General features: G+C 39.7%; 14 protein-coding genes, 3 long non-coding RNA genes and 1 pseudogene across 20 annotated transcripts; 5 read left to right on the plus strand and 13 right to left on the minus strand.

The window, feature by feature from the left end:
- Positions 1-259: 259 nt before the first annotated feature.
- Positions 260-17,866, minus strand: commd1 (copper metabolism (Murr1) domain containing 1). Its single transcript, XM_084712097.1, has 3 exons — positions 17,665-17,866; positions 15,684-15,974; positions 260-414 (listed from the first exon to the last, which is right to left on the minus strand). Exons 1-3 carry the CDS (start codon positions 17,836-17,838, stop codon positions 307-309), a joined length of 573 nt encoding a protein of 190 aa, XP_084568223.1. The 5' UTR covers positions 17,839-17,866; the 3' UTR covers positions 260-306.
- A 1,858-nt stretch (positions 17,867-19,724) lies between these two features.
- Positions 19,725-23,970, minus strand: LOC146329399 (uncharacterized). Its single transcript, XM_084712108.1, has 3 exons — positions 23,834-23,970; positions 22,508-22,623; positions 19,725-21,119 (listed from the first exon to the last, which is right to left on the minus strand). The coding sequence occupies exons 2-3, from the start codon at positions 22,621-22,623 to the stop codon at positions 20,081-20,083; spliced, it is 1,155 nt and encodes a 384-aa protein (XP_084568234.1). The 5' UTR covers positions 23,834-23,970; the 3' UTR covers positions 19,725-20,080.
- Positions 23,971-26,651: 2,681 nt separating this feature from the next.
- Positions 26,652-29,230, plus strand: LOC146329400 (uncharacterized; annotated as a pseudogene).
- Positions 29,231-35,579: 6,349 nt separating this feature from the next.
- LOC146329401 (uncharacterized) lies at positions 35,580-36,945 on the plus strand. The gene is made up of 3 exons (XR_014769052.1): positions 35,580-35,646; positions 36,640-36,712; positions 36,866-36,945. It is a non-coding gene; the product is annotated as an uncharacterized LOC146329401 (long non-coding RNA).
- An 812-nt stretch (positions 36,946-37,757) lies between these two features.
- On the plus strand, positions 37,758-38,986 carry LOC146329402 (uncharacterized). The gene has a single exon (XM_084714418.1). It carries the CDS (start codon positions 37,856-37,858, stop codon positions 38,984-38,986), a length of 1,131 nt encoding a protein of 376 aa, XP_084570544.1. The 5' UTR covers positions 37,758-37,855.
- Positions 38,987-53,596: 14,610 nt separating this feature from the next.
- On the minus strand, positions 53,597-68,365 carry LOC146329403 (uncharacterized). The gene is made up of 4 exons (XM_084714419.1): positions 68,265-68,365; positions 56,167-56,282; positions 55,592-55,627; positions 53,597-54,296 (listed from the first exon to the last, which is right to left on the minus strand). The coding sequence occupies exons 1-4, from the start codon at positions 68,268-68,270 to the stop codon at positions 53,597-53,599; spliced, it is 858 nt and encodes a 285-aa protein (XP_084570545.1). The 5' UTR covers positions 68,271-68,365.
- LOC146329404 (uncharacterized) lies at positions 60,016-62,333 on the minus strand. The gene is made up of 3 exons (XM_084714400.1): positions 62,198-62,333; positions 61,312-61,424; positions 60,016-60,844 (listed from the first exon to the last, which is right to left on the minus strand). The coding sequence occupies exons 2-3, from the start codon at positions 61,422-61,424 to the stop codon at positions 60,016-60,018; spliced, it is 942 nt and encodes a 313-aa protein (XP_084570526.1). The 5' UTR covers positions 62,198-62,333.
- Positions 68,366-72,970: 4,605 nt separating the features above from the next.
- Positions 72,971-77,053, minus strand: LOC146329405 (uncharacterized). The gene is made up of 4 exons (XM_084714420.1): positions 76,985-77,053; positions 76,805-76,883; positions 75,665-75,767; positions 72,971-73,769 (listed from the first exon to the last, which is right to left on the minus strand). Exons 1-4 carry the CDS (start codon positions 77,051-77,053, stop codon positions 72,971-72,973), a joined length of 1,050 nt encoding a protein of 349 aa, XP_084570546.1.
- Positions 77,054-77,340: 287 nt separating this feature from the next.
- Positions 77,341-82,368, minus strand: LOC146329406 (uncharacterized). Its single transcript, XM_084714422.1, has 4 exons — positions 82,219-82,368; positions 80,349-80,461; positions 78,700-79,542; positions 77,341-77,350 (listed from the first exon to the last, which is right to left on the minus strand). The coding sequence occupies exons 2-4, from the start codon at positions 80,459-80,461 to the stop codon at positions 77,341-77,343; spliced, it is 966 nt and encodes a 321-aa protein (XP_084570548.1). The 5' UTR covers positions 82,219-82,368.
- A 7,687-nt stretch (positions 82,369-90,055) lies between these two features.
- Positions 90,056-121,109, plus strand: LOC146329407 (protocadherin Fat 4). Its single transcript, XM_084714664.1, has 30 exons — positions 90,056-90,213; positions 92,321-92,389; positions 93,452-93,615; positions 94,009-94,056; positions 94,216-94,305; positions 94,841-94,927; positions 95,894-95,998; positions 96,895-97,008; positions 97,462-97,555; positions 97,648-97,766; positions 98,024-98,197; positions 98,693-98,821; positions 99,668-99,823; positions 100,859-101,039; positions 102,419-102,552; positions 102,695-103,645; positions 106,110-106,235; positions 107,965-108,216; positions 108,340-108,438; positions 109,946-110,118; positions 112,009-112,160; positions 112,915-113,222; positions 114,962-115,072; positions 116,653-116,838; positions 117,651-117,748; positions 117,824-117,985; positions 118,839-119,024; positions 119,361-119,438; positions 119,531-119,567; positions 119,672-121,109. Exons 1-30 carry the CDS (start codon positions 90,132-90,134, stop codon positions 119,753-119,755), a joined length of 4,749 nt encoding a protein of 1,582 aa, XP_084570790.1. The 5' UTR covers positions 90,056-90,131; the 3' UTR covers positions 119,756-121,109.
- Positions 116,597-118,878, minus strand: LOC146329408 (uncharacterized). Of its 2 annotated transcripts, none has more exons than XR_014769810.1 (3): positions 118,747-118,878; positions 117,630-117,975; positions 116,597-116,821 (listed from the first exon to the last, which is right to left on the minus strand). It is a non-coding gene; the product is annotated as an uncharacterized LOC146329408 (long non-coding RNA). The 2 variants fall into 2 exon arrangements; XR_014769809.1 differs by having other exon boundaries at positions 116,749-116,890.
- On the minus strand, positions 119,131-123,723 carry LOC146329409 (uncharacterized). Its single transcript, XR_014769811.1, has 2 exons — positions 123,484-123,723; positions 119,131-119,187 (listed from the first exon to the last, which is right to left on the minus strand). It is a non-coding gene; the product is annotated as an uncharacterized LOC146329409 (long non-coding RNA).
- A 925-nt stretch (positions 123,724-124,648) lies between these two features.
- Positions 124,649-201,435, minus strand: usp34 (ubiquitin specific peptidase 34). 3 transcript variants are annotated; one of them, XM_084714667.1, is made up of 78 exons: positions 201,096-201,435; positions 188,295-188,385; positions 185,349-185,907; positions 183,891-183,941; positions 178,559-178,708; positions 177,296-177,363; positions 173,688-173,880; positions 171,560-171,621; positions 171,110-171,191; positions 170,812-170,904; positions 169,268-169,393; positions 169,011-169,140; positions 167,195-167,325; positions 164,852-165,570; positions 164,010-164,224; positions 163,784-163,902; positions 162,154-162,281; positions 161,963-162,052; positions 161,741-161,836; positions 161,494-161,576; positions 159,401-159,555; positions 158,292-158,405; positions 157,346-157,445; positions 156,921-157,083; positions 156,704-156,830; positions 155,497-155,647; positions 155,265-155,365; positions 154,850-155,065; positions 154,597-154,722; positions 154,000-154,122; positions 153,220-153,303; positions 152,730-152,816; positions 152,398-152,598; positions 152,225-152,307; positions 152,096-152,136; positions 151,750-151,874; positions 150,393-150,545; positions 148,274-148,378; positions 148,054-148,109; positions 146,756-147,060; positions 145,781-145,944; positions 145,609-145,674; positions 144,278-144,424; positions 143,675-143,731; positions 143,114-143,191; positions 142,116-142,210; positions 141,842-142,014; positions 141,552-141,702; positions 141,343-141,421; positions 141,214-141,267; positions 141,005-141,100; positions 140,856-140,920; positions 140,664-140,739; positions 139,272-139,319; positions 139,090-139,155; positions 138,887-138,967; positions 138,632-138,717; positions 137,934-138,102; positions 137,571-137,645; positions 137,213-137,364; positions 136,958-137,111; positions 136,365-136,409; positions 135,685-135,789; positions 135,089-135,236; positions 134,462-134,766; positions 132,557-132,886; positions 131,976-132,133; positions 131,474-131,552; positions 130,883-131,009; positions 130,657-130,764; positions 130,110-130,214; positions 129,302-129,426; positions 128,083-128,206; positions 127,893-127,972; positions 127,648-127,788; positions 126,960-127,100; positions 126,646-126,802; positions 124,649-126,137 (listed from the first exon to the last, which is right to left on the minus strand). In XM_084714667.1, the coding sequence occupies exons 1-78, from the start codon at positions 201,136-201,138 to the stop codon at positions 125,407-125,409; spliced, it is 10,986 nt and encodes a 3,661-aa protein (XP_084570793.1). In that variant the 5' UTR covers positions 201,139-201,435; the 3' UTR covers positions 124,649-125,406. The 3 variants fall into 3 exon arrangements, with proteins under 3 accessions (XP_084570793.1, XP_084570792.1, XP_084570791.1); XM_084714666.1 differs by having other exon boundaries at positions 148,054-148,145; XM_084714665.1 differs by having other exon boundaries at positions 148,054-148,148.
- Positions 201,436-205,133: 3,698 nt separating this feature from the next.
- xpo1a (exportin 1 (CRM1 homolog, yeast) a) lies at positions 205,134-224,853 on the minus strand. Its single transcript, XM_084714668.1, has 25 exons — positions 224,231-224,853; positions 222,155-222,287; positions 221,817-221,918; positions 220,369-220,441; positions 220,211-220,272; positions 220,079-220,123; positions 219,794-219,975; positions 219,095-219,143; positions 218,872-218,991; positions 218,204-218,332; positions 215,836-215,994; positions 214,477-214,659; positions 213,861-213,999; positions 212,493-212,674; positions 212,129-212,285; positions 211,718-211,881; positions 211,427-211,561; positions 211,119-211,302; positions 210,849-210,955; positions 209,380-209,574; positions 209,115-209,283; positions 208,569-208,703; positions 208,158-208,317; positions 206,949-207,045; positions 205,134-206,093 (listed from the first exon to the last, which is right to left on the minus strand). Exons 2-25 carry the CDS (start codon positions 222,278-222,280, stop codon positions 205,947-205,949), a joined length of 3,201 nt encoding a protein of 1,066 aa, XP_084570794.1. The 5' UTR covers positions 222,281-222,287; positions 224,231-224,853; the 3' UTR covers positions 205,134-205,946.
- A 2,336-nt stretch (positions 224,854-227,189) lies between these two features.
- fam161a (FAM161 centrosomal protein A) lies at positions 227,190-236,962 on the minus strand. Its single transcript, XM_084714669.1, has 7 exons — positions 236,677-236,962; positions 234,587-234,855; positions 231,292-232,500; positions 230,811-230,978; positions 230,626-230,725; positions 229,165-229,304; positions 227,190-227,729 (listed from the first exon to the last, which is right to left on the minus strand). Exons 1-7 carry the CDS (start codon positions 236,830-236,832, stop codon positions 227,453-227,455), a joined length of 2,319 nt encoding a protein of 772 aa, XP_084570795.1. The 5' UTR covers positions 236,833-236,962; the 3' UTR covers positions 227,190-227,452.
- A 1,138-nt stretch (positions 236,963-238,100) lies between these two features.
- Positions 238,101-245,415, minus strand: cct4 (chaperonin containing TCP1, subunit 4 (delta)). Its single transcript, XM_084714672.1, has 13 exons — positions 245,145-245,415; positions 243,827-243,879; positions 243,612-243,701; positions 243,321-243,429; positions 241,939-242,203; positions 241,617-241,749; positions 240,946-241,085; positions 240,752-240,848; positions 240,495-240,605; positions 240,196-240,326; positions 239,024-239,258; positions 238,405-238,518; positions 238,101-238,274 (listed from the first exon to the last, which is right to left on the minus strand). The coding sequence occupies exons 1-13, from the start codon at positions 245,260-245,262 to the stop codon at positions 238,260-238,262; spliced, it is 1,611 nt and encodes a 536-aa protein (XP_084570798.1). The 5' UTR covers positions 245,263-245,415; the 3' UTR covers positions 238,101-238,259.
- Positions 245,416-245,565: 150 nt separating this feature from the next.
- On the plus strand, positions 245,566-255,185 carry pus10 (pseudouridine synthase 10). The gene is made up of 18 exons (XM_084714671.1): positions 245,566-245,788; positions 246,834-246,968; positions 247,082-247,375; positions 247,471-247,557; positions 248,564-248,598; positions 248,704-248,818; positions 248,997-249,058; positions 249,997-250,042; positions 250,571-250,635; positions 250,720-250,805; positions 250,892-251,017; positions 251,107-251,163; positions 251,268-251,344; positions 252,495-252,550; positions 252,653-252,770; positions 253,185-253,327; positions 253,544-253,643; positions 254,034-255,185. The coding sequence occupies exons 2-18, from the start codon at positions 246,843-246,845 to the stop codon at positions 254,070-254,072; spliced, it is 1,632 nt and encodes a 543-aa protein (XP_084570797.1). The 5' UTR covers positions 245,566-245,788; positions 246,834-246,842; the 3' UTR covers positions 254,073-255,185.
- A 2,732-nt stretch (positions 255,186-257,917) lies between these two features.
- akt3b (v-akt murine thymoma viral oncogene homolog 3b) lies at positions 257,918-281,153 on the minus strand. Its single transcript, XM_084714673.1, has 13 exons — positions 280,639-281,153; positions 272,232-272,357; positions 272,026-272,137; positions 268,299-268,443; positions 268,050-268,181; positions 266,835-266,900; positions 266,510-266,578; positions 264,464-264,586; positions 263,432-263,560; positions 262,637-262,851; positions 261,011-261,098; positions 259,173-259,275; positions 257,918-259,047 (listed from the first exon to the last, which is right to left on the minus strand). Exons 1-13 carry the CDS (start codon positions 280,682-280,684, stop codon positions 258,962-258,964), a joined length of 1,440 nt encoding a protein of 479 aa, XP_084570799.1. The 5' UTR covers positions 280,685-281,153; the 3' UTR covers positions 257,918-258,961.
- Between the last annotated feature and the right edge of the window lie 7,205 nt (positions 281,154-288,358).

Raw genomic sequence — 288,358 nt, forward strand, 5'->3', positions numbered from 1 at the left:
TGTTTGCTGCTGTGGTCAGAGAGGAACCTTCATCCTGTCAGAGCAGGGCTGCAAAAGGATCATAAACAGTAAAACAGGTTAAGAAAATTAAAAAAAGATTTTGCTCCATCCAAAACAGACCCTTCAGTGTCACACGTGAACATGTCTGAGTGTGTATATATGTTGTTTTATACAGTTAGTCCAGTCTGAAGGCAGGTGTTGGATCTGTTCTGGCGAACACAACAACATTTTTCTGCGTGACGCTGTTGAACGAGATGAAACGGATCCAGCAGGACAGAAATCGTCTCTCAGTGCGGCTCACAGGTTTCAGGTGCGGTGAACGATGCTGTCGATGCTCTCCTGGATGTCGGCCATCTTCTTCAGCATCTGGTTGACTTTGGCCTCGTCGAACTCCAGACACACAAACTCCGAGTCCTGAGAGGAAGAAAGAAGACGTGACGACACATTAATTACAGTCAAATTCAGAGTGCAGACAGTTTCAGACTCTGATCTCCACCAGAGATACACCATGAGAAACAGGTAGTTACCTGTTAGTCTCAAGAAAACGGCAGCTGTAGTTTGGTAGTTGGCTCATGGAGGACTTTACGGTACTTTAAACCCAAAGTTCATAAACCTCCTTCACTGAGTCTGAACTCTGAACAGACCAAGAAGAACGAGAACGTCTATAAATCTGCTTAATGCATGTCTTTGTTAAATACTCAATTCTGATTGGTCTTTTACAGCATTCTAAGGTTATTTCTGTATAACAGACCGTTGCTACGAAGATCAGACCGTTGCTACGGACACAGCACTGATCACAGACTCTGGAGGAACAACAAAATCATTTTTAAATAATATTTTATTTTATAAGCAGGTCAATATTGTGAAATAAACACCTTCATGGTGATTCTGGATTGATTCTGGTGTCAGGATTTATGTAAGGTATAACGTACAGTGAACAGATCATTATTGTGAAATGAATCCCAACAGGACCTTTAATCATCCTGAAGGTGTTTATTTCACTCTAACAGCCTGCTCACTGTACGTTATCCTGCTTATTACATGGCTATGTACCAAAAATATCAATAATTTGACACAAAATATTCATTTTAAAGTGACTTTTGTGATTTAACAAGTGCTGTAAGCAGTGCTCTACCCATAGCAACGGTCTCTTCTTCATAGCAACGGTCTGTTATACAGAAATAACAGACCTTAGAATGCTGTAACTGACTAATCAGAATTGAGTATTTAACAACGCTGTGTAATAAGCGGATTTATAGACGTTCTCGTTCTTCTTGGTCTGTTCAGAGTTCAGACTCAGAGGAGGAGGTTTAGGAACTTTAAGTACCTTAATATCCTCCATGAGCCAACTACCAAACTACAAGAACGTTCCTCATGAGGCTCAAACGTCATCATGTTTTTAAGTTTTCTTCAGTATCACAGTGATCCAGTGACAGTTGTCTGTTCATATGTCAGTCCACTGCAGACAGGAACTGCTAAAGTTTTTCATTCTGCAGACTTTTAATGGTGCCAACAAATACAGAATAAAAAAAAACAGGGCTCAGGTTGTCGCCAACAGCTAACTAGCTGACGACATGGCAACATTATACTTCCTCCCAACCAGCTGTGCAGGAAACTGTCGCTCCAAAACCAGAGCGGGATTATTCTCCAAACCACAGGAAGACAAACTATAGCTAGAAGAACAAACCTCCAGTCTTCTATGATACAGAAATCTGCAAGAACAAACACTGTATGGACGTATTTTCAAAAGCCTCATCATCTCGGCTGTGCATTAAATCTATATGAACTGAACTGGAAAACACTTTTATTAAAACTGTATGTTCACAAAGAAGAACTCTTTTACAGAAACTAGGCCTGGGTGATAGAGCTGAAAAACCTATCATGATAGTTATTAATTATCAATAATTATTGATCATATAGGCTGTGACTGACAACATGTTGCGTGCTCCAAAGGATTGAAGGTACCAAGGTGATAAAATAAGTTTGTTATATCATCACTGGGTCGTACAGATATAGATAAAATCAGGTATCACGATATATTTGACCAGTTGTGATGATATAATGATATTGATATTGCAGCAGTATTGTAGGTATAATTATTGGTGCTTTTACAAAATATTAACACAAGGTTTGAACTTTTTGTGCCTTTTTCCTTAACTGATAGCTGAAAATAGTGGCAATCAATTAATCATTAATAATTAATAGGACACATAATACTTTCTATTTTTTTTTAATTATTTTCTCTTTTTTTCCCCGTCATTTGTAGTCCAAGATTAAGTTTCCTTTTTCAATAAATGGCTCTTCCAGACAAAATGAGCTGCAGTTACTGCCATGACTATTGATTAAATATCCAGGAATTCATTTTTAATTGGTTAAATTTTAACAGCAATTAATCAATAAATGATTAAAAAATGACCCTTGCTCCAAACCTGTGTTGCCGCAGCGATTTGATTCGTTTTGTTTTGTGTTTGTATGTCCTGGTGTTCATTGGCCTGTTTGTGATCAGATCACCTGATTGGCTACAGGTGAAGAATAAAAGGTTTGGGTATTAATTCAACTTCAGTCCTCAGTACTCAACTACGATTTTAAAAGTAACCAAGTAGATTCCATGTACTTAAGTATGAGTAAAAGTACAGACTTGAGTCTACTCATAAAAGTACTACTTACTTACAGTAATTTGAGTATTTGTGATTAGTTACTTCCACACCTGATAACGATATTCAAAATCAAAGATGATATCTATTTTCATACGATATAATATTGATATGTTGAACATAAACTACGGTTGGTTCATGGATGTGTGACTGATTCTGTTCATGGTGACGTGGACACGGCTGTAACTTATCTCACAATACTAACAAAAGTAAAAAAAATCATTTGTGTATCTGCACTCGATTGTTTTTTTCTTCTTTCGCCCAGTGAACATCTTTCTAACAAGTTTTATAAAAACTGTGACAGTAGTTTTTCTACTATCCTGCCAACAAACAGACAAATAAACAAACAAACAACCTCAATGAAGGTAACAATAAGAGGAAAAGTTTGTTTGTTTTTCATGTTGCATTATCCATATTTTTGGACAGTATTATATACTGTATATTATATTATATTCCTTGAACACTGACACTCTGCTCTATGAAAACCCGTGAACAGATAAAAGAACAATGAAGAGCTGCTCCTGGGACGCGTTCGGGGCGGGGCGGTGTTCATTTCACGCTGTTTAAAAATGAATGAAGTCTAGTTGAACTATAATATGAAGGCATCCCATCTGCCCCGTCATTGTTTCCCCCGATTGTTCTCAAGAACGGGCGTGATGAGCGCTCTCCTGGTTTCCATGGATACAGCTATTGTCTCCATCCGTCGTCTGTTGTTCGGTTAGAGACGCATCTCTTGAAATCAAACACTGGATCATATTTGATGATTTGCTCTGGACGAGGTGAATCACTGAAGATCAGTGACGATTAGAAAAGGCAGAGGTTGTTTGTTTTAACCGCCACCTGTGCTGCAGCTTTTCACTGATATTTAGATTTTATCATGATGATACGATATATGAGCTCTTTGGACAACGCTAAAAATATTTGCTGATATGACAAAGTCAAGACAATGCATGAAATTTAAAAGGGACAGTTCACGCAAAAATGAAAATTCAGTCATTATCTCTTCACCCTCATGCTGACTGAAAGACAGGTTTAGTTGTTTTAGTCCACAAAACTCTGCTGGAGTTTCACAGGAAAACCAGAAAGCCTCCACACTGCTCATCTGATGTAATCCAGGTCCCATAAAGTCCCAACATGCCCAGCTGACTTGAAAAACATCATTTACACCACGTTTTTAGCCTGAATCTTCACTGTGGAACCTTAACTTGAGCTGTTATTCCTCAGAAACAGGGGAGTAAAAGTCCTCATCGTCTTTTTCTTGACTGCCCGGCGCTCACACTGTTTGAATGATTCGAATGAAAGAGATGCACTTGGATGAAAACACAGACGAGCCAAGAGAATTTCAAAATAAAAGCGAATCTTAAAGACGATGATACAGATTGATGTTTTCACTTTGCATTAATGATAATTAAGGATGCACAGTTAGTCGAAATATTATTAAAATCGCAATTTGGCTTTCTGCAATTTTCAAATCGCAGGAGCTGCAATATTTATTGAAGTTTTAAATGAATGAATGTTGAGCAGCAGAGACGTTTCTACAGACTTCACCACCACCAAAGTCATTTAACATGTTTTTCAATCAAATTAAGAAAAAAATGATGTAAAAATTATCATTACCTCTAATATCACAAATCATATCAGTCAAAATAATCGCAATTAAATATTTTTTCAAAATCATACAGCCCTACTGATAATGGATCACTGATCATTGAATATATAGATCAATTAAGATTGATGTTTTTTTGCACCACTAAGTTATAATCACATAAAAAATCTTTGGTTTTGGATTCCAATAAACAGTTTTAACATTCAGGCTGCAACTAATTATGATTGCAATTATCAATTCATCTCTTAATGATTTTCTCAATGAACTGTTCAGTCCACAACTGGTGGACTGCCCACAGTAACAGCCTCTCATTTCTTGTTTTGTCCAACCAACAGTCCAAAGTAGAGCTGCAACAATTAATCAAATAATCAATTCTTAATCGATTAATCAGTTTGAGGAATTTTTAAAGGAAAAAAAATAGTGAAAAATTCTCAGATTTCAGTTTCTTAAATGTGAAGATTCTCTGCTTCTTTGCTCCTCTCTGACAGTAAACTGAATATTTTTCGGGTTGTGGACAAAACGAGACATTTGAGGACGTCACATGGAGTTTTAGGAATTTTTCACCATTTTCTAGACCAAACAACTAATCGATAAGTTGAGAAAATAATCGAGAGAGAGAGAGAGAGAGAGAGAGAGAGAGTTCAAAACTCAGCAGAATTCACTTGATCTAAAACTCAGTTAATGCAGAGGTGAATGGAAATATTTTGGCCCACATTTCCAGTCTGAAGTTTGAGAAAACCAGGTTCTTGCAGACTGATGAAGGACACCGTCTCCTGCAGCTCCACCGGGACTGAAGACTTTAAGGACACCTTGATGGTTAATGTTACACGTCACCTCCTCCACCTTCCTCTGCTGCCTTCAGGCTCCTGCTGGCTATAATTTGATTTGATTTGAATGAACTAATAATAGCGCGTGTATCCTACAGTAGTACAGTATAAAATGCAGCACGCTGCTCGAGTCTGCTGACCTGCTTTTCTGTGAGCGGTGAGACCTGCAGACTGGGTCAGATTCAGAGAGATCAGGGACAAGACAGACTCCTGAGGGACAAACTGTCATCACAAACACTCCTCACCAGGACAGCCTTCAAAATGAAAACCTATTTAAATTTGTTTAGCTCAAACTTTTTGGTCAAACTTCTAGTTTCACTAAACTATTTATGAGCAACAGCCCAAATTTAAGATCACCATCCACACTGACATTCATGCCCACCAAGGGTGGTGTTAAGACGACCATTAGCGGCTGGCGTTGCAGTAATGATGACAAAGGAGGTTGAGGATCCCAAGCATCTGGTGTTTATTGACAATTTACAGCATCACTGATGGAATCACAGCAACCCAAGTGAGGTCTAACCAGCAACACAGCTAGATGGGAACTGGCGCCTTAAATACTGCATCCCTGGTAGACCTGATTGGAAGATACCATCAGCAGGGGCTATCAAAAATCCTTTTGCTGTGCAAATGTACCTGAACCATATGCAAACAGTGGCAAATTCAAAATATATACAAAATCCCATTAAATGCTGTTTAATCGATTAACAAACACCCAAGCCTAATTAATATTAATAAATATTTACAAATACAATCCATTTTCAAACCCCCCTCCCCTTATCTCCCTCCTTGGTTCCCTCCCGGAACGTTTAATGTGCCCCTTGTAGCCGGGGGGACCCTTTTGGCCGTGCACCCTGGAGCGGACATAAGGAAGACAGGTAAGTAAGACACAATGCAAACAATGTTTAAACTTATGCACTAGTGCACGCACTTGGTCCTAATATTAGCACATCTGTATTGCTGCACAGAACTCAGCACAGAAATATAATTGTTATTCGTCAACCAAAACAAACCGATGCACGATACTGTCGGAGCCTAATATCACTCCGCTCTTTCAGGTAGCGCCGCGTATCGATCGCCGCATCTGCCAGAAAACACAACAATCACTCATGGTTCAAAATGACAATAATACCAATAAATAGAGCAATAAATATGCTACCAAACGTGCAACTATGCAATGTGCAAATTACATTATTCTGTGCCAATTCTGCTAATATAGTGCAAATATCGCTGACAAAGTGCCAAGTGCCATTATAATTATGCATAGTTTCACTGTTTGCTAGAAAGTGCAATTAATTCTGACCCACATTGTGCCATATTCCCGAGACCAAAGTCATCTGTCCACCGTAACGAAGTGCCCTTCGTTACATTCCCCCCCCCCTCTCCCAAAGGAGAACAGTACCTCACTCCTCAGGTATCCTGGACAAACAGTCCGCCACCACATTGGACTTCCCTGACCTGTACTGAACTGTAAAGTCATATGGCTGCAGGGCAAGGTACCATCCAGCGACGCGCATGTTAGCATCTCTCATGCGATGCAGCCACTGTAGAGCCCGGTGATCTGTTTCCAGGAAGAAGTGTCGTCCCAGTAGGTAGTATCGGAGGGTATCGATGGCCCACTTCATCGCTAAGCACTCCTTCTCCACCGTCGAGTATCTCATCTCCCTGTCCAGCAACTTCCGACTCAAGAACACGACAGGTCTCCTCTCTCCATCCACGTCCTGCAGCAGCACTGCTCCCAGGCCCACTCCAGAAGCATCCGTTTGGAGGGTGAACGGCTTCTCAAAATCTGGACTGTGGAGAACTGAATGAGTGCAGACGGCATCCTTGAGGTCCCTAAAGGCTCTGTCACATTCATCAGTCCACTGCACCTTGTTGGGAGCTGAGGCTTTGGTCAGGTCATTCAGTACCACAGCTCTGTCTGCGAAGTGAGGAACAAACTTCCGGTACCAGCCCACCAGACCCAGGAAGCCTTTCAGCTTCCTCTTAGTGGTAGGAACAGGGAAAGAACGGATTGCCTCTATCTTCCCCAGCTGTGGCTTAATTTCTCCAAAACCAATGATGTAACCCAGGTATTCCACTTCCCTCTGGGCAACAGCGCACTTGCAAGGGTTGATGGTAAGGCCAGCTGCCCTAATTCGCTGTAGGACCTGTTGCAGATGGACCATATGCTCCTCCCAGGATTGGCTGAAAATCACCACATCATCCAAATAGGCAGCAGAGAAGTCAGAAACATCCCTCAGCACAGAATCCATCAACCTCTGGAATGTGGCTGGTGCCCCCTGGAGGCCAAATGGCATGACCCTGAACTGATACATACCAAATGGAGTCCTAAAAGCTGTCAGTTCCTTGGCCTCAGGTGCCAAGGCTACCTGCCAGTAGCCTTTGCTCAGGTCCAACGTAGTGATGTAGCGGGCTCTGCCCACCCTCTCCACCAAGTCATCAATACGAGGCATTGGGTATGGATCAAAATGGGACACTGCATTCAGATACCTGAAATCTATGCAAAATCTGAGTGATCCATCCTTCTTCGGAACGAGCACAATAGGACTGCACCACTCGCTACAGGACACCTCGATTATTCCCAGCTCCAACATCAGTTTGATTTCTTTCTGCAGCACAGGGATCAGCCGCTCTGGGATCCTGTAGCTCTTCTGTCGGACTGGAGCATCCTTTGTGAGGCGAATCTTATGCTGGACCAACGAGGTGAATCCCGGTGTCTCCCTGAAAAGGTCCGGATCAAGCAGGGGTTCAACCTCCGCCTGCTGGGTCAGAGACAAATGTGTCAGGTCCACTCTCAGGGGCTCTGCCATGGTGGTGATTGTTGGAAAGAACTTCTCATTAGTGTCCTCATCCTGCACAGCCCGGACCAACAGCTGCTGGCACACCGGCTCTGGACGAATCTGGAACTCTTTGAGGAGGTTAACATGGAAAGTCTGGTACTTTTTAAGCCTATCTGGCATATACAGTTCATATGTGACTTTACCTACTCGTTTGCTGACTTCATAGGGTCCATGCCATTTGGTCAGCAACTTGCTCTCACTGGTCGGCAGAAGTAGCAGCACCTTTTGGCCTGGACTGAAGACCCTCTCTCTGGCCCGTCGATCATACCAAGCTTTCTGGCTTCCTTGAGCAGACCTCATGTTTTCATGCGCCAGTGCTGTCATCTCCTCCAGTTTCTCCCTCATTTTGACTACGTATGCCACCACATTTTCCCCTCCTGGCTTCGGACTCTCCCAGTAGTCCCTTAGAAGGTCCAGTGGCCCTCTCACTTGGCGGCCATACAACAGTTCAAACGGGGAAAACCCTGTTGACACTTGTGGGACTTCACGGTAGGCAAACAGCAGGTACGACAACCACCTGTCCCAATCAGCACCTGTCTGGGAGACAAACTTGCGCAACATATTTTTTAGTGTCTGGTTGTAGCGCTCCACTAGCCCGTCCGTCTGGGGGTGGTAAGGGGTGGTCTTAATACCCTTAACTCCTAACACTTGATAAACCTGCTGCAACAGTTTAGACAAAAAGTTTGTCCCACAGTCTGTTAGGACCTCCTTAGGTATGCCTACCCTGGAAAAAAGCTGTAAGAGGCAATCCGCTACCTGTCTGGCTTTAATCGACCTGAGGGGGAAGGCTTCAGGATAGCGGGTTGCGTAATCACATACAACTAATATATAACGGTGTCCTGAAGAACTTTTCTCTAATGGTCCCACTATGTCCATGCCTATTCTCTCAAAGGGTGTGTCTATAATGGGCAAAGGCTGTAGTTGTGCACGTGCTACTCCCTTTGTTGAGGTAAGTTGACATGTTTCACAAGAACTACAGAACTGAAAGACCTGCGTGTACATCCCTGGCCAAACAAAACGGCTCCCGATCCTGTTTAGCGTCTTTTGGAAGGCCATGTGGCCCGCCCATGGAATCGAATGACCCAACTCCATAACTTTGTCCCTAAACTGTTGTGGCAGTGCTAAGGCCTCAGACTGTCCCTTTCGCTGATACAGAAGGCCGTCCCTCACAACATAAGTGGCATCATCTAGACAGCTTGAATTACTTTGCTTAACCCCCTCCACTTCTATCACCTTTTCAAACCACTGCTTCAGTGTTGAATCCTGTTTCTGCAATGACCCTAAATTAGGGGGAAAATCAAAATCCAGCTGCTCATGTGGTTTAGATATGTGTTCTGTCCCTTCCCTGTGAGAACCCAACCACTTTTCCCTCCTTCTCTGCGCTCTTGACTTGTGCGGTTTTACTGTCCCTGCCTCCCATTCTACCCCAAAAAAAAGGCAACTCCCTGAGGCCTCCCTCCGCACTCTGCGCTCTTGTGGTGACGTTACAGGGTTTTACTGGCAGTGTGACTGAATTCAACTCAATTTCACCTGGCAACTCCCTGCCATCTACGTCAGCCTTAGAAACCGTCTGGTGCATCAGGTCAAAGAGTGTCGGGACATCATTACCCAAAATGACTGGATATGGCAAAGCTGACGCTAATGCTACCGACAGCAGAAAAGTTTGGCCCCCCACTGTCAAATAGACCTCCGCTGTGGGATAAACATGCTCATCCCCATGAATACAGCTTATCCTTGACCTGTCCTCACTCCACTTTTCCCTGGGCACCAAACTGTCCAAAACCACTGTCTGAAAGCATGCAGAATCAAGCAAAGCCACCTCACGCTGCCCATTTATCAGAACTGGCGCTGTACGGCCTGCTTCTCTCACTGCTTCTACCTTAGCTGGCCTCGGGGCTGAACACAGGAGTGATGGTTTAGTATGGTTAAGGGCTGGACAAAACGGCTTAGTATGACCTAAAGCATTACAATGGTAGCATCTAACCTCCTTGGAGGATCTAGGTAGGGGTTTCTTAGCATGGCTTGGGGCCTGGGAAGTAACCTGCTTAGAAAAACTGCTAGAGAAACTCCTACTCTGTGGCCGACCAGACCCCTGTTCACCCCCAGTGGACTTACTTGAATAGACTTGGTGGTTCTCCCAGCTGAAGGTGACGCTGCGGCTCCCTTTTCTGGCTGACGTGAAGACCTCCGCCAGGCGAGCTGCCTCCTCTGCTGTCTCGGGGTCATGTTCTCTAATCCAAACCTCCAGCTCTGGGTGGACCATTCTCAGGAACTGTTCGAGGATAATAGTCTCTGATATCTCTTTTACCGTCGACTTATCTGGCTTGACCCATTTAGAAAACAGGTCCTTCAGACGAACATACAGCTCACGTGGAGTCTCCCCTGGCTCAATCTTCAAGGACCGGAACCGCCTTCGGTAGGTATCTGGTGTAATTTCATACTTTGCCAAAATTGCTGCTTTAACCTTATCATAGTCTTCAGAGTCTTTTATGTCCATCAGAACATATGCATTACGAGCTTTACCCGTGAGCAGGGGAACCAGACGCACAGCCCATCCATCTTTGGGCCAGCGGCAGACATGGGCCATTCTTTCAAATGTGGTCAAAAAGTGCTCAATGTCATCTTCTGCAGATAATGGCAGTAATTTGGGTTCCCTATGGGCAAGGGGTTCCCTGTGTGGTCTGAACCCACGACTCATCTGGCTGGTCATCTCACCTGGATCATCATCGTCACCATCATCATCATCATCACCACCATCATCAGTATCATCCTCATGATTGTCCCTTCTTAGGAGCTGGCCCTCCTCCTGTGCATCTGGCTCCTGTCCCTGTTCTTCTCTCATCATGTTTACTTGCTGCTGTATTTGTGAAAATTGATGCTGCACGCGTCTCCATCGCTGTTCTTGACGCGAGGATTCTTTCTCCATTTGCTGATCTCTCACTGCCTGGGACCGAATGAGAGATTTCACCAGACCTGCTAGCTCCTCCAGCTTATCTTCAGCTTTGGCCTCCGCCACGGCGCCTGAGCCGGCTGATGAGCAAGCACCCTCATCTGGCTCCTCTTGTTCATTTTTCTTCCCATGTCGAGTCATCATGTTACTGCCGCGTGAGCCCCTACTTTCTGACACCACTTGTTAAGACGACCATTAGCGGCTGGCGTTGCAGTAATGATGACAAAGGAGGTTGAGGATCCCAAGCATCTGGTGTTTATTGACAATTTACAGCATCACTGATGGAATCACAGCAACCCAAGTGAGGTCTAACCAGCAACACAGCTAGATGGGAACTGGCGCCTTAAATACTGCATCCCTGGTAGACCTGATTGGAAGATACCATCAGCAGGGGCTATCAAAAATCCTTTTGCTGTGCAAATGTACCTGAACCATATGCAAACAGTGGCAAATTCAAAATATATACAAAATCCCATTAAATGCTGTTTAATCGATTAACAAACACCCAAGCCTAATTAATATTAATAAATATTTACAAATACAATCCATTTTCAAACCCCCCTCCCCTTATCTCCCTCCTTGGTTCCCTCCCGGAACGTTTAATGTGCCCCTTGTAGCCGGGGGGACCCTTTTGGCCGTGCACCCTGGAGCGGACATAAGGAAGACAGGTAAGTAAGACACAATGCAAACAATGTTTAAACTTATGCACTAGTGCACGCACTTGGTCCTAATATTAGCACATCTGTATTGCTGCACAGAACTCAGCACAGAAATATAATTGTTATTCGTCAACCAAAACAAACCGATGCACGATACTGTCGGAGCCTAATATCACTCCGCTCTTTCAGGTAGCGCCGCGTATCGATCGCCGCATCTGCCAGAAAACACAACAATCACTCATGGTTCAAAATGACAATAATACCAATAAATAGAGCAATAAATATGCTACCAAACGTGCAACTATGCAATGTGCAAATTACATTATTCTGTGCCAATTCTGCTAATATAGTGCAAATATCGCTGACAAAGTGCCAAGTGCCATTATAATTATGCATAGTTTCACTGTTTGCTAGAAAGTGCAATTAATTCTGACCCACATTGTGCCATATTCCCGAGACCAAAGTCATCTGTCCACCGTAACGAAGTGCCCTTCGTTACAGGTGGATTTATGCCGACTTCAGCTCCCCATTCTCTTACTTTAGTGACGTCTCTCTCTATGGTGAGCCTCTACAGAGCTTCTGACTGAAGGAGAACTGGAGGGGGACTAATCTGCACAAGGTTAAGGTCCATCAACTTGCCCTGTCGCATCCATCATGCACCGCACAGCCGGAGCTCCTGTTCTCCACAGGAAATTAATCTGTTGTCTTGACATCCATCACGGATCCAGCTTTATAAAAGTTCATCGCCAAATCTCTGCAGTGTTCCTTTAAAATAAAGGACAGAAACGTAGGTTTTTTTTCACAATTTAGTCAGGAGAAGTTGGCTGAAAAATCTTTCCTTATGCGGCGACATTCTCTCAAACTGTCTCTAATATTTTTGTCTTAACAAAAAAATATAAGTGAAGTCAAGTCCAGATGCACCAAACGTTCTTAAGAAGCCAAATCTGCGCTCACCCAGGTGAATGACTGATCCTAAGGTGGAGGGACGTGGTCAGCTGTTTGTTATTAGCAAAGATAACATCCCCTAAACACTGCATTAGGACAGGTGATGTGCTGTGTGTGTGTGTGCAAACACACTCTGACTGAAGAGACACCAAAACAAACAGCAGTAAGAATTTGTTCTGCAGTAGTCAAAAACTACAAACTGTGATGCGAAGCAACTGAAGTGAGAGAATGAAGGAATTAAAAAATAAAACTTATTTTTTACCCACTGAGCAGAGCTTCATATTTCTTTTTCTTTTTTACATAAAATAAATAACAAACAGTCGGATTTCTTTAATTTTGAATTTAGTTATATTTTTGATCTGTGTGATAACTTTTTATATTGCATTATGTTAGTTTACCAACAGTCGAAATCCCCTGAAATATTGAACATAAGATGATATGAAACAGATAAAAGCAGCAGGTGCAACAATCAGTTTACGTAGTCAACAAAAAAATTGTGACAAAATCAGTTGACAGTAAATTTAACTGTCGACAATTAGTTGGTCACATCATCCCGTGTGTTTTTAACACCGTGGAGCTGAGCTAAACCGTCGTCTAAATCGTTTTTCCGGAGCCGATGGAAGTAGTGAGTGAGCCATCTCTTTCCAACTGTGGAGAGAGATGCACAAGCACAACAGTGACCGACAAGCAACAGGTAAACACACTAAAGCAAAGTGGATAAATTCTGGGAGCATTTCACCCTCAACGAGGCAGAGAAAAGGATTACCAACGAGATTTGTACGGCGGACCTTTGAACTTTGAAGAGGAGGGACGTTGGAGGACGATGCAGACTCAGTAAGTTGCCTTGTTAGTTTGTTTGCAGTTAAAAGCCAAGACTCTGCCTGAACAAAAAAAAAATGGCTTGAATGTCAGTGTTTCCCAAACATTCATTTATTTGAGCCACGTGACACAATTCAATTTATTCTTATTGGAGGCGTGCTCCTCTCTGTCGGTTGTGAAAACTTTGCAAAACTTTGTGTTGATCACTCCCGCCATCTTTTATGGACCTGGAGTTCTTGTATCTCTGTCCCTCACTAAACTCAGGTGAACTCAATTAATCATTTCAATAATCGATAACTAATTGACTATCAAAACAGTCGCTAGCTGCAGCCCTACTGTTCACATTTAAAGGCGTCCCTGTAGGTGAAAGACTGGATATTTTTATATAACTATATACATATTTTAGGATTTTTTTTTATCATAAATAAGAATTATAAATATTTAAATATTCAGTGTGTTTCTTTGCATATGAGAAACAATCAGTGGACTGAAAACAAGATGTTCTTTTATCTTAGTAAGGATGCTCTCAACCATTCGTTAACTTTTCTTCTACATAAGAGAAGAGCAAAAATAAGAATAAGGCCCAATGTGTTTTAGCAAATCAGTCGGCCCTCTGGGTAGAAGAAAATTCCACTGTTGCTGAGTCAAGTGTCATAACTTCAGGTAGTTCTGTTACAGCTGCAGGTTAAGTTTCTATTTAGGTCAGAGTATTACCGCAGAAACTCTACGCCAAAGTAGAAGACACAGAAAGCAGCCGAGAGACCGAACAGATGAACCCTGCAGACGGGGAAGCCTGCAGACAGCCCGGTCACTGAGTCAGGACAGCCGACCCCTGACCTGCACCGGCCTGAACCCTGCTGGTGGTCAACATGCTCAAAATCATCTCTGTTACACACACTCACAAACAACAACAGAGGATAATCTACTCAGGACATCTGGGCCATAGCTTCCATAACATCTCACAAACCAAACAATGCAAAAGAATTAGAAGTAAACAATTCTCAGACCTACCACAGCATCATGGGAAACTAAAATCCATCTACATGATCCAGGTCTTAAATTGTTTATGGCCTGCAGCAGGTGAAGTCACTGGTTTTCTACAAAAACAGGATTAATTCAGCAACAAAAACAGAAGCCCAAACATTTAATTTCAGGGCTGGTGGCTTACAGTTTGGAAAAAAAAAATGCAGAAATAAGAGTAAGAGGTGAGAGGCTTGTGATTCAGGCCACTCTTACACACCTCCCAAATCCAAACACTATGTTCAGATTACCGGTGACGCAGCATCAGGCTATAAGTCACAGTGTTTACAATGACTGCGTGTCCGGTACGACACGTCCTAGTTGACTTGTTTACAACACACGGAGTTGACCATAAACAGACAAGCAGTGTGTGGCCAGCTGAGACACACATTCAAAACATGCTGTATATTTTCCAAACGCACGGTTGACTCGCTCTACTCACTCCAGCCTTTACGGGAGAAAATCTAAGGCAGTATGTCGTTTTTGGTGACATTTGTTTTTTGCCAGAATGAATCGTGGTTTGAGATAAAAGGTCACCATACAGTATGAAGCGATGTTTCAGCTATATTATCCTCTGGGAGGGCCTCTGAAACTGTTTTCGGTCCAGGACCCAGATTGAGTAAATTTAGCCTTCTCATGGGACTGCAGCTTATTAAAAACACACCAGTAATCCGGTCACATCCTGAGCCAGACCACCGGCCACACTGGAACCCAAACCAGCTGATGCCGGTGCTGCGGACGGTGTTTACTGATGCTTAAACAGCTACAACATGTCACCCAACAGATTCTACAGAATAACGCAGCTGGACGGATGTCAACCCCGTCATGAATGGGGACATAAAGGTAATGCTGAGGTGATGCATTCAGGGAGCGTTTTCAACTTAAGTGTTAATATTTTAGTTGCTGTAACAGCAAAGTAAAGGTGAAGCATCATCCTGTCAGGATTTATTTAACAATAATGACCTGCTCACTGTACATTATCACACTTACATTTATGCGACACAAAATTATTTTATGGCTTTATTTTGTGATAGTGAAGTGCTTACTGCACATTATTCTGCTTGCTACCTGGTTACATGTGAAAAAAATATCAATAATTTGACGCAAAATATTAATTTTAAAATTAGTTTAGTGATTTTAACAATGAATCTATGATCAGAACTGTGTCCATAGCAACGGTCTGTTGTACAGAAATAACAGACCTTAGAATGCTGCCATTGACCAATCAGAATCGAGTATCGTGATGATGTGCAGTGAGCGGGTCGTTATTGAGAAATAAATCCCAACAGGATGATGCGGGACCTCGACACGAAGCAGAGGGGTGTTGAATCATCCTGAAACACTGGATGTTCGGTCTCACCTGTCCGGCTCTGCCCAGCTCCAGCTCCATCAGGGCGACGGGGCCGCTGTGGGCCGCATCCCCTCGGCTGGCCGCGGTCTGGAGGTCCACCCTCCATGAGAGCCCCCTGAGGCCGGGCTCCCAGCGGCTCTGAGCCAGCAAGCTCTCCCTCACCCGGACTCGCTGGCTCTTCCAGAAGCGGGAGAGGGCGGCGGCCTGTTCGGCAGTCACCCCGCCGCCGCCCTGCCTCCTGGTCTGGGCTGTGAGGAAGGCCTCCAGCTGGGCGTGGTCCATGTCTGCTGTGGCGATAGACTGAGAGACGGAGGACAGGAGGGTTTAATACTGAAACTGAAATCAACAGCTTCAGTTCAGAGTAAACTTCAGCATGGTACATCTAATATAACTATTAATAATAACAGCAAGTCAGACTCAGACTTTCACTTTGTTAAATAAAGGAAACGAGAAGTGAATCTTATTCTACAGTTGATCTCAGTGCAGGTCACAGTGCATCTGAACTGTAAACAGCACTGGAACCACAGTGGTAACAGGAGAGAGAGAGAGAGAGAGAGAGAGAGAGTGTGTGTGTGTGTGTGTGTGTGTGTGTGTGTGTGTGTGTGTGTGTGTGTGTGTGTGTGTGTGTGTCAGTGCTGCCCCCTGCTGACAACAGGTGAGACACACAGGAACAGACTGATGAATGAAAACATCAGTTTCAGAAAGTTTCAGCCCTCAACATTTACATTAATGATAATTAAATAAGAATTTAAATGAAGTAGGTCGAGTGCAATATCCAAATCACAGACCTCGAATCAAATCACAACGTTATTGAAAAAGAAAAAATGTGTGAGAAAACAGCATTATAAAGAGGTACTGTAGTGCTGCAGAGATGCTCTGGCCTAAAAATCTGGATCTCAAGATAAAAGAAAAAATACCCCAACAAATATCACATCATCACAATTTTTTTCAGTAAAGATGAAAATTGTGACGCAAAAATGATCATTCCCACTAATCATATCATACCTTTATATACCATATACCTTTTTGACCATATTGTGCAGCCCTAATATACAGGAGTTATTAGCTTTATTTATTTTTTAATTTTTATTTTCTTATTTTAATTCCAAGTTTAACTTTCGTTATTCAACAAATGGCTCCATCAGACAAAACAACGAGGTATCACATGAGGTTCAGTTACTGCCATGACTATTGATTAAATATCTATGAATACATTTCTTCAATTGATTGATGATTACTCATTAACATCCTGCAGCTGTTTTGTTTTTTGTTTGTTTGTCGTTTTCATTGGCCTGTTTTCTAACAGATCACCTGATTGGCTACTAAAATGCAAATAAATGGTTTGGATATTGATTCAAATTGCACTCAGTACTCAATTATGATTTTAAAAGTAACTAAGTAGATTACATCTTGTAATGCATACTTAAGTATGAGTAAAAGCAGAGACTTGAAAATCTACTCATGACTAAAAAAAACTAAAAACAACTTAATTACAGTAATTTGAGTACTTGTAATTAGTTACTTCCACACCTGGCTATTGACAATAATTAAAAATACCTGTTAAAGTTTACCGTTTGGTACATACTGTATGGATCTGACTGATATATTCATACCAGAATTTTTGTACTCTCTAATATCGGTATCTTCCCCAAAACTCTAGCATTGGTGGGCCTCTAATCATGCAGGCCTGAGTTTAGTATTCTATTCTACTATTCTGTTGTCGATTTAGGTGACAATTATACATTTTTAGAGTACTTTTTTATTTTACAGTTGTTCTTAATGTGTCACTTTTAACTGACACTTCGGCTGCAGCTTCTGTGAAATGACTAAACTTTAAATATCGCCGCATGTTAACTTAATTACACACATTTATGTCCACACAACATGAACATATCGTTTAAGGTTGCTTTGTTTTCATTCACAGAAGACGAGAGACGGATGTGTGTCATATTTCTGTGTGGTTGTTTGCAGTCTGCAGGTGTTGTGTTACCTTCAGGAGTCCTCTCATTTTGTCGTGCAGGGCCCTGAACTCGTCCTCAGACAGTTCCGGGTACAGTTCCGTCCTCAGCAGCTCCTCTGTCATCTCGCTGTTGTTGTAATAAACTTTCTGAGCGATGCCATTCAACAGTCCGCTCAGAGACTTCGTCGCTTCTGCGTCCGCCATGTTGTCCTGTCAATGTAGTCACGTGAGGCGCATGGAACGTGTCACGTGAAGTCCGGTCCGGTCCCGCGCACTGTGGGAGTTGTAGTTTTACCGTGTCAGAAACGTTTATTCGTTTATTTTCCACGTTGTTTCCCCACAGAAATGACTCCGCTGTAACTGCCGCAGAAAATGTGTTGATTTCAAGAGACCCGAATGGGTTTGATGTCTTTGTTTGCTTAAATAGTTTTTAATGGTGTACTTTAGTTTCTGCAACGATGGCGACACCTACCGGCCACGCCCTGATGTTGCATTGATGAAGCAGCATGCTGCGTTCACGTGCTTAATTGCCAAGAAAATACATAGGTGTGTTCTGCTAATAGTTATAATCCAAGACCACATGCAGGAAAATAGTTTGACACTGAAGAGCAGCAGCGCAACATTAAAGGAATAAGACAACTCCTTAGTTTCTGGTCCAAAGGAGCACACGGTTTGTGTTTCTATTTATTTTGCACTGATAATGTTGCTTGTTTTTGTAATATGAATTTTATTTCAGTTTATCGCAGTGTTTGCTGGTAAACAAAAGAGAGTAAACAGTCAAGTATCAGTCAGAGCGTGTTTATATCTGTACCAGAAGGAAAACTTTGGAAGCAGTTATACCACTTATGAGTTGTTATAATTAATTAATAATTAGGAATTCTGGGTTCAGAAAGGTCAGGCTGAATTTTATTTGTTATAAACTGAGCTGGTCAGGTGTCAAAGTTTTCAACTTTGATGAGAGGATGAAGCAGAACTAAAGGAGAGTGAACTGGGTGAACAGTAATCAGGTAAACTTGTGTTTCCTCCTCTCAAAGTTTGATATCATTCATTCACAGACACATTAAGTTGATGTGATAGTTCGTGGTGCGTCCAGCAGTTAGTTTTTAGTTATTCAGGTTTTACAAGATGATTGACACACAGGCAGGCCAGAGTGGATGCTGAGCCAAGCTTTAATCAGACAGAACAGAACATCACATGATTTAATAAAGCTTTACAGAACAAAGTACTAAATATACTGAGGATAATGTACATTATTACTCATTTTTCTTTCTTAGCCTCAGATTAATATTGCAGATAAAAAACATCGTATTCTGAAAACAAAATAAAAATAAACTGTTCTCCTTCAGTGAATGTTTGCTCATTAGTGAAATGGTGTATCAACAAAAAAAATAAAAATGCATATATTTAACATATATATTCATATATATTGTGATTGAACTGGCTGTAAAAGAAAATTTAAAAAACCCTGACTGTACTGTTCAGTCCCTCCAGGATTTCTCAGGCTGTTTTTGGGACAGCTGTAACCTAAAATGCCTGATTTCATGGCAGCATTTCTAAAAAACTGCGATTCATGTCGCAATGTTTTTAAGCTTTATTGCAATGACATTCCAGAAGTGAGGGAACTTGTAAAAGAAAGTTGCAATTTTAAGCAACTAGTTCCTGGGAGAACAAAAAGTAATCTCACCAAAAAAGGCTCACAAGTACAAAAACTCTAACAAAAGATGTTTTATTTGTAGGTGAAGAAGTGCACAGAGCATCGATAACTGTCAATAACAAAGACAAACCTTCTGTTCTGGTGACAAAATCAAAAAATATAAATGCAAAAAACTAGTGAATAATGAAACAATTAAATTAATTAATTAAAATAGCTGACAAATTATTTTCTTTCAAATGACAAATCAATAATTCGCTCGATGGTTGCAACTCTGTCACTCTTTAATTACACCAGCTTGAGCCAGTGTTTGTCTTGTTCTTTATGAAATTAAAAGTCAACAGTCTGCTGATCAAGATCAGTCAGTTCATGAGCTACAGCGAGTCTGGTGATATTCTGTATTTTTGTTGTTGTTGACAAATAAGAAGAAAAGAGAAAAACCCAAAGCCAACAAAGTGATAGTATGTCCTCTACATACTTCCCTACCCTGACTGTGGGATTAATTGATAATCCAACCACAGCGTGGCTCATTTGTGTGTTTCTAATTTGAGTTTAGTTTTTGATAGAGCATAACAGTTAATAAAAATTTAATTGGAATCGCAAAATGAAGCTTTCAGAACCTTTTCTTTTTCAAAGCTTAAATGAATCCTTTCAGTATCAGTGGCAAAACCTGTTCGAGAAGAGATTCATTAAATCTACAGGAAGAAAAAAGAAAGCAAGTGCATTTTTATTAATCATAAAGCATCGTTTTGTCTCAGTAAGCGCTGTTTGACTGCTGCTCAGATTTTGCCTGTATCACTGCAGTCCCCACTTTCTACGTTTGCGCCCTCTACCCTTTCCTCCTCTCTTACCTTTGCCTCTGCGCCCTCCTCGAGCCTTGCCCCGTCTTCTACCCTTGCCCCGTCTTTTGCCTTTGCCTCTACGCCCTCCCCGAGTCTTCCCCCGTCTTCTACCCTTACCTCCTTTCCTTTTCTTGCTCCCTTTTCTAACCTTGCCACCTCTCCCACGCTTGCAGCCTCCTCTACGCCTGCATTGTCCTCTAACCTTGCCACCTTTTCCACGCCTGCCGCCTCCTCCACCCTTGCAGCTTCCTTTACGGCTGCCACGACCTTTGCACCTGCTCAGTCGTCCTCCTCTTCCCTCTCCTCTGCGACCTCCTGTTCCTTCACCCGTGCCTGAGATAATGCCTTGGCCTAAGTTTGCAGCTTCATCTATTGGTAACTGTTGGTCTGTGTCTGTGCCTATTGGTGGGACTGTGCTCATGTCCTCACCTTCACCCTGAACTTGATTTGACGGCGCATTGTTTGCAACACATGAGGGTGTAACATCTCCACCTGAGGAGCAGCTGGTGCACTGAAGAGGATCGTCTCCAGGTTTATAACAACGAAATATGTTGTCGAGCCCAAGTTTAGAAATCCCAAGTTGTTTAAATGATTCAGACAGTTGAGACGTGTCTGCATCAGGAACATCGACTACTTTAGAAAACACAAATGCATAACCACTCCAGTTCTGAATGATATCATTGATCTTGCCAGTGATACCGTCCTCATTTGCGTTTTGCGTACATGTTGGGCCACATGGGGATTCTTCGGAGTAGATGATGAGGAAGTTACCCTGACTGCTCTTAATGAGGGGTTGTATGTTTTCAAGAACATGTGACACTGACCCTGACTGTGCTGCTGCCACCAGCCTGGTACCCTGATAGACTCGACCCTCTGAAACTGTTTGTTTCACAGCGTCTGCCGGGTCATCCTGAAAGACTTGGTTGAGATTATTTGGGTCTTGGTTCTGTGGGATGTTCACGGCCAGAGTGAAGGTGTCACCAAGTGCGTACCTGCAAAAAGAAAGCAACACATGAAGTTTTAATCTTGGTTCTGATGAAACGTGATACTGTGGTACACCAGCATGAGAGAACGTCTACATCAGGGGTCTAAAACTCAAGTTGGCTTGGGGTCGTTGGTGGTTTTGTCATCTCACAGGGGTTGGCATTGAAATCTCTTAAAATGTACTTTTTTGGTTCGATGACTAGCGTATTTCCGTCACACTTAAAAGAGACAAAAAATGCAAACAGCAGTTTCTATACCTTCATATATACATTAGTTATCTATGCATAGGACACAAACTGAGCAGCCCTTCTTTCACTTTGAATTAGTCAATAATATCCCTGATGAAAATGGTGAGCTGAGCACGATCAGTTCGTCTTTGCTCACGTCAAATGCCAGAGAGTAAAGCTATTCTTCTCTGGACATAGAATATCTAAGAATAGATCTTGCTAAACTGTTGGGTTCATCTGTTTGTGACCCAACTTCAAGTTTAGCCATGTTTTATATTGTTTAAGTGTTTACTCCATAGGTTATTCTTTTAAAATTGGTGTTAGCATGTTGCTAATGTGGCTACACAGGCTGGGGTGATGTTGGACTAATGTTGTCATATCGAGGGACAGTTGAGAGAAACTGTGTGAACGTTAAGCCTCATTTGAAGCAGTGAAATAAGAGTAGCAGGTCGGATGCCAGTATCTGTTCTTTCATGTTGATTTTTATTGCAGCGAGCTTCGTAAGTGCTGAGTTTTATTTATGTACAGAAGGTGGTGAATGCGAAATCGAAATGTGTGTGTGTGTGTGTGTCTGTGTGTGTTGTTGCAATATGTAAATATACTTAGTAGACACGCCCTGAAGGTGATGATGCAGCTTTGCATGAAACAGAAATGGTGAAATTGCAGAAACTTATTTGCTTGGCAACACTTTGTAGCTTTGCTTAACACCCATTCGTTAGGATGCATTTAATGTTCTGTTGCTGATTTAATGGTGGTGTTCAACGCACAAAGAAAAAAAAACAACACATTTGAAAAATTCCAACCCAGTGTCTCTTTCCAAAGAGACCTTGTTGTTGTTGTTGTAGTTCCTATAGATTCTAGTGCAGAAACTAAGTAGTTCCTACATGAAACTGCTCACAACAACAAGGTCTGTGGATCACCTTGAGTAACTGGGTCATGATTTTTGGAAACACTGGTTTTGAATTTTTCAAATGCAGTTTTTTGTTTTTGGTTTTTTGGGGTTTTTTTTGCACACAACAAGCTGAGCACCATTTAATCCCATTATGCTGTAGAGAAGACAGACATCTCTACAGTTGATACCTCCAAAACTAGTTTTGGTTTTGGGGTGAAGAGTCACAGGTAACAGTACAAGGTATCTGATTCATCCATAGTCATCAGGAAAGACTCACTCATTCTGGATTCCTTCTGTGATACTTGTGAGCCAGTTCTGATCCACAGCAGCCAAACTGTTTCCAGCAGACAGGAAGACGGTCAACACCACAGCCGCCCAGCAGAGGCCAGCCATCTGCACACAGATCAGTTTAATGTTTATAACACACAGCACCGTCGTAAAGCACATAATAAGTAATAACAATAGTGAGAAGAAGAGGAAATTCTAAAGAAATAGCGACTTCTGCCCGAGGATCTCAAAACAGGCAAGAGCCTTAAAAGTCATCAGTAAAATCTTAAAATCTAAGATGCTAAAACAGAAGCGATGTGATCACGTTTCTGAGTTCTGTACATTCTTAAGTCTATAAATAGATTTTTGGTTCAGGCAGAAATCCAGGTGTGATGAGATGAAGGCGTGTAAAATGGTCTCTGTGTCTTTTAAAAATTAGGATGCAGATGAAATTTAAATAATTCAAACTGTCGGCCTCCTCAAGTAAATAAGTGAAGTGGATTATTATAAAATATTTAACATGCGGATATGTTTGCAATAACAGGCATCAAGATTAGGGCTGCAAATAATTTACTTTAGATCAATCTGTCCATTATACTCACGACTGACTGATCAGTTGTTGGTTAAAAAAAACATCAATCTGGCGGTAATTTTTCCACTAATTGATTAGATGTTTGGTCCATCAAATATTAGAAAATAATAAAAATCAATTAATTGATCCTGTCACAATTCAGTCAGCCGTAAAATAGGTCCGAACATGTGAAAACTCCAGCAGTGTTTTGTGGACTAAAAAACTAAATAATGACTGAATTTTCATTTTTGGGTGAACTGTCCCTTTAAATGTGGAAAAAGATGATTTACTCCTCTCTACACTGAATATCTTTGGGTTGTGGACAAAACAAGGCTCTTGTGGACGTCATCTTTGACTTTTTGCGGACCAAACGACTAACTGATCAGTGGAGAAAATGATCGACAGATTGATCAATAATATTTTCTTTCCTAATGGATTAATTAATGGATTAATTAATCAATTGTTTGAGAAAATGACTGACAGAAAAAATATTGGCAGCAATTCTGACAAAATATTAATTAAGTTCACTGTCATGCAGAAATGTCTCAAATATGTTTGTTGTCATTCATGTTTAGTCAGCTAACAAATAATTTGAGGATGTAAACTTGGAATGTAGGAAATCATGACTGTTCTTTTCCACTATTAACTGATCAAACAAGAAAATCACCAGCAGATTAATCAATGATGAAAATAATCATCATTTGCAGCCATCGTCCATTTTACCTTAAGGAGTGAAAATCTGCACTTTTAATGACATGCACCTACTTTGTTGTGGAAATCTGTCTGAGAGACGCTCTGATGTCTCCTCCTGTCGTCTCCTCAGTGTTTGAAGGGAAGGTGGTGATGAAGTAAAGACAGTAAGAAGGAAGTGACATGTTTTTATGTAGAGGACAGAGAGACGGTGGCCAAACCCCTCACAATGAGAACATGTCTTTCAGTAAGAAGAAAGAGGAAGAAACAGGAAAAAAAGGCTAATATATTATCTCAGTATGATTTAAGATTTTAAAAAGAGGTTGAAGAAATTAATAATAGCCTTTATTTGTCTCTTTATTCTCAATTGAGAAACAGAGAGAAATACAGTTGACCTTACATTAAACATCATTTGAAAAAAAGCTCCACTCATCAGCCACCAGGGGTGTAACGCATCACGGAAATCGCAGTTTGGATTGTATAATACGCCACGACAATCTGTAGTCTTGCTCAGTGTCCCGCCTCCAGCACCATCTAATTGGTAGGAGTCATGAGCAACAGCCAATCAACACTGAAGGCTGAGTCTCAGACACGCAGCTGTTCGTCGTGTGTACAAGCTCAGGCACCAGATATCGACAAAGTTACAATAAATATCACAATCTTATGATCTGTTTCTATGACTCGTCTTTTTGCTGCAACTCTGCATCAAGATTTTCAGAATTATTGCTTTAAAAAGTAACAGTGACAGTCAAACTCTGTTTCACACTGTGGGCCTGTTTCCCTGAAGGTTTGCACGAGTAAAAAAAATGTCTAAACTTGATGCTACCCACAAACAAATGTGCAAACTGACCTACTAACAGTGCGCACTGAGGATTGCGTCTTTCAAATTTGCAAAACAGCACGCACTGTCCATTTAGCATGTTGGCCTAAATGAATATGCAGTATGGGGTGTTTCCATCCTTGTGTGGAAAATACTGGGAGGAGGAAATACAAAGAGGTTAATTTAGCACAAGCTCTGCGATTTACCAAACCTGAAAATAACTGTGGCGGTGACTGTGACTGTATTTAATACGTTTGAAAGGAAGGCGCTCACCGGCCCAGCGGTGCACACAGATGGCTGCTGTTACTGAGGCGAGGAGGAGACACCATCACAGCCACTGTGGCCTAAGCATGTTCCTCTGTCCCCGGACAGAGGGAACAAACCGCCAAGACGTCATGTGAGCTGTGACAACCTCTGACAGCTGAAGGGATAAAGATAAGATGAAGACTTCTGCTCGGCTGATGACTCATAGATTCACCTCAAAAACAAAATCTTCCTGTTTTCATCTCATCTCTCATGGGAAAATGTTATACATGCATTACAGTTCTCACATCGATTCTCTAACGTTAATCCAAACAGTAAAGCAAAACTGCAAAGTGGCACACATTTCATCACATTTAAAATACAATTTGACGATTACAGACTGTAATTAACAGTTTCAGATGGTCTAAATGTACGCAGTATTTTTTCAGGCAGTGTTGAACATGATCAATTGTGCTAAATTTTGACTGCTTTCCAAGTGTTTTGTTACCATTAGACTAGTTGGCTAGTCTAAATTGAAATTTGTGTTTAATCGCCAGGGAAATTAGTCGCCAGGAACATCCCTTAAAAAAGCCAGAAAATATTCAAATGTGAGAATTAAATTACAACAAATTATCATTACTCAGTCCCTCCAGGAAGTTGTGATGTTGCGATTGCAACAACTATTGCAATTCCTGCAATTGTCTCCAAACTCTGCAACTTTTCTGCAAATTCAACATCAGGCATTATCAATACTCTGTGCACGTCTTCATCTACAAATAGAGCAGAGCCTTTTTGTTGAGGTTACTTAGAACACTCAGAATATATAGTAAGTAAAATTACACTATAATAGTAATACCATACAGTATACTTTGAATACTATACTCTCCTGTATTATACTATAGTACATATAACAGATAATTATACACCGTACACTGGCTCAACGTCCCGCCCACAGCACTGTTTGATTGGTTAGAAGTCACGAGTAAGAGCCAATCAACACAGACACACTGAGTCACTGTCAGACACAGAGCTGCACTGGTGAGCAGAGAGGAGCTGTGTAAAAGCAGATATCACTAAAGTTTTAATAAAAAATCACCATCTTATCATCTGTTTCTATGGCAACAGCACAGCCTCTCTGGAGTCCAAATGACAGAAATCCAGTTGACAACTTTAATCCATGTACACATTGTGTTTTTTAGAAAAAGTGTTGCACATTATGCCTTTAAATTTTAGAAAAAGAATTCCTCCCAGATTTCTTGAAAAACAGTTGGAGCTCAAAAGCTCCAAGAAAACTATAAGAAAATAAGGTCCTCTGTCTTACTCTCCTATACTAGAAAATGTATGTCTATCCATCATTTGACATCCTTAAGACAGCTTTAAAGAGTGTAGTGCTGTTTATCTACATGGGTTTTTCTGGGGTGAGTTACAGAGTTTTGGAGAAATCAGCTGCCTTCAATACAGTGTAATCAGACTGAATGGAACTTCACTTGCGGTGCTCAAAACGCCAAAAAACTAGTCTTGAAAAATTAAAAAACAGTGTCTCTTCCCAAGAATTATGACCTGGTTATTCAAAAATGATTAAATTAAATGAAGGGACTACTTTCTTTCTATTAGAAAGAACAAAGCTGCAGAAAGAAAGTAGTTCTTAACATGAAACTGCTCACAAAATGGTCTGTGGATTATTATTTTAATGTTTTTTTGGCACATTTTAATGTGAGACCTAAATATTAAATTTAAAAGCTATAAAAAAAACACCTAAAACTATAGAGTCAGTATGTGGTCATTGTCATTAAAAGCGGTTTGGTGATGCTGTTTGTTAAAAACCCTCAGATGGCGGGTCTGTGCTGGATCGCTGTGACGCTGGTCTGGTTTCTGTCGGCTGGAAACAGTTAGGCTGTTGAGGACCAAAGCAGATCACACACACTCAACCACAACAGACTTGCTGGAATTGTAAATCAGGTCTTGATAAGGTGAGTCGATGAGCCTCATCTCCGTTTTCATGAAATGAAACATGGCCAGTATTCGGTCAGATAGTGGTGGTGTGCGGTCTTGGCAGAGGTCCGCTGTATAAACACATGGTGTTTTTAGTTTAGTGCAATTATATGGCTTTATGCTGTATTACATGTGCAAATAATGTTTGTTGAAAAAACCTTAATTGGACCTGTAAAATGAATTTATATTGATCCATTTTAATATCGTTCATTGGGCTGCTGTGTATTGATTGTCTCTTTCTAATATTCAGATGTTTTTTTGACAGTTCTATGATCATTGAATCTTTCCATCTATGAAACTTTCTGAACTTCTGCTCTGAATCAAATGATCAAACATACAGTAACATCTGGGATCTGTTTCTTTGGCAGGTTCACCCCGACCTACATGGACAAAGACAACGAGGTCAGGTCAGTAAGTAATTAAGTAAATATTACTGATATAACAGTTTATGAAATGATAGTTACAAAGTGTTTTATATCAGAGAAAAGAGACAGAAAGAAACAGACCTGACAAATACAAACTCAGCAGCACACTGACAGAACAAAAGTACATTATACAACTGATGATTTTCAAATGCTCACTTTAATTCATAATGTCAGAGATGATCAATGAGTCGTGTGAGTTAAACAGATTTAAGGCACAACATGGAAGAGCCTCCATGAAGTGACTTCAAACCGTTTAACACACAACCACAAGCTGATTATCCCACTTATACCACCGTCATTTGTCAACAGGATAAAGAAAAGCATTCACACATTTTTTGATGAAAGTTTTACTCTTAAAGTCAAAAGCTGTCCTCATATAAGATCCTTGTTCTGTATAGTTTGAGGACAGTTTACTCGTAACTCTCAAAAGTTTTTGCTTACAAACCCCGTCCTTTGTGAGGCTGTTCCTATAAAAAGGCTGATACAGATCATATAAAACATTGGTTTTCTGCTTATCCAATGAATGGCTCCTCCAGACAAAATAATATCAAATAAGGTGAAATTATTGCTTTTTTATTATTATTTCTAGACTGTTGATTAATTGTCAATTAATATATGTTTAATCAGTTAAATTCTTATTGGCAATTTATCGATTAATCGTTAATCATTAACTTCCTGTACAATCTGGCTCAGCAAATATCTGATTTATTTTATTTCTTTATTTAAAAAGTTAACTAACTAGTTCAGTCAGGCAAGTAGGAGGTTGGGGGGAGGGGAAACAAAAAAGTCAGGGACGTCAGGCTGATTTTAAGCAGATTAAATAGTTTGGAGGTGGAGGTTGGAAACTTTGCTGAAACAGAGCGAGAGATTTTTCAAGTAAGCGACACGTCATTCAGCCTGTTGGAAAACTGAAGAAATCAGCTGTTTGCTCGTTTGTTCACATCACGTCCAGCTAGGAGGCTGTGCTCTTTAATGTTGCTATGGTTACAAGTTGGGTAGTTGATGAACATCAAACTGTGATTAAACTTGAGCCAAACTACGTTTGTGTTAAAGTGTTTTAACCTACACCTGCTGTATCGTGGTATAACAGGAAAATAAAACATCTAGTTCAGGACAAACAGTTTAACTTCCAGGTTCTTCTACTTGATAATAACAAACAGAATGACAGCAGTAACATGAGACTCATGTCTGCAGTTTGGTTTGTTCTGTTGAACTTTCAGTACTTTATTTGAAATGACAGCTGGGTTACAATTTGTTTGTCTGTTTCCTTTGACAGAAGAGACCCAATGTTCAGTGTGGCTGTGAGCGTCCCGTACAACGAACAGACGCAAAGGTTCGATATGAATCAAGTCACTGATGATGATGATGAAGACGTGAGGAACACAATCCTACGATGTGACGTGTATGAAGGCACAAGGGTGGTTGCAGCCACAGTTCTGAGATGGCCCAATGTTTTTAGATCAGTGTCCCAATGAACAAGTGAAGTGGCGTGATGTTCTGAGAGAATGTGGTAAAACATCTATGACATGGGCTGATGTGAAGAGAACGTGCCCTGGAGCAGTTAGAGAGGGCAGAGCTGATCATGCAGAGTACCGTACTTTGCAGAACTTTAACAACTTGGTCAACAAACGTAACCAAAATGATTTGATGCTTTTCTACGTCCTTTCTTCCCCATGTGATCAGAGATGCACGAGTGAAACAAATCCTTTGAACATTCTCAATGGCATACAACAGATTCAGAACTGGAGGAACTATGCTTTTGTGTTTTCCAATGTATTCAGGCCCCGTGATGGTCAGGAGATACCACCAGAAAACCTACGTGGAGCCATTGAGCGGCTCGGGAATCGAATCGATCTGAACAAAATATTCCGTTGCAACAGACGAGGCAATGCAGTTCAGTGCACAAGTTGCTCTACTGGTAATCAAGTTACTGAATATTGTTATTCAGACAGACAGGGCGGAGGGGGAGGTCAGGGGAGGGGGCAGGGGTAGAAAGAAAGAAGACTGATATAAAATAATGACAGTGTTTCCTAGAGACAGGAACCGATAAGATTGCATTGAAGCCGGTGCCCTTATCAATTCTGCTCATCCGCTCGATTCTTCATCAGTTCTAATATTGATTCCTGATTAATTTTCTGTGTAGTAAAAAGTAGTCCGACCTACAGACATCACAACCAGCACTGTTGTCATCTTTGTGTGTGAAATGAAGCCTCACTTTGGACCTTCTCTTCCTCTCCATCATCACTCCTTCTTGTCCAGTTTGATGTTAAAAAAGAATCTCAACAGCAGACAGTTCAGACAATTAGGAACCAGTTCTCAAGTGGAACCAGTTCTTGACTCCCCTCTGTATTTACAGGACTCATGTCATTGTAAACTACACTTCTGTAAACCTTGTGTTTTTCTGTTCTTTCTCATTAAAGCTTGGCTCAGCATCCATACTGGTCTGTGTGTGTGTGTCACTCTGCAGCTCCTTCATAACCAATATAATGTCACCATTTCAATTCTGTAGGTAAAACAGCCTGTTAAAAGGCCTCGAATGTCGTCTGTTTATCAGTGGTGGACAGTAACTACGTACACTTTTTGAGTATCTGTACTTTACTTGAATATTTGTTTTTTTGGAAACTTCAGACTTTCACTCCACTACATTTCTATGAAGTTTGTTGTTACTCGTTACTTTTAGTTGAAGCAAAGCTTTGAAGTCAGCTGCTGTTTTTTCTTATCTAAAATGTGATTGGCCGCATGCTGTGTTCCTCACAGAAGGCAACCAATCACAGTACTCGCTCTCTACTGGGTTTGATGTAAGCAGCCGTCTCCGCAGCAGACGTGATGTCAGCATGTCAACACAGTCATGCTTTAGTTCAGAGAGAGGATCATGTGTACAGGATGATGCTTCATTTCTTTGTCTTGTGTCCTTGAAGACGTATGACTTCAGGTCAAAGAGGACGTGCTGTTGTGCAACAGCCAGCAAACAAAAACTCAGGGGAAACAAACTGTAGTTGCCGTCCCGCCTCCACGCCGTGTGAGCTGTGAAAACTTCTGACAGCTGAAGGGATAAAGATAAGATGAAGACTTCTGCTCAGTTGATGACTCGTAGATTCACCTCAAAACCAAAATCTTCCTGTTTTCATCTCGTCTCTCATGAGAAAGCGTCTGCTCGGAGCCTGAGATGATACATGCATTACAGTTCTCACATCAATTCTTTAACGTTAATCCAGACAGGTGTGTTGTCTGAGGACACATAACCCTAACAGGGTGCTGCAGGCAGGGCTGCAACTGACAATTAACAATAATTTAATTATCAGTTAAACTGTCGATTATTTTCTCAATTAATCTGTTAGTAGTTTGGAATGTAAAATGACAGAAACGGTGAAAAATGTTGATCACTGCTTTCTGAGGCCCAAGTGGACGTCCTCAAATGTCTTGTCATGTCCAAAGCTTGAAGATAATAAGTTTACTCTCATAAGAGAACTAAAGAAACCATGAAATGTTCACATCTGAGACGCTGAACTCAGAGAATTTAGACATTTTTATTTAAAAAATGTGTCAAAACAATGATTTTATTCAGAATAATTAATTTAATAATTGATTAATCATTGCAGCTGTAGCTGCAGGCATGACGTAGCATCACTCTGGTTCCCTCCACTAAAAGTCAGTAGAACTTTTCCATTAGATTTTGGATTAGTGCAGAAAATAAGCTCTGAAACAAAAGTTTATGGTACCTACATGTTTTATTCAGCAAAATAATCTTCACAAATTATCATTATTCAGTCCCTCCAGGAAGTTTTGATGTTACAATTGCAACAATTCACGCAACTTCAACCAATCCCCGTGAATTCTGCGCATCTTTGCAATTTTCACTAAACTCTGCAACTTTTCTGCAAATTTAATGTCATACAGCTTTTTTGACTGTCATCAGTACTGAAAAGAACAGAGAGTTTGTCTTTGTTATTGACATCTTTATCGTTGAAGTCTCCCAGTATGATTAGCGAATCCCTTATCGGAGCATCATGCAGGACTCTGTTCAGGGTCTCCGAAGTACGAATACTCCGAACTGTTGTTTGGTGCACAGACAACAGTCAGAATTCCCCCCCATAACCCTTAGGTGTACGGAGGCGACCCTCTCGTCCACCGGGGTCACACTCAGCCGGGGGCTTGTGGGTATCCCCACACCTGCTGGGTGCCTCACACCCTGGGAAACCCCAGAGAAGAACGGAGTCCAAGCCCAATCCAGTCCAGGAAAGCCCCACCAGATCTAACCGATAGCGCTTCACCTCCTGCACAAGCTCCAGCTTCTTCCTCACCACACCCCACTCCCACCCAACAGGCAGCACAACCAACCCCAGCCATTCCTCCTGCAGATGGTGGGCCCATGGGATGGAGGAGCATTTTCCACATTGCTTGGCACCGTGGCGTGCCTGTCCACCAGGTGCTCACTGTCGGGCCCCCCTTCCAGGCCTGACTCCAGACAGGTGCCCCAGGCTTCATCCGGGCAGGGTCACTCTGCTCCTTCCTCATTCTGTCATGAGGTATTTGAACCATTCTTAGTCTGGACCCTGATAAACTTCAATTTAAATCCCATGGCTTTTATTAGTTCTGATTACCGAAACTTAAAAACGTTTTATTAATTTATTTATCATAACCTCTCAAGGCTCACCTCCAGAGCCTTCACTGCCCACCATTCCCACTTTGGGAATCAAAGTCCTGGAATAAAATGTGAAAATCTACAGAACTACAGACCTTATTTCAATCCTCAAGAAACACTGACTTGGAGATGAAAAAATGCTAATTAGTTTCCATATTTTAGAGCTCATTCCTGCAGCGCTCTATGATCCTGCCAAAAGGAATTTCAGAATTATTAGTTTGATAAAATTCCACCTGTTGATCTTCTTATAATGTATTAATGTATTTATTTTTCTTCCAGCTTCTGTCTTCACCTCGAGCAGCACAGGGATTGTATTTATACCTCGAGTCACACAACAAAACAACTCGATCACCTGTATGAGCTTTAACCCAGTGTTTTTTCTTCCTCTGTGACCGTGTCCTTTGTCTTTTCTTGTGTGCAGGGGGACTTTTGTTCAAGAAGAGACTGGTGGTCATCATTAGGATTCATCCTCATCTGTACCATTATTATCAAAAGCAAAACTGATGTTAATCTGTCCAGTAGTTGTTGAAACCAAGTGACATGTAGGTTGTAGTGTTGACTGAGAAGGAAAAGCACAAACTTATCCATGTGCACCATAATTCTGAGGGGCTTGTTTTAATAGTTTTTTTTTAATGTATTGTGTAATTGCTTATTTTGTAATCAGACTGTAAATTTGCTTCCCTTTAAATCGTGACAAAGACCTTCAGTGAACTCCTGCTGAGACAGTGTTGTGTAAAACCAAGTCTGCCTCCTCATCATGACTTTCAGATTGAGGCTGATGATTTTGGCCAAAAAGGAGAAGAAAGAGAAATGTGGTTTCTACTGTCTGTGACACAGTTTGGATCGTTTCATGGCTGTCAAGAAAAGGTTGGATTAGGGTTAAATTATTTTAAAAACTTGGGTTTGGTCTCTCTTTCTGTAGTTATCACTGTAGTAATGTTATGTTGTAATGATAATAATAATGACAATAATACAGTGAGAACAAATCAGAATCAGCAGCAGTCAGGCACCAGAACATCTTTATCAAATAAACAGGATTCCTTTTCACCACTTGCTTTGTCAGCACTTACCACATTGGACAGACACTTTTCCGTGTTTGGTCAGCTCTTTGAGCAGCGCACAGACATTCACAGGTTACCAGGAGTGTCATGCCATCAGAGGATGGCATGTCTGGACTGGCGGAGTGCACAAGCTCGGCGCTAGTGTCGTGGGGTCACAGCAGCAATCTCCGTATCATTGTCCGTTTTAGGTTCCTCTAAAAAGGCTGACATAAGCACACTGTCAGACAACAAAACATCGTCATCGTGTGTTTCATTACCAGCCTCGATGCACTGAGGGGAATCCAACTTCCAGCGCAGGAGTCACTTTACTACCAGCTATGTCGTTACCCATTAAGAGAGCAATACCTTTAATTGGCAATGCAGGACAAACAGCAATAGGAAAGAAACCAGTGATTAACTTTTATTGCATGCGTACATAATGTACAGGCTTGGGAATATAATCCATTTCAATGCCACGTAACACAGCCATGTAGCTGCAGGCAGACTGCTCAGAACACGGCAACACAGAGACCAGTAATACTGATTGTGAGCCACTGGTGTCTCTCAAAATGCACCAGACGCTGCTCAGCTGGCTCACCTGTTAACGACACTAAATCATCAAATACAAACAGCTTCAAATAAGCATCAGGAGCTTCAACATTACCAATATTCCCACACAACTCTGCCTTAATTAACTCGATGCCTTTCAGCTGGGGTGTGCTTGGAGACGGTCCTCCAAAGGGAGCGCAGCAATTGCTTCTTGGGCTTTTTTGCACTGCAACAAAAGGGGCCAAACGTCGACTGGCCACTGCAGGGCAGAAGGAATGCACTCGAATACACTAAAATAGGAATCCACTTCAGATTTGTACTAAAGCGATGTGCTCACTGATATCAAAGACAGTTTGTGGTAAACTGGTAGAAAAGGAAAACACACCTGGATCATCGACAGATGCGGCTGATGCCTGAGCCTCCTTTTGAGCCTGTAGCTCTAGCTGGTGCAGCCTTGTTGCCTTGTCAGCCTCAATTTCCAGCTTTCAGATTTCCAGCTGGTGCTGCAGCTGTGCCTGTCTGTTTTGAACTTTTTCTTGAGATTCCATCTGGAGACGAGCAAGGCGCACGTTACGCCTGGCCTCATCTCTTGACTCAGAGCTGGTTTTGGAGGGAAGTTCATAACAAGATAAAGTAAGAGGCATTATGTGTTGTCTGTCTCCCTCACCTCCATCTCCCGGAGCTGCTTGTGCTCCTCCAGGCACGCTCTCCAGTTTTTGGTAACCCTGCCCTTCGCTCAGGGTGCCATCATCAAACAAAGCTGACTCTCGTTGCACCAGCGCCACGATGACTTCCATTTCCACCAACCTACCAACAATCAGGGCCTGAAGTTCCCTTTTTAATAGTTGTTTAGAATATGTGATGCCAAAGTGAAATGCTGTTTTAGCCAGGTTATCTTTACGTCAGTTTGATCAAGAGAGGATCCCGGCAGGAATGAATCAAGGTCAAACATGATTTTAAGTGTAAAAGTAAATTTATTTATACAAGGCTTGGAAGTTGACAACAATAAAAAGAGTGAGGCGAACCTTGAAAGGAGACAGAGCCACCAGGTGCTGCTCAACACAACGAAAGAAGAAGACTCACAAAAAGAGAGCTGGTCACTACTTAAAGATAACAAGTAAAAATGAATGTAAAACCAAAACTCTATCCGACTACCTCACCTAGATTAAAACATAAGTACAAAAGGAGACAGCACCTCTACTGCCTAGTGTGATCTAATACTGACATCAAATCTATGAAGTGTGGGACGCTGTTATCAGTTTTTGAATCGATTATCTGGCCCAGTCCCTTTTAACAACCACAAACTGCCTCATGCAACACACACACACACATTAAACAACATCGGGAGGTACATTCAGCAAGCTGCATATCTAAAAGTCAGCCACCCTGACTGACACGCTCGCTGAGTTTGTATAGCATCGGCCCCCAGCTGCATCTCAGCGATTGGTGGACAGACGTAGGACGACGCTGATCAGCAGGCTGGACGGCTCAGGAGTGGGTAGTTGAGGTGGGCCATATATGTACAGTTAAGACAACAGATATCACTTAAGTTTTAATAAAAATCACCATCTTATGAGCTGTTTCTATGGCAACAGCATGGTCTCTCTTCAGTCCAAATGACAGAAATCCAATTGACACTATAATCCATGTATACAATGTGTTTTTCAGAAAAATGTTGCATATTATGCCTTTAAAATTTAAAGTAGAGACAAAAATTGCATCCAGATTTCTTGAAAAACGTGGAGCTCAAAAGGTCCAAGAAAATTAATTACATCTCGTAACATTTCCAGGACCAATGATAAGGTCCTCTGTCTTACTGTCCTATACTGGAAAATATCTGTCTATCCACCATTTGACATCCTTAAGACGACTTCAAAGAGACTCCAGGTCCAGTTTCCTTTGGGCCTCCAAAGGTTAGGAGTCAGGGCTACATGACAGCACAAGTGATATGATCTATACTTCCTAAAATCAAACTGCAGGATGTAACCTCGCCCTTTTAATTTCTTAGAGACATGTTCAAAAAAGGGCATGGTGTTGTTCTGAGGGTTTGGTCACATTCAGACTCTCCTCTATAAAAATGTCACTTCCCTCTGACTGTTTTCACTGCGACAGCAGCCTGCACTGAGGAGGACACTGAGTCAACAGCATTTGTTCCATATCTGTCTCCACCAAAGCAGGTAAAAGTTTTTTACTTGACTGGTTTATTACAAAAAATACAAAAGATTAATCAATAGATCAATTATTCATCGACCATGAAACTAACTGCCATCTATTTTGTTTTGGGGGTTTTTTGAGAAAAAATGTCAAAATTCTCTGATTTCAGCTTCTCAAATGTCTCCTAAAGTCCCAACATGCCATTTGCACACCGTCACATCACACACACAGTTCAGACAGTGTGCATGTGAACGTAGCTTCAAGCTAAAGATCTACAGTGAAGATTCAGGATAAAAACATGGTTTACATAACATGTTTAGTCAACTTGGCATGTTGAGGCTTTAGGAGACTTTGATTACACCAGATTTGAGGCATTTTATGTTTTTATTCTGTTATTTTTTAACATTTGAAATCTGGTCACCATTCACTTCCATTGTTTGGGAGATTCTGCAACACTGTTTTCCTGTGAAACTCCAGCAGTGTTTTGTGGACTAAAAAAATAAACCTGACATTCAATCAACATGAGGGTGAGAAGATTATGAATGAATTTTTATTTTTGGGTGAACCCTGGAAGGAGGCATACATTTGAGCTTGGACCAAAATGAAATCACACACTGCACTGTAACCCTAAAATGGGGGTCAGAGAGGTGGAAAAAATTTGTGTAAGAAAGAAATTTCAAATAACTCCTTCTTTATTTCACTTTTTTATTTGACATTTCTGTAGCCCTATTAAACTTAAAAGTACAGTTCACCCCAAATTCAAAAATACATATTTTTCCCCTGGCCTGTAATACTGTTTATCCATGTAGATATTTTTGTAGTACGTTGTAGAGTTTTGGAGAAATCAGCTGTAGAGATGTCTGCCTTCAATACAGTGTAATCAGACTGAATGGCACTTGAATTGCGGTGCTCAAAGCACCAGAAAATAGACTTGAAAAATTAAAAACCGGTGTCTCTTCCCAAAAAATCATGACGCGGTCACTCAATATAATAAACAAACCTTTTCTTTCTACTAGAAAGAACAAAGTAGTTCTGGTAGATTCTACTGCAGAAAGAAAGTAGTTCCTACATGAAACTGCTCACAACAAGGTCTGTGGATTATTATTTTAATGTTTTTAGCATGTTTTAATGTGAGACCTAAATATTAATTTAAAAACTATAAAAAACACCTAAAACTATAGAGTCAGTATGTGGTCATTGTCATTATCCCTGATTTTAAAGCTGTTTGTTAAAAACCCTCAGATGGCGGGTCTGTGCTGGATCGCTGTGACGCTGGTCTGGTTTCTGTCAGCTGGAAACAGTTTGGCTGTTGTGGACCAGAACACACTTCCAGGAATTGTAGCTCGGGTCAGAGCGTGAGTTGATGAGCCTCATCTTCCTTTTCACAAAATGAAACTTGGCCAATATTCCCTCAGAAATCATGATGTACTGATCTGGAATAACCAAAGCACACGTTACCCAGAGCCTCATGTTGTTTTAAATATTAAAAAATAAAATTGTCTTCACATTTAATTCATGGCGTCTGAATTCTTTCTTTACTATTTTTTTTTTCATTATACTCAATTATTATCATGTTATATTCATGAGGTTCATTTTTATTTTTTGTTTTTTATTTGAGTTGAGGGGTTGTCTGCTGTATAAACACATGGTATCTTGATTTCTCCTGTTGCTTTAGTTCAACCATTTGGCTTCATGATGCATTACATGTGCAAATAACAGAAATTAAATATACAAAAACTAAAAAAAAACTTACATTTTGAAATCTATATATTCATATATATGTATATATGCTGAGAAAAACTTAAATGGACTTGAAGAATTAATTTATATTGATATCCAATGGGCTGCTGTGTATTGATTGTCTCTTTCTAATATTCAGATGTTTTTTTGACAGTTCTATGATCATTGAATCTTTCCATCTATGAAACTTTCTGAACTTCTGCTCTGAATCAAATGATCAAACATACAGTAACATTTGGGATCTGATTCTTTGGCAGGTTCACCCCGAGCTACGTGGACAGAGACAATGTCAGGTCAGTAAGTAATTAAGTAAATATTACTGATAAAACACTTTTTGAAATGATAGTTTGAATGCACATCTGTTGGCCAGTCAGATAAGAGTATTCATCCAGACCATGGTATAACAGGAAAATAAAACATCTACTTCAGAAGAAATTGTTTAATTTCCAATTTCTTCTACTTGATAATAAAAAACAGAATGACAGCAGTAACATGCGACTCATGTCTGCAGTTTGGTTTGGTCTGTTGAACTTTCAGTACTTTAGTTTAAATGACAGCTGGTTTACAATTTGTGTGTCTGTTTCCTTTGACAGAAGAAGCCCAATGTTCAGTGTGGCTGTGAGCGTCCCGTACAACAAACACAGGCGAATGTACGATATGTCAAAAGTCTTCGCTGACGACCGTGTTGAACGTGTGAAGCAGATGATTCAACAATGTGAGGTGTACAGAGACAAGAGGGTGGTTGCAGCCACACTTCTGAAATGGCCTGATGTGTTGAATCAGTGTCCCCATGGACCTATGCAGTGGTTAGAGCTTCAGAAAAATAACCGAAAGCCTGTGACGTGGGCTGATCTTGGTGAACGGTGTCCTATGGATGGTAGAGCTGATCATGCAGAGTACCGTACTTTGCAGGACTTTGACACCTTGGTCAACAAACCTAACAAAGATGATTTGTTGCTTTTCTATAGCTCTGCTTCCCCATGTGATGAGAAATGCACAAAAGAAGGTGGTCCCGAGAGCATTCTCAATGACATAGAAAAGATTAAGAAATGGAAAGACTATGCTTTTGTGTTTTCCAATATATTCAAGCCCCGTAGTGGTAAGGAGGTACCTGAGGCGAACTTACGAGGAGCCATAGAGCAGCTTGGGAATCGAATCGATCTGAGTAAAATATTTCGTTGCAACAGACGAGGCAATGCAGCCGGAGGATACCAATCCAATCCAATGGTGTGCACAAGTTGCTCTAATGATGGACAAGTTACTAAATATTGTATTTCAGATGAAGAGGACGAAAATGGAGGAGAAGTGGGTGCGGGTGGAGCTCAGGGTGGTGGTGGAGGAGGAGCGGTCAGGGGTGGACCTCAGGGTGGTGGTGGAGGAGGAGCGGTCAGGGGTGGACCTCAGGGTGGCGGTAGAGGCGGAGCGGTCAGGGGTGGACCTCAGGGTGGCGGTAGAGGTGGAGCGGTCAGGGGTGGACCTCAGGGTGGCGGTAGAGGCGGAGCAGTCAGGGGTGGACCTCAGGGTGGCGGTAGAGGCGGAGCGGTCAGGGGTGGACCTCGGGGTGGCAGGAGAGGAGGGGGCAGGGGTGGAGGTCCGGGGTGGCAGGGGTGGGGGCAGGTGTAGAAAGAAAAAAGACTGATATAAAACAATATCAGTGTTTTCTAGAGACGGGAACTGATAAGATTGTATTGAAGCCGGTGCCCTTATCAATTCTGCTCATCCACTCAATTCTTCATCAGTTCCAATATTGATTCCTGGTTAATTTTCTGTGTAGTAAAAAGTAGTCCGACCTACAGACATTATAACCAGCACTGTTGTCATCTTTGTGTGTGAAATGAAGCCTCACTTTGGACCTTCTCTTCCTCTCCATCATCACTCCTTCTTGTCCAGTTTGATGTTAAAAAAGAATCTCAACAGCAGACAGTTCAGACAATTAGGAACCGGTTCTCAAGTGGAACCAGTTCTTGACTCCCCTCTGTATTTACAGGACTCATGTCATTGTAAACTACACTTCTGTAAACTTTGTGTTTTTCTGTTCTTTCTCATTAAAGCTTGGCTCAGCATCCATACTGGTCTGTGTGTGTGTGTCACTCTGCAGCTCCTTCATAACCAATATAATGTCACCGTTTGAATTCTGTAGGTAAAACAGTCCAGCATGTCTTCAAGATAACACCTTTATATTCTCTTCTTCTTCTCTTTTTGTGCATGAATGAATTTAAATGCTTTTAAATTTTCAGATAAAGACGTGATGTCATACTGAAGGTTTTATTAATCTACTAAACTCAGACAGTAAACTACAGATGATCTATATCCTACTTTTACCTTTTATTATCCTACTGCTGTTATCATTAATATAAATAAATCTTTAAGTGTCACTGTGATTCAACTGAAATATTATTTTTAAAGAAAATAATTTCATGACACTGATTCTATCCTTTAAACACCATGGGCCCTATCTTGCGCCGATCTAAAGCACAAGTGGAAATTTATTCAAGGTGTGTCCAAATCCACCTTTGCCATCTTGCACAAGGACCATGAGTGATATTTTCCCTGCCCTACCCTTTGTGCTACCAGCACAAAGCGGGATACACCTATTAGGTGTGCCCAAGTCTCCTCATTAATTCATGGGCGAGTTTAGGCCGAACATGCAATAAACCAATCAGAAAGTCAGCTCTCATCACCTTTAAGAGGCAGGTGTGCCAGCTGTGCAAGTGGTGGCAGCATGACGGTGGATTTACCAGGAGGAAACAAAGAGAAAAGATTTTCAAAGTGAGACAGCAGGACGTCTCCAAAGCAGCTTCATGTGTAAATTGTTTATTTTACATTAACTCCTGCAATAACGAACACAATAAATGAACAACAAATGTCATGCAGATATGTAACTGGTTATGTTTTACACTGAAGCACCTTGAGACTGTTGTATTTTATAATTAATTATTATCATCATCATTATTATTATGTACTGTAGCTCTGCTGGCTGAGGAGTTGGGGGGCACCTGAGCCGGGTGGAGGAGCAGGTACACCGCAGTCCGTGCTCCTCCTTCTCCTCTCCCACCTAATCTTCATCTCCTCCTCCCATCCTCGCTCCTCTGTCCCACTACGAAACAATCAGAGAGAGTTTCTTAAGTTTACCCAATACCCAACCAGCTCTGACAGAAGCACACAGACCTTTTTCTCTCTGGGTCGGGTTGGACAAATATAGTGTCTTGTACATTTTGCATGTTATAGATCATAATCGATTTTTCTGGATCACAATAAACACACATAAACACTACAGCTGCTCCAGCTGCCATGCTGATTCATCTGATAAAGATGATCTGACAGCTGTGATCCCGGCCCGTGTGCACTTTGCAGGTCTGTTTAGATTTATTAGGCTTCATAATTATAAAATAATTTCTTCTTCTTTATTAGTGAGTTTATCTTTAAAAACAAATCCGTGCACAATACAATACATACAGTGTCACAGGCAACAGTGTATTAAGCACCAGCAGAAAGCATGACTTGAAAATATGAACCATGAACATTTTGCGTGTATTATTTTGCAGTGCAGTCTGACATCCCCAGCTTGACTGCGGATAGCTGCTCCGGGCCATAACCAGTAATGAACTATGAGAAAATGTTACACCGAGTAATGTTTACAAATGGAGCAGAGCAGAGCTTCCCTTCGTTAGCTGCCAGTTAATCGCTAAAGTTAGCTCCGCAGCTGTAAAAACACCAAAGCAAACTAACGTTACCTGACCCACGTTCCCAAATTCAACACTGATTTGTTGTCCAGACGGAGATTGTTCAAATGCTGGAAAGAATTATGGCTACCTAGCGATGGCTAAATTAAGCTGATACATTTTAGCTAGCTAGCTAGCCTGTTAGGAGTTGGCATCTGGGCTCTTCACCTGTGCTAGCACACCCGGTCAGGGCTTAACAACTTATGTTGCTAACCCTGCATGTCATGTTTAAAAAATAGCAATTTTTTATATATATTTGCTTAAAGTGAGCTTACCTGAAGACCAGTCATGGCTGACATGAAGTAGCCTCTCCGTCTCCAACACCTGCTCTCAGTTCCGTTGGCACCAATTGGATAAAATGCAATGTATCAATCCATAGCCGACCTATCGCCGACCTTGAAATGGAGCACATAAACCCGCCCTCTGGCAAATCATGTCCCTGCTATGGGCCGATGCTTCTCAGATGCATTTACGGACTGTAGGAGTAGAATGCCCACGCACAATCTGAGGCCGACGTCGGCTGGATGTATGCATGCTGGGAAGAGAATGAGCATAAATGAAGGTGTTTTGTGATTGTGAAGATGTGTGTGTGTTTCGGCCAAGCCCGCTGGGTGCTATCTTGTGCTGAAAGACCACAAACTTTGCACTTCAACCAGGTTTTAGCTGGTCTAAAGGGCAAGTGGCTTTTACTCCAATGCGCCAAGCACAAGATAGCAAACACGCCGGGCCGCGCCTTCGTTTTGCCTTCATGTTAAGACCTTCTGCCCACAGAGGCACAGACCCAGCACAAGTGCATTTGCTATCCTGCAAAAATGGCACTTGCACTGGTGTAAGATAGGACCCTATATTTCCCCATTTTGATTTATGATGCTCTCAAGACAGAAGCTCTCTTATATGATTTAGGATGCAAAACATTTAGCGTCACCATCACGAAGTGACTGGTGTTTGGCATGATGACAGTTAATACACCTGTTCAACTTAAATTTAAATCCAATGGCTTTGTTTTAGTAGTTAGGATGAATATTTTCTCTTGGTTTCACACTTGAAACTTAAAAACGTTTTATTAATTTATTTATCATAACCTCTCAAGGCTCACCTCCAGAGCCTTCACTGCCCACCATTCCCACTTTGGGAATCAAAGTCCTGGAATAAAATGTGAAAATCTACAGAACTACAGACCATATTTCAATCCTCAAGAAACACTGACTTGGAGATGAAAAAATGCTAATTAGTTTCCATATTTTAGAGCTCATTCCTGCAGCGCTCTATGATCCTGCCAAAAGGAATTTCAGAATTATTCGTTTGATAAAATTTCACCTGTTGATCTTCTTGTAATGTATTAATGTATTTATTTTTCTTCCAGCTTCTGTCTTCACCTCGAGCAGCACAGGGATTGTATTTATACCTCGAGTCGCACAACAAAACAACTCGATCACCTGTATGAGCTTTAACCCAGTGTTTTTTCTTCCTCTGTGACCGTGTCCTTTGTCTTTTCTTGTGTGCAGGGGGACTTTTGCTCGAGGAGAGATTGGTGGTCATCATTAGGATTCATCCTCATCTGTACCATTATTATCAAAAGCAAAGTGGAGTTGTTGAAACCAACTGACATGTAGGTCATAGCAAACGCTGAGAAGGAAATGTTTAAAAGCACAGACTTATCCATGTGCACCATAATTCTGAGGGGCTTGTTAATGGGTTTTTTTTTTTTTTAAATGTATTGTGTAATTGCTTATTTTGTCAGACTGTAAATTTGCTTCCCTTTAAATCGTGACAAAGACCTTCAGTGAACTCCTGCTGCCTGTTTGAGACAATGTTGTTTAAAACCAAGTCTGTCTCCTCATCATGACTTTCAGATTGAGGCTGATGATTTTGGCCAAAAAGGAGAAGAAAGAGAAGTGTGGTTTCTGCTGTCTATGAGAAAGACAACAGGTTTTCTACAACATGGGAACATACAAGGTGTGCAACAGATCACAAAATGCACAGTTATAAGTGCAGTTATAGATGACAGCTTCAGTCACTCCTCACAGAGAGGAGCTGCAGTTAAACACATTGCACATCTGTCCTGCGTTTCTCTGCAACTCTGCAACAAGATTTCAGGTATTATTACTTAAATGTAAAGTAACTGTGTGTCACATGATGATGGTTACATGTAGTCCATGGATCACATGCATGGGGGACGATCCGTATGGGACAACTGTGATCCGTTGCACCACTGGGTCACTCTGTGCACAAACACGTTTTTCTTATTTTCAAATATGGCTGCAGCAACAATAGACAAGAGAAGAAATTGCACAGTTGCATATCTCAGGAAGTCTGTGTGTTTTTTTGTGTTTCCACAGTGGCAACAGCCATGACCAGAATGATGATGATTTTGGGTTTTCTGTCCGTTTATCTGTCCCGTTCTCGTGCATGTGACATCTAAGGAACACCTAAAGGGACTTAGACACAAGGATAAAATCATTAGAATGTGTCAAAGGTCACTGTAACCTCACCTCACTGTTTTCTGCCATAACTCAAGAATTCATACACTAATTATGACAAACTTTTACACAAATCTCTAACAGGATAAAATGATGATGACATGTTATATCCAAAAGGTCAAAGGTCAACTTTGCTCTCCAGTCCTCTGTCCTCCTCTGTAATACTCAAAAATTAGAAGACAGCATGTTCCTAGCTGGAAAATTATTCACTGGAATCATGTCAATATAGTGACAACGACAGATAAAATAAACTTTATTGATCCTACAACCGAGGAAATTCACATGTTCACATGTTACAGCAGCTCACAAACTACAGAATACAGTCTCTCCAGATTTCAGTTTATTTTGTTTTCTCTGTAAACCTGAACACGTCTGCAGCACTTAAAAAAACTGAGCTAATCAGCTGCCACAACTTTCTTGAGTTCACTCAACAGTAGTCAACCGTAATATTTTCAGCAATTGCAAGTCAGAATTTGTTTTCACTCCTAAGTCAACAGAACATAATACATTTAAAGTATAAAAACTCATTATTTCTGTCTTTTGTGAACTAGCAAAATAAACCCAACCCTCAATCTGCATGAGGCTGAGTAGATAATGACTGAATCTGACGTACTTTATGACAGTAAACTGAATATCTTTGTGTTTTGGACGTCAACTTCAGCTTTCGACAACAGTGATCAACATTTTTCATAATTTCTTGACATTTTACAGACCAAAACACAATCGATTAATAATCATTTAATCGACAAAATAATTGTCAGATTACTCAATGATGAAAATAATCGTAGAAAGTTGATTATTAAGAATAAATGGTCTCTTACACTAATAGGATCCAGTTGTGTTTGTGTTCAGGTCCACATCAGTTGGACCTGAATCACTGTGGCCCCCAAGATTAATACATGCTGCTGTGGATCAGACAAATTTATTTCTCATTGTTAACACACTCCTCTGAAAGTTTACCTTTGCTGTAGCATTTGATGCAGTGGAATTCACTTTTCTTTGGTTTGTAACAGCGGAATATGTTGTTGTGACCAATTTTAGATTCTCCAAGCCGTTTGAGGGCCTCAACTAACTCAGACCTGCTAAAGACAGTACCACTTTTAGCCTTGTCGAATACTTTGGAAAAGACAAAGGCGTAGTCTTCCCATTTGGAAATGACTTTATTAATCTTGTCCAGGATGTTGTGGTCATTGTCTTTATTTGTACACTTCGTACCACATGGAGACAGGTAAGAATAGAAGACCAGAAAATGACCCCGACTGCTGTCAGCTAAAGGTCTGATCTTGTCCAGAACACGGGCCTCTGCGTGGTCAGTAAATGTCCCAAAGTTTTTAAACTTTGCTGCGACCACATTGGTTCCTTGGTACACTTCATTTTGTGAAACCTTTTCTATCACGGTGTCAGAGGGGTCTTTTTCAAAGACCTTCTCAAGCTTGTTCAGGTCCTGGTCCACTGGGATGTTTACAGCAAAACTGAACTGGCCTTCAATCTTGTACCTGCCAAAGAAAACAGACAAAGTGTTTAGTGTCAGAGTGTAAGTATGCCAGTGATGAGCCATGACTTTGAGAGCTGAGACTTAATTTCAGGCCAAAACTCAGCCAGACACACAAAAAAAGGAGCAAAGGGGTAAAGATTTTGCTGGAATAAGCGGCAGGTAGCTTGTGACAGCAGCAGGTGTTTGTAGTAGGGATGTGCACCATTAGTCAACTACATGATCAAATATCCCCACTCTCACTAGTCGACACCAGAAACACTAGTCAGTTCAACTATTTATCAATATTTTATTCATGCACAATACCAGTTAACTGTTGCCTCCAAGGTGTTATGCAGCCGCCCACCACTAGTCCAGGCTGCAGTCGAGACAGTTGCCCCTCTCGCCATAAACACATATGCCCTGATGTTTTAATCAGCAAAGTCGGACAGATGACAGCTCGAAATAAAACAGCGCACTCTGTCAGTGTTTTAATCTAGACAATGGACATAATGTTGAATATAGACTGTGACAGAATAAACTGGTATATAATCACTTGACTGGAGCGACATGTGACCACATTAAGCACAGATATGGACATTAACCTGCAAGGAGAGCAGCTGCTACTGCTGCTAGCACTGCTAACATTAGCCACACTGTGCAGCAGACTGCAGCTAACATCAGCTCAGTTTACCTGCAGACACTGTCATCCTCTTTGGTCTGAAAAGGTGAAGCATTTAGTCAGTCGTTGTCATGTTTTGTATGTTAATATGTAATGTTTGTATTGCACAGTGCAAAATAGCAGCTTCAAATGGTTCCTGATACACACAGTATTATTCCGGATGGTGTTTAACATTATTAATTCATAAATTGGGCTCCATTTTAACTGCCGCCTGAGTGATTATTTACTGATAGACTAGTCAACTAGTCAAAATTAAATTTTGTGTTTAATTGACAGGGAAATTATTCAGCAGGAACATCCCTGGGCTGTAGTTGTTACATGTCAAACTACACAATGACAGCAGAATAAGTGATGTTTTTCTAGAGTTTTCTGACCTTGTATCGAACAGAAAAAAACAGTCATTTACTCTGTTACTATCAATTTGGATAAGTTATAGTTAGGTTCATGTGATATTAAGAGCTGTAATAACCGACATGAATCAGTTTCTTTTTATCATTTTTATCTCTCTCTTTCAGTACTACACAGTTACATATATCACTAAATACAAAGTCCATTTCACTGCATTCAATTACAACTAGAAATACAACATTCAGTGATGATATGTTTATTGCTTAGCCAAAATTTTGGCTATATATATCTAGGATATTTAACAGATAAATTATAGATGTTTAATGCATTAAAATGTGAAAATCATCCAGGACTTGTTGTTTTCTTTAGTCCAGAAGCTTAGACACATGTCAAAGACTAAAAACTAATTCATGGTAAATTTTCTTCCGTCTTCCTCATTTTTGAAAAATTTGTTCAAATAAGGTGATGGAGCCACTCTGAGGGGTTGTCCACAGTCAACTTCTCCTCTATAAAAATGTCCGTCCCTCTGACTGAGTTCACTGCAGCACCACCTTCACTCCCAACACTGAGAAGAAACCAGAAGAAGAGTCAGCGTCTGTCAGACATCTTTCTCCAACAAGGAAGGTAAAACATGTTCACTTGGCTGTAATGAGCTTAATTCTAAAGAGGAAGGAAACTCAGGTGATAATTATCACTCAATTTATGTAATTATTGGCTCTTTAATGGCGTCTTATCTCTCCTGACACCTTGTAAATATTTCAAATGTTTTACAAAAAAAGTTAATAAAGCCACATTGAGGACCAGAGAACCTGAGAGATGTCGAGGCTGCAAGAATGTTTTCTATAAACACCCAAACATGGTGGGTGGTTTGGTGTTTATTGATCCAGTTTATTGGATCAAGTCCATCAAACAGACTCATTCTAAGCAGGATGGAAAAATGACAATATAAATATACTGAAAACACACTTTTGATGGACGCTAAATATTCTGATCAAAGATCCTGGAGGCTCCACTCCATAACTGTGAATGCTGGTAAAACAGTTCTGTGACCCCATCAGAAAACAAACAAAACAAACAAACAAACAAACAAAAACAATGTACGTTATCTTCTGTCTACTTGTGAAATTTAGCAGCAACACAGTGTCACAGTTTAACTGACATTAAAATTTGAAGTTGACTGAATTTGAAAAAACAAGTTGAGGTAATTTTGTCATGATTCAAAACAAAAACCTTTCTAGTCAAATAAACTTGATATTAATTCAGTTCAGATATTGATCCACACACTTCTCTTCTTCACTCCACCAAAAACAGTCTCCATAGTAACGTTGAAGAAAATAGTTATTTAACATGTCAGAGGTGCTGAGTCCTGTTCAGGACAAACACAGAGAAATGTTCCAGAAACTCTCCATGCAGTAAATGATAAAAGGGCGCCACATGGTGGTCAACTATGATTACTGCCTCACACTTCCACACATCAAACAACCTACAATATATTGTGTTCAGTACCAAAAGATCTAATTCACCTGGTGGGACGTTGTTGTTTTTATTTTGACAGGTACGGAGCAGAGGGCATGTTCAGTCTGGCTGTAAGCATCCCAGAAGACCTGAACCGGAAGACTGAGGACATCCTGAAGAAAGTCTATGAAAGTGATCCCAGTGATAAGGTGTTGGAAAAGATCAACAATAATGAGGTGTACATCGGCAACAGGGTGGTTGCAGCCAAAGTTCTGAAACGAGACACAGGAGCTGATCATGCAGAGTCACGTGTTGTTGACCACTTGAATGACTTGTTCAACCCTGATAAGAAGAACGATTTGTTGCTTTTCTATGATTATGCCTCCCCATGTGTTGAAAAATGTACAAGCCGAACACATCCTGAGAGCGTCCTCAGAAGCATAATCAAACTTAAGAAATGGAAGAGTCGTGCTTGTGTTCTCTAAAATATTCAAGCCCAGCAACGGTTGGTCCAATACAGAGAAACAGCTCAGAGGAGCCCTTGAACAACTCGGGTCTAAAATTGGTCTCAACAACATATTCCGTTGTGACAAGAAAGCTGGTAGGATGCAGTGCATCAGCTGCTCCAACAATGGTCAAGTCACACATGCTTGTGTTTCAGATGATGATTCTCAGCCTGGTCCCAGCCAAAGCCAACCTCAACAAGGCAGGTATAGTGGAGGCAGGAGTCGTGACACTGGGGGCAGATATAGTGAATGTCAGAGTCGTACCGAGGGGGGCATGGCCAGAATGATGGGTCACAGAGGGCAGTTTAGTTCTGGGATTCAGGTGAAACAGATTTGTTAGAATCTGAGAAATAATCCACAGCAGCTCCTCAAAACCACCTCGACTGAGACAGACTCCTTTTGCTTAAACTGCATGCTAGCAGCTCTGTGAGGTTGTATTTAGGCTCTGTGGTGCTTTTTGTGTCACGCTAAAGTCAACATTTCAACATGATAACTGAAATATGATTAAGGTTGCAGGTATTTGTCATTAAAACAAAATGTTTGACAAACATCAACATCTGGGCACAAAGAATGAAAAAGTCAAAGTTTTATTCCAATACATCCAATAGTTGTTGAGACATTTCATTGTGGACCAAAGTGGTGCAGCGACCCACAGATCTGTGTCATGAGCACGAATAAAAATACATCAAGTTGATAACAAAGTTATAATAATAACAAGCATTATAATTTGTTTTAGATTATGAGGATGTGAACACATAATGATCATACCGATTATATACATAAGATTTGTCTCGACTCTGACTAAATATTTGTTTATTTTCTACATCAAATCAATCACTGTTTTTGCTTCACTTCACTTTGTCAGAATTTATATTCAGATTTTTATCTTTTAGCCTGTAATAAAAAAAAAATGTGGTTTTACTGCCCTCAGTATTTACAGTACTCATGTCATTGTACTCTGTACTTTTGTAAAGCGTTACACAACTCTCTTGATGTTGTGTTTTTTTCCTGATTAAAGCTTGGCTCAGCATCCAGTCTGGTCTGTCTGTCTGTCAGTCATTTGGTAACTCCTGAATAATTATTATATTTTACATAGATTGTATTCTGTGTAACTCACAATATAAAAAAAACTATACTCTTCAATTTATCTCTCTTGCTTTTTCACATGAAGGACTTTGCATGTTTTTGAATTTTTGAATTAGATGTTTAATTTTTAATTTCATTACATTATTTCCTTGCTGCACTGATATTTGGCCTTTGTGCCCTCAAAAATTACAACACTTAAATCCAGGGCTGGTCTGTGGATGTCTATTTAGGATTTTGATATAAAAGATATTGCTTAATGTAGCCCAAATATATTAGGACAGTTTTAACAAATCAAGTTCAGGCAGTAAAATAAGACATAATAAAATATTGTCTGCAAAACATTATTGTTGTTTTGGTAGAAAAATACAAAGAGTTTAAAGGCAACATGCAGCTCAGCTCAAGTTTAAAACTGGACCTGAGATTATATCAGGTCCCACCCACTGTAAATCAAAATGTGATTGGTTAATCCACCTGTCACTTTCTAAAAAAAAAACACAGGCTGTGGCTTTCTGTCCGGGTTTCTCTGCCTGGATACAACAACCAAAACAAAATCTGATTGGATAACTGTATTTTACTGTTTTCAGGACAGTAAATCTTTCATTTCTGGTGTAAAGTTTCTAGAAAACGATGATACAATTAGAATTAGAAAAGATGAAATGATAGAGGTCAAATATAAATTATTTAAATATAACATTTGAAATGCTCTGAAATGTCCACAGAGAGAAAAGAGGTTCAGAAACACAAAAAGTGACGACTGCATGTCTTAAAGAAGGTCGGGAAGGGTTGATATTGTTTTTGTTGTGCTTGTTGTCGTGTAGCTGGATGATGGTTCAGCTGAGACCAACATCCCAGTGAAGATTCATGTGATTTTGTCTCAGACTTGTTGCTGCACCAGTTCTTTCCCTAAAACCACTGAAATATTGCTTCACCTGACCGATCAGAGTTACTGATAATAAATAACTTTTCTAACTAATCCAGGTCACTCTACGCCGACAGCAGCCAACAACCTGATATCATGAAACAAATTACCTGTGAGCAAAGAAAACTGACATGCAATATGTGAATTAATAAAAAAAAGTTTCTTACATCACCTTTTGTCTGCCATGTTTCTGCATACACAACATCAACAAACAACAACTCAACAAACTTTGAATCAAGTTTTCACCAACTTTCTGAGCTGCTCTGAGGGGGGCTTTCACACGAATTTATCCAGTTGAGAACTAATTTTTACGATTATTCCAACACCACATGAATGCAGCATTAGGCTTATTAGCCCTAACGTCAACTAGGGCTGCACGATTAAATGAAATTTTATCAGAAAACACAGTCTGGCTTTCTGCAACTTTCAAATTGCAAGAGGTGCAATATTTGTTGGCAAAATGGCAAAATGTGTCCAAAAAACAACTTTTAAATTCATGAATGTGGTGAGACAGAGGTGTCCTTTCCTACTAATCAGATTCTACAGACTTAAAAATAAATCTTCATTGGATTCCTGCAAAAAATCACACCATGGTTATTTTAACATGTTTTTTTGTCAAAATAAGAATAACGGTGTGAAAATTATTATCACCTCTAATATTGCAAATCAAATGTTATATCAGTCAAAATAATTGTAATTTTCATCAACATATGCACACAGTCAACATGCTGATGTTAAACAGGTATAATGTTCATCATGTTTACCATCTTACAGTGGAGTTTTAGTCTGATCAAATTTAATCTAATAAGCACTAAACACAAAATCCATCCCACTTTATTCACTTACAACTAGAAACAAATGGACTCACTTGTATCTGACGCCTTCGACAATTTTTTCAAGCTTCTTCTGATCCACGACAGCAGAACTGTTTCCAACAGACAGGATGAAGAGCAGCACCACAGACGTCCAACGCAGGACAGACATCTGGACACTCATCAGTTTGTTGTTTGCTCTCTTCATTCTCATCCTTGACACGTTTTCCCACTTTTCAGACACAGTTTATAACATACAGACATGAAACCACTGAGATGCTCTGAAAACAGTGCTTTCATACAAGCTTGGGATGTTAAAGATTTTCACTTTTAAACCAGTTTTTACCAGAAAAATAATCGTCTGAAATTCTATTACTGGAACAAAAATAGTATATTTTTTTCTTACTTATGGGCCAATAATCTATCGATCACAGATATATTGTAGATCCCCAGTTATTTAACATTTAATTTAATTTTCAGTTACAGCACCACCAACAGCAAAAGTTAACAATCAAAGACTTGAAGGACAAAAACTGCAGAGTTCTCACCTTCATTATTGTTGCTCACAGGGTTAACATGAGGTTAGTCTAAAAAGAAAAAACACAAAAACAACAATAAATATGTGTTTTATTTAAATCATATGGAAGTCACAGTAAATAATAATCTTTTGTACTTAGCCTGTACTTAGGATGCTTCCAATCAGCTGTCATGAGCTCCACGTACCCGAGGAAGGTGATGAAGAACCTGATGAAGAGCAGGATCATACTGTATGTAATATATCAGAAAAATACCTTATTGATGTTGTAATAATGATTTTAATGAAGTCTTAACCTCTGCAACCCTGTCTGCTAAAAATGGCAGTTTATGTACCAGTGATTTGTAGCAGAAAATACATTTAGAGATCAACATAATGTGGCTGAATGATGTTGTTCATCAGCTTTATACAGTGGTTCCCAAACTGGGGGGCGTGCCACCCAAGGGGGGACGCAGAGCCATTGCAGGGGGGGGGGGGGGGGGGGGGGGTGGAGAAGACCAGACAAAGAGAAATAAAAAGTGAAACAAAGCTGAATGAATATGATTAATGTAGGATACACAAACAAACAAGAGGTCACTTGTTCCAAGGAAAAAAGGTTGGGAACCACTGATTTAGGCAAATATTTACAGCAGGATGCATGACAGTTAGAGTCAGGGCTGGAAATGAACACCTGCCTGAAGCTGCCTCTGCAATGTGCTCATTTATTTATTTTCCCAGCAGCCACTGAGCTCCACCTACAGTACAAGGCAGGACACTGCAGCAGTGACATCTTTCACTGTTTGACTTATTTATGGTTCGATCATTTTCATTTATGATTGTTATTGTCAGAACAAGTCTGAAGTTTGTCTTAAAATCACCACAAAAGATTAGACTGAAGCCGACTGTAAGGAGTCTGTTAAATAACTGAGATTTCTTTCTGTCTTCAGAGGCAGTATATATACATGAATTATGTGGTATTTTTCATCCTGATAAAAACAATCCAACATTAAAAGCCGACCTGGAATTATTTCTCTTTTTCTGATTATAATAACATCTTGAGATTTAATTTCTCCTGCCATCACCATTCTGAGTTTTGTTTGAATGAAAGATGGAGAGTTTGCTTGTTCTTGTTACAGAGAAAAATGTACTTAAGCACAGTACTCAAATAAATGTACTTAGTTACTGATGATATTCAAGGTGTTTTAACAGACATTTGATCTGTGATTGAGCTCCATATTTAATTTTAAGATTGTCTGATACAGAAAACAGTTTTTCAGTCAAACTGTTTTCTATGTCTGTTAAAGGAAATTGAACATCATCTTCTGTGTTTATATTGTTAAATGTTTTGCATTTTAAATAGCAGAGTTTTTGTCTTGACAGCATCATAAATCAAAAAGGGGAGATACAGTGTTTAAATTCTGTTGTAGGATAGAATCAGTGTCATGTAATTATTTTCTTTAAAAATAATATTTCATTTGAATCACAGTGACACTTAAAGATTTATTTATATTAATGATAACAGCAGTAGGATAATAAAAGGTAAAAGTAGGATATAGATCATCTGTAGTTTGCTGTCTGAGTTTAGTAGATTAATAAAACCTTCAGTATGACATCACGTCTTTATCTGAAAATTTAAAAGCATTTAAATTCATTCATGCACAAAAAGAGAAGAAGAAGAGAATATAAAGGTGTTATCTTGAAGACATGCTGGACTGTTTTACCTACAGAATTCAAACGGTGACATTATATTGGTTATGAAGGAGCTGCAGAGTGACACACACACACAGACCAGTATGGATGCTGAGCCAAGCTTTAATGAGAAAGAACAGAAAAACACAAGGTTTACAGAAGTGTAGTTTACAATGACATGAGTCCTGTAAATACAGAGGGGAGTCAAGAACTGGTTCCACTTGAGAACTGGTTCCTAATTGTCTGAACTGTCTGCTGTTGAGATTCTTTTTTAACATCAAACTGGACAAGAAGGAGTGGTGATGGAGAGGAAGAGAAGGTCCAAAGTGAGGCTTCATTTCACACACAAAGATGACAACAGTGCTGGTTATAATGTCTGTAGGTCGGACTACTTTTTACTACACAGAAAATTAATCAGGAATCAATATTGGAACTGATGAAGAATCGAGCGGATGAGCAGAATTGATAAGGGCACCGGCTTCAATACAATCTTATCGGTTCCTGTCTCTAGGAAACACTGTCATTGTTTTATATCAGTCTTCTTTCTTTCTACCCCTGCCCCCTCCCCTGACCTCCCCCTCCGCCCTGTCCGTCTGAATAACAATATTCAGTAACTTGATTACCAGTAGAGCAACTTGTGCACTGAAATGCATTGCAACGGAATATTTTGTTCAGATCGATTCGATTCCCGAGCCGCTCAATGGCTCCACGTAGGTTTTCTGGTGGTATCTCCTGACCATTACGGGGCCTGAATACATTGGAAAACACAAAAGCATAGTTCCTCCAGTTCCTAATCTGTTGTATGCCATTGAGAATGTTGAAACGATTTGTTTCACTCGTGCATCTCTGATCACATGGGGAAGAAAGGACGTAGAAAAGCATCAAATCATTTTGGTTCTGATTGTTGACCAAGTTGTTAAAGTTCTGCAAAGTACGGTACTCTGCATGATCAGCTCTGCCCTCTGTAACTGCACCAGGGCACGTTCTCTTCACATCAGCCCATGTCATAAATGTTCTACGACATGTTCTCAGAACATCACGCCACTTCACTTGTTCATTGGGACACTGATCTAAAACATTGGGCCATCTCAGAACTGTGGCTGCAACCACCCTTGTGCCTTCATACACGTCACATCGTAGGATTGTGTTCCTCACGGCTTCACCAGAGTCAGGGACTTGATTCATATCGAACGTTTGCGTCTGTTCGTTGTACGGGACGCTCACAGCCACACTGAACATTGGGTCTCTTCTGTCAAAGGAAACAGACAAACAAATTGTAACCCAGCTGTCATTTCAAATAAAGTACTGAAAGTTCAACAGAACAAACCAAACTGCAGACATGAGTCTCATGTTACTGCTGTCATTCTGTTTGTTATTATCAAGTAGAAGAACCTGGAAGTTAAACTGTTTGTCCTGAACTAGATGTTTTATTTTCCTGTTATACCACCATACAGCAGGTGTAGGTTAAAACACTTTAACACAAACGTAGTTTGGCTCAAGTTTAATCACAGTTTGACGTTCATCAACTACCCAACTTGTAACCATAGCAACATTAAAGAGCACAGCCTCCTAGCTGGATGTGATGTGAACAAACAGAAAAAAACATGTTATTGTTAATGATTCATAAATTAATCAGTTGTTAGCATTTTCACCTACTGGTTCAGGAAAATGCACAAAATGCATCACTGTTAAAGGAAGCCAAGTCAACTTACAGACAGGAGTAACATTTTGAAACTTTCTGTCACAAATCATAGTTTTGGTTGATAAAAGCACAATAACATCTGATTCAATGTGATAAAGAGGTGAAATAATCATTTTGTACATAAATATGTTATTTACCACAGCTGGAAATGGTGCTGGAAAAGATTGAGAGGAGCTTCAGTTTGATTTTTTTGTAGGAACCCTGAAATTGTGATTTCAGTTGACTTGTGCAAATCTGATTTTGAGGATCTCAGAGGGGACCCCCTGTGATTTCTGGGGGGGCAGAAAACCAAAGTTTTATATGATCTATAGCAGCCTTTTTATAGGAACAGCCTCACAAACAACCAGGTTTGTAAGGAAAAACTGAGGACAGTTGTTCGCTCACATCACTTCTAGTTAGGAAGATGTGTTACTTTGGTTGTAACAGGAACCTTCCTTGTCATGAAGACAGTAACATCTTGCTTTGTAACTTTTGACTTTGAGAGTAAAAATTTCACCAAAAAAATGTGTAAGTGATTTTCTTTATCCTGTTGACAAATGACGGTGGTATAAGTGGGATAATCAGCTTGTGGTTGTGTGTTAAACGGTTTGAAGTCACTTCCATGTTGTGACTTAAATCTGTTTAACTCACACGACTCATTGATCATCTCTGACATATTATGAATTGAAGTGAGCATTTGAAAATCATCAGTTGTATAATGTACTTTTGTTCTGTCAGTGTGCTGCTGAGTTTGTATTTGTCAGGTCTGTTTCTTTCTGTCTCTTCTCTCTGATATAAAACACTTCGTAACTATCATTTCATAAACTGTTATATCAGTAATATTTACTTAATTACTTACTGACCTGACATTGTTGTTGTCCATGTAGGTCGGGGTGAACCTGCCAAAGAAACAGATCCCAGATGTTACTGTATGTTTAATCATTTGATTCAGAGCAGAAGTTCAGAAAGTTTCATAGATGGAAAGATTCAATGATCACAGAACTGTGAAAAAAACATCTGAATATTAGAAAGAGACAATCAATACACAGCAGCCCAATGCACGATATTAAAATGGATCAATATAAATTCATTTTACAGGTCCAATTTAGGTTTTTCAACAAACAAAATTCAGATTAAAAAGTGGCTCTTCAGACTGATATCTTTTTGAAATTGTTAAATGTAGTTTGTCATGTTTACTGGTTATTTTGTTTTTGTTTTTTGTTTTTTGTTTGCAAAATTCAAGTTTCATAGCACAGTTTTTTTTATTTGCACATGTAATACAGCATAAAGCCAAATAATTGCACTAAAACAAGAGAAGAGATCAAGAGACCATGTGCTTATACAGCGGACCTCTGCCACCACTGGACACCACAAATATCAGAGAGAATATTGGCAAAGTTTCATTTTGTGACAACAGAGATGAGGATGGTCGACTCACCTTCTCAAGACCTCCTCTACAATTCCAGCAAGTCTTTTCTGGTCCTCAACAGGCAAACTGTTTCCAGCCGACAGAAACCAGACCAGCGTCACAGCGATCCAGCACAGACCCGCCATCTGAGGGTTTTTAACAAACAGCATAATCTCAAAAGGTGTATAATCTGCAGCAGGTCTTACTGCATTAAACACATGCTTCACCACCACATACAGCATATATGGTTTTTATTTTTATTTTGTCATATTTTCCAGCATGACAATGACCTGAAGCACACAGCGTAGCCTATGGTTTAAAGACAACAAGGTGAATGTTGTGGAGCGGCTGAGTCTAAGTTCAGATCTCAGTCCGATAGAGAATTTGTGGCTGGACTTCAAAAGGGCTGTTCACACCTGATCCCAGTACAACCTGATGGGCCTTGAGCAGTTTTACAAAGAACACTGGAGTAAAATTGCAGTTTCCAGCTGTGTGAGCCTGACTGAGACCCGTCCTCACAGACTGTGACTGTGGCCAAAGGTGCATCTATTAAATACTGACTTGAAGGGGGTGAATATTTATGCAGTCACTTATTTGACATTACATATTTCTATTTACTTAATATTAATTTGTAAAAAAAAACTGTCCTTCTGCAAACAGTCCACAAGAGGAGCAGAAACACCCACAGAAAGACGGACACTGACATGGACCAAAGTCCAAAAGGTGAAGTGTATTAAAAGGGGGGAAATGGCAAATAAATTATTATTAAATCTGAGTACTCAGAATAATCAGGCCGTAACTGAATGTTGTAAAGAAAAAGGAGACTGAAACTGATGTTGTTAAATTTAAAGTGAAAAATAAAAAGCTTCACTGTAAATGCTCAATTTGAAATAAAAGAAAATTAAACAGGAGACATTTTAAGAGAGAAAATAATGATCAAAGCTGGTACAAGGATTTTATAACTGGTTATGAAACAGTCTGAATTTAATTCTGCTGCCTCTATATGACCTACAGAAGTTACCTACAAATCAGCTGTTTCTATGTAGTTTTTCTTCATGTCTGTCACCACGTCGGATTCTCAGTGAAATCAGATGAAACGAGTCTGTGTTCACAAAACAGTGAATATATTAATTGTATATATTAATCAACACACTGCTTTACAACATTTCAGATCTGCCACACTTTAAGGAAGTGAAGTTAATTTAAGATTAAATGGTGATGAATATTGTTTTAGTATTAAGTAATAATATCTTCTTCAAGGATTCTACAGATTTATCCAGTAAAGCTTTTCCTCACTAGTGTAGCTTGTACCTTCATTGTTGGATGTTGAATGGAGGCTCTGAAGATCCTCTTTCTCAGTTTTCTTCTTGGTGTTGGAGAGACGCTGCTGCTGCTGCAGTGAACACAGTCAGGAGGAAGAGAGATTTTTTATAGAGAGGGAATAAAGCCAAGCCCCTCAATTTAATTCCATTCAAATTTCTTCTGTTGGAGTTTACACCCTCTAACCACAACATGGACCATATAGCAGTCATTTTATCTGGGTCTAGTTTTAAACTTGAGCTGAGGTGCATGTTGCCTTTAAACTCTTTGTATTTTTCTACCAAAACACCAATACTGTTTTTTATTCAAAGTGATGAGTGTGGGACAACTGTGCCTGAATTTCCAAATTTCATCATTTTATATTTAAGTGTTGTAATTTTTGAGGGCACAAAGGCTAAATATCAGGGCAACAAGGCTGTCAAATAATTTTATGTCCAAGCAAATCATGTAATGAAATGAATCTAAAATCTAATCTAAAAAATCAGAAACATGCAAAATCCTTCATGTGAAAAAGAAAGAGGGATAGAGTGACGAGAAAAGTCTCAGAGTTGAAACAAATCTTGTGTCTTCTGTTAGTTTGTTCAATTTTCCTGAAGCATGATATCAAAATGTTGCCTCCTTTTTTATGTTTTGGTTCAAGGCTCTATTTTTTAATCTGTATGATCATTATGTGTTCACATCCTCATAATCTAACACAACTTTAACATTAAAATACAACACCAGTGAGAACACAATCTGTAACATGATAGACTTGATAGACTTGTGATTATTATGTTCTAAGACAACAAATTATGCTTCTGACTGTGCATTGTAGACAATATTATTAGTATTTTATTTTATTTCATTTAAAGGCCAAGTACCAGGGCAGCAAGACCATCAAATAAAAATAGTTTATGACCAAGGAAATGATGTGGTGAAATTATCTTAAGGGTTACATATGATTTTATTTGTGTTCAGTACTCAGAACACACTGGAGGTCAGTCAGATCTCAGTCATATAAGGACGTCACACTAAATATGTGTGATATATATGATGAGTTAGTATCTCAAAACAATGAGGTCCTTTCTCCCAATACTCTATGACAAAACGTCTCAAGTTTCTCATTATAATAACTTAGAAGATTCGTTTTCCATCACATTGACTATACTTGGCCTCCATAGAGAGAGACAGCACATCCTGCAGTGAAGAGGAGACGAGTGGATGTAACATGGATCTGACTGTTTGTCTCTGTTAACATGTAAACCAATGAAATGTAGAATAACATCAGGCTTCATGATCAGAGAAAGATGATAGAGTCATCCTTATTTGCATAGTGTTTCAGTTGATGTTGCCTGATCAGACTGTGGTGTCTAAAAACTGGAATGACAGGAAAAAGGCAAAGAAAAAAAAACGGTAAAATCAGCTGGGGCATCAAGGCCATTGTGGCTGCAGGGTAAATAATTTTTTCAGGGGTACGAGACCAAACTGAGGCTGCACAGCAGCCATAGCTGCAAAATTAAATGAATTTAGTCACTCAAATCAATAGAGTTAATTGTGGATAGTGTTTATATTGATAATGCTTAATGATGATATTTTTGAACTAAGTGTTATATGATGTGTGTCAGATCCATGACATGCAAATACATTTTACAACCTTTAGATGTTCAGAGGCTCATTTGGACCTTCAAGTCCTTCATGTGAAAAAGAAAGAAAGATAAAGTGAAGAGAAAAGTTTTTTTTTTTATATTGTGAGTTACACAGAATACAATCTATGTAAAATATAATAGTATGTTGCTGTTATTCAAATGACTGACACACAGACAGACCAGACTGGATGCTGAGCCAAGCTTTAATCAGGAAAAAAAACACAACATCAAGAGAGTTGTGTAACGCTTTACAGAAGTACAGAGTACAATGACATGAGTACTGTAAATACTGAGGGCAGTAAAACCACATTTTGTTCTTTATTACAGGTTAAAAGACAAAAATCTGAATATGAATTCTGACAAAGTGAAGTGAAACAAAAACAGTGATTGGTTTGATGTAGAAAATAAACAAATAGTCAGTCAGAGTCGAGACAAATCTTATGTATATAATCTGTATGATCATTATGTGTTCACATCCTCATAATCTAAAACAAATTATAATGCTTGTTATTATTATAACTTTGTTATCAACTTGATGTATTTTTATTCGTGCTCATGACACAGATCTGTCAGTCGCTGCACCACTTTGGTCCACAATGAAATGTCTCAACAACTATTGGATGTATTGGAATAAAACTTTGACTTTTTCATTCTTTGTGCCCAGATGTTGATGTTTGTCAAACATTTTATTTTAGGGACAAAAACCTGCAACCTTAATCATATTTCAGTTATCATGTTGAAATGTTGACTTTAGCGTGACACAAAAAGCACCACAGAGCCTAAATACAGCCTCACAGAGCTGCTAGCATGCAGTTTAAGCAAAAGGAGTCTGTCTCAGTCGAGGTGGTTTTGAGGAGCTGCTGTGGATTATTTCTCAGATTCTAACAAATCTGTTTCAACTGAATCCCAGAACTAAACTGCCTTCTGTGACTGACTATTCTACCCTGATTATTATTCTGCGTTTGCCCCCTTTGCCACGACTCCAACCTGCACTGAGACTTAACCCCCCGCTACGTTTGCCCCCTTTGCCACGACTCCAACCTGCCTTGAGACTGAACCCCCCGCTATGTTTGCCCCTTTTGCCACGACTCCAACCTGCACTGCGTTTGAATCTTCCACTACGACTCCCAGCTCCCTGTGCTACACCTGTACTGCCTTGTTGAGGTTGGCTTTGGCTGGGACCAGGCTGAGAATCATCATCTGAAACACAAGCAGGTGTAACTTGACCATTGTTCGAGCAGCTGATGCACTGCATCCTACCAGCTTTCTTGTCACAACGGAATATGTTGCCTAAACTGACTACAGACCCGAGTTGTGTAAGGGCTCCTCTGAGCTCTTCCTCTGTGTTGGACGGACCGTTGCTGGGATTGAATATTTTAGAAAACACAAAAGCGTGACTGTTCCATTTGTTGAGGTCATTTGTCTTTTCGAGGATGCTCTCAGGACGTGTCTGGCTTGTACATTTTTCAACACATGGGGAGGCATAAACATAGAAAAGCAACAAATCGTTCTTATTATTAGGTTTGAACAAGTCATTCAAGTGGTCAATGACACGAGACTCTGCATGATCAGCTCCTATGTCTCGTTTCAGAACTTTGGCTGCAACCACCCTGTTGCCGACATACACCTCATTATTGTTGATCTTTTCCAACACCTTATCACTGGGATCACTTTCATAGACTTTGTTCAGGATGTCCTCAGTCTTCTGGTTCAGGTCTTCTGGGATGCTTACAGCCAGACTGAACATGCCCTCTGCTCCGTACCTGTCAAAATAAAAACAACAACGTCCCACCAGGTGAATTAGATCTTTTGGTACTGAACACAATATATTGTAGGTTGTTTGATGTGTGGATGTGTGAGGCAGTAATCATAGTTGACCACCATGTGGCGCCCTTTTATCATTTACTGCATGGAGACTTTCTGGAACATTTCTCTGTGTTTGTCCTGAACAGGACTCAGCACCTCTGACATGTTAAATAACTATTTTCTTCAACGTTACTATGGAGACTGTTTTTGGTGGAGTGAAGAAGAGAAGTGTGTGGATCAATATCTGAACTGAATTAATATCAAGTTTATTTGACTAGAAAAGTTTTTGTTTTGAATCATGACAAAATTATCTCAACTTGTTTTTTCAAATTCAGTCAACTTCAAATTTTAAGGCGGCCCAGACACAAACACACATCTGTACAAAGCAACATTCTTTCAGTAAATGATTCAAAAGTTTACTCACTTTCCCAGGATGCCATTTACAAACGTTGCGAGCCTGTTCTGGTCCACAGCCAAAGTGTTTTCAGCAGACAGGAAGAAGGCCAGTGTCACAGCCATCCAGCAGAGGCCCGCCATCTGCACACAGATCAACTTTATCAGCAGAGAGTTTTTAACAGACAGAATTATTATAAAGAGGATTAAAAACAGGGAGAACTAGAAGGTCACTCAGAGAAAGTTGGTGGAACAGTGGAAAGATGAATCAAGATGGTTTGGTGAGTTTTATATTGTTTTACTTTGATTAAATTATTGTTTCTGTAACTGGATTCTGGTGAGTTTTGGTGAGAACAATAAATAGATCCTCCTCTTTAACCAAAAGGTCTTTCCATGATGTTGTCAGATGCTGGAATAATAATAATGGCAGTCGCAAACCAGTAGTTTTAGTGAACATACTTTAACGGGTTTACATTGCAGTCTGTTTCATGGCTGATGGCTCCAGCTGTCCTCCTCAGTACTGGACCACTTTAAAAAAATGTCACTTCATCAAAAAATGTCACTTCCATCAAAAGTGTGTTTTCAGTATATTTATATTGTCATTTTTCCAACTTGCTTAGAATGAGTCTGTTTGATGGATTTGATCCAATCAGCTGGATCAATAAACACCAAACCACCCACCATGTTTGGGTGTTTATAGAAAACGTTCTTGCAGCCTCGACCTCTCTCAGGTTCTCTGGTCCTTAATGTGGCTTTATTAACTTTTTTGTGTAAAACATTTGAAATATTTACAAGGTGTCAGGAGAGATAAGACGCCGTTAAAGACCCAATAATTACATAAATTGAATGATAATTATCACTTGAGCTTCCTTCCTCTTTAGAATTAAGCTCATTACAGCCAAGTGAACATGTTTTACCTTCCTTGTTGAAGAAAGATGTCTGACAGACGCTGACTCTTCTTCTGGTTTCTTCTCAGTGTTGGGAGTGAAGGTGGTGCTGCAGTGAATTCAGTCAGAGAGACGGACATTTTTATAGAGGAGAAGTTGACTGTGGACAACCCCTCAGAGTGGCTCCATCACCTTATTTGAACAAATTTTTCAAAAATGAGGAAGACGGATGAAGATTGACCATGAATTAGGTTTTTTTTTCTTGTCTTTGACATGTGTCTAAGCTTCTGGACTAAAGAAAACAACAAGTCCTGGATGATTTTCACATTTTAATGCATCAAACATCTATAATTTATCTGTTAAATATCCTGTATATATATAGCCAAAATTTTGGCTAAGCAATAAACATATCATCACTGAATGAACTGATGCACAAACAGCTGCATTTACAAAAATATACACACTGCATTTGAGGAGAAAATATCATATATAAGATGCATTTGTTGTCATATATCCACAAATGCACGCTGCAAGAGTACTGAGGAATAGAAATTAGGGTTCTATGTTAATCTTTTATTGGGCAAGTTGGTCAAAAAATCTAGTTGTCCAAAGTCAATTTTTACTTGCCCCTGCACAAATTGTTTTATTTAATAGTGGTTATCCAATAACAATAAATATTAAAGTTAAGTGTCTTATTTAATCTGGAGCTACAACATGTATAAAGTGTCAGAAAATAGTGAAAAATGTCCAACCAGTGTCTTTAAATGTTTTGTTTTGTCTGTCTGAACACCTAAAATATATTCAGATTAATATGATAATAAACAGAGAAAACCAGGAAACTGCATTTTTGCAAGAAAGATTACTTAAATGATAATCGATCATTTAAATAGTCTCATTAATTTTCACCCCTTCCCAAGTCGGCCAAGTGAGTTGAGAAATTTACTCACCTGATGTGGCATTTTAGAAACGCCAGTATCCAAGTACAACCACTAAAAAAACATGGAGCAAAGGTACCTTAAATCTTAAATCACCTTGAACATACACACACACACACACACACGCACACACGCACACACACACACACACACACACACACACACGCACACACACACACACACGCACACACACACACACACACACACACACGCACACACACACACACACACACACACACACACACACAACCACACGCACACACACACACACACGCACACATACGCACACACACACACACACGCACACACACACACACACACACACACACACACACACACACGCACACACACACATTCATACACTCACTCACTCACACACACATCCACACATTCATACACTTACTCACTCACTCACACACACACACTCACACACACACACACACACACACACACACACACACACACACACACACACACACACGCACACACCTCTGTGCACTCATATTTTGAGTGTAATTCATTTGCCAAAAGAGACAAAATGAACAACAGATGAGTTGATGAGACTAATAGAAAAAACAAAACTCTGACATCAGTACAGCACTAATTCAAAGTCACTTTGTTTTTTTGGTTTTGACTGTTTGCCTTGTTTACTGCTGCTACGTCCTGAGAACCTGACCTCTTGTGTGAACTTGTGCTTTGGTTATGAAAGATGTTTTTAGTGGTTAAGATGGTGAAAGTAAACCTGCCTGTTCATTTTGACTTGCAGATTGAGCATCAACATTACTGTACTGAATTTCATTTACAAAGTCTTGAATTTTATCAGTAAAGGTCTTTATTTTTTCTTGTTTGTTTGTAGGATTATACCATCATGTCATAAATAACTGTCAAATGTAGATCACAATTTGGTGTAGATCATTATAGGTGTAAGGTGTTTTGTGATTGTGGAGACAATGTCAAAGGACATTTTACTAATCCACACTCCTGTGTGGGGAAAAGACTGAACATAAATGGTGTGTGTGTGTGTGTGTGTGTGTGTGTGTGTGTGTGTGTGTGTGTGTGTGCTGTCTTGTGTGGACAGACCAATTGCACCACAGACTTTGTGCTTCAAACAGGTTTTAGCTGGTCTGAGGTGCAAGTGGTTTTCACAGTAATGCATCGAGCACAAGACAACAAACAGGCCTCACACCTTGGTTTTACATCATTTTCAGACCTTCGGCATATTCAGAGTTCTGCTTCTCATCTTGCAAAAGTTACAACTCCGCTGGTGTAAGATAACAAATCCATCTGTGTAAGAGAGATTGAGTTTATATACACTGTAGTGACTCTTCTGTTGTAAACATTACTGTTGATGCCTCGACATTTAATCATATTTAAAATATTCAGTTCTGATCCTGTTCTGAATTTATTCTTTTTTTTAATAATATTTATTTTTAAAAGCAATTATGTAAAATGAACTTAAAGTGCTGTTTATGAAGTGGCAACAGAACAGAAAATACTAGTGAGTTATGCTTATTCCAGGAAATAATGTGGGTCTTATTATTAAATGTTTTACTAAATCCAAGTACTTGGTATATAATTGTTTTCTCGAGCTTAAAATCCATACTGATTTCCATTATATCTTTAATACTTTTGCAGCTGTGAGGTTGGCATTAGATTTCACTCTTAGTGGTATTTAAAAGGCCTTATTCATTCATTCATTGTCTGTAACAGCTTATCCTTGAAGGGGAGTCTATCCCAGCTGACACTGGGCGAGAGGCGGGGTTCACCCTGGACAAGTCACCAGTTCATCGCAGGACTGACAGATAAGCCCTTTCTCATTCTTCTCTGTACTTGTGTTCTTGTGTACTTGAGAAACATCATCAGTCTCAGTCCAAGTACTGTTTCAATTCAAAAGTCTGCATCTCGCAGAGTACAGTCAAATACCCGGATATGTTCTTGCCCCGTCCGAGGATGCATCGGGTGGTAACTTGTGTGGACTTGGGGCAGCCACATATCCCAGAATGCATTTCATAGCGACAATGGCAGAGGAGAAGACCCACAAGTTACAAGTTTAAGTTACAAGTGTCAAAATACTACTGTTTTAGTATCATGGAATGTAATTTTAAGATTATTTTATATGTGTGTAGTGCCCCTATAGCTCAGTCGGTAGGGCGTGCGCACCATACATTGAGTCTATTAGTCCTCTGCAGCGGCCGCTGGTTCGAATCCCGCCTGTGGCTCATTTGCTGCATGTCATCCCCTGTCTCTTCACCCCCCTTTCCTGTCATACCTTCAGCTGTCTCTGTCAATAAAGGCAAAAATGCCAAAAAAATAACCTTTAAAAAAAAAAAAAAAAAAGATTATTTTATGTGAGAATGTAGACATTAAAACTTAAAATCTGTTTAAATTTTGCTCCGACGAGATGTGTTGTCGCGTTAACAGGACGGCCAGCGTACCTCGCCAGCTGTCAAGATGACCGGGCTGTTAGCATTCATGTTACCCCGCTAAAAACAGCCTTATCCCAACATGACCTTTTGAAATCTGCCGCTGGCTCTGATATCTCTGTAGTATTAAAACGAGATAAAACTTGTTTTCTGCACCTTTAAACCAAAAGATACAGGGTTGTGTTTTATATCATATTTCGTTTTATTTCAAATATACATTAATGGTGAAAATAACTGGAAGTGGGTAAGCCAAGACGCAGAATGACCGTCCTGTGTCCTCCCATACTTGGTATTGAGAAACGGCTATAGAGACAAACAACCACTCCTGCTCACAGTCACACCTACGGGCAATTTAGAACGACCAATTAACCTATTAATGCATGTCTTTGGACTGTGGGAGGAAGCCGGAGAACCCGGAGCGAACATGAGGAGAACATGCAAACTCCCCAACGCCCCAGCTGGCTGCGGGATTTGAACTCAGGACGTTCTTGCTGTGAGGCAGCAGTGCTAACCACTGTACCCCTAAAAGGCCCCTTAAAAAAGTCTTAAAAGGCCTTAAAAAGTCTTAAATTTAACTTGGAGAACCCTGGATGTACACAGATTAATGAAGTGGTTGATATTTTATTGACACAAAAAAATAATGTCCATCATTTTGTGCATTTCTTCTTTGCTATTTCGAAATTATTCCTGATTTCAGACACTGTGCAGTTTGGTAACATTTGTAATCTTCCCTTGTGTGTGTGGTTGTGTGAATTGTGTGAAGTGTTTTGACAGTTTTCAAAATCGCACTTAAGCAATTGTTTAAAAAACACTCCGAAAACTGTAAGATGGTGAAACCGAACCTGCCCGTTCATTCTGACTCGCAGATTGAGGACGGAGATAAAGACATACAGAAGGAAGGACAGGTCATGTAACCTTAGTGTCAACTTTTCATAAAAATATGGATTGAGAAATTACTGACAATCGAAGACTCAGCAGGGTGCACACAGGACATTAAAAATATTAAAAAGGTTTTAAAAAGGTATTAACACCTTAAAAGTATTGAATTCCATTTACAAAGTCTTGAATTTTGTTAGTTAAGGTGAAAGGCTGTATCTAGAGCCTATATCCTATCTATTTCTAACATATTCTGCTAATAAACCTCTGTAAATGTCACTGACTGGACCTTTAAATCCGTCTGTCCATCCTGACCATCAGTTGAAGGTAAAGATTGAAGCAGAAACACAGACGGACAGACAGGAGCAGGTCAGCGTCTCCGTCATTCGTGTTGTGATGTAACTGTCACACAGCAGCTGTTCAGTCCACTTCTATTGTGTCTTTACTGAACTGACATTTCCACATTACTAAAGTAAAACAGGTTGCATCACAGAAACTAAGATGTTCCTAAATACACCTTCATGCTCTCTGTTATGTTTCTTTGCCAGATGTTAAAAAGATGTAAATGTATCTGTACAGACTAAAGTGAATTGTAACGTTTAATCTAAAGCTGCGACGTCAATAAATTATCAGGAAATAGTGAAAAATTTCATCCCAGGTTTTCAAGTCTCTCAATTTGTCAGTCCAAACCAAAGATTAATATGATAATAAATTAAGAAAAGTAGGAAATATCCATATTTTGGTGGCTGAAAATAGCATGTTTTACCTTTAATGATGAGTCAAAATATTTTATGAATAATTTTTTTTATCACTTGAGCGGTCAGGTAAGTGAGTATCAGATTTACTGGCCTGTCATGGCTTTTTACTTGACGTGGGCAACCCTTATCATTGAGCCTTGTTCAGCAGGCGCTTACTTAATATATTACCTCAAGTGAAATAATATATTAATATATTACCATGGGTGGAAGTAACTAATTACAAATACTCAAATAACTGTAATTAAGTAGTTTTTTTTGCGTACTTGTACTTTCATGAGTAGATTTCTCTGTACTTTTACTTGTTGTTACGTGCAGCAGCCTGCTCTCTCTCTCTCTCTCTCTGTCCGGCTTGTCTTCCTCCTCCCTCTGTCTGCTGCGTCCAATCGGCACTCAGGTAGGGAGAGGAGGAGGAATTGACTTAAGTGTGTATCACACTATGCAATGTACTTAGTTACTTTTAAAATCATAACTGAGTACTGAGTACAATTAGAATTAATATCCAAAGCTTTCATCGGCCTTTTAGTGGCCAATCAGGTTGTATGATTGCAAACAGGTCAATGAAAACAAAGACATACAGATGAAAATAAGAATTATTTTGTATTTTATTTTGTATTTTGAATTACAATCAGAACAATTCTGAGGTAAGATCAAATCAAAACCACAAAAGACAATAAACAACACCTCATCAGGAACTAAAGGATATTGACTCACAGAGTCAATTTTTTTTGGATTTTTAGACAGCTCTGTTGCTCCTGCTGCAGACTCCTTGTCGCTTGCATCAGACAAACTTCCAGCCACCAGGAGCAAAACCAGCGTCACAGTCATCCACCACATTCCAGCCGTCTGTGCGCAAATTAAGTTTGATAATAGAGAGCATCATCGAGATTAGAACTTCACAGGATGACGAGGTCGATGCATTTCAACCAAACATTTTGCAAACGAGAGCTTTGCCAATTTAACTGAAATCACTCTTCACTTTTTATAAACAAAACTATATATATTTGTTATTTTTATTCAAACCTTGTTTCTCAATTGTCTTTAAAACTGATTACAAATGTTTTTACACCAAAATCCTGTCACTTTTCCCCACTAGTGTAGCTCGTACCTTCATTGTTGGATGTTGAATGGAGGCTCTGAAGATCCTCTTCCTCAGTTTTCTTCTTGGTGTTGGAGAGACGCTGCTGCTGCAGTGAACACAGTCAGAAGGAAGAGTCGCTTTTTATAGAGGGGAATAAAGCCAAGCCCCTCAGGGTGACACCACACGCTTATTTGAACATTCAAATTCTTTCTTTTGGAGTTTACAGCCTCTGAACACAACAAGGACCACAATGTAAATAACAGATATGAAACACTAAATGTGTCGGTATGACTTTTACAGTCCAGGATGGAAACATATGGCTGCTGTTTCATCTGGGTCCAGTTTTAAACTTGAGCTGAGATGCATGTTGCCTTTAAACTATTTAAACTATTTTTCTACCAAAACACCAATACTGTTTGTTTTTTTTTTATTCAAATTAAGGAGTGTGTGAAAACTGTGTCTGTCTAAAATGAACAAAGGATCTGGTAGACTTGTGATTATTATGTTCTAAGACAACAAATCATGCTTCTGACTGTGCATTGTAGACAATATTAATATTATATTTTATTTTATTTTATTTAAAGGTCAAATATCAGGACAACAAGGCCATTGTGGCTGCAGGGTGAATAATTTCCCAAACTGAAGGTTCATAGCAGCCACAGCTGTCATGGCTGCTGTAAAATGAAATGAATTGAGTCACACAAATCAATAATTATGGATAGTGTTTATATTGATAATGCTTAATGATGATATTTTTAGTTAGTATAGTGAAAATCGTCATCTTTTGAACTAAGTGTTATATGATGTGTGTCAGATCCATGACATGCAAATACATTTTACAACCTTCAGATGTTCAGAGGCTCATCTGGACATAAAAGGTAACTGAGTGTCATCATGCCTTTATCTAAAAATTCAAAAACATGCAAAGTCCTTCATGTGAAAAAGAAAGAAAGATAAAGTGAAGAGAAAAGTTTTTTTTATATTGTGAATTACACAGAATACAATCTATGTAAAATATAATAGTGTGTTGCTGTTATTCAAATGACTGACACACAGACAGACCAGACTGGATGCTGAGCCAAGCTTTAATCAGGAAAAAAACACACAACAAGAGATTTGTGTAACGCTTTACAGAAGTACAGAGTACAACGACATGAGTACTGTAAATACTGAGGGCAATAAAACCACATTTTGTTCTTTATTACAGGTTAAAAGACAAAAATCCGAATATGAATTCTAAAAAAGTGAAGTGAAGAAAAAGAAGCGATTGGTTAGTTCCTTTTCTGTCAGTACACTCGATGCAAAACTTGAGTATGGAGATTGCGTCTTTACAAGACCAACCTGAAAAAACTTTATCAACACGTCTGTCAAGGCCATTGAGGCTGTAGCAGGCAGGGGAAGCTGCACCTTCCCCTCTGAGAATAAAACGCCATGCTCAGTCTCATCACCTCAGGCCTTTTTTGCACTTCACCTCGCATACCAGTGTGGTTCTCTGCCTGTTTAGCTTGCTACCCGTCCGTCCTCCTAACTGTTTAGCAGTGCTAATGGTGTATTAATTTAGCCACGCAAACTAATACGTACCACCACACCACACTCGTCCATTTAGCTGTGCTGACGCAAGGCTGGAATGACTATGCAGAAAAAGGGAGGCTCACCTAGTGCATCTAGCTGAGCTAGCGTATCTAGAAAGCCCAAACCTGTTCTCTGCCCAAGTGCCTGTTGTTTCTCCATCTCTGAGACGGACACAGATGACGACCTGTCTTTGACTCCGTAAATCAACTCTGGAGAGATGTGTGGGAAGTGTTAGGAAGCCCAGCTGCTCAGGAGGACCCTATGCTGTCTGAAGCAGCTGAGTCCGGTATGGACCTGGAGAGTGGTGACTATGAGTGCAGAGCAGGACAGTCGTGGGGGTAACACATGGATGAAGTTCATTCCACTGCCAAATACGATGGTGCTGGGAGTACCCGATCAGCTGTACCATTACAGATGAGGCACTGCTGGGTGTACTTTCTGATAACGAGCTGCCTCTCACCGCGTCAGGGGCTTTCTCTGAGAGAGAGGCTAAAGCTGAAGGAGAAGAAGGTGGAGAGGAGCAGTGCCAGACCCTCATCGACCAAGGGCCAATGACGTTTGGACTGAGGTGGACTGCTCCGATCGACCTGTGCCACCGAGAGGCTGAGCACCTTGCGATGCCGTGCCCCACCCCTCTTCCCTGCCAGCAGCAGACCCGGCTCGTCAGCAACTATTTTTTCCCACAACAACCAGCAACAGCAAGGCACAAGCTGCCAATCTTCTTCAACTCTGTGATGGAGCTGTTGCAGTCCTGGGCATCTCCTAAGGCTCTGCTCTCCCTGCCGTTCTCCCAGTTCCTGGATTTGGAAGGGATGGAGGCCATGGGACTAACACCCCCCCCGATGGATGAGACACTGGCCAGCCACCTGGCACCGAAGCCCAATGCTGCTGCCAGCAGGCCCATTCTCCCCAGTGGACGGCGCAGATTTTCTGCCTCCCAGCTGGAGAAAATTTAGATGGTGCGAGGTGCAGTGCACGGCCACTTAATACAGCTTCCATGCTGCAGGCCTACCAAGCAGAGGGACCTGTACAAGGCTCTGGCAAAGAAGGAGACAGTGACCGGACTACGGGCTGATGTACGCAAGACACCCAATTTTATTTTGAGGCCTTCCAGGACTGCACAAAATAACCACAAGGGAGGCCTCCTACAGCACATGTGCACCATCGCAATGGATCATGGGAACTGTAGTCCACAGCTACAGGGTCCAATTCAAGAAACATCTTCTGCTATTCAGAGGATTATTGATGTCAAAGGTGCAGCCTTCCTCTGACCCACTGTTAAAGGAGATCCATTTTCTTCTGCAAGAACAGGCAATAAGGATTTTCACACAAAGCTCAATTCAGATTTTACAGACACAACCTCATTCCAAAAAAAGACCTTGGATCTTGGATATGAGAGCTTTGAACAAAGACTTTGCACCAGGTAATGCAATCAGTGCATCCAGGAGATTGGTGCACCACAGTGGACCTAAAGGACGCCTATTTTCACAAGTCAATACTACTGAAACACAGACTATTCCTACACTTTGCTTTTGAGGGCACAGCATACGAATACCACGTTCTGCCATTCGGCTTAACTCTCGCTTATTCACTAAATACTTAGAGGCAGCACTGACACTGATCAGAGGCAAGGGAATACGAGCCCTCAATTATCGGGACGATCTGCTCATTCTAGGGGACTCAGCTCATCAGGCTGATACCCACACATCCGAACTAATGACACACCTGCAGTCTCTAGGTTTTGTCACAAACTGAGAGAAGAGCTCTTTCGCCCCCAGTCTGAAAGTTTGCTTTCTAGGTCTGGTCTTTTAAAGTCTAAAAGTCCATTGCAGTATCATTCTAATCTGTGTGAGTCCAGAATATAAAATATCAAAAAGTATTCACAAAAAAGTTTTTAGAAAGAAAACTTGTTTGTTCTTAGCAAAATAAAGGTCAAATAATGAACTAATTTGGAAACATTTTCACTACATTCTTCTGACCATGCCCCCTCTATTGTGACTAACACCTCGGCTACGTGTACCCCATCCTTTTTTTGCCTGAACGTCATATGTTAGATCTGTTTTAAGCAATATTGCCTCCATTAAGCAATATCTTTTACGTATAAATCCTAAAAAGACATCTGCATACCAAGCCTGGAATTCCATCAAGGCCACTTGGCCTTTGGTGTTGTCATGTTTTGACAGCACAAAGGCCAAATATCAGGACAGACCATCGAATAAAACAATGACTTTAAGTCCAATGAAATAATGTAGTGAATTGAACTCAAGGGTTACATATGACTTTATTTGTATTCCAGTTTTTCCTAATTTGTAATTTGTTTGTATTGATAATGCTTAATTATAATATTTTTGTAAATATGGTGAAAATCATCACCTTTTGAACTAAGTGTTATATGATGTGTGTCAGATCCATGACATGCAAATACATTTTACAACCTTCAGATGTTCAGAGGCTCATTTGGACATGAAAGGTAACCGAGTGTCACCATGCCTTTATCTAAAAATTCAAAAACATGCAAAGTCCTTCATGTGAAAAAAGAAAGAGAGATAAAGTGAAGAGAAAAGTTTTTTTTATATTGTGAGTTACACAGAATACAATCTATGTAAAATATAATAGTGTGTTGCTGTAATTCAGGGGCTACCAAATGACTGACACACAGACAGACCACAACTTCAACAGTAAAATACAACACAGGTGAGAACACAATCTGTAACACGAATGTAGACCGACTCTGAGGATGACTAACAGTCCACTACAGGATCACTGTAGGAAATGAAATGAAAAAAAAATTATAATGCTTGTTATTATTACAACTTTGTTATCAACTTGATGTATTTTTATTTGTGCTCGTGACACAGATCTGTCGGTCGCTGCACCACTTTGGTCCACAATGAAATGTCTCAACAACTATTGGATGTATTGGAATAAAACTTTGATTTTTTCATTCTTTGTGCCCAGATGTTGATGTTTGTCAAACATTTTGTTTTAGGGACAAATACCTGCAAACTTAATCACATTACAGTTATCATGTTGAAATGTTGACTTTAGCGTGACAAAAAAAGCACCACAGAGCCTAAATACAACTTCACAGAGCTGCTAGCATGCAGTTTAAGCAAAAGGAGTCTGTCTCAGTCGAGGTGGTTTTGAGGAGCTGCTGTGGATTATTTCTCAGATTCTAACAAATCTGTTTCACCTGAAACTCCTCCATTATGATTCAAATTTCCACCAACACTCACACCTGCCCTATGCCCGTCCTTTTTGTTATGAGTCCATCCTCCTTTGACATTAAAACTTAGGCCGCGTCTGTATCTTCCACTACGACTCCCAGCTCCCTGTGCTGTACCTCTCCTGCCTTGTTGAGGTTGGCTTCGGCTGGGACCAGGCTGAGAATCAACATCTGAAACACAAGCACGTGTAACTTGACCATTGTTGGAGCAGCTGATGCACTGCATCCTACCAGCTTTTCTGTCACAACGGAATATGTTGTTGAGACCAATTTTAGATCCAAGTCGCATAAGGGCTCCTCTGAGCTGTTTCTCTGTATTGGACCAACCATTGCTGGGATTGAATATTTTAGAAAACACAAAAGCATAACTGTTCCATTTGGTAAGGTCATTTATCCTTTTGAGGACGCTCTCAGGATGTGTTCGGCTTGTACATTTTTCGACACATGGGGAGGCATAAACATAGAAAAGCAACAAATCGTTCTTATTATCAGGGTTGAACAAGTCATTTAAGCGGCCAACGACACGTGACTCTGCATGATCAGCTCCTATGTCTCGTTTCAGAACTTTGGCTGCAACCACCCTGTTGCCAGGGTAGACGTCACTTCTGTTGTAGTATTCTGACACCTTATCACTGGGATCACTTTCATAGACTTTGTTCAGGATGTCCTCAGTCCTCTGGTTCAGGTCTTCTGGGATCCTTACAGCCAGACTGAACATGCCCTCTGCTCCGTACCTGTCAAAATAAAAACAACAACGTCCCACCAGGTGAATTAGATCTTTTGCTACTGAACACAATATATTGTAGGTTGTTTGATGTGTGGATGTGTGAGGCAGTAATCATAGTTGACCAGCAGGTGGCGGCCTTTTATCATTTACTGCATGGAGACTTTCTGGAACATTTCTCTGTGTTTGTCCTGAACAGGACTCAGCACCTCTGACATGTTAAATAAGTATTTTCTTCAACTTTGATAAATTGCTGAACTTTCTTTGTGGGGCCACTGGTCTGTGTTTGCAAGTCTTTCTGAGTTACTGAGAGACAAACTGAACCAGTCTGGAGGTCAACAACCTGCAGCTCCCTGCAGCCTCTCCAGTGGCTCTGATGAAAAATTATATGGAAATGAGTAACATTTTCTTTTTAACTTTGAAATTTTCATTTGTAATTGTTGTAGGCCTAAAGTGATTCTGGCATTCTCCAGTTATAAAAATGTGTAGCTACACTGAATAACCAGTAAAGTTAAATAACAATAAGTAAGTTGTAATATTATTATATTTTGTCAACTAAAATGTGTTAATTGACTTTGTCTTTGGGTCAGCCCCTTTTCCTCCAAAATTCGCTGATGGCTAGTCTTGAGTCTCTTTACACTGGTTATGGATGCCAAATCCAAAAACAGAAGTTCCAGAGGAAAATAGAGAATTTAATAGTTGGGGCTTTATTTTTGGACAAAAATGGTAGTAAACTTTGCCCAGATGTGAGTGGTGGTCTGAACACATCTGTACGAAGCAACATTCTTTCAGTAAATGATTCAAAAGTCTACTCACTCTCTCAAGATGCCATTTACAAACGTTGCGAGCCTGTTCTGGTCCACAGCCAGTGGCTCTGATGAAAAATTATATGGAAATGAATAACGTTTTCTTTTTAACTTTGAAATTTTCATTTGTAATTGTTATAGGCCTAAAGTGATTGTGATATTCTCTAGTTGTAAAAATGTGTAAGTTATACAAAATTAAGTAAAGTTAAATAATATGAAGTAAAACAAAGAAAACAGAGAATTTAATAGTTAATAGTTTTGTCCTTTTTTGACCAAAATTGGCTCTTTCATAGTAAAGATTTCTGACTTCTGAACTAAACAATGTCCAAACTGAAGTTGCGATGTGGATCAAAATCAGATTGTATATTTAAGGCTGCATGTTTAAAGTTTGCTGTCTGTTGTTTGAAATATAATCAGTACCAGCAACAAGAACTTCAGCTTCATCAGTATTGACTTACAGTTTGGTGCTGATTGGAATAATTTGACAAAGCCAAACCTTATGTCAGGCACCTTTAATAATAAATAAAAAAGCTTTGTAACAAAAGCAGATGTTGTTTGGCCTAAGCCTCTAGCTTCATGGTTTTATTTTTATTTGTTTGTTTGTTTATTTTTTGGAGGTAAGAAACTGTAAAAAAAAAAAAAAAAAAAAAAAAAAAAAAATCACACTGGAATTTAGTAGAATCTAAACTAACGTTTTCTTATTTACTTTACGTAAATCTACAAGTTTTAATAAAGTTATATGTAAATATTTATTTTCAAATTTGTTCAGAACTTATAAACATGAGTTCCTCTAACTTGAAGGAGTCCAGACCTTTGAATCCACCCACAACATTGAGGTGGAGGTTTTTCTGTCATCGTGACACGTAGCAGCAGTTTATCAAAACAAAAAGTAACCAACCAATCAGCGCCATGGAGTGAGATTAAGGCCACAATCTTTGCACATCTAATCTGTATTTCAGAGATAGTCTGAGCTTTACCTTGTCAGTATTCAGTCTGTTATCTACACTTCCCTCCTCATTGCAGCCCTTTGTGATGTTTTGCCCAGATGTGAGTGGTGGTCTGAACACATCTGTACATAATGATTCAAAAGTCTACTCACTTTCCCAAGATGCCATTTACAAACGTTTCGAGCCTGTTCTGGTCCACAGCCAAACTGTTTTCAGCAGACAGGAAGAAGGCCAGTGTCACAGCCATCCAGCCATCTGCACACAGATCAACTTTATCAGCAGAGAGTTTTTAACATATATATATGTATATATATATAAAAGTAAAAATGCAAACAGCAGTTTAAATACATTTTATGTACATTAGTAAGCCGTGCATTTGACACAAACTCAGCAGCTCTTCTGTCACTTTGAGTTGGTCATTATTACCCCTGATGAAGATGTGGGTTTTTTCTGAACTCAAGCTCTGTCACATAACTGACCATAAACGTCATAACCTGTTAATCTGCTCTGCTGCTGTGTTTGCTGATATAGAAATACTGATGAACAACTTTTTCTGGACAGAATATCAGCAAACTGCAACATACAATCCTTCAGAAATACATACAGTACATTTTTTAAATCATAATCAATTAAAGGTAGTTTAACTTGGTTTAAAACAACTGGAAAATAATAATTAAATACCTGGTCCTACAAAGTAGTATTTCTTCTGATCAGAGTGTCTTTTTTAGGTGCATCTGGTCCAACCTAACTGTTCAAGTCTTCATGCAGTAAAGAGGACAGGAAGTCAGCAGCAGCAACAGACTGATGAGACCCAGCAGCTTGTTTTTCATTATTTCTATATTTTGATGCTCTGGATCAGATTTAATTAACACTGAAATAAAACAGCTGTTAAGCTGTTGTTAGCTTAAGCTGTTGTTAAAAACAAACCTTTAGAGAGAATGAAACCACAAATCATTTGGAGGTGACACGTTAAGTCCAATATCGACTCTTCTTTAATTTCTGTTTTGTCTCTTTAGCTGCTAAATGCTCCACGGTGGGTTTGTCAATGCTTGTTAAGAGCAGTGACACCCAACAAAAACAGAAAAGCCCTAAAATGCTTAAAAAGCCCTTTAAAGTGCTTTAATAATTTTGATAAGTGCAGCTTAAATTGAAATGTTTTTGGGGATTTAAGGAAGTGAAGTTAGTTTAAGATTAAATGGTTGAATATTGTTTTAGTATTAAGTAAAAATTGCTTCTTCAAGGATTCTACAGATTTATCCAGTAAAGCTTTTCCTCACTAGTGTAGCTCGTACCTTCATTGTTGGATGTTGAATGGAGGCTCTGAAGATCCTCTTTCTCAGTTTTCTTCTTGGTGTTGGAGAGACGCTGCTGCTGCAGTGAACACAGTCAGAAGGAAGTGACATTTTCATAGAGGGGAATAAAGCCAAGCCCCTCAATTTAATTCCATTCAAATTTCTTCTGTTGGAGTTTACAGCCTCTAACCACAACATGGACCATATGGCAGTCATTTTATCTGGGTCCAGTTTTAAACTGAGGTGCATGTTGCCTTTAAACTATTTTTCTACCAAAACACCAATACTGGTTTTATTATTCAAATTGAGGAGTGTGTGACAACTGTGCCTGTCTAAAATGAACAAAGGATCTGGTAGACTTGTGATTATTTTGCTCTAAGAAAACAAATTTTGACTGTGCAAATGATATTTTATTTTATTTAAAGGCCAAGTACCAGAGCAGCAAGGCCATCAAATAAAAAAAAAGTTTATGACCAAGGAAATGATGTGGTGAAATTAACTTAAGGGTTACATATGATTTTATTTGTGTTCAGTACTCAGAACACACTGGAGGTCAGTCAGATCTCAGTCATATAAGGACGTCACACTAAATAGTTTGCAATATATTTAATGAGTTATTATGTCTAAATAATAAGAAACTTTCTCACAATAACCTTCAAATAATAATGACAAATGTTCTTATTATTTTGAGAAAGTTTTTCATTATAATTTATAGGTTTGATTTCCATCACATTGACTGTACTGGGCCTCTATAGACATAAAAGGTAACCGAGTGTCACCATGCCTTTATCTAAAAATACAAAAACATGCGAAGTGCTTCATGTGAAAAAGAAAGAAAGATAAAGTGAAGAGAAAAGTCTTTTTATATTGTGAGTTACACAGAATACAATCTATGTAAAATATAATAATTATTCAGGAGTTACCAAATGACTGACACACAGACAGACCAGACTGGATGCTGAGCCAAGCTTTAATCAGGAAAAAAACACAACATCAAGAGAGTTGTGTAACGCTTTACAGAAGTACAGAGTACAACGACATGAGTACTGTAAATACTGAGGGCAATAAAACCACATTTTGTTCTTTATTACAGGTTAAAAGATAAAAACCTGAATATAAATTCTGACAAAGTGAAGTGAAACAAAAACAGTGATTGGTTTGATGTAGAAAATAAACAAATATTTAGTCAGAGTCGAGACAAATCTTATGTATATAATCTGTATGATCATTATGTGTTCACATCCTCATAATCTTAAACAAATTATAATGCTTGTTATTATTATAACTTTGTTATCAACTTGATGTATTTTTATTCGTGCTCGTGACACAGATCTGTCGGTCGCTGCACCACTTTGGTCCACAATGAAATGTCTCAACAACTATTGGATGTGTTGGAATAAAACTTTGACTTTTTCATTCTTTGTGTCCAGATGTTGATGTTTGTCAAACATTTTGTTTTAGGGACAAAAACCTGCAAACCTAATCATATTACAGTTATCATGTTGAAATGTTGACTTTAGCGTTACACAAAAAGCACCACAGAGCCTAAATACAGCCTCACAGAGCTGCTAGCATGCAGTTTAAGCAAAAGGAGTCTGTCTCAGTCGAGGTGGTTTTGAGGAGCTGCTGTGGATTATTTCTCAGATTCTAACAAATCTGTTTCAACTGAATCCCAGACTAAACTGCCCTCTGTGACTGACTATTCTACCCTGATTATTATTCTGCGTTTGCCCCCTTTGCTGCGACTCTAACCCCCACTGGGACTTCAAACTCTGCTGCGTTTGCCCCTTCTGCAACTCCAACCGTGGCAATGTTTGCCCTTTCCACAACTCCAACCATGGCAATGTTTGCCCCTTCTGCAACTCCAGCCGTGGCAATGTTTGCCCTTTCCGCACCTCCAGCCGTGGCAATGTTTGCCCTTTCCGCAACTCCAACCATGGCAATGTTTGCCCCTTCTGCAGCTCCAACCATGGCAATGTTTGCCCCTTCTGCACCTCCAGCCGTGGCAATGTTTGCCCCTTCTGCAGCTCCAACCGTGGCAATGTTTGCCCCTTCTGATATGTCTCCAACCTATGGTGCGTTTGTATCTTCCACTACGACTCTCAATTCCCTGTGCTGTACCTCTCCTGCCTTGTTGAGGTTGGCTTTGGCTGGGACCAGGCTGAGAATCATCATCTGAAACACAAGCACGTGTAACTTGACCATTGTTGGAGCAGCTGATGCACTGCATCCTACCAGCTTTCTTGTCACAACGGAATATGTTGTTGAGACCAATTTTAGACCCGAGTCGCATAAGGGCTCCTCTGAGCTCTTCCTCCTTATTGGACGGACCGTTGGTGGGATTGAATATTTTAGAAAACACAAAGGCATAACTGTTCCATTGCTTAAAGTTATTTATCCTTTCGAGGATGTTCTCAGTCTTACCTTGGTTTGTACATTTTTCGACACATGGGAAGGCATAAACATAGAAAAGCAACAAATCGTTCTTATTATTAGGTTTGAACAAGTCATTCAAGTGGTCAACGACACGTGCCTCTGCATGATCAGCTCCTATGTCTCGTTTCAGAACTTTGGCTGCAACCACCCTGTTGCCAGGGTAGACGTCACTTCTGTTGTAGTATTCTGACACCTTATCACTGGGATCACTTTCATAGACTTTGTTCAGGATGTCCTCAGCTTCCTGGTTCAGGTCTTCTGGGATGCTTACAGCCAGACTGAACATGCCCTCTGCTCCGTACCTGTCAAAATAAAAACAACAACGTCCCACCAGGTGAATAAGATCTTTTGCTACTGAACACAATATATTGTAGGTTGTTTGATGTGTGGATGTGTGAGGCAGTAATCATAGTTGACCAGCAGGTGGCGGCCTTTTATCATTTACTGCATGGAGACTGTCTGGAACATTTCTCTGTGTTTGTCCTGAACAGGACTCAGCACCTCTGACATGTTAAATACCTGTTTTATTCAACTTGGATAAATTGCTGAACTTTCTTTGTGGGGCCACTGGTCTGTGTTTGCAAGTATTTCTGAGTTACTGAGAGACAAACTGAACCAGTCTGGAGGTCAACAACCTGCAGCTCCCTGCAGCCTCTCCAGTGGCTCTGATGAAAAATTATATGGAAATGAGTAACATTTTCTTTTTAACTTTGAAATTTTCATTTGTAATTGTTGTAGGCCTAAAGTGATTCTGGCATTCTCCAGTTATAAAAATGTGTAGCTACCCTGAATAACCAGTAAAGTTAAATAATAATAAGTAAGTTGTAATATTATTATATTTTGTCAACTAAAATGTGTTAATTGACTTTGTCTTTGGGTCAGCCCCTTTTCCTCCAAAATTCGCTGATGGCTAGTCTTGAGTCTCTTTACACTGGTTATGGATGCCAAATCCAAAAACAGAAGTTCCAGAGGAAAATAGAGAATTTAATAGTTGGGGCTTTATTTTTGGACAAAAATGGTAGTAAACTTTGCCCAGATGTGAGTGGCGGTCTGAACACATCTGTACGAAGCAACATTCTTTCAGTAAATGATTCAAAAGTCTACTCACTCTCTCAAGATGCCATTTACAAACGTTGCGAGCCTGTTCTGGTCCACAGCCAAAGTGTTTTCAGCAGACAGGAAGAAGGCCAGTGTCACAGCCATCCAGCAGAGGCCCGCCATCTGCACACAGATCAACTTTATCAGCAGAGAGTTTTTAACAGACAGAATTATCATAAAGAGGATTAAAAACAGGGAGAACTAGAAGGTCACTCAGAGAAAGTTGGTGGAACAGTGGAAAGACGAATCAAGACTGTTTTGGTGAGATTTTATTGTTTTACTTTGATAAACTTATTGTTTTCGGTGACAACAATAAATAGTCTGTTTCTGGTCAAACAGAAAGGATTGTCCTCTTTAACAAAAAGGTCAAAACAAGTTATTTTATTGAACGTACTTTAACGGGTTTACATTGCAGCTTGGACCAATTTAAAAAATGTCAATGTCCCCATTAATCACTTCAACAGAACAACATGGAAAAATACAGTCCCGGTTGAAAACTACTAGGGCTGCGCCTGACTAAGATTTTTTCTAGTCAAATCAGATTCGGCCATCCGATACGAATATTCAACGTTTCATTGTTTTCTTTTTTATGGTCCAATACTCCACACTACATTCCTTTGTAAGCCTTATACTGTATATTTATGTGAAAGTTGTGGCCAGTGAAAAATTTACTGAAAAGTCTGAAATCTGAGTGCAAGTGAATGCAGCAAGAGATGATGCTCTGATGCAGGGTTTAATACCAAAAGAGACTTGTTTTTTTGTTGTTGTTTTTTTAATAGTCTGTCTGGAGGAGAAGCTGTTGAATTTTTCATTTTCCTTTGACTCTTGTTTTAGATTTGACATCCATAGTTAGTCTAGAGTCTAGAGTCAGGATGAGCTGAATTTAGAGGAAAAAGTGCTGAGCGGCTGACATGTCAACAAGACATGGATTTGGAAAAATGTTAAATAAAACAATTAACTGATTTCTAATGGCACCTTTAGGTATTTCTTTTCAGTGCTTTATTCATGTGACATAATGATGTAATGTTTTTGAGTTAAAATATCTTAATTTGTGTTTTTTCTCAGCATTTCTTTAAACAATATGTTTACTGAGCTCCACAGGTGAACCTGCATGAGGATGTTGACAGCGCAACACGCTGCTCTGTGTTTCTCTCAGTCTTCTCCTCTACAGTCACAGTTAGTTTTGTGGTTTGTGGTGATTTAAAGACTCAGTTTGTAAAGTTCACATTCTGTCATTGTTGCATTGCTTTGTGCAAAATGACACAGATAAAAAACAAGAGCAGAAACTTGTTTACCAACCACTCGTTTCAGCCTCTCTTATCATGTGATGCATGTCAGTTACACTGTGACACTGTGTTGCTGCTAAATTTCACAAGTAGACAGAAGATAACGTACATTGTTTTTGTTTGTTTGTTTGTTTGTTTTGTTTGTTTTCTGATGGGGTCACAGAACTGTTTTACCAGCATTCACAGTTATGGAGTGGAGCCTCCAGGATCTTTGATCAGAATATTTAGCGTCCATCAAAAGTGTGTTTTCAGTTTATTTATATTGTCATTTTTCCAACCTGCTTAGAATGAGTCTGTTTGATGGACTTGATCCAATAAACTGGATCAATAAACATCAAACCACCCACCATGTTTGGGTGTTTATAGAAAAAGTAGAGTTCAACGTTCTTGCAGCCTCGACCTCTCTCAGGTTCTCTGGTCCTCAATGTGGCTTTATTACCTTTTTTTGTAAAACATTTGAAATATTTACAAGGTGTCAGGAGAGATAAGACGCCATTAAAGAGCCAATAATTACATAAATTGAGTGATAATTATCACCTGAGTTTCCTTCCTCTTTAGAATTAAGCTCATTACAGCCAAGTGAACATGTTTTACCTTCCTTGTTGGAGAAAGATGTCTGACAGACGCTGACTCTTCTTCTGGTTTCTTCTCAGTGATGGGAGTGAAGGTGGTGCTGCAGTGAATTCAGTCAGAGGGACGGACATTTTTATAGAGGAGAAGTTGACTGTGGACAACCCCTCAGAGTGGCTCCATCACCTTATTTGAACAAATTTTTCAAAAATGAGGAAGACAGAAGAAGAAGGCCTGTTCTTGTCTTTAACATGTGTCTAAGCTTTTACATCTGGACCAAAGGAAACAACAAGTCCTGGATGATTTTCACATTTTAATGCATCAAACATCTATAATTCAGCTCTTAAATAGCCTGGATATATAGCCAACATGTAGGCTATGCAATAAACATATCATCACTGAATGAACTGATGCATAATCAGTTGCATCTACAAAAATATACACACTGCATTTGAGGAGAAAATATCATGTATAAGATGCTTTTGTTGTCATATATCCACAAATGCACGCTGACAGAGTACAGAAGAAAAGGAATCAGGGTTCAGGGTTAATCTTTTATTTCAACTGCCTGATCTACTTACCCAAAGTCAATATTTACTTGCCCCTTCAAAAATAACATATTAAATATTAAATATTAATTGTCATATTTAATCTGGAGCTACAACATGTATAAAGTGTCAGAACATAATGAAAAATGTCCATCCCAGTTTCTCAAAGCTGAGGCTGAAAACAGCATTTTGTGCTATTTTTGCATGAAACATTACTTAAATAATAATCAATAATCAATCATCAAAATGGTCTCATTCATTTTCACCCCTTTGCCAGTCGGGAAAGTCAGTTGTGTGGCGTTTTACAAGCACCAGCATCCAAGTACAACCACACAAAAAAAACCCAACAACATGGAAAAAAGTTACCTTAAATCTGAAATTATCCTACCCACTCTCACATACACACACAAACATGTACACACACACGCACACACACACACACACACACCTCCCTGCACTCATATTTTGAGTGTAATTCATTTGCCAAAAAGAGACAAAATGCAATAAACAAAGTTAAAGTTGAATTTGACTAATAGAAAAAACAAAAATCTGATATCGGTACAGCACTAGATCAAAGTAACTTTGTTTTCGACTATTTGCCTTGTTTACTGTTGCTAAGTCCTGAGAATCTGACCTCAGAAATATATTTTTGAGAACTTGGTTGCTTTGGTTGTGAAAGACGTTTTTTTGTGGTCAAGATGGTGAAAAACAAACCCTGCTTTCAAAATCGTACTTAAGCAATCATAAAAAAAACTGTAAGCTGGTACAACCAAACCTGCCCGTTCATTCTGACGGAGATAAAGACACACAGAAGGAAGGACAGGTCATGTTAGCTTCTTCTTCTGCTGCTGCTGCTGTGAGGTAAACAAAGAGGAAGAGTAGCATGACTTTTTCTTCATCACAGCAATCAGCAGACCTGTGAATCAAACATCTACAGATTATATTAGTGTCAACATTTCATAAAAATGTGGATTGAGAAATTACAGACAATCTACCCTGATAGCACACACGTCTTGCAGACGTCGGCACGATGAATAAAGTTGCATTGGTGAGGCGTCTTATGGAGAGCTGATCTCCGGTCAGCTCTACAGGAGAGGCGGAGGAAGAGTGGAGATTTTTGGTGAATACACACCGCAAGTCATGATTCTGTTCAGATCCGATGTGCATTACTTTGTGAATGGACAGAGGGGAGAGGGATGAGGGGTTGTTGGAGGAGGGATGTGTGGGATAGGAGAGTTGAAGTTGGATAGACAGATGGGTTTGGTGGAGTCAGCTGGTGGCTGGAAGACGGAGTGGAAGCAGGCGGGGTTGAGACTCTGGGTGTTGGTACTGTCTCTCTCAGACTCCTGGTGTACGGAGCCCCCAAGAGAACTTCAGACAGAAAGGTGCATGTGGGCGTTTCTGATGTCGTTCAGGTCATGTCGGATGTATGAGAGGTAAGCTGGAGAGGACCAGCGACCGAGAATTTTGATGACGTGGTCGAGGCAACTCCAATGCAGAAAAGATCGCCCAGAGTATAGCTCAGGAGATATTCCTGATCTTTACAGGATGTGGCGGAAATGGTGGTGGAACCAGAAGCGAGAGGCGGCCTTACCCGTCTCGGTGATGAACAGAGGATCTTGTGGGGATGCCCGACTGGCTAGTCTTGAGTTAATGTAGTCACATACTGGGTCATATGGTCTCAGGCATGAGTCTAGTTGAAAGAGGTAGATGGGTTGCAGCGGACCAGACTGGTTTGTTTTGCTGCATTTAAGGTGGAAGCCCAGGGTGTCAGTAGACTGAACTGAATGAACAGGAATGAACTGGTCTTCCTTGAACTGATCGCTGTTGGATGGATTCAGATTGTTAAGACAGGTTTCTTTATCTGACTAGTCGTCTCTCATGGATGTGGAAACACTCAAAGGGTGAGGAAACGGATAAAGTGGCTTAAGTACTCATATGGAAATGAATCCATCTGAGGCGCGGTCTTACTTCCTGAATTTTGTTATAAAACTTCATTTAGTGAAACCTGACACTCAAGGAGCAAAACTTCAGCCTCGATCATGAGTCTATTCTCAGTCTCACACTTTCTGCAAAACACTACTCACACTTTTCATTTTTTCATTAGACACAGAAATCTTACATTATGATACATGTTTGCACTTTCAAAAGCTCTGCCTTTCAAAATACTAAGCATATAACCAAATGGCAGTCATTACAGACATTATGAGACATTTTGACAAGAGCACAGGTGACAAACAACTTTAACTAAAATCAGATGTAGTTTACTGTATGCCCTACATCACTATATTTGACAGGGACATTCCATGTTTGAAGCAACACCATGCACACTGTTCTGTGACATTTTACATGTGTTTTGATCTAGTCTACATACCCTGTGATATGGACAGACAGATTTGGCCAGGGGCCAATGAGACGAAGAAATGATGCTCAGGACTTTTGTAATTCATGCTTTCTTTTTGTCTCCACAACTGTGGATATTCAGACCATTACATTTAGAATATGTTGTGCTTTTCAATGCGAAATGTAGCCTTTGGGCCATTTTGTGTCGTGTTTGGTCAATATATTCATGTACTTTAATCTAAAAATATCTTTGAAAAAATCAAACCCAGACAACAAAAAGTAGATTTTTTAAGTGTTTTAGATTGAGCACAACAGTGTGTAACTGGTATAAACAGAATAAGATGAAACATCTGTGTGCTGTATGCTGACAAAATTGTTTTTTTTTTGTTTTTTTTACCAATTATTGTATAGTTTTGAATGCAAAAGAACTGAGGTGCTCTGTTACTTGTGTGTGTGTGTGTGTATGTGTGAACGGTGTGTAGTGTTTTGACAAAATGAACCCTGTTTTCAAAATCGCGCTTAAGCAATCATAATAAAAACTGTAAGCTGGTACAACCAAACCTGCCCGTTCATTCTGACTTGCAGATTCAGGACGGAGATAAAGACATACAGAAGGAAGGACAGGACATGTTAGCTTCTTCTGCTGCTGCTGTGAGGTAAACAAAGAGGAAGAGTAGCATGAGTTTTTCTTCATCACAACAATCAGCAGGATGCATCTCCACAGTGTCTTAGTGTCAACTTTTTCTAAAAGAGATTATAGACATTCTAAGACTAAACAGAGGACCCACAGGGTCTCTACTGAATTTTATTTACAAAATCTTTAAAGGCCTTAATTTTTTCTTGTCCTGTTGTAGGATTATACCATCATGTCATAAATAACTGTCAAATGTGTAGAACATGTTGCTGTAGTTCATTATCACTGTTTCCACTGAGATATTAAATGTATACAGTGACTTTTCTGTTGTAAACATTACTGTTGATGCTCTCGACATTTAATTATATTTAAAAATATTGAATTCTAATCCTGTGATGAATTTATTCCTTTTTAAAAAGCAGTTATCTAGTTATGAACATTAACTTATAAGTGCTATTTATGAAGTGGCAGCAGAATTGAAAATAGTAGTTTGTTATGCTTATTACGGGCAATATATATGTGGGTTTTATTATTGAACATTTTACTAATTCAAGTACCTGGTATATAATTGTTTTCTAGGGCTTAAAATCCATACAGATTTCCATTATGTCTTTAATACTTTTGCAGGTATGGCTGTGAAGTTGGTTTTAGATTTCATTCAAAGTGGTATTTAAAAGGCCTTAAAAAGTCTTAAATTTAACTGAGAGAACCCTGGAGAAACGCTGAATAATGAAAAGGTTGGTATTTTATTGACACTAACAATAATGTCCATTATTCTGTGCATTTCTTCTTTGCTGTTTGGATATTATTCCTGATTTCAGACACAGTGCAGTTTGGTAACTTTTTTTCTTGTGTGTGTATATATATGTGTGTGTGTATGTGTGTGTGCATGCTCTTGTACTTTATGGTGTGCTATATAGCTGATCAGTGTTAAATGTAATGTTGTATAGTGTGTGGTGTAGTATTTCTGTGCAGTAGGTGTCTTGGCCACGTCTCTTTAGGCAGACACTGTTACGCTGATCTAAAACACAAATGGAAAGCAGAGTTCAGGCAAAAAAACAATCAGGAGGTCAGCTCTCATTCGCCTTTAAGAATCAGATGCACCAGGAGTGCAAGCAGTGGCAGCATGACGGCGGATTTACCAGGAGGAAACAAAGAGAAACAATTTTTAAAGTGAGGAGACAGAGTCGGGGAGAGAGATGGTGCGGTCGAGAGGAGAGGTGAACCAACACGGTGAGTATACCTGTATGAAAAATCACACACGGATGTATCCAACCAGCATCAGGCTCTGACAGAAGCACACGTGTTTTACTGCCGTGAAAGAAGGAAGTCCTCGCTCCATAAGCGGCACCTTAAGGCGCAACTGAAGTTTGCTGCTGAACACACAGATAAAGACCTTCTGGAGGAAAGTTTCGAGGTCAGATGAAATAACAACATGGAGCTACTGGGCCACACTGACCAGAAATCTGTTTGGAGGAGAGAAGGTGAGGCCTGTAACCTCAAGAACACCAAACCTAGGTGTTCGTGGGCATGGTGGTGACTAAATCAGGCTAGAATTAAGGTTTTAGACCAGCCTTCCCAAAGCCCTGACTTAAACCCCATCAAGAACCTGTGGACTGAGCAGAAGAGACAAGTCCAGGTCAGAGAGGCAACAAATTTAGCTTAACTGCACCAATTCTGTCAAGAGGAGTGGTCAGAGATGCAACCAGAAGCTTGTTCAAAAGAGCCTAACTGAGGTGAAAATGGCCAAAAGGGACATTTAACCAAATATTAGCATCACTGTATGTATATTTTTGACCCAGCAGATTTTGGAAACTCAAAACTGCCATGATATACATGCTCTGTAGAAGTCTATGCATACTTTTGCATACACAACTGTATATTGTATATTGTGGAATAGCCCGAAAAAATGTTATGAGATATATTTTAAATTAAGGCTTATCGCTCAGCCCTGCACTTAAACTTCTTCACCACTCAATGATTCAAGCAAACGTAAAGAGCCTGACACTCACTCACTGACATTATTGGAAATTTACTTTAAGCTGTGTGATTTTCTGTTGGATTTTCCAACAAAGTGACCAAAAAATTTTGGCAAAGAGACACAATACAGCTGCAAAGAGACAAAATGCCATTGCAAATAGACACAATACAGCAATACAACAATACAATAGATGCAAAATGCACACTTTCCACTTTTTGAAACTTCTGACCTGAAATTATCTCTGCATACCTCTTGCTTTATCTATCACTCTGCTTTTTCACTCTGACTTGCAGATTTCCGCAGAGAAAGAGAGGAAGGATTGTTTGGATCATTTCGTAAGGCACCACATACCCTTACAACATTTAACAATAATTAAAGCTGCATTAGGCAACAATTGAACACACAATGCAACACCTTCCATGTCTCTGTGTGTTTGTGTCTCAGCAAGACTCCGGTCGCTCTCGCTGGGACTCGTCTTCTCGAGGACGCCCCTCCAGCACTTCACAGCCACAGGACAGAGCGCTCCAGGCTTCAGAGGCAGCTGTGACGAGTCAAACCGAGTCAAGTCGAGTCGAGTCAGCACATGTGTATGGAGGAGGGGTAACTGCTGTTCCCCCTCAAAAGCTCTTCCTCAGTGTTTGTCATCATGCTGCTTTGCCACTCGTCAATATGAACGAAAATAATGTCCTATATCCTATTTTATTTCAGTATCAGAAATCTATTGCAAGTTGTAGGATTCTCTTCCACAAAGAGACACAAAATAACCACAAACAGACATGAAACGGACACAAAGAGATGCAATGAGATACGAAAAGACAAATACTACGTGAAGAATGGACACAGAGACGAAAACACGCTCTGTGCTAATTGAAGCGGCCTCCGTCAAAAATAGACACTTCTGGGAATCACAAGCACTGTCTAGAATGGCCGCAAAGTGGCCCGAGTGCCGTGGTGCAGCCGCGCCTGGTGGAAATTAATGTCACTGCCAACACTACTTTTGTGTTGTACTTTATTTTAGCTTACTCTTTTACTTAATAAATGTTATTTCTATTGTTATTCTGTTAGGCACTGTTGTCAGGCATTTATTCCTTAAACACTTTACATTTTATACTTCATGTTATATTTTAATACTCTGTTGTTTTCTATAGTTTTGTTCTTATGTTACTGTAATTTTGGAGCAATCTCAGGCACAAGAATTTCCTTAGTCTTGTCTTATCTCGTCTTATCCCATGTGAAACCAAAATATCTGTAGTTACTAGGTCCTACACTTTAGCTGCTACTGGCTGCTAATTGGGAACCAATTGTTTAGATATGTACTCTGAAAAACGCTGTCCAGGCTCCAGTTCATTGTCATCATGACAGACACACGTTTATTCGCCTACATTCAATAATCCGGCACTTTAAACAAATAAAAAATAAACAAAATACAGCCACGATGTTGACCGAGCACAGTCAAAAGACTGTTTGCTTCCTCTGAATGGCCAGCACTTGTGTTTGATGACATTACCTTAAATCTACTCTGACATTCATCAAACAAAAATCAAGTACATTGAACAGAAATCAAAAACATGGCTCCTACAATGTCATTGACAGTTTTAAGATACATAAAGTTATGTGCATCACTTGACTTGCACTATGCTCTTTCATAAACCTACCCAAGTAGTTTTGGTGGCTAACCCAATCCAAACGGCGACCATTTAATAACATCAGTCATGTGTTAAAATGTCTTCCTGGCAGCGTCTCATACAGACACTAAAACAAAGCTTTTACATCAGACAAGCCGCGGGTGTGAGCAGCAGACGAGCTGAGTTTTACTGTATTGTGTTTATTGTTAGCATTGTCTTAGTTACAGTTACAGTACAGTAACTGATTACACCGACTAAATATAGTCCTTTCCCAGTAACCTATCCAATTACCCAAACTCTCACTTTTCTCTTGAAGTTTTTAACGCCCAGTTTCAAAACATCAGTTAATTTTTTAAGAAACTGTTGCTATGATATAATCAGAGTATTCAGGAAAAGTCATTTCAAAGAGACAATAAACATTTTACAGTTCTCAATAAAGATATGACAATCTACAGAAGAAAACACAGTAAAAAACACATGAAAAGAACAAACAAAAGTCCCTAAAGTGTAAAATATACAGCAGCAGAGATTTTATCGATAGCTGTAACTTCTGCTGTGAAGCTAAAACATGATTTGTTCAGACAGTTTCAGGGGAAATGAAACTCAGACTTGGTCCTGCTCTTTGGTACAGTCCACTGTCATTGAAACTTATTATATTTTACAACCAGCCATAAAAACAGGATTGCTGGGAGAGAGGGAGGGAGGCAGGGGGTGAAGTGAACAGTAGACGCTTCATAACACCTGTAATTCAGGTGATCAGTTCACTGTTGGCTGTCAGGTGCTGGGAAAAACTCAACCGAGCCGACATGGACGCAGGTGGTTTGATTCGGCCTCGTCTCCTTCTCGTTATCTCCATTTGTGTGTGTGTCGTTACTGGAAATCCTCTAGGTGAGTAGAGCCAGAATGGACAGGAAAATAACTGACAAATGTGACACAGATTTGATTTTAAACAGTAAACTATAGGAAAAATGATTCTGTTTTCTGTCTGTGAAGATGCTAGATTTTTAATGACACTGGACTGCTGACTGCATCAGTACAGACACACAATGTTGTGTCCTAATCTGTTATTTCAATCTGAGAGAGAAATACATGACATCCATCAGTACATATAATTAAATATGCACAAACGTTGGGTTAGGATTCATACTGAAGCCCAGTTTTCAAGTTAAATGATATTTTGACCCGTCATTTGGCCCTGCAGTGGGTGCCAGGCTACATCCCCAAACAGCGAGCAGATAGTCGGTGGTTTGACCTGCTCTTTTATCTGCATTGTTACTGTGTAGGATAAACTATGTTGGCTTTAAGTTTAAATAATTCTTTAAGTTTTAGTGTTTCAAAGTCCAGCATCAGGGTCAATGTGAATAAGATAAAACTACACTACAGATTCAGTGCGAGGGCGGATATTTCATGTCACAGTTGAAGCTGCGGGAGGGCGGGGGAGGGCGATTCGTTTCACCCGTGGTGAACATGAACCCAACAAACCATTACAAAGGGAGGGGGGAGACACCGTGCTCCTGCCAGAGGAGTGCTGACTGAGATTACTCCATGTATTAGGGGAGTCACAATTAAGATGCATTGCTATGTGGATGTGGACGATTCTGCATCGATGCAGTGACAGAACATCTTCGATTATAGCGTAGAGACGTTCCGTTTTGATTTTCCGGCCGCGGCTGGACAATAAAGTTCTAAAATTCAAAATAACTTCCTGGTAGCAACCAGCGCCATAGTAACCACTGCGTAGAAACCACCGCCGTAGCAAGCGCAAAATGGCGGAGGGGGGTGGCTATCAAGAGTAAGTGATTAAAAATGCACCTAGCATTTTACAAACAGATCTCTGGGCACATTTCAGATTTCATGAACTTGCTGGGGAGCGGGGACTGGACAAGACACACGTTGTGTGTTAAGTCTGTCACATAAAAATCAAACACCTTGAGAAACCACGTTAGCCGTTTTCACTCCGAGAAGCTAACTAACGCCTGGCGCTACTAAGAAAACAGCGGACCCAGCTCAGACAAGAACTGAGGAGACGCTGTCAACTTTGCCACACAGCTCTGAAAAACGGAAGAGATTAATTTACATTAGCGTTAGTCGAATAGTTTATCAGTAATAAAATACTCAGAAAGCAGTTAAAATTGAACGCAGCTTACCAACTGATAATGTTAAACAATGTCCGAAAAAATACTGTGTGTTAAGAGCTGTTTGAAGCAGTTAATCAGTCTGCAGTCACCGAATTGTATTTTAAATGTACCGTGCAATACGAACATCGCTCATTAACCTACAAAACACGACAGTATCTCTGCTACACAGTGTGGCTAATGTTAGCAGAGCTAGCGGCAGCAGCTGCTCTGTCTGTAGGTTAATGTCAGTGTCTGTGCTTAATGTGGGTCACACATCACTCCAGTCGAGTGGTTATGGATCAGATTATTCTGTCACAGCCTACATCCGACTTCATTTCCATTTTCTATATCAAAACAGTGCGCTGGTTTTACGACATCAGGGCAGACGAGCTGGGCGAGAGGGGCTGCTGTCTGACGCGGCTGCAGCCCCGACTAGTGGCCGGCGGCTGCATAACACCTTAGAGGCCACTGTAACTGGCATCGTACATGAATAGAATATTGATATATAGTTAAACCGACTAGTATTTCTGGTTTTCGGTAAGGCTGCAACTAAATTATTTTCATAATTTCAGTTCATTATTTTCATCACAGGTTTGGTCTGGAAAATGGTGAAAAACATTGAGCATTGTTTTCCAAAGCCCAAGTTGACGTCCTCAAATGTCTTATGTCCAAAACACAAAGATAGTCAGTTTACTGTCATAAGTGGACTCAATAAATCAGACAGTATTTACATTTGTGAAGCTAAAACAGATGCCTCAGAAGCTGGATACATAAAACAGCTGTGCTGAAAGAGAGATGCTGTTTTTATGCACAGATATTTCAGGGAACCCACTTTAATCAGTCTGTTCTCAATTAACTTGTATTTTTTGTTCTTCTAGGTACCTCAGACATAAATTGTAATGGGGGCAGCAATAAAGATTTGGGTAATGTGGACGAAGGATATACAGGTAGGTTTGACACGACATTCATTTTAAATGTCAGATTGCAAAATTTGATTAATTTAAAGTCACATAGCACAGATGGAGAATAGACGGTCCTTTTAGTCTCGTCTTCTTTTTCTTTGCAAAAGGTAAATATCTTAGATCAAATAATAACAATGAATTAAATGTGTTTGATGTGTGAAAGTGGATTCATGTTTAATCTGTCATTCTCCTGATTTCAGGAGCTTCCTCGTGCTAAATAAATTACCTTTCATTCATATTTAAATTGGTGTTATATTGTCATGTTTTCAGTAAACTTCTGAAACATGTCTAACTAAAAGTTTTGATTAAACCCAATAAGATAATAATAGATTCACTGGGAGCCAAAAAACTTTTGCTAAATTTGCTTCCATTGCTGTTTATCCTCTTCTTTCACATGTATGAAAGATGCTTTGTGTGCAAAATCAATTCGATCCAAAAACAACTAACACAGGGGCTATATTACCTTATATTTTAATGAATCAATACCGAAAAATGTTTATTATTCAAATGTTGGTAATGTAGTATTATGTAGGCATTTCATTATCACTCATTTTTTTGCCAAAGATTTCTTTATTTCTTTTTAATGTGCAGTATTTTTTACATTCGTGAGATGCATCATTTAATTTAGTTCATAATGAATGATTTCTGTGAAATTCCTTACTGCTCATTTTTGTACTTTCATACTTTATTTTGCTTGTTTTTGTACTATCACTTTAATTGGTATGGCCTTTTACTACATTTTTTGTTAATTATATTTTTATTCTCTGTTGCTCATTTTGCACTTTCTGCAACTTTTATCACTAAGATCTTTCTTTTCAGTCTATATTTATTTTTTGTAAATATGTATGAATCTTAAATATGTGAATATATGTGAGAACAGCCACCATTTGAGGGTGAAGCAACTGCCTGCACAGTGGCAATAAAGCTCTTGAATCTTGACCAGTGAGGACAAATGTCCACACTCATACTGATCCTCACTGTGCGTCTATCAAATGATCGATAGTGTGTTTATCTGCTCCTCCTCACAATGTTCCCACTATGCTGCAGGTGACGTGGAGCTGGTGAATGGAATCACGGCAGGAAGCAATGTGAAGCTGGTGCCCTTCATCTTCGAAAGCCACCTGCAGTATCTGGAGCTGAGCTTTACGATCGGACAGACCAGCGCAACAGTTCGCACCAAGAAGCCGCTGAGCGCAGACGCACTGGCAGATGTAAGTTAAAGCAACCTTGTCTCCAAGAAATTAAGTTTGTTTACTGCTAACGTCCAACAGCAGATCCGGTTTTCTACCTGGATTTGTTTCCTTGAACTTAAACAGAACATTTTTAATTAATGTAGGTGCCAAACTGCAAAATGTTTATACTGAACGTGTCTGTAAAAGGAGGAAAGACAAGTGAAAATTACAGACATCTTGCCAAAAAATACCAGAGTGGGGACAAAACCAAACTAATCTAGTTGCTGTCTTGTAAATAGTGACTGCAAGATCACCAATCTTTGCAAAAGCTTTGCCTCTGTGACTTAAGACAAACTGTCTTTGGATGTGAGAGGTGGTGCAGGCATGTGTGTTCTCTGCAGACCTAAAATCCACTGTGTTCATGTCTCACAGAACGACCGCACCTTGCGTTACTCTGTCATGTGTGATGGACACATTAAGGTGAGTAACATCTAAAAGCTGCAGCATTCAGTCATGTTGCAAAGCAAAATATTGCTATATATATATGTGTGTATATATGTATATATATGTATATAGCAATATTTTAGCAATATTCATATATATATATATATAATATACATGATGCTTCTACCTTTGCAGTACAACAACACTCGGACACTGATAATCAACGACCTCAACAACCACAGGCCGATATTTCAACAGAAGCAATACATGGTGAACGTCTCTGAGGTGAGTCACTGACCTCTGAATTTTAAAGGTACTGTAGACGTCCTGCATGATACTAAAAATAGTCTCTAAATGAAAACAGCCCGTTTCCAGCCCGTTTAGGAATTACTGGAAGTTATTAGTGCTTACTTTTAATACTTTTTATTAATTTCCTTCAAAGTTATAGGTGAATATAGTGGTAACTTCCATATTAAATTCCTTCATATTCTTCACCACAGACATTATATGAGTCTGGACAGACATGGACATAAACTGTATCTTGAGTGGTTTGCGGAGGTAAACAACCACGAGGCAGTAATTCTAGTTTTTATCAGTTTTATAGACCAAACATGAAGTAAACTGGTGTTATTTGTGTGAATTCGACTGCTGTACATTATAACATGTGCATTATAACAGCACTACATTGGCTCATGGCAGACAAAAGTAGCTTCTTTATTGCTCAGCTGCAACCGTCAGCTGAATGTTTGACTTGTAGGAACATGTGTGTGTTAATGTTCTGGTATTCTGGTGTGTGTCACTCAACCCTGTCTTCTTTCAGACATTAGCTGTGGACAGTGAGGTTCTTCAAGTGACAGCTGTGGACGGAGACAGCACCCCAGAGAACAACAGAGTGACATATTCCATTGTAAGAAGATGAACCCATGTTCCTATAATGAATGTTTCCATCCACACCAATGCTACAATCAGTTACTGAGAATACCTGAAATAATGTGTTAATAACAAGTTATATTTGTAGTAAACAAGATACAACATTCATGTTGCTTGTCGCTGCACAGTGGAAACTCAGAGTAGACACAGTTCCATATATATACTGTTTATAGATGAATCAGGCGAAGTACTGGAAGTTAACAAGCCACTATTTCTGCAGTGGCGTCTCCCTACAGTATGAACACAAAGGAATGCAAGCCGGTATAAGAAGTTCACAATTTTCTACTTTTATGCTTTTAATGTAACTAATGTGACTTTCGACAGTGATATCTAGGAACTTGGGAAGAACCTGTTCAGTTCGGCTGCTCAGACAGTCGAGTCAAACCTTTACTTGATGAGGAGACCACTAACCGATTAATCAGGAAAATAATCAACACATTCATAATTATAAAATAATTAAAGCTGATGGGAAATTTGTTGTGATGGATTTACAGTATTTCACTTTATTATTATTTTATATATTTTAAGTGTTTTCATTGAATTGCTGCATTTGTTGTGTCTTTATTTGCTTCTTTTGCACATTTACATGTGTTTTATTAAATTGTACGGTGTTGAGCCGAGGATAACAGATCCCAGGATAGTAGGGCTGCAACTAACAGTTATATTCATTATCAATTAATCTATTAATGATTAAAATTGAATCTAAATAGTTTTAAAAAAGGAAAATATTAATTAAAACAACGAGTAATTCAGTCTGTCACTCTCTTTGTGCCTGTCAGTTAATAAACAGATATAACAGACATAGATTCTTACAGGGAAAAAAAACTTTACAGGAAAAGAGAAGTATAATAAAGAGTCACTGTTGCTACTCTGAGCTTCCACACGTGTCGTGATGAGAAACACTGCTCTGTATGGAAATATGATGGTAACTTCCTTTCATAAGTCACCAGCTCCAGAGGACTTTACGTTCATCAACGGGGCTTTTAAGTTGAAGAGACGTTTGAACTACAACGTGATCCAAAAGTACAACTTCGTAGTGACGGCCACGGTAAGAAAAAAAAAAAAAAATCAACCCACAACATCAACATCTGCTCACACATCTGAAAGCTTCTTACTGCCAACATTATGAAAAAAATATGACTTAGTACCAAACTGAAGTGTCACGATTTGACAACCTGGGATTAAGAGTCAGTGATCAATAATCTTTATGCTGCATTTACAAACACCAACTGACAAATCCTGCATTTTCTACCCTGAACTTATTATTTTGATATTAAATTATTATTTTGAGATGCTAAGTCATAACTTTGAGATATTAATTTTATGATAGTATATGTTGCAATATTAAGTAATTATTTTGATACTAAGTTATTTTGATTCTAAATCATTATTTCCATTATTTTTTGTCATTATAATGACTCAAAGGAAACAAATTTTCATACGTACAGAATTCTTTAGAGCTTCAACCCATATATAACTATATATACACTAAAATACATAAATATATTAGGGGTGTCCATCTTATTGATTGTGACAATTAAATACATATCTCGATATATTTAACCCACATTTTGATTTTATTCATGCTACATTTATTGGGTGCTATTAATTACAAGAAGAAATCTTGATAGTTTGACTAAATCCAGTATAGTAGAGACCGAGACAAAGAGACATCACAGTGATGTTAACGTCTTATTAGGAATCTCATCTGTAGCCTGAATGAGAATCTGTAAACAAATTCTAAAACTGTTTAAAATGTATTTTTGCAGTAAGATGATCTGCTGCTTGGTATCATATGACGAGTGCTGCGGTTTTGGTTGAATTTGACCGTGCAGGGGAGGTGGGGTGTGGAGGAACAGTGATGCTACGTGTTACCCGAAGGGAGGAGGGAGCGCTTGAAAATAATATCTGACTGACCTGTGTTTTTTGTGTCACTGTTTACAGGATAACTGGGGGTTAAATGACTCAGCCGATGTGTCGATTGACGTAGTGGACTTTGATAACTTAAATCCATATTTCACCCAAAATGTGTACCGGGCCTTTATTCAAGAGAATCAGGTGAGTCTGTGTCACAGGTAACGTTCTGGCTTTCACGCTGCCAACCAGCACTTTTTATAAGCATATGTACCAAAAGGCAAAAGTATGGTGGAACAGTTATAAGTATCTTCACTGTAGTGCAGGACTGTTAAACTGGTGGCCCTTTTAACAACCTCAGTCTGGCCTTTTGATCATTTATAAATATGAATTATAGAACAGTATCATCAAGATCATCATTTTATTAGTTATATAAGCTTCCAACTCAGGCTGTTTAAGCAAACGAGGGAATTTAGAGTCAAACTGAATGAAAACAGATCTTTAATTCAACATTGTGTTTACCAAGCTACTTCAAATCTGAGACTGCAAAAGTGCTTTGTTTTTTTTTTGACTGAAGAACAATAGATAGAAGTACTGCTACTGAATTTGATTTACAAAATTTTAATAATAACACTTTGTGTTTGTCATATATTTCAGGATGGGCCTTTCCGGACCATTGAGCCCGAGGCGATTAAAGCTCTGGACGGAGACAGTGGAATCAACATAACTTTAACTTACAGCATCAGCGCAGGTTAACAAAATTCTAATTTAGCTCAGACTTTTGAGGCAAAAAACTAAAATATGTGATTTAAAAACACCAAATATTTAACATTGTTTGTCCAGTGACTCCTGACAAGTATCGGACAAACTTTGCCATTGACCCCAGCAGTGGAGTTGTGTCTGTGCAGATTCCCATCGACAGAGAAAAGATGAACAGCAGCGTGATCTCTGTCAACATCAAGGTACTGATCAGTTTAATATCTGATCATTCATGGAGGGAAATGTGATAAAACAGTCTAAAGTCTGATCCCAGTAATGCAGCTTTGTGTCACCTGACACGTGTCAGCTGAAGCCCATGAGATACAGAGTTATTGTTTTTTTATTTTTTCAATTCAGTTTAGTTTCTTATTTCAATTTATTTTTTATTATTTGAAAATGTTTACTTTTAGTTCAGTTTTAAGTAGTTCCAGTGGTTATCTGTAATATTTTCTCTGTACAGGCGGCCCAGATGGACGACAGTTTGAAGACAGCTGATGCTGTGGTGTCTGTCACAGTCGAGGATGTGAATGATAATCCTCCGCAGTTTGACCAACGCAACTACTCTGTGTCACTTCTGGAAAATTCTCCTGTTGACGCCATTGTGTTCAAAGCCATTGTCAACGACCCGGACGAGGTAGATTTTACTTAAAATTGCATTTAACTTTATTTATATAGCACCTTTCAAAACCAGAGTTACAAAGTGCTTCAAAAAATAAAGATACAGAAAAATAAAACCATAATTTAAAAGCACATTATACACAGAAAATGCAATAAAATAGTGATGGAAAAACAAGCTATAGAAGAACATTAAGATATTTAGATATACATTTTAAAAAATCCGGTATGTACAGGTGGATTTTTAGAAGTTTTTTAAACTGGGGAACTCTGTTGTTGGAGCTAAAACAGAAGAAGCATCGTCTCCTTTTGTTTTTAGTCTGAAACTTTTAACAACATCTGATTGTCTGATCTGAGGGGTCTTGAGGCAGAGGAAGGAATTAGGAGTTCTGACCACGTAGGGACTTAAAAGTGAATAAATAAGGCCTTAAACTGAATTCTGTACTGAACTGGGAGCCACTTGGACAGTAAATGATAATTATTAAGTCATTTTGTCCATGATCTTCTTTCCCAGGGAGGATTTGTGGGAACTTTTAGGATCATTCCAGAATCCGCTCCTTTCTCCATCAGTTCTGATGGGACAGTCAGAGTGAAGAACTCCACAGCTCTGGACAGAGAGGCCACAGAGAAGATCACATTTCAGGTAATCCAGATTTCAGATTAAACATTAAGCTCAGGGAGGGAATGATGCATTTCCTAGGACTGTTTTTAGTGGCGGATTCATCCAGTGTTGATGCTCTAGTGCTGTCATAGCCACAGACTGGGACTAGATTTTATTTGGGTCACAAAGTAAATAAGAGAATATGGAAGAAATTTTTGTAAATTTCAGATTTAAAATGTTTATTGATTTTCCTGATGAGAGGAAATAATATTTCTCATTTATAAAGTATTTAAAATGCATATATTTTCAATAACACATGTCAAGATAATATAAGGTGAATATGGTCGTGGTTATTTTAAGTACATTATGTTGAGATACTAACTCATTATCTTAAGAATGTTTCTCAGTATTTTATGATTGTACTTTTTCTTCCATCACTTGGGCAGAAATGGGCTTCCATAGAGAAAAACAGGGCGTGGAGATGCATGCATGGAAACAGAAGTTTCATATATGGAGGCATATAGAACACAAATCTACCTGTTTATCACTGTTAACAGACTCCAGTCTGCAGCCACAGAAGTGTAGAGTGACATCAGGCTTCATGATCAAACAAAGTTTATATCACATCGACACTTTGGTCCATATTCACACGCTTCCTCTCCTGCGCTCTCTGCTGGGAGTCAACACGCAAAACAGCTCAGTGGTTTTCCAGGAGTTTGTATACAATGTGGGCGGAGCATTGATGGCACTGTGGCCGCAGGGAATATGATTTGTTTTAGGGGCATGAGGTCATAACTTCTTCAAAACTGTGGGAAACAAACATTGTTAAATCTGGACCTGTTTACATTGTAAGCTTAACTTGGATTCTGTTCTTTCGTTGATTAAAAGATTGAAGCAAAGGAGAAGGATCCACCCAGCGAACAAGCAGTGGTGCCTGTCAGTGTAACTCTTCTGGATGAGAATGACAACAGTCCTGTGTTCACCAGCGACAAGTACGAAGGAAAGGTGTTTGCAAATCAAACTGTGGGAATGCAGGTGGTCCAGGTGAGTGATTAAAACAATTCTGTTCAATATCAGAGCACGTCATTAATCTGAGTCATTTCGAAAAATATTCCTGATTACAGTTTAAGGAAAGACACTACAGTCGAGGTGAGACTCAAGACCTGTTTAATTACTTTTATTTTTTTTTTATACATCTTAATTTATTTTCTTGGCTGGCGTATGCTTTTATTTTATACACTCATAACAATTAATGATTCCCTCATGCATTCATTTGCATCGATTCAGACGGCCTGTATCGGTAAAAGGCTTAGCGTGAATCAGAAAAACAACAATGCAGCACCAGCAGCGTGTTGATACATCTCATCAGGACACACATATGTTTCATTTTCAGCATTTATAGCATCAATAGAATAAAAATATAAAGAATCACACATTGCATTGTCTTGTATTGTATCGTGACAGGGCTGAATCGTGTTGGATTGAATCATCGGCTATTACAAAACTTCATGGATGAATCTTATCGTTGAACGTGTATTGAGATATGTATCGAATCATCTCTGTCGGGGAGACGCTCACCCCTACAGGCTTAATGGCTATTTTGCTTCCAAAACATGACTTCTTTCAGACTAGTGGAAACAAAACGTCAAAAAGACAGATTCAGGTGTTTATTTACTTCACATTTCTGTTTTGAAGCTTTCTACAAATTGGCACATATTTAATTGGATAATGCATCATTTACATTTGCAAATGGAAGATTTCAGAAAGCTTATAATACTAAAATATTACTTAAAGTTTTTACACTATTCATGCTGTAGTGTCTTACCTTAAGTCATGTAATCAGTGTTATAACCACATTCTTCCAAGTTCTATTATTTTATCTACCATTCTGACTGATTTTTTGCAGCGTTAAGCATGTGACCATCTGTTTATATACATTTTAAAAAGTTCTCATAACTAATTTTTACATAATTTATCATTTCAGTGTAATGTTTGTCAAATGCACTGCTTAAAGAGGTCTTGTATTTCATACATTCAGAAGTGTTCCTATGATGATAATTTATGTAATTTAACTCAAAGGTTGAGGCAGAAGATCAAGATGCTGGTGCAAATGGGCGGATCAAATACTCTATTATCTTTGGGAACAATGATGGCTACTTCTCAATCGATGAAAACAGTGGAGAGATCACGCTGGCTAAAACCATTCCCCTTGTGGAAAACAAGATTTTGGAGTTCCCTCTCTACATAACAGCCAAAGATGGTAGGTCTGAACACTATTTCTCTTCAGCACAACCTACATCCTGTCAGAAATTAAAAAATCACTTATTCTGATTGTGATGATTCAGCTTGTTATAGTAAAAGAGCCAGTCAGCACTAAATCACAACTTTGTAAACCATAAGAATGATTATTTGTTCTGAGTATCAGGTCACAGTCCTACAGTAAATATTAAACCTCTTTCAGGTTAGGTTCTGTATCTGTGCTGAACATTTTTACTAAACTTAAACTCTGTGGGCTGAAACTTTCATCAAGCACTTCACCTTTGGCCAGATTCTTTGTGATCATTAAATTGTTATCACACCCTTGTGCAGTTGGTGATTTCATACTTTTATTAGCTCCAACTCTTGACTGTACTCAATTCAGTATTTCAAAAATGCTTTTTGCATTTCCTTTTCTTAGCTGTGGGTAACCTAAACACTGGATCGTAGATGGTACGGGACTATATTAACTTTGTTTCATCCTTTTCATGACTCCAGCTTCACATAAAACCAGGATTAACATCTTGAAATGAGATGAAGAGATTATTGTTTCAGATTTGATTGGATGACAAGTTCAAGTTGTCTCTAGAAGATACTTTAATACAGCAACAATTTACAATTTACACACTTTAAGACATGCAGTAAATAAAGATGGACGACATGACATCTCCCCAAACGTGAAGCCAAAATATCTTAATCGCCCCCCGTCCCAAGTAGTAGGGCTTACTTCAGCCACATAATGCAACTACTGCAACTACTGAGGCTGCTCCTGACTAAAGATTTTCATTGTGTCTTTGCAAGTTCATGATATTAATTAAGTTCTTTAAATATATATTTTTGAGTCACAAGGTGAGCCACCATGTAAATGCTAACAGCAAAAATAGTAAAGATTCTGAATTTGTCAGAACAACCAGCAGGAGACTGAACATTTACTTATTTTATTTCAACACAGTATAACCTCAACGTTCAAAACACAGGAATAAATAACCTATGAACTTCACAAAAAACAAATACTCGTGGACTTATCAACATGATTGATGATGCATATTTGCCTCCTGGTCCTGCCTCCGTCTGTCTTGGAGGCTGTGTCTCAATCAAACAGGACCGCTAACTGAGCTAACTGGCTAACGGCAGCTACACAGTTAACAGCAATGACTACAGTGTTACAAGAGAAAAGGTCCATGTTGCAACAATCCACTGAACTTAACAGAGAGGAGCAGCTCCCGAATGGAGTTTGAAGTGTTTTTTTTTTCGCCTTCAACATGGTTGAGTAAGACTCTTCTCACTAGTTTACTCAACTGAACTAGATGTAAGGTAAAAAAGATTTATCATACACAACATCATAGATCATAATGATATTTTTCTCTCTTATCTCTCATCTAGAGGGCGTCATACCCCGATCCTCCTTAGCACAGGTGAACATTCGTGCTCCTGGTAACTCAAAGCCTCAGTTTATAAAGAAAGTCTACACCGGCACAGTAGAAGAAGAGCAGGACCCAGGAGTTACGATTGTTAAAGTAAGTTCCTGAGCAAGTTGGCATGAACGGAACATGAATAGAGTCGATTTGTTCATAATTCACTTAAGATTGTCAATAAATTCCATGTAAGTGGTCGATAAAATCACTTTTTACATGTTGCTCCTCATCTTTATGTGTTCAGGTTAACTTCCTTGCAATAGCTCCTGTGATGCCTGTGACTCTTCGTGTTGAGACACACGGTGACAAGTTTGATATCTCCGACAATGGTACCTTCATCACTAAAGTAAAGCTCGACTACGATGAAGCCCCACACAACTACTCTGTGACGATCTCCATCTCTGATGGGACCAACAGTGACACCGCAGACGTGGAGGTTCAAGTCACCGATATCAATGACAACAGTCCTGTTTTCACCCCCAGTTCTGTCAAAGAATCAGTCCCAGAGGACGCAGAGGTGGGATCCAATGTTACCGTTGTTCCAGCTACAGACAAAGACAGCGGCTTCAACAAGGAGGTCAGATACTTGCTGAGAGGAGGAGAAGGCAGGTTCACCATTGATCCGGTGTCTGGGATGGTGAGTGTGGCCGCTGCACTTGATAGGGAGTCCGAGGCAGAGTACAACCTGCTGGTGGTGGCTGAAGATCAGGGTCGTCCAGCCAGGTCTGCCACAGCCTCCCTGCTGGTCCAAGTGTCCGACATCAATGACAACGTCCCCAAGTTCTCCGAGGCTGAATATCAGGTTGAAGTGTTGGAGACAGAGTCAGTGGGCACGAGCTTGCTCACCCTGTCAGCTGCAGACCCAGATGAAGGAGCAAACGGGAGAGTTACCTACAGTATATTAAAGCAAAGTCCGTCATCAGAGCCTGCTGTTTTTGAGTTGGACTCTTCCAGCAGGACTCTGCAGCTGGTCCAGCCTCTGGACTTCAGTGAGGTGAAGATGTACACTCTGATGGTTCAGGCCTCTGATGGGGGGACGCCGTCTCTGGTTGGGAACGGTTCTGTGGTGGTGAAGGTGAAGGACGTGAACAACAACCCACCTAAGTTCAGTAAGGAGAGTTACAACGTGGCCGTCTCTGAGAACCTGGCCAGCGGCGCGTCCATCCTGACCCTGGAGGTCACTGACAAGGATGAGGTGAGTTAAATCATCTGAATCTGCACTGAAAATAAGATCTGATTCTTCATGTAGCTGCTCTTTACTTCTTTACAATCAGTGCAGTGCAGGACATTTTCCCTCCAGATCTGTGATTTTCTAACTAGCAGCTGAGTCAACACCGGACTCAACTACAAATTCAAACCTCTAATTCTGCACAGTGCTCTGAATTTGTTAATCAGGTGTTATTTATTTTTAATACAACATTTTTTAAAAACTGCTCACATGCAACTGGTTCCTAATCTGCATCAAAGCAGATGCAGTGATAAAAGTATCATGAAGTAAATATGTAAATCCTGTCTTGTGATAAATTCTTTAAAATTTGAAATAAGTCAGACTCATGACCACTGAGTTAAGGGCATTTAGATTCACCCAAAAATGAAAATTCAGTCATTATCTACTCACCCTCATGCTGATTGAAGGTCAGGTTTAGTTTTTTAGTCCACAAAACACTGCTGGAGTTTCACAGGAAAACAGTGCTGCAGAATCTCTCAAACAATGGAAGTGAATGGTGACCAGTTTTTATACACAAAAAAACAAGAAAATAAAAATATAAAATGCCTCCATACTGCTCGTATGTTGTAATCCAAGTCTCCTGAAGTCCCAACATGCCAAGTTGACCAAAGAAATGTTATTTCCACCATGTTTTTAGCCTGAACCTTCACTGTAGATCTTAAGCTTGGAGCAACGTTCACATGCACACCATCTGAACTGTTTCTTTTCCTGTTTTTCTTTTTACGTGTGAAAACTGGTCACCATTCACTTCCATTGTTTGAGAGAAGAATCATTGTGTTTTCCTCACCTTAAAACGTGCCTGTTATATCTACAGAGGGCACAGGTACTGTTCCACAGAGGCTGCCATGTTTTTTACAGTTACTACAGCAACCCAAAACAGAAAACCCAAACAGTAACTCTGGATACGGCATTTCATGATTTATAGGAGTTTCAGAGCCACCGTAGATTGTCCTTCACTCTTGGAAGACGAGTGTGAGACGTGGTGCTTGATGACAATAAAAGTAATAATGTTTTTTTTTTTTTAAATAGATCTACAAGAAGTTGTAAAGTAATTAAATGACAACAGTACAGATACAGAATACAATAGTCAATTCATTCTCTGCATTTAATCATTTTATTGCCTCAATCGGTAGTTGCAAGTCTTAATGAGATTTAAGGCAAAGCTAAAGGCAGAAAACAATTATACAACCAAAATCAGAATGTTTCCTATACTTTTAGATAAATCCTGAGCCAAAAAAAAAGAAATCAAGGATATAAAACTATGCAGTTTATGAGAAATGTGCCACAGTGCAAAGTGTTGACCTGCACCAAGAAGAAACTGATTAGTCTTTGGCCGGTGATATAAAAAAAAGAAAAGAAATCTATGTGCCCATGTTTGAGATATCCTGCCAGCAAACAGACAGAAAGACAAATGAACAGAAATCATGTCACTAATCAATCACAAATCTCCCTGGTGGAGATTTATGTTTCCACTGTGTGTAACTTAGAGGTCTAAGAAAAATGTTGAGTCCATTTCCTTGCAAAATGCGTGTTTTTTTTTTGAAGATTTTTTAATCTTCGTTGTTTACACTTAGGTTTGATAATAAGCAACATTTTTCTTATCTGCCTTTGCTGGAAAATTGCTACATTTCCTGGTACATGAGATACAAACATGACAGAAACTCGCTCATAAAAACATTGATTGTAGGAGGAGTTGCAAGGTCGCAAACGCATCTGCCAATAAACCAATAAGAAGAAGAAGGAAACACCCAAGAAAACTTGGCAGAAGTCTGTTTTTTTCTTCAAATATTATTCTTGCAGATGAAACAGCTTCTTTTTCTCAGAAACAGCTGATCTATGTCAGCATGTAATCAGAAAATGTGTGCAGTAATTCTTCTAAAAAGGCAAAATACTACCCCAAGCAAGCCTTTTTTTGTTGTTGTTGTTGTCGTTTCCTTCAACATTTACTAATGTGAGCATGAAAATAAACTGATGGAAACATGGTTACCAAGTGAAGTTATGTCCTGTTTGCACTGGACTAGAATTTCATTTCAACCTGCGTCTGCGCAGCACATTCAGAGGAGATGAGAAGTATTTAAAATTAAATAAACTAAATTCCATTAATGTTTGAATGCATCTGAAAATAAAGCCTGTCTTTGCTGAGCCATTAGTCAAAGCATTCATAATTTTTTTTTCATTGCAGTCTCAGTTTGATGTAATAGATCCAGGAATTTGTTGTATCAGATTAAAACAGATGAGATGATCTTTAATTGTCCCTCTCACAGGTTGGACTTTGGCACCACCGTTTTATAATCATAGTAATTTACTATAACTGCCTCAGTCATTTCTCTGATCAAACTTTATTACGTTTCTGATAAATACGTGCTGATATTTCAGTGCTGATGATTCACTGTGAGCATGAAGTCAGCAGCAATCTTATCTTCCTCCTCAGGGTGGATTCTCCAATGGTCACTTTGTCTTCACCAGCGACACCTTTGACATCAACAAACAAGGTGTGGTCTCGCTGAGGAAGGACGCCACCTTGGACAGAGAGACGAAGGACAGCTACATTATACAGGTACAAAATTTATTTTGTATCCTGTCTCCTGGTATTTCCTTGTTTAAATAAAAAACAAACTTTATGTATCACACGTTCTCAGGGATTGCAGCTCTACAAAACACACAATAGTTTACATGTTAAAGAGTACCAAACAAAATAAAACATTATATTTTACTTACACTCCTTTTTGTCATTTAGATATTGACTTTACAGTACTGTTCAAAATATAATCAAATGTTTATTCCTGGGTGTAAAAATGGTTCATACCTGTAGAGATATTTCAATTTAGTTTAGTAAAATATTACGCTGGAAAAGAATCCAATCTTTTTGTGAGGAACACAGTTTTATACCTGCCTGTGTGTTAGTAAAATCACCACACAAATCCCTAACCCTAACCCCATCATGTTGCCATGGAAACCTACATGTATCTAGCATCAGTGATGCAGAAAATAATGTTTCCCAGTTTGCTTCATGTCATATTGACACTTTAATTTTTTTTTTGAACACAGCAGATCATCCACTCACTGACAGAATAATGAAGCGGCTTCAGACACTTTGAATGATGGTTTTATGCTCCATTCTGATTTGCTGCCAAGTCAGTTTTATACTACTGATATTGCAACTCAGAACACTGATTAGAAAACTGATTAGTCCATCCCGTTCACAGATAATATTCAGTCAATAAAATTAACTTCACTTTGAACTGACCAAAGACTGGAGTTTTTTCCATGTCTGCATCATTATGAGACGGTGTCAGACCAACAGTATCAAGTTGAAATCTTTTATATCAAGTATAAAGTTTAATGTGTAGGTGCCATGTAATTAGAGCTGGGTATTCTTTAAAAAATGATGATATCAGTACCAACAGGCCTACCAGTACCCTTAAAGTGATATAGATAATACCTTTTTTTTCGAAGATTCTTTTTTCAAAAGAACCCTTGTGGTCATTGTCTGCAACCAAAACCATATAGTCATTTTTTCTCACTCCAGGCACAAAAAGGATTGAATGTAAGCACTGTTTGACTGGAGAAGTGTTGATACTACTTGGTACTGGATTATTTCAATCACATGATCAGCTCGTCATCAAGCCTCTGCAGAAGCCTGACAGCAACCTGATCATTTGAATCAGGTGTGTTGGAGCAGGGAAACATCTAAAACATGCAGGACAGTGGACCCTGAGGACCAGGGTTGGGGAACACTGCCTTAAAGGTACTGAGTGCGGATACCCAGCCCTTTATCTGTGACCGGGGTTTTAGATTTGGTCAGGCCAGCTCATGCAAAGAAAGCCTGGCTGTTCTGAGCGCTGAAGCCCTCAGGTGCACCTCATTGAGCGATCAGATGCAGCACACCTGGGCAGAGCTGGAGAGGACAGGAGGTAGAGAGACAAACATCACAGGGAGCATCTACAGCTGAAACTACAGACATGTATACACAGATGCTGTTGGATCGTATGTCAGCATCGCTGTCATGATGGTCTTGGAGAGACTGGCCTGTGAACAAATACATGTGTACAGGGAGCTTCAGTTTTTCTGGATAAAACTCACTTGAATGTTTATTTCTCAAGTGATTTCAATGAGTCGTTCTTATATTCAGGGGTTCATGATCTACATGGAGTAAGTCAGAGAATAAACTTAAGTAATTATTACTCATTGAACACTCAGTAAAAGACTCTGGTACTGTAGTAAAGCAGCCAGAATCACGTCTGTTTGCTCAGCTGAGTTCATCTTGTTTCTGGTTCTGTGTTCAGGTGGTGGCGGTGGATCAGGACACTGACGGTCTGAATGCCACAGCTCAGCTCAACATCACCGTGGAGGACTACAACGACAACGCCCCACAGTTCCCAGCTATCCCCGATCCCCTACAGATCCCTGAGGGCAACTACACGGAGAAACGCCCAGGAGAAATTATCACCATCGTGCCCACAGACGCCGACCTCGGCCTCAACGGAGAGGTCACCCTGTCCCTGTCCTCCCCTCACCCGCTCTTCACATTCAGAGAGGTGAGGCCAAGAAAGAGGGCTGTGGGAACTTCAGGCCTTCAGCCTGTGTTGTGTTGGTGTGCAGGCTCTGAGGTCATGTGTTGTGTTGGTGTGCAGGCTCTGAGGTCATGTGTTGTGTTGCAGGACGGGATGCTGCTGGCTGTCGGCTCTCTGGATCGAGAGAACAGGGACGCCTATGAGCTGGTCGTTAAGGCCTCAGACAAAGGCAACCCACAGAGAGAGGTGAGAGACACTGCAGGAAATATGGAGGAGGACATGATGGAAATTATGTTAATGCACATTTAACTTAAAGGGGTACGTCCCCAGTTTGGAGAAGCAGTGGGAGTATCAGTGTAAAAAGCTAAGAAATGTACTGCTGAGGACAGGGTAAAAAAAAATCTGTTAAAGTGTACACTATACTCACAATATTTATTTCACTCTTCCTTTCCTTCAGAAAGTCTTTTCTCGCTGTTATAAGAGCCAAATATCTCTTTCTACAAAGCAACCAAACTCCTTTGGCAAAAACTGTAAATTTACCTTGCAAGATCAGCAAAAAAATATTATTTTAATATTTATTTCACCTGAAAAGCACTATTGGGTTAAGTGTACACGATATTTAGAATATTTTGACAGCTTTACCTCACTGTGTTTACAGATGCTGGTATATGAGCCAGATATTACACTGTCCAAAGCAACCCGACTTCTTTGAACAAAAACGAGAAAAAAGAGAAAAATAAAGTGACTTGTGTGTTTTAAAGGGTTAATTCAGAGTCACAGAAACCAAAAAATAACACAAGCAAGTCACAGAAACCAAAAAATAACACAAGCAAAAAAAAATCAAGGCAGTGAAAGACCAGCAACTCCTCAGTTCTGCAAAGGAAAATGACTGTTTTTGTCAGAGGAGTCTGCTGTTTTAAACACCTTTTGCTCCTGATATTTTATCTGAAAGGACTAGTTTGGATTATTTGAAACGGAGGTGTCAGTGTGTTCTCTACAGTAGATAGAGGTCGACACACCTCCAGTTTGGAGAAGATTAGTGTTGGATGACGCGCAGCAATGTACTGCTGTGAAAACAATCAGCAGCAAAATGTATTTTAGACACCTAAAAAATCACCTTCACGTTAAGTGTGTGCTATATTTACAATATTTTAACCACTTTACTGTCAGACAGATGTTTCAGACGGTAAACTGCTGCCTATGAGCCAAATATCTCGCTCTCTAAAGCACCAGACTGCCGCCTCGATCTGTTTACTGTAGAAGTTGAGTTTGGATTCAATCAATCAATCAGACTTTTACTTTTCATACGAACAAAATGTAGAACTTTGTGTTACATACAACAGGAATTGAACTGAGGAAGTGAGGAAATAGCAGATGCAGAATAAAATTCATAATAAAACGATAAAGTAAATAAATTAAAATCAAACGAAATTTTTGACATAAACATTTTATCAACTCATGAATATAGAAAAGTTATAATCAGATCACAAACTGAAAAGTTAAAACTGTTTTTGTAGTTCACTTGTCAACTTGATAGTTCTGTACATAAACCAGAAAACAACACATTTTGAAATGACAGAGAAGAATAGTAAGAAAACTGAATTTATTTTTTTAGCTAACATGTACAGTATGTAGAACATTAGCCAGCTGAAAGTAAATTCAAATCCATAATAGACAATAACAAGGCTAACCAGCAGTTTAAAGGAACTGTAGAATTCAGTTTAAAGACTTTAAACTGCCTCCTGTGCACCAGAACGTCACCACCATCAGAGTGAGCGTCACCGACGTCAACGACAACAGACCTGAGTTCAGCTCCAGCAGCTACGTCAGCAGTATCCTGCTGAAAGACGCAGAGAAGGGGAAGCTGCTGCTGACGCTGTCCGCCACCGACAGAGACGCCGGGGACAACTCGCTCATCGTCTACAGGTCGGTTCAGCTCAGCCGCCTTCTGCATCATAACTCAGAAGATCTGGCAGTGTGTTTTTAGACATTGTTGCTCTAAATCCTGGTGAAATTCTTCCTTTGTTCCTACTTGAACTCCTGTATCTAAAAACTGATCATTTATCAGTTTAGTCACAGCCACAGACTGATTCTTTATCAAGATAATAACCAGCAGCTGAGCCCAGTTTCTGACTGTAATTAAATTTCACAGTCAGATTCGGCCCCGACCTCCCTGGGGCCCGAAGCTAAATTCTGCTTAAAGGGCTGCTTCTACCTGAGACTGACATCCCAGTTCAGTCCTCCCACCTTTAAAACAGTTTCAGTCTAACAACAGAACAGAACGAGGTGTAAACAAACAACATCTATTAAACAGAATATTTACAATAAATTCTTAAATAAAAGTAATATATATATGAACATGAACATAAATGTGAAATTATATAAAATAAAAGTAGAAACTAGTAAAAGCCTGATTATTAGTCCAGTCCTCACAATGTTACACAACTAGGTTTAGTTATACAATATGAACTCATATATTATAGATTATCTCTGCAGCTTTATGTTTCATAGTAGTAAAATAAAAACTACACAGTTGTGTGGCTCCACCATGTTTCCTGTTATGCATTTTCAAATATAAAATGCTCTGTAAACTTCATCTTGGCTGCATATTTGAAGAGAGATGTGCGTCTATCCATGCCCAGCTAATCAACATTTAAAATTAATATTTAATCAATAATCAGTGTCAATCCATTGCTTTACAACTTGCATGAGTCCAGAGTTGTTCATAAACCTTGAGAGAAAGATAAGATGATCATCATGTTGTTTTAAAAAGCTGCAAGGCTCTGAGGAGAGTCCTCACGCTCTTATATTATCTGGATTGTTGGTGTTTATCAAATGTAATAAATTATTAGATTTCACACTCATGACTGTCCGGTCACTGAACGCCTCACTGCTCAGACAGATGAGAGGAAGAAGCACATCAGCGTAACGGTGCAGAGAAGAAAACACAAGTTTACCTGTTTGTTGTTTCCCACAGTTCACTCTCATCGTGTTTTCTTCTCTCTTTGGGACCAGAAGAATAGTTCTGCTTCGTTCCCTCATCTAAGGTGTGAACACTGACGCCTGCTTTGACACGAGGGGGAGGGAGGGACCTTTGCGTAATTTGCAGGTCCCTACACAACATGTGTAGCGTGCGTACAGGTCCGTCCAGCTCAGTCCATAAAACACACTGAGACTCATGCAAGAACCACTCATACCAGAGGATTTGTTCTGAAGAAAACATGTGGCGTTCACCAGTTTTCTCTCACTTAATTTTCTCTACTTTTCAAAGGATCCCAATAAACTAATTTAGTTTAAATATGATAAAGGAATTAACTAAAGTAAAATAAATATCCAAGACAACTTAATGCAAAATAAATATTTTGTTCAGTGTATCATCAGCATCATGGCTTGTCAGTTACACTGAGTTTTTTTTTTCTTTTAGATGTTATGATTATTTAGTCTCTGCACAGTAAATTCTACATTTCAGGAGGAAAATTCTCTCGCTGCTCTCGGCCAGAGATCAGTTCACTGTCTTTGACAGTACAGAGCTGCTCTGACAACACGTCACGTCATTAATATTTTCAAATTGTTTCAGGTCTTTTAACACGACAGACTCTGATTGTTGTTATCTCTTTGTCTCTTAATATCTCACAGCAGACATGAAACTGTGGTGTAAAAAAAATATTTTTTCTTTTTAGCCTTTGTTAACATTTTTGTGAATTAAACTCTCCACGATCAAATCTCACCAACACGTAGTTGTAGTAAGAACAGGTAACATTCTGCAGCTTGTTTTACATTAAAGATGTTTCCTTTTTTTGCTCTCTGCTGTTGTAGTTTCTCTGCAGGAAGTTCTCCGTATTTGGCCTTAAACAGTGAGACCGGGGCGGTGACCTTGACCTCTGACCTTAATGATGTCAAAGAGGACACCACGCTGGTGCTGACGGCCATGGCTGAAGACCACGGCGAGCCTCGTCTGAACTCCACAGGTCGGTCTGACAGAACAGCAGAAATAAACAGGTTTACCTTAAGTAGAAGTAAACAGTGACATGAGATGAAGGAAGTAAATGGGGTTGAAAGTTGTAAGGACTTTCATTAAAGGAATAATTCACCCAAAAATGAAGATTCAGTCATTATCTCCTCATGCTGATTGAAGGTCAGGTTTAGTTTTTTAGTCCACAAAAATCTGCTGTAGTTTCACAGGAAAACAGTGTTGCAGAATCTTCCAAACAATGACAACAGAATAAAACATAAAATCCCTCCATGCTGCTCGTCTTGTGTAATCCAAGTCTCCTAAATCTCAGATCTTTATTTTACAGTAGACTGATTGAATTTGATTAACTTCTTAATGGCTGAGTAATCAATAATTGATTAATTGTTATCATCCCTATCATTAAAGTAAAATAGAAACCTTTCTTAGGCAGAGCGCTTCAGTAACTGAACTTCTGTTCTACTGTTGTGTTTTTTACTGAAACACGACTTTATCATGTTAACCTCTGTATGATCTTCCTGTCAGGACATAGTTCACTATATGAACTTAAATTACATTGTTTATAACTTGACTGTTATAAAAATGACAAATTTAAAGATATTTCAGTTGGTAACCAGCCTTCATAACCTGATCATCCTGCCCAGTTTTTTGTTTAAACTGAGAAACTGTTGTTAGAATATTCGGCTGCAGCTCATTGGTTGTTTTCAGGTTGAGTTCTCTCTGTATGAACTGTACACTTCGGTCCCTCGCAGCTCGTGTTGTGGTCAATCTGAGGGATGTCAGTCTGGTGGAGGGCGTGGCCTTCCAGAGCTCCTCCTACAACTTCAGCCTGCCTGAGAACCAGGCGGCGGGGGCGGCAGTGGGGGATGTACAGGCCTCCGCAGGAAGTGACCTTTATGACGTCGCCTACAAACTGAAAACACACAGTGACCTGTTCTCCATCAACGCCAGCGGAGCCATCAAGACCAGAGCACAGCTGGACAAAGAGGAGCAGGAGTGGTTCATCCTGGACGTGGAGGCGGTGGACACAAGGACGCCCCCTACCACAGCTTTTACAACGGTATGAAACAAGGGTGTTTTAATTGTATGCACAGATTAGGGCTCAAAGATTTGGTTAAAAAAAAAGTCATACTGTGATTGTTTTGACTGAAGTTGTGATATGCGACATGATTAGTGGAAATGATCAGTTTTGCATTGTTATTTTCATGTTTACTGAAAAAACAAACAAACAAAAAAAAAAACAATTTAAAATCATGATGATGTGATATTTATTGAGATCTGTACCAAACAAACATACTTTCTTTTATCTGGAGCACAAGATTTTTGGGTCAGGCAGAACTACAGTACCTCACTGTAATGCTGTTAACTCACATTTTTCATTTTTCAAAAGTTGCGATCCAGTTCTGTGATTTGGATATTGCACTTGGCTACACTGCAATTTTATTGCAATTGTGATTAATTGTGCAGCCCCAGTACAGATTTATCCTACAGACATGTTGATGAGATTAATATTTCAAGTGATAATTATTGAAGAAAGAAAAAAACAGTTAACAGTTTAACAGCATTTGTTTGCATTCAAAAATTACATCTCCAGTGGAAGTTTTTTTTTCATTTATGTAGTTTAAAATTGAGGAGCTGACAGTTTGTCCCCTCCTCGTTCATCATGTCCACCCAAACTCTCCCTGACATCACTGATTCTGTTTTAAACTTAACTGTCTTCACATATATAATTGTGCCCATCTAAGTATTTTTATTTTACAGTCCCTCCAGGACTTTGCAGGCTGTTTTTGATATTGTTGCAGCCTAAAATGCCCAATTTTACACCAGCTTTTTAGCTTTTTGCTAATAATAATAATAATGCTAACAATAATAATGATTTAAAAAATTGCAATGCATGTTGTCATGTTTTCAGGCATTTTTTGCAATGAAACTGCAGGATCAAGTGAAAACTGCAAAAGAAAGTTGCAACTTTTTTGTACAGTTCATTAAAATCAAAGGTAAACTGTTCCAGGAAGAACAAAACTACACTCTGTTCTGACTGTTCTGAATAACCTGACCCAAAAGATTTTTTTTTTTTTTTCAATTAAATTTAAAAAAAAAAATGAGTCCACATGAGGGGTATTACTCAGAGAAGCTGAATCAGTCAAAACAGCACAAAATTATAAAATAATGAACAGAGCGTTGGTAAATCTCAGTAACGATGACAAATGTGTTCTTCAGTATTCATGACAAAATAAAAAAATATAAATGCAAAAAAATAGTAAAAACAAAACACTGAGTCAGTTCATTTTGACGTACGTATTTAATGTTGTGCAGTGGACTGCTGTGATTGGTCGAACTCGTGGGGAGAAACGATGATTGGTCAAATTTGCAGAAAAGTTGCAGTTTTGAAAAATTTGCTGAGATCACAACACCCAAACCTCCTGGAGGAACTGACTTCAGTATGTTTACATGCACTCACATATACATTTACTTTAATTTAATCTGCTTATGACTTTAATTATTTATCAGCATTTTTCTGTATAAACAAACTTATTCATTTTATTCTGTACTTAAACGTCTGTTTATGCCTGTTTACAGGCTCAGTGCTACTTGATTATGAGCTCTAATGTTTTTGTATGTCATACAGATGTGATATGTAAATAAAAGTATTAAGTATTCAGTTCAAAATATTACTATTTTTCATTCCTGTCTAGACAGAATAAATGAACCTCATAACATCCTGCTTAACTTATTACACGTCATTATATTTTCTTTCCTTTGAAGAGGACATTTTTTTCTGTTTCTTCTCTCCTTCAGGTCACAGTTCAGGTGGACGACGTGAACGAGTCTCCCAAGTTTACCTCTGAGGTTTATGAAGCCTCTGTGTTCAGCATCGCCCCGTTTAAAACCCCCGTCATCTACGTCAAGGTAAACTCACCCAGCTTCTGTTTCCATTCGGTGGATAATATTATTTAAAAAAATCACAGACTGTGATCAAACAGCAGTCAGTGTGATGATGAGGGCAGAGGCTGCTGTTATCTCCTCTGTTCTCTACATCTGCAGTGATAAACAGCAGTGAGAGATTAACTGTGAAACGTGGTTAATGTGTCACTGAGCCGCAGTAAAACACATCACATCGAGAACCTCATCAATGTTATCTGAACGTTCAGTGGAACGTCGCCACAACTTTTCCATGACATAAACTCTCCACACCGCACCGAAAAGATTCAAAGGGTCAAAGGTCTGAGACTGTCAACAACAACAAAAGGTGGTTGGGAGATTCTTTAAGGTGGTGGTTAATTTATTTGAGGCAGTTACTAGGTTCTTTAAAATGGTTGCTAGGTCCTTTAAGGTGGTTGCAAGGTTCTTTGAAGTAAGGTGGTTCTAGGTTCTCTCTGTATCAACAGCTAAAGAGCAGACATCCAAACAGTCACTGCTGCCGAACCACTAAGAGGCTGAATTAGTTAAATTTGATGGATCAATTCAGTGAATTGAATCAATTTAATTTCCTGGTGAATTGTGGCTCAATTCAGCAGCTGAGTTTTGGTGTTTTGGTTCCATATCCATCATTTAAATATTACATCCGACTTGTTTTCCACAACCCTGGCTTGGCCTCATGTGTTCTGTGGTAGAATAAAGCCATTATTTATTATACTGCTGTTATAACCAGTGTAGCTTATTGAGGAAGGAAGATGATATCTTGTGTTTTAGTGTTGTGAAAGAATGATTTTATAGTTTAAGCTTTCAGATACACAAAATACTTTCTGAACACACCCAGAAACGTTATCCTGACAAAAATGTGAAGAGAAGAAAAATAAAAATTCTCTGAAGTGCTGCTTTGTATGTTTTCCAGGACTTTGTGATCAGACAGTTTATAAACGGTTCCTCTGTTACAGTGTGTCCACCGGAGGGCGCTGACGGCTTTATAGGTCAGAAAAGTGTCCACACACCTCATATGAATGTTTATTACTATACCACCATTTGACACTTCAGGCGCAGGCCTCTGCTCAGACCAGACTTGTGCCCAGAACGTCACATGGTGGTGCAGTAATAAATGTTCATGGGAGCATTTTCTGGTGTGTGGACTATTTTTCTCTGTTTTATTTCTGTCCAGCACCTGGAATTATCATGTTTGGATGTGCATGTTTTTTTCACATTCCACAACAGTAAATTGTCTCATATTGACCAACTTTGTGAGATCCTTCTTTAAAGTGGTTGCTAGATGAGGTTGCTAGGCTCTTTAAGATAAGGTGGTTGCTAAATTCATTAAGAAAGTTGAGAGATTGTTTCAGTTAAAGGTGGTTGCTGGAATTCTTGAGGTTAAGGTGGATGCTCTGTTCTTTAAGGTGGTTGCTTGTGTGTTTCCAGGAAGTTTCTAAATGCTGCTTGCAGTTTGCTTTTGGGCACACACTTTTTTCTTGCCACAAAACTTGATATGAAAGCAAAGCAAAGTTGTTTTTCAAATGTTTTTATTTTTTCAACTTTTCTGGGCGTCCTCCCTCCTTCAGGCTTCAGACCCAGATGTTGGTGAAGACGGTCAGCTGGTCTACAGTACAGAACAAAACTCCCTTTTTGATGTGGAGCCGTCCTCAGGTCTGGTGTACGTGGTGTCAGTGGCGGGTCAGGCTGACCCGGTCACGCTGGAGGTGAAGGTCACAGACCCCAGAGGACTTCATGCTACAACCAAAGTGCAGGTGAGTGTGGAGGAGCGGATGAAGTAACTCACAGTGGTGGAGAAAAATCCATCTACATTTTTAGAAGCCAAGTCCAAAACAAGAGGGAGGTCATTTAAAAAAAAATGTGCAGAAAACTTTAGTATAATTTTTTTTTAGCTTTTCATAAAGACCAGTGAAGGAAACCCTCATTTTAAGTTTATTTTCTGCACTGAGCTGCCTCAGACTGATGAGTGACTCATCTTGTTGTGTTTCCAGGTTTATTACTGATAATCTCATTATTGATTTAGCTTTATTTTAGCAGATAAACAGTGTTTAAGTTTCATACACCTACATTAATGTTAATTTAACGTAAATCCTCTTTTTTTGCATTTCAAAAAGTATTTGATCAGCATGTTAAGACCATTTAAAGTCCAGTGTGTACAATTTATTGTGGTATCAAATTAATTTATCATTACACAATGAAATGAGTTGAAGGTCTTTCATGCTACACACACACACACACACACACACCAGTATTACACACACACAATATTAATAGAACAGAATAAGACTGAATAGAAAGCAAAATAAAATAAAGCAATATATATTATTCATGTGAGGGATAATGTGAAGCAGGTTGTTATTGTGAAATAAATCCTGACAGGACGATGCAGGTCTTACATCATCCTGAATACTTAGAATGCAGTCATTGACCAATCAGAACAGACTATTTAACAAAGCCATATAATAAATGCATATAGTCTATGTTCAGAATTATTTCCTGAGTGTTTACATGTAAATGTACTCATACAAATACAGATTTTACGTACAGCGAACTCTTCTGCCCCCAGGTGGAGATCAAGGGAAGTGCAAGCAGCAGTAACGTGGTGGTCATCTCCATCAACCAGCCTGCTAACGCTGTGGAGAAAAAAGTCCCAGACTTGGAGAAGTAAGACAAGTTCAGATTACAATTTAAGATTTATTCTTTCTGGTTTATACTGTTGTAATCATATTTTCCTGTCAGGTCTTTAGGTGCCGCTCTGGGCTGGACGGTGAACGTCATCGATGTGTCCAACGCTGACGGAGGAGCCGCCGAATCCAGAACACTGAGGACGACTGCGAGGACTTTGGTCAGCTTCATCGCCGTAGACGGAGGGGAGGTCGTCTCCTCCGAGGCTGTCACAGAGTAAGACTGATTTTTAATATGGTCTGAAAATTTCAAGTTAATACCAGTTATGACTGGTATTAACTGATTCATGTATTACAGGTAACATACATCTACAGTCCTGTTCCTCCTCTGTGTCACTGAAAAGGCACATTTAAACATTTGTCTCAGAAACAGCTATAAAATAAAGTTATTTTTCCAAAGAAAAAAGGGTTTTAACGTGCAAAATCTCAAGGCAACGTACAGGTTTTTGAGTTTTGAGCTCAACTTAAACTCTTACGTTTTGAAATAAAGTTTTGCTGACCTCTAATCTTTAGTCAAATTCACTACTCTTCTTTAGATAAACTTCTTTTGAGTCTTTGAGTTTTAGAAATTCAAAAAAAGAAAAAAGTGAACTGTGAACTGTGAACCTGATCTGTCATTACTTATTTTGGTGCCTGAAAATTAAATGGTTTTAACTGAAAATACTTAAATTTCCCTTTTATTCTATAATTTAAAAGATTTTTTTTTTTTTTTTTTTTTAAACCTCACAGATCTAAGTTTATCCAAAGAAGAAAGTAAGTTATCTCAAACAAAAAGATTGGTAGCTGGTAAAACTTTTCAAAAGTTTGAGTTGAGCTCAAAAATAAAAAATTACTGCAGTACGCTGCCTTGAAATTTTGACTTGTCTGAACCTTTTCATAGAGCTACAACAACGAGAAATGAAAATTAAAGTTTTCTTTTGCCAAAGTCACAGGGAGTCACTCAGGTTGCACACATTGTCAGAATTGTTGTTTACCCACCTCTCTGCTGTCGTTTGATATTTGTCATGTGACCAGTCGTGTTGGAGGTTTAACTCTGTTCCCATCCTGATCTCTCGTGTCTGATCCATCAGGAAACTGCAGAGCCAATCAGACGCTGTGAGGGCGGAGCTCATCAAAGTGTTCGGGGACACTGTTAATTTTGACGTAGAGCTGAAGCCTCAAGGCCCCGCCTCCAACCAGGCTGTGGTCATCGCTCTGGGCGTCCTGTTGGGCCTGAGCATTCTGGGATTGATTGTTTCTGTCGTCTTCATTGTCAGGTGAGACTGGAGACCATCGTTGTGCTTCAGACAGTTTCTGTCTCACAGGCAGCTGTTTGTTCTTCATATTAGCTTCAAGTGTGAGTCTTGTGTTTACAGCTTGTTACAGCTTTAATCTGAAACTCTGCTCCCGACCAGGTTCAGCATCAGTTACCATGGTGATCTAAACAGGTTAAAAGAGAGACACCTTTGTAACGTTCAAAACTCTGACTTTAGACTCAACATAGGTCGCTAACACATTAACCTGGCTTTGCTGTACAGCCCCTCTGATCAGGATGTAGGAAGTTCAAGCGTCAGTCAAACTTCAACATGTCGACATGTGTTTGACCCTCTCAGGTTCAAGAGGGCGGAGTCACACGAGAAGGAGTCTGACAAAGAGAGTTTTGACATCGGCCGACACACTGAAGGTTACACGTAAGTCCTCCGAACAACTCATCATGTCAAAAAATCATCACAGCTCTTCATATGAAGCCTGTTTTTAATGAAATGCCCCTGTTGTGTTTCAGGAACTGGTCTCGGAAAGTCTCTGAAACATCCAAACAGGTAAAAAAAAAACAAAAGATCTCATTCAAAGTAGTAAAATTAAATATCGAAAAAGTGAAAATATGTTGAATGAACAATCTGACGATCAGTGTTTTGTATTTCAGGAACAGACGAAGTCACAGGATGACAAGCAGCAGAAGGACAGACAGACAGACGACGAACACAGTGACAGCGATGATGCTCTCTGATCTGAACAGCTGTCAGTTCAACCACTGAAATAATCTCACTTCAGTCACATCCATTTAATACATTTAGGGCAGGACATGTTTGTTTCTAAACGACTTGAGGCACCACAAATATTTATATTCTTCATGCAGATCATAATGTACTTAAAAGTACTGGAATCAGTACTTTAAAATCTGTGATACCTAAAAGTCAGTGTAAAGATTTAAGGACAGGAGCAATTTTCTAAATGCTCTAATTCTTTTTGTTTGTTTGAAATGATTTATTTATTGCCTTTAAGTGGCTGCTGAAGCTCAGATGGGAATCATTTTAAAATACTTTAAACATCTGTTATAAATAAATAAATAATAGTAAATATAGCCACAGGCAGCGTTTCTGGATTCAAACCCTTTAGCACTACTCACAGTTGACAGATTTCAAAATTATTTTTTACATACGTAGTTCAACATTATTATGGGATGTATCCTGTGAGTTTTGTTATTATTGGAAAGACAATCTGTTATGCTCAGTTTTTGCATCTGTAGCGTCCTCTAGTGGTCAATTTGAAAAAAACTTTCCTGTGAGTTTCATTTAAGACCCTTCTAAACAGAAATTCCATTTTAAAATAGAATTATTCAATTATTATTTACAAGCAGGACAAAGAAATAAAATGATTAACTGGTACAGTTAACTGAATTTTTATTGAGCATGAAATGTTTGTCCTTAATCATAAAAAAAGAATTTAACTTAAGGTCCACTTAAAAGCTTTTTGCTTTACTGTCAAGCGTAACTCCTGGTTTTCATCAGTGGAGTTTACTCAGTTGTCACGTGACTGAAGAAGACATGAGATGCTTTTGAAAGCTCTGGATCCCTCTGAAAAAAGCTAATAAATGAATGTTTCTTGCTAAATGGCGCCCTTATTATTTCTTACTTTAAAAATCTATGAAGTGCCAATTTAATTTTAATAGCTTCTTAAAATCTATTAATAAAGTCTAGATTTAATCCAGTGGACTCTGCAGCCTCCATCATGTTCAGTCTGAGAGACAAATCAAGAACAAAATGGCACTTTAAATTTTCCTGCTGAACTTCAGTGCCAGCTCTTTATTTAGTTTTTTAAATTAAAGAGAACAAGATTAAATTCTGGGTTGGATCATTTTCTGTCATTTGATTTAGGAGGTCATTTCTTTGCATGTCTGCCATAAAGCAAACTGAGCTGATCTCTAATGTTTATAATTTAAAGGTTCAATGTCTTTTTCTTTTTTAAATGCACTTTATGAGCAAAAATGTAAATAATATAAACGCAGCCCTGCAGTAACACTGCTACTGTCAAAAACCCCTTTCTGTGTCTGTGGCACAATAAACAATGTGTTTACACAATGATCAAGTTTTTGAATTGTTTCAGTTTGGAATTTGTCTTTTTCTAATACTTACCAAGTATAGAATTTGATTTTCTGCAGTTTCTGGATTTGTAAATGAAAATAATTCTGCTTCTAGAGAACAAAACAAATGTTCATGATTTGGAGCAACCAGATATCAGACTGTAATTATACAACAGGTAGTTCAAACCAAGCAATCTGATTGGTCAACCAGCTATTTAGAGCATCACTACACATATTCATTCATTCATACACTCTGCCTAGAACAGGAGTCTGCAACCTGAGGCTCCAGAGCCACATACAGATCTTTACTTTGGCAAAAAAAAATGATGGACAGCATTAGTTTTTAAAAACATTTTTCATGTTTCATTGCTGTAGGTCTATGAAAAAAAATTGACAGCTCAAATTTTCAAGCCAACATACTACAGACATATATACTACATCAGTTTTGAAAATTCTTCAGTTTTGAAAAAGTTTTACCAACTACTGCTAATAGATAATATGTATAATTTACTTTTCTTCTTTAGATAAATTTAAATATTTTAATTTTAGAAGCCACAAAATGTTGTATTTAAAAAGTTTTAGCATAAACCATTTAATTTTAAGGCAACAAAATAGTAACAAATCAGGCTCACAGTTAACTGTGACCAAATTTCGAAAAACAATCTTTTTGAATTTCTTTAACTTTTACAATAAATTTATCTAAGGAGGAATAGTAAATTATCTAAACTAAAGGTCAGCAGAAAGTTTGTAAAAAATTTGAGTTGGACACAAAACTCAAAAATCTACTGCAGTATGCTGTACACCAAATTTTTAAAAAGTGTTAACTAAAATATGCATCAAAGACTGTGACTATGTCTCGGTGTCTTTTCTTTATGATGGAGCCTCGTCTTCTTGAGTCTCAAAAAGCTACGGCTGCCAAAGAAGAAAGTATTTAATAGTTGCGGCTCCAGACAGTTTTTCCCCCTTTTTTGGCCAAAAATGTCTCTTTTGATCATAAAGGTTGCAGACCCCTGGTCTAGTGGATGAAACTGCCGCTCCATCATCTTCAGATTTTCATTTTGGGAATTCTTGACTTCTCTCTCAACTTGTCTGTGTGCACACGGCCCTACAGTCTCATGCACTTCTCTGTGCATTGGTGGAGAATTTGCATACGTGAATTAGGATTGAATGGGATTCATCATAAACACACAGACATGAACAATTCTGTGCTTTAAAAACACCTTCATGAATCTGCTTTATGTTTCTGAGGGTCTCTATCAAGGACAAATTTAAAAGAGAAAAACTTAAGATATTGGTGAACGAGGTCCAATAAGAACAAATGTTGAAAACCATGAAAGAATAAACATGTTCCAGATTAAAGTCTTGTTGACTATAGGCAATTTTTGATACTTGTTTGTATTTATTACAGCCTCTGACAGTTCATGGAGGCTAATTTACTCATTTTCAAGAGAGACTGCAAATACCTGTAGTTACAGAAACACCTGTATAAACAAATCCAGTGAAATACCAAAAGTTAATAAGCCGCCATCGCTGCAGTGGCGTCTCCTTACAACAGTGTTGCCCAACCTTGGTCCTCAGGGACCCCTGTCCTGCATGTTTTAGATGTTTCCCTGCTCCAACACACCTGATTCACATGATCAGCTCGTCATCAAGCCTCTGCAGAAGCCTGACAACAACCTGATCATTTGAATCAGGTGTGTTGGAGCAGGGAAACATCTAAAACATGCAGGACAGTGAGCTCTGAGGACCAGGGTTGGGCAAAACTGCCCACAACATAACCACGAATGTATGCAAACCATCATAAGACATTCACAGTTTTCTACTTTTACACTCACTTTTAAAGTAATGTTACTTTGGACAACAATGTCTATGAAGAACCTGTGCAGCTCAGCTGTCGTGAAGTCGTGTCAAACTCAAACCTTTTTCTCTTCTCATTTCTGGCTGCTGTCACAACCACCGTCAAACTACTATGTAAAATTCAGAAAACGTTATTATCACCACCCTAAAAGGCAGCTTCATCAGTTACTGAAGGCTGCTGTTAAACGCCATCAATCCAATGATCCATGCTGTCACCATTAGCAAGAACAGACAGTATCTAAATGGGAACTTCAGAACCGCAGGATCTCGCGAGAGTTAACATTTTCACTGAAACGCTGAAAAATATCACGAGAGTCTAGCAAATCTGGGGTTCCCTTCTCGACACAACCAGCAGACACCGAGGGTGACGAACACCACCTGCCGGAGCAGCAATGGCAGCGGCAAGATGGCGGAACACACAGAGCAGAAAGATGAGAGTCTTCACCAAACATGTCCAGATACAGTCACTACAGCAGCAACAGTCAGCAAACAACCGATTTCAGCAGCGACTCACTCACCCGGGAGGCTCCTGATCAGTCAAATCTTGATGAAAACTGACAGAAACTGTCTTGTTTTGATCCCAAAGGTCCAGTCGACAGTCAGACAAAATCTCGCTCAAAAATGTAGGCAGGTGAAGCTGTAATCCACCTCTACGATCCTCTTTTCTCTAATAACACGCCGCACAGACGCCATTGCTGTACCTCGTCTTCTCTCCTACAACCGAACCTTTAGATTGACACCTCGGCTGAGCCAATAGGAGCTTCCATGTCCAGGCCACGGCCCAAAATAGCCAATGAGAACAGTTGAAGGATGTATCCCGCCTCCATTCTCCTACGTAAAGACGGGACCAATTGGAAGAGACCGTATGGATGACTGGCCCTTTTGTACAGCCAATTAAATCCCGGAAATGACGGTACATAAGTTTTAAATGTAAAATAAAGCCAAAATAGATACATTTAGTTTTACAGTGAGCTGTTTCATTACATGGACTGTTTCTCCACCACAACACGTTTGGATGCCAAATTCCAGCCTCTTAAATGTGAATGTTTTCTGGTTTCTTTGGTCTCCTTTAACAGTAAACAGTTTTTTTTTTGTTTTGTTTTTTTTGTTACCAACAACTTAAAGGTAGACATTTAGCTTTGGGAAACACTAATCAACATTTTTCAGTAATTTCCAACATTTTATAAACCAAATGGCTCATTGATTAATCAAGAAAAATTATCAACAGATTCATCGATAATTACAATAATCGTTAGTTGCGGCCCTACAATAAAATCTTTACCACTACTGCTACTAATAATACTGGTATAAGATTTTTGTAAACCAGTGTGCTATAAAAAAAATGTATTCTGTACTTACACAGCTTTTACACTTACTGCACCAGAATGATCCATTTGGCTTCCCGTACGTCTCTGCTGCAGGAACCATGATGCCGATGTGATCGTCGCCCTGCAGCCTGAAAACATTTCAAACTTGTATTTCTCTGAAATGACGCAAAGGGGAAGAAAAACAAACCTCACAGCTCCACATGGATTTCAGTTCATAATTCTTCATATTAAAACTGTTTTATTAATTTATTCTCTATTAAAATAAAATCAGGAGAAAATCAGAACACAGCAGAAGAAGCAAAAATAAACAATAGATTATGGAATGTACTTCACTAAAGAAAATAAAAGCTCCAGCTGGTCCAACATGGGGGCTTTATTTCAACCACAGTCAAATAAAGCACCGCTTTTTATATATTCATATATATATAAAGATATTTATATATATATTTATATAGTTTTCATATACACCTTCAGGCAATGACTAGAGAGGATTCTTTACAGAATCAAGTTTCTTGTGGTTCTCTTAATTTACAGGTAAACTTAGTTTCTGGATAATTAAACCACAGAAAAAGTCAAGGCAACTTTCTTTTTTGCCTCGTTCATAAAGTACAAAACTGGCACAGAGGACGACCATTTTTATACACAGTAAAAATGCAATAAAATTAAATTACATACAGAGGAGACAAAAGTTCTGTAAACCTTTCCCCGTTACAGCAAATAAAATCACTTTCCAAAACAAATTCAAATCAGTATAAAACACAAAAAAACAACAAAAACAAAACTTTTTTTTTGCCCTTTGAAAAAAATGTGCTATAGCTTGTACGACTTTTTCTGTTTTATTTCTTTATTTGTCAAACGAGGGGGGTCGGCTGCGTGTGGAGTCTGTGTTTTATAGAGCGAAACGACACGGCGGCGCCACTGAAGCTGGAAAAACCGACCGACTGAACATCAGCAGAAGGCAACGAACAGCAGCACACAAACAGCAGAAGAAGAAGAAGAAAAACCGAAAAACAGGAAAAGTTTTTTTTTTCCTCTGAGCAGAATTCAGATTTCCAAAAATAAAAGAAAAAAAGTTCTTGTTAAAGATCTCATGGTGGCTGTGAGTTGATGATGTCATGAGGAGGGTGGGCCTTTAACGGACAGTTTGGTAACTATGGCGATGGTGGCTTCCACCGTCCTGTACAGCATGTCCAGCATGTCGGGTGGGGGTCCGGCGCTTGGAAACACCTGTGAGGAGGGGGCGTGGCCACTGCAGCCCTCTGGCCCCTCCCCCACCAACCCAAGGGCTGATGGGAAGGCAGCGTCCTCTGAGAGAGGTGGGGCCGAGCTGCTGCTGGCCTTAGCGCCCGCCTCCTTCTCTTCCTTCACCTCCTCTGACGTGGCAGACAGCGCCTCACCCCTCCTCCCCTCCCGCTGCTCCGCCTCCTCCTCCTCAGCCGCCGTGTGCCGTGGCGGCTCAGGCTCCTCCCCCTGCACAAACCCCTCCCCCGCCTCCTGCAGCAGGGAGGAGGAGGAGGAGAACGAGGAGGACGACGAAGAGGAGGCCTCCATCTTCTCCTCTTTAGGGGAGGAGTCCAGGTTCCCAGAGGAGGCGGGGGCGGGGTCAGGAGAGGGCGGGTCCTGCTCAGTGCCCGGGTCGATCAGCGAGGAGGAGTCCCGTGTCTCCGTGTCCGAGGTGCTGGTGGGCGTCAGCGCCTCCTGGTGGTCGGACTTCGGCTCGCTGCAGGGGGGGAGGGCCGAGGAGGAGGTGGAGGCCACGCAGAGCGACGCCGCAGCTTCACCGGCTCTGTCGTCATCACTGCTCACCCTCCGCCGCTTCACCGGGGTCGCTCCTTCATCCTCAGCTGACACACACACACACACACACACATTAAAATTACCATATAACTGGTGTGCAATGTGGATGTGAAGAGTAAAGGTTCAGTTCACCTATTTTCACCTATTTCAGGTTCAATAAAAATTTAGCTTGGATTTTGCTCACCAAAATCTAAAACGTAATAGACTCCTGCAAAGTTTTCTGAACTTGCAGTCAAAGATTTAATCTTTAGAACACGAGGAACATCCTGGATCTACGGTGGAGAAGCTGCAGCAGCACACAGGACTGAGCTACTAATATTTCTATCTTTCAAGAATCTGATACTGAATGGATTTTTTTAATGAACTGCATTTAAACACACTCAAAGAAACTCCAATATGTAACTGGTGGTAACTGGAGTTTCCCAGCATGCATTAGATGAGGAGCGATGAAACACTGAGTAGTGTAGAACTAAACGTGGAGGACGACGAGAGGAAAGGAAACCGTTAAGATTCTTGTTGATTGAAATGTGAGTTGTGAGTGTGTGTGTTTTGTACCTTTGGCCTTGTGGTCCTTGGCCTCCAGCTCCAGAGCGCTGCGCTGCTGGACACAAACACGACAGCGACCCAGCAGCTCCTGCAGGGCAGGGCAGAGCGCCGGGTCGACGACCTGAGGCGGCTGGACGGAGAGCAGCAACACCAACGCCCTCAGGTCCTGACGGAGAAAGAGGCGCGGAGGACACAGACACAAGAATTAGAATAAACGGAAAAGACGAGTTTTCAAAAGGTGAGAAGTGCAGTTTGGTGTGTGTGTGTGTGTGTGTGTGTGTGTGTGTGTGTGTGTGTGTGTGTGTGTGTGTGTGTGTTCGTACAGCGTTGAGCAGGCCGCTGGTCTTGCTGAGCTCCAGGCGATGAGCTGCCAGTTCCGGCTGCAGGCTGCTCTGTTCATTCAGCAGGTTCGTCACCAGAACACCGATCAGGTTGGAGCAGCTGGGACCAGACAGCACCTGGACCTAAACACACATACAGACGGTTGCTATGGCACCATCCTCTAGACTACTGTTCCACATATACAGACTGAGAACAGTTAGGGTTCTTTCTTTCACAAACAAAAACGTAGTTCTAAAGACGCTAAATGTCACATAGAACATCTACTCATAAAGGCTCGACCGCGAGGTACGGCACAGAGAGGCAAAGCACTCAGCCACCACATCCTGTCTGCCTGGTGGACAAACAGCTGAGCTACCTTTAACGTTGGCAAACGAGGTCAAAGTTCACCTAATTTGAAGACAGAGGGTAGCGGTGCTGTGTGTGGGCGCCACTGCTCTCACCATAGAGAAATAAAGGGCTGACATACACAGGCAACCATTCAAACTCACATTCACATAGTAGGCTCCTCCCCCTGCACAAACCCCTCCCCCACCTAGTATTTATCATTTATCAATATTTAACCAAAGCACCTGCAGCAAAGTGCCAACCACCGTATCACATCATGGAGCCCCTCAACATACAGAAAAAAACATCTGAAGACAGTTTAAGTACAGTTTTTTTTATTTGTACCTTGTTTAAGAAGCAGTTGAGGAAGGAGTACGCCACGTTGTTGTTGAGAAACGTCCTCTCGTCCATCAGGATACACTTGATGTACTCGCTGAAGGCCGGATCCTCACACAGCAGCTTCACACACGTTTTAGCCAGAACAGACTGAAAAACAACGCGGTTCAGTGCTGCTGTCTTCGTAAAATGTAAACCTTTAATCTGCAGCTTTAATCATTTTTCTTGTGATGAAAGTTTAAAATGTGACGTACCTGCGACTGACAGAGCTCCGTCCACAGTTTGGGGAAGAGAGCGAGGTGAAGAGGAAGTCCTTCATACGCTATTAACACACCTGAGACAGGCAGAACATTATGAGTTTATATGGAAATTCTTATGTATACGTTTTTAGGAATGGTATATTTTCAGTTGACACACACACACACACACACAGGTGATACGTACTGAGTTTGACGAGTGTGTCGGTGAATTTCTCGCAGTTGATGGCGACTCGACACAGCAGGTGGATGAACTGGTGGTAGGACAGGAAGTAATCCAGCAGCATCCGGTCGTACACTTCGTCTTTACCCTGAGAGAAACACACACATAGACAGAGTTTGCTACCAACATCAGGCTTGTTCAGGTTTTAAAGAGCAAAGAGTAGATTTTTTTAAAAACACTTTTTACTTTAAAGTCTATTTTAAGTTTAGTTTAATTTCAAAATGTAGAGGAAGGAAGGGTGCAGCAATTATCTTAACAATTATCTGCTAATTATGTTCTTGATTAATCAGTTGGTTATAAAATGTCAGAAAATAGGGACACATGTCCGTCTCAGTTTCCACGGTGACGTCTCCAAACAGCTGAAAAACCTCATAAACTGAGAAAAAAAAAAAACATCATGTGTTTGGCACCTTTTTTTATTAAAAAAATACTCAAACACTTAACCATTTGTAAAAACAGTTGCTGATTTTTTGTCAGATAATTAATTTATTGACCAATAATTTCATCCATATGACGAAGCTTAGTTCAACTTAAACTTTAAATACATGAGTGAACAAGCAGCATAAATAAAGCTACCATTACAAAAGATCTAGAGTCGTCGTGACACCAAATTTTTAACTTTGATACTAGGGCTGCAACTGACCATTATTTTCTCGATTGACTGATTAATAGTTGTTTGTTTTAAATTTTCAGAACACTGTGAAAAATGTCAAAAGTCTTACTGGGTTTACTGTCAGAGAGGAGTAAAGACAAAAAATATTCACATTTGAGAAGCTAAAAATCAGAGAATTCTGGTCTTTTTCTTGAAAAAATAAATGACTCAAATCAATTAGCAAAATATTTGGCAATTAATTTAATAATCGATTAATCACTGCAGCTCTATTTGATGCCAACAGGAAGTTTATTATCTTGATATTTGATACCAAAACGACACTTGACACTGTGTCTTCACGACAAGACAGACCAGAGGGAAGGAACAGACAGATCAAACTCAACTTCTGCTTACTGTGCAACACTGCTAAAACCAACAGGTGTGACAGAGCGACAGGTCCTGTGACAGAGCGACAGGACCTGTGACAGAGCGACAGGTCCTGTGACAGAGCGACAGGTCCTGTGACAGAGCGACAGGACCTGTGACAGAGCGACAGGTCCTGTGACAGAGGTGTGTTCCAGGTGAACGTACCTTGCTGCTCTCCACCATCGAGGGCAGCAGACACATGTTGAGCTCCGGTCTCGGGGGTCGGATGTTGTTCTTGGCTCCCATCAGCTTGATGTTCTCTCTGCAGGGCAGGTACGGGCCGAACGACACTGTGGACACAAACACACAGGAAATGAAAGTGACCTTAATTTAAGGGTCTTTTAATAATTTATTCAAAGGATAGGATGAATCTTTCTGCAGCTGCAGTCTTTTGAATTTTTACAAGAACATTTAACAGAAATCAGACTGATCTCTGGCTGAAAACTACCAAAAAAAATCACAACCTGAAGTATTTTAAAGATGTCAGTTTTATCTGAAACATCAACAACTCTGATGTATGGTGAATATTTACTTTTATTAACATTTTGCACTCAACAGATCAACATTGTGTTTCAGTATATTGTGCATTTCTTTCTCACTGAAGATGGTTAATTCACATCCTGACTAAAATACTGTTGCTTTAAGCTTTTGACTTTGCTTCTGTATGTTGCACTTCTATTATTTTGAACTCTGAACTGATGCATTTTATTTTATAAGTTGTACAGAACTTGCTAATTATTTAAAGAGCAACAAAGGCATAAGAAGGAATAAAAAGAAAAAGATGAGGAGATTTGTGAAGAGGCTGAAATAAAGATGTGGTCAACTGTGCTCACAGTCTGTGCAGAGAGAGTCTTCTTGTAAAAATTCTTAAAAATACACTTTAAATCTGTTAAGAAATTAAGTTAAATTAAGGAAGTTACAGAAAGTTGATGAAGAGGAAGAGGAAGAGGAAGAGGAGGAGGAGGAGACTCACTGGGGATGTTGCTGTGGTGGTAGGTGCAGTGGTTGTGCTGCAGGAAGGGGACCAGAGTGTGCAGGAAGTCGTGAGGACTCAGCAGAACGAGCTCCTTCAGTACGTCTGCGAGAACCAGAACAAAGGGCACGAAACATTACAGACAATCCACCTTCATCACAGTCCGAAAATAATCAGCTGTTTTCTTGGTTACTCAGAAAAAAAAACACAGCACTTATCTATACAGAGAAGTGTATAAACCCCCTGAACAGATTACAGGGGTTTGTTCTCTGCTTGATCCCACTTGATATTCACAGTATCACATTTATATTTTCTTACAGCTGCACAGTGAAACAGCTGTTGTCTCTACACAATGTATGAAACACCTCTGAATACTTGAGGTCTCTATACCAGAGGGTCAATTTAGAAACTTAATTCCCATTAGTCACTTAGACACAAAAACAGAGGATATAGGATTCAAGCTGGAAAATACAGAACTTACCCTTCGAGTGTGTGTGTGTGTGTGTGTGTGTGTGTGTGTGTGTGTGTGTGTGTGTGTGTGTGTTACCCAGGCAGGCGTTGCGGAGCTCAGGCGGGCTGTAGGAGTTGAGGAGTGTGAGCAGCTTGTGGGCAAAGTCAATCCTCTCCTGCCACTGGATCAGAGCCTGCTTCACATCTGGACGACAAAACACAGAAACATCTGTCCTTCAACATCATATCCTTCAGTCTTCTGGTGTTGTTTAAACTGTGTAACTTGTAACTTCCTGCCGGCGGTGCGGCGGTGTGTGACTGACCTTTGCGCTGCAGGTACGGCCGCGTGGCTTTGAGGACAGACAGGAAGATGGAGAGCAGCTCCACGAGGTCTCCGGTGACGTGACACGCCGTCGCCTCGTGGTACATCATGTGCAGAGTGTTGAAGGACTGCAGAGGACAGACGCGCAGAGAGCATCGAATTACTTACAACAACTTTTCCTCTCATCAGTAAAACACTAAACACATTTTAAATGTCGTACTGCAGATATCAGTCTGAAATTTTTAGAATTTCCTCCATAGTCTTATTTATTTGGAGACCCAAATAAAATCTCCTGTGACCCACATCTGGGTCTTGACCCAGTGTTTGGGAACAACTGCTTTAAGCTGAACTAGTTCATATAGATGGTTAGTGACGCACAGGACAAGGTGCATTTTCTTTTGAATAATTAACATAAATAATAAAAACAATGTCCAACAGTTTTAAATTCCAAATTTCTCTCCTGTCTTTCTTAAACGTCTCTTTTGTGTGTTTTAGTTGTACGTTTCGTTATTTTAAATATTAAAGCCGTATGAAATTAAATTCAACATTTGATGCAGTTTAGTTCGACGTAAAGAAGAGATCCTGATCGTACCTCAGTCATGAGGATGAGTCCTCTGTTGAAGACCACCAGCAGTCTGTCCTCGTCGTTCTCCAGCAGAACCCTGAAGGCACTAAAGGAGGAAGAGAACCAGGTGTCAGATATTATAAAGAACATATTCACTCTCTAAATCTGACTCAATTAACAATGACATGACTCAATATTTTAACTTTTATTATCAAATCTAGCTGTGAGTACTGAATCGTTCTGCTATTGACTTTAATTTGAGTTTGATTTTAATTGTTCTTGGTTCCATTTAATCTATTTTATTCTACAGTATATTATATATTATATTCTATAAGTTTTTCTTTATTTATCTACTTCTACTATTTCTGTCCTCATGCTGCTTTAACACTCTAATTTCCCACTTTCTCATCTGTATCTGAATCAGGCTACACATACCTGTTAGTTTATATGTGAGCTTCACAGAATCATTTCTCAAAAACGAGCGTGTGTGTGTGTGTGTGTGTGTGTGTGTGTGTGTGTGTGTGTCGACCTGATGAGCGTGGTCCAGCAGGAGCGACCGTCCAGGCAGCGCAGGTAGCAGCTGATGGTGGTTTTCTTGAACTGTTTGATGTCCTCCAGCTCTTCTTCTCTCATGTCGGCTCGCTGCGCCACGAACAGCTGCATCAGGTTGAACAGCTCCTCCACCGCCTGCAGGGGGCAGCGCACACACACGCAACAAACGTTTATGACATGAACTGTTCATACCGCTCATGTCAGTTCCTGTTAACTGGATGCACCTCCCTGATAACACTGATGAAGATTCATTATGTACCTTTTCTTTAAACCTTGACAAACTTCCTATCAACCTCCTCCTAAATGATTTCTCCTGTTTCAAACTCTTACCGGGCCACATCATCAAGATGACCCATCGACCAATCAGGTCACACTTACAAACTGACATCATAGTAAAAAATCTAGATTTGAGTTTAGAATGATAATCAATCATATGTTGTAAATATTTTTGAGGAGTGCAGGAGACGGTGTGTGTGAACTCCTCTCTGACACACCTGTGCACAGTGTTGCTTTTTTTTTTAATGCTGAAACTAATCTGAACACAGACTCTCCACCCACCCCGGGGTACTGGCTGGCGTGCGGCGTCAGGTTCTTGAAGGCCCACTGGATGTTCTGGTGGGAGGCGAGCTGGCGGGTGAAGGCGGGCGACTGCTCGCAGCACATGCGCAGGATGCCGTAGTAGGCGGGCAGCATGCCGCGGTTGAACAGCACCACCTCCTGGTCGTCGTGGTCGGCCAGGATGTAGTTGAAGGCGATGTTCTTGGTCACCACGGGGTTCTGCACCACCAGGCGGACGTTCTCCGGACAGTCCACGCACATGTTGTACCAGAAAGACAGCAGCGCCTGCTTGTTGTGGTTGGTGGCGATGGCCGGTTCTGACAGTTTGGGCTGCAGACAAAGAGGAACACAGTTCATAGGAGAGCTGCAAAAACAACTATAATGCAGTTATAAGCACTATGGACTGTTTATTAACGTACAGCATTTGTCAAAAACTTGTTATAGAGTATCATAAACAAAACATAAGTTCTAAATAGAGAAGGTTAAGAGGAGGCACTACGGGTGAAAAAGGTAAAAACTACAAATAATGACTATCATCATGAAAAGTTACTTTACTACAGTAAGACTTTTTTTTAGGTTTTCTGAAATTTTGTGTTTAAATATACAAAGGAGGCATTCACTGCTGGTAACTTTATGAGAATTTAGGTGAAATCTACAGACAAAAACAGACAAAGTGTAATAAAATACTTAAAAAAATGAACCAAAATCTCAAAATGCCCAGTGCATGAAAAAACAATGTTTTGGCTGCAGAATCTCACCATAAAATAAATTATTTAGTATTTTTCTTCTGATACTTAAAGCTACCATGAGGAGCTTTGATACTGTTTTAATTTTGGAGGATAGACGGAGAACAAAAGCAGCTCTGTTTCATAGCCACAAAATATAATGTCAAATAAAATTATCCCAAAAATTCATTTTAACTGGTGAACATACCACTAAGATTCAGCGAGGATCCGTCCTGTTGACAGGCATTATTAGAATAAAAACAGTCAATCTTCTCACAGATGTTCTGGTTTGAGTATGGACGTCATATCATCAGTAATAAATTAACTGTTTCTTAACCAGTTCAAAACTCCTTATAGTTCGTTTAAGTACTTAAGTTCTTAATTTCAGAAAACTGCTGTTTTTGGAGTGTTTTTACAATATGGTTGTAATCATTAACTATTTAAATTATTTTTGGTCAATCAGGCGAAGAACAACTGTGTGAAAAACAAACGCACCTGATATTTTATTATCTCATTAGACTGACAAGTCTAACATGTTTCATCCAACAAAGAAACATGATCATCCCACTGGAGTTAAGTTGATAAAGTCCTTTTCAGTTATTTTAACAAAAATAGATTTGGTAAAACCAGTACGAGGAAATAAAATCTCTTCACAGGTGCAGAGTTGTTCATCACAGTGAGACCTGCTTCACATTACTGAGTCAAATATAAAAAGTATTGATTAGTGGAGCTTTGAGGATTTTAAGCCTTTCTGCATCACTGTATTAATGTTATCAGCCTCCTAAGATTGTTCATTTGTCACATTTGTTACAAACTCCCTGTGACAATAAAGTTTATCATTTTTAAAGCAGCAAAACAAACCTAAAAGGAAATGATATGTCACTTGGAACCTTTAGGTCAACTAAGAAGAAAGTAAATGTGAACGTATCTATAATCCCATGAGAGAAAATACTAAATTATTTGTTTAAATATATAATCTGGTACAGCGATGAAAGCAGTATTCCAGATAACATGCAGGAAACGTTTCAGAATAAGGAATTTAATTTAACTGATCCTCAGAGGGAAAGTTAGCAAAGATGATTAGACTTAAATAATAGATAATAAAAGAAAAATACACACTTTAGAATCATCTTTGGGTTGTGATATGAAAAACATTTAACAGATAAATAAATGAATGTACCTGGAAGAGGTTCCAGAGGTCCATAAAGTATCCAGAGAACATGAGTTTCTCCGTCTTGGAGATGAGGCAGTAGGTCATGAAGCTGAAGTACTGAACCAGCTTGGTGGTGCCGTGAACGCTGGCGTCCACGTACAGCTTGGCGCGTCCCAGCAGCCCCAGCAGCAGGTTGTAGACCTGGTGGAGGACCACGGTGGTGTCGGGCGACAGCTGCAGCTCACGGGTCGGCAGGTGGAGGGAGCGCGTGGAGCGAAACATCTGGCGGAACGGATTGCTGGGGATGAGGGAGACGAGGAGGTACGCCGCGGCTGGAGGAGGGAGGAGAGACAGCAGCTGTTAGCATCAGGAACCAAACTGCAGATAAATACATGTTGCAAACCACTGTGTCTATTAATACTTTAATATCTTACATCTGACCACTTTACAGGTTTTAATGCCTTGTGCACCGTTTGATCTTTGATGTGTTTTAGGTTTTTTCTTTCATTCTTTGCTATTTTTTTCCTCTTGTGAAACACTTTGTACGATAGGCATGTGGTGTTTAATTAAATCTTTGGCATGTAACTGCTGTACCAAACAGGTCTGTCAAAAACACTGAAGCGTTTGACTTCTGCAGACTGTTGAGGCGCTTACATGTGCGGACTCGGGGGTAGTTGTGGGCCAGTAGAAAGCGTTCCACCCAGTTCTCCATGTTCTGCAGGACCCAGCTGTGGGCCAGTTTGTTCCTGGGGGTCTGGACAGCCAGCCAGTCCAGGCACTGAGACGGGTTGTACTCGATCACCTGAGAAGAAGAAAACAAACATACATGAAGACACAGAGCAAAACAGAGACATCGTGGACTGATGATCTGTACCTGCTGACTGGACTGACTTAACAGAAATCGAGGACAGTCTACATGAGCTTAAATCGATACGTGCCTTTTTTACCTTCAGTGTCTTTGTCAGTTTGTTACGTTTTTATGCAGCCATTTTGACCTGGTGTCTCTCATAAAGAGACAACTTTTATTTTGAGAGACATAAAGGATAAAAACACTGAACAATGACCTCAAGATGCTTTAACTATTGTCCCTGATAAAATACAAAAATGCTAAAGCAAAACAGATGATCTGGGCTTCAATGATTAAAGGGAAAAAACACTGAAAAATATTAATAGTTTCATTCTTGATTTTAAATAACAGACATAAAAAAATGAAAAACAGTAAGTTAGATTTCTGTGCTGATTAATTTTACCTCCCAGATCCTCTGGAGGATGTAGGAGGCGAAGGAGGGCATCCCCGGTGGTCCTCCTGCAAACTCCATCAACATCGTCAGCAGCTTGAAGAACGGATTGGCAGCCTGATGGAGGAAGACGAAACAGAGAACTGCTACTTATGTCTTATATTTTAAATGATCATATCTATGACTCCCTCAGTAATAACTGAGAATGAGCTTAAAATTACATGAGGTAAAGCTGCTTGTTTGTTGTGTTTTCAGTTCTTCATGAACAAAGCGCAGCGGGGTTTTTTTTTAAATTTACACTCTGCTACAAACACCAGCAGCACGAGGCACTTGTGTCTGGATGAGGAGGACAAATATCACAAACTGCGTCCTGGTCTTAAAGTACTCCTCTAACTTCAGCTCTTGAACCAAACCATGGTACTCGCCCACAAAATCTCACACAGACACACAGACTGACGGGTCCGTCGTCTCTCCCTACGAGCTTCAGCCTTCCCTTCATCCAGAGCAGGTACTCTTCCTTGTGCCATCATTTTTATATTCAGTATTTGTTGATAATACACTCCTCCTTCTAAAATTAAGTTCTTTCATCACATAAATTAACTATTAGTTCAATGCACTGTCAAGCGTCTCCAGCTGGGTGCGTTCATGTGGATTAAAAAACTCTTTGGTGCACACATTCCCCTAAAGCTTACCTCAGGCGTCAGCTTAGCGATGGAGGTGAAGAGCATCGACACGATCTGTCAAGAGGACAGTTATACATTAAACATTAGAAAAAACATTTTAACTGCTGTTTGTCTCAGTGCAAATTCCAAAAGCTAGAAGCCAGAGCAGCAAAATCTATAAATGTTTTCTTAAAATTACAATCCAACTCCTTCTTCTCTGATGAACTTCTCTCTGTTGAATGTCCCTGAGAGAAGACCACCCTGCTACATACCAAGGACTTGACTTTAAACTCTGACATTTAAAGCTCGTGTTTTAAATTGACAAAACATTTTCTACATTCAAACACTGCTGAAAGTTCAGAAAAAAATTCTGCAGTCAGAAGAAACATATATCACAGCTGTAAATATAAAAAAATATTGGGTAAAAATATGTTACTTTTCAGAAGAGAATTTCTTTTTTAAGGTGAAAGCTTTCCCTAAAAATTTTCCTTGATTAGAATCAAAGTTTTTTTTAAAAAAAGGATTACAAAAAAGGAGTACAAAAGGATCATGTTACATCCATTTCATAGTTCATAGTTTGATATTTGAAAAAGGCCCGTCTGCACAACATGTGATAAACTTACATGCTCAGCCAGGCGGTTGTTATAGCGACAGAGGCTGAAGATGAGGTTGCAGGTCTGTCTGATGTTGATGCCGTCTCTGATGTGCTGGAAGAGGAAGGGGAAGCCTTTCCCTCCGGTCAGTGCCGCCATGTCGCTCTGGGACAGAGTCAGATGTCTGGAGGACAGAAAGAGAAACAAAGAGTGTTTAAATCTTTAAACTGCTGCAAGTAAAGAGAAAAATATTTATCCCAGCAAATCGATGTCCTGTACTCGAACCTCTCGGAGCGAGACTGCTCCACCAGCAGCGCGATGAGGGCGATCATCTTCTCCAGAGCGGCAGGACGATACTTCTCCTCCGCCAGGGACAAGATGTCTTCCTCCTCGTCCTCCTCTTCTCCTTCCTCCTCTGACAGCACCTCAACCTGAGGCTGAGGAAGGACACTCATCATCATCATCTGTTCCTTCTTATAATCATCTTACCTAAATCATTAATCTGTCAGAGGACTACAGGCTCAAGTATCACATTTAAGAAGAAGAAAGAAACTGGTACCAGTCAGATCTCAATACAAACATCGTAGTAAATAAATACAGCGAGCTGTGAAACATAAATAAAATAATCAGTGAGCAAACTTACATTTTCAGGCCCTTTGGTTCCCATGTAAAAATGCACCATGATGGAAATGGCTTGTAGTGACAATAAGAACTGACTCTGGAGACACAAAAAAGACTTGATTAATTAAGGTTTAACAATAACTGATTAAAAAAATCCCATTAGAAAGAATTTAATCATATTTTCAAATTAAAAGAAACAAAAAAAGAAATAAAGGAAATATACTTATGTGTGCTTCATATCTAAAAGCATGAATATAACCTATTAAAAACTTAACTTGTGATAATAATCACTCGCTTTTCTTATTGTATTAAATTCAGGTGTCTGTTAAAACTGAGCGGACAAACACTTTTCAGACTTAAATTAGGAGCAGAAGCTCGGACTGACCTCCTCCTCTCCCATCTTGGCGAACTCGTAGAGGAAGGCGAAGTACTCCGTCAGGTGTTTGCTGTGGGGCTTGACGCCGTGCTCCATGATGGACAGGAGGGTCTTAACGAAGCGGGTGACACAGGACCGGCTGCCGATGTCCTCCACCGGACCGTCCATGTCGTCAGAGCTGAAAACAAAGGAAAGAGAAAAGTGAAATACGTTTTTAATGTTTTGTTTAGTGGTTTTTGTTTGTCTGTTAATCCAGCCTGACACATTTTAACTATAAACTGCTGCACTGAATGTGTTTTCTCTTTACTCTGTCTGTACTGCGTGTCTGTGTCTGTGATGTGGAGCCACAGATCTTTCTCAGAGTCCAGACTGACAGAGACACTGAGTGACACACGGCTCCTGCTTGGATCTCTGTCGCCATCTGATTTCACAGACACAACACCGTCTGTTTGTGCTGCACACCTCTAATGGCACAATTCAACTGACTTTACATTATTGAATTTTTTTGTGTTATTTTTGGTGCTCGACATGATAAAAGTTTAAAATATACTTCTTTGGCCTGGAGAAGGGAGTCTGAAATCAGTAAAGTAAAATAAAAACGGTGGCATGCAGAATGAAAAACATAGCTGTGTATTTTTCTCAGGATTAAGAACAAAAACGAAAGTAAAACACTGAACTAAAAATCCGACCAATCAGGTTTGACATACCCGTCCTCCATGCCGGGCTGCAGGTAGAGGTGAGCGTGAACCGGACGGAGCCTCTGGATGACGTGAATACACAACCTCTGGAACATCTGGAAGGCAGAAGTGAGTGTTTTTGACATGAGACAACATCAACTTTTCACTTTAATCACACTACAACTTGCAGGTAAAATCAAGTTTGCATAGAGGAGCGAAAAATAGAAACATGAAACACAGGAAACATTAAATTAAAATAAAATTTATATCAGATAAACATCTCACTTGTCTGACAATCTGATTGGGGCACTTTATGAGGATCTGCATCGGCCACCAGTTATCATCAGCCATCCGATCCAAAAACCACTGAAACAAAAACACAAAGAGTTTCTTTACTGCATCCGACAGAAACACTGTACAGTTCGTTTTCCAAAACAACAAAAACCTGCAACACTGAGGCAACATCATTGTTAAATGTGTGATCAAACCTCGCAGGCAGCCTGGCTGTTGTTGAACTGTTTGGTCAGGAGTTCAATCCACTGCAGCATGGTGGGCTGGAGGGAAGAAGACAGGGAAGGACAAACATCAGTCAGTTTGTCTCCACTGGACAGACACGGTCCAGCAGTCCGACATGAAATGTCGCACATTAAAGTGAAGTAAAGTGCTTTACCTTCTCCTTAGAGTGAATAAAAGTCTCGAGGACAAACGAGGTGCTGAGCTGCAGAAAAAAAAAGAAAATTTACAGCAAAGAAATGAACTTTTATGTCCTCCAAGTAAACTTCGGCTGTGGTATTCAGGAATTTCAAGAGAAATTCACAAAAGCACTTTAAGAAAGGAGTTTATTTTGACATGGATCAGTAAGGTGGGCAGAAATATGTGCTTTCAATTCTATCATGGGCTGAAATCAATTATTTTCATTATCAATTAAGCTACTGATTACTTTCTGAATCAATTAATTTGGACTATAAAATATCAGAAATTAAAAAATATCCGTCACATTTTATGTTACTGTACTGCTGTTTGGACAAAATCAAATAAATATGTCATCTCGGTCTACAGGAAAATGAAAAAGGAATTTAAACACGCTGAATCAAACAGCTGTTTCATCAGGAAGTTCTCATCAAACAAAACCGACCACGTGTGACAGTTTAATGTAACTCCATGTTAACACATTAAGGTGGCCTGGAATGAGGGAGTTTTTCTCACAGGATTGTTTCTTGTCTGAGGATTGTTTGATAAGGAATAAACTATTTTCCGTCACACAGCTGCTTTTCCACTGTGGGACTGATGAGGTCTGTCCTCCCTCAGCAGGTGGACAACTTTTACCTTCAGTGCACACACACACATCCTGACTCCGCCTCCTTTTTCTCTTCGCCCTATAAAATGACTGCGCATTCTTGACTCGCTATCAGCCTGCTATCACACTTTGTGTGTGACTGTACTTATTAAAACACCACAAAGACAACTGCTCATTGTGCCTGTCCTTATTTTCAGACGTCCCCCCACAATTTAAATAGTTCCAGCCTGCTATGGCACGTTAATGACATGATGACAGGAAAATCGACCTTGTTTGAGACGTCATGAAGTGTCATTCTGTGAATTACGTCATTTTTTTTAAAGTCATAAACATTCATTAAGGGTGCTGTCATGTCAGTCTTATGCGCGACTCTTCAGATAGTGTCAACAATTATTTTAATCAATCTAGACTTTAAAATGTCAGACATTTAAAAAAAACAAAATCATATTGTAGTTGATTTTGTCCAAGCGACAGTCCAAAACTCCAACATATTCAGTTTACAATGAGACAAAACAGAGAAAAGCAAAATTAAAAAATGATTTACAGATGATCAAAATTGTTGTCAAATAATTTTTGTAAACTGAATTTCAAATCTCAAGTCATGAGGAGATATTCTGAAGTGATGGAGAAGCATCATTTGTTTTTATAAGTTCCTATAATCATGTTTAATTGTCAAATTAAAATTAAATTAGTTTCCCCTCGACCCTATTTTAAAGTATAACTGAGAGTCAAGGTAAAAATGCTTGAACCTGTAATATTTCTCACCTTGGCAGTCATGAGGGAGACGGCTTTAGGGTCTGGTAGAGTGCTGGGGATGCTGCTGCAGAGCTGCCACATGAAACTGAAAAAAACAGAACAAATGTAAGTACTTGTGAAAGGTGAGAGGTGATATTAAAGACTGAATACAGCTCATCACTTCATCCTGTTAAAATAATAATGATAAGATTTGATGCCCACCCAAAGTAAGTGTGTTCAAATATATTTTTATCCTGGAGAAACTGCATGTTGTCGTGCCAGATCCACTGAAAGAGACAAAGACATGTAAAGTTAAGATTTGAACATAAATATTAACATAATATAAACTGAACAGAGTAGACCCACAGTACCTCCAGCAGATCAGGAGAGACGTCGAAACTAAAGTCCTTCGCGTTCTCCTCCTCCAGCTCCACTCTCTTATAGAAGAGCATGTAGGCACTGTGTGTCTGCAAGTTCAATCAATACTTCAATATTACACCTCTGCACTGTATGTGGGAAATGAAAAACAGAATGAATGAAGAGAAATAATAAAAAAAAACAGCCTGGAAATCATCTTCACCTTCTCAAAAGAGAAATCCATGAACTTGTCTGTGACGGAGTCGTAGGTTTTCGTCTGAAAGATAAAACGAATGTCAGTGGAATCCAAAGTGACGGATGAATAAATGTTTTATTTGGCTGCAGCTCTTACAGTCATTTCTCCACCGAAGCACTCAGAGGCCAGCTGGGCTGAATCAAAGGGCTTCACCTCCGCGTCGTTGAACAGGTACCTGCAGGAGATGCATGAGGTTTGTTTTTTTTTTTAAATCCAACTGTGTGTTTGAGCAGCATGAATCTAAAGTTGTAAAAGTAAAGTGTCACCCTCACTGATTTCTGGGTGATAAAGCACTTTAAACTAACCATTTGTTGTTCTTATAGGCATGTGGGTTGACGATTTCTCTAATGAAGCTGTAGTAATGGCCGCCGTCTGCTGTGCCCGTGTGAACGGTGACGCCGATGAGGTCGTACTCGTAGCTCTCCGTGACCTTTGCCTCCCCCTCTTCCCGAAAACCTGCAGCAGCACGCGACAAACACCACAAAGAATTCAAAATGTATCCACACCAGAAATTTACTGAAAATGTTCCACAGTGTTTTCCTTCATGATGCAACCAGAACACAGGCTTTTCAGTAGAAGGATGTTTTGGACGAACCCTCTTTGCGTTCTCCTTTGCCCATGAGGAAGTCCTCGGTGTAGGGCGTCATGTCGAGCCGCAGCGGGAAGGAGAAGTGGGTGTTGACCTTCTCCTTCATCATCGTCACCATGTTGAAGGTGTACCTCATGGTGTTGAAACTCAGGATCCGTGGCAGCTTTTTGAAACACGCCCTGTGGGACGAGAGACGAAGGGTGGAGTCAAACAGTGTGACGGACACGGGCTTAAATATTCTCTTTACAAAGATCATCGTATTTAGATTTCTTTCCCCGACCTTTTCTCTGCACGGACTTTCTTTCCACACTGGGAGCAGGTGTACATGTTGTCGCCCTCCAGAGTGTCTTTAATGGTCACCTCATCCAGAGATTCCTGAAGACGACAACAGCAGAAACAAACAGTTAATGACATTTTTAAGAGCTGAAACCAGTGGTGGAAGAAGTATTCACATCTTTAACTTAAAGGGTAAGTTTGGTACGTATATTTAAACCTGGATCATATTTTTATATATTTGGAGGTAGAAATGACTAATAGATATAAAAAGTTTTGCATTTGGTAATTGACCTGTCAAAGTACGTCCACTAAAAGTTCTTGTTTTTGCCACTGATGGGCTCAGATTGTTATTTTGAGTGTCTGTTAACGTTATGGAAAGGATTAACGTGCCTGGTGGCTTTAAATAGAGCCAAATAAAAGCTTCTGCAGGGATCCTTTCCATAATTTTGTCACACTTAGAATAACAATCTGAGCATCGTCTCCAAGAACTATGTTGCTGTCCATTTCACAGCTGGCATCAGGGACGATCCAGTGGACCAATCCCGAAATTTTTTGTAGTTACTTAGACCCCAAAATATGTAAAAATAGGGACCACGTTTAAAAAGGCCAGAATTACCAATTAAATTTTAATACTACACTGTGATAATACTCCACTACAAGTAAAAGTTGAACATTCAAACCTTATTTAAATGTAAGTATTCAACTATTATCCGCATAATGATCTTTAAGGATGAAAAGTACTCAGTGTAGTACAACATTCCCTGACAGTGCTTTACTACTATATCTGATATTTGTAGATTAAAGGAACATTATCATTCAACTTGTTATTTAAGAATTGCCAAGTACAAGTAATATCTGTCTTCGAGATGTAGTGGAGTAGAAGTATATAGCTGCATATAACAGAAATACTCAAGTGCAAGTATCTCAGACTTAAGTACAGTACTTGAGTAAATGTACTTAGTTAAATCCCACCACTGTCTGACACTGATGTGTTGTACTCACGTAGATGTTCTTCATATCTGCCACTTGACATCTGACCGTGTAAAACTCCTCTGCAGTCTGACTGACGTGGTCACAGTCCTGCAGGACAGACGGAACAAAGTGTCACTCAAACTGTGAAGAACTGACATTTAAAACTCACCACAAAGTCAACTTTATATTTACAATTACACTACTTTAACCTCAGCATGACATCTGGAAAATGCATTCTTAAGATATGAAGTATTTCATGTATAGTGCACGATCAAGTCTTAAGATTAGCCTTTATACCCTAAATTCAACTTGAGAGCAGAGACAATTATTCTTTATTATCAAATAACTAGAATTTGGGTTCATTACAAATCATCAAATCGTGTCAGAAATACTTGTAAGCATAAATAAAACAGCACAAAGATGACTTTCTATATATAAAAAGTAAAAGGCAAAACAAAGCAGGATTCAGAACACAATTCCACATTTCTACTTGAAGCATTTTTATGATCCTCAGAATATTTGAGAAAAAAAATAAACATGAAGAAGATCAATATTCTTGATTTTAAATCAAATGAGTCTCCTCAAACTCACCAGAGAAACCACATTGTTGGTGATGACGCCTCCAAACAGAGTCTTTACTGTGTTTTTCTGTGAGAACAGACAAAAATGTTAATTTATATGCTCGATTCTTGTTTTTATGCAAACTTTGACTTGTCAACATGTTCAACTATTATGAATGCTGTTAAATCTGTAAACTAAATCTCATTTCTGCTGGCTGTCACCTGCTGCTTCTCGTAATGTTCCTTGTGTGTGTATGTCTTATTTGCTTCTATTCTTTTAACTTTAATCTACATGTCAGGAAATTTGTTGAAGTGTTGAATTCAGAGAGGTTATGAATAAAAAAAAATGACCATTCCAAATCAACAGTTCTTAAAATTCTAGAATTCAATATAATTTCTTTGCTAATTTTTTTGAGTTGTAAAATAAAACTTTTCCAATTTGTGCAAAACTTTTCCAGAGACACTGTGCAAACTGGCTGGACAGAAATAAAATTTAACCTGAACAAACAGAGCAACAAGTTTCTGTCTATGAGAGACGAGTTTTTATTAGTCTGAGTTGTGTGAAGCTGTGTGTGTGTGTGTGTGTGTGTGTGTGTGTGTGTGTGTGTGTGTGTGTGTGTGTGTGTGTGTTTACCAGCTCCTGGGACATCTCCTCTATCTTGGTGATGAGGTCTGTGAAGAACTCAGTCATGTCCTTCTGCTCCCCGGTGTTCAGAGGCTGTTTGTCCATCGTGTAGGTTTTACAGAACGGCCGGGGGTTGTACGCTTTCCTCTCACTCTCCTGAGCAGACGGAGCAGCAGACGGACAGAGACAGACAGAGACAGACAGAGACAGACAGAGACAGACAGAGACAGACAGAGGAGGAAGAAAAAAGTCAAGTTTAGATGATGCAACAGTTTGTGTTTATTCCAACTCACAGCATCGTCATCAAACTGTCTGCAGAGTGTCTGTCTCAAACTATAAAGGTTTAAAAAAAACTTTTTTAAATTCAACTGACAGCACAGAAACTATATTTTATGTGTATTATGTGCTACTTTAAGGCCAGATCCAAAATAAAAACGGTGATTCTGATGCCAACATCTCATTTTTTTCTTCCATGTACAAGTGCAGGCCCTTTTCTGTCTTTGCTTCCCCCTCCCCCCAAACTGCCACACAACTGGTCTCTAGCTGTGTTTGCATTCAAACAGATCACAAATTTTAACAGAATTTCGAGTAAATTGGCAAAAGAAAATGTAAATTACAAGCCCTCATGTTTGGTATGGTCATAGCAAAAAGGTGTGGAAACCTGTCTCTCCTCCCTGCTTTAAAAACGGCTAAATGATGCAGTTTCATGTCTATATCTTGAAGAAATTTTGTATATTCTGTCCAATAATACCTTTCTTGGTAACATTAGGAGGCAGAGGTGTAGGTGTGAAGTGGACCTAATTATACCGGACTGCACTCTTCTGTGTTGTGCTTTGATCCACCAGGTTTTCTTTTTTTTTTTCTGGCTTTCCTCGATCTCACTGTGTCTTAGTAGAATGGACTCTATTTCCGACTTGCTACTTCAGAACTTAGTCAGAAAAAGTGAATCCATCTACCATTAAGTGCCCTTTTTTTTGTTTGTTTTTTGGTTTTTTTAAGAGAAAAAGCAAAAACCAATTCAAGTGAGCGCTTTTCTGTGACTTTGCTTTTGCCATCAACCTTTTCTGATGGAAACAGGGCTTTTTTCTCAAAAACAAACCTGCTCCTGAATCTTGGGCAACAGTTTGCACACCTGGACAAAAGCTGCATGAATCTGATGTACAAACTCTGATATTAAAGTACTGATGTTTTAATTTAAAAAAGTTTGACATCAAGTTGTTCTTTCACAAGTCTACAAGATGATGAAAATACCTACTGTTCTACGTTTGTTCTGTATGAGGTCAAACTCCAAAGTAGAGGAGGATGAAAAGGACAGCTGGAGTTAGAAATGTAAAACTCACCATGAGATACGTGAACATCTTCTGCAGCTCCAACAGTGTGGTCTTGTGTTTGATGTCCTCTGCGTACTGCGCACACACAGACACACACAGGATGAGGCTCTACACTCTGTTTTAATTTTGAATGATGCTTTCCTGCTGCATTCTGCCCTCAGTTCGTCTTGCAGGTACTGACCTTGGCAGTGAAGACGGCCTGGCGGGCCTCAGGGATCATGTAGAGCTGCTGGATGGTGGAGGCCAGGTAACAGGTCGCTCCGAGGTTCGTCAGACCCACGAAGCGGCACTCGGCCCGAACATCGTCGTGAGGCCAATAGTCCCACTTGTACGGGGCGTGAGAGGCTGCAGGAAGAACAACAGAGGCAAGTTTTTAATGTCTGCTGTTTTTTTGGACAGACCATGACTTCCCTGGTGTACCTGGTGGCACTTTTCCTTTGTGGTATTTAAAGAAAATCTCCTGTTAAACCTACATTAATCAATATTTCTGATATAACTCTGTAAAGTGAAGGAGGCTCATTGCAGTAATGACATCACAAACTCTGCAGCAGCTCGTTGTTGTAGCTTTAAAACATGTTTACTGTATAGTTCATTTACTGTGTAGGTTGTCCCAGTCTCTCCAGCATTAAACCCACCAGGGAACAATGTCTCACAGAAACAGACTGGACTCACTGTAGCAAAGCTCAAATTGAATCAGATCATCGTCCCAGAGGACTTCTGACACAGAGTGTAGCTTGCAGACAAGTTTCCTACTTAAATAATCAAGTGGCCAGAAACAAAACTACAAATAAATCGCAATCGTGCTTTCTGTCAGTGTTTGTGTAAATAGTAAATGTTCTATGAGCAGGTGTTATGGTGCCATGTGCCTGTCAGCTTGTTTTGATGTTTTATGCCACCTGATAACCAAAAATCAAATCATGCAGCTTTAAAAGTCCTTTGGTATGAGGCAAAATGACCTCTGGCTCTAAAATACAAAATACATTTTCTGTATTTAACAGAAGTGATCAATAGCAAAGACACATCTGTTTCAAATAACTGGTGTTACAAAAGTTTTCAGACCTAAAAAAGTTTAACTGGGTGAAAAAATATTGAAAACATTTAATTTACCCATTTTGTTTTTTTGTACTAGTAGTGCTAAAGAAGCCAGTGCACTTACTCTGCATGTGCTGTGACATGACCCAGTTATGGAGCAGCCGGTAGTTCTCCACTGAGCCCTTCACCGTCTCCACCAGGAGGTCGTAGGCGGCGGCCCGGGCAGCGTGGGACTTGCATTTGGGCTGAGCGCGGTCCGCCAGGCTGGGCAGGAGGAAGAGGAGGTTGTGGACGTCCCGCAGGAACTCCTGACCCTCGCGGGAGAACTTGAACGGGGGTTTGTGTTTGAGGACACTGGTGGCGAGACGCAGGAGGCCGGTCAGCCCGTCGTCCTCGATCGTCCCGTCCTGCTGGTCCAGGATCTCACGGCTGCAGGACAAAAGAGCACTGAGGTCATGAAGGGTTGGTGTCCACACTGAACCACATGTTTACAGTTCAGCAGAGGTCAGTTTGTTTCTCACAGAGTTTGTTGGTGGAGAAAAGTTGCCCACAGTTTCCAGTTCTTTGTGATTTTGTTTAATGAGCAAAAATTTCAAAGGGAAACAGTTTCAAGCTGGTAACCACAACTTTACAGTCCTCTGCATCCTCTATGTCAAAGACAGCAGGGAAGTCTTGTTTAGAGGCGACTTAAGCTGTTAATTCATTGGAGCATCAACACAGGAAAGTCGAGAAACACTGTTAGACAATCAGACAGGAGGGATGGGAATCAGTACTTGAAATAACCCAGTATTTAGTGCTATCAAAAGTCAGTATCCAAATCTAGAAAAAAAAGCCTGACTGTATGGTTTTAGATGCAGTCAATCATGGCTAGCGGTCTCTGATATAATGCAACGTGGGATTGGTCCACTACTGCTGCAGCTGTGGTGTAGTGAAGTCGAGTGTGATGAAGTTAGCAGTGCAGCGTGCCGAGATGTCACCAAAACCTTCGAAAGTTACATATTACACGCCTGTGGGGTGTGATAAAAATAAATGCATAATATGCTTCAAGAATTCCATTAGGAATCATCCCGTTCATATATGATGGGTATCAAAGTCCTCTAACGGCGTCTCTACCACTTTAAGGGTACCGATATTGATATCGGTAATTTTTCAAAGCATACCTATGAGACAGATTCCAAATACTCCAACAGCTGAGCAAAATTATCTAACAAGCCAGATCATCTTAACCACTTTATTGACAAGAACGTCTTTTTAGTGACACAGCTGCATTTCAGGATATGATCAACTGATTGTGTGTTAACAATAAACAAGGTTCCTCAGAAGCAACACCTGCAGGCGATCGATGCACCCAAATATCAACCCAGTAACAATCCTCTGTGTATAAAACTCCCTGTATTCAGTATTTGTGTGTCTGTGTCTGACCTCCTGATACAGTCGGCGAGGTGCCGGGCGAGAGCGTCCAGGTCCAGCAGGGTGGTCTGCATCGAGCCGGCCAGCGACAGAGAGGGAGAGACCTTCTGTGAGTTCAAACAGACCAACACTAGCAACAGTTCAATAAAACATCACAACAACACTGCCAACTGAATCTATCAAGTGGCTGCAGATCAATGTGCTCATCAGAGCTGTGGTGTGAGGTTCCCACCTGGCTGGCGTCTTTAACGTGGATGTTGTCGATGAGTTTACAGAGCAGCCAGAAGTATTCTTTACAGCCCGTCCTCAACAGAGGCTCCTCCTCATAGTCCTCCACCTGCAGATAAACACAGTACAACCAAACTCTCTCGTTAACTGCAACAAACAGACGTTCTGCACTCAGTAGCATCGTCATACAACGATGTTAAATTGTTAACATCTGCTAATTTTGATAAAAGATGGAACATTTTGTTCGTTCATTGTGTGCTTCCTGAAGAGGAGCGTCTGGTGAGATACTGACTTGCTGAAATTTTAATTTGAAGTGAGATAACTTTACAGCCCTGCCAATGGTTTCAGATTATACCAATAGAGATCTACAGAGGCAGTTAACATGTCAACAAAGACAGGAAGAAGAAGACGACTGCATCAGTGTTTACTAGCTTGCAAACAATACGGGGCTCACTCAGTCCACACTCATGGACTCTGAGGTGTGCTCCCGGTAAATCTGCAAGGGCTTCAGGCTGTCCCACTGTTGAATCGTCAAGTGCATGACGGCTCTTTCACAGACTTTTTGAGCCCTAATGCACATTTTCTGAGTCTGCCTCGGGGAAGAAACCCATAGTTCCTAATGATGTGATGTTAAACACAGGGTTAAAAAGGGGAAACATTAAAAAAAAGGGAACAAAGCAACTACAACATGCTGTTTTGACAAATTCTTTTACACTTTTTTCTGGTTCATACTGTAAGGCAAGAGCTTGGAGGATGTTCAAATCAGGCAGCCCGTCCCTTAAAAGGATAGTTCACCCAAAAATTTAAATTCAGTCATTATCTACTCACTAAGACTAAAAACATGGTGTTAAGGATGTGTTTCAAGTCAACTTGGCATGTCGGGGCTTTAGGAGACTGGATTACACCAGACAAGCAGTATGGAGGCATTTTATGTTGTTTTGTTTAGTTTGAAAATTGGTCAACATTCACTTCCATTGTTTGAGAGATTCTGCAGCACTGTTTTCCTGTCAAACTCCAGCAGTGTTTCGTGGACTGAAAAACTAAACCTGATGTTCAGTCAGCATGAGAGTGAGAAGATAATGATTGAATATTCATTTCGGAGTGAACTATCCCTTTAAGCATCTTGGCCATGAACAATAGGATGTGCAAGATAAATCATGTAGTTGATTTAACTTTGCTATCCTCACTAATCGGCACAAGAAATACTTTAGTCTGTGACATTAACCAGCCAGCCACCATGAGGCAGGGCTGCAGTGGATATAAACCAGCAAGACGGAAGCGGGACAAAGATAAAATCTTGTTAAAACAACACAGTTTGGCAGTTTTTTGATCTAGAAAATTAAACAACTCGACCAGAGCAATGCATAACCACAGTCAGTACAGGCATGTGGACTTAACCTTGTGAGACCAGCAGGATGTTGGTGCAAGAATTACAAACCATAAACACGCTCTGCAAACCAATATGACACTGTTTACTGCCCAAAAGTGTTTCCTAACAAGTAGACTACTCCAAATTTAAATTACTGGTCAATCGACAGGGACATCAGTAGTTAAGAACCCCCCTAGAAAAATTAAAAACTCCCAAACCCACAAATTTAAGGAACATGCTTTGGCATTGTCAAGGTAACGTGATAAGTTGCAATGTCCCGTCCTATTCCTATTTATATCATTTTGGGCCCTTGCAGCCTCTCGCAGTCAAACGCTACCAGGTGATGTCAGCTAAGTCCATGAGAGCTCAGGGCTTAAGATTTTAAATGTCTGCAAATGTTTTATGAGGAAGGAAAAGCATTCAACGCATTTGTTTGTCCTCCAGGATTCACACAATGAGTTTTTGGTGACTAACACTGAATGTAAACATAAGTTCTGTTTTTGTTACAAGAAAACTCCACAGGGTGTCTTTGATGGTATTCAGAGTGTGTCCCAGTCTCTCCTGCATTAATCCCACCAGAGGAAAAAATGCCTGACGGAAACAAACTGGTGTCACTGTAGCAAAGCTCAAATTGAGTCAGATCATCGACCCTGAGGACTTCTGACACAGAGTGTAGCTTGCAGGTGAGTTTCTTCTGTGTGTGTGTGTGTGTTCAGCTTGAGAGTGTGTGTGTTTGTGAGTGTGTGAGTCTCACCCTCAGTGGTTTGAGGGCCTGTGCGTCGGGCAGGAACTTGAGGAGCGTGGAGGCGGCGAGCAGCAGGAAGGACCTGTTGATGGACTCTCCTCCCTCCAAACCAGAGAGAGAGAGCTTGTAGAGGCCGTTACACGCCTCATGTCTCACAGCCGGCTGAAAACAACAACAACAACAACAACAACAACAACAACAACACGTCAGACAACAAGCTGATGAAAACGTTAAGTAAACATCCAAAATTGATTTCTTAGCTCTGAACCACAGCTGTGAAGTCGAGCCACTGTTTGTTATTTTCGGTTTCCAGAGCAGGGATTTCACTTTCAAGCGTTTTAACTTTACCTGAACTTTACCTGCACTCTTCTTCTGTGGTGTTCATACCAGGTTAACATCACATGAAGGCACAGCTATACCTGAGCTCAGACTTCACTCTGTTGTTTTCTTTAGATGAATTTTCAAAATTTAGAGTGTATAAGGGCTTAAAACATTATGACTAAAGTATACAACGGTCATTTCTCATGATGTTCTCTCATGTCCCATATATTGCTGCAGCAGTTTTAACAATGATACCTTTCATTACACAGATTTGGTGTAAAATGTAACAATTTTTGACCACTGGAGAATTCAAAAGTCAAAAATACCTCTAAAATACACATTAAGACACCAAGACCTTGAGGAACATCATAGAAAAATCCATGCTGTAATTTAATATCAAAAACCTTTGATTTCTGTAAAAACTGCATTTTTTGTTGATCGCATGGTGAACATGTCTCTTCTGCAGATCGCTCAGAGACCTCCTTTTTGCCAAAATACATGAGGAATTCATCCATTTTCTGAATGCTCCACATCTCTACTTAGTGGTTGTGAAGTTTCACGAGGCTGCAATTATCCTAGAGGTCACTAACGTACTCTGATATAAATATGTGTTGGTTCATCAATTTATGCAATTCCAAGGCGAAAATAACACATTTATATTGCATACAAAAAAAGGCATGGACTTCGCACAAACCTGCAGCTCTTGGGTATCCAAAGAACCAATTTTCATTCAGATATCTTGACGAGAGAAGGTCAAAGGACCCCTTTGAAAACTGCAATGCCAGCTTTTCCCTCGCCAAAAATTTAGTCTAAATTTGGAGTGTTATTTGGCACCCTTCCCCTCACTCCAGTTTTAAAACTGACAGAAAGACATTAATGTCAGAGTTGAAGTGGTTAACAAGAGATAATCACAACTGGCTTAATTAAACAAATCAGCTATAACTCGTCAATTAGCTATAAAGGTGCTGGTGGGCGGATTTCGTTACTGTTTTTTTTTTTTAACTTGGCTACTTCTGAGGACCTGTGGGTGTTCGGACCGGCTCACCTCAGGCACCAGCAGGGTGAGTTTCTTCAGCCAGTCATGGAGGTGGTCGCTGTCGGCCAGACTGGACTTGACGGTGGAGGAGCAGTGAGCCCAGCTCACCAGCAGCCACATGGAGTAGTGAGTCACTTCAGGGAAAAAAAAACAGAATCACAGTCATGTCACCACCTAACAAAATAACTTAAGATTGTTTTCTTTGAATGCATCAGGTCGAATTTGCTGTTCTTATTGATTTCTGAGGCAGGATTTGCTTCAGGGTAAAAGATGCCGAGAGAACTGTATCACTGATCATGTGAAAATACACATCATGAATGTGAAATGTTGATGAATATCATTTTTAAATTCTCACCTTCGTGACGAGACCTGTGGTCGGACTGAGCCTTAAGAACTCTGTTGAACAAAGAGACAATGTGTAAATTATAACTGACATATTTTAAATACTACAAGAATAATTTTTTGGACTCCTGGATTTTGTCACCTGTGTGCGAGGTTGTCATAGGTGTAGGCCACGTTGATCAAACGCTGGATGAGGTTGGTGCCCTGAACGAGACTGAGGAACACCTGAAAACCAACAGACAGATTATCAAGTAACAGACTGATGTTGAAGAGAATCACTGCTGCTTTGTTTATTCCAGCCGGTGGAACATTTACCTCCGTCAGCCGAGGGATGTGCAGGCCTTTCCCGTGCTCTACGGTGGACTTGCGGGATTTGCCCGGCCACGCCCGCTTGCGTTGGCTGTCGGCGAGGCCGGACCAGGAGAAGACGTCGTGGTAGGCCAGGTCCAGGTCTGCGGGGTCCACCGCGAACTGGCAGATCAACTTCAGCAGGCAGGCCAGACAGTCCAGCAGCCACTGCAGAAGACAAGGAAAAAAAAACACACACATGACGATGCTGTGACTTTTCAACATGCATCTTTATTAAGAAACAAATCAATTCACACACAGAAAATGAAAATTTCACTCAAAAGGATCTAGTCTCTCACCACAGTCCAGGACTCCTGGTCTTTGGGCTCCAGGATGCCTGAGTTGAAGATCTCCAGGAGAAGCTGCAGACCTCCAGATGAAACAAACTGAAGAGAGAAAGAACAAGACTGAACCAAGACTGAAGAGGTTTGGTGTCACACCAGTTCTACAAGTACAATCACATGAAAAACTTTGGCAGGAACACGCTGATTTAAAAAATAAAAGTAAGTAAGTAATAGAAACACAAATAAGTAATAAAACACAGAACTAGAAATGCATTTATGTAAATGCATGTTGCCCAAGAATTTACTATTACTTGTGTTTTTATTTTTCTAATATCATACATAAACACACCGATAACTGTGGATTTTTGTTTGTAGGGAGAGTAAGGGATCAATGAAGGACTTATCTAGCTATGAAATATTAAAAGATATTAAGAGTTTCTCGTTGTCTAAACAACACATGTATGTTGTTTTCCTGTCACATACGATGTGATGTGTCGTGTCGTACCTTGCAGCTCCAGGTGTTCTTGCTGTTTTCTATCTGATCCTCACTGGAGTCGTCAGAGTCTGGATACAGATCACTGTAGCTGCCCTGGAAACACACAAACACGTATATATATGAGTCTGAGAAAACACTCCCAACATTATTAGTACGTTTGTATGTTAAAGTGACAGAACGATCAGATTACCAACATTTATCATCAAAACCAGATGTTAATCTTTGTCTTTACTGTGTATCCTGTCTTCACATTGTACAGATAATTCCTAATAACAATTCCACCGGGCACGGCTCTATGACATCGTTTTTCAGGCCTCCACATGGATTAATGCACCAGCAGCCTCACAGGTGTATTGTATTTTGCCTGCCTGCTGATTTTGTTTGGTCATTTCTCATAACATGGGTGAGAAAGATAGAGAGTTAAATGGTTTAATTTTTGTCTGTTTTTAAGATCAAGTGTCTGCACATGGTATTTTATTTTGAAAACTGACAGAATCAGCCCAGCTTGATCTAGTCAGTGCAGCTTGACGCATATTCCAACAGAAAAAGACACTGTGCGTATTTTAAATGATGCAGGGCAGACACTTCTGGGACACTTCTGATGGACTCACAATCCTTGTCAATAATGGTGGCGACCAGCTCCAGGAGCCACATCGCAGCCAGAACGTGATGCAGCCCGGTGGAATCAAAACGTAGAGAAAACTCCAGAACAAATTACCAAACCAGGCACTGTATACTGTATGTGGACAATATTTTTTTTTTTTTTTTTTAAAATAAAGTTTCTCTCACAGTGGACTCTCTGTGGATGCGACGGTTCGGTTTGCCCAGAGCCTCGATGATCTCCAGAGCGTACAGCAGCTTGTGGGGACTTTTAATCCTCAGCAGCTCCTTCCAGCACAGACCCTCCCCATTCTACACACAGATACACAGAAAAACAAGTTCAGATATTCAGTGTGTGACAGAAAAACACCAAACAAGTTTAATTTGTGACTGCATTGCATCTTGATAATTGATTAATCGTTTAGAAGTAAACTTTCATGCAAAAATGTCAGAAAATGCTGATTTCAGCCTCTCAAATTTGGAGATTTCCCACTTTCTTAATTTATTATTATAATAAACTGAACATCTTTGGATTCTAAACTGTCAAAACGAAAACTGGATTGACATTTTTAAATTTTATAGACACTGCAACCTTAGATTAAACATGACAATTAATTTTAGTCTTTGCTATTTTTTGATAAACACTAATAAATAAAACAATTTGCATGGGTCAAGTAGAAACTGACTTTAGGCAAGTAGATTTCTGACAGACTGCCTGACTGTGTAAACAAAAAAAAAACCATTAACCCTGTAGCATTCTTCTATAACAGTTGTTTGGTGACTGACCGTGTCATCGGAGATGCTCTGGAAAGCCTGCAGCATCTTGGGACATGTAGGAAGCAGCATCAGCAGCTCCCAAACTCGACGAGACAGATTCTCTGCATGGAGGTGAAGCTCCTCACACCGTGCACTCTGCAGGGACGCAAACATGTCATCCTTTTATTGCATTTCTACGCTCGTATAATCTTCAGTCATTATTATAAGCTGCTCTGAATACATGACTCCTTCTCGTGTGACGTGTCAGGGTAAAAACACCTACCTCAGGGTTTTCGTGGACCTTCTCGGTGTTGGGGCTGGGCGGTTTGAAGCAGGCCAGCATCTCCAGCAGGTCGAACAGCGTGGTGAGGTGCGGCTCCTGGAGGAGCAGCAGCATCGGGATGTGCTCCTTCTGTGGAGGAGGCAGACAGGAGGCCGGCAGCTGGATGCCCTCCCCCTTCCTCTCCCTCCGCGGAGCTCCCAGAGACACAAACACCATCTGGGATCAAACAGACAAACATGAGAATTCAACCATGTTGTACAACCAGAAGAAGTCTGCAGACTTTTGGACTGACAAAAAGGAACACTTAAATACGAAACATCTTGTGTTTAGATGAGTGTCTAACATAACTGTGCTCTTTCTTCTTGTTGATCGTGTTTTACATACTAACAAACAAAAAGAAGAAAAATGCAGTCACCTGCATGTCTTTGAAGCCCAGCTCATGCAGAGTCTTCTCGTCGTAGTCTGTGGTCAGCTCGTGGCCAGAGGAGATCATCCTGACTGGTCCCATCAAACCACCTGCAGGACACAAGGCACACTTTTAAAACAGCATCAAACCAAGGGAACCTCCCGACAGTGTGACAACTGTGCTATGTTTGTTGTTTGTTTGTAAGTAAACAATGACAAGAGAAGGAACTGCGGGAGCCGACCTGGGAAATCTCCCGGCTGCCGGCCGCTCTGGCCGAACTCCTGCAGCTGAGCCTGCTGGTTCATCTGCTCCTTCTGCAGGTTCTCGTACCAGTGCGTCACCTCAGCTCGCAGGTCTGCGACCTGGTCGCTGGGGTACATCTCAATCGTCATCTGCAAAAACACACAGTAAGGTCAAATCTATATATTTAGATCAGAATTTACAAGAAAACTTGGAGTGACAGACTGAATATTCAATTAAGAATCAAAGCTAGAATATTGTTGTCTACCTTCAAGCTGCCACTCTTTACAAAACATTTGAAAATTCTACATTTAGTGAAAAAATAAGTTTTCACAGACTCACATTTCTTTTTTAACTTTTTTAAACTTCAGAATAATTGCAATAATTATCAGGACTTTAAATGCACATCAATGATAGAATTTCATAATTGGAAGCTTTAATTTCTAACAATAAAATATTCTCAGACAAACACAGACGATGACTATTTTTCCAGCTTATTATGTTCATGATCCTCATGATTTGAACACAATATATAATTCTGACATCTCATGTAAGATCTGTCATATTTTGTTTTAAAAATTCTGTTTCTCTTCTCACTGTTTTCCAGTTGGTGTGCAAATGTGCAGCTTTGTGTAATCCACTAAAATGTTTAAGAGAGTACATTTATCTCCACAAAATATTCTGATCATCCTTCATTCCCAAAAAAGACAATATTCTTACCAAGCTGTTTACATGGCTAATTAAAATGAATATCCCACTAATATTCCTGTTTACATTAAGCGTAATGACTTATATAACATATTGTTTAAAAGTAGGTGTGTTTCTGCTTCCGATCAGAAATGTGGGCTTTTCTTTTGTGCACGCTTCTCTACCTCAGCCTTGCAAACTGTTGACAACTGGTTCGTTTACAGAAGCAGAGCTGAACGTCAACAGGTAAGAGGCTGTGTGTGACAAACTGAGATGAATAATATCAGCATATTAGACGTCTTAATCAGAAAATTTCACACTTGGAATGGGTTTAACGAGAAATATCCAAAAAGAACATGTTGTTTACTTGATCCATATAAAATTCTGAATATCGTCATATTTAGAGTAATAGTGGAAAATTAGTGTGCGTGTAAATGTAGTCAGTGTCAGAGCTACAAGTCAGGTGCAGTTGTACACGGTGCAGATAGGTGGTTTTGTTGTGTTAAATGTGAATGTATCACCTTGTCAGGAAGGCCGGCGGGCTGACAGACGATCCTGAGCGGCAGAGACTGTTTGTCGCTCAGAGCCTTCAGGTGGCTGCTGATCCCCGTCCCCTCGATCTGCCACTGCCGCAGGTGGTACGCAAACCTGACAGAGAGAGATGAGACGTGTTTTAATGTACTCGGCATCTCACATTAATGTTGTAGATATTTACTTTGCCTCCGAGTTTGTTCGTACCTGCGTCGAAAGGCCTCCAGGTGTGTTTTGAGCATGAGCAGCCCCCTCTCGATGCTGGTCAGGCTGGAGTGGGCGTCCTTCTCCAGGTTGGCCGAAGCCATCAGCAGACTCTCCATACACTTCCTGATAAACTCCTGCTCCTTCTCCAGGCCCGTCTTCCCAGCTGGACATAACATACAAACAACACGACACGCACACAGACGTGATTCAAGAAGAAAAACAAACATTTAAAAAGATGAGTCACATGATCATAATCTTATTTAACTTCAACATCAAATAGTTTCCTGTTGAAAAGTGAAAACAAGCAAGAAATCCATGTTCAAAATATAAAAACCAGATGGTGAGTTTGTATAAAACTGAATATGAATGTCAATATATTTCTGTAAAATGTGCTTCCTGAATATAAACGACGGAGGTGAACGAACCGTTGATGTAGTAGGAGTTGATGTACTGGATTGCAGCGCGGCTGATATCAGCAGATTGAGCTCTTAGTGCGATACCCCACAGCTGGTCCATCCCACACAGCTGGACACAAACACACACACACACACAAACACACACAGGTCCGTGAGAACTTTCTACTCTGATTTAACTAAGAAGAAGTATTACATCAGCATAGCTCTCAAAAAATCTCCAGAATGTCTACATACTGTGTTGAGAGAAACATTTCTTTCACAGAAATAAACAGTTATTAAAGATCTGCTGGTCAAATTATACAGGAAAGAGAAGAAAATAAACAACATACATATTTTACATTTGACATTTGACAATATTTAATTAATTAACACTTTTTTCTTAAGAAAGAGAGAAAAAGTTATCTTTTCCCTAATATAAATGTCATTTACTACATCCATCCACTCAGATGTTCAGGGTTCAGAAAGTAACAAACTTCTTTTTTTTTTTTACAAGCCAATATCAAAATGCCAAACATATATTCATCAGGACTCTTTGTCTGAAAATCAAAAATATAGTAGAAAATTGCAGCAGCGGGTCTGGATCAAGTATGCTTTTTATGCTTTATGCATCTCTGCCTAGAAAGGTCTTATCACCGGGCACTCGCAGAATATGTGCCAGTGGCCAGCCTCCTGAGACCCACACTTTCTCCCACATTTGGCTTCCCCCTCCAGCAAAACGTGCTTTCTGCTTTGTGTAATAATCAGATGAATAAAACACATCCACCCAAACTCCCGACACACAAGAGTTTGTGCATTTCCACTGGAATTTACACAGTTCCTCTTTGATTCTGAAAAATCTCTCCTATTTTTCCTTAATGCATTGTGTTGTGTGACTGTTTATTTGTTTTTCAAATATTGTTTTGAATAAGAAGGAATGACTCAGATGTTCAGAGGAGTTTTATTTTATTTTTTTTACCTCACAGCTGGAGGCGTTGTCCAGCGCGCTGGTGGCGAGGCGGGCGAGGTTACAGAGGTGTTGAAAGAGATTGAGGCCCGTCATGCTGATCGTCTCTGGTTTCAGCTGAGGCATCTGGAGACACACACACACCATCACATTAACACACACACACACAAACAAATCAACATCAACACACAGCTGCTGCTCAGAGCTCAGTAAAGTGTTTCCACTCCAGCTGAGCTTAAAACATCCAATGAAACAAACTGCTGAATATATTCTGCTGTAAGCTGAGTCATTTTTCTGTCTCTCGTTGTCACCTGACACGATCGTGGGATGAATTTGCTGATCTGAAGTAGATTTTACAACAGGTGACTAGGTAGGCTCTCGCTGGTCTTTGTTTCTTTAAAAAAAAACCACAGTGGTTGTTCTGAAAATGCTCTAAATTATCCCTAAATACATGCTGGGAAACGGCCCAGACTGCCAAATATTAAGGGCTTAGAAAATGGATGGAGAGATTACTTGCCAAAAAATCAGTTTTTAAACATGTTCATGGAAAGAAATGGGTCATGAAGTCGGGAAATCTTTATTCAATTTCTATTTATAATGTTTTATTAGCTTCTAGAGGTGGTAAGTCATCATATAGTTTCCTGTTTGGTCTGACATTCATCCAAACAAGCTTTATCAACTCTGAATTTAAGTCTTTCTCACAAAAATCTTGAGTTTGTGAGGCGCTGAGTGTGAAAGTTCAAATATATGAAATGGTAATTACTGCCTACTTGAGACATCAATCAATCAGAAATCATAAAAACGACATGCTAACCATGATATCTGGGGGTAATTTGTGAGTAAATTCAGATAAATTACAAATATGTTGCTTAGTAATTACCATGAATTTAGCTTGAAATTATGGGACCCTTAAAATTAAAGTGTTACCAACAAAATCAGAGCACTCCGTGTAACAGATCCAGGTTTCTGGAACCAGGATGTGGTGTTTACATGCACAGCACATAACAAGAAAACTCCAAAATCCTCCAAAGCATCATAACCAGGATGTTTGTGTGCGTCTAAACGCACTCACTGATGCCCTCGGCGACATGTCATATGAACAAAAACAAAACCGTCTCTACCTTCTCCAGGAACAGATGTTTGTAGGTCTCCATGCCCATTGCGTGCTGGTCCTTGCTGCGGACCTGATTGAGGAACCAGTGCAGGGCATCGTCGTAGCACTCGGCGTCCTCCACCAGGCAGTGCCACAGGATGTCCACCTGCTCCAGACTCAGTCCTGAGAGACACGAAACACACGAACACACTCGATTACACACAGGAGCTCAATCGTGTGAAGACGGACTCGAGCCCCTCCTGAAATTCATACAACACGTCTCATCTCCCTCTTCTTCTTTCATGTTTTCTCAGCAACCCTCAAGCTTTGATCATCAAGCTACTGCAGGAGTTCCCAACATGAGGTCAGGACCTCAAAAAGCACAAAAAAGGCACTGATGACTAAAAAGAAACAGAAAAAAGCTTCACCCCCTTTCTCAAAGATGTTTTTAGGACTCAAGAATTCATTAAAATGAAGTATCTGGGAAGGAAAATCACTCCGGCTAAACTCCTCAAACTAATGTCCACACTAAACCCTAAACTGAGACATTAAAAGTGGACATTTCTTAATTTTAAGGGGCCGTGAGTTAAAAGGTTGAGGCTACTGAACAGGAATATTTCTTACCAGCCTCAGTCTCTTTGTGCGTAATTCTATGATGATCTAAAACTAAACTGTTAAAGACATTTTATTTTACATTCAAAGACAGTGAATGAGCAAAACCTGGGATTTAAAATGCAGCGATTAGCCAGGAACAGTTATGGAGAAGGACAAAAAAAGAGATGAAGCTAAGTCATAACAAAGAAAAATGTTAGTTTTCTATGAGAGTAAAAATATACTACAGTAGAGAGGACTGAAAGAATAAATTCCTTAATAAATATATAAATATGTCATAAACACAACAAAAAATTAATAAAATTATTATCATTATTAAATTGCTTCTGCATTTATTTACCTTTGTATTCATTTCCCTATGTACTTAATTTCAAATGCAATTTTCTTTTTTTCATTTATATTTGTTTGTATTATTTGTGGTGTATTTATGGCATATTCATTTATTTACTAAGTCATTTATTTATTTTGGATTTTTGCAGTTTTGGTCCTCTATAGGCGTTTAACTTTCAAGGTCAAGGTGAAAACAGTCTGTACCGTCACATTTTTGTTAACTTCTCTGACATCCCAACTTTCAAGAAGAATTTTCATCAAATTCCCAGACTTTTCTGGTCTGGACTGAATCTCGCCAAGTTTCACTATGAAATATTGACGACGGTTCTGACTCTTTGCCATCAGACTTTTGATTTCTTGTAGTCAGGGTTATAAAATTTGAATGATAGCTGTGGGTGATTAAACTGGGTTAAAGCTGGTAAAATACTACGGGAAATGTGTCATATTTTCTCCTCAGCGTTACGTCATCCACACACACACACACACACACACACACACACACACACACACACACACACAGACAGCGGGAGCATTGTTCTCAGTGGGGCAGCTCAGGTTGCATAATGAGGTCTATTTTAGCATCGTTCCCCAAAGACTCACAGAGAAAACCAAACACTCGCTCAGAGTTCGTTTCCAAACGTCTGTTAAAAAAAACGCACCAGTGTTGGCAAAGCAAAGCTACACAACTGTAGACCTGTTTCTGCACATTTGAGCCAAGTCACTGAAAAATACAAATCCACGTCAACTGCAGTAGATTTTTTCCTCTCATTTAATCACAGCAGGAAAACTTCAAGAGAAACACGGACATTTTTCTGTAAATATGTTGTTATAGTGGCTTTCAATTTTTTCTAATGTTTTGACATCACAAATAAAATCCCACTGACCTCTGTTGTACTGGAGAAACAACAAACATTTCTCAAAACTTTGGCACATAAACATGATACCACTGTAGTAGATATAACAAGATAAAGGTGAGAAAATCTGACTTGGATGAACTGAACCTTTAATGACAACAATCATGACCATTTATAAAGTTAAAATGTCAGTATCAGGCTTTCTAAAAGTCATTGGCATAATCCTCAAAATTAAGTGTGAGCTTTGCAACTCTAGTGTTTCATTTCCATCTTTTTTTTCCCCGACTGAGGTTTTACTCTCTGAGCAGAATAAAATAAGTCTTACTGAAGTGGTCTGGAGATCCCAGTGTGGAGAAGACACAGGTGAGGAACTGCAGACGGACCTGGACCTCCGCACTGTGGCTGTACCTGCAACCACAAATACACAGGAGACATGTCAGTGATAGAGCTGACATGATACCAGAAAACTACATACTTGCTTTTAATTGTTATTTGCAGCTCTGTCAGGCACTTTGTGGTGAAACAGAACTGCGTGTTACTGTGTGTGTTAGCTGAAGAGCTGACGGACTCACAGTGCAAACTTGTGCCGGTGTTCCCGGACTTCCTGGATGTAGTGCTGCAGGTTGTCGAAGAACAGCTTCATCATGTGCAGCTCCTTCTCGGCCCACCTGACAGAACCGACAGGCACAATCAGCAGCGCACATCATGAAATGAGACGCTTTAAATTAATGCAGCGATGATGATGGTGAATAATAATGGTTGCTACGATAGTCAAGCGAGGAAATGTTACTTACATGGTGATCCAGTGAGTGTCGTAGCTGGAGCCAAACTGCTGAAAAGTGCCAAAAAGTTTGGGTAGTAGACGTAAGGAAACCACAACAGACCTGAGGGTGGATGAAAACATGAGGGTCAAAAATAAGAATACATTAAGGGAATGAAAGAGTTCTGGAGATATTATTTTGTTGCTGTAGAAGTTTTTTCTTACCTGTGGTGTGCTAAGTTGTCAAGGCAACCTTCAATGAAGCGCATTCGGATCTGTCTGTCAGTGAACCAACAGACAAGCGAACACAGCAGCTTTTCTGCTTCATTAATCAGACCTTCAGACAGATGAATCTAAAACACACACACACACACACACACACAGACAAATTAATATTAGAGAACACTGAGGCTGTTAGTAAGAAAGAAAACTCAATCTAATGACTGAACAGCTCCTTTTATAAGACTGCTTTTATTTTCCTTTTCATTTTGTTTTTCTCAGCTGATGGCACCTTTGTTCTTTGGTTATGTTGTCTCTAGGAAGCACTCTGTGATCAATTTGATGAGTCATCTAATAAGAAAAGTTATTATCACCTCTGGTCACCAGAGATAAACAAACAAAGACTGATTATTAAAACTGTTTGGTAAATAAGAAGAAAAGTCAATGTGGAAATGCCTTAAACCTGCATTCTTTCTAACTGCCAGCAGGGGGCGGCTCCACTGGTTGCAAAATAAGAAGCGGCAGGCCACCATTTTTTCCTGCTGAACAGACAAGCTAAAGCCAAGCGCCACGCTGGTCACAGTGCATCACCCACCAGCTCCACACTCGTCGGTACTGCGTGCACACTAGCAGCAAAAAAAATAAAGCTGTTTTCACATATGCACTCCGATCTCTACTCTGGGAGTCAGGTCGGGACGTCAGCCGAATGTTCCTTTTATATACGCAGCATGACAAGACTGTCCACGTGAGATGTGTTCACACATGTTGGAAATAATCCGTATGGTTTCAGCGAGGGGTAATGCCTGCAGGTCGAAGAGGAGGACGACTCACTTGAAATTATCTGATATTAACACAGAGTCTCAAAACGAATAAAGTGTGATGGACGCAGAGCTCAGCTGACTCCAGTCTGCCTGCAGAAGTACTTTGTGGTACAATGCTTTGCAGGCTGCACACTTTTTCTTTCTCTGACTGTGATCCATGTTTTTCCATCACAGATGACAGAGAAAGGCATTAGAAATTAAAGAAATATTAGACTCAGGTAGGCTGACTGTTACGTTGGTAGATTTTTATGAAAACAAAACGAGAGGCCACTCTCCCGCTCTGGACACACATGTGGCTGCAGAGTGGCAGTGCATGTGTGAAAGGCGTTCAAGATGGCTGGCAAGGCTCATAATGCCACACTTGAGGATTCAAAACGGTAATCCACACACCAAGATGGGACATCACAGTTGACACTTGGTCCAACTGAATGTGATGCAACCACGAAATCATTAAATGAACTGTTATCTGCACCATTTTGGGCTTAGCTTTTGTCAGACAGTCTGTTTCCTCTTATTCCTGTTGCTCACGTTGAAAGAGCTGCCAAACCTTTGAAGACTTATCTACATGATACCTCCTCATTTAACTACCAAAACTTCAGAGAGCATCTGATGTTATGCAGTACGTGTGATACTCTGATGCTCGCATTCAGTCAGGACACAGTATCAGGTTATCAAAAGAAGGAAGCTCTGTGAAGCACCGTGACAGAAAGACTTCAGGAAGTAACCACATCCTGTTGTTGTTTGCTGGTTGCTATCTGTAAACGTGACATTAAATTCATGAATGAAGAGAAGGTGAAGAGCGGGGTTCGACATACCGCGTCCTCGTCCTGCACCAGGTCCCACAGCAGAGTGTTGCCCTTCTTACAAACGTTGTCCAGGTTGATGTCGGTCACAGCGTGGCTGCTGGAGTACTGGTGCTTATGGACGGCCGGACCTGCAGAGATCAGAGCGCTCACAAAATTACCTTCTCTGCTTCTCTGGTTGGTCCAATGAAAATAATCGGAGTATTCTAAACTTTTCAAGAAACTGAGTGTGGCTCACCTTGCACCAGGTGCTCATGGTAGATTGAGGCCAGGTTGGGGAGGTGCTGCTGGAGGTGGGAGCTGAGCTCAGCGTGGGAGTTGATCTGGACCAGCTCCTCCTCGCAGCCCGATTCCTCGCCGTCAAAGTCGGCCATGTTCTTCTCCGACTTTGCGCTGACCTGGGAGCTGCTGCAGCTCACATCGTCGGCACTCAGCATGTCCTCCACCATGGGACTGAGGGAGGGAGGAGGGTTTTATAAAGACAAAGTGAAACTGCAGAACACTGTTTAGATAAATGTAAATAAAAATGACAACATTATCATTGCAGCTCAAAAAAAGATACTGAAAACCCATGGATGGATCTCCATGAACTTTGCTGTGAATATTCATGTTCCAGAGATAACAACCCATGTTTCTGGTGATTTTCTGACCCTTCACCAAGCGCCACCATGAGGACAAATTCCTCTCAATGTACACACGAAATACAGGACTGCAACAAGCTGAGTACATTCATGCTCCCCAGATGAGAAAACCCTCTACATTTTGAAACTTTTTCAAGGGTGAACACATGAACAAATAGGGATGTTAGAAAATACAGCGATATTATGTTTTGAGATACTGTATCACTTCTCAAAAACACTGTACTGTGATATTGTGATACATTCAAAGATTCTTGGTATTTGTTCATTTTATGCTGTTTGAACCTCTGACCTATCTTCACTGTTCTGATTGCATAAAAAAACGTTTTTTGTGCATATAGTGGCATAGTGGTATCACAATATATTGAATCTGAACCCTTGCATGGTGATGCATCGTATCACCAGATTCTGGCCAATACTGGTGACGAAGCAGCAGCCTTACCCTTCATGATGGTGGTGGTGATGATGGTGATGGTGGTGATGCTGGGGGCCGATGAAGCGCCGGCAGTTAAAGAGCTCACTGCCCATGGCCTCTCCCAGGAAGTCCCCGGGCCGCGGCAGGCACGGAGGCTCCTGAGGCCCCTGGACCATCTGTGAGGGGCCCATGTCTGACGGCTGCTGTTGGGGCTCCGTCCCATCAGGCCGGGCGGACGACGAGGCGGAACAGGCGTCCAGCATCCTCATCCGGCCCTCCAGTGAAGTTGACGCCGCTGTAACCATGACAGCAGAAGTCTCTGGGTTGAAGGGGAGAACCTTGGGCTTGGCTCCACCCCCTGAACCACTGGGTCCCGCCCCCTGGCTCGGCCCCTCGCCGAGTGCCTCCCCGGCCTTCCTCTTCCTCGACTCTGTCTGCTCCCTGGGCTCCTTCTGCTGCCCGCCTTCAGCAGCTGACCGGTTCCCCTCCTCTTCATCCTCCTCGTCGTCGTCATCATCCTCCTCATCGTCTTCCTCTTCATCATCCTCCTCCTCCTCCTTTAAGGCCTCGCTGTCCGCCATGTCGTCAGAGTGCATCTCGCTGCCGGGGCTCCCGGCTGATTGGCTGGCTCGGCTGGAGGCCGCCTCGTTGCTGGAAGCCTCGCTGCGGCCACTGCTGCTGCCCGGCCCGCTGCTGCCCTCCTCCACGCTGTTGGCCGTCTCATCAGAGCTGCCCTGCATCGACTCCTGGGGACACAAGAGAGACACAAGAACAAGTTTAATCCCCTCAGTGTGGCAGTCAGTCAGAGGTGAGAGCACCGATTTAAATCTCTGATGTGTTAAAAATATCTTCCTGCAAACTTGGAGGGGAAAAAAGACAGGCTCATGTTCAGTTGTATTGTTAGCTCCAATGTTTGTTTGTTTTTCTCATTGCACTGAAAATGATGGAGCGTCGTGGACTTTAAATTTAAGTAGTTTAAAAAAAAAAAATCAATCTAATATGACAATATAAGAAGTGATGGCGATGTTTATATAGAGTTAAGTATTTAAAGGCACAATCTGTGACAACTGCATGTCCAAAGATGAGTACAGCAGTCCAAATAGTGAGTTGGAGCCACAGAATGTATATTAACTCAAGTGAAATCCTATTTAATTAAAGATCTATGGTGAATGCAACAACAAGAGAGGATGGGTCCTCCACTCTAAGTTGATCAGCTGTTTAGCCCGTTATCTTGAAAATAAAAGCCCACTGCTCTGAAAATACACATCCAGGAGTTCTTATTACTCTTAGTATCTTATTATTAATGATTTCTTACTCATAAACAGAAACTGTCCCATTAATTCAAAGTCATATTAATGTGTAACAGGCAAACAATAACACAAGTTACTGACATTTCAAAGGATGACACTGCTGCTGTAGTGTTGTTGTCACAGAAGCAAGTACTTCAACTTATTTTTTTCTTAATCTCTGAGGACATATCACAGTTAATTTAATTATTTATTACAGTAAATATATTACAGATTTCTCTTTTAAATTCATGGCTCAGTGTTTCTTATGGCTGCAGTGTTCCCTGTTCAGATTTTAGAAGGTCAGTTATTTTGTAATCTCACAGGCTCAGAACAGCTGCTTTCACTGTTTAAAATCTCAGATATGCAGCTCAAATGTTTCCAGTTCCACGTGTCCATCAGCAGCTGCATATCAGCGACTTGATGCCAACTCTGACTCCATCTGCACAGACCGTTTTTCTTGAGAAAGTTGACAGATCGCTTTTGAAAATGTTTTATTTTATTTTTATTTTTTTTATTGAGTCAATTTTAACTTTTAACTGCAATGATTTGGTTTGGCAAACCCCAGTCTGGTTGACAAAAATAGGCTGGGGAAGATTGTTAAAGTTTTCCAAAAGACCACTGGCACCAACTTGAATGATCTTGGCCATGTTTATCAAGTCAGAGACACTCAGAGGGCAGAGGCCGCCCTGGCAGACCCACAACACCCTCTTCATGAAGAGTTTCAACTCCTGCCATCAGGGCAGATATCTGATAACATCTGTTCCCCCTGCTGCTGGGTTCTTCAACAAGCTGTAGTCCTCGTTGGTATTGCACACATACTTTAACAAATGTCTAGTGGAGTCTTAATGCTTTTATGGCTCATTACACTTTATAATGATGGCACCTACTGTATGCTTTTATTTATATATTTACGCTCTTTATTCAATCAATCATGCCCCTCTAGGACAATAACGATGTGCTTGACAGAGAGTGTGTGTGTGTGTGTGTGTGTGTGTGTGTGTGTGTGTGTGTGTGTGTGTGTGTGTGTGTGTGTGTGTGTGTGTGTGTGTGTGTGTGTGTCTGTGTGTCTGTGTGTGTGTACCTCTGTGTCGGACAGCCTCTGCTGGCTCCTCTTGCTGCCAGTCATCATCTGGTCGTCCATCTCCATGTCGCTGCCTCCGCTGTGCTGAGTGTCGCTGTTGTCGCTGCTGTCCGGACTGGCGGCTGGCGAACCTGAAACCAGACAAGATGACAGGATGAGAACCAGAACCAGACAGAGAAGGAAATCAAAACCTGCCACACAACATCCACAGAGGTTGAGATGTCAGAGACAGAAGAATGCACCCAGTCTGAGGAACCTCATCTGTGACTTTGACACTACGTCTGTTTTGTCGAGGGTATGACTCGGCGTAACCCGACTTGATGCGCTTTTGGTACCAGGTACTTTTCTTGATTTTTTTTTCCCCCACTGCAGCTGAGACCCCCCTCAATGTGGGCAGGATTCTTAGCTGATTGCCATAGCAACACCAGGTGAAACTGCAACTACATTATCTTCGACACAACTAAAACACAAGAACAATGGAGGATTATCATTTCCTTTTGGCAAACAATTGGCAACCAAACAAGAATGTCTGCATTTTGTCGGTTGAACACGGTGCAGTATTGTGAGCTGCCTTTTTTTTTTATCTTGGTCGCATAAATAAAAAAACGACAGTGGCTATTCAGTGTCACTGTGCAAGACATCTATGAGTGTAGTGGCAATTCTCTCTAACAAATCAGCCTTTTAGTACCAGCTCAGCTCACTTGGAACGTCGACCATGGTGGTACCAAAAAAACAGTACCAGGTAACAGGTACAGTCCACAACTTTTTACACTGGAAAATCATAAAAGAGTGACTCAAGCCAAGCTGTACCATGCAATGGAAATGAGGCTTAAGAGGTGGATTGGTCTTACACAGATTTCACTGTTGTAGGTGAAAGAAAACAAAGTGCATTGGTGGGTAAAAAGTAACAGTCAAGTACTCAACTACTGTACTAAAGACCAATTTAATTCAAGAACTTTACTTGAGTATTTCAGTATTGTGCTACTTAATACTTCAACTCTACTACATTTCAGAGGGAAATGTTGTACTTTTTAGTCCATTACACTTATTTGATAACTTAAGTTAGTAGTCAATAAAGTGCAGAGCAATAAAACAAAATAAAATCAACAAATAACTTATGATGCACTCTTAAGAGGTTGACGCAACACTTAATTGATCCCAGAGGCTAACTAGCAGTTTAAACTATAAAGTTAGAGCTGGTGATATAGTTTACAGTATAACTAATATCTCAATTTTTTTAGGCAATACTGCAGTATACGATATATATATCTCGACATACACATTTTCTCCAAAACAACATACTGTAAATTCTCAAATAGTGCAGACATATGATAATCTTAAATAATGATAGATCTGGGCAATATATCAATATTATATGTAAAAGTAATATAAAGTAATTAAAATTATCTTCACCTTTACCAGCTGCAACATTAAAGTGATAAAGAAATTAAGGCATAAATAACTAGATTCCAATAATATAATACATATTATTTTGAAATTGGTCATTTTGCATGAGTATTTTTCATACTTTAAGTATATTTTGATGGTAGTGCTCCTGTAGTTTTACTGAAGTAAAATCTTGAATGCAGGACAGAGTATTTCTACACAGTGGTAGAAAAACAATAGCCTTTATTTTTTTAGAACCACTTTTACTGGAGTAAAAGAACTCAGCACTTTTTCCACCACTACCAAAGTGTCAAGAGAAAAGAAACTGTAATGTCTGGTTGGTTGGTTCGTCGTTGCTGAGACATTTTAAATGTAGCTCTTACATTTCCATTCATCAGTGTTAATTTGCCCTACATGAATGCAGACTGACCTTTCTTGTTGCCCATGGGGATGTTGGTGTTGAGCAGGGAGGCGAAGGAGCTCTGTTTGGAGAGCTGAGCTTTAGCTGCCAGGGCGTTGTTCCACAGAGCCTTGATCAGCATGGAGGCCAGGTACAACGTCTGAGGAGGGAGGGAGGCGAATGAGCGTTTATCACAGAAAATCAACACCTTAAAATGCAACTGTCTGGTTAGGATCACGTTTATGGGTCGGTCGGTTTTGTGTGTGTGTGTGTGTGTGTGTGTGTACCTGCTCGGTGTGGGCGCTGGGGTGCAGACCTGACACCAGGTTGAGGACGTGGCGAAGAGGCACTGGGTCCAAGTTTTTGATGAGTGAGGGGAAAAGGTCGTGGATGTAACGGCTACAGTGTTTGAGCTGAAAGAAGAAACAAAGAGCAGAAATATTTTTATACTTAGATACTGTCTGGATACAATATTATAAGAAATTTAAAAACACTTAATATGGGTAAAAATAGCATATAATTACATTATTATGATTTTATTAAGACTACTTGAGTTTTATAATTCTATATTCTACTATTCTACAGTATTTAACAATAATATCAACTGTCCAGTTTGCACAGCTGTTAGAATTTCATCCTAACATACTAACAAAAAAAAACTAGATTGTTTTGTGTTGTTTCTGTGTGAATTGTATATAGTTTGTGTTAGACAGTTTGCAGGTATGAAACCCTTGATTTTCACACCGTGTAGTGGATTTTCATGTGATAAAATCCAATAACGAGTTGATCACAAATCAGCGTGAGGTTTGTTCTAATCAATAAATCATTCTCTATAATACTCTTGAGTTTAGAGGAAGATTCCATGTAAAACAAACAAGCTATTTCCATTGAGAAACGTTAATATTCGGGGGTGCACAATATTGGATTTTTGTCATTATCTGATATTTTCAAACTGATTTTGGCTGACCGCAGATAGAAACGTATAATGCACACATTTTCTCCACCTAACTGCAGACACCATCAAGTGTCTCCTGTAGTGAATTAACATTTTATTACGCCTCCTCTTATTGTTTTGGCCCACTGACAGATGCAGACATAAAGTACAATGCTTTTCAAAAACCTCACGCTCACTGGGCAAAATAAGAAAACTACTGCTGGTTCCTTCTCTCTTCAAAAAAATTTAATTGTCTATCACAAACTGATGGAAATTATCTTTGGTAAAGAGCTCACAACATTAGATAAAAACACAATATAAAAACAAACACCTATGAAAGACTCATAAAATTAAATTTGCATTAAAACACAAACAATTCCATAAATTAAAATGGGCGATTAAAGTGTTGAAGGAATCCTTACATGACAGACGCTGAATAATCCTTGCAAATAGCAACTTTGATATTTGTCTCAGACACGTCAAAACACCTACAGACCGCAGACGTGCAGGTGTCATGAGCGCATAATTAAAGTGTCATCTTATTTGCCTGCCTTGTCAGCAGAAATGTTCATTTCGCACCACGGCAATATTTAATTTTAAAGCCTTTATTGGCTGACACAGAAGATCTGCCAACATCATCCTGCATCATTATTAATATTCAGTAGAGACGGATACACGCTGGAAAAGTTCTTTATCTTTTTGGTAAATGTTCAAACCTACATTATCTAATAATAATTATTAAAAAGGAAAAATATTATTACTCCAACTTCACCAAGCCAGCTGGCGTATGTGGCTTATCACAAAGATAAATCCTGTGGGCTGCTTCACGAGTAACAAACAGGTTAATGGAGTGGAATAAAGTGGTGTACAGTCAGGTGTAAATCTGTCTCTTCGTACCTGAGCTGCAGCCCAAATACAGTCCACATGCTGCGTGCTGAGTCGGCCCTCTGCAGCCAAGAAGTTCAGGATCACTTGGCACTGTTTAATGATCTGGAAAACACACACACACACACACACACACACACACACACAGTGTAAGATCAGCAGTGCTTGGAGAAAAAAAACCGACCTCCACTCTCCACTGTTGCACTTTTAAAGTGAAGAAGCTGGACTGGCAGGCTGGAGAAAATGCATTTTAACACAAATAACTAAAGAATGCAACATGTTTGCAAACATACTGCACCAAAGGTCTCACCTCAATGTGCAAATTTGGTCCGAATATGTGCTCAACCACATTGTTGTGGATCAGCCAGTCAGCTAGTTCCTTTGCTATGGACCTAAAGGGGTGAAACAGGGACAGAATGAAGAGTTCAGAGATGCAAAGCAAAACACACTGTAACAAGAAGAGCAGAAAACCTCCATTTATCGTTTTGCAGGATGTTGTGCTGGTGCATATTGACCATATGGATTTATTTGAACTGTTTTAACCCAACAGGAGTAAAAACAGGTGACAGGAATGTGTCTTTTCCTTCATCTGTGTTTTTTCATTGCACTCCATTCACATGTAACATGTTTATTTACATGAAAATGTAGTAAAACAAATTACACATGCACCATCTGAGACAGTGAGATCACTGTGTATATAAATGACTGAGTTCACAGACACCTTCATGCACAGGCATCTGGTCCCTTTAAACCAACTTACGTTTCTGTGTCAGACACCAGTGACTCGTTGTTGCAGACGTCATTGAAGGTGTGTAGTTGGTTCTGAGGAAACACACACACACACACACACACACACTTCGTGATGAGTGAAGAAACAGTACATCATGCATCGTTGTACAAGGTTATTTCCCATCAGTGCCATACCAAAACCTTCAAATTAAAAGACAGCTGTTGGCAGACAAACAGCCTCGTGGCTGTAATTATCACTGTTTCCTGGGAAATACGGGCAGAGCCAAACTTCAAATTGCATCTGGGGTTTTTAATCAGCCTCTTTAAACTAAATCAAATTAATCAAATAGAGCATCAGACTTTGTAAGTTGCAAGTTTTACAGTGATAAAATTCACTAACATTTAAGAGGAAACAGCGTTAGTTCATGTTCTAACCGTATTAAAACAAAACCACTGACTTGTCAGTAGATAGTTTGATAATAATCAACAGCATGTTTATTCATAATGACTACAGTGCTACTACAACCAACACAAAACAATGTATTTCAATTTTACAATGAGAGTTTCTAAAACCTTCTCTTCATTGCCAATTTTATGAGTTTATAGTCAATTATTACTTTCTGGAGAACAAGACAATACATGCGCAAGTACTTTTCATTCATGTAAGTAAAAATGCTACGTGCAAAACAAACTGCTGAGCATTTACATTTTAAAATTCAAAAATTGTGTGCATGTTCACAGAGCAATGTTATATTGCTATGCATTAAAATGCAAAGTACTGCATGTTGGATGTTCATGTTAATATACCAAAAGGTAGTAAGATTGCAAATGCTGAATGTTATGAGATAAAAAAGTTATAATGCTGACACGCTGAACTGTGAGCATGTTAACATAGAAAACATCCTAACATTAGAATATAGAATGCTATACAGGCTACATGTATCCTGCATTCACGTGGTGTCAGAATAGTTGGAAAAATTAGTTCCCAACTGGGAAAATTCATGTGAACGCCCCCTCAAGTCAGTACAACAACTGCTGACAACAAAGTTAGGAACATTTTGGTACATGACTTGCTGAGTTGTTGTCTGTTGATGCAGAAACATGGCGGACGACAGGCCTGGGCAATATATCGCTATTATAACATGATATGAGAGTAGACAGACAGACAGATGATGGATTTAGGAAATCATTATATCATCATATATCATAGGTCTTGTGCTGATTTTAAAGGCTACATTTTCTAAACTTATCAGACTGTTCTATTGTTTGCCTTCACTCACTCTTTTAGTCATTATATCCACATTATTGATGATTATTGATAAAAAAAATCATTGTGTTAATATTTTGTGAGATATAGTCATCTCCTACAATACTGTCACACCTATCGAGATATTTGGTCAAAAATATTGTAATTTCTACTCATTTTATCACCTTAATCGCTTCCATCCATTGGAGTACACAACATCAATATAAAACTCGACCACCATGACAGGTTTTTTCAGCTGTATCGCCCAGGTCTAGTGGACTAAAACAAATGTATTTTTGATGGTAAAAAAAACTTATTATTTCACTTTTTGCACATACATTTTTTACTCACATGTAATTTTAGATTTAGATTAGTTAATGAGTTAATTAGTTCGAGAATAAACTGCTGCAGCAACAAGTCTGTCACAAAATCATCGGGACATTAGTCTGAGCCAACCCATCACCCAAAATAAAATGTACAACAACAACAACAACAACAACAACAACAACACTACCCTTTAAACGTTCATGAACACACTAATGTCAGAGGAACCACTTCCTAACACAGGAAATGGGACGAAGAGCATCTTAAAGCACAGCTGGATCTAATTCCCCCCTATGACAATGCAGAGTTGAGCCTGACAAGCTGAGACTGACATGTCCAGAAATGGCCGCTGAACAGAGGATTAAACCCATTGGAGAAAAAAAAAAACTGGCGCGTAATGAGCATTAAAGCCTCAAGATTCCATCACTGTGTATTGAGCAACGTTTTTAGAAAACTTCATGTCCCCCTAACAGGACAGCTGTTTAGGTGTTACTGTGACGAGCTCCATGTAGACGCCCTCTTAAAAAAGTTCCGTTCAGCCCGACCCAGGCGGCGGCATGAGTTCAGTCATGTTTGGAGTGTGACTCACCGTGATTTGGCTGAGTCCTGCCAGCCTCATGGTGAGCGTGGGGGACATGAAGTATTTGAAGGCGAGGTCAAGGCTCTCCTTGTCGAAGCACAGCGCGCTGTCCAGCGGCTCCTTCACCGTGCTCCACATCAGGTCGGCCATGTTGCGCGCTGCGCTCTGCCGCAGCTCCTGGTCCGACAGCTTACACAGATACCTGCAGACGGCACAGCACATAGAATTCAATGAGCTCACTGGTCAAAAATTTATCAGCTGACAAACATTTTAACATTTCTGCACAAAATTCATTGAATTAACTTAAACCAGCGTAATGTATTTGTTTGGAGCGAATTTTAATTTTATTGTGTCCACCCAAAAGCCCAAACTGATGCTGACATCTCTGAAAGAACTGACAGTTTTGTTGATTAATACCTTCGACCTATCAAAAGTTAATTAAATCATTATCGAGATAACAAAGCACATCTTTTTAAATAAATAACTGCAAGTTCTCTGCTTCCATAAACATATATGCCCTCCTTAAGATGTAATGTTGTTGCCACACCAGCAACAGCAGCACGACTGCCACCGACTTCAGAGATACAAAATTAACCACCAGCACTTCAAACAGGAAAAAAAATCCACCAGGAAGAATTTGAGCAACTCAGGGGAGCAAAATGCCAAGACACATTGCGACTGTGATAACGGAAAAGACGAAGAGCGAAAACTCACCAAAAGCATCCCGAAAGATTTTTTCGATGATGATCCAACTTTTCACACATTTGAGAGAATTTCTGAGTTCATGTTTAATCATTTTCCTTTTCCTGCCTGTGTAGGAGTACAGTCCGATATCTGATCAACAGCACAGTGCCGATGACTCATCCATTCTTCACTCAGGGCTGGGATAGCTGGGTTTGTGGTTTTCAGATCTTTCCTGATGAGCTCCGAGGCTACAGTTTGCTGCTAAAGGGGTTTGTGTTTTGCTGATCAAACTGATTTAAAACTGATATTTAGGTCAAACAACTGCCTTGAAAAAAATTAATCCCAAATCTTTTTTCATTATGATTCATATGTTCATGTAACTGGCAAACATACTTTCAGTAAACATGTTTTCTTTAACATGAAATTGAACCAGCAAAACATCAAGAACTGTGTGGTGAAGACTAACTGTCAGGGTACACAGACTCATGTGTGTATAAGCTCTTTACGCAATATTACTCCAGGAGTTGAACTTAATCTGTCATTTATTGTGATAAATACAACAAGCAAAGCTTTTTTATATATAGATAAAATCAACACGGCTGTGCAGTGAATCCCAAAACTTTTTTGGTATCAAATGAAATGTTTGAAGAGGAAGCACTGAATATCAAACAAGAATAAGAGGCTACAGCCACTCCAGCTGCTCTGAGAGGCTGTGCTTAGGTGCAGTGATGCTTTAAGCCAACATCAGCATGCTAACATACTCACAAAAACGATGCACACATGTGAGTGTTTAGCAGATATATTTACCATCTTAGCTTAGCATGTTAGCACTTAAGACTTGTTTACTTGCACTAAACACAAAATGCAGCAGAGGATGATGGGTATGTCAGTGGTTTTGCAGGTATTTGATCATAAAGAGACCGAGAAAATGAACTCACTAAGACATATTTCACCCATTAGTTATTTATATGTTCAACTCATCAGAAGCTGATTATTATTTATATCTTGTTTACATCTTCATACTTGCAATATTGACCTAACAATAACAACAGTGCACTGCATTCATTTATTTTTTCTGTGCATTTAAACCAACCAATACTTTTATTTATAATACTTTTATCCTCACACACTTATCCCCCATCTTCAGAATTATCGTTGCTTTACACTATTGCATACAACTGTTGTATATAACACTCTTATTTCTACTTTTCTATATTGATGTAAAGAGCAGTTTAATGCACATTTTGTTAACGTTTTTTACATACGTACAATTTCTATTTCTATTTCCATTACTATATTTTCTATATGCTTACATATATTTCTATTTTGGAATGGGAGCAACTGTAACGCAAACAATTTCCCATCCCAGGTATCAATGAAATATTTCTGAATCGTGTGGTGAAAATCTGATATTACAACAGCCCTAATGTGTTCTTTTAAAGTTTCAGCATTTCATTTTGTGTTTCATGTCATCTTGTAAAGTTTTACTCAGATGTGAATCCACATTGATGCAACTAATCCTTCATCTTATTACTCAAACTAAGCGTGCTCATGCATTGTTGTCGTGCATCATAGCCGCTGGTGTGTGCTGCCCTTTAGAGTCCCTGTTAAAACTTAATGACAACAAATCCTCTCCTCTTCATTGCAGACAAAACTGAAGCTTATGTATGAGCTTCAGAGACAAAGTTTGCTCCTTGATGTTGAAATTATTGTCCAACACTGAGGTGGATGGATATTATGAGGGGGAGGAGGTGTTGGATAAAATCATGGAATGACCCTTTAATCAGTCTTATTACAGCCCACTGTGAGTCTCTGCTCAGTGAGACAGAAGAGCCGGCGAGGCAGCATCAGCCTGCCTGCCTGCGTCACATGACCGGGCCTGCCAGCGCTCTGCCTCCTCTGGGGTCATGTGAGGAGAGGTTCACTGGAAGCCTGGCAACTGTTGCCATGGTGACGGAAGCTCTTCCTAGCAACACATGTGTGGCACTTTGGTATTTGGGGGAGAGAGCACGAATGAGCGAGGTGCACCGACTGACTGACTGAGCGAGAGAGACAGACAGAGGCAGAGGAGGGAAAAGAGCTCTGAGACCGAATCGACCACGTCTGGCTTCGTCACTTCAAACGGCAGCAAACATTGACAAGGAGACACACCTAGAGACGGTTTTATAAAGCATTTAAAGGTGCAGTCTGTGAAATTTGTACAGAGCAACACAGGATTGAGATAGTTACTGACTAAGACCAATTGTCATATCTAGATTTTTGATTTCCTCTGATTTTAATCTAACAGTCACTACCAGTCCTCTGCAGAAGCTGCATTTCTTCCAGCCTGATTTGGGTGGAGGAGCTGTCGGCCGCAGCGCTGACAGGGAGGCAAGGTGTTCAACAAAATGGCAGCTACTCAGTCATATACAAACCACGGTCTTAGACAGGCCTGCAGCAGAGTGCAGGGGCTCAGAGTTAGACAGGAAAAATGCTGTCTCTGTTTTTACGTTTCGTTACAACAGCTTAGCGGAGAATCCATGACTGTAGGGGCTGCTGAATTTCTGAATTAATTCACTTCATCGACAAGCATAAGCAGAAAAAGTAACATCTGGGGTGTAGGAGATAAATGTTCTATTATCCACTGATTATCAAATTTAAATTTTAATCTTCTTTTTCTCTCCCTCTCCAAGGTGCGTGTACATATGAGTTTGTTGATGATTTGGTTCTTTTGGTTGGCTGATTGTTCTGCCTATATGCATATACAAAATGTCACATGACCAAAACACAGCCAGTGCATTAAGTCACCCTAAGTACTGACAGTGTGCAGCAGCTGGATTTTTCTTTTGTACCAACAAGAAAGTGCAACATCTGCGAATGAGAGGAGAACAGTGCCACAGCAGACTGTAGCCTCTGTTAACAAACAAAGTGACATCCGTTTGGAGTAAACTCACCGTATTACATAGGTGCGGAACGGTATGATGTGCTGCATGACCGCAGGAATGTGCAACCATATTCGGATCTGTAGGACACAATGCAAAGTATTAACACCAAACTTAAGTTAATGCACTAAAATACAGCAGATGATCAACACTGGGTGTCTTTAAAACTACAAGTATCTCAGCTGCAGGTAATGATGCGCGCCTAATTACAGCTAATGCAGTCTGATAATTATTTTGTCCATCCAACTTTTATCAGTGAGGATGAGGAGGTTAAATATTAGAAACACCTGTCAGTATAATACAGGTTGAAATAAGCACTAATAAAAGCAGCATTTTCACCAAAAGCACCCAGAATTTATAGTCCCAGGAACTACTTTTTAAGAAACTAAAAGGTTCCTTTTGCCCTTTGAAGACTTCGCCATAGAAAGCGACAAACCGTTGTCTCTAACTGTGCGATGTGGAAACGACAGTAAGCTTGGAGTCGTGCTGCTTTTGATTGTGATTTGCTGCTTTACCGTTTCAAAGCACCATGAACAACAAACAAACTGCTTTGTGGCGGCAGATTTTTTAAACATTAATTAACACACAATTTAATGTTGTGAGTACTCAACTAATCCCCCAAAGCTCCCGTACTTTTGGAAAGTACCATCTCCCAAGCAGGGACTTTTTGTGGGGTGAAGTAATGTTCCTAGAACTTAATTTAGATCCTGGTCCCTGCGGTGGAAACACACAGATATCCTCCAAAGGTTCCTAGTCTCTGGGGAAAATTACAGTGGTGGAAAAGCAGCTCGAAACAGTTCCAACTATTACTGAATATTAAAACCTTTGTGAAAGACTGTTGTATCAGACTGCACTAGTTGTAGATAAGTCAGTGGTTCCAAAACTGGATGACAGGGGAGAAGGACAGAGTGACACAAAGTTAAATGAATAGGACTTCTGTAGGTGAGATAAACAAAGAAGAGCTTGCTGATGCTATCATGCTAACATTCACATCACTAAAGTTAAACTTGAATTCTGTTTTTAGTCATTTACTTCCCCAATTATTGCTAATGATTGATTATAACTGTGTGGCCTGAGGGCCTGAACTTTTTTCAGCCTCTACAGGGGGGGCATGCCAGAAAAAATACATACACCACTGAGCTAGATGTACCTAATAAACTGGCAAAACATCACCTTCCCTTCAAATCCATCTGAAAATTTAATCTCTCAATATTTTATTTAGTTGTGATGCAGTGTGGCTGTGGTTTTCATTTGTGCTTGGGTTGGCCGACTCACGTTAGAGACGATGGTGATGAAGGCGTGGGCGATGGGGAAGGGGAGGCTCTCTGGAGTTCCTGACTCAAAGCACTCCTTCATCAGAGAGAGGCCGTGCTTCCCGCAGAACAGACAGACGTAACGCAGCAGATGCAGGGGAACCTCCACGTCCTGGTGGACAAGAGGAGACAACATCAGATACATCTCATTCTCATCATGCATTATCAGATGCTCATTTGTATTTCTATTGCAATTTTTTGTTTGCTTTCCAGAAGTGGAAGCATTTGCTGAGTGGCACGTGTCTTCATTTACAGTCTACTGTGATCAACACTGTTTTTGCAAAAGGAAACACATAACTGTTTGGGTGCATATAGACATAAAATCCAGGTGACAGTTTAAACTGGTTATGCATCTGTGAAATAGCAATACTAAAGGTAAAAAAGACGAGCCTTAATTATTTTGGTCTGACAATTTTTTACCATAAAAATTTGCAGTACACAGTGATTAATATGAATTACAAATGTCAACAACTGCCATGAACACTGCTGCAAAATACAGTAATGTTTGTTAAAAGACCTGATGTGTTTCTTAACATTTACTTAAAACATCTTTCAGACTTTGACAACAAGTGCGTTGGAAAGTGTGGTGTCGTGCAAATTTTGGTGCACTTAACAATAAATTATTGAATAAGGGTGCACGGATCAATTGGCCGATATTCATTCTGAACAGGACAGTGGTCTCTATAAAGGCCAATCAGAAGAACCAATGAGATGACAAAGTGCAAGGTTGGAAATAAACAGCCAGCGAGAACCAGATGTGGGCACCAAAATAGTCACATAATGAAAAACTGTGCTGAGAGTCTCTTCCATGTTTTGGCATCATTTATGCTGCTTTTGTTCTCTGTTATCTGTGTCAGAGTTTGACAGACACACAGGGACAGGGACCTCATGGTGCATTCAAGTGCACCTTGTAAACTCAAATCTATACCTGAATGGCTACAAAGGTAGTTTAAAATTGGACAGTTTCTTTTTTTTCTTATTTTCCTTTGTTGAAATACATAGGTCCACATCTCTTATTACTTTCTTGCTCTTTCACTACAGCATTTTTAATAATTACATGCTAAAACCATAGCAATATCCCATTAATTTCTACATGGAATAGGACTACTTGAAAAAAAAAAAACCTCAATCATATCCTTGTACAGCTGGTCCGCAAGTACCTCTGTGATCATTTTAAAGTTGTTTTATTCCTAATATTCAATATTGTCAAGAATTAAGGCTGCAACTAATTATTATTTCAATAGTCAATAATTAATTAATAGGTGTTTGCCTATTAAATTTCAGAAAATGGTGAAAAATGTTGAACCATGTTTCCCAAAACCCAAAGTGGCGTCTTCAAATGTCGGTTTTGCCCCCAACCCAAAAATATCCAGTCTACGGTCACACAGGAGTAAAGAAACCAGAAAACAGTCCCATTTAAGAAGCTGGCGATTCATCTAATAATCGGTTAATGATACCATGCGTGCCTCCTGTATGAAAGTGTTATAATGCTCTTGTGGAAGAAAAATGGGAGCAAATTCCTGCACCCAAATACTAAAATCCTGAGGAAAGTCTTCCCAGAAGAGAAGGAAGGATTGGAACAGTTAAATAAACAATCCTACATGATGAACAGAAGGCTTCAAATAAACCCCATAACTGGTATTGGCTGATACTCCTTCAAGCCATCAGTGATTGGCCTCCTTCATTATGAACTTCAGCACAACTCTAAAACACTGATTGGAATCAGTGCAACTTAACAGTAAATCGAATTTAGTTCATCTAAGTACATCAGTTAGTGTAGTAAAAGTTGTCCAGCTCAATTGTTTCTTTCCATTTTTCATGCAGTCTGTTCTTCATCCATCCCAAAATCCCCAGCCCCCCCAAGCTTAATGAAAACTTCACCATGGTAAGAAGGTAAAAACCACAGAGCCAGCAGATTATCAGGGGAAACATTACAGCTCTCTGGGGTACAGTGAATTCATCTGCAGGAAACCAAACTATATCCAATAAACACCGAGCACAGCTCTTTTTCCATCTTCTCCAGCATATAAGCCCTAACCCCCCCAAATCTACCAACTACAACATACACACAGGCTCATTTAACACAGTTTAGAAGCACTGCATTCCTTTCCAAAACACTGTTATTAAATTGATTCTAATCTCTTAAGATTTTCATCTCCGAACACAAAGAGCAGCGTTGGGAGCACAGACCAATGAAAGCCTGTTACCATGGACTTCATGAGGCTCAGCACACTGTAATAATGTGGGCGTCAATTTGACAAAACAACCAAAGACGGCAGGAAATGTAGACAATACTTAGCTAAACAGAGAACTGTACTCAGTCTGAAAACAACAAAAAAAAAAAACTCAACACACACCGGCTGACATGAACCAAAACTATGATAGCAGGACTTTCTGAAACTTTCCGTCTCAGTCTGCGAGTCAGAACTGAACACAAGTAAACATCTACCATAAACGGAGTTATTGTTCTCTTAGGTTTTTTACCCAGTGTGATACTGGTTACTTTAGTTAATAACAGTAATTTACAAGTCTAGAAGTGACGTGCCTTTTTTGGTGGTTTTTATTTGTAGGCCTACACTGATTCACACGTCTTCTTTTCACGGCATCTGATGGAAAAGAACAGAATAATATATAAAAGATCTGTCTTTGTTTTATTGTCAATCTGATCCACATTTCTGAGGATTTTCCGTCCCATTTGAAGCTGTTTAGTCAGTTGATATCAAAAACAAAAGCAGTCCAGAGGAGAGAATAAACTCAAGCTGGGCCACCTGACGCAGAGCAGATTGAAGCAACATGAAACCTCACATTAGACAGCATTTATATTTGGATACTCAGCCGCCTGGGTGTCAGGTTTCTGATCTGAGGTCAGGAGACTCCAAGAACTCTCCAATAAGTGAAACACAAAATGGATCTCAGAGCAGCATTCAAAATGACGGATGAAGGATGGTTTTCTTTTGTTTGTTTGTTTTAATTCGGAGCTGCCCACAAAACACCGGAGCAGAATATACTAAAGTCTGAATTGAAAATAGAGAGCGAACAGTCAAATATTTGATAAAATACAACTGACTGTCACTTAGCCCCTCCCCAAAGTAACAGCTGTCCAGAGTGCGTCTGTCAAGCTTTGGATTTCTAAACATGCCGAAGTCGTGTGCATGGAGTCGTTTTTCCAAAACCACAAGCACATATCCTGAAGTGTAAGGAATTGATATAAAAACTGTGTGGTTGCCTCCATCGTTAGCATCCATGATTAATTAGCTCGCTACCTACAATGGCTAGGACGATACACTTATCTCCCAATGCAACACTATCAGGAAATCGACCATTGCCGATTCAATATGTATAACAATTCAATGTTAAGATTTCCTACAATTTTTGTTTGCTTCTTTTAACACTAAACCATAGGATGAAGTTAAATCATACACTTGGAAAAACTGTTACTCTTACTTACTTTTTGATGTAAATGTTGTTCTTGCTCATCAAGCTGGTGCCATTAGAAAATAGTAAAATATGATTTTAGACATAACGCTCACATTTGAAACTGTCTTTTTAAAACCGTGAACTTGACTGCGTAGAAAACTGGTAAATAAAATGTACAACAGCATGAATAAAAAGGATATACTTTTTAAAATACACTGCTACATCTAGCTGCTCCGAGTCGAGTAGTCAAAAATCAATTACATATATAATTGTCCCGTATAATTGTCAAAGTTGGAGCTGTATTTTGAGTTTTGACCTTTTGAGGTTGCTGTAGTAATGTGAAATTAGCAGCCAATAGTTTGTTTCAAGGGATCAGACAAAACTGAAAAGTTAAGAATGTCAAGTAAAATGGATCAATTTGTTAAGATAATATTACTGCAATCGCAATGCTAATTTCCATTAGCTTGTCAATGGAAATTCCCATTATATGTTAGCATCAAGCTAACATACTCGCAAAACAAGATTATTTTTTTCATCAAAAAAACATTTAAGCTGCAGTAGGCAATATTATTTCATTATAATTTTGGAAATTATTTCACCAACAATAATTAATTGAAGGGCCCTTAAAAAAAAAGTGTTTCGGTGAGTGCCCACCCCTTTGTATTTAGTTCTTTTTTGTTGCTGTTTTAAACTGAATGTGATCTGAATTAGGGCTGCAACTAACAATTATTTTCATAGTGGCTTAATCAGGCTGATTATTTTCTCAATTAATAGCCATTTTCCTATAAATTGTCCAAAAAATATTGATCAATGTTTGGCAAAGCCCAAGATGACATCCTCAAATTTTGAAAATATTTAGTTTACTGTCAGAGAGGAACAAAGAAACCAAAACATGTTCATGTTAAGACGCTGGAATCAGAGAATGGACTTTTTTTTTTATTTACTCAAATCAATTAATCGATTATCAAATTATTGGCAATTTATTAATAATCGATTATTCAATTATCAATGCAGCTGTAGTCTGAATCAAAGAACCAACTTTAGCTAGCACAGAGAGCAAAATAACTCGGATCGTAGACTTACATGCGTGCTTGACCAGATTTTACAGAGACACTAAACTTTTGTCCAGATGAAAATTAGATTGTTGACTTCAGATGACTTTCAGAAATTTTAGACAAATCACAGGAGGTGACTCTTAAAGGAAGTGAACTAACACGTCAGTAATTTTTTTCGCCCTCCGGGGCCGATGACGAGGCATTACATGTATTTCTTTCCTGTGTTTCTGTCCTTCACATGCTCGTTCACTGTGACCTCGGACAGCAGCCAGAGAAGACGTGACCAATAAACCTCAGTCTCTTCAGCGGCCATGTGACTCTGTTTGGCACACAATGGGCCCCCCGATGTCCTCGTCTCTCTCTCTTACAGCAATTCCCAACATGCCTCAGGCCTACATCTAGTTATCATCATCATCATCGTCGTCGTCGCCCCTGCTCCCCCAGCTCCTGCTCTGGATGGAGCACAGCTGTCAGGTTTGGGCAGCGAGCTTGTTCGTGCAGCTTCCCAACAGGAGAGAACAAATGACAGAAATAGAACCAGCCCGAGAACACGACAACGACAGGAATCTCACTTTCTGAGTCTTCGGCAGACAATAGTTCTCAGAGCAGCCTAAAGTGAAATCAGGCATCAGGAGCTTCATTTTAATGAATGAGAAGGTCTGTTTTTCTGCAGCAATGACATCACCGGCGCGAACTGGCCTCAAGGAAACATGTTTTTAAGGGATTATTTCCTGCTGTAGGTGTCAGGTGATTGACAGGAAGCAGAGCGTAACCAAATGCAGCACTCAACTAAGTGAAATAAGGGGAAGGTAGTTTGCTTACGTTCATGTCGCAGAAGGAGCCGAGGATGTTGCTTTCATGTGCAGATATGTCCTGGAGAAAAGAAACAGAAATGCCAGGGTTTTAGAAGATATGCATGACAGCGTGTATCATCCTAAAACGGAGTAATTACAGGGCTTGTTTTAATTCCAAGTTCTGTTTGGTTAATGAAATTAGAGTTTTTTTAATCACAGAAGGATGTGTTTTGCTGCTGTGAGCAGAAAAACTACAATACATCAGTGCAGTATATATATATATATATTTTTTTTTTAATCAAATCGTGCAGCCCTAGAGCCTGGTTTGATCTGGCCAGGCATCACCAGAATAATCTGTAAATGTGAGTTTGAACCAGATGAAGCCCGATCATTACCTCTCTTTTCAGGCTTCTTCTTCAATTCAAGATCTTTTATAAAAAAAATCAAATAATGATTCATTGGCAGATTTCATCTTTAAGGTCTGAGTTTGCCCTCCAGACACACCGCTATGATTAATATTTTGTCTAACATGGTTTCTCCACTATCATGAGAAGCACTACTTTCTCCCTCATTGGTGAAATTATGGATTTGGCCACGTGCCCCCAGTCATTTCACGGGGGTTGTTACACTCAAAAGAATCTATCCTCATCAAAAATCGAATGGTGACCTTAAATAAAAAGTCAAATCAAATCATGTCAAATCACTGACACACCTACTGGTAAGTACAGTTAGCATCTTTTTTTTGTTTATGTTAGCTCGTAACTGGCAGTGGCTGACACTTGCGTACGAAGTGCACAGACATCTCTTTCAGTACGGGGATGTGAAAACACCTCTCGAGTGACAAACTTTGCAGATACAAGTCAGTATAATCAAAGTCAGAAATATGCTTATCTGACATCTTGCTGAGAGACAGATCCGAAAATCAATATCACTTAGCAATGGGATGTCAGTTTCAGCTAATTTTGCTTTTGGTAGCCAACGGCCATTAACCGATGCTGGAGAGCACAGAGCGATTCTGCATAAAGTTGTGAAGATTTAAATTAAATAAACACAAAAATAGTTCCAAATGTGCTCTTCATTGTTGAACAGCAGCAAAGACACTGAGTCTGTATCTCACTTTTTCTCTGTCTCTCAGTTAGTTTTAACAGAATTTTGTCGCACTCTCAGCACCGATCAGCTGAGCGGACAGAGTGAACTGGATGCTGCTCCGCACTGCAGCATGTGTGTTTGAGAGAGAGGGAGACAGAGAATCGTCCAATTTAATACAAACAATGAACTGATTTTTAAGAGCTTTAAATGAAGTAGAATAGACTATTACTGAACCTAATCTGATTTGTTGTTGAGCTGTGCACAATGAAGAAACAGGACATACAAATTTGCAAATCTAGGGTGCTGTGTGCTCAAATAACAGTTGTGCAAGCTTGGTACCCAGCACAACGCATGGTATTGGTGGTGTTTTAGGTGTGTGATATGGACTTGTTCTTACCTCTATGGTGGGGTGTGTGTTGTGTTTGTAGGCTGTGTAGAGGGGGAACTGGATCTGGAAGATCTTGGCGGCACACAACAGCAGTTTCTCTCTGTCCTCTGTGCTCCACGAGCTGAACGGATCCAGACTGTCGCTGCTGCCGTTTGCTCCGACACCACCGTCACTACCCCCAGACCCACTGCCACTCTCCCCAGGCCCCAGTGCTTCCATCTGGGCTTCACACGGCTGGGTGGCCCCCTGACCCTGGCTCTGGGTCTTGTTCTGGTTCACGTCGGGGGCGTCGCCGTCCTCTTCGGCAGAGTCTCTCTCCACATTCACGGGTTCGTCCTCCCCGGGCGAGGACGGCTGGGGGAGGGGCCCGGGTGCAGCCTCGCCCCCACTCCATTCAGACCCCGCCCCCTCAGTCCCGGGCACGCCCTTTCTATGGGTGTGGTCCTGGACGCTGCAGAGACGGTCTCTCAAGCTGCTGATCTGGGCGATGACCAGGTTGATGAGGGCGTAGACCAGCTGGTTGAAGACCTCCAGGTGCTTGTACTCCTTGAAGCAGCAGAGACATTGTCTAAAGACAAAACGCAGAAGAAACAGGAAGTGTTACAAAAGGCAGTCAACATGGCAACAAAGCTTCATTCTCAGGCCTGTCACTTCAGGATCTCACTGTGGTAGGGTGTAGTACTGAAACGCAGTGAGAATTTGGACTGGGCAATATAAAGATATTTTACTGATATAGTCTGATTTGTGACTACATACTGTTTTAGATTTTGGACATTGTTACATGTTGTCTTTTCCTGGTTTTAAAGGCTGCATTACAGTAAAATGATGTAATTTTCTGATGCCGTCTTATTATTTGTCTTTACTACTTAAGTCATTATATCTGCATTACATATTTTAATATTTTGCAAAAGAATACAAAAAGAGTACTACTACATTCTTGCATAATTGATGTTGTATCCACATTACTGATCATTACCAAAAAATTGGTAATTATTAATTGATCAATTGTTGCAGCTCTAGACTGAAACAGCTCATCAGTCAGCAGGGTGGGCGTCCCAGGCTCCTGAGACAGAGTAGAGATGATAAAACACTAGATGTGACGAGTCATAATGCCTTTCTATTTTTATCTATTATAGGGACTCCACTGATGATGAAGAACATAGCAGCCTTTCCTCAGGTTAGCAAATATGATAATTTTTCTGCAAAAGAATTACTTTAGTTTGAAGCTGGACTTTTTCTGATATTAGTACTTTAACAATTTGAAGCCCATGTTCCTTGGCAATGAGAAAAAGCTGTTCTTTAACGTCATAGACCATAATTTTGTCCACTTTTTTTAAAGTATCGTTTTAAGCACAGTTTAGGCACCAGCATCAGAAAGGATTCAAACGATATGCAACCCTACTGAGTGGTACTGTGATTATGGAGCCACAAATGGCAAAACACCTGCAGCATTTCTAAAACACTGTGATGCTATTTTGGACTTTTTTGTTGTTATTTTGCAACAAATCACAGTCATACAAAAAAGAAAAGAAAATGAAGGAGATAAAAAAAGCACTAGTTTAAACACTCACTGATTACATGTGGACAGCTTAAGCTTTGAGTGAATTAAGTGTTATAAAGGTCAGGAGTCTGTGCAGAAAAGCAGCCATGACGTTAATTTTCTGGACCATTCATGCCATGTGATGCCTCAGACTCAATAAATTCCATGCAGAAATATAATGAGGATTGTTTTTAAGGTTAGAGATGGCTGAGTTTCACCAGATTGTTCTAAATGGTTTTCCCACTTTCTCTGTGAACTACAGCTTTGTGTAAAAATATCTCTGTTGCAAAAAGAGATACTTGACATACTTGACATGTAAGATGACGACACATCAACATGAAGAAGTTAAGTAAATCTGTTTAAAACACTATATCCTCATCTGAGTTTCCTGTCACATCCTGGAGAGAAAACACAGATGTTTTTTCTCATCGTACCTCTTACCCATCACTTAAATCAAAGTACAGGACGGGTCACCAGAAATTTCCTCTTACGTTCAACAATGATGGCAGCATCACACACTTAACACACAAATATAAAGCACAACATGCCCAAGGAAGGAAGGATCGCTTCTTGGTAACATGTAAACAAATGTGTCAGCAGATTTTGAATGTTTAGGTCAGCGACTCTGAGTCTCCTTCATCAAACCAATATGAAAACATTCCAGCTGCATGAATAAAGACACACCAAAAACAAACACTGAACCAAATCATCATTACTCAGAGCCATCATCGTTGTCGTCTGATCGCCTTAACTGGTGAGCTCATTGGAGTATAATGTTTTTTTGGAATGTTTATCTATCCAAGTAAAGATTAGCAGAGGAAGAAAGTTCATCTTAAGCATCACAAGGCTTTAGATTCAATGATTTAATGCCTTGATGCAGGCAGCAGGATCATAGTTGCTGAAAAAGGACATAATGACTCATTAATTTCCACTGACCCGATAATCCCAGCTGGTGAGAAACCAGCATGACTGGAGTTTGTCCTTATTTCCACAGTCCTTCACTGTTTCCTTCACTTTCATCACTTTCAAAATGATTTTACAGCTTTTCTAAAGATCGGGTTTACAGTTTTTTCGGTTTTATAATGTTTTTGAGAGATGGATTAGACAGAGTTGAAGGCGAGGAGGGGTCAAAGAAAACCCTGACCACAACCACTTATACTGATGAAGTCCTGCTGAAGGGATGAGCAGCATTTCTGTTGTGACCGTAGGTTCAAATTTGGCAAAAATCAATCTAAGATTTCCTCCATTTTTCTCAGCAGACCAGCATTTCTGCAAGTGATTATTACAGTTGGGAAGAAACATGAATGATCAAGGAAATCAGCACCATAACTCACTTTTTTTACCCTAATTAAGTGAGCAAATGTCAACCTTATCAGCTGATTCCTATTCAGTATTTCAGAGGAAGCAGCACTGACCTCTGTGTCCAGGAGCTGATGTAGCCCAGCACTCGCAGGGCATGTTCCTTCTTCAGCTGGAAGCCTCCTTCACTGCTGTCTGCATCCGATACTGAGGAGAAACAAGAGAAAACAGCTGTTAGGAGAACAGCTGGATACATCTCACAAATCTGAGGGAAAAAAATCTGGTGTTTGAACTTTTTTAGTTTCCAAAGAAGAGCTGACTAAACTTGGTGGAGGAGATTAGCGCTGCACCTGATGACTACTCTTTAAGCAAATAATCTATTGATTAAAAACATGTTCCACATGAACAGGACGATGCTGCTGCTGCTGCTGCTGCTGCTGCTGCTGCAGCTGCAGGAGGAGAACATGTTGGTCAGTGCTTCACCTCCAGCATTCATATGAAGCAGTTTGTCCTGCTGTGATAAGTCATGTCCAGTTTGTGGGGTTTAAAAAGCAAAACTGTTGTATCTCTGTCTACGATACTCCACACTTAACACGACCACAGCGAGGCTTGTTCTCTGCAGCTTGTGCTCCAGGTGAATCTGTGGTCTGACTGGGCGCAGCAGTTCATAACTACGTGTTGATGCATGAATTGCAAATCAACGCACTTTTGTAATTTATTATGTCAAAGAATCGCCCCACCCCTAGAGAAGACTAAACCATTAACAGGCAGGCTGATATTATCAGCCGATAACAAATAACAGATTTCAGTTTCCTAAATGTGAATATTTTCTGGTTTCTTTACTCCTCTATGACAGTAAACTGAATGTCTTTAGGTTGTGGACAAAATGAGACACTTCAGGACCTCATCTTGTACTTTAGAAAAGAGTGATTGATATTTTTCACCATTCTAACATTTTATGGAGTAAACAAGTGATTGATTAATCGATAAAATAATCAAAAGATTAATCAATGATTAAAATAATTGTTACTTGCAGCCCTAGCTAAATAGCCTGTCTAATTATCATTTAACATAAAAATGACAAGTAAAACTGGATTATGATGGAAGTTTATGAACCCGTCCATCAAAATGACAGACGACGAGGAAGTCAAATACAACCTCTGAGACGGGCTTTAATTTGGAGGCTGCCTGGTTAAATATTGGCACCAGGCCTCAACAACTTCAGTCTAAAGTTACTGTTATTGTATTGGCTTCAAAAGATCCGTATCAGTCACACCCAGTTTAGAGGAATCAAGTGTCTCCGCTGAATCGCTGACCTGAATTTGCTAGCAAAGACAGACCGAACACAAAAACCAGGAACAATAGCGCCCCAATCAACCATCTTGGCCGTGCGCAGAGGAACTTTTCCTCACTGAAACTCAACCAAAACCCTTTCAGCTCAACGTGTGAACAGAAGCTCCTCCGAGGCTTCGGAACCGGGGCTGACTTCCACACTGGTGTTCTGGGATACGGGCCCGGCAGATTTGGCCGCGTTCCCGCACGCCGTGCAGAGGGATGTCGTTTCAATGCTTTGATGATGTTGTCTGGGAGCTGGCACACAGGAGCCGACGTTAAACCCAGTTTATGGCTGCAGCTCGCCGTGGATATAAATACAAAGAGGAGGAGGAGGAGGAGGAGGAGGACACCTGCACTGTGCGATCACACTCCTCGGCTCAGCAGTGACTGTAACGTTCAGCCAGACTGGAGGCGTTTAAATAGAAATGTTCCAGCTGTGACACTATAATAAGTACAGTTAAACTAAAATGTGTTTTTCAAAGCAAACAGCAGCTGACTGCGTACTGAGGGGGGGAGGCAGCAGGAGATCTGGAACACTCAGAGTGACAAAATATGCAAATTAAAAAGTGCTATTTAATTCAAATTAAATATTAACCGAGTGATGGTGCTAGATGAAAATTTAAGGGATCACAAAAGTTAGTAGAATCGATCCTGAGTCTGGAGCAAAGTGGTTAACCAACTGAAAAAAAGAAACACTGTCATCTGTAGAGACTAGAACTGTCACAATACCAAAGTTTCTTAGGTTACCACAACAAAAAGGAAAAGAAAAGTCTTACGCACTCAAAATAGGATAATTTTTTAACAATGCACACGTTTCTTTAACAAAAACAGTAAGTGAACACAAGAGTTTATTTCTTTCTCTCCAGCTTCATAAATGTGAATATTTTTGATTTCTTGACTCATTTTTGGCAGTAAGCTGAATATATTTTTGTTGTGGACAAAATAAGACAGTTGACGATGTCATCTTGAGCTATGGCAAACACTGATAAACATTTTTTTTTTAAATCAAGAAAATAATCAACGGTTTAAAAAAGTTTATTTAGTTATATAAAATTATCAAAAATACCAGTGAAAGTTTACAGTGATATAGAGAAATGCATATGTGACTTGCACCTGGGTTGTTATGCCAATATAGTGCTATTGTATCTGTATATATATATTTTCTTATTAATTTTAGATAACAAGGTTTATTGCTAAGCTGTAAAATATCCTGTCTCTATTACATATATTTGTAAGAAGTGAGGAATTATTACAAAAAATGTGCATTTATGTATATATTCTGTGTATTATATTCTGTATAAAGAACAAGGGCTGATATATATCAGAATTTTTTTAGTCCATAAAATCAGAATTAGCCCTTAAACTTCAGTATCAGATGGGTTCCACACTTGGAACATTTTTTGGTTTGGTACTTTTGATATTATGAAATGTTTTGTGTTGTATTGTTTTTAAACACACAGTATTGAAAAGTATCAACCTCACTGGAGTCACACCCCCAACATGGCAACACAAGTCTGACTGTCCAAAAGCAGTGAGGAGCCTGATTGGTTCTGGCCACAGTTGACATAATATGCACCCCTACACAGACACAGACACAGACACAGACACACACAGACACAGTGTTTGCATCTCAAGGTTGTCATGTTATCAGCACCAACAACAACAACACACTGGCTTCACTGTGACAATGTTTCTACTGACAATAAACAGCAGACACCAACACAGAGGACAGGCACAATGAGACAGAGACATTTCTTAATCAGTTATATGATATATAAATTAAGCCCAAACCCAAAACTTTAGACAACAAAAGGACCTAAAACATGATAATTTGTCGGGACCTGCCAGGAAACAAGCTGAACGAGTGTTGTCATGAGTCGCACATCATTATTTCTGTTGAATATAACAGTGGATTTAAATACAATAGCCCAGGAATCACTGTCAGACTTGATTATATGGTAACACAAACGCCAAAGTCAACAAAAAGAAGCACAGTCAAGGTTTTCCTGCCTGTTTAACTCAAAGGTGGGAAACCTTTGTATTACTGGCTGCCACCTCTGCTGAACATTCAGACAAATGATGATTAAAAAATGTTACCAAATCAGTCTCATGTAGCACACCTGTTTTGATTGCTAATAAATAATGATTATTTTACTTTACATTAATATTCAAACGGAAATTAATTACAGTTATTGCAATAGCTTGTGATCCAGTGACTCCAAATCAATACCAAGCATTATCAATACGCTGGACAAACAAGGCGCACCTTTGTTTTTTCAATTCGATTTTAGTGCTTCTTCTGTTTTCAAAATTCAAAACTGTTCACTGGTCACATTCCCTCATCATTCTTCACCTTTCCATCAGGCTCTGTGCCTTCTGTTTAATCAAAAAGATAAACAAATAAAAAAAATTTAAAAACTGCACAATCTGTGACAGAGTGTTTTTGTGTTCCTCCTCTGCTGAAATAAAAAGTGTCATTTGTCAGAATCTTTGGTTTTTATCTTTTTGTTTAGGGCTGCACAATTTATAGAAATGTTATTGAAATCACAATATGGCTTTCTGCAATTTTCGAAGGCAAAGCGCGAGTCAAAAAACATCTGAGTTGTTGTGAACGATGTGAGGCAGAGCTGACCTGGTCTACAAATTTGATTCTACAAATGACTTGTTTTTTAAAAAAAAGCATGTTTTTCAGTCAAAATAAGAATAATGATGTAAAAACAATCATGACCTTAATATCACAAATCATATCGCAGTTGCAGTATCTGTCAAAGTAACTGCGATTACAGGGCGGCCCTGTAGCTCAGTTGGTAGAGCGTCCGCCTCATGTTGGGACGCTGTTGGTCCTCTGCAGCGGCCGCAGGTTCGACTCCCGCCTGCAGCCCCCTGCTGCGTGTCATCACCCCTCTCTTCACCCTATTTCCTGTCTGCTCTTCAGCTGTCCTATCATAATAAAGTCAAAAAAGCCCAAAAACATAACTGCAATTAGATTGTTTTCAAAATCCTCCAGCCCTTCTTTTGATCCATCTTGGTGTAAACTTTAAATCCCCATGAACACTTTCATCTGTCAAACTTTGATTTTGTCATTTAAGCGACGCCCATGCCACGTTCTCCAGCGTTTGCCACCTTTGTCTCAAAAACATCCAAGAAAAACCATGAAAGTTTTTGTTTCAGTTTGGCCGTAAATTATTTTTTTAAATCAACCTAAAAACTGTATGAAAATGTTTGACAGACATCATTTTCATCGTTCATTGCTGCATGTTCCCGTCTCAATGGGAGCTTCTGTTAAATACGGAGAGGTGTTTCTGCAGGATGCTGCTGTGTTATTACACAGAAACATTCTGGTCAACAAAAGTAGGTCAGGGTCAGCTGTTCTCAGTCTTGGCTGTTTAGATGTACAGTATGTTAGTGTGAGTCTGTTGCTGGGAAATGGATTAAACTGCATGAAAAGGTTAATCATAATCTCTGGTTGATGTCGCAGCTGATTTTGTGTGAATAAAGCTCTCTGTTGGTCTGGTCTGGTCCGCTGAGGTGCTTTTATTTTGGAGAGGTTCACAGTCCAAAACGTGTTCCCATCTATCACTTCACCAAAATGTTTTAACAAAATAAACATTATTTGTCTTAGATTTCCTCTCAAGTTGTGAAATATTTTGTGTTTTACAGAAATCATATCATCGCTCTACAGAGTAAAATCTTTTAAATTAGAGATCCTCCAGATCTGTACATCCAATAGGAAGATCTGGTTATTTCATGAATTTTATACCTTATCTGAATTTAGTTTTTGTATTTGGGAACTTTGTTATGACCATAATTGGCCTGAGCAATAAAACATCATCAAATGCAATAAGAAAGTAGTTTGATAAAATGTTTGATAGTTTCACTTGAAGGCATCATGAAACAAACAACAGCGTGAGAGATACGTCAGACCACAAGCAAATAAAAGACAAAAGACTGATAACAAATATCTGCAGACTAAAACAGCAACTATTAATGGATTATTAGTTAATTATTAAATGAATCACCAACTATTTGGATAATCGATTAATCTGAGTATTTTTTTTAAAGAAAAAAGTCCAAATTCTCTGATTTCAGCTTCTTAAATGTGAATATTTTCTGGTTTCTTTACTCCTCTCCTATAGTAAACTGAATATCTGATGGACATTTTTCAGATATTTATAGGCAAACTATTAATCCAAAAGTAAACGACCAATCAATCGACTCTGAAAATAATCATTAGTTGCAGTCCGACTGCAGACACATCTGCGGCAATGAAACCATGTTAGCAGCACTGCTAGTTTTGGGAACGTGGTGAAAAAGTCAGTCTGGAACACAGTGCTTTAACTCTCATGCTGTCTGCTGTAAACCTTTGCCTAAATGTCCTCCAGCACCTTTTTCTTTTATAAATGTTGACATATTTCTCCTGTCATCATAAACGACAGAAAATCTAACCTAAAACTGTTACTGACTAGCTAATGTATAGAATAATACATCTGAATGACGTCACTTCGCAATAAAAACTCCATCTAAAACATGTTACTGGCTAAGGTAATCATGTATATTAGATTGTAATGTGCATGAAACAATAGAATTATACATGACTTCTCTTTGTTTTGATATCAGCTGCCTTGCTCTTTAAATACTGACATCAGCAACTGAAAAACCTGCATCGACCGACCGCAGTGTTGCCAGATGCAAAATACAGTAATATTGTACTGCGACTTTAAAATGATCATATTTCAACATAAATACAGAAACAACCTGGGACACCACATTACAGGAAGGCTCCATCATTTGAGTAAATATGGCAACAGTTTATCACTTTACACAGAATCGATCACAGCTCATCACACAATCACTTCTTCTGTTGTTACCCGCCAAAATAAAAGCCCCAGGCTGTGTCACTGCTGTACAAGCTGCTTGATTACTGTGGTGCCGATGTGATTGGTTGCCCTCAAACAAAGTTTTGTTGCAGGTTTATGGAAAAGTCCAAATTATTGTACATTTTTACTTTTTTGGAATTGTTGATCATGCATCTTACAGATGTTAAAATTATGTACAAATATGGTAATTATTGTGCATCACTTATTTAAAGCCTTCACTGTCTGAGTTGTATTATTCTGCATGTTTTTGTTACAGAAACTAAACTCACTTATTTTAGTTTGTGGGTTAAGGCTCTTTAAATGGGGGAGAAAATCTTAATTTAGCCTACATGATGCACTCTCTGACCCTGGTGATAGGCTCACATTGCACATAAACTGTTTGACACAAATATATCACAGGTCTGCATTGATTATGTTCATTAGAATTCATCTCTCAATTGCCACTTCAATTAGAAAAATCAAAAAAAAAAAAAAGAAAAACACTAAAAATGTTCCTCAGAATTTCCACTGAAGGTGACATCTTCAACTTGTTTGTTTTGTCTGACAAACAGCCCTCAACTCAATAATACTGGCTTTACACACCTAAAACAGAGAGGAAGCAAATCCTCACATTTCTGGAAACCACGCGGGTCAGTCCAGTGTTGGGAAACACCAGCTGAACACGGCTCCCTGTTGTAAAAGGGGATTCTGCCTCTTACATGCACACACAGACACATGCTGCTGCAGCAAATCTAAGGTCACAGGTCACCTACAGACCGAACACATGGACCTGCCAGTCTTGTAGACAGAGCTGTCACAGCTGACAGTCCCCTGCCGTGAACCCCCATCACAGCCCTCCACAACACCACTTTGTATCAGAGAAGTTGTAAAACACCCAGCAGACCTCATCCGGACACAAAAAACACAGAAACATAACCAGTTCTCACCGGGTTCCACCAATTTCACTGCTCAACTGGTGAAAAAGCACATCTGCAGCAGATTTTCTGGCTTGTAAATTGAGTCAGAGTCAAGCCACAGTACAGACAGATGAAATCATGTGTAGTGGTGTTGAACCAAAGCATTTTTTGGCACCACCCAAAATCCGTCCTGAGTCTCAAAACCATTCAGGAACTGAAGGCTAGGACTGAATGCTTGGTCATAATTTAACTCTTGATCGGACAGTTCCTGATTCAGATCACCTTCTTCCAGTTTCAGACAACACTAAACGTTTGTGAACTTCAGTTTCTTCATTGCTTTGCAGAATGAAAGAGCAAAACTTGTGCACACCTGTAGACAGACAGGTGCATTGGAGAAGATTCAACAAACAAAAAGCAAAAAGACTCCTGGACACTTCTCATTTCTTCTGCACTTAAAAAGTCAAGATTTTATTATGTCGGTGCAATGACCTTCATGAGGTTAATTTTACAAAACTCAAGGAGAGACTGTTTAAATCGATGGAGTAACCCACGTTGACCAATCAGGTAACACTACAAGCTGACATCATTCATTAATTCATAGAAAAATCTGAAAACTATTTAGACAAATCGGGCTACATGCCACAATTACATCATTAAATGAAATCATTCATAGAAATATGCAGCTTAAATAAATCATGGTACAATATTTGATATAATTTTTTTTGCACATGATTTCATGTATATTTTTCTGCTGATGACACTGTGATTTATTTAAGTAGCATGTTTCTGTGAATGATTTAACTGAGTGATATAATCGTGTAGTTTGACCTGATTGGTCTAAATAGTTTTCAGATTTTTCTATGAGTGATGTCAGCTTATAGCCTGACCAGACATGTAAGGCTGAAATTATATTGAAATCGCGATATGGTCTACTGCAATTATCGAATTGCATGATGCACAATATTTGTTAAAGGTGAAGTCAAAAAAACATTTTCACTCAAACACTGTGGTGCTGCAGAGGTGTCCTGACCAACACATCATTCTCTAGACTTCAGAAAACACCTTTGTTTTGCACAGATCCCTGAAAAAATAAGACACCATAAGCATTTTAATGTGTTTTTCCAATGAAAAAGAGAATAATGATGTAAAAATGACCTTTTCCTCCTGTTGAAATAATTGCAATTAGATATTTCTTCAAAATTGTTCAGCCCTACTACAGATTGGTCAACGTAGATTACTCCACCTATTTAAACCTCTCACTCCTTGTGTTTTGTAAAATTAACCTGATGAAAACATTATTAATAAAATCTTCAATTTGTAAATGCATAAGACACTGTGCAGGAATCTTTTGCTTTTCATTTGCTTTATAGAAAAAAACTATCAAATTACAGCACTGATAAAAGTATTCTTCTGGTCGGGTATTGTATCAGAAATTCTTGAGCTGCAGGGACGAGGTGCGAGACACACTTTGTGCTATTCATTTTATCACCAAAACTACCTCAGTTTTCCACAGAACAGCCTCTGACATACTCAAGAACACAGGTGAAAATGAAAGCTATTGTTTGACTTTTACCATGCAACACATGGTACGTGATAAACATCAACCAGACAAGCTAACCTGGAGTTTCCCGAAATAAACACGTTCTCTTCCACACGATGATCTCAGAAAACATTCCTCTGGTCACTGAAGTGTCCTTATTTTTTTTTCTTCTTCCATACACTGCCCTCACCTGTACAGACCACACATTTTAGAAATGCACAAAGCTGAATCTGAACCTGTCACAAGAACAGCTTAGTGACCAATCATATGACAGCCAAACACTGATAACAGAACGTGGAAGAAGACGAGAACTTCAGCAACACTGAATTCCAGCAGGTAATTCAAGCGAGACATTAAAAAAAAACACTGGAAAGTTAGTCAAACTGTAATCTCTGTAAAATAAATTAACAGCTTGTTCAAAATTAACTATATGGCCAAAGATAGAAAGACTACTGTGTTCACGTCTGGTCCGGGGTTCCCCTCAGTTCCAATGAGGGGAATGCTCAATGCCACACAATATTTTATACAATGGTGTGCTTCCAACTTTGTGTCAACAGTCCACGTTTGTCCCTTTCCTGCTCCAACATGACAACGTCCCTGTGCACAAAGCCAGGCCCTTAAAGAAACGGTTCTCCCAGTTCTAGTGTGGAAAAACCAGATTGGCCTGCACGGAGCCCGCAGCTCAACCTCGTCCAACACCTCTGAGATGAACTGGAACGGCAGCTTCTAGCCGAGCCGACATCGGTGGCCGATTTCACTAATAACCTATTCAGTCCAACACGCTGCCTGGCCTCTGTGAGCAGCCGCCTCTATTAAGAACAGAAAATTAATGATACTGACCTTTAAACGTCATTTAACAGACTCCCTAACAAAAGGGAGACAAAAAGAGAAACAGCCAAACAGAAAGTGTGCACATTTATTTGGGTATAATGTAATGTACAACTGTAATTTTTTACTGTTGATGAATGTGTTGATTAATTGATTAGTTGTTTGGTGAATAATATCAATCAGTATTTACCAAAGACCAAGACAATGTCCTCAAATGTCTTGTTTTATTCATAACCAAAGGATTATCAGTTTACCATCAGAGAGGAGTAAAGAAAAATACTCATATTTAAGAAGATGGAATATGAGAATTTTAAACAAAATTACTCAAATTGATTATCAAAATAGTAAGCAATTAATATAATAGTTGACGAATAATCAATTTATCATTCCTGCTCTAAACCAGATGTGGAATCTGACTGTGGTTTCATGTAAAAAGGTCAAATTCAGGTTTAACATATGTCAGCAGAACCACGCCATGCATGTCTCCTGGGTCTTGTGGCAGAAGAATGGGACACAAATCCCTGCAGCCAAACTCAAAAATTTTGTGGAAAGTCTTCCCAGAAGTCAGGAGGCTGTTACGACAGCAGAATAAAGCCCATGGTTTTTGAAATGACATGTTCAGTTTTCACACACGTCTCTGATGTTTGGGTGTCCACATATTTTTAGCCGTGTAGCGTACAATGAGGATGGCATTCCTTTCCAGAAACAGGTGGCCACAACTCACTCTCACAACTGGACTTCAATATTTGTACACACACACACACACACACACACACACACACACACACACACACACACACACACACACACACACACACACACAAACACACACACACTCCCAAAGTGTTCATCCTAACAACAACATATCGGCTTGTGAGAAAGAAATTACCCTGATTTCTTGGACCTTCTGAAAAGTCTGAATTAATGAGCCCATTTCCACAGGCTGTATTTTTGTGTCTGCTGCTTGGGTAGACTATATTTTACATACAAATTACATGAATAATATCTATAAATCCATAATGTAATTTAAATCATTCATTCAGACTCAAATCCTACCAAAGAATAACTCCAGATCAGCACATACAGACATGGACATGGGACACACGCAGAGGAAATAAAGACTCAAACCAGACATGCCATGCTCAGGCAGGGAGGAAGAGAGGAGGAAAAAGGATAGAAAAAAACAAAAAAAACAAAAAAAAAACAAAGCAACAGTTTAGTTTTGTGTGTCAGAGAACTGGTCTACAGGTTCACTGAGCTATATTTTACTCACAATAGTCTTCTCTATCTAATACAGGGCCATTTTAGGACCCACAGTACCAGTAAGTTTGGACACATCTACTCATTCAATGTATTTTCTTTATTCTTGTTATTTTTCTCTATTGTAGATTAATACTAGACATATCCAAACTGTGAAATGTGAAATTCTTTGGAATTACCTAGTAAGCAAAAAAAGTAAAAACAAGGCAACATATGTTTTTGCATTTTGTGAATCTAAAACATAAAAGACTCACACACTGTCTTCTGCAGCTGCAATCAAAGAGTTAATAACATTGGTTATTAAACCTTCGACTGCAAGTGCAGAGAAAAGCGTGCAAAAGTCTTTTTGTTTTTATTGTCAACCAATGGTCTCCTACAATCTGCAGGTGTGCAAAAATGTTTTCCTCTGATGTTTTAGATTCTCCAAAGTAGTCACCTTTGCTCTAATAACAGCTTTGCACTCTGTCTGTATAACCTGAACCAATTATACAAATGATAAAATACAGTGAAGAAGATGTGTCCAAATTTTTCGCTGGTACTGTAGATCACAGAACTATTTAGGAAAAACTGTTTTCAGTGCTGACACACTAATACATTTAAGAATTGTGGTTGTCAGAAGGGTTCATTTTTCTGTACCAGCACTGTGTGCAGACATGTAATATAAATATTTTTTTTAAATATCCTATTTTGTGTTCGTTGAACTTTTTTTTCTTTGTGCAGTGGTATCACAAATTGTTTTTGCATACTGGCATTGTATCAAACTTTAAAATTCTGGTACTGTGACAATACTATTGGCAATAACAATATAATAACAACAGAAGTTGCGTTGGATTTAAAAGCAGTGTATATGGTTCTGCAGAGGTATATTTTGAGTTCTTGTATGTGACTGGTTTTATTAGCTATTTGCATGATTTTGGTCTGGTTTTAACCTGTCATTTGGCTGGATTTGTCACACACACCTGGCAACCCTGCTGTCAGGTGCAAAACTGTGCCTGTTAAAGTGGATTCCTACAGATCCTGCAGGAGGAGCTTTTCATGCACACACAAGTTCATGCAGCACAATAGGCTGGACATACACAGCAAAACTACAAATAAAACGATAATGACTGCATAGTAAAACAGTAACACAACACAAAAAGGTTTTGTTCTGTGTCTTACAGACACCCCTGAAGTGCAGCAAGGCCTGGTTAGCACGCCTGGACTAACGGCTAACTTCAAGCTATAAATGCAACCTTGTATTTACGTTTTCTGGCTGAAGTTGACGTTAGCCCTGTATGGGAATCGGGATCGGGAATCGTGGCAAGACTAGAAATAACTGTAGCACCAAAACAAGCAAGGAATAAGACAACTGTGCACAAGACATCGGCCGATAAAAAACACTCAAGCTATCGAGGATTAACGATGTGCCAAAATATGCGCCTCGTTGCAGCCATTAATTTTTGGAGCTAGCTTAGTCGCCGCTAGCTTAGACTACTTTACCATTTAACAGACTCGCCAAAACACACTTAGTGAATTTACATCATTATCTTCGTGTCAGCATTAACCGCGAGCGTATTATTGACAGTTAACAGGCCATTTTGAAGTGTGAATGTGACCATCCGCAAAACAATGGGTGGCAGCGGAGTGGACAGCTAGCAGACTGACCTGACAAACACATCAAACAAAGTCAGGCTGCTCGCTAGCTCCACTAGCTAACTTAGCTAACTTCCAAATCCGTGCAAAAGCCGCGTTTTTAGTACCAGCAGCATCGTTCAAAATCGCTTACGTGCACTGTGTTCAACAGTGCTAACGTGTTTTAAGTCATGGCTGTAATGTCACATTGAAAAATGATCGAGATGATCTGATTTAGAGTCGACTTAGGAGCTAGCTTGTGTGAGTTGTGTGAGGAGTGTTTGACAGACAGGCCCGAAACTGACTGCCAGTTTGGAAGGGAAAATGGACATTTGCATTCATATCAAACCGACACAATCCGACACGGAGACACAACTGTCACAACATGCAGAAACAATGTCATTACTTCCACTGTCTCATCGCTGCAAAGTCTGACCGAAAGGGCGAACCAGCCAAGAAAACACACAAAGTTATATTAAGCTAGCCTCCTAGCTAACATGGACAGCCATGCTAACATCAAGTAGCTGCTTCACAATCGTCTCGTGTAAATAAAATGACTTGTTTACTTACTTTCATTTAATACCTCCACCAGCTCGGCGCAGTTTTCACACATTGTTCATGAAGAGGCCAACTGAGTGCACCTACTCAAACCATTGCACTGGAAACTGTTGTTGGCTGGCAGTTGGTTGTTTTTAGGGTAAAAAAAAGGCCCAGTGGAGGGAGTGATTGGTGAAGGTTATTCCACTAAATGAAACCAGGGGAAACAAAAAGGTGTAGAACGTGATTTGCATCCAAGCGAAGTTGATGTACACCAAAAGTTAAGAGGCACTGGAAGGTAGAAATCGAGTCAGTCTCCAATCTGAGCGTTACTTGAGAGAGCAGACACAGCAGCCATGTTGAAAAAGGAGGGGGGGGCGATTCACAGTGCAGAGACCTCGGCACTTTCCGGCCTGTCTCCTTCGCCCGTTCGGTTTTCTTCGGAACTCTCGCGATATCTTCCGAATGAAGTAATGTTTACAACCTTTTAATACCATCTCAAGGACAACTGAGGTGTAAAATGAGCTAAATCGCAGGTCTTGATTTTTTTTCTCAGCCAAGGACCCTTCACAAGACAGAAAATATACCGAGGACCCTCCTCATGTGTGGCCCTTGGAATAATTTAATTAGGTTGCAACTTTTTTTTTCACTTTATCACTGACAGATAACAACATATAAATAATTTTAAGTAATAAAAAGAGGGAAAAAAGTTCCAGGAATTTAGTTATAACCTAAAAACTAAAGCACATTAAAATATAACATTTAGTAAAGCATTTTGATTCGGTAAAAATTAAATAGTACATATGGGTGAAAAAAATAAAGAAATAAAATTAATGAATGAAGGGCTGAGACCAATAAATTAATGTAAAGAGTAAAACATGTATGTTCAAATATTCTGGGGTCTTTGTTTTGACGAGCTAATTGTAATAATATAGTTGATAAGTAATTTGGTTTTCTATTTCATTTTATGTATGTGAACTCAGCACAAAAAATACACACATTTAGATTAAAAATAAATTACAATATCACTACCAAAAAGCACAACTACTACTTTAACTATGAGAGGAAAAAAACATGAGAAAAATATAAGAAAGATATTAGACATGTATTAAAATATTTGCATTATGCTGCACTGCAAAATACCCATAATATATAAGGTACCACACACACACACACACACACACACACACACACACACACACACACATCAAGAGTGTTTGTTTCACTCTTAGTGCATACATAAAATAAATGTGGATTCTGATTGTTTTAAATAATATACCTTTTCTTAAATTAAAAAATATATAACGTAAATAGAAAATCTAATATAAACCTTATAAAAGCATAAGAACAATAATAGGCCTAGACTGGGACTCATAATTATCAGAAAATGTGCTTTAAGTATCAAAAGTGAAATTACGCATTATGCAGAGTGCTTCATTTCACAGTGTTATAGGCTAATATTATGGGAAAAGATAGTAATATAATATATAAACATTAATAAATGATAGTATATTACCATATATTACCATAAAATATAAGGATTTAATGTGTCAGTTCATCAGTGTGGAGCCAGATAGTTAATTTTTTAAGTGTAAAAAGTAACAGTAACCATCAAACTTAGTTACTTTCCACCTCTGTGAAATGACCTCAATGCAACAACAACAAAAAAAAAAATTAGAAATAAAGTATTAATCCTATAATAATTTTAAATGTTAATATTTGTATGTTGTGTGATATGTGTAAGAATTTTATTTTCATTTTCTGTTTTTTATTTGCCATAATTCCACACAATGCTTTCAAACATTTATGCACATATCTGCATAAACCTGTGCAGCAGCTCCATTTAATTAAATAAGTATTGTATTTTTCTTACTGTTATTGTCAGCTTTCTATTTGTGCTATTTAGTCTTGCAGCACTTGCTTTAATATTTATATTTTTCATACTGTTTGTTGTTACCACGTTAAATTCATTGTATGTGAAAACATTTTTGGTGATAAAACTGATTCTGATACCAAAAATAGATTTAAATGTGAAACAGTTGCAACTTCAAAATCATGTAATGAGGTTTACAGGCTTGTTTTTATGTATTCTAAATGCCTTTTGACAGGGATACCTTAAATATCTTATTTACAGCACCTGTTTACGTTTCCTCTTATTTAATAAATATTATATTACTTTAAACTGAGTGGTTAGATCTCTTATTATCCAAATACAGCCTCTTATGTCACAGGAAAAGGTGAATTAAAACATTTTCTAATTAGACACACGTCATAACCCTCTCATGAAAAACAGTGTTGTTTGTGTGTGAATGAAGTTTCTCTCCTTGGAACTAAATGTGGTATAAAATTCCCAGCAGGCCTGTAAACAACTCCAGACCCATTTAATGTCACAACCGGTGTCTCACAGTGTCTCTTAGAGTCCAGATTAACAGAACAGAACATTAGACAAGTTGTTTTATTAAACTGAGCAACAACTTACTTTATGCCACTTCAAACACTTTTTTACATTTAATTACATTTTTTCACACCAATGATAATACCATTGATTGGGTTTTGATTTGTAACATTACCAGATCATTGGGTTTATTCCCTGAGAACCGTCATTTATATTCTCCAGTTCCTCTTTAAGAACACAGTCTGTTGTATAAAATGTGATTTAACAGCTGGAAGTGTTATTTTCTTCTGACAGGCGCTGGACTCACCAAAGGGGTAGAGAGAAAAAAAATACTGACATTTGAATACATTTGATTCTTGAAACTGACAGCTCACTTTAATCAATTTTCAATAATGCTGAACTCATCCCTAGACACCACACACACACTTCCAGTTGGTCATATGTGCTGATTGATAAGAATTGTGTTTATATCAGACTATACACTGTTTTTTTTAGGGAAAAGGTTGCATATTATTAAAAGAAAATGTTGAATAAATTTCAATTGTCATTTTAAAATGTTAACAGAGCCTGCATCTCTTATAGCCTTGGGTTTTGTATTAATTCATTCATACTTTTATTTAAACTCAGAAATACACTGAGGTAGAGACCACATTTACAATGTAGCTGAGAAAAACAAAATAAAAGCTCCTAGAAACACAAAAAAGAGAAACTTACATAAAAGTGGCAGCAAGAAGTTAATAAAATAATAAATAAAAACAGTTAATATTTAAGGTAAGTTAATCAGCTCAAACAGGAACACCTGTAAGAAATGTGATAGTTAAATATTTAAATTTCTCTGTGGATAAAAATGAGGTAAGTTTTAAATCGTTCTGCACGTTGTTCCACGCTGTAGGCGCACAACATGAAAAACTGGATTTTCCAAATTCGGTAAAAACAGCCGACACCTGCAGCGTGATCCAATCACCTGACCGAGTTGCCAATTCTCTTTATTTGTGTTAGACAGCAGCAAAACTGACAGCAGAGGCTCTAGGGCGCAGAGAAGAATTATAAAATGACAAAGAATTGGTGATGTAGGTCAGCCCAAACTATCGATCCTGCACCTTCACGAGCTTGAGCCTCTCGTCCTCGAGTAGATGCGCGCTTCCTTCTGCACAGTGATACAGTTGGCATTCAGAAAAAAATATATAGTTTCAACATTAAACTGCTCACAACAAGGTGTGTCATTTTTATCATGTGTAACAGGGTCACGATACACAAGTGTTGAGTTTTTCAAATGTAGTTTTTGGCTTTGAGCTATTGTTCCATTATATTTGTGAGACAGCAGGCATCTCTACAGCTGTTATCTTGGTAAAATCTAGATGGATAAATAGAACCACAGGTAAGTGGAAAAATATGTATGTGATTTTTCCACCCGTGCCTCCTCCAGTAGAACTGACCCTCCAGTTTGGAAACCGTTTCCTCAAAGGTAACACGATCAGCCGAACTCAGTCAAATTGAGAAAAGAAAAAAAAAAAAACAAAAAAAAAAAAACACTACCATTTTCCAAAACCTTTTAGAAAACTTGTCATTTGCAGTAACCCTTCCTGTCCTGGAAGGCAAGCTGTGACATTCCTCGTCTTTTCCAGGCTTTCCGTAACCTTCGGCGCTTTGAACAAGAAGCACAGTCACACGGATGGTTTTTGTAAAAATAGCCAACTTTATATTCTCAGAGTACTAAGACAGCTTTACAAACAGGATGATATGCACACAGCCTTCCTTTCTCATCCAAACGCAGAGCGGTCCAACTGAAGCTCCGACTCCAGAGAGCCAGAGTGAAAGAAAAAAAAAAAACAAAAACAAAAAAAAAAAAAAAAAAACAATAAACACACTGACAAACCAAAACAAGACAACATAGGAAGCAAGAAGTACAAGTCTACCCCTTGAGCGTCACATTCGTCCTGCACCATGCACGTGGCACTTCTGAAACCAGAGCAATCCATCAGCTAACCATCGCAAGTGTTTCAACATTATATATTACATATTAACAAATAGGAGAGGAGGTGAATTGAGGAGGTGAAGCGGGATTAAAATTAACCTTGAATTCTTTCAACTTCATGCAGGTGTAAAAGAACCGTATGGCCAGACATAAAGCTTTAATTAGCAAAGAATTAACAAAAGATGGCAAGTTACACAAAAAAATCTTTGTATAAAATAAGTTTGTAGGAAAAAAAAAAAAAAAAGAAGAATCCGCGCCAGGGTTGAGGGGGGACAGGGGGACGATTCTCATTTACATATTGACATTGATTTGGTCGACGTACAACCGAGTGCTGGGGTCCTTCCTCTGGCCCCTCATTCTCTTTTCAAACACACACACTCGCACACAAACACACTTGAAAAGAAAACAATTTATCAACAGGAAGCGTCCTTGCTCTCTCTTGACCTTTCCCCCCTGCAGAGCTGTTTTGTACACGCCGCTCGCTGCTGCTGCTGCTGCTGCTGCTGCTGCTGCTTCAGTCGCACATCTCCTCCGGCAGCTCGTGGGGGTTGAGGATGCCGGGCACTGACATCTGGAGCTTGTGTTTCTCCTCCTGGGCTTGGCGCAGAGCCGTCTCCCTCTCCTCCAGGAACAGGTCCGTCGTGTCCTCGCCAGCAAACTCCTGCAGGACCACACAAGCAGAGGCTCAGCGGCGCTCACACACCAGGCTCCGGGCTTTAGATTCAAGCCGGCCAAGCTGACATTTTCCCACAGAGGGAGAGACTGTCTACCTCTGCTCAAACTTTCCACAATGTCTCTGCGCTCACATGTTAAAATAATATAAGTTCTGACGCAGGTTATAGCTTTTAAGTATTTCCAATCAGATTAGAGTATGTGTGCTGTTTTTGTTGGTTGACTAATGTTTTATGGCATCAGCTTTTTGCTTTGCTGTGTCCTTTACTCATCAAATACACTTTGCATTTGAATGTTGCGCGAGAATTTTACGTGTATAAAAGGTTATACCTTCTTTCATGAGGGGCTGATTTGCAAAAAGAGATGAACATCATTCTTAAAACAAATATACCCAAAACCTTGTTATTCCTTAGAGTGCACCAAAACAAACAAACAAACAAACATGATTTAGGGAAATAAATGAAAACAGTGATGTCTAATTTTGCAAAGAAAGCCTTAATATATTGTCTAAATTGTCTGGCTATAATTAAAAGTGACTCTATCAGTGCAATCAAGAGCTGCAGTATTTGCAAATGAGAGAAGGTCTGAAGGCTGTGTTCACACCAAATCATGCATGTGGATGTTTATTTGTGTTTTGAGCATAAATGCTGTGAAACTATCAGAAAATAAACATTTTATTTAACTGATTCACCAGCTTGCTATTCACCCTCTAGCTTGTTTGACTACTGCTGCACTCTTCCTCTCAAACAAATAGGCACAAACCAAAAGACAAATTTTTGTCCTTCTTTGATCTTATCATCTTGTTTTCAGGTGCAGCTGTTTACCGTTTCTTCTGGAAACTCACCTTGATCTGCACGAGGAAGTCCCTCAGGTGCTCCTTGAAGGCAGGGATGTCCTGATTCAGGCTGAACAGACCCGTTACAAACACCTTCACCTGGGCACTGAAGACAAGATGTTCAATAAGCCGTTAGTCTGTGAACTATACAGCATGTGGACAAAATAACATTTATCACAGCCAGGAAACAGATATGAACTTTTTGCTTCTTCCCTCTCGTCTGATATGGCTACTTCATGCAGGCATTTCCCTGAATGCTTTTTGACAAGACTTCGTGTCTAAAGTGGATAAGTCTGCAGATCCAGATTACATTTTTGAATGGAGCCCAACAATTATCACGTATTTCGTTCAAAAATAACCTGAACCAGTGAGTATGTTAAAACTTTTTGACCACACATAATTAACAACCTCAAAATGTCCGAGCACCACATTAAGATGTCAAATTTAGATTGTGGAACAAAGCTTAAGGCCATGTCAGCCTTCTGTCCTTATTTTATGCAGAAATCAAAGTGACAAGAATTCTCTAGAATCTGAAGACAGAACCCTGACTTCAACAGTGCTGACTGGACAACAAACACTCAGGGTTACGTTTACAATCACAACTGCTGACTTCACTCAAAATGTGCTTTATGGTGTCAGTGCACTCTGGTCTGTTGCAGCTGCTGTGGCTGTGTTGAAAATACCTCAGTTGTTAAATTTCGAGTTTTGTATACCTGTAACAAAATCAAATTCAAGCATGTTCAAGAATTTTCAAGGTGCATTTTCAAGCTTTTACAGCACCTGAGAGTTATGGTAAATTAGTTCTGTCCTGAAAATGATAATTTTACTTCTTTATCACCTAAAATCAGATGTGCGATAAGCAACAAAAATGATGCTTGCGTTAGCATTCTACAGAAGGGTGACAAACTGAAGGTAAAGCAAGGTTTCCTGTTTTTATTTCTCATCTAGAAAGCAAACTATTCAATTATGTAGCAATTTCTGCAAGTAATTAAATTGAATTTATACAAAAGCTATGCACTTTACAAACATTAAAAACCCAACATTAAAATTCAGATGTTTTCAAGGATTTCCAGCACCCATACAAAGCCTGTAGTTTTTCCTTTAATTCCAGGGTGTTTATGTAAAATCTCCTGCACAGACGAGCACTGAATATCAATATTAACACACAGCTCATATAATCCCACTGCGGTTCACCTGACGAGGCTGAAGCCTACTTACTCTTGCAGATGGGGGAAGGCCGTCTTCAGCAGGTTGGCGATGTACTCCTGGACGTGCGCCTGGTTGTTGGCTGGACTGGCGGCGCTCAGGGCAACGCTGACCTTCCCTTCCTCCACCAGGTTGAACATGTAGGCCAAGATGGTGGCGTGCATGGTCAGACCTGTAAACAGGGAGCAGGCAGGCAGCAAGGCTTGTCAGTTTTTAAATCACATGAACTAAAAAGTTTACTTGATGATCTATGTTTTGATTTGGCCCCTAAAAGCTGTTAAAATCCAACAGATTAACATCTAATATCCAAGGAGAGAAATTCTATTTTACATATTAATATACAGATATTCTTATTATCAGATTTTAATCTGATAATTTTCATTTCCACACAGTTCCCAGCTGCCATCACATCAGTTCCTTTACCTGCAGTGTGGGACGTATCAGTGACCACAGAGAAGATGTGCTGCAGGATGTCACAGAAGTACGTCTGGTAGAAGCTCTGCGCTGCGGCCTCCTCTCCAGACACGTTCTGCAGGAGGGTGTACAGGATCTGTAGACCTGCAGGAGCCAAGGAGATGCTTATTAGACCAAGAGACATGAAAACAGTATCAGTTATCCGTGATGTAATTCTGTGTTTCAACACGAGATTTCTGACTTAAAAAACGGGTCATTGATAGACTGGTACGGGCAACTTGTCAAAGATTTATCACTTGCAGTCCAGTAACAACACAAGCTCAAAGACAGATTCTTACAAATTACCTGCTGCTGTACTTCAAGACTTTTTCTTACAATGTAATTATTAATTCCCAATCTGTTCACTTATTACAGCTCCAAACATAACTTCATGTCTAAACACTGTAACGAACTGGCCGCTCTAGACTGACAAAGTCTTCAAGGAGCCAACATTTTCAAATAATGCCAAGGCTCTTAACTATCTATGTGACCAGATGAGTTGATGTTGGTTCTGACCTGTGTCGGCCACATTCCTCATCGTGTGTTTGAAGGCCCAGATGATGGAGTCAAGGATCAGTTTGAACTGGGCCGGGGCGATGGACAGGAAGGCTGGGAAGCACTGGGAGGTGGCAGCTTGAAGGAGGTAGAAGAAATGGGTTCTGTGTTCTGGGAATTCTTCAAAGTCCTGATGACAGAGGAGGAAAAGAACGAGGGGTTAAAAGTCTGTAACTTTGTAACTTCATATTTTCATTGTTTTCTTCCTGTACTCGACTCAACCGACCTTGTTGATCATGTTCAAAGTGCACTCAAAGACGGCGTCAAAGATCTTGGGGATTTCTCCTGTGATGTGGACTCCCAGCTTGTTGACGATGGTTGCCATGGTGCTGAGGACCTCTGGCTCTCGGGCGGCCGGAACGTTCCTCTGGTAGTCAATGAGCACCGCCTCCAGCAGGGGGGGCACAAAGTTCTCTGCCACCTGGACCACAGAACATCACATGAACATGCTGACAGACCCAACAGCCTAATTTCCATGACTGTACCATTAACTATTTTTGATCAGAATTAGTGGACACGCAGCCCAAAGAAACCCTTTATTAGATGGTGTAAAATAAGAGGCTGTGTCAACCAAAGCGTTTTTTTTTTTTCCTTCAGCTGAAAACACCAGGGGCATTTCTGAAAAGACCCCGCTGGGATTGAGGGTACTTTGGAGGTACAGTGTTTTTTCAGCTGAGATATTATGATATGGAATACACATATGTATGTGTTACAAGTACCTAATTTCACAGATCGTTTGTGTTATCAACAAATACTTAATATAAAAATGCCAAGAGAAGACCGAGTACTACCACTGGTCTGTGCTTTGGATGAGAGGAAGGCTGAAGCACGTAGGCAGAGAAGACCCACCCAGGTCATGAGTTTTTGTGGGCGAGGAAACATCTGCAAGTACCATCATTTGGTTCAAAGAGCTGAAGTTGGATGGTGCTTGCTTCAAGGAATACTGTATGAGCAGGACCCAGTTTGTGGCTGTGATTGGATGACTGGGTGGAAAGTGATGAATACTTTTCAACTCTTGAAGACCAGCAAAAAAAGCAGCAAACGTGCAGACTAGATGCTCAGCACCTCGTCATGCTGCTGGCGTTTGTAGCATAATGTAAATACACGACACTCCCATTGCAGAAAATTCAAAAAATATGCTCAGGAAAAAAAACACTTAAATTCTTCAAACTTCAGTTTACTACTTTCAAATACTTCTATACTCAGTCTAAAACCTTGTGGGGGAAAAAGATTACAAGTTTGTATCTCAATAAAACAGAGAAAAATGGTTTGGAAACAAAAGGCTTCAATTAAAGTACTAATGTAGACCCAATATTTTTTCATTATATTGACTAAACTTGTGTTTGAGAGACATTTAAACAAAGAATTTTTTTGCTGGTTCCTGTTTTGATCCCGCTCAGTGTTACAGTACAGGTCACAGCACTGAAAACATTGTTGTAATTGTAGATTTTAATTATAAACATTATAGCTGCTGTTTCTGAGAAGGAGCTGGGCGTAAGTCCAAAATAGTTAGCCCAGTTTTCCATTTGCTGTAGCAGCATTGGAGGTGCCTTTACTGTGTTATTGTAGCACTGCTGAATTAAACACAGAGGATGCTTTGTGTGGAGCACCGCTAAAAATAAAAGTCATTATAAAGACACTTTTAAAAGCTTCCATTACAGAATTGACCAGGGAAAATAAAAAAAATCGGCTCACCATCTGAGGGTCGTTGGAGCGACTGACCCAGCCTGAGATCAGCTTCAGTGTCTCTCTCTTTACCGTCCTCATACTCCTGATCAGAGGCTGTTTGGTCACCATCTCACCTGCAAACAAGATAAAAGAGAGTTGCTTAAAACTGATTTTTCTGTTAGACCAAAGAGCCTCCTAAATCATGTTTTCATGAATAAAGCAAGGAAAAAAAAGATATACATCTGGCATGTGCTACCAGTCAGCTTAGAGCGCGTGCACACATTCAGACAAACTAACCGTTGGTTTGGACAGCCGAGGAGATGTTTTCACTCAGGCACTTGTAGACGTTGAGCATGTCCAGGTAGATTCGTCCCAGCTGGACAACAAAGGGGTGACCAACTGCTTTACAGGCTCTGACATTTGTCTTCAGGATGCTTCCCAGCTGACGCACCGTCTCTGCATCCTTCAGGATGTCCACGTTCTGCAGCAGAGTCCATAATTTGGTATAAATAGCTTTTTTTTTTGTTTAAAATCAAAAGTTGTCTACAGGCAAAGAATGTTTGAGGGCATTAAAGAAACATCATAAGTCCTCCTGCTGTCCTCACCTTGGTGGCCTGCTGAATGATGCTGTCCCACACTTGGTTAGGGAGCAGCATGTACTTCTCTATCAGAAGCTCCTGAACTGCCTGGTCTGTCTGAGCACCGATCATGTAACCAACAGCCTCATAAAATGTGTGGACCTGCAGAGATGAGGGGCAAACTTTATCTGGCTTGAACTTATAAACAATGCATGTTGGATAAATGTCAAAGAAACATTTTAATAGATGACAACAGAAAACGACTTACAAACAATGACATAAAAAAAGAGGAGAGATGAGTACAGAAACAGGACTGACCTGCTGTGGCTGCAGGTCACAGATGATGGTGTTGATGTTGTTGAGGATCTCATCAATGAAGGGCATCACCTCGCCCACCTGAACCTGGACAAAATGACGCCGGCACTTCTGGGCGATCTTGATGAAGGTGTCACACGCCATGTCCTGCACACCGTCATGGGTCTCTGTGTGCAAAGAGGAGGATGAATCACACAAAATCATGACCAGTCTCTGGGTAACAGTGACACTTTAAGGTCTGTATTATGATTATTTCTTATGCTCTAAGCATCAGAATCCCATCGAGTTTGTGACCAGATAGATGTTTATGAATGAATGTTTCAATGACAGTGAAATCAAAAATCTAGAGAGAGATTTAAGCAAAAGGACTGGATCTGGATTGTGTGGTGTATTTGGTCTTTTCTAGTTTCTCACCGTGCATGAACTCAAACAGCTTGTTGACGACAGTCTTGAGGAACTTCCAGTGGGCTCGGAGGAAGCGAGGATACTGGCCCACAATGTACATGATGTTGGACGCTATGATGGCCTTGTTGTCCTTCCCTCTTTTCTGCTCGCACAAGCCAAGCAGGTCCTGAGCACATAATGAACACGCACCAAATTAATGTCACAGTTTAACACACACACACATAACTGCTGAGTAGATAACTGGTTGGGAGAAATGGTCTGGCATTACAGGGAAAGCAGTTAGGATTGATAAAACTGGACTCAGGAGTTTGTTAAAGAAATGGCTCTAAATTTCTGCTTGATGCTGAATCTGATATAATGTCATCTGTCTCACCTTTATGACGGTGACGAGGAACCTCTTCTCGTCCTCCTCGTGCATCGCCCCGCTGATGGAGCCGATGGCCCAGCAGAGCATGTTCAGGTTCCTCCACGACCACTCAGTGCCGTTCACCTGGTTGTGGAGCTTCTCTGTCATGATGCGTTCAGTGTCGGCATAGTCCAGATGGGTCAGATACACTGTAGACACAGAGAGACAGGGATGAGTACATGACAAAGAGTTACTGGATACAAACTACCCGTTGTGTCAGTTTGCTCAATCTCTGTGCTGTGTTATGTTCACACAGTTCTTTTTTTGTTTTTGGTTGCCATAAATATTAATTAGACATTAATTTCCCTCTGACTCAGTGGTAGCAGCTTGCTTCTAATACAGCAGAAAAATGATGATCCAACAGTAGGTGTTACTCTCAGGAGAACAAAAATTAAGAAGCTGTGAAACCAGAAATTCTAAATTGGTTTCTTACCATCTCAGTGCAAATTTACAGGTAGAATAATTAGGATTTGTCAGTTATGTTTGTCATCAGAAAGATAAGATTATTGTTGAGTCTCATTCCCTGGACGTCAAATACAGAAGTTTGGTTTGGTAAAGCGTCCAAAGCCTAGCAAAAAAAAAAAATGAGGTAAATAAGAAGGTACAGGTGGAGGGAGGGGTCTTTACGGTTACAGCCGTCGTCACATGCTTCTGATAGGTTGTAGGGTTACGCCTTTTCCACAAACAGCACTGAACCTGTTCCAGTTCAAGCACCTTACTTAGAATGATTTCTGAACATTTCTACCCAAAATAAACTGTTTCAGAACCTGAAAAGTATGTTCCCTGCTGGAGTTTTTCTTTGGGCACCAAAGTGAGTATGTCATATTCTACAGGTTGTAGTGCATTGCGCGATGCTTTCTATTGACGACATCCTTGATTACAACGGTTCCACTCAAAACTAGTGGAAATGCAGGCCGATTTGCTGGTTGTACCAAGGTTCAAAGAATCATGAATGGATTGTTTCAAGAACCAGAACAAATTTTGTGGAAAAAGGGCCAACAATGATTCTATACATTGTTTTCTGGGAAAATCCTGCACAGATTGCCAATTTCCTGACCCAGATACACAATTTCTAATAAACAACCCTCACCCAGGTTACCAAAGTAACTGCAACAGAATGTAAACAAATTCAGTGTGACGGTCATGTATGAGCCAATACAGGACAAAACAAACCAGAATACCACAGATAATGAGTTGAGTCATAAATAAATTTACACTACCAGGGAAACGACAAGAAAAGCAACACTCAAACTGGAACTGGTGTTTTAATTAGTTTACATTAGTGTATCTGAAGCAGAACCATGCATTTACCACCGTAGACATGCTTTAACTTACCGAGAGTCTCTCTCATGTTTTTGTAAAGGTTAATGGCGTCTGTGTCCTTCATGAACTCCCTGACCACCTCGCCCTGGTCGTTCTCCACCACAAGCACTTCCTCTGGTTTGGCCATGCGGCTCACCATCAGCAGACGCACCTACAAGAAGATGAGGAGGAAAAATGAGGCTAATGTGAGTCTGTTCGACTGACCAGTCTCCCAAATCACAAAGATGTGAAAAAGTTCACCCCTGTAAATCCACAGCTGGTTTGGATGCAGGTTTTAGAGCAAATATGATTAAACAATCCATCTTTTGAGAGAAGTATTTGGCAATTATTTTGCTAATCACCTGTTAAAGTTTTTCCAAGCAAAAATGCCAGTATTCGCTGGTTCCAGCTTCCAGAATGAGTATCAGTTGCTTTTTTGTCTTTTATGATAGTCAACTTAATATCTTTGGGTTTTCTAACTGTTATCTGACATCAGATAGCAAAGAAATCAGATTGCATTTTTCACAATTTTAATCATTTAAATGAAATAAATAGCAGCAGCCCTATATAATTTGTGTCATAAATCAGTTAATAGGTGTAAACATTCTCTGGTAGAACTTTGCGCGTGTGTGTTGTGTGACAGTTGTACCTGGGACAGAACAGGCAGGTAGAGGTGTCTGCGAGGCGGGACGTCGGACAGCAGCGGGGTGCTGGAGGTGGAGAAGGGACTCTCCCTGTAGAGCTCTGCTGCCAGGTGGTTCCAGTACTCCAGACAGATCTTAAAGATCTCAGTCTCCTCCACCTCTGACACCAGCAGCATGTAGTGCAGGGCCTGAGGGCGGGGCAAAGTGTGGTGAGGTCACATGACAGTATTCCACAGGTTAAAGCACACATTACATCACCGCAAAACATTTCCTCATGTATGATTTGATAAGAGTAAAATGGATTTACTTCTTTTAAAAGAGGAGGAACAACTTATAACCACAGATGTTTGTTGGGGTCTGCTTTGACCTGCTGTGGCAGCAACACCTGGTTTGATGTGATAGAACAACTTTCACACCAGTGCAAAACATTTGCTAAATGTCCAGGTTATACATATAAATTACTTAACACTATTCTGATCTAATGTAACAAGACCAAAGCTTGATCTCCCCCTCACTCCCCCTCACTCCAGAAACAATCTCCTGTTTCACGTATATGGTTTCAATCATTTTCATTCATTTACATGGTTCACCTGCTGTTGCAACAACAAGTTCGCAGGTGAAAAAAATCCAAAACGCAGGTTGTTTTTTAGGCAACATAAAGACATCAGTGTGTGCAGTCAGAGACGAGGTGCAAGTGTGTGTGGGGAGAAGAGAACTAAAGGGAAACGCAAGGTGAGCTGATTAAAGTCATTTGCAACTAAACACTAAAATAAGGTAGAGAATTAAGTAGAAATAATGTTGTAATGTGTTATTGTTGTAATGTTTTCTGAAATATTTTCAAACAAATGTACCCATCTCCCCTCGTCCCACCACAGTTACACTGTCATTCTGTGGGAAACGTCTCTCTCTCTGTGTTTACCTACAGCAAAATACCAACTAAAGTCTTTTCTTGAGTAAACTGCTACACAGACTATCTGCCTCCTTCTCTTTTGCTGTCAACATCTCAGTCTCCTCCTGGAACAATTATCTCCAAGTAAGTATTCTTATACAAGTGGACAAACAGCCACAGGAAAAGTGGCCCTTTCCACTAATTGATCCCAAATGTATGTCATTGCAAAGGTGTAATCAGGAAACCAAATGCAAGGGAAACAAGAGAGGGGCAGGAAATACAGTCACTGGATATGAGGGGGAGTTTTCTTTCTAACAACCCTGAAGCAGAGGAGGAAATGAGAGTTGTAGGTTTGTTTACTCACCCAGACCCCAACAATCATTCAAGTTCTTTCCATGTGACAAACAAAACTTCATTTGAAGAATAACTGTAATGAAACAGATTTGACAGAAAGGAATTGGTCTCATCCTCCTACCTCCATGAGTGTCTCTCGCAGGTTGGGTCTCTTCTCGATGAGCTGACCATGTTCTTTGAGGAAGGTGCAGAGGAACAGGCTGAGGTTCTGGATGAAGTTCTGCTCATCGTCCTTCCCGTTGGCGTAGGCCAGTCGGATGTTGGTGTTCAAAGGCAGCATCTGACCAGATGACAAAACGTTACCTCACAAACTGGCCTTTATTTATTTAGACAAACTTAATTTTCTCTCAATTGTTCTGCCATAATTGCATCCATAGTGTGTTTTGTTTAGCGAAACTGCATTTACTGTAAATAGGTTTTGTCTTAAACCACTGAGCCATGAGACCACCCAAGATCACCGTTTCAACTAAAACTAACAAAGCAGCCCCTCAAACACCAGCTGGTGAGAAAGACCATGAGTTGGGGTTCAATGATATGGAAAAAGTTGGTAAATTAACCTGCTTCTTAATTCAGCAATGAACTTTAACACTCAAGATCTGAACCATTAAAAAAAATCCAGAATTCACACGTAAGATCATGCTTCTTGTTAGAAGTGTATTGCTTTACATCTATTAACAGTCCTAAATGTTGTGAAGATCAGCACTGTCCAATCTGGTCTTTGGAGAAGATAAATCTGAGAGGGATGATGTAAGATTAATGGGGTAAAAAAAATCTACTACTACTACCAAAAAATGTTTGGTTCTTTTCTGGCCTATCTCTTGTGAAATACGGTATACTTTTACTTTTGTGGGCAGTAATCAAAATTTTATTCGACATCAACATCTGAGAAGTATAGGAAATCTTTAGTATAACCACTCACAGCTCATAGACATCTGCAACCTGCAAAATGTTTTCACAAACAGACTCTTTCTGCTCAAAAATAAAAAAAAAACCTTAGGAACTTCTGCTCTATATATTATAAATATAACCCTCTTCCTCTGACTTGATGACTCTTCATTGTTAGCACCTCGTATCAGGGAACATGGCTTTTTAGACCTGACAGCATCACTCACAACTCTAAATAAAACATTTTCTATGATCTGTCAGGATTACTCCTCTCTTCCACTCTCACATTGAGGATTGCTGCAGGCAGGGGGAGCTGTTAGCATCTGGCTGGTAAAGAGAGTGTGTATGTGTGTGTGCACATGCAGATGGTAAACAGATTCAGACCAGTTAGAGTGAATTAAAATGATCATATCACAGGTGAGCTGTTATTGAATCCAAGACTTCAAGATAGTTCAAATGTTTGAGTCATATTTAAATAATTTGTACCTACTGATACCTGATTCGTGAATACAGAACTGAGCTACAAGAGAAGTAAAATTACACTGATCAGAGCATGAAGACTGCTGTCAACATTTTAGTCTGAACGTTGTTGTGTTGTTCCTGCTTTACTTTCAAACAGCATTTTGCCTTTTGAGTCTCAAAGGAGCAAAATGTTCAAAACTTGAAAAACGCATCATCCCATTTGTTTTCTTTGATTTTACTACATTGATATTCTGCATATATGCACACTGTCTCATTGTTTTAGCCTTTATTCCTTCTTTCTCATGCCCTCATATAAAGCACTCTGTAACTTGAAACGTGCTGAAAAAGTTTGTCAGTCTGATCAAAATTACACAGGCATTAAATGGTAATCTGGTTGTTTGTACACAGTCTTGTTAATATAATCTAATGTTATTACACTTTTTATTCAGAAAATCACTGGTTAATGCTGGAAAGTATTTCTTTGTGCTGTCTGTCATCTTTTTAGCCTCAGGCAGTCTGTAAAAGCACACACTGTGTAGGTGTGTCAAGGGTGTCAGCAACCACACCTGTCAGCCAATTCTGAACAGCTAGCTGAAGTGTGTCACTTTTCCCCAGTGCTGTCTGAAGAAGTCAGTGGGATCAAAACCTTCCTGTGAACTTATGATTCTCTGAAGAAACAAAGATTAACACCCCAAAATTCACAAATAAAGTACTAACAACTGACTACACTAAGAGTTCCACTCATGCCTTTCGTTTTTGGAATTTCCCCGTTTGGCTTTCGACTGAAATCACACGTTGAGTCTGCCACAGATGTGTTATTTGTGTCTATTTGTAATAACAGTGAACAAACAGAAAACTGCTTACGTCGACTGACAATGTTTGTGTGTGCATGTGTGCATGTGTGTGTGTGTGTGTGTGTGCAGTAACACACTGACAGCATGTCTGTGCTGCCTGCAGACTGTGTGTGTGCATGTGCATGCGTGTGACAGGAAAGGAGGAGGTTTGCACAAAGTGTGTTTTTGTGTGTAATAACAGACTGGGAACATGTAAGTGTGCTCGTGTGTAATCATACTGAGTGCAATTAACTTGAGCACCACTCAAAATGATTGTGTGTGTGTTTCTGTGCGTGTTTGCATGTGTACCTGTTTGAGCTGGCACATGGTGAGGGTAAACAGGTTGACAAACTGCTCCTCGTACTGATTGACACTCACTCCGGCGATCTCAGTCAAACATTTCAGCGTCACGTTGCGAAACATGGGCACATTCAAGAACTGAAACACACAAATGAAACAAATCTGGTTGGTGCCAAACTGCCAGTTTCAGCGTTCCTTCTGAATTAGAAATCAGCATTTCTACTCATTTTTCTATGAAAAATAGCAGCTTTAGAATTCAGAGCATTTACATCCTCAGCATTGACTGCAGGCTGAAACTGACTGACAGTACATGTGTGACAAAATGCAGAGGAAAGTAGGGCTGCAACTAAAGATAATTTTCATTATCAATTGACCCATTTTTGATTTTCAACTAATGGATTAATGGCCTGGTTTATAAATTGTAAGACAAAAACGAAAAAAAAGTCATAGTTTCTCAGAATTCAAGATGACCTCTTAAAATTGCTTGTTTTGTCAAACGCCAAAGTTTCAGCTCAGGTCACAATAATATAAAACAGAGCAAGGCAGTAAATCCTTACAAGCTGAGCTTAAACCACTGAATGTTTCAGCTTGATAAATTACTTAAATGTTAAAAGTGCAATGTTATACAATGCTTCACATTAAGTTTTGATTTGCTGGATGTAAATTAGCTGGTTTACCTTGTAGACCAGAGTGCTGATGAGCTTGGTCTCAAAGATGTAACCTAAAGGAATCCAATTCAGGAAGCGCAGAAGAGTCTCCAGTGTGGCATGGACCAGCGGGGCATTCTGGGAGTTTTCCTACACAAACAAACAAGGCACATATGAGAAAAGATTGTGGTGTCTGTGGAACATCAAAGGCAGATGCTAATAGTTGTTAGGTGTGATGTCAACGTTTTCTTACCATCACAAACTGGCACAGCTGGAATATTTGAGAAAACTCGTTGCACATGCTGAAAGACAAAGAGTAGAGGTTATCAGTGACGACAGAGTCATGTCTTAAGATCAAACACACTGTATGGATTAAACCAAAGCTTAATCCCAAACGGTTTTAAAATTTGACTAAAGTTCCTCCAGATTACCTTTTGTCTGATGCTCAGTCTGTTATTACATCTGATTATCTGATCAAACATTTGGCTATCAGATGATTTGTTGCACAGAAATTTGAGCCTGTCTGCTTCGAGCAGTTTCACAATTCAATTTCCCTTCCATTATAAACTGTATTGAGCTTGTTTTAATGAGTAATATTTTACTTGCTGTGGGTAAAAATGTAGCCCTGTCAGAGACTGCTCTGAGAAAACTAAATTTTGCTTCTACCCAGCCATCTGGATGCACATAATTTTTTATCAGTTCGTAGTACAATTTCATACAGTAACACAGGCTCTCTCTCTTCTGTCAACATTTTTGAGAATGCAGCCATCTCGTTGGAATAAAACTTCAGTGAACTGTCAATAGACAAACTCACATGATGACTGAACAGTGAACAGTTTATACTGTTCTGCAGAAGTGGTGGACAGAACAGATGAATAACAAGCCCCAACCAAAATATAGCAACAACTTTTCATTTCGTATTAGTCACAATTCATCATCTTTTATCAGTTACCTGTCTTTGAGGTGCTTGGCCTTCACCTGGGTCATCTGACCACTGGAGAAGTCAAAAACCTCCTCGCTGAGCAGTTTGAGGATGATCATGTTGTTCTGACAGAGGCTCTCACTGGTCCGACTCGCACCCACGATGTCACTGATGAAGGTGGGCCAGTGTTTGGGCCATTCCTGCTTCAGGATCTAAACCAGTCCAGAGAAGAGAGAAGAAGAAGCTCTGTGTCACCAGCTTTATCACGTCACGTCAGTCATCGTTCTTGTGCCAAATAATTAAATGCTTATTTACCTGTACAAGGATCATGTTGAGTTTTGAGATGTACACTCCCTCTTTCTGCAAATGATCAGAACAGTGACATCAGTACTGAGCAACACTGATTTAATTTACAACATCCTGCATCTTTCATTGTTGCAACTTCACCTCCATGTTTGCAGGATCAGAAGAAGTCTTGATGATCAAGCCAACAACATATTTCTTGATGCCTGAAAGAGAGAATTAAATGGAAAATTCATTTTTTCTGACAAGCAGCACATCTCAGAAAGAAAACATCTTTATCAGTTTAACGTAATTAAACTGACCTTCACACTGATTTCTAGGGAGAATCTTCCAACGTGTTTTAATGACTGTCTCCAGAATCTGCAGTGCATAATACTGAGAGAGAAACAGAGACATATTAGAGCTCTAAAAAAGTAACAGTTTGTTCACATCACACGCTAATTAACAATAAACAAAAGACAACCACAATATAGTCATGTATCCTTGGTGATGTCATACATGTACAGCAGCATGAAGCCAATATTTATGACTCATGGACTGTAGGTATGGAGCATACACATGTGAGCATGTCTGTGCATGCAGATACTCATAATAGAAAGTAAAAATGTGTGCACCATCTGTGACCATGTTTGGACCATTTGACATTATCCTTACACAAAAACAGAAATTTAAATGACTGGAAATTCAGGATGCATGACATTGGATTTTTGTTGATATGACAATATTTTCCCACTCATTGTGGCAGATGTGTGACGATGGCAATATCAATACTCCTTCTCTTATCGTGATGGCCCACTGACACTCGCAGGCATACAATACAACATCTACGTATTCACTGGGCAAACCAAGAAAACTACTAATGACAGTTTTTTCAAAGGTGCTGTTTCTCTTTGTTCTTCACAAATTCATCACACTGAACAGGATGACAGCTAATAAGATGGACAGTTAAATTTATTGTGTTGAGGAAATGTGATGTGGCTCCTCCTCACATAACCAACCCTGCGCGATGTTTGCAAATAGCAACTCTGATATCCTTTTAGTCAGTTCAAACAGCCTCCACACTGCAGGCATAACCATGTCACGTTTGCATAATCAAAACTTTATCAGCCTGTTATATTGGCAGAAACGTTCTTTTCAGGTTGATACTGATATTTCAATTCAAAGCCTTTACTGGCCGATCCCACTGATGTGTTGATATTATGCTGTATTCCTAATGGAAATGACAGTGATGTCTGTAAATATCTATTGTTGCAACACAGCAAAATCAACCCTATATTAAGGGGGTATTTGATGTTATTTGCAGCATTTAACAGTTCTGGCAGCAGTAACTGTGGTACTAAAGAGGGAACAACTGTGGATAATTTAAAATATGCATTGAAAGCCATCATATCTGAACAAATAATGACAACAGCGACACCAAGGGAAAAAAAAACAAAAATCTAAAGGTTTTCTTGGCAAGTTATCATCACAACCAAGATGCACCAAAAATGTCAAAACTAATAATTTTGCAGATAACCAGATTTAAACACAGTAAGCTTTCATTAGCTGGAGAAAATGTAATAAGTACAGTGGACATGAAGCAGAGTATGAATTCTCAAAGCTCACTGCCCTGAAAGCTTTGGCCTGATGCAGATAAACTGATAAACATCAGCTCACAATATTACACTGGCCCCAAGAGACTGTCAACAAGCAGCTGATGGGAGTTCATAGCTTTTCTCTGTTACTAGATCAGAATGCGTCAGGTACGTACTTTAGTTTTCATGTTCTGAGAGAACTCCAGGATTGTGTCGACCCTCGTCCAGGCATCTGGGTGGTCCTTCAGGTTGGTGAGAACTTCCTGGGCCACTCGTTGCTACAAGAGAGCAACATAGCAAACTATTTAAAACCATAAACCTTTAGGTTTTGAAAATCAAAGACAGGTCTGTTTCCCCCAAGTTTACTCATCATATATGACCTGACCCCCCCCAGTAGGTGGATAGTTAAGCTAAGCAACAATTTCTTCAGAAATTTGACCAAAGTGTCACAGATTTGCACTGACTACACAAGAATGCCACCCGGACGTGTGAATTGGAAAGAAGCAGTTCTCACCTGGGATCCAATGTCGTGGTACATGGAGTTGACAACATTGTCCAACAGGTTGATGTCCAGTTTCTGACTGAAGTCCAGCAGCTGTCTGGCTGGGTGATCCGCCAACATCGTCATTTCTGCTGGCATAGAGCTTCTGAGGGGAGGGAAGGAGACTTTTAATTTCAACCACAGCAGTACCTGGTACACTAGTGAAACATAAAAATATCTACACACATCTACAAGTAGAGAATACAGTTAGAATGAATGAAAGAAACCCTCACTGCCCTTAGACCTTCGTCAGACTTTGTCTGGCACAAACTGCATAAAAGGATATCAACAACCATCTCTGACAACAAATAATATTAATATAAAACATAAGCATTATAGAAAAACTACAAAAAGCATAGTTTTGGGAAATCCATTTTGAACATCAAGTGCAAGTTCAAGAAAGTGCCAAATTGAGCCCATGTGATCAGAGCTTGTTGAGTAGCTGAATGCTGCATGAGACAAAGGGTGTGATGCCTCTTTTAGTCCACATCCTGGGCACGCTATATCGTCAATCTGAAGATAAAGGTGCATGTTTGGGCCACAGATGAACTGTGTGTGGCAAGTCTGCTATTATCTTGTGAGCTAGAGTCATGATGTAGTGGTTTGTCATGTGAGTAATACTGCTCATTGGTTCCCCAGTTATCTTGTCGGTGTTAAGGATTTAAATATCTGTGGTCAACTATTTAATTTACTGAATTAATCACCAACTATTTTGATAATCAATAAAGAAAGAAAGTCAAAATTCTCTGATTCCAACTTCTTAAATATAAATATTTCATGGTTTCTTTATTAAACTGAATATTTTTGGGTTGTGAACAAAACAAAACATTTGATGATGTCATCTTGGGCTTTGAGAAACACTGATGACATTTTTCACAATTGTCTGATATTTTATAGACCAAACAATCAATTAATCAAGAAAAAAAACCTGTTGATTAATCTACAATGAAAATAAATGCTAGTTGCAGTCCTAACATTAAACGCACACAAAATAAAAAATACGATATACAGGTTGTTTTTCCACTATTTTACAGCTTCACATAATCGACTGTATTTGACATTAGGGCACTGAAACAGTAAACGTATTCACTTTATAACTAACTATAAACATTATACTTATTACAAATGACTAGGAAGAATGTCAATCAGTGTTTCCCAAAATCCAAAACAATAGCCTCAAATGTCTTGATTTACTCACAACCGAAAGATATTCAGTTTACTGACACAGAAAATATTCACATTTAAGGTACTGTAATCAGGAAAAGTTTATTTTCTTTTTTTTTTAAACGACAGATCTCTTATCACAAAAACAATGAGCTAAATACATACCACAGATTTGAAATAAAAAAGGTCAAAAAATATATTAAATGTTGCATGTAAAACCAAAAAATTAAAACATGTAAAGACAATGAGCATCATCCTCTAAAAAATGTCAATATAGCTGTGATAGTTCAATATTGGGCAGATAAAATCGGTAGATTAATATATCAGTTGGGCTCCAAACTAAAGCTCTGAGTATAAACTCGAATACATTTTATACTAGTATTTAAAGTACTATTCCACAAACTAGTGACATCTAACTTTACATTTAATAAAAAGTTATATCTGGAAAGATGAGCCAAAACGGGGGTGTATTTTGGGACTACAAGCATAGTTAGTTTTCCTTTCACGTCGAACAGAAACAAGTTATTCTTGTTGAGCCAAAATGTGTCAGTCAGCCCTCGTGGTCCAATTATGACACCCATTCAAACCAATCATACACTTGTAAAACGTGAAACAACGCCCCCACCTGGCTGACTGCGAGCACAAAGCTACAGTCACCACAGTCAGACTGATAGACCCGTTTTGTATCAAATGAGAGCAACTAAAATGCGTTTAACAGATCGGGGAGACACCAGTCCTCCGGCTACAATGCACTCTGTCATGTGTGGCCTGTGTAACTGTTAGTTAACCCCCAGACAATAACACCACATTACTTTTGAAACTGACGGATGCTAACGTTAGCCCACGATGGGTGAGTTAGGCTGCTGTTGAACTGGTTTAACTTACCTGATGTGTCCTATCCGCTCGTCGAAAACAAGTTGTTGTTAAGTGATGTATGTTGTAGTTGAAGACCGGGATATTAATCTTCTCAATGCGCAGAAAGCAACTGTGCAATGTTATCTCATGGCACACGTTTACACTGTTCCTAACCTTCGCTAGCCAGAAGCTAATGTTAGCTTTCCTGGATGACACTAACAGCGCTAATTTAAAATACCGTTACGATGGATACTTCTCGACTCTTGGCGATGTATTAAAAGGCTCCCGCAGTTTAAAGCAGCCTATTGTTTCTTGTCTTCAACCAGTCTGAGCATATCTTTCTTCAGCTATAAATAATTACAGCCGACTCCCACCAGGCTAATAGCAACTTAGCGTGCTAATGGAAAAGTCAATGATGATTCAAGTCTGCTGGCTAATGTAAGCTAAGCTAACAACACAGATTCACGGAGTCACATTTAGAGCGGTATTCCGAGTCATAATCACGAAGTGAAAGAGTCTCGTTTTTATTTCTGATTCTATTCGCACACACTGTTGGAGAGCAGAGATGTTTTAATGCGTGCAAGTGTGCTCTTCCTCTAAGCTCATGCTTCCAACCACGGACCGGTTGAAACCGGTTGAGACCGGGATATTCATTCTCGGTGTTTCGGCCCGCCGCGCGCCGCGTAAAATTTGGACTATGTACCCGCCCACCCAGCAACTGATTGGTTGTTCTGGTGCATACGTCACACTGTGTCATAGGCTGGGTGGAGCTGTCAATCTGGCTCAACCTCCCTCCCTCTGTTTGTTCCAGTTTGACCTCTGATAAGAGACAACTCCAATAAACAATAATAAATGACTGAAATTCATAACAAAAGCAAATGAGTTGTGGTTTGTGAATAAGTTGTTTTATTGGAGGTGATCCGGCGTGATACAAACAAGGTTATGATGATGACTGTAAAACAATATGTACTTCACACAGCAATTCATATCAGTCCATTTCTGAGGTCATATATATCATTTTATTGTCTTTTAATAAAAGTGCTGTACAATAACTGCAATGTATATATCCCAAAAACAATAACTGAAACCCATTAACATTACAGAAACATTAATAACGCTGTATTAACATTGTGCCTCTATGTCAGAGTAGGGATTAGAGTTACAAATTATAAGCACTTTTCCTTAATTGATAACTGGTAGCAATAATAATCAATTAAATGATTAATTGTTGTTTTAAAAAAACATAAAAATTTACTTATACCAAACATTACCAAATGCATTTTTCCTCCTCAATCAAGGCTTTATTTCCACAGCAACCTTTTGCATATTCTCTGACAGCATTACAGAGCCTATGAAACATACACAGACATCAAGGCCTACATATTAAATACAAATACTTGAACACATGAAGCACGCTCATGAAAATAATTTGTTATATTTCAGATCTTCATTTGTTAGCAGATCAATAAAATTTTACTTGATTGACCAAATTCTTAATTGATCATCGATTAATTGTTATCATGCCTTATAGGAATGTAGCAATATGTCAAATATTGGGATGTCACAATAAAAAAATGTCTCAAAACCATTCTGTGACAATATATACTGTGATACAGCATGGTTAATTATTTTATTGCATTATTTTAATTTTATTTCAACACTGCTACTGACTGCTGCATGCTTTTTGAATAATTCACACATTCATTGCAAAGCTGATTCTTACTGATGTTTTGCCCATGTTTATGTCATGGCTGGCAACTTTTATTTCATTTTATGAGAGGGGAAGCAGAAGCACTTTAAGATAAAAAGCAAAAACACATTTTATACAAACAAAAATGCTGTACATTTAAGATTTATTATTTAATAAAGCTCCTTGAAATCAGGCTGTTTAACAGACATTTTTTTGTCAGAGAGGGAAAAGCACAGCTGTAAATAATAAAATTAATGATGGCTGAATTCCATTCAGCTGCTTCCATTTTAAAGTCCTGCAATGTGTCTCAAATTCACACTACACACTAATTCTATGCAGGTTTTTAGTATTTAAACTATATTTAAACTAGATAGCATGTATACTAAATATGAGGTTTTTCTTGCATGTGTTTTTTTAAGTACACTATAAAGCAATACATACAGGAAATGGATGAATTGTGAACAGTGGTGCGACAGCTCCAGAAGAATACTGCAAAAACTGAGACAAATATTGATTCTTCATCACTGTTAATTTTAATTTTCAGTGACATCCATAATTTGTAGTTTGATTAACATCTGATGTACATATTGTGTCATTTCCTGTTTGTACAAAGTGATTTTTTTCTGTACTAACCAGTAAAACAGTGACAATGACTGTTAGTATGGAGTAAATACTGTATTGTATGTACTATGAATTAGGGACACGACATTGTTGTCATGTCTTATTGGGACCATTGAATAGAAAGGAGCTAACGGTTAGCATTATGAGTACTTTGAGCACTACGACCAATCAAAGTGGGCACTGTGCAAGTGGCCTAAGCTTTTCCTTCAAGGGAAAATTTTGGATTTTTCAGTCAGTTTTAATGGTAAATGTAGTCATTTGAAAAAATAAATTCCTGTGCTGCTATATTGACCAAGAAAGCTCAGTTCTCCTGCTGCAAAATCTGTTGCTCTTCCTGCACCCAGTGATGTCACAGTGATGTCACTGTGTTAAGGAAGTATTATAAACTATTTCAGTTTGAGTTTCTTCTCTCCAACTCTGGGCAGCCAGGGGACATGCTAGATGAGTATTTTTGACACTTACGGCAAAGACACAGTCCAGAGCCAGAGTTTGTGTCTTATGCTGTACAGATTTTTAAAGTCTCCAGTGGAAAATTGTGATTTGTGATTTTGGGCTATTATAAATAAAACTGGACTGGATAGACGTGTAAATTACAATTATGCAAAATTACACTTATCAGTAATGATGTAAAATGATGATCAATCAAAAGTGTCCAGAATCTGAATTAACTGCTCACTATACAGCAAACGAATGACTGTTTATTAAGTAGAGAGTAGTAAGAGTAGTGATTTCAGACACAATCAGTCTCATTATATCAGGTTAAAGATATCAAAATTAAATTTTTTATGTGTGCACTATTTACAATAAAATGTAACATCATTCTATGAACGTGACGTTTCCTCTTCAGTGTTCCTCCTTGCTTGATGCGTTCAGTTTTCTCCATCGAGAGTTTTTGAACACAGTGACGCTGCAGGCCACTTCGATCATGACATTAGCTGACATCAGTCTCCTTCTTCCTGCTGTCTCGTGTCAGCATCGTGCTCGCTGTCGTCTGAGTAATTCTCATGATCGTCTGAGTAGTGGTAACTTTCGTCTGAATAGTGTTGATCATCCCGATCTGAGTGATGGCTGCTGGCGTCGTCTCCATCTCTGTGGTTTGACGAAGCCTCGTCACTTGCTCCTTCCCTCTCCTGTGGATCTACTTCCATGTCCTCATCGTCCAGGAAGACCTTTCTGTAGTGAACAGCTTCATATCCTGTGTCTGGCTCCTCTTGGTCACTAACACACAAAAGAACACAGTCGGCTTCTGATAAGAGAGTCAATTGCACCTTTGGGCCTTCAGTATGGCTGTACTCTCATTCATGGTGATCACACAAACAACTGTGCACACATATTTCTTTTCAACATAGCATAAAAACATGCTTTATAGACAACCAACAAAATAAAAGAATTTACCACTAATAAACAAGAAGTGATTCAACTAAAGATGTGAGCAACTCACTCCCACTTCATGAGGTAAAATGAGATTAGTCTGATTTTTCCAAATCATATTTTGGTGTTGGTATGTGCTCACATTTAGAAATTTAAACATACAATTTAAATCCCTGTTTACATGTGTGTACTTGGAAGCTTTTTGACTTTACCATCTATACTGAATCTGCACAGAATTTTAATTCTATCTTTAAAAATGTATTGATCAAAATCATTTGTTGCAGTCCCTCCCATACATTTAATATCTATCTAAACAAAGTCTTGAAAATACCAGTCACACAATAACACAAACAGGCAGCGGTAGAGAAGAAATTCTCGTGTCCTGTGAGGTAAAAGTACTGTTTTTGTCAAAGGAGTCTGATGACTTTGAAGAGAGCATAGATCAGGCCTATTCGACTAGCGTCTCGCGGGCCAGATGCAGCTCTTTTGAAATTTTCCATGGCCCGAAAGAGTCTACCTGCAAATCAGGCTACACCTGAACCTGTAAGATCTGAAGCATTACGGTCTTGGTTACATCTCTGTGCTGTGATTGGCTGCCACAGGACTACACCTGCTCTGCACCTGCAATTCACTCCGTGAAACCTCACGTTAGTCAAGCTACCAACAAGCTTCAAAATGTGTCTCTCACAGCTAAAGAGATGTAAAGATGATTGTAAAAATGAAAATACAATGCATGGCTGCGATGAAAGTATACACCATGAAGAAGAAGTGCTAAATCATGACTTTTCTCACAGTTTCCTGGGGGCTTGGACAACTAAATCTATTAGCATACAATCAGTGATATTTGTAGCTATTGACAAAGTATTCTGTGTATCCCACAAACCCCCAGTGATTTTCCTATTTGGCCCACTTACTATTAAATTTGAATAGCCCTGCCATAGATGAATATAAGGACTTCAGCTCCCTGTTGGAAAAGGCTGTCTGACTGCAAGGTGAAGCAGTGAAAGTATTCTAAATATAGCAGACACTTAAACTGATATTGATTTTTCAGGTGGCTAAAATACATTTTGCTGCTGTTCACAGCAGTACATTGCTTAGCTTCCTGCACTGATACTCCAGCTGCTTCTACAAACTGGGGGCATGCTGACCGCCATCTACTGCAGGTAATAAACTGACTATGGATAAATATCTCAATCAATCCCACTTTAAAACATCAGACTGACTGGGTCAGTAACCTTGAGCCTAGGGTGCAGTTTGCGCTACAATGACGTCACAGATTTACCTCTGTTTGCTGTCGGTGGACGGAGAGGCTTTGTGTGCAGATCCTGATTTGGCCGCCTTGCTGCTGATAAACTCTTCAGTCAGATCACATCCACGCAGGGCGTCTGTGTAGCGCTTCTCTGCTGCCTGTTTGGCATTCCTCTGTTATCAAAGCAAGTTCAGACAGTTAGTGTAAACAATGACATGGTAATCAGAGCTAAAATAACACACTCAGATACTCTCACTTTGCTGGATGTCATCAGTCTGTGACTGTGATATTCATGCATCCCAACACTTATGGTAATGAAATGCTGCACTCGGAGTTTGTAGTCCATCAACCTTCCCTCAGACTGGCTCAGCTCAGTTAGTGGTTTCCCGAACTACCAGAACTTCTCATTCAAAACAAAAAATATCTTATGGTTTTACTTCCTTCAGATATATTGATGTAGAAACTGGTCTCTGACCCTCTTTGTGATTGATTTCATGCTGTGTCATTATCAGTAAAAATGGCTAGAAAGAAGTCCCTCTGGATCGAGGGACTGACATTACAACCTGTCATTTAACGAATCAGTCGATGGTGGAAATAACTCGATGTGTGACGTTACTTATTTTTTCCCAGTTCCACCAAAATCCACCAGACAACTAAATTAGTCAAAAAAAGTCAGTCATCAGTGGCTACAACAGCAGCTGTTCACAAATGCTGGGTCATCACCCCTGAAAAATAAAAGACTACGGAAGAAATTCAGCAAAATTTAAGATTTATATCTAAATTACATTTTTATAAAGCATTTATAATCTGTAAAAAATAAATAAATAAATAAATGAAAAGCTTCAGAAAATTCAAAATTTCAAGGCAACTTACTTTACTTACAAAGATTTTTGAGTTTTGAGCCCAACCCAAACTCTTACTGTAAGTTTTAAAAACGTTTCAACAACTAATAATGTTTTGTTGAGATACTTTACTTTTCTTCTTTGGATAAACCTGAATCTTTGAGTTTTGGAAATCCCCAAAAATTGCATTTCAAAAACTGAAGTCATTTGAAGTATCTTGCCTTGAAATTTTGAGTTATCTCAACTTTTTTTAAGGTTTGTTTTCTTGATGAGAGGAAATAAAAAGATTGAGATGGCTTGTTAACTGCATTGCACTGCTTGTTAAAATGCATTTTTTTTTTATTTCTAAATATTTAATGTGTATATGCATGTGTCAAGATAATATATGGAACACAGAGTGGACATCCACATGAAAAGTTGAGACTTTTCCCTTTAAGGCTTATAGATACGCTTGGCTCAGAGGTTGTTTGTGAAGCCATGCAATATGCTGCAATTAAAATGTGTTTGTGTGCTTAAAATAGGGAATGTGGTCATATAGAAATCTGGTTGAGATGTTAGAAGATGCAGATGTATACAGTAGCAGCAGGCTTGTCAGAGGGGTGATCACACAGACACATCTGTTGCCTTATCCAGGGCTCAGGTTGATGTTCACCTGCGCAACCTGCTCCAACAGCAGCGGCCTGCCCTTCACCCTCTGCTGCATCTCTTTCATCTCCTGCTGGTACTCCTTCCTGCGCTGGAGCTCTTGTTTCCTGCACACAACACACAATTATTGATTGTCTCATTTTAGTCAACAACAGTCCACTTCATACTCTAGTCACGTTGTGTTTGGTTTACCTGAATTCTTTGAGTTTGGTCTGGTTTGTCTGTGAGAGAGCCAGATGGGGGTCGTTGGCCTGGGCACGTTTCAGCACCACCCTCTGCAGCTTCTTCTCCCTGTGCTTCTGCTTTTCCCTCCACCGTTCCTCCTCCTCTTCGGCCTTCTTCCTCTGCTCCAGCACCTTTCTACTCAGGGAGACAGTCTGGTCACTGATGCAGGAAGGTTTGGTTGGGGTGGGAACTTCAGGAGGGCTTGGGCAGACAGCTGAAGATATGGGTGCAACATTCGGCTATGGGGTGTACAAACTTTTTTTGAGGGTGGCAGTGGGGTTGTAAGCACAAGGCAGGGATGTTGGGAAAAGGAGTTCCATCCATTTGGGGGATTTCAAACACAGAGGGCAACTGCTGAGGTCTCGATGTCTAAACAGGACATTTGAGTTCTGAGGCTGGTTCTATCTCAACTAAAATGGTGGAAGCCTTTGGACTGCTGAAACGATACCTCACAGCCTCATGGCGCTTTTTGGTGGCATCTGTGACTTTGGTGGGCAGGAGTTCCAAGCTGCCTGAGAGTGACGAACAGAGGCTCGAGTTTGGCGTCCGAGATTGTCCGGGGCCGATGTACGGCCAGCGCAGCATCCGAGGGCTGCTCTGCTCCTTCTCGATGTCGGCCAGGATGCGTTCACGGTGCGAAGAGATCTGTGACGTCCTCAATTCAAACGGCTCACATGCAGTTGTGGGCCTCACCTCTTTCTGTTTCTCCAGGTGTTTCTTAAAGCGTCGATAACTGGCGTTGAAGTCAGGGACCTCTTTGTTAATCTGGGGCTTGTGGGAGAAGTTGTCGCCCGCACCGTCTTTGGTCTTCTTGCGTTCGCTGAGTCGTCGTGTGAGCATGCTGGGAGGCACTGAAGCACTCTGGAGCATCTCTTGAGCTCTCATCTGTATCTTGATCGACCGATACAGCTGCTCCTCCTTCATCAGCTCTCCTGATGCTGCTGCGTACACCGCCTTGGGAACAGGCTTGGCCTTGAAGGGCTTGACTTTCTCCTGGTCAGACGGTTGTGGGTGATGCTGCTGTTTCTGTTCCTTCTTTAGTCGCTCCCTCTCCAGGAAGGTGAAGGGCTTCTGGACGGTTCGAAGGTGCTGTTCTTCTCGCTGTTTTATTCTTCGCTGTCGTTCCTCGTTGCGCTCCTGCAGCTCTTCATAAAGCGGGAGGTGAACGTGAGCCGGTACGGGGCTGGCACGGAACTTCCTCTGGCACTCTGTCAGCTCTTCCAGCTGCCGTCGCAGCTCTGCGTTTTCCAGTTCGATCTCTGAACGCGTCTTTATGCCACGCTTTCGCCTCTCGTCCTCACGCAGCATCATCTGGAAAGGTTTCGGGACGGTCACTCTGTGCTTCCAATGCTCCTGGTCTTCATCTTTATGCCCCTGCCTCTTCTTTCGTTTTTCCTTTTGTCTCTTCTGTTCTGACGGCAGGCTGTGCAACGAGGAGGACGACGGTCGGCGATTATGAGGGGACAGCTTAAAGTCCTGCCACATGTTCTTAATGTGTTCTTTAGGAGAAAAAAGCAGACCTTTCTCCACATCGTTACTTGCAGCTTCATCTTCATCTGAGGAGTCTGACTGTCCGGAGCCTCTCCTGAGTTCGACAGCAGAGTGCGACTTCCTCAAATGGCGTGAAGCTGCTGGACTACTATACGACCACGGGAGCCTAATAAAAAAAAAAAAAAAAAACAAGAAAGAAAAATGAAATAAATGACTGTTAATGTGACAAAACTGGGAAAATGTGCTATTTATCATAATTTAATATTTAGTGAATTTTTGAGCTGGTATTCTTGTACTTCATCTCATAGGCAACATACATATTATGACCAGTGGAGTTTTTGTATACTATTTTCTCAATTAACTGATTAATCGTTTTGTCCAGAAAATGGCCATCAGATTTTCTCAGAGCCCAACATGACACAGATAAGTGTCATAAACATTGTCTTCCCCTGGTTTTAAAGGCAGCATTACAGTAAAGTGATACAATGTACTGAAACCATTTTTACTCATTTTTATTCATTAAAAATCTCTTTGTGTTAACACTCCAACACAGCAATACTCATCCCTACAATTTTTGTTGCAATATTCAGGTATTTGGTCAAAACTATTAAGATATTTGTCTGTGTCCATATCTTCCACTTTATATTGAAAAAACAGCAAATCCTCACATTAAGGAAGCTGAAACTGACAAATGTTTGACTTTTTAAATGGAAAAGTAGAGCTGCAATGATGAATCAATTATTAAATTAATTGCCAACTATTTTGGTGATAAATTAATTGGTTTGAGTAATTATTTAAGAAAAAAAAAATCCAGATTCCAGCATCTTGAATGTGATTACTGTCTGGTTTCTTTAATCCTCTGTGGGCAAAACAGGACATTTGAAGTTGTCATCTTGGGTTTTGGGAAACACTGATCAACACTTTTCACCATTTCCTGACATTTTATAGGAAAAAAAACTATTATTTGATTAACTGAGAAAATAATCAACTGATTAACTGACTATGAAAACAATTGTTGCAGCCCTACTGAAAAAAATAGTTTGAAATTTTAGAGACCTTCCTAGCTTTTTCAGTGGCAGTCCCTCTGCTCAGCACCTTTGTCAAGAGTGATCATGATCTAAAGGGTCAGTTCACCCAAAAACAAATCTTCTCACTTGCTGATGCCCAGAAAATAAGTTTTTACCAAGTATGGTACCAAGTTTTTTTTAAATTATCCATTGCTAATATATTTCATTTGCGCTGCACAATGCACTGAAGAATAACAGCAATGTTTTTTCCTCAAACAATTCCGAGTTACTTTGGATAACCAATAACTTCACTGTCAACATCGTGATATAAACACTACATGCTAAATCAACTTTAGTCTGCAACCGAACCAAAGCAATACAGTTTATGATTACACATAAAATGCAAATATCCCCCCTGACAAAAACATAATTTAAACACTCCTCTTTCACTCATGTGCCTTAAATTGTACCTCATTTTACTGTCTTTGGTCATGCTGTTGTTATAGCGTGGTTCTTATGCTGTACCGAAAATCGGAGACATGAGTGAATTAAATAATAACAGCTTTAAAGGTACTGGTCCAGTGTGCTATCTGAAATAGAAAAGATACTGGTTTGAAACTGGAGATGGACCCAGTATCCCTCATCCTGTCCTATATTCATACTTACGCTGCAAGAAAAGAACATTTTACTGCAGTGGATTAATAAAGAAGTATGAAATGTTAAAGCCTGACGGAGTACTGTTGTATTTAGTGTCATTAGAGTACCTTACATGTGTATTACATTCAAAAACAGACCAGTTCTATAAAATTTGGGAACCTTATCTGGTGGACTCTGGTGTCTCTGCCATCCTGCTGCAGGGCTTTTCACTGCAGGTGAGTTTTTAAAATGCCATTTTCAAAGCTTAAAGCAGCACACACAAAACTCTGTTCAAATCCATTATATTGGTGAGGCTGCAGAAGTTTCTGATATCTCAAAAGGCACACAAAACAAACCTATCTACAGGCAGAGAATAAGAGACATTTCCAAAGCTGTTGTGCTATGAAATGTTGATGATATAGCACCCCCTTTAGGCCAAAAGGAGTAAAATCAAGGACTCATATTTCTCCCTGTTGTATTTGTATATTTATTGCACAATTCTCTGTCTGTTAAAGCCATTAAATAACCAGACAGACATGAGAAACCCTACGCAATTAACTTTAATTCTCTTACATAATCTTAACACAATCTTGACCAAAAGCCACCAACCTGTGTCCCGTCTCCAGCGTTGCCATGTCCAGAGGCTCCATGGACTTGAGCTGCAGCTTTCGTTGATACATGCTCTCCAGCTCAGCCATGGTGCGGAGGTGGGCCTTCTTCAGCTCCTCCAGCTTGCTGTAGTACTCCTCGTTGGAGAAGAAGATTTCACTGAGGTCAAAGCGGTTTCCTGCCGCTCTGTAGTCAGTCATCACGAGAGGACCGCCCCTGCCCAAATGATCCTCATCACAGAAATCAGAGCCCGAGTCCTCATACTCCAGCTGAAAAGGTCGAAAGTCACATAAAGCTCATTTTCCAATCAGCGCTCATTTTCTACCTAAATCTTAAGCAACTTATTATAACAGTACTTACTTACAACAGTATTCAATCTGATGCGACCTGATTTATATAACATAATATGAACTGCAGCCCGATATATTTGTCTTGAAGCTGTCAGACAGTTTTTTTTTATCTTAGCTGCAGGACATTGTTTGGAACCAGCAGGCCTCCTGGAGCAGAGCAGCCCTGCTCACTGGCCCTCAGGCTCCTCCAGGTCTAAGCCTATTATGCTGCAGCAGCAGCAGCGACGTGGGCCATATGGTGAAGCACAAAGGGCAGCTTACCACAAAAGAGCTCAACTGACACACACCCTGAATCAGATGTCTGGCTCTGTTGCTGCTCACATCATCATGAGGTGTTTGTCAAGAACGTCACAGAAATGTGACAATTGCTGCAGACTCCTGCGTGGAGGCGGAAGTAATGTTGGTGTCCAGAGGATAATTAAGTGTTTGGGATTATAAACTGAATGCGGCGTCTGGTAATCTAGTCAAGACGGATGTCCAAAAATAGTCAGGCCAACAAATTGTACATGTCAAATCCCTTCCACCACATGGACTGACCTGAAACTGTCAACGGCCTGTTAACATGACATGATCACAAACTATTTCAGTCTGTTTCACTCAAACAAAATAAAACTAAAATATTACAAATCTATTAAGTCACGATTGTAATATTAAAAGGATGAATAAACACCTTAGATGCTAAAGCAGTTCTTTTATTAAACTAAGCTAGGATTGGTGATGTAGTGTGGCGTAAAAACCACGTAAATCTCAGTTTTTCCACCAAACTGAAATCTTATGATCTAAAGTCACTGTTTATAATGTACTTGACAGCATCAGCAAAGTGTAGAAAAAAAAAAGAAATAATAATTCATCGTCTCAGATGCACTGGACCAAACTACTTTTACTGACTTACTAATTTGACAGTGAAAGACAGTCGGATTTAATTGTTGAAATGTTGCTTTCATTTGACATTTCCTCATTTCTAGGGCTGTAACATCTGTTTTTAAACGGATTACTCTGTTGGTCATTTTCTTGATTAATCAATTAGTTGTTTGGTCAAGAAAATCAGACACTGGTGAAAAATATTTGAGTGTCCCAAAGATGACATCTTCAAATGCTTTGTTTTGTCCACAACCCAAAGATATTCAGTTCTCTTTCATAGACAAGTAGGGAAACAAAGAATATTCACATTTAGTAAGCTAGAATCAGAGAATATTGACCTCAAACAAAATACTCAAACTGAGTAATTAATTATCTAAATAGGTGGCACTAAATTTCATAGCTGACAACAATTGCAGCATCAACAATATGTAAGAAAGAAGAAACTGAAAGTAAGACCTAAATTACCTTATTACTCTGATTCCTCTGCGCTGCTTGGCAGGATAATTCTAGTTTTGCCACAAATCTTTCCTCAGTGTTGGTAATAAATTAAATTAAGTTAGCGAATTTAGCCAAAGAACTAAATTACAGTTCCCTTTTTTTCAGAAGACAGTAGAATTTTATTCCATCGGTTTCATTTGACATGACATCTAGTATACATATATAAACTACTGAACTTAAATTAGTGAAAACATATTGTTGGTTGTCTTACGGTGTCTGCTACCTGAATTTTGGCCAGTTAGGCCTAGTTGGAGCTAATTTATCTGTAGAAAAGAGTAATTTTAAAGGTGTTTTAAAGTAAAAAGTGAGGTCCTAACAGCCATAATGTAGCTCCACACCTAAATTAATACTCAGTAATGTGTTTTTTAAAAAAGTTTTTACCTCCTTCTCGTAGTCCCGGTTGTCCATATGACCCGTGGCCGTGTAGGGCAGGACTCTCTCCCTCTCGTATGAAGCTAACGGGGCTTTGGTGTGCGGGTCTACCGGCGTTTTCAAACACGAAGTGACCAGAACGTTTGTCCGGTGGGCGTTCGCCATGACTCCCAAGTATTTGTTCCAGTTTTAATTAAAGTAATAATAAATAAAAACGTTACAAAAAAGTATTTGGATAAAATAAGCAGAGTTAACGAAGAGTCACTGTCCGCGTGCTGACGCTGTGTGTCGGTATCTAGGCAGCAGCAGGTGGTCTCCTTAGCAACAAAGCAGAGCTTGGTTGGGAAGGAAGTGACGGAGCATAACCGGAAATTAAAATGTGTGGGTTCCATACAAATTAAAAGTATTAATTCTAAATATTGTAACTTTTATGTTTTCCCTTTGCAAAGTAGGTATTTAAATCACGCAATATAAAGGTTATTATTTAACTTAAACAAAAATAATCAATAATCAAAATGTGTAAAACGTGTAAAAACATTTTAGTTAACCAAAATTAAAACTTTAGAAATAAAATATTTTGTACCAACAAAAATGAAATAAAATAAAACATATACAGGAAACGTCTTTAGGTTTAGTCTTTGTCAAAGTTGTTAACATAAAAAGCATGAGGAGGGACTGAGGTGTCTACACGACTGTGGGTCAATTGCCTTTATAAAGTGTTCTGACTGCATTCTTAAATGTTGCCCCTAAGATATTCCCTCCAAATCAAAATTAATATATATATATATCAATGCAAAAGAAAACCAAACTTCCTTTAAAACTCTTAAGAACAAATCCCAGCTCTCCTACAAGTTTCTGTATGGATTTAATCTGCAGAATATCTGTTCAGATCTGTAGAATCTTGGAAATTGATTAATGGCAGACTCTGATTTAAATACAAATTTGACTTACTAAAAAAATCATAACTCCACTTGTTAAATTGAGATTTTGAGGTATATTTTATCTGTTGCTTGCCTAATAGAGTTAGACAAACATGGAAAAGAAATACATTTAGCTATTCTCTTAAATTAAAAAAAAAATTCAGTTTGCTACAGATACATCACATATCTGTTAATACCATGATTAAACTTTCATGTTTTCAAATTCACTTCATTTGTAAAACAAAGCATTCAAAGAATTAGTTGTCAAAATAAATACAAGGTATAATTTTTTCAGTAAAAGGAAATGAATCCACATGTCCAGTGGAACTACTTTTTTCAGATTTGTAAGGGCAAAAAAAAAAGACTCAGCCTCTCCCATACTAATGTGTTTTTTGCAAACTAATTCAAATTAAGAGAAGCACATTTTTGTAAATTTAAACTTTAAATGAGCCAAAATGGCTGAAACAGCAGTGAGACCATCAAAAAGGGGCAAAGAATCACACAAGCAACAGCTGGAGTGTCAACAAAAAAAAACAAGCCTTTTTTTTATTAAATTATGCAACGTAACAACTACAGCGGAAATCTGAACAGACTGACGTCGACAGAGTCCTCTGATCCCTCACGGTACGAGCAGGCTTAGTGGACAGAACTCATTGGACAGACTCAAATCTCTTATCGGGTGTTCACCTGTGAGACAAAACACAAAACAGATTTTTTCTTAAGTGTATTCACTTAACAAGGAATACACTTTCTCTCTGAGCAGTTGAAATAAATTCACTTTAAATGATTTAATCCAGTTTGGGGTGTCGAGTCTTACCACGTCGTCGATCTTGAGGATGCTGCGGACCGTCTCTGTGGCCAGGGTCAGTGCGCTGATGGAAACCAGGAGAGGCTGCACCACCAGCTCCTCCAAGATGTTGGAGATTCCTCCCTGTCAGACACAAACACAGTAAACCAGTCAGTCAAATCAGTCCTCACACTGGGATACTGCGAGGTTTGTGATGGAGAGTCTGATAAAGCTGTAGCGTCATTACATGTGATTTAACTTTGGTGAGATCCATCTGATATTATCAATGCCAAATCACTATTTTTTAAAAAAATCACGGCACAATGTGGCTGCAACTACTTCATTACTGATGAATCTCTTGATTCATTTGCCAGTTAACAGCATCTTCAAAATGCTTGTTTTGTCTGTCACAGCCCAAAGCTCAAAGATATTTCATTCACAATGATATCACACAGAAAAAAGCAGCACACCACAAAACAAACAAGAGAATATTTGGCTTTTTTAAAATTAAATAAATAAACAACTGATCAATTAATTGTTTCAGCACTGAAGCACAGTCTATAAAATCTAAAAATATAATAATTTGTTCTACCCTCACTGTTTCTTCATGAACATCAACCTGTGATGAAGGTGGAGGAGGGGAACAGACCTTGCGGACGTTAATGCCGGCCATCTTGTCTCCTTGAGCGTGCCTGTTGCGGAGCTCCGTCACCGTTGAGATGGGGTTCAGGCCGGCATTCTCAGCCAGCGTGGAGGGGATCACCTCGAGGGCGTCGCTGTACGCCCGTACGCAGTAGGCCTCCATACCACCGAGAGTGCGTGAGTACTCCGCCAGGCGCACGGCCAGCTCGATCTCTGGAGCGCCGCCACCGGCTATCAGAGCCCTGAGGGGAAGAGGAGGAGAAGGAGAGAGAGCAAGAAGAAGAGGAGGGGTTCAGAAGATATTACAGAACTTCTGGAAAATTGTTGTGCAGCAATTGCAGCACAAAGAAGAGTTCAAACATATTGAGAGCAACTACAAAAATAAAATTAAATGTCAAATAATGAACAATGTCACACTGTGTACCCATAAGTGAGGAACAATAGCCAGCGAAACAAGAAACATGAGCTGTCAGATGAACTGTCAGGCTGTAAACAAGCAAACAGTTTATTTGGAAGTAACAATAAAAATGAGCACACCTGAAATTGATCAAAAACGGTGTGTGTGCTCGGCTATAGTTGTATAGTGGGTCAAAGTTGAAGCAGGAAGTTGGTGTGGAAACTGATGATGAAGTTTACAGACTGGATATAAATGTTGCTGTACGCCTTTGATTTATCTTCCCAAGTCTGACTGACCTCTGAGTTTGTTTATGACCCGTCTGATCACCTGACTGCTCACGTTTCTTGACCCCGTCAAGACTTTTTAGAGATGTCACCATGTTGCCAACTCACACATTTGTCTGGTTCCCAGGCTATTGTTTTGCTTGGTACGTACAATCTACAATGATACATTTCCCAGAATATTTGTCGCTTTCTTTCACTATTTTGAAATATAGTTAAAATCATTTCCTGGTATTACTGAGATATGTAATCTATGTGTGAATGCTCCCCGGCCAAGTTGCTGACACAACCAGGAGTGAATTAAGGGTGAGCTTTCCACAGTACTGTTCCTCCGTTCGTTACGCTCCTGCAGGATGAAAAAATGCAGGAGCGCCTTTGTCAGAGGTCACCTGCACCTGTTTATCTCAGTGTCCAAAAATCAGCAGAGAGAAATGTCTGGGTTTTTTTTTCCTTTCTCAGCTTTAGTGATGACTTTTCTGACATGTTTGTGAAATGACTGACCTCTTCTTGACCAGGCAGCGGATGACACACAGGGCGTCGTGGATTGAGCGCTCTGCCTCCTCGATCACCAGCTTGTTGGAGCCCCGAACCACGATGCTCACCGTCTTCCCCGGGCTGCTGCAGCCTGTGATCTGCAAGGAGCAACACGAAAACCTTTATGTGAAGCATCACACCAGTGTCTTTCAGTGTTCAAAGAGTTTGTTCTTTCAACTCATTAGTCTTCAGTTGTAACGTACGTGAAGTGTGACGTGTCACCAATCTGAAAACTGGTGGAAAATCAGCTCTGAAATGATGCGTACCTTGACCAGCTTGCCGGAGCCGTCCAGGTTGACCTCCTCTGCGAGCTCTGCTGTGCCGAGCATCTCTGGAGTGAAGTGGTCGATGTGGGCGATGGGCTTCGTGCCAAGGGTCTGAAGAGGAGAGGAGACTTTGTTTTACTTTACCGTCATACAATGGGTTTATTTGCAAAGAAATTATGATATATGGATGAGATTTGTCTTGACTGCATATTTCAGTCGCTAGTGTGAAACCGTGAAGCCTTTTGATTGAGACTCACCTTGCAGATGAACTCAATGTCCTCTCTCTCGATCTCTTTCACCACCATGATCTTCATTTTGTTGAGGAAGTGGAGGGCGAGGTCACTCAGAGCGTCTCTGTCACAGGACACTTAGTTGTTAATATCAAACGTATATAAACGTGTATATCTATACGATACCAGTGTCTCTTCTGTCTGTATCTGTGTTTTTGTACCTGAGGATGGACTTCTGGATGAGCAGCACGTTGCAGCCAGCCTTCTTGATCTGTTTCACCATGTTGAGGATGTAGGCGCGTTCCTCCCGCAGTACGCGGTCCATCTGGGCGTAGTCTGACACCACGATCTGGTTGTCCATCTGCATGCCACACACACACACACAGCAGGTCAGGAGTGAAAGGACCATGACGATGATGGGTTTTTGTTTGTTTGTTTTTTAATTAATTTGACCTTTATTTAACCAAGAAGTCGCCCCTTAAGACTGAAAACTCTTTTCCGAGGGAGAACTGGTCAAGACAGCGCAACAGTTACAGTTGTTGAGAAGTGTGCCAGGAGGGAAATTAAGCTTTTTAAGAGCACTTTATTCTACTTAATCAGAAAATATCAACATCATTCGTCTCACAGTGGAAGCTTATTGGGATGGAACCGTCTTGTGAGATAATTTCTGTGCTCCAAATAAATGATTTCAAGCCAATTTCAATGAGAAACTTAGCAATTAATTTTCCTCTGATTCAATGCGTAACAGTGGAATTCAATTCACTGCAAACATTTTTCTTTGTCTCTTCCATAAAAAAAAAAAACAAAGTCCACACCTAAGACATATTTTTCAATCTAAAATCCAGAAAAGCTGCAATCTTTCCTCTGAGATGATATTCATCAGGTGACTCACGTCAGTTTTGGGTGGGGACAGACAGAACTGGATGAGGCCGATCTTAGCCTTCTCCACACGGGTCACGCCGCTGTTGGCCACCCTCTGGGTCAGGACCAGGCCCTCCACCAGCTCACAGTCATCGATGGTCCCTCTGAAAAGACACCAGGAGGGAAAATCCAGATCAACATTTTGCATGCAGGCAGGAGTTGATATAAAAATCCTTTTTAAATGTCTTGAAATACAAAGAACATTAAAAAAGACGACTTTAGAACAGAACCAGTCAGAACTTTTGAAGCAGCTGTTGTAAATGACTGATGATGATTCCAACGCTCGCACTCACCCGAGCTTCTTGATGATTTTGATGTCATGCAGGTCGACGCTGGTGGCGGTGGCTGGGTCGATGACCCGCATGACGGCGTCCACGCTCATGGGCGCCAGCAGGCTGGAGTACTGGGACACCACCTTGGAGCACAGCGACGTGGTGGCGCTGTTGAGCAGAGTCTCGCGGTCGCTCAGCTGCACTGGCCGGCTCATTGTCGTCAGAATCTCCACGCCTTTCTCCACAGCCTTCTGGAAGGACTCCGAGATGATGGTGGGGTGGATACCTGAAGGACGGGACAGGTGAAGACATTAGTGCTGAAACTATTTAACAACTGATTAGTTGATCTGAAGAAGATTTTTCTTTTATATGGAAGCAAAAATGTCAAATATTCCCAGCTACTTTTATTTTTTAAATGATGATGTGCTGCTTTAATTAATTACCAAAAAGTAACAAATATGGGAAAAAGGACCGAGTCTGAATTAGAACTGAACTTGAAAAATCTGCTCATGACAGCTTTAATTTGCATTTTTAAATTTTCAACATGCCAACCTTTCCACCTCCAGAGTTTCCACTTTTTAATGTGTGAATTGAAAATAATAACATAACTGTTTATATGGCACTTTTCAAAAAATGAGTTACAACCTGCTATACATACATAAAAACAGAACAAAGCATTAAAGACATGCGGAAAAATACAGTGTTAAAATCAAGAACTGCAGGGGCAATCACAAATATGAATGTCAATAATAACATGAATAAAACAGACAGACAAAAAGTAAATAAGTAAAACCTTAAATAAAACAAAGACAAAAGCACGAGAATCAAGAATTAAAGTCAGCTTCGTTAAAGTGTGTTTCAAGGAGTGATGTTACTATAAACGTTATTCAAAATAAGGGCTGCAACTAATGATTATTTTTATAGTCGATTAATCGGTTGATCATTTCCTCGATAAATCAATTAATGGTGTTGTTAATGTTTGTTTTACAATGTCAGATAATGGGAAAAAAGCCAATCAGAATTTCCCAAAGCCGAAAATGACGCCCATAAATATTTTGTTTTAGTTACAAAGATATGCAGTCTACTGCAACACAGGAGTAAAGAAACTGAAAAATATTTACATTTAAGAAGCTGAAATCAGACAATTTTGACTTTTCCTCAAAATATTACTCAAATATGGTTGGTGATTATTTTAATAACTGATTTAATAATCATTTAATCAAATAATTGCAGCTCTATACAAAATGTGCACAAAAACGATGGATGGTCCAGTAAAGTGGAAATGACTGCAGTTTTCTAATCTCACTGCCAAACTGTCACCGTTCCCCACTAATCCTCCACGACAAAGTACGATCACAGAGGTGAGCATCAGCAATCTGTTTTCTGTCCTCTGCAGCTCTTACCTTTCTGGAGCAGTTTGTAGCAGGCATCCAGCAGCGCTCCAGCAATCACCACCACAGATGTGGTGCCGTCTCCGGCCTCGATGTCCTGGGCTTTGGACAGTTCCACCAGCTGAAAAACACACACACACACACAAACACACACACACACACACACAAACACACACACACTTCAATTTAGGTTTGAAAGGCTACAAACAAAGAAACAAAAATACCAATGATGAGGCAAAAGCAAATGAAACTGCTATGAAAAGGAGTGCTCATGTTTTTGGATGAAGAGGAATCAACACGTACCATTTTGGCTGCAGGGTGGAGCACCTGCATCTGCTTCAGGATGGTGGCACCGTCGTTGGTAATGGTCACGTCACCTTTCTCATCCTGGATCTGAAACAAACATTAAAAAAAAGAGCACCTGGTTTAGAAACGGGAATTCATCAGGAGTGAGGTCACGTTAGCCCAAAGACAAAAAAAAAACAAAACTAATAATAATAAGAAATCTGTTTACTGACCATCTTGTCCATGCCTTTGGGCCCCAGGCTTGTTCTGATGGCATCTGCAACAGCTGTCAAACAAGCAGGAGATTCATCAGTATGGTAACAATGATCAACTCAACATCCAAACATTAACAACCAAAAACAACAATATGCATTATCGAGGTTTATACACATATGTATTAACGATTAATAAAGATGACACAACATCACAGGTTTAATATCAAGGCTGGTACTCTTCTTTTTAGTGCAGAGAAATTGTTGCATGTGCAACAGGTTAATAAAATCAAGTGACATAAATAACTCACAAGCAAGACCACAGCATAACAAAAAGAAATCCAACTGTTAAAGTAGGGCTGCACACTATGGTTAAAAAAAATCATATTGCAATTATTTTGACAGATTTTGCAATATGATTCATCAGAAGTGGGAATGATTATTTTTAGCATCACAACTTTCATTTCAACAGAAAAAAACTAATTAAATCCCGATGATGTGACGTGTTGACATTTGTACCAAACAAGCATGTTTTCTCACATCTGAAGAACAAGATTTGTAGGACAGGGCATCTCTGCAGCACGACAGTGCTTCATTATAATGCTGTTTTGACATTTTTCCTACATTAAAAATGGCAACTTCTGCAATTTGGATATTGCAATTTTGATCATATTTTCAAATAACTGTACAGCCCTATATTTAAATGTTTCCACAAAACCTATTAAAAGAAAGTTATATTCCAACAGCAGTTCAAAACTGTAGAGTATCTACTTTTATTCTAAGCACACATTTCACAGCTCAGTCCTTTGCATCTTAACTTCTGGCCATATTTAGTATTGCATGCAGCACTTTGGGCCACTGAGCTAGCTAATGCTGAGATTGTGTTGAGTCATGAGCATCTTGCAGGGACACACCACCACACGGAACTGTACTTTTTTTTTTTTTTTTTGCATTAAAATTTTGTAAATCACTGTCTCATATGTTGCTACTTAAAATTACACCGGAAGAAGCTTTAACTGCAGATAAGAGGTGTAATTTCAGAGTAATACAGTGATATTTGGTGCAATCATATATGCCGAATAGAAAAAGCGACTATTTTGAATCAATACACCCTCTCTTATGTTTTATATCCGTCGTGTACTTTTTATTCACAGAGCTAAGCTGTTAAATTCACACTTTCTTGAATTAGATTTCAGACCAGCTAGTAGCTTGAATGACAATGAATAACGGTGCCCTGCCCAGCCCAGCCCAGCCCTGCCTACAGCTATAAAACTAAATGAAAACTGAGATTTTGGGACATGTAACGATCGTTTCATGTAACTTATAAGTCCTCGCCTACCTTTGGCAGCAGAGATGTTACTGAACCGAATCTGGGCCGGCTTGTCGCGGTCCACATACGTCCCTCCATTGTTTTTGCCCATGTTTGGGGCTTTCGGTGCCGCCTTCGCTTCGGGCATCGCGACTTTATAATCGATGGAAAATGTTAAGAGAAGTCTTCAGAACGGAACTGATACGTCCCGGGGCTCAAACACCGCGATTCGGCTTCGGATGGACTCAGATTAAGGTATCTCCACCCGGTCCCTGTCAGAACCTTCCAGAGCCACCGGCTGCTGCGGAGAGAAGAAGGACCCGGCTGTCAAACTGCCCGGCGCTTGGCGATGACGTATACAGACAGTAGGCGTCGATTACCGATGTAACAGGATTCATTAACGCTGGTTTTTAAGTGTAAAACATTTCGATTTTTGTCCAGATTGCACGACAAAGGGATCAGATATCAAATACTGGCTAAATTCAGTCTCTGTTTCGCTGCTAAAGCCGAATTTTACACATTAGGTTAACACAAATAAATCTCTTTTGATTAGCTGTGTCTGCTTGGCTGGTACATCAGGGAAGAAGCACTTTGCATGAACATGTTAAGAAGTAACTGAATCCTGTCTGTTCACTTTACTTTATATCTTCGTGGATTAACCACCTGTCTGTCCGGTATGTTTATATCGAGTGTTTAGCTGCAGCTCACCGGGCTGTTTGCTTTTACGTCCTCTCATTATGGCCCTGAAAGCTAGCTAGCTAGCTAAAGTTAGCATATCAGACAGAAGGATGTGGAGTCAGGATACACATGCTTTAGCTGTTGTTTTGAGCATGTTAGGCGGGGTGTTTTAAACTAATGGTTCTCTCCATCGTGTATATTTTGCATATTACACGAGTTGTTGTTTTTAGGTTTGTTTACTGAGGTCTAAAATGTACTGATCACTTTTTTTGTGAACCTAGAATTTCCACTAAACATAGTGTTTGACCTGATCAGCATTGTTCTGGTTGTGTGCAGTGCAGAGTGATTAATTAAGTATGAACATGTGACTTTCCAAAATAAAAGCTACAAAGTGCATAACAGTGTAATACATTGTGCACAATATATCAAACAGGCAGAATTATAAAACATAAAAAAAAACCCCAGCAAAATTAAGTAAAAACAAGACACAAATGTTAGGAAGAACAACAAAATGTGATTCATCCAGACACTGGATTTTTGAGGCCAATATTGAAGTGTGAATAGCTGATGATATCTAGATCTTTACCGATATTGATTTTGATGCTGATACTGCTTATCAATACTATTACTTATACTAACTCTTATTGGTACTACTCACCGATATAGACATGACATGAAGATATTTAACTTTTATTTTACTATTATGTTTTATAGAAATTCATTTTAAAAAATTAGTCATAAAATTCAAATACATACATAGATAAATAAAAATAACAATATTGTTTGTCCAGGATCTTTAGAGTATTTCTTCGCTGAGCAAGTGTTAAAACACTCACACAATGCGCGTCTTTCCAAAAGTAAGCCTAACACAGTTTATTTATTTATTTATTTATTTGTTTACTGACTTTAATCATTGACTGAAGAAAGCTTAACAACAGTCATCAGTTGAGGACTTGTCCAGTGGCTAATGAAGTAATCACTCCAGCACTAATGTAGGCTGACCACCCTGTTTTCTAATGACTGTCTCTTTGCCTCCTGCAGCCTGGAGTCATGCTGCCGCTGAAGGAGAAGGATAAACCCATCATCCAGAAGCTGCTGTCGGCTGGATGCTGCGCTCGCTGCGTCCTCAGGTTCTGCTGTGTGAGCGTTCAGGCCGCCTACCGACAACCCCAACAGGTGCGGCTCACCAGGCATTCAGGTCACGACGGCACCTTCTTTGTTTATTTCTAAATGTTTTGAAGTGGCTGGTGTTCCCTCGTAACGTCGGTGTCATTTTTCATCTTACTCAGGATACACTCAAGGAACTTCAAGCTTTCATCAGCAATACAGAGAACAGCAAATCCCAAGATTCAGCAGCAGCAGAGTCCACAGACGGAAACAAGAAATCCCATGATGCAGCAGTATCAGAACCACCCGAAGACCCACCAAGTAAAAGAGTGAAACTGGAGCCCGGTGTGTCTGGGGCTCCGTCAGAGGAAGATGCTGCTGCTGCTGTGGTCACACCGAAGGATGAAGAGTCGTGTGTGTGCGTGGTGTGTTTGGGGATCCTACAGGAACTCTGCAGCCCAGCTGAGGCTCTAAAGGTGTGTGTGTGTGTGTGTGCAGTTAAATACTGACAGCAGTGTAAGAGTGTATCATGATTGTGATAAATGTGATGTTCTGTTCTTTGTTCACACAGATTGCTGAAACAGTGAAGGCAGAGAAGTACGAGTTTGACACCCTGGTGCTGTCTGTCTCTCTGCCTGCTCAGCTGTGTGTCCGAGAGGTCAGTCTCTCTCTCTGTACCACGACCTGCAACTAAGAATTATTCATCCTTTATTAATCTGTTGCTGTTCTTTCAAATTAATTGTTTAATAATTTGGTCTCTAAAATGTCAAAAAATCATTAAAAATGGCAAAATGACCAGCTAACAGAGTCAAATGTGACGCCTTCAAATAGTTGTTTTTAGGGTTGCAAATGTTGAGTTAGTTGAACACATAAAAATTGATAATCAATTAATCATTAATAGTTAACAAAGTACAAATGTCTCTGTTAAGTTTTTTTAAACAATTCTAGCAGTATATAAATGTGAAAAATTAATTAGTGAAGCACAAACAATTAAAATGAGCAGAATAATAAAATAGTAAGGTTCTCGCTCAAAACGGCTTCTCTTAATGGATAATACATTTTAATCAGTTCAATTCTTAACGATGATTAATCTGTTAAGGATTAGTCCTAAACATCCCTTTGTTATGTTTGACCAAAAGTTCACAACCCAAAGATATTTCCTCATCTTCTGTTTCCTGTTTCACTCACGGCGTTCCCCAAAAGTCAGTCCTGGATTCGTTACTGTTCTCCATTTACATGTCGCCGTCGAGGTGAGGTCATTACTAAACATAATGTACCGTACCGCTGTTATGCTGATGACACCGAGTTATACTGCATGTCCTGTTAAAATCCAATAATCATAGCAGCCTGACACGACTAACTGCCTGCCTTTCAAGTGTTCAACTTCTCAAACTTAACGATGACAAACAGAAATGATCTCGTTTGTCACGGCCATCTTCCTACTGAAGATATAAATCTTTAAAAACAGCTCACAAATATTTAGTCATATTTTAATTATATTTTAAAGCTCTTTAATGTCATAAAACAGCTGCTCTCTGAGGAAATGGAGCATTTACTGGGGACTATTTTCAGCAGTGGATGAATTCTAATCTAAATTGGATGAAAAGTTTCCCAGCGAGACTTTATCGTGTCTGTTGACGTGTCTGTACTTTTTAACCCTGCAGCACTCCTGCTGGCTTCATGTGAAGAAAGAACTGAGGTAAAAGGTTTTGTCTCGACTCGTACATTTGAAGCATCGCTGCAGATTGAGCCTGGCTTCAGGTGGGATCACGAGTTTTTGCTGTGACTGTGTTTGCTCGCTCAGAGAGAAGAGCATCGCGGTCGACAAGGACGACGTCATCCAGGTGAAGGAGGCCTACAAGTGGATCATGCAGGGCCTGGTCGCCAAGGAGCTGGGGGGCGTCGCCATTTCTGTCAGGGTAGGCGACCCCCACAGAGAGGGAGGAAAATCAATTAATGGTTTAGTTTTCTGACTCTACAGTCAAAGTTGTTTCAAAGCATTTATTGTCTCTTTTCTGGCTCTGATGTACTAAAACTATATACTTTTTCACACTAGATAACAAATGTGATGTTCACAGATGGATGATGTTTTTTCAGAGTTTGTTCGATGTCAGTGTGGAGTTCACTCACCCGCAGACAGACGCAGACTGTCACTTCCTGTGAGTCCTGATCTCTCTGATGGTTTAGAGAAAGTTTCTGAAACACAGATGCAACTTTAGATGAATAATAAATAAATAGATTAATAATAAATAACCTTAAATAATGACAGAGCACAGTTGAGTCCCGCCCACACCAGAGGAGAAAACAATTGATTGCTCTCCACTGATCTGGTTGTGTGACGGAGCCTCATGTCGTTTCTGTCTGCGAGTAAAAAACAGAAATATGACTAAAAGCTGCTGTTTGCATTCTCTCTTTGTAACTTGTGATTTAAGTAATTAAAGGGATAGTTATCCCAAAAAATGAAAATTCAGTCATTATCTACTCCCCTCATGGAGTTTCACAGGAAAACATTGTTACAGAATCAAAAAACAATGGAATGGAAGTGAATGGTGACCAGTTTTCAAATGGAAAAAAATAACAGAATAAAAACATAAAATGCCTCCATGCTGCTCGTCTGGTGTGATCAAAGTCTCCTAAAGTCCCAAAATGCCATTCACTTGCGCACACACACACACCATTACACCACACAACATGAACGTGGCTCCAAGCTAAAGATCTACAGTGAAGATTCAGGATGAAAACATGGTGTAAATAACTTTTTTTTTTAGTCAACTTAGCATGTTGGGGCTTCAGGAGACTTGGATTACACCAGATGAGCAGTATGGAGGCATTTTATCTTTTTATTCTGATGTTTTTTTCTGTTTGAAAACTGGTCACCATTCACTTCCATTGTTCGGGAGATTCTGTGACACTGTTTTCCTGTGAAACTCCAGCAGAGTTTTGTGGACTAAAAAACTAAACCTGACCTTCAATCAGCAGGAGGCTGAATAGACACTGACTGAATCTTTAATTTCTGGGTGAACTATCCCTTTAAAGTGTTAACTCTGACCTGACCTTTGACCTTTGACGTGTTTTCTGTTTTCTGTTCTTCACACAGGGCATCAACATGTCCTGACTGCTTCAAACCCTGCAAGAACAAACAGGTGAGGATCAACAGTTTAAGTTTTGTCAGAATAGAGAAGAAATGGATTCTAATATTATTATAATATTTAAAACTATGTTTTTGTTGGTGTTTACTCACCTGAAAGTAAGAGTTGTTGTGTTTTTGTTACCTTACAATGAGACCTTTATGGAAGAGGCAGCAGGTCGTCCTCCATGGATGCTGTCATGTTGCACCGCCATGTTTCTAAACCAAACAGCGGCTTTTTTTAAAAAAAAAAAAAAAAGAAAAAAACGTTTTGTGAGATATTTGCTTTGTGTGAAGCCGATCGGATGAAAGGTTCTCGACTGATGTGAAGTCACACACACATGTACATTAAATCAAATCACATTTTATTCACTTAGTCCAAATTCACAGATCACAGTTTGCCTCAGGGGTCTTTACAATCTGTACACACAGATTCTTTCCTTTATAATAAGATGATGCTGATGCAGGACCACCTACTGACCGAAGGGCACCAAAAGTAAAATATATAAATGTTGTGTGTGTTTTTTTTTTTTTCTGTCTGCAGTCGGTGTTCACCAGGATGGCCGTGGTCAAAGCTCTGGAAAAGATCACTGACGCCAAATTTCTAAAGTAAGAATCACCTTTATGTTTCAGTTCTTGATTTTTTTTTCTACAAACTTAAACTGAGATGATTACTGTTGTTTTATTTTTCAGACATTACCCCTGTCCACCAGCGCAGCCAACCAGCAGCTGCATCCCTCAGAAAGTCGAGTGTCTCCACATGTCTGTCTTTGTAGCAGGTGCTGTGGGACTCTAAACGAATCTCTTTACATTTTGTTTCTCGAAAAAGTTGTTTTTCCGTCCTGATGTTCTTTCTTTTGTGCAGGGAGGTACAATAAGTTCTGTCGCAGTCTGCCTCAGACTCCGTGGCTGATCGACGGAGAGAGGAGGATGGAGTCCTCGGTGGAGGAGCTGATCGCAGCGCCCCTCCTGTCTTCCTTCAGAGCGAGCAGTGAGTCCACCCTCTGATGATTACTGGTCTCAGAACAATAAACTGATCCTGAGTGCGTCCTGATAATCCTCCTCCTCGTTTTGTTGTAGGTTTTAATTTCTCCTCGTCCGGCAGGGAGGACGTGGACGTCCGCACTCTTGGGAACGGTGAGACGCACGTTCTTTTTTTTCTTTTTTTCTTTCTTTTTTTAAAGCTGCACATAAAGAGGATTCTGTCAGCTGAAGAGTGAATGTTCTGGTTTGACTGGCAGGTCGTCCGTTTGCGTTGGAGCTGCTGAATCCTCACAGATCCAGACTGAACAAAGCAGAGATGAAGCAGCTGCAGGAGGTCGTCTCCATCAACTCACTCCCAGAACCCATCATTCACCTCACAAACTTCACACAAAACACTTTGCGCAGTGAATCTGCACCTTTTCTAATTCACATTTTCAATTTGCACGTCAGAAAACCTGTGCAGAAACACCCAAAGTTCAAAAAATACATTTCTGCACTTGGGACAGGTGAAAAAAAGTTGATGTATCGATAAAAAGAAAAAGCAACAAAGTTCAACTGAAACAGATTTAGGAAATAAACAGTGACATGCATGAAGCATTAAAGGGGTAGTTCAGATTATCTGGAGTGTGAAGATGGCGGTGGACACGCCCCCAGATTGGAGAAGCAGCAGGAGTATCGGTGAAGGAAGCTAAGTCATGTGCTGCTGTGGACAGAGTCAGCAGCTACATGTAATTTAAACACCTGAAAAGTCAATATGAGTTGAAAGGCCTCTCCACATGATCGGCAGTAAAAAAGCTTTGCGCTGGCTGTCTCATTGTTTTCCTGTGGAGAGAGCGGTGGCGCCACTTTATTTGAACTTTTGCCGCTGACCTTTCAAAGCGCAACCAATGAGATAACAGCTGTATGTGACGACACGGCCAGAAGAGACCGTGTAAGGAAGTGACACAAGCAGAGGAGGGAGAGACTGATAGTCGAACGTTTGTGTGATGTCACAATGACATGCCGAGCGTTTCAGAGTTCCCCAAAGTAAATAACACAACATAAAAGTCTCAGTCAGTTAGTTTATTTGTGTTATTGTGTGACTTTGGTGTTTTAAAGGGTTAGTTTGGTCTCAACAAAGAATACACAACAACACAAACAAACTAACCAATCGAGGCAGAAAGTTCGTAGAGGTAAAATTAAGCAGTGCTTCTGACAGAGCGATATTTGGCTCAATAATGTTGGTTTCCCGTTGGAAAATCTGTCTGACGGCAAGATAAAGTGGTAAAAATAATTCTAGGCATAGTGTAAACTTAAACTGACATTTATTTATTTTTTGAAGGAGGATAAAATACATTTTGCTGCTGATCCCGTCCAGAGCAAGACACACTCATACAACTCCAAATCTGAACTCTCTTTAATTTTTCTCTGTTCAAAGCGACACACACACAGAGTTCTCACGTGTTCTTTACAGCTGCTGACCTTGTTTTTTGTTTGGTTTTCAGACCATTAACGCATCTTCAGATAAAATCAGGGTGAGAGACCTGCAGATTGTTACCAGGTGAGAAAACACGAATCTGTAAAACAACACACAACTAAACTGCGCTTGCATTATTAATTTTTTTGTGCTGCTGTGTGCGTTATGTTGTGTGTCGATCTGCAGGGAGGCCATGAGTCGGATGAAGGAGGGAGAGGAGGACAAAACCAAGTCGTACACGGCGCTCGTCTGGACCCAGAAACCCATTCAGAGGGAGGACATCACCTTCATCGATGACATCAAGGTTACAACACACACACACACACACACTGTCACTTCAGTTTATCTCTGTACAGGAAAGTGATTTAAGAAGCATTTAAGGTGATATTTGTGACTTCAGGTACTTAAATTATATGTGATAAATCTGAAATTTGTGTTATAATTAGTTGACTGTAAAATTTGTAAACTGAGCTTTACTCATTTTCATTTTATTCATAAGGACGACACACATGAATCAACACTTTTGTGTTTGCCAGCTGGCTAATTTTCAACTGCAGTCCCCTGACAAGGTGTTTTGACACCTGTAAATGCTAAATTTCAGAGAAACACAAACCACGCAGATCAACAGGAAATGCAAATGAAAATCCAGGAAAACTGTGACGCTGCAGGAATAAACTGGATAAAAATTAACAGTCCGTCTGTTGTTTATGCCTGTCAGGATCTGACTCTGAACCAGAAGACTCCTCTGAGGGTGCTGCACCGGCGGGCACTGGCCATCCGTCAGAGAGTCATCCACAGCATGAACGCCCGCTACCTCGACTCGCATCACTTCTACCTGGGACTGAAGACGCAGGCCGGGACGTATCCTCACATCAACCCAAAGTTCAGCAGTAGTTTACTTGCTTTTTTCCTGCTGTCTCACTTTTTAAATTGCTGGAAAAATTGGATTTTAAGGCATTTAAAGGTTTTAAATTTGACTTTCCTGAAACCTGTTGCTCTGATATTTTAATTGCTGCATGTCGGCAGCCGATTTGCTGAAAGTTTGGTCACAAAGTTCTCCTGAACGCCGGCCGACAGTTACATCAAAGAGTTCGTCCACGGAGACTTTGGTCGCACCAAACCCAACCTGTGTCAGCTGCTGAAGACGGACACGGACATCCTGGAGCTGGACGTGGAGGTGAGATGAAAAAAAAATGAGATAAAACCACAATCTGAGATTATCGTCCAATATGACAGAAGTTAAAACAAACGGCAGCGGATTGTCTTTTTAAAATCATTTTAGTGGTATTACAGCTGATGTAGGCAGTTTGTGTTTGGTGTCACTGTGGAAAAGTTTCATTACAAACTTTAAGACTTCTGCTCCTCCTGTTTTCAGGTTTTAGAAAATCTAGGCTGTTGTGAATGAGACTTTGGTTTAAGTCTCATTCACAAAAAATCAGTATTTCATGACCTGGGAATAAAACTCAACTATCATTTATTTTATTTTTATTATTTCTAATATAATTCCCCAAAAATATTTAACTGTGCTGAATGGACTTTGTTTTCCTGTCTGTGTTTCGTCCCTCAGTCTGTGGATGTGGACTGGCCTCCGTCCATACCAGAGTGAGCGCGTCCTTCGCCTCGCTGCGGCCGTCCTCGTCCCGTTTCTGAGCAGCCGCACGCTGGAGCTCGGCGACTGAAGCCGAGGATCGTGTTTTGAAGGAGAACCAAATTCCAAACTATCGACCAGGTTTAAAGCGTCTGAGACTGAAAACGTACCTGTGTAGCAGCCGGTTGGAGGTGAAACATGAGCTGCAGTCCTGCTTTGTTAAGTCTGGTCTGTTTATGTTTTTATTCTGTTTTTTTTTTTGACTGTTTCATCATTTTCATCACTAGAAAACATGTTCTACTGTTTTTATTCTGTTGTGATAACTTTAGGTAAGACCTGACTGTAAGTCTGTAACCATGAAGCCAAATGAAGCTCTAATATTCTTGTTTTTTTTATATAATCAGATGCATGTAGAGTAACTTGTTTTATCATTAGACCTTCCTGTCCTCAAGGTGGCACCAGAGGAAGGGTCACGTTCGGCCATTAAATCTCAGACTGGGCTTGTCAGGCAAAGTTAAGTAGCTTAACTTTCTTTATGCAAACATTTTACCAAGCTGTGGACGTCCTTTACCACCAGTGTGATGGAATAAAAAAACTCCAAGTCATTATAATAAGAAACTTTCTCAAAATAATGACTTTGTAATTCAAAGTAATGTGTATCTCATCTGACTTTTCTCAAAATAATCATCTAGAAATAATGGTTAAGTATCACAAAGTAATGAGAAACTTTCTCAGAATAGTTTCTCATTATTTTTGAGATATTTACTCATTTTATCAAGACAGTTTCTTACGACTAACAAGATTTTTTGTTCCTCACACTGGCAGAAATGGGCCTCCACATTACAAAATATTTGCCCAACAAAGGTTTAAATCTGAAACGGTTTTGATCGACTGCTGGCACTGAATGTCTGAACCGATTATTAATCTTCTTGATTTATTCTGTGGTCAGAGATTTTCTGGTTTGAATTAAGATGTTGCCAGTTAAAGTTATCATGAGCTCCTTTAAGGGTGAATGTGATTAGATAACATTTTAAATTTAAGAATTTTCCTTTTTGGTCTAAAGAGAGACATGGTGATAATCCCCCAGTGGTGATGCTTGGTAAAATGGGCCTTTGATGGTCAGAAAAAAGTTTTGAATAACAGCTGAAATAAAGAGTCAAGACAACAGAAACCCTGAAATGTATTTCTTTTAATTTAATTCAAAATAAATACTACCACGGCAATGCAAGTCCACTACTGGGTTCTTGCCCTAATGTTTTGGTAAGAAAACAAACAAGCAAACGATCCAAAACAAAAAAAAAACAAAAAAAAAAAGAATAAAAAGAGACTTCAGTTAATGCATCCATCATCATCATCATCATCATCATCATCATCATCATCATCATCATCCTTCAGCGACTTTCAAGAGGTGCCTTTTTTTAACAACATACAAGGTAACACTGCCTAGAATGACAAACATAAATAAAACAAATACTATGGTACAAAAAAAAGGGGGAGAAGGAGGAGCAAGGGATGATGGGATTGGAACAACCTGATGAAACCAGCACTGCAAAAAAAAAAAGTTTAAAAAAATGTCAGCCATGGTCCCACTTTTTGTTTTGTTTTTTGTTTTTTTAAGGAGGGTGAAGGGGAACAGAAATGACAGTGCAGACTCCACAGTTACAGTCATGTCCTCTCACAGAAATACGGGAGTCGATCATTTCCGGGACCGCGGCGACAAAAAAAAAAAAAGAGGAAGGCAGGGGGCGGGGGTTCGTCTCCATGGAAACATCCTCAGTGGATGATAGCAAGTCGAGTCGATGTATCAACCCGAGGGTGAAGAAAAAAAAAATCAAAGATCGATGGAAGGGTCCAGTCTTTGACACGGTCTTCATTTTTTTTCCTTCTTTTTAAATATTTTTTCTTAAATGCAGGTTTTTGAGTCGTTTGTGATGTTGTTGGATTTTTTCGGTCACTATTCTCATCAGCAAGCTTGAAGTACAGTCACACAGAAAAATAAAAAAAAAATGTCTCGTCTGTCAAGATGCCACTAAAGACCAAAAACAAAACAAAACAAAACAAAAAAAAAAGGCATTGCATATTTACACCAAGAAGTTTGGGGCAACTCGACTTTTTTCTGGCAGTCCTCACAGTCTTCATACATGAGTGTCTCACGGCTCAGTTTTCTTGTGATCTGTGACATGATTAGTGATTTATTGATACCCTCGGTTCAGATTTAAAAACGTGTGTTTGTGTGTGTGTGTATATAAATTAATTTTTTCTCACAATACTGACAAGACAGGGACAGAAGCCCTGCATCTGGAGCTGGAAGCCTCGTTTCTGTTAGTGTCCGTGTGATAAATTAAATCTTCTTCACTCTGATTTATCGTCTAAAAACAGTCTTTGTGTATCTGTGTGTGTGTGTGTGTGTGTGTGTGTGTGTGTGTGTGTGCTGTCAGGGTTCCTACACAGGTGCACAAAGATCCAACTTTTTTTACCTGCTGTTCTCGATATGTTTCACATTTCTCTGACCTATCTAATCACTTTTACACATGAACTTCAAGAGTATGAGATGACAGGGCATCAGAAAACAATTTGCTGACATCTTTCGCGATTGCAATTAGCTCTTAAGACCTGGAAATCACAAAGTTCTTCATCTGAACCTTCACAGATGTGTGCAGGAACCCCGAAGAGTGTGAGCTGATTTCTGCAGGACAGATGAAGTCGGCAGTATCCTCCTAAAAAACAAATCTCTCACATTTAGTTTTGATCTGTGCGGTGAGTTCATTGTGTTGGGGGACGTTTGAGTGTTTTGTTCAATCAGTCGAAACTTTTTCAAGTTTTTTTGAGTCTCGTCTCTCATGAGGTGTTGTGCACCTCTCAGACCACTAGAGGGCAGGACTCACCAAGTTTATGCTACTACATAAGTTGTAGTTTTACATCCAAGCCAGTGCACTGCTGTCAGGGAACGCAGTCTGGTCAAGAACATTGTTCAGCAAAGTGTGGCCTACGTTCTGTACAGCCCCTGAACATGACATGAAATTCACACATTATATTTTTAAAGTATCCGTGTTCCAATTCAATACTTTCTCTTTCAACAGCCTGCATTGATTGTGAAGCGATTTGGCTTCTTTGTCAAACTTTAGCCCCCCTAAAAGGCATCTGTCAGGTTAAGAATGACAACACGTAGAAATTCACTGTTAGCTGATGTGCTGACAAGCTGGCACACTTTTAAGACGCCCTTCAACTTGATCTGGCATTTTAACGTTACTTTAGCAACTAGTTAGCTAATGTTTAGTTAAACGAGACTGACGTCTTTTCTACGGCTCTGCTTAAAACTATGTCTGGGGAATGACACAGCTGCTGTGGCAGAAACAGGTCTCAAATTAATTTTCTCCTGATTCGTCCGTCTGAAAAACATCATTTTAGTGTCAGAATGTTTGGAAGATGTGTGGCTTGTGAAAAAATGGTCCAAGATTTACTTCCATGACTACGGGGCTTTTAAATATGGACACTTCAAGGCTTCAAAACGGTGGTCCACAAACCAGTGGGTGACGTCGTGGCGGCTACGTCCACTCATCTCATACAGTTTATGGGATGAAGATTTGTTGTGAGACAGAAAACTAAATGCCAAGTCAGATTTTGTTTGGAGCAAACTGCCGACATCAATCTGATCAGCACGCAGAATTCACAGCTGTTTCTGACCGTATACATCTGTGTGTGTGTGTGTGTGTGTGTGTGTGTGTGTGTGTGTGTGTTATGACAGCATAAATTTGACCCCCCATGTCCCACATACGTACAGTACATACATACATTACATACATACATTAAGCCACATTTCCCTGTGTAAACACCCATTCCACTAGTCCTACAGCTACGATGAGGAAACAGAAGAGAGGAGGTGAAGAAGAGGAGGAGGAGGAGGAAGAGGAGGAGGAGGAGAAGCGGTGAGAAAGCAGAGAAAGGCCTCGTTCCCCTGCCGGCTGTGGAAAGCTGGAGCGGTTAGCTGAGTTTGAACGCGGTTGTGCTCTGTGGCGCCTGAGTGAACTGTGCAGTTTCTGGCAGTTTAGTGTTTCCTGTTTCAAAATAAAAGAACAACTTAGAAGTAAAGCGCGAGAAAAAACACATGGGTTGAAAAAATACGAGAGCAAAGTAGTAACACTGCAACGATGAAAGGAATGATACAGACTCGTCCATTCTCGTCTTTCTTTTGTTTTGTTTTGTTTTTTTGTTGTTTTTTCTTTTTTTTTTTGTTGACCTGTAGACAGTGATTTTCATCGCCATGGGATTGGGGAATGTGCGCTGCCATGGCAAATGTATGAGAAAGATTTTTTTTTTTTTTAAGTTTTTTTTTTTTAGTTTTTTTGCTTTTTGTTTTTTTTCTTTGAGTGAACCACGAGCCATGCACTTATTCTCAACTAAGAATGACCCCTCACAACCCCGAAACCCGCCCGCCCTCTCCCAAAAAAACACCCTGTCGGTATGATACGAAACATCTGCACACGTAAGGCAACATTTTTGGTTTTTTGTTCCCTAAAACGGCTCTTCCAAACCAAGTGCAAAAAGTCAAAAGAAGAAGAAAAAGGGCAGAAACAACAAACAAACAAAATAAAAAGATGAACGCAATCCGGGTCGACAACTTAATACTGACGGAGAGAAAAAATAAATAACAAAAACATTGCCTTCTGCAGTAAATAGCGCTGAAAATGTAGGAGACTTATTTTTTTAGTGTGGGGAGACCGGCTGGAGTCTATCCCACTGTGCAAAAACCTCTTTTAAAGTCCCTAAAAAGACTTCTCCCCGTCTGTGAGGAGGCAGAGAAGGAGAAAAAGAGGGGAGACTGGTATTTTTTTTTTCCTAAAATGGCTACGTGTTTTCCTCAAAATGGCCACGAATGGGGACGATACTGGCTGGCTGGGCTGGAGCGCTCACTCCCGCCCGCTGGCTGAGTAGGAGAACTGTGGGAAATGAGGCCTTCGCTCGTTGTCCGCCGCGTCCATCCCGTCCTCGTCATCTGTGGAGACACAAACAGAGACCAGAATTGCTACAAAGGTAAGACACTCAATCTCCATCACGTTAGCAGTAAACTAAGATAGATCTGTCAGCCTGGTGTCGGCGCAGGTAGACGGACGTCCTTACACTTCTCCGGCGGAGTGATGGTGATGGTCTGTGCTGTGAACTCCTCGTCAAAGTAGCGTGTGTCCGTCTCCGAGGAGACCTGGGGCTGAAAAGGTGGGACCAGCTGGAACAGACAGGAAGTGAATAAGGTGAGTCTTTCTTCTGCCTCCGACAGGACAGTGTCAGTGACAGACTGAGCTTGTTCAGTTTATCATCCAATAAATAAGCATCAGCTTTGGTATTAAATTTAGCTCAATTCACTTTATAAAATATGATGTTTTCTAATTTATTTTGGACCGTATGGATTTTTAAAAACCAAACAATCAATCAATAAGTGGAGAAAATAATCAGCAGATTGATCCAGAGTGGAATTAATCATTAGTTCCAGTCCTGTACAGAATAGTTCAAAATCAGCTCCACTTCAACCAACTACAACAGACAAAATCCTGCTTTTAATGCATGATAGTCATAATCATCTCATGATATGACATTTTACTGCATTGAAAACTTTTACTCTGAATGCCTGAAGCACAGATTATATTTGCATACTTTTACTTCAGTAACATTATCAGTGCAGGACTTTTACTTTTTTTTTGCACAGATGAAAGGTCATTTTGAGAGTATCTAGCTTCCGTATTGTGACGCATTTCCGAGTGAAACAGGATATGCAGGTGGGACAAAATGTTGGGAGGAATATGAATGTTGAAAAATGGGCGTGTCATAACCCACCGGATCATGCTGTTTGTGGCTACTGAACACATGAATCTCAGCTCTGTGCCGCTAAAAGTTTAAGGTGGATTAGTGGGTGGATGTCAAGATATTATTGGTTGGTTCAAGCCTTCATAAGCGCACGTCATGTTTTGTTTTACAGGAAGAAAACAGATCTTGATATGAGAATACAACAAAATGATTTGGTTTTTGCATATATTGTTAAATGGTGTACAATAAGACTGGCTATGTGATCTAAAAAGGTTAAAGGGACACGTTTCATTTCATTTTTACTTTAACTAAAGGGTCTGAATACTTCCTGCACCACTGCTTAGTGCCAAGTCAAATACATGGGAGCTTTCAGAAATGATAAAAAAAAAATAGATTCTCTTAAGTAAAGTGATTTTTTTTACTATTCCTGAATCCATTTTTTAAATTCCTGAATCTTTTTTTATTCATATCTAAATAATTAATGCTTGGTCTGTTAGCTCGATGCTAACACATACTGGGATGTCATATTGACACGCTAACGGAAATTAGCATCACAATTGCAGGAATCTGATCCATGTTATTTCACATATTCCCTATTATCTGTGGAAACAAACTAATATCTGCTGACTTCACATTGCTAACTCCGTCACGCTGGCTTCAACATGTCACACTGACCAGCTACAGCAGCCTCAAAGGGTCAAAGCTCAAACTAAAAACACAGCTACTACTTGGAAGAGACACTGAGTGCCAGGAGAGGACAGCATATACGAAGGTGGAATTTGTCATGTCATCAGCGTAAAAGCAGCAAATGACTAAAACACATTCTTCTCTAAATATCTGATTTGTATGTAAAAGAGCGAGAGAACAGAGATGTTGACTGACACGTTGATGGGAAGCTCAAGTCAAGCTAAACGAAAAGAAAAAGCAGAAATCGTGTCCGTTAAGAGGATCTGGTGTGTTCGGACGGCTTTACGTTGTTGAGATGAAACAGAGATGAGGTAATTTTTTTTTTCTTCTCCGTTCTATTTTGGAGTTTACATCCCAGCCAGACTTCTTCTGAAAAATTAGGTAACCCTGCAACCAGAATATCTCAGGTACGCTGTTTGAATAAATTACCACTGAAGATCTGATGACGTCTCGCAGCTAAATCCTGCTCTCACCTTCTTGTCGTAGACGTCCTGCCAGTCGATTGTGCCAAAGAAACTGTGTCGCATGATCTCCTTAGCGTCATCCGGTCCGCCGCCCAGCCTGTCAGAGACGAGAAGAAGAGAAGAAGAAGACATAGAAGTCAGACATCAAACGCTGCTCTTACAAAGTCTCCATCAATGGAACCAGAATATCCACCTGCTACTGATCCTGAAATAACTCGGCGGGGTGAACGAGTTCGCTCTCTGAAGCTGCAGTAGCCTCTTTTCACCAGGTTCTTCATTAGAGACTGAAAACGCCTCAGGGATAATCAGAGTGGGAAATTAACAGCAGCCACCAGCCAGTTTTGTCTAACAGCATTTTTGCTGAATATCAATTATCATTAGAAGGTTTTGTTCTCTTCTTAACATCAGGCTGTTGAAACAGTCGTACAGGACAGAACAGGACAGTACGGGACAAGTATTTCTCATCTGCTGTCCTGTGAAAAAAGGCTGATTTTCAGTTGTACACAGACTAAACTGAACTAAACTAGACTTAACTGTTTTTGTAATTTACACTTGTGCACCGGTGTGTCAGTTTCACTCTGCGATTGCACCATCAATCGCCAGTTTGTGGCGGAGTTTCTACGCCGCTGTGTTGAGTTTCTTTGAATACACGAAGCAAAGGCAACTGAAACTGAGCAGATCAAGTTGGAGCTAATATACACTGAACAACTGTTACTTTTACTGAAAATAAATGGCGTCCGCAGTTTTTGTAATGTGGAGAGGGGGAGTTTAACAAATATACATATTTCCACACTAACTGGCGCATGTAAGAGCACTGTTTACACGTTGCCAAGGCAACACCGGCAATGTTTTTTATGATAGTTAAGCGGTTTTCTTATGCTATTATAAAAGATCTTGTGTACTGTCATTTTGGGGTAGTTTGTGAGTTAAACTTATTATTATGTTGTCTTTCTTTGTGAATCACATGACCATGACCAGGAAGTTTAAGTGATGAGAAATATCCCGTCTGTTCTTATCCAGCTGGTCTACCAGACAAACATGGCAATAATTGATTAAATTACCCCATTTGAATACTGTCATACTTGGGTTTCAGTGAATAGGGGCATCAGTAAGAAGTGTGGAGTCTTTAATGAACAGTGTAGCTGTACAGACTTCCTCAGTTAACCTCTCCTCAGTTTGGTGGTTGTGGTCTGTGTCACCACAATGTGTAGTCTTGGCTCTTGGCTCTTGTGACATCAGTAGGTCACAATGGAAGGTGGATTTCCTTAATGTACAATCAACCAATCTGTTTTCTGTTTGTATCTAAATATGTGTCCCTGTGTCTCACGAAAAGTTAGGAGCTCAGGTTCTGTAATCTGGACGGATTATGGATTGTATATCTCATCAGGAACGGGAACAACACGGGACCAGGCAGGAGCTGGAGCAAGTAGCTGAGGAGGATAACAGGATTGTGGCTGAAACTAAGTATCTTGTCTTTGTGCTGTATTTAATTGAATATAAATACAAACAAAACAGGACACACTTCAAAATACTGCTCCTACTAGTGGTCAAAACCTTTGCCTGCACAAATTAAGCCTCCTGTGTATATCTCCAAATTATTTGTGTGTGTGTGTGTGTGTGTGTGTGTGTGTGTACCGTTTGTTGGGGTCCTTGATGAGCAACCCTGACAGCAGCGACTTGGCGTCGGCCGACAAGGTTCGCGGGAACTTGATCTCCTCCATGAGGATGAGCTCAAACAGCTTCTCGTGGTCCTGGTTGTAGAACGGCAGGCGGCCGCACATCATCTCGTACGTCACCACGCCCAAACCCCACCAGTCCACCGCCCGCCCGTAGTCGTTGTCCTCCAGCACCTGATAACATACAACACCTTTTAGCCACTGCGTTTCTTCACATTTCCTCTAAGAAAGCTTAGAAAACAGGACTTCCCTGTCTGAAACACAATATTTTCTGTATCTGCCAGGTCCACCTGTTCATTGATAATGTATATTGTGTAAGAGGCCTTTAACCATTGTTAGATCAAATGACTATTTTTGAATCTGACATATCCAGTATCCTCTTTCATATCCTCTAAACGAAAAAAATAACTTTCAAAACATCCACCAAGAGCCACATTAGAAGAAGTGAAATCAGTTACTGACATTCTACTTTGTTGTAAAGGAAACATTTAGGCTCCATTAGAGGAACTACATCTTTAGGCACTTCCACATTGGCTACGACGTTAAAGCCCAGGTGGTTACGGCTTGGTGACAAACAGAGAATCTAAAACGCAGTTTCTGTCTTGATTTCACCACACAGGACAAAAACAATGACAGTGACGGCTCTGTTTAGGCAGACAGACAGTCTGGGATTCTGACCCTGCAGGTTCCATCAACTCTGAAACCCAAATGATGAATTTTTCGTTTTAATTGTCTGTTTAGCGTGACCTCTGACCTCAGGAGCCAAGTACTCTGGTGTTCCACAGAAGGTCTTCATGGTGGCAGTGTCGGTGATGCCTTCTTTGCAGAGGCCAAAGTCGGTGATCTTGATGTGGCCGTCTTTGTCCAACATGAGGTTCTCCAGCTGATGAGGAGAACGACAGAATTAAGAAGCCTGAACCTTTTTTTGTTTTTCCATCTTACACGCACAGTGTGGGCATCTTCTGTGTCTGTTTCTGTTAAAACTAGAATTAAAGGCTCATGCACACCTGCAGTTTCTTGCAGACAGGTGCGTAGGAGGAGAATCCATGAGCAAGAGAAGAGAGCACTCCGATTTAAAAGATATTTCTACTTTCTATTTAAAAATAAATTTCTCTGAGATTTAAAAATATTTTTCTGTTTTTAAAGGTTCCATGAGATTTAAAAATGTTTTTCACTTTTTCCAAGTGTCTATGATGTTTAAAAATAAGCTTCTACAAGAGTTAAAATATTTTTCTTATCTTAACTTATAAAGCTACTTTAGATTCCAAGTCACAATATTTTCAGTTAAAAATTCAATACAAAATACTGCTCACAAGAAATTGGTGAATGGAAGAAGGTAAAAACTGTCTCAGTAAATCTGACGCTGAAGATATGTTTCATTTATTTTGGTTCTTCATGATGATATCTAAAGATGGCTTACATCAAATTAATTCTTTTTAACCACCTTCAAACAATAATAATTGGTGATTTAAAAAATGGATGTCCTCACATTTTAAATAATATATTATCAGGTAAAAGATTTATTTTTGAATTGAAAAGAAAAGAGCGACTGACATTCCCCAGTTTTCTTTGTTATTTGAAACATTACTTTATGTTAGAAGACAATATTGCTACCAGGCAGGAGAAAAAGATGGAATATATTGAGGCCAAGTTTAGAAGAAGGAAAGTCTTAGGACCGAAATGTTGTATCCTTAATAAAGTTTACTGCAAGTGAAGAACAGTGTGTGGGAGTTCTCTCTTCTCTTGTTTCTGTTAAACTCAAATATTAGATTTTATTGTAGTTTACCTTCAGGTCACGATAGACAATCTTGGCAGAATGTAGGTAGTCTAGAGCAGAAACGATCTCAGCGCCGTAGAAACGAGTGCGGTCCTCCGAAAAAACTCTTTCTCTTGACAAATGGAAAAACAGCTGCCAAAACACAAAAAGAGAAGTTCACACACCTCAGACAGACTGTGGTATTAAGTTGATTCATCCAGTAAATTACACACAGTTATGCTCAAAACAGAAGGATGACAGTTTTGGACTCTCAGATCTTTAAACAAGGCTTAAAATAAATCACACTGTGGATAAAGAAAAGTTAGAGTCCGTGTAATATTTCATACACACAGCATATAACACAGAATCAGTTCATACAAGAAAGAGTAATAATCTTTTTCTCAAAATAGACAATAGTTACTTCAGGCAGAGCACTGAAGTGGGTGCTTGCATTGGCTGACTGACATTAGGAAGCTTTATTCATGCGTCATAATCACTGGCTCGTTCACAGCTGACTGGCCATCAGCTGACTGGCATCGTCCAATCTCTTCGCACTATTACTACGCTCATGGCCTCGACGTTATGAGCCAAGGTATTATTGATTTAAGAGTTCATTTACATGCATGTGTTTCTCCTTCAGATTTGAAAACTGTATAGCTTTTTTTAAATAAACAGTCACACAAAAAGAAATGAAGATATTTTACATGTCTCTCTGGTGGCATTACTGCGGTGAAACTGATGAATTGATACAGATTCAGGTTCAGATTTTATTTACTCTAGACCACAGATCGTGGTATGGAGCACAAACATAAAACAAAGCAATGATACACTGGTAAACGACCAAAATAGATCCATATCACAAACTAGGTCATCTAAATACAGGTAGGACATTACTCAAAAATACACCTAATTTACCTTCTACCCCTGGTTTGTCTGTCTGCAGCATTAATATATGTTTAAACATAGACGGATGACATTTCAGCTGATTCAAACGATATAAAAATATCTGTCATTACATAAAGTACAAAACCTTTTATCCCTTTCCAGATCTTTGTATCTTCCTGTTAACTTTGGGATTCTGCTGTTGGAGACTCAAAAGTTACAAATAGCTTCCTGTTTTCAGAGAGCAGATACTTTTCAAACTTAAAGTCCTCTTTGAATTCACAGTGTTGATCACATGATGAAATATACTGCAGCTCAAAGTGCCACTTCTGCAGAAACTGACATTTAAAACTCTGCTCAACTCAACAGATATTATCACACCTCTGATCCGGCCAAAGGTATGAAAAGCCACATTCATTTACTACTCTCTAGACAAAGGTGATGATCCATCGTGACACATACATCCCAGTCACATAGATTCTGGTAGGAATGTGCGTCGTCCCCCTCGCTAGTTGGGACCAGAAATACTAGTCGGTTCAACTATTTATCAATACTTTATTCATGTACAATGCAAGTTAACTGTTGCCTCTATGGTGTCATGCAGCTGCCTGTCATCAGACCCCTCTCGACCAGCACGCACGCCCCGATGTCCAACGCAACCTCAGATGTTTCCCTAGATTGTCGTAGAAAAGAAAGTAGTTCTCATTGATTCTACTGCAGAAAGAAAACAGTTCCTACATAAAACTGCTCAAAACAAGGTCTGTGGATTATCTTGAGTAACTGGGTCATGATTTCTGGAAAGAGACACCGGTTGTAAACTTTTCAAAAGTATTTTTAGGTGCTTTGAGCAGCACTATCCAGGTGCCATTTAGTTCCATTATATTGGAGGGAAGGGAGACATCTCTACGGCCGATATTTCTCTGAAACTCTGCAACTCACACCAAAACAATCTAGATGGATAAACAGCTCTACAGACCAGGGTTAAATTAAGTATTTTTTTTATTTTAAGGTGCATTGTCCGTTTTAACGACAATGAGAGGAGTGACTGCTTCCTGTTAAAGCTGTTTGAGTCACACTGTGTCGTTAATCAACATTCTTCAATAATTCTTGAAATAACTTCCATGTTGAAATAAGACAGAACATCTGCCAACATCAAAAAACATTTTTTTTAAAAGTGATTCATTGATCTCTCACCTCTCCTCCGTTGACGTACTCCATTACAAAGCACAGCCGGTCCTTAGTCTGGAACGAGTACTTCAGAGACTGCAACACAGTATATACATATTTTTTAATCTCAGCAGTGCTCAGCTGTTTGTTTCACATTAGTTTTTAAGAACAGAAGTTCTGTGGTCTGAATTCAGTACTTCTTTCCTTCTTTGCACAGCACTTATAAAAAGAGTCTTTGAAGTGAAGCTGGTGTCCACTGCTTCTCTTTTTAAAAACTAAGTAGAAATAGGAGGTGGAATCATTCTAACACAGAATTCACAATGTTTCATACCATCTACATGCTGATACTCACAGTTAGGAATGGATGCCGAGTGTTTTTTAATACCCTACTTTCTGTGAGTGTGTGAGCAACTTCATCCTGTGATAAACAAAGAGAAAAGAAGAGGCAGAGTGATTAATCAGGAGACAAAAGATGTTCGCTTGCAGACAGTGTTCTTGTTTTTGTCAAAAGGTTGAGGACGTAACTGGCAGGGAACGAGGTGTGTGGCTAATGCCAGCAAACATGCCTCTAAATATGAACATCCTGAACAGTTACAAGCAAAATATTTGACACTGAAGGTAATACATTGTGATTTTTTTGCTATTTTCACATATAGAGTTATGGCAGATTTTCAAAAATCCAGTTATTGCATTCCAGTTATTAAAAGGATTCATTTTAAACAAGCGTGAATTTCACGACATACACAAACACTTGACCTCCGGGGTGAAATATAAATAGTGGGATTAAGTCACACCGAATGGAAAAAGGAACTTTCTGTCAAGTCCAATGAAGCCTGCCACAAGGCTCTATGACAGCTGACAGTTTATGAGTTATGAAAGGGGGCGTGGCTTAAGTATAGGAAGCGAGGCAAACTGGCACCGATGAAAACTGAACTCTTACGAATTCTTACATCTAGGGCTGTATGGGACGATATGGTAAAAAAATTCATATTGTGATCATTTTGACTGAAAATACCACTGCAATATCCAACATGATCAGTGGGATTGATGGTTCCTGCATCACAATTTTTATTTTTCCTAAAAAAAGAATATTAAAATAATGATGATGTGACATTTGTTGAGGTCTGTACAAAACAAATATTTTTTTCTTTCATCTCAAGAACAAGATTTTTAGGCCAGAGCATCTCCGCAGCACTACAGCACTTATTTATATGACTGTTTTATCAGACACTTTTCCTCTTTCAAAAAAAATTGCTATTTGGTTCTGGATCTGCAAATTGGATATTACACTTGCACATATTGCACCTTAATGTAAACCAGCAACTCCTGTGTGCTGCAAGGTAAAATTAGTGTTTTTTTTCAAAAGGAGTCTAGGCAGCTGTGAAAAGAAAATAGAAAGCAGAATCTTACTATTATGTACATGAGACCCTGGGTTAAACACAGTAGTTAGAAAGCTATTGGGAATTAGAGTTTCCAGAGGTTTTAACTTTTCAAAACTGAGTTAAAAAGTGCTTTACAGAAAACGGAGCAACAGTAGCAAGTAAAAGCTGATAAAAAATGAACAGACCTTGGCTATGATGACTTCTTTCTTCAGGATCTTCATGGCATAATAGGTACCACTCGCCTTCTCCCTCACCAGAATGACTTTCCCAAAAGTGCCTTTGCCCAGGAGCTTCAGATAGTCAAAGTCATTCATTGTCTGGACAAAAAAAATAAAATCATTCAGTGCACTTACATCCTCTTTTTTTAAAAAGTCAGATGGCCGTAGCTTTACGAGCAGGAGTGATAATTTGACTGCACTCAGATCAACCGTCACCTTTCGTTTGTAGTGGCTGATGGAGGTGTCCATCTCCTCCTCGTTGACGTTCTCGATCTGGGAGGTGGGGCTGCACAGGATGCCCTCCTCCTCCTGTTTGGCCAGAGACTCAGCTACCATCTGGATGGCCTCGGCCCACTCGTCCCTACAGGACACAACAGCAACAGGTTAAAATACCAGCAGGCAGCAGCTCCTCTTCTGGTGAATTTAACCTTCAGACTAACTATAAATCTTTAGAGAAGTTAAAAGGACTTTTTCTAAAACTTGTCCTTTACGCTGTAAATTAAAAGTTTATTCTGACCAAATCAGAGTTGATGATTGTTGGAACTGTAGAAAGACGAACCAAGATGTTTTTATTTTGTTTCTGACGAGTTTGAATGAAGCTGACGATAATGATGTCTGGTTAGTTTGGCGAGAGAAATAAAACAGCTGTTTCTGGTTACACAAAACATATGTCACTCTTTAAAAAAAGCCTCTCACTGTCACGATCCTTTCTATAATGTTGTCAGACACTTAAAGTAACAATCTGTTATCTGTTAGTAACAAAAACAAGCAAATGAGCAAGTGTCACCTGAACCGTAAGCTCTGCCGTGCACACTGACATATCTGACAGTGCTTCACCTGCACCGTTTCTGTCACTCCTCTCTGCTTCCTTCAGCGCACTGTTTGAAAGAGTACTGAAAATCTGTACTACAAGTACTTTTACATTACTGAAATATCACTAACAAATTTAAGTACTGGTGTTAGAAAAATAGTTATGTAAAGGAAGAAACTATTTGTCTCAAAAAGTTAAAGTTTCCTTGTTCAATAAATGGCTCCATCGCAAAAACAATTTCAAATGTGATGCAATTACTGCCATTTCTAAACTACTAATTAACTATCCACAAATTTTTATTTACCCTTACTTCAACCCTAGGCTGCTGCTGAGTTTAGTTTCTCATCCATGTGTCCTGGTTTTGACTGGCCTCTTTGCGATCAGATCACCATACTGGCTATAAAAAAAAAAAATGCAGAAATGCAAATGCAAAAATGCAGATGAAAGATTTGGATATTAATTCAAATTGTACTTTACTTGATTTTAATTAGAAAAGTAACTGAGCAGATTACATAATATAGTGCATTCTTAAGTTCAAGTAAAATTATAGATTTGAAAATCTACTTGTAACAGTGCGAGTACCCAAAGAAAACAACTTAATTACAGAAATTTTAGTATTTGTAATTAGTTACTTCCAGCTCTGGTTCCAGTTAGCTTTTTGGTTTGTGGTAATTTGCAGACCCGGTTTGCTGTGTTGTTGCTTTGCTCTGTGTACAATGACGCAGCTAAAAAACAAGAAGTGAAACATGTTTACCAACCAGTCGTTTCACTGTCTCTCATCAGTTAAACCACCAGCAAATGTTGAGGTGAGGATTTTTATAATAAGCGTGGCAGCTAATATAAAAATATATTTATGATTCGGGATCAAAATATTCTTCCTGTGCATTTTTGTAAACTTCTATCTGTTTCATCTTGTTATTGTAACGCATGCTGATGGACAACGGAAAAAAACAACTCAACTGGAAGAATCTCAGTCGACTGAGAGGACTCAGTGATGATGATTCAAATCTTCATCTTTAACGGGGCAGCCCTACTATCTCTATATGTTCAAAATACACAGAGAGAAATGCTTCTACAAATTTGTCTTACTGGTTCTGTATAAAAAATAGTTTAAAGGCGCCTTAACCACCTTCCAAAACTGAGGTATCCCTTTATACCTGCAGCACCAACTACAGCTGATGCAGGACTGGGTCTACGATTGAGCCACTCAGACAACTTCTGCTCATGTGCATGTGAGAGGCTGGAGGAGGATGTTGTTAGCAGAGTCTTGTTCATAACACATCAGGTAACAAGTCATAATGTATACATTATATTGTGTTTTGGAACGAAAACCCTTCAAAACTTGGCGTCCAGCCTCAGCCCCACACCCCTGTTTCCTGTCTTTCTTCTCTCTCTGTTAACAGACTGCTGTTGTGTGTGTGTGAAGAGAATTTAACACAAAAACCGTCCAGTCTGGTTCAGGACTGAGAACTGCCAGACCTTTCATATCTGGTATCATACTGTATGACAGTGAGTCCTCTCCCATATCTTTTTTTATTATACATATATTTATTTTTTCAGTTCAATAGTAGCAGTTAAGATGTGTTTTGCAGCTGAATATCTGAATACTTGCAATAAGAAAGCAAAACATTATAACATGCAAGTTTCCTTTGCTGATTTCTATAATATTTTGTATGGCGTCCTGTAGTTTTTTCTTTAATATCTGTGAAGAAAACACACAATACTTATTCTTTTCACTACTGAATTTAACTAATGCTTGAATTTTAGGTCAGGATTTTTTTTCAGTAAGACTGTTTACTGAGTCTCTTTTCTTTAGAATGTTTTTGTTTTGAAAATCATTGACCCAAAAACTACATAATGTAACGTAAAGATGCAGTATGTAAGAATCTGAATATATATATATATATATATATATATATATATATATCATTGTGCAACACTAGTTCATGTTAGTGTAGAAATAGAGTCCGCTAACATCAATGAATGATCATCATCCACCACAACACAGAGTCCAAAGTCAAAGCTAACAATACTGCAAAGAATGTGAATATTAATTGTGAAAGTGTTGTCTTAGCTGGCTAATGTTAGCTAACTTTGGTTTGCGTGCTAACACAGACAAACTGCTAGCTAGCTAATGTGGCAAAATACCGGTGTAACATCCACGTGTGATTAATACTCACACCTAAGAGCCAAAGGACAAAACATGAAGATTGGGATTCAAACTGGAGACCTCTTGTAACACAGTCAGCTGCAGTGTTCATTCAGAGCCACGCCCCTTAGCAAAGGGCCATGCAGCTGTATTAGTGTGTCACGCTGTCTTGACTGGATAACGTCAGCTAATTCATCCAGAGGCTGATCTGGCAGGTAAATTAGTTAGCATGTCATTTGCAAATTACTTTATCAGCTAACAATACAAAGCAAACAATGCCAGATTTATGAATTTAAGCAACAGCTAGCTAGGCTAACCTTAGCTTATTTCCCTGCTAAACAGTATATGAGATGGTGTTGATTTTAGCAACAATAAATGATGTAATTGTCCAAAACAAAGGTGTATAAATAACAATTTCTTTGGACTATAAGCTAAGGTTAGCCAGATAACTGTAATGGATCTGGCATTGGTTGCTTTGTAATGTTAGCTGATGACGTAATTTGCAAACAGCAAGCTAGTTAGTATCATGCAGCAAAAACAGGAACATTACAGCTAGTAATGTTATTGTAAATAAGACCAGCATTCAGTGCATTCAGAATCTTGTGTGCGTCACATCACTGGTGTGGCCGATGCTCAGGATGATGCTCGTTCATGCCTACAGAGTGCGAGCGAAAGGATGCTAACTGCTGTTCATTCAATAGCCACCACTGTCAATAATAATGAAGATTTTCTAAAAATTCCACATCATACCTTCAAAAAAATAGTGGTAATGATCAGAGGGTCATCATTTTTCTTTCATTATTAGCTAAGCAATAACAATATCTTGTATTTTTCTTTTAAGATATATTGTTCCTCAGCTGGTCAGCTTCATTTCTCCCTGTGTTAAATTAAGCCTGTTCTGTCAAATAAAGAACAAAACATCCGGTCTACAGACTCATATGTGAGAAGAACTGCTGAGGAGGAAGAGGAGGCGGAAGGCTCACCTCTCATCAGGAGTGTCAACATGAAAAGTCCTCTCAATGACGGTGGTCCACTGCAGACAGCGGATGATGAAGGTGTTCGGCTTGGGCCGCTCTGTCTTCATCAGCTGACATTCTGGAAGTCACACAGAGATCGATGTGCGCTGTTACACAGATATTTGTTTTCAGTGTGTGAAACATGTGATGAAGGCCTCTTGTTCGTGTCTCACTTGCTACAGAGAAGTTGTTGAGCGGGTAGGCCAGGTCAGAGTCCTGCGGTTTGTCCTTGTAGCCGATGAAAGAGCCGTCTGTCTTCAGCAGAAAGTAGCGTGGTCGCCAGTTCTTGATGTACTCACCTGCAGGGAGGAAAACAACGGACAGGTTACATCCTGCTACACTCACATGTGTTTAGTCTGAGCTGGAAGCAGCTGAGGCTGGATGTAAGAATCACTTTAATTTTGTGATGAATGTGGAGGACTGTGCCTCTATAATGTGGGTGTTAACCTGCTAATGAGACTGAACTCTCATTTTGTTTCACTATATTTTTTCATTTTTCATACATTTTCAGTCCACAGATGCTGAGGCGCCGGCCTCTTTGCTGCAGGGCTGCGCAATTAATCGAAATATTATCGAATCACAATATGGCGAAGTGCAACAACCAAATCACAGAAGATGCAATTTCTTGTTAAAGGAGAACATGTGAGATAACAGCATTAAAATGAAGTACTGTAGTGCCGCAGAGATGCCCTGGTCTAAAAATCTTGTTCTCCAGTTGTTTGGTAAAGACCCCAACAAATGTCACATCATCATAACTGCAATGGTTTTTTTTTTAGTCAAAATGAAAATTGTGATGCATAAATGATAATTTTTTTCATCATATTGTGCAGCCCTACTTTGCAGGAAACTTTAAGAGACAGTTCAGGGACAGGGTCAAATTCTCCTTAAAATCAGATGGAACAAGCCTGTGTTTGCATTAATCCTAGCAGAGTTATAGTGAGTAGTAGGTTAGCCAGTTAAAGGGAAGGAAAAGGGAGATTTTAATTTAGATAATTTTATTTTTGACATTATATTTTATGGTTATCATGGAGGAAACACCATTGCTTTTGCTCAAAGGGACCACCAAAATCAATAAAATATGAAAGTTTGTTGTAGCAGCTTAAAAGTAACCTGATACATTTTGTCATTTTATGACCAGCCTTTTTGTTTCTTTAATTTTAACTTAATAGCAACCATCAGCCAATGAGCACATTAAAAACATCAGTACCACTTGTAAGAGAAGATAAACTCTTCAGATGAGAAATACTGTATGAACACAGTGCTGATTCTTATTCAGCAGCCATGAAGTGTTGGTTTCCTGCTGTTCTGACTCATCAGTTTGTGACACAATCACAACAAATGCTGGAATACATGAATATGTCGTGGTGAGATGTTGACATCTTTCAGAGTCACATTAGCACCAGAGCTAACAAAGAACGAGGCGCTGGAACCAAAGTGTGTCTGTATCAGTGATCAACGACTGAACTGAACTGAACTGAACTGAGCTCAGCATCTATCCAACAACTCAAATTCTGACAAAACTATTCTCACACATCTGATGACTCACACAGCTTCAGAACAACAGTGTGATGAGGATGACAAAGACAGAAACAGGGTGAAGTCAGAAAGCTCAGTCAGCTCCACTTAAAAGCTGGTGAGCAGCAGAGAAAGTCAACAGCATAGGATAATGTGCAGCCACGTCTATGTTGCTGAGTCATTTGAGCTGCAATATAACCTCGAAATTTAGGCTGCTAGTAATTATGTCTTTCTACAGATACATCTATCAAAGATTATTTAGTTAATTGTTGTGTGTAAAAGGTCAAAAAAGGTCAAAAAATCATTTTAAAGTCCCCAGAGACCAGGAATATGTCTTAAAACTGCTTGTTTTGTTAAACTAACAGCCCAGAACCCAAAGATATTCAGACTTTACTTATTTAAAACAGGGAAGAGTGCCAAATCTCTCCATTTGAAAAGCTCAAATGAGTATCTAGCAATTGCTTTTAATCCATTTATCGAGTATCAAAACTGTTATCAATTATGTCTGCAAGTTGAACAGGGGCAGAGGTGGCCTAAAAGCCACAAAAGGTTCTTGGTTCAATCCCCAAACCGCCATGATAAATATAGATGGGGAAAGTGAAAATGATGTTGATCAATCATTTAAAAAAATTGTTGATTTATTTTCTTATGGACCAGATCATAGAATAACTGACTAATTGGTTCTGCACTTATGGAAATGATGCATTTTCTTAAAATATGAACGAGCACAGGGATGGTGAGATAGCTGCTGCAGTTTAAGGGTGGCAGAAAAAAAAAAAAACAATTCTCTTAAAGGTAGAATCAGTGCATATTATACCTAGAAGTCTCTGGATTTTTTTTTTTTTTTTATGATTCTCAAATCAGTTTTTATATATTTAAATAACTAGTGCTGAGTCCCTTAGCTTGATGCTAACACACAATGCAAAACACATTAACATGCTAACAGAAATTAGCATTGCAACTGCAGTAATTTTATCTCAACAAACTGATTTATTTTACTTCACATGCTTCACAAAAAAATGACGTGAACACAAATATTATATATTTTCTATGTAAATAGTTCAATATTATTTTGGGACCATATCGCTCACCTTTGCCTCCATCACACCAGACAAACAAATTGCAATTACTATGACTGATATTGCAATTGCGATATGATTTGCGATATTAGGAGAAAGGATATTTTTTACATCATAATTCTCATTTTCATTGAACATTAAAACGGTGTGGTGTGTTGTCTTTTTTTCCAGGAAACTGCACTAAACAAAGATGTTTTCTGAAGTCTAGACAACGATGAGTTGGCCAGGACACATCTGCAGCACCACAACATTTAATTAAAAATGGTGTTTTGACACACCTTTCACCTTTAACAAATATTGTACATCGACCGTATTGCAATTTTGATCAAATCTGGATTGGACATTATCATCGTGCATCACGTTTCAAGTGACGCAAAAGACACTTTGAATTCCGATTTAAGTGGCCAGAGGATCTGGACTGAGACACATCAGTAGAAACGGTAACTCTAACCACCTCTGAATGTGTCTTCAATCTGATCACATTTCATGTGGTTCTTTTTCATTGAAAAATCAATCTGGATACAATCTTGATTTGGTCTGGCAGTCTGAACAAGGCCTCAGTAGTCCTGCACCTCTTATTCTCCTGTCAACTGATTTACATTTATTTTTGACTGATTTTCCATTGGTTTACAGGTTAAATTGATTCTTCACTGTTCTATGTCACACCCAACATCCTGTTCAACAGGAAATACATCATATTAAAGAAGCAAAGATGTAATTTCAAGAGGTCTTTCACGATCCCCCTGCTCTTTCCTTTTTGTTACATTCATTCAAACCCCATTTATAACAAGTGGAACAGGTCAAACAATTGAGTCTCCACCAAAATAAACTCTGCAGTCAACAGCAATAATGTTGCTCCACATTCACTTTTTTGTGCTTCTCAAAGTTCTCAAAAATTTGGTTTCAACACCCCAGTTTCCAAGCCGTTCTGAACTGCATGTGAACTCTGAGTTTTGATCCTGAACACCCCAGAGAGCTGCTTGGGGCAGTTTCTCTACAAGGGCTGTTAGGGCTGAATTATAAGAGCACACAGAGGTGCAATAAACAATTCAGGGACTTGTGGGGGCCGGAGAGGAAGGAACCAGAGTGTTAGGTCATCCTCTGTATGCTCATAGTGCCACAGCGAAACTTCCCCCTGCCTGCCAGCCAACAGCCCTGAGCTCAGACCAGACAAACACACCTCCAGCGCACATACACACAGACACAGACACACACACACACACAAACACACACACACACACACACACACACACACACACACACACACACTAAAATCACTGTGGGAAATAACACACCAGCCAAGTGCAGCTCAGACTGGGCTGCAGTGCTGCAAAGCCTGCCTTCTCTGCTCGCCGTCTGGCAGGTAAACAACCATTGTTTGGAGGTGCTGTTCTTCAAACTGGCAGGGTGGCTTAGGCCATGTCCACACTGAGCTGCACAAAAACACATCTTTTCTTTTCTGACTGAGGCCGGTGCTTTCAACAACCAAAGAACTTTGTTTTTCCTAAGCACTTGTCTGAAAACACTGGTCTTGTTTTGTAGAGTGGACCAGGAAAACAAAGCTTTTCTGAAATAATGACATCGACCTGGTCACGCACTGTCACACAGGTGACATTAACAAGAATGAATGTTTCTGTTTTCAGACATCTCATTTAAAGAGATTTCACTGATGTCTCGGTGCAGCGACTGCTAGTTTAGCAGGCTTCAATGGGAAGAACTGCGTGCTGTGACGCTGAAATAAATTGTAAGTGACCACATACAGTAAGTGATGAAAGAAAGAAGAAGTAACTGATTTCCTGTTGCTTTTGCATTTCAGTGTGTTGTGAACTTTTCAAAAACAACAGCTGTGTCTCACGTTTTCACTACAAAATCAAGTATATTTAAAGTTATTAATATTTTTACTATCGGCCCCTATTGCAATGTCCAAACCAAATGGAGGAGCTGCTCAGAAGCGGAAAAGGTGAAAACTGTGGATGTGGGCTCAAGAACCATCTTAGGAAACATGAAGTATTAAAACTTTGGGGAAAAAATTAAGCTTTCTTATTAAGCTTAATAGGCAGCGTCACTCCAGATTTCATATCATAATTATAGTTACTAAAATAATCACTGTTGGTAACTTAAGTTGATGCTGGACAATGATTCAAATCTGAAACAAAAGTACTAATCTAATCTGTGGTTTATCATGAAACCAGCTATTGTTTCATCCCTACATTGATCATTTCACATCAGTGCAAAATGGTGAAATACATTCTTTTCTTGTAAAGTCAGGCAAATGAACTTAAGTGAAAATGACGTTTCTCAACCCAACACCTGTAGAGGCATTCAAGGACTGAACACGTTTAAGAAAATGTTTACAATTGAAGCGTGTAAATGCGTCATTCTGAGGTGAAAACAGTTAATTCTTTTTTCAGTTTTTTACATTAAAGCTTCTGTAGTTTGAAAAAGGTCAAAAGAAGATGACGATGGCAGTCTGTTGAGCAGACATAACCTGAGAACCTCAATTCACCTGCATCATTTTTACGTACATAATAATTTCCTCTGTCTTTCGATCTGAACCAAGATTTTGAGTAGTGATGGCTATTGTTAAGATTTTACTGATACCGATATCAATGCTTGTCATAATTTGGTGCAGCATAATTTTGCAGAAATTAGAGTTATTGTATTTAGCTGCATTTTTATAAAAAAAAGTGAGCCCATAATGAACATTTTGCCCTGTCAGCTGTTTATAAAGATCAATAGCAGTATCATTTGTCCAGGAGCTTATTGATATTTCGTTATTGACCAGTCAGGAACGGGTGCCAGTTTAGTACCAGTTCTCGATACCCATCAGGAACAAAACGAATTCAAAGTTTGGGGAAACATTTTGCTTTCTTATTGTTTAACAGGCAGCAGCACTCCAGAGTCACGTTTGATCATTTCACATTTATATAAAATGTTGATGTTGTGGTTTCTTGTGAACAGTGGGGTAAAAAAAAACTGACTATGCTGAACCTAATATGTGTAGAGGAGTTTAGGGAAGGAAATGTTTGCAATTTTAGCATGTAAATGTATCATTCTGATCCGCTTTGAGGTAAAAAAAAATAGAGGAAAAAGATCCATGCTGTTCAGTTTTTTTTACATTAAAGCTGCTGGCTTTTTTTTTTCCCCCATTACTGTTTTTCTTTTTGTTTGTTTTTTTAGCTCACTCTTTTTTCTTTTTCTTTTGTCTTTTTGTTCCTCACTTAAAAAAAAAAAGATCAAATCTAAATAGGATGCCTATGTTTCTGCATATCCTTTGTCTGGATATGATTTATATTACATAATAACATGAGTTTGCAGCACAGTGAGCAAAGTACATGCTTGGATGAAATATGTCAATAAATAAAAATTGTTTAAAAAAAAAAAGCTGCTGTGGGTGCAAGGTCAAAAGAACATGACAGTGGCACAAACCCTGTCCACCCATGCAGCTTGTTGCCCTGATACCCTGTGCAGTTCAGTTTTCCTGCATAATTTTTAAAGGACCAGTGTGTAGGATTTAGTGGCAACTAACAGTGAGTTTGTAGACTGCAACCAACTGAATACCACTGGCCTCAGCCTCGCCTTTCAACCCTGAAGGAGTAACTACGGTGGCTATAAAACTCACAAACAAAGCCAAAGGCCGTATCTCAAGCCAGTTGTTTGGTTTGTCTTTGGTTTGTCCTTCTGGGCTACTGTAAAAACATGGTGATACAACATGACAGACTGTTGATTAGGACCTGCAATCATGATTATACATTAATGAAAACAATTATCTCCACCTGAACACTAAATGAACAAGTCAGCTAAATGACTAAAACTAAAAATGTAAATCAGAAGAATAAGAACAGAGAACAGCAGCCATCTGTGGCTGAAAATGTTTCATTTTCCATCTGACATACAGACAAACATAAAGCCGCACCAGACACAGATACACACACAGATAAATAAACTCATTCAAACAGCCGACAGGTCCAGAAAACATCAGCCACGTCTCAATCCAACTGTCAGGTTTTCTAATAAATCCGCTGGCTCTGTGTAAAAGGAGAAATGACTTCCAACAACGGGTTAGCATTGTTTCTTCTGTTCTGTCAGATAATGTCAGCTGTATTCACACCTTCATGCGAGGGGAAAGGTAAAGAAAAGCACTTTGTAGTATGATTGGTTAAAATAATGAAACCTGTCTATCTGTAAAGCACAATATATCAACACGTCATCCGTGTCGGCTGATAAAAGCTTTAAAATGAAATTTTGGCCCAAAATAAACATTTCTACTGATTTGACAAGCCGACAAGATGACACTGTTAATTATGCACACACACAACGCAAATATGTCTGCACTGTGGAGGCTTTATAACCATCCAAAACAGACACTGTTAGATGAATCAGATGTGGCTGTTCAATGCAAAGATTCAACTAATAAGCCAGACTATTTTCACATCTAACATGAAGAATTTGAAAATTGAATTCAGAAGGTGATGAGTTGTATTTTTGTTTCTTGACATTTTGTGATGTAATTTTATTACTTTGTCGCAGCCCACGCACACGCTACAGTCAGGAGCTGGTATGGGATAAAACATCGATTTTGACCCATTACTACTTTAATTCTGGCATCCAACAACACAGCAAGATGACAATACCACTCAGTCAGTCCTGCCAGCACTTCACAGGCATTTTTATGACTTCCCTGATGTCTTAAAGGTTTAAGGCTTTTCTTAAAAAAAAAAAGTGATGCATGATGCAATGTTTTTAGGCATCTTTTACAACGAAATTGCGGAAGCAAGTGAAAATTGAAAAATAAAAAGTTTCCAGGGAGTTCCAGGGAGAATAACCCTGCACTCTGTTCTGAGTCTTCCAGGTAATCTTACCAAAACAGCTCAAGACAACAAAATATGTTTTCATTGTAAATGGAGAAGTGCAACTGGAATTCCACAAAAAAGTAAAATGTTTTTGGTGCTCAAACTCAGTCAAAACAAGCACAGAATTCCAAAAAAAAAAAAAAAAAAAAAAAAAGGTACAGAGCATTGATAAACGTCTAGAACAATAAAAAACCTTGTGTTCTTTACAGGACCATGACAAAGTAAAAAAATAAAATAAAAATACAGAAAATTGTAATTAATAAAACAATAAGAACTGACTTAATGTTTTATTATCATTGAGATGTACATGTTGGGCTGCAACTATCAATTATTTTCATTATCAACTGGTCTCTCGATGATTTTCTTCATTAATCAATTAGATGTTCAGCCCACAAAACATCAGAAAATTATGAAAAATTTCAATCAGTTTTTCCCAAAGCCCAAGATGACGTCCTCAAATGTCGTCTTGTCGTCCACAACCCAAAGAACAACAAACTAGAAAATATTCACATCCAATAAGCTGAAATCAGAGACTTTGGACATTTTATCTTTAAAAAATAATAAATCAATCAACTGTCAACAAAGTTGGAGATTAACTTAATAGTTGATTAATAACTGAATAATCGATTAGTTGTTGCATCTCTACGTACATGTATGATATTGTCGCAGAGGACTGCTTTGATTGGAAGTCGCAGGAAGCTAAGATGATTGGTCAAATTTGCAGAAAAGTTGCAGTGATTGAACAAAATTGCAAGATCTTGCAGAATTCACAGCGATTGGCTGAATTTGCATTAATTGTTGCAATCACAACATCACGACTTCCTGGAGGGGGTGGATTATGTGGCCTACAACTCTGAGGTGATTCATGTTTGCCTCCAGTTTTTCTTTCATTTTGCCTCCAGCTAACTGTGTCGAAATGATGACGTTGGATCTAAAAGGGTCTATATCAGGCTTTGACACACAGAATACTTCTGAGTAGATAAATTCAGTGTTGGTTTTGGTGTTTTCATGAAATTTGTTGACAAGAATAAAAAAAAGGTTCACCAGCTTCATCTAATTTGGTAAAACGTAAGAAACATAGACAGCTGGATGCAATCTTAGCTGTTGTAGATGAAAACATGAACCCTGCTTACCTCTTTTCTGGACCCAGCCTTCCTTGACGACGTTCTGGTCGCTCATGGTGGCTTCTCCTCGTCACCAGTTCTCCCAGTTCTCCCAGTGTGGTGACGGTGAAGGGACAGTTGTCGGGGGGGTGGTGGGACAGTTTGTTCGGCTGAAGCTCAGTCAGCCTTCCGTCTGACCGCTTGACCTCTGACCTCCAACCTACGTGCGCCCGCTCTCGCCTGACCTCAGATCTGTCAACTTGTTCCCTGCTGGGCCGTATGAGTCTGTAGTGTCTCTCTGTCGTTCTCTCTCTCTTTCCCACAATCACTTTCTCTTTCCTCCTCTTGCCCCACCGACCCAACCTGACGTTCTCTTGCTGTCTTCTGTCTCTCTCCCCTCCTCGTCTTCCTCACCTCTCCTAATTTTTACTTCCCTCTTTCTCTCCCTCCCTCCTTCTCGCTGTTTGTTTCACAGTTTTGTTCACTCCCTCGTTCTCTCAAACTTCTCCTTCTTCTTCTATGTTCAGGCGCTCCAGCGGTGAGTCAGCCTGGAAGGAAACGGAGGCAGAGAAAGGAGAGAAGGGAGAAAAAAACACACAGAGCAGGTCAGTGGATAGTTTCCCTCGTACAGCAAACACAGCAGGCTGCCACTTATTGTTCAGACCCTTAACACACTTCCTGCCTCCTTACCTCCTACTCTCCTTCCCCTTCTTCCTTCCCTCCTCCTCTCCTTCCTTGCCTTTTCCACTAACTCCTTCTCTTCCTTCCCTCTCTCCATCAGCCTTTCCCTAGCTACCCCTCCCCATTTTTTTCCTCCTCTTTTCCTTCCACCTGCCTTTACTTTCCTCTCTCACTGGGCACTTCTTTCCTTCCTTCACCTTCCCTTACTTATCTCTCTCCCTGCCCCTTGCAATTTCCTTTCCTCCTCTCACCATTCACTCCTTAACATCATCTCCTCCTCCCTTTTCCTCTATCCCTCCCTCTTACTTCCTTCTCTCCATCGATTTTTCCCTAACTACTACTTCCCCAACCTCCTCTTTTCCGTCCCTCCTTCCTTCCTTTGTTCCATCCTTCCCAGTGTTAATTTTATCAACAAAACTTTTGGCGATATGTATTTGTTGGCATTGTTTAATGATTACATTATGACAACAACGTAAATGAAAATATATAACAAAGAAATCTGTTCATTATGCCCTGACAAGTAAAGACGAGACTGACTACTTGGGTCTGTTCGAGAGGACAACCTAAGTTAGACCACAGTAATCAGCACTAATAAATCTAGCTAGCTTAAAAAGCTGAATGACACCATTAGCTGCTGCTGGCAGCTGGCCTTTCAAATGATGAGTCGATCATCTTCACAAGTAGTCTGTCAGGTGACAAGAAAAAATAGACAGAGGGGAGACTTCCTGTGGACACTTTTCTCTTACAGTAAAATCAAATGAAAGACAGTCAATCGTCCCCAATGAGGACGGAGCACCTTGTGCACAATTACTACAATTTTCATCAAAATTGCAATATGGCTTTCTGCAATTTTCAATCACAGGAGACGCAGTATTTGTTAAACGCAACGTGTGTCAAAAAACATTTAAATGAATGAATGTTGTGAGGCAGAGATGTCCTGTTCCACAAATCAGATTCTACAGACTTCATTCGGTTTCCTGCAAAAAAAAAAATCACCCCTAATATTGCAAATCTTATTGAATTGCAATATCAGTCAAAATAACCAATAAGTAGATAATTTTAAAAATTGTTCAGACCTATTAAAGATGTGTGGAAAGACACCTGAAAACAAACTGTGCCACAGTGTTTGACAAAATAAATATAAGTTATGCAAGTTGATTGATTCAATATATATGTTCAACTCATTTTAGGACTAAGTGTAATGTCAGTATAGCTCAAGCTTTGAAAGGATAATTCTTCAATTCTTACAACCCATAAACAGCCACTAACTGATTCAGCGAATGTGTAACATAATTCGGTATTAATCTTAGCTCCATGTAGAATGAATAAATGTGATGTTTTCCTGATAATGCTGGTCTGCCTTAATGCCAAATTTTACTGCTGAATTATTAAATCAGAATAAACAAGACGTTGAATTTAGAAGAAGGACCCAGAAATATGTCAAAAGTCTGTTTTGTCAGGTAATAAACATATCAGTGTGTGAAAACCAACGATGAAACACCCATAATGACTTCATGCTAGAGCTGCTCAAAATCACAGCATGGCCAAGTGCATTATCCAAATCGCAGAACCAGAAACAAATCACAGTTTTTTTGAAAACAGAAAAATGTGTGAGAAAACAGCATTATAATGAGGTACTGTAGCGCTGCAGAGATGTCCTGGCCTAAAAACCTTGTTCCCCAGATGAAAGAAAACATGTTTGTTTGGTTCAGACCTCAATAAATATTACATCATCACAATTTTATTTTATTTTAGTGAACATGAAAATTATAATGCAAATATCATATCAAAGAATGTGTCTGTAACCTCTTCAGCCTAGACGACTTCAATACTTTCAGGTAAGCTTACTTCTCATTGGAATTTTTATAGCCAGGAGAAATATCCTTCAGCAAAATCCATTACAGTATCATACAGTATCACTTTCTGAAGCACTGACTAAAATTTAACTAAAATTAAAGTTCCAGTCCTTCTAAAATGTGACTTTCACTAACTACAATTTTCAGTAAGCAACTAAAACTAAAACTAAATTTAAATTTCAAAATGTCAAAATAAACACAGATCCCTTCTTCACCAACTCGTCTCCCTCCCTTTTGCATCCTCTCTGAATCATCAGTCCCTAATTAGCCTAACTTCTTCTTCTCCTTCCTTCCTTTCTACTTCCCTTATCATACCCTTCCTTCCTTCTTTACCTCCCCCCTTCACTAGCCCCTACTTTCCTTGCTTCCTCACATCACCGCTGTCTCCTTCCCTTCCTCGTTCCCTCCTTCCTCCTGCCTTTCTTTTCTCATCAGTCTTTATAACTACTTCCACAACTTTTTACCTCTTTTCCATCTTTACATCCTTGCCTTCTTTGTTCCATCCCTTCTTCACTGACTCCTCTCCCTCCCTCTTGCATCCTGTCGCTTTCATCAGTGCTTAACGTACTACTGGCTTTAACTATTTTACCTCCTCTTCTCCTTTCTTCTTTCTTCTTCCTTTGTCATCTCCTTCCTTCCTTCCTTTTCTCTGATACTTCCCTCCTTCAATGGGCCCTTATTTCTGTTCCTGCCTCATCTCTCCTTTCCCATTTTCCTTGCCTCCTGACACTATTCACCCCCTCACATCATCTCCACCTCTGTCCTTTACTTTGAGACCTCCTTCCTCCTCCTTCCTCCTTCCTTCCTTCTTTACCTCCCTCCTTCATTGGGCCCCACTTCCCTTCCACAACCTCATCTGTCCTTCCCTATTTTCCCTGCCTTCTCACAGCATTCACCCATTCACATCATCTCTACCTTCTTCCTTTCATTTCTCCTTCTCTCCCGCCTTCTTCCCTCCTTCTCTTCAACAGTCCTTCCCTAACTAATTCCCCAACCTTTTTACCTCTTTCCCATCCTTTCATCGTTCCTTCATTTCATCCATTCTCATCTAACTCCTCTCCCTCACTCTTTCATCCTCCTCTCATCGGTCCTTAACTACCTACTTTTATCTCTTCTCTCCCCTTCCGTCCATCATTCCCATCTTCTTCCTTCCTTCTTTACCGCTCTTCTTTACTGGGCCCTACTTTCCTTCCCCAATTTTCCTTGCCTCCTCACGCCATGTCTGCTACCTCCCCTTCTTTTGTTTTTACCTTTCTTCTTCTCCCTTCTTTCTATCAGTCAGTCCTTCCCTAACTACTTCTTCTTTCTTCTGTTCCCTTTCTCCTTCCCTCCATCTTTCCTTCCTCCTCTCTCTTTCACCTCCATCTTCCCAATTTTCTTCCTTACCTCATCCCCTCATAGTTTCTCTTCCCTCTTTACGTCCTCTGTTCTCTTCCTTTTTTCCATTAACTCCTTCTCTTCCTTTCTTTTCTCCATCAGTCCTTGTCTAACTACTTCTCCCAAAACTTTCTCTCCCTCCCCTGCTCCTTAGTTCCTACCCTCTCGCCCTCTTTAACAAGGTCCCTCTTCTCCTTCCTTTCCTTTTTTTCCTCTCACCTTCACCAGCCCCTTCTCTCTTTCCCTGTTTCCTTGACTCTCACATCATTCACATCTTAGCACATCTGCTCTCTCTCCTCTCATTCATTTGTTCCCTTTCTCACAAACTCCTGATCTGCTTCTATTTTGACATCTTTCTTAAATCCTTCGAGCAAAAATGACAGCATTTACTGGTTCTATCCTCTCTAATGTGACATTTTACTGCTTTTCTTTGTCTTATATAATCTAAATTAACTAACTTTGGGTTTTAGACTCTTGGTCAGACAAGTCAAGCAATTTCCAGACATCACTCTGGGCTCTTGGAAGTTATGATGGGCATCTTTTGCTACTTTTTGATATTTCATAGACTAAACATTTAAACTATTCTCTAAAAACAATACAATAATCATCAATGATACTGAAAGTGATTATGAGTTGCACCATTACTAATTTTAGATTGTATATATTGTGCTATCATTCAGCCCTATCACAGCCATTTCTAATGTACTCGTGCTGAACATCAGTAATTGTTTGAGCATCTCTTCTTTAACCAAAGCTCTGCTCCGCAGGCAAACAACAGGTGTCAAGACAGACAAACAGATTACATTTCTATCATTTTAGACAATTTCCCTAGCAAGTAGCAGAACAGTTAAATGGGCCCATGAGATAATTTCTTGCATAAAGTTCTGTTTCATTAATGAAAACAAAATCCTATACTTGCATGACCATAGGGTGCTGCATGAATGACGTATTTTTTGTCAGCTGAACTAGAAGTCAGCATCGCTCTGGTTCTCATGACAAAAAGCCAACAGAATTTTTACATTCATTTGGATTCGTGCGTACAATAAGCTCTGTGGTTAACAAAAGTTTATGATTCTTTCACATTTTGTTAAGCAAAATAATCTTCACAAACAACCACCATTACGATATCATGTTATTTGAAGTGTAATGCAATCGCCAGAAGTAAAAAGCTCACATTAGACCATAAACAAACTAGACTTAAATCACATGACTTCATTGTCACCACCACTAAGTGAGTGACTAGAATTTCGTCTGCTGATGTTTAATGTCCCTGACAACCTCTGTAGTCTCAGTTAGCCACGTGCAAGTGCCTTTTTTTAATCGTATTTACGGATGTATTTTATGTTGCAGAACAAAGTGTCAAAATCTCTGAGGCTTGTGTTTATCACAAACCTTACTTCCAAAAAACTAATTTGAAAAAAACATTGAGTTTAAGACAAAGGAACTGAAGGTGCAAAAACGCAATTAAGAGTTATAGGACTTAATCCTACAGCACTCTATTCTAGAGCCCTGTAGAACTTGTAAATGTACCAGCAATTTGTAAGTGACAAAAAATTTGTACTCTATTGCGTGACTAGTAAAAATTAAACTACTAAATGTCTAATTAAACTGAAACATTCCCTAGCCATTTGGACGGTGGACAAAAAAAATTCATGTCGCATGCACGTAAGCAGTGCTCGCAAAGTCGCTTGTGTCAAACAAGCCCCTAATCAGTGCTAATTTAGTTGTGGCTACCGTTAAAATCATCCAATAATTCTTGTCCCCTTAATTCCTTACTCCCAACACTTTTTCTTTATCTTCACTTCACCCTCTCTTCACCTTCTGGATGTCTTCCTCAGTCTCTCTCTTTCCCTTTCTCTCTTTATTTCATTTTTTTCTCTGTCTACCTGTCAGTCAACTGACCCACCCAGCACAGACCGATCGGTGAACAGCAGGCAATGTCTGAACTCTGAACACACCTCTGTTTTAGAGCAGCTGCATCTCTTCTCTGTTTATCCACAAAGTTCTCCTAAAACACTATTCAGATCACTCAGTTATGAAAGATTACATCATACAGCCAATGACTCTGTGATTTGTGTTTAATCAGTGTTTTTTGATATGTGAAGCACCGTAGCATCATACCTCAGAGACTGGCAGGCTTTTATTGTGAAGCAGCTGCAGATACATGTGAGATACATATCAAAGACTGCTAATATACTGCTTATTTAAAGGGCAGGTCCAAGAGTTTTTGAGGTATTTATAACGGTCTGTAGTTCCCCAGTAGTGTTCCTTATGTGTTCAAACCTGACATTCATATTTTGGTCAAAGTACATAATTTTTTGTGTCAAAATGCTATTTATCATAGTCCTTGTAAAAATCTTTCCCTTGTGACCTGATGCAGGTTTCTGCATGATGATGCGGCTTCATATAAACATCACAGGTTGAGGGAGTTGAGGGTCTCATCACAACTTTCATCACTGCTTTTTGCTGACGGCCGAGTGGTAGTTTCCATTTGAAAAACCTTGCAGATGGAGTCACCTTTTAACATTCATCTACGATCTCTGACTGGGAACTACTGTCCTAAAAATCAACACTATATATATGTAAAATCATAATCATACTGTCCTCACATTTATCCCTGTGTATGTAGCTGAAACGTAACTGGAGAATTTTTTATAGGAAGAGTATCAAGGTAAATTTTAAAAAATCCCTGAAAAATCTGTTTTAGGCTGGACTTTGTACTGAGCCAATGAGCTACGAGATGAAGCACATACATGTTTTGTTTAGGCCTCTTTTATACATATGTTTAATAATTTATTGTCCACAGGAATTTCTTCTATTTCTTTGTTATAGCTTCTAACCAAATACTGGATGTTAATGACACACGTAAAATACAATTTATTGAGATATTGTGACAGAAGTTGTTAATGTCCATTACTTCAAACGTCTTAACTTGAACTGTTTCTTCTTTGCAGTTTTTTCTCTCAATTTATGACTGTTTGACATAGAAGTGATGTCACATGTTCATGTTGCTGCCTTTATGCCTTTAAGATAAGAGTAAAAACATTTATTTACTACTACATCTGTCCTGTCTCTGTCCTCTGTTAGCATTTGAAGCTTCTACTTCAGTTTCAAATGTCACGTCATATTTCATGACAATCCTCGAACAAAACACTGAATTTGGATAAAGTGATTCATCAGATTAAATGAGTTAGTCCTTTTCTTATATAGTCAGCGTTCATTAATGAATGTAACTCATCAGTTTCATCAACATAAATGTTGTTTATGGTGCTGTTAGACTGTACTGTTTATATGGGTGCATCCCTTCCTTTATGTGCAGCAAGCAGGGGAGAAAACAGATTATTAACCACAGTGAAAATCTTATTTCTGAAAGGATAAATGCCAACAAATATGGGTTGAAGCAGAATATTTTGTGAGACAAAAACACGAGAATTTTGAAAATAATTATATATATCTATTTCCAATACATTTTGACTTTTTGGACTTAACAACCCTTTGGAGTTTTTGGAAATATTTAGATCACACAAGTCAGAAACAATTCTTCGCAGTGACCACTGGAATCTATTTCTACAAAGTAGGGTTCAGCGATGTTAATGTCCACAGTGAAACTTAGCTGCTTTTAAAAATACAATAATAAACACAATATGGAGATGTAGTGCAATGAACAGCAGGAAAAGATTCTTTTGATTTCTCCTACATGTCAAAAATGAAACTGATGCAACAACTCTATGGCAACTCTGAAGGGTCAGACTACTTCAAATACAGAGGGCTTTTAAATCACTCTGTTTGGATGTTAGAGGGCTAAGTAATCGATCAATGTCAGCTGTCACAATGGA

The sequence above is a fragment of the Lutjanus erythropterus genome, chromosome 3 (assembly GCF_056507025.1).
Source record: "Lutjanus erythropterus isolate fLutEry1 chromosome 3, fLutEry1.hap2, whole genome shotgun sequence".
Lineage (NCBI taxonomy): Eukaryota > Metazoa > Chordata > Actinopteri > Lutjaniformes > Lutjanidae > Lutjanus > Lutjanus erythropterus.

Coding starts and splice junctions, on each gene's coding strand:
- LOC146329403 (XM_084714419.1), bottom strand. Junction 55,628..56,166: donor GTAGAGGAGGTCTTGAGAAG/GTGAGTCGACCA, acceptor TTTCTTTGGCAG/GTTCACCCCGACCTACATGG. Junction 54,297..55,591: donor ATGGACAACAACAATGTCAG/GTCAGTAAGTAA, acceptor TTCCTTTGACAG/AAGAGACCCAATGTTCAGTG.
- LOC146329399 (XM_084712108.1), bottom strand. CDS start 22,623: ATGGCTGGCCTCTGCTGGGCGGCTGTGGTGTTGACCGTCTTCCTGTCT. Junction 21,120..22,507: donor ACAGAAGGAATCCAGAATGA/GTGAGTCTTTCC, acceptor TTCTTTTTGCAG/GTACGCACTTGGTGACACCT.
- akt3b (XM_084714673.1), bottom strand. CDS start 280,684: ATGAGCGACCAGAACGTCGTCAAGGAAGGCTGGGTCCAGAAAAGAG. Junction 266,901..268,049: donor AAGAAGTCATCATAGCCAAG/GTCTGTTCATTT, acceptor TGTTTATCACAG/GATGAAGTTGCTCACACACT. Junction 262,852..263,431: donor CAGAGTACTTGGCTCCTGAG/GTCAGAGGTCAC, acceptor GTATGTTATCAG/GTGCTGGAGGACAACGACTA.
- LOC146329405 (XM_084714420.1), bottom strand. CDS start 77,053: ATGCACCTCAGTTTAAAACTGGACCCAGATAAAATGACTGCCATATGG. Junction 76,884..76,984: donor CCATGTTGTGGTTAGAGGCT/GTAAACTCCAAC, acceptor TGTTCACTGCAG/CAGCAGCGTCTCTCCAACAC. Junction 75,768..76,804: donor TTCAACATCCAACAATGAAG/GTACGAGCTACA, acceptor ATCTGTGTGCAG/ATGGCTGGATGGCTGTGACA.
- LOC146329407 (XM_084714664.1), top strand. CDS start 90,132: ATGGACGCAGGTGGTTTGATTCGGCCTCGTCTCCTTCTCGTTATCTCC. Junction 98,198..98,692: donor TTGTCAACGACCCGGACGAG/GTAGATTTTACT, acceptor CTTCTTTCCCAG/GGAGGATTTGTGGGAACTTT. Junction 115,073..116,652: donor CCCCCGTCATCTACGTCAAG/GTAAACTCACCC, acceptor TCCCTCCTTCAG/GCTTCAGACCCAGATGTTGG.
- LOC146329406 (XM_084714422.1), bottom strand. CDS start 80,461: ATGGCGGGCCTCTGCTGGATGGCTGTGACACTGGCCTTCTTCCTGTCT. Junction 79,543..80,348: donor GTAAATGGCATCTTGAGAGA/GTGAGTAGACTT, acceptor TTATTTTGACAG/GTACGGAGCAGAGGGCATGT.
- xpo1a (XM_084714668.1), bottom strand. CDS start 222,280: ATGCCAGCAGAAATGACGATGTTGGCGGATCACCCAGCCAGACAGCTG. Junction 214,000..214,476: donor ACCTGCCTGTTCTGTCCCAG/GTACAACTGTCA, acceptor ATCTTCTTGTAG/GTGCGTCTGCTGATGGTGAG. Junction 208,704..209,114: donor GAGGAATGTGGCCGACACAG/GTCAGAACCAAC, acceptor TGGCTCCTGCAG/GTCTACAGATCCTGTACACC.
- cct4 (XM_084714672.1), bottom strand. CDS start 245,262: ATGCCCGAAGCGAAGGCGGCACCGAAAGCCCCAAACATGGGCAAAAAC. Junction 243,702..243,826: donor CCAAAGGCATGGACAAGATG/GTCAGTAAACAG, acceptor TGTTTGTTTCAG/ATCCAGGATGAGAAAGGTGA. Junction 241,750..241,938: donor AAAATCATCAAGAAGCTCGG/GTGAGTGCGAGC, acceptor GTGTCTTTTCAG/AGGGACCATCGATGACTGTG.
- commd1 (XM_084712097.1), bottom strand. CDS start 17,838: ATGGCGGACGCAGAAGCGACGAAGTCTCTGAGCGGACTGTTGAATGGC. Junction 15,975..17,664: donor AAATGAGAGGACTCCTGAAG/GTAACACAACAC, acceptor TCCGTCTCTCAG/TCTATCGCCACAGCAGACAT. Junction 415..15,683: donor AGCTGGGCAGAGCCGGACAG/GTGAGACCGAAC, acceptor TCTTCCTCTCAG/GACTCGGAGTTTGTGTGTCT.
- fam161a (XM_084714669.1), bottom strand. CDS start 236,832: ATGGCGAACGCCCACCGGACAAACGTTCTGGTCACTTCGTGTTTGAAA. Junction 232,501..234,586: donor ACGCTGGAGACGGGACACAG/GTTGGTGGCTTT, acceptor TTTTTTTATTAG/GCTCCCGTGGTCGTATAGTA. Junction 229,305..230,625: donor TGTTGGAGCAGGTTGCGCAG/GTGAACATCAAC, acceptor CTTTGATAACAG/AGGAATGCCAAACAGGCAGC.
- LOC146329402 (XM_084714418.1), top strand. CDS start 37,856: ATGCGACTCATGTCTGCAGTTTGGTTTGGTCTGTTGAACTTTCAGTAC.
- usp34 (XM_084714665.1), bottom strand. CDS start 201,138: ATGTGTGAAAACTGCGCCGAGCTGGTGGAGGTATTAAATGAAA. Junction 171,192..171,559: donor CTGGTGTCTGACACAGAAAC/GTAAGTTGGTTT, acceptor TCACCCCTTTAG/GTCCATAGCAAAGGAACTAG. Junction 148,379..150,392: donor AGGCCCTCAAACCACTGAGG/GTGAGACTCACA, acceptor GTTTATCTGCAG/GTGGAGGACTATGAGGAGGA.
- pus10 (XM_084714671.1), top strand. CDS start 246,843: ATGCTGCCGCTGAAGGAGAAGGATAAACCCATCATCCAGAAGCTGCTG. Junction 247,376..247,470: donor GCCCAGCTGAGGCTCTAAAG/GTGTGTGTGTGT, acceptor TTGTTCACACAG/ATTGCTGAAACAGTGAAGGC. Junction 251,018..251,106: donor GTCTTCCTTCAGAGCGAGCA/GTGAGTCCACCC, acceptor GTTTTGTTGTAG/GTTTTAATTTCTCCTCGTCC.
- LOC146329404 (XM_084714400.1), bottom strand. CDS start 61,424: ATGGCGGGCCTCTGCTGGATGGCTGTGACACTGGCCTTCTTCCTGTCT. Junction 60,845..61,311: donor GTAAATGGCATCCTGGGAAA/GTGAGTAAACTT, acceptor TTATTTTGACAG/GTACGGAGCAGAGGGCATGT.